The 288358-nt window shown below is 42.6% G+C and overlaps 6 protein-coding genes and 1 long non-coding RNA gene across 11 annotated transcripts; 5 read left to right on the top strand and 2 right to left on the bottom strand.

The window, feature by feature from the left end:
• The first annotated feature begins 56627 nt into the window (after nt 1-56627).
• On the top strand, nt 56628-71257 carry eif4g2b (eukaryotic translation initiation factor 4, gamma 2b). The gene is made up of 22 exons (XM_029759210.1): nt 56628-56819; nt 57568-57670; nt 58555-58613; nt 59096-59161; nt 59866-59991; nt 60274-60376; nt 60507-60638; nt 60811-60877; nt 60986-61137; nt 61324-61434; nt 63369-63551; nt 64021-64156; nt 64517-64692; nt 64963-65055; nt 65510-65623; nt 65822-65926; nt 67493-67708; nt 67946-68204; nt 68398-68602; nt 68871-69109; nt 69338-69459; nt 69734-71257. The coding sequence occupies exons 3-22, from the start codon at nt 58573-58575 to the stop codon at nt 69797-69799; spliced, it is 2712 nt and encodes a 903-aa protein (XP_029615070.1). The 5' UTR covers nt 56628-56819; nt 57568-57670; nt 58555-58572; the 3' UTR covers nt 69800-71257.
• Nucleotides 71258-71496: 239 nt separating this feature from the next.
• On the bottom strand, nt 71497-74308 carry LOC115196622 (uncharacterized). Its single transcript, XM_029757471.1, has 8 exons — nt 74009-74308; nt 73672-73812; nt 73209-73409; nt 72816-73003; nt 72348-72561; nt 72004-72102; nt 71808-71875; nt 71497-71650 (listed from the first exon to the last, which is right to left on the bottom strand). The coding sequence occupies exons 1-8, from the start codon at nt 74306-74308 to the stop codon at nt 71497-71499; spliced, it is 1365 nt and encodes a 454-aa protein (XP_029613331.1).
• Nucleotides 74309-83670: 9362 nt separating this feature from the next.
• lyve1b (lymphatic vessel endothelial hyaluronic receptor 1b) lies at nt 83671-87039 on the top strand. The gene is made up of 6 exons (XM_029759209.1): nt 83671-83851; nt 84325-84490; nt 84848-84987; nt 85150-85590; nt 85698-85767; nt 86451-87039. Exons 1-6 carry the CDS (start codon nt 83770-83772, stop codon nt 86656-86658), a joined length of 1107 nt encoding a protein of 368 aa, XP_029615069.1. The 5' UTR covers nt 83671-83769; the 3' UTR covers nt 86659-87039.
• Nucleotides 87040-89136: 2097 nt separating this feature from the next.
• rlig1 (RNA 5'-phosphate and 3'-OH ligase 1) lies at nt 89137-94441 on the top strand. The gene is made up of 6 exons (XM_029759208.1): nt 89137-89360; nt 90543-90660; nt 90802-91014; nt 91192-91389; nt 91494-91663; nt 91862-94441. Exons 1-6 carry the CDS (start codon nt 89271-89273, stop codon nt 92048-92050), a joined length of 978 nt encoding a protein of 325 aa, XP_029615068.1. The 5' UTR covers nt 89137-89270; the 3' UTR covers nt 92051-94441.
• Nucleotides 94442-95855: 1414 nt separating this feature from the next.
• Nucleotides 95856-149520, bottom strand: cep290 (centrosomal protein 290). Of its 5 annotated transcripts, none has more exons than XM_029759204.1 (53): nt 149487-149520; nt 146286-146411; nt 140470-140553; nt 139468-139537; nt 139318-139364; nt 138722-138871; nt 138466-138519; nt 137320-137466; nt 136692-136874; nt 136392-136481; nt 132310-132432; nt 130725-130848; nt 130235-130407; nt 129831-129993; nt 129295-129395; nt 129039-129105; nt 128765-128877; nt 128479-128563; nt 128110-128246; nt 127808-127972; nt 127026-127175; nt 126727-126842; nt 126192-126294; nt 125864-126094; nt 125484-125657; nt 125139-125250; nt 124735-124940; nt 122808-122959; nt 122465-122576; nt 121721-122176; nt 120921-121085; nt 118480-118587; nt 116820-116954; nt 114877-115146; nt 111794-111901; nt 110623-110822; nt 110154-110367; nt 108441-108578; nt 107928-108149; nt 107490-107630; nt 104503-104648; nt 104067-104222; nt 103759-103861; nt 101590-101724; nt 101272-101358; nt 99993-100157; nt 99706-99828; nt 99446-99615; nt 97396-97537; nt 97001-97074; nt 96598-96692; nt 96339-96397; nt 95856-96210 (listed from the first exon to the last, which is right to left on the bottom strand). In XM_029759204.1, the coding sequence occupies exons 2-53, from the start codon at nt 146382-146384 to the stop codon at nt 96022-96024; spliced, it is 7332 nt and encodes a 2443-aa protein (XP_029615064.1). In that variant the 5' UTR covers nt 146385-146411; nt 149487-149520; the 3' UTR covers nt 95856-96021. The 5 variants fall into 5 exon arrangements, with proteins under 5 accessions (XP_029615064.1, XP_029615062.1, XP_029615061.1 ...); XM_029759202.1 differs by lacking the exon at nt 149487-149520 and adding an exon at nt 146669-146848; XM_029759201.1 differs by lacking the exon at nt 149487-149520 and adding an exon at nt 146674-146848.
• An 8-nt stretch (nt 149521-149528) lies between these two features.
• On the top strand, nt 149529-277239 carry tmtc3 (transmembrane O-mannosyltransferase targeting cadherins 3). The gene is made up of 14 exons (XM_029759207.1): nt 149529-149860; nt 150509-150722; nt 164935-165153; nt 174711-174810; nt 180115-180230; nt 181126-181298; nt 221788-222040; nt 236198-236346; nt 239378-239498; nt 239614-239725; nt 241748-241851; nt 248825-248994; nt 263004-263230; nt 275917-277239. Exons 2-14 carry the CDS (start codon nt 150534-150536, stop codon nt 276786-276788), a joined length of 2805 nt encoding a protein of 934 aa, XP_029615067.1. The 5' UTR covers nt 149529-149860; nt 150509-150533; the 3' UTR covers nt 276789-277239.
• Nucleotides 184849-188770, top strand: LOC115197564 (uncharacterized). The gene is made up of 2 exons (XR_003879031.1): nt 184849-186880; nt 188338-188770. It is a non-coding gene; the product is annotated as an uncharacterized LOC115197564 (long non-coding RNA).
• Nucleotides 277240-288358: the final 11119 nt, after the last annotated feature.

Below are 288358 nucleotides of genomic sequence, written 5' to 3'. Positions count from 1 at the left end.
TGTGTGTTTTTTTGCATTGTTTGTAACTTATTTTGTACATAATGTTTCTGTCACCGTCTCTTATGACCGAAAAGAGCTTCTGGACATCAGAACAGCGATCACTCACCTCGAACTGGACAAGGATTTTTTCTTTAACGAGTCGGACGCAAAGTACTTACTGCAGATACCGGACCAGGCCCATGACTCCCTGTTCCCTGTTCACCCATGACTGCGTGGCCAAGCACGACTCCAACACCATCATTAAGTTTGCCGACGACACAACGGTCGTATGCCTGATCACCAACAACTATGAGACAGCCTATAGGGAGGAGGTCAGAGACCTGGCAGTGTGGTGCCAGGACAACATCCTCTCCCTCAACGTGATCAAGACAAAGGAGATGATTGTGGACTACAGGAAAAGGAGGCCCGAGCACGTCCCCATTCTCATCGACGGGGCTGTAGTGGAGCAGGTTGAGAGCCTCAAGTTCCCTGGTGTCCACATCACCAACAAACTATCATGGTCCAAACACACCAAGACAGTCGTGAAGAGGGCATGACAATGCCTATTCCCCCTCAGGAGACTGAAAAGATTTGGCATTGGTCCTCAGTTCCTCAAAAAGTTCTACAGCTGCACCATCGAGAGCATCCTGACTGGTTGCATCACCGCCTGGTATGGCAACTGTTCAGCCTCCGACCGCAAGGCGCTACAAAGGGTAGTGCGTACAGCTCAGTACATCACTGGGGCCAAGCTTCCTGCCTTCCAGGAGATCTACACCAGGTGGTGCCCTAAAAATTGCCAAAGACTCCAGCCATCCTAGTCATGGATTTTTCTCCCTACTAACGAATCGCAAGCGGCACTGGAGCGCCAAGTCTAGGTCCAAAAGGTTTCTTAACACTTTCTACCCCCAAGCCATAAGACTGCTGAACAGCTAATCAAATGGCTAACCAGACTATTTGCATTAACCCCCCCACACACACACACTTTTTTTATGCTGCTGCTACTCGCTGTTTACTATCTGTGCATTGTCACTTTACCCCTACCTACATGTACACTTCATTTCAAAAGTTTGGGGTCACTTCGAAATGTCCTTGTTTTTGAAAGAAAAGCAAATTTTGTATCCATTAAAATAACATCAAATTGATCTGAAATACAGTGTAGACATTGTTAATGTTGTAAATTACTATTGCAGCTGGAAACGGCAGATTTTTTGCGGAATATCTACATATGCGTACAGAGGCCCATTTTCAGCAACCATCACTCCTGTGTTCCAAAGGCACGTGTTAGCTAATCCAAGTTTATCATTTTAAAAGGCTAATTGATCATTAGAAAACCCTTTTTCAATTATGTTAGCACAGCTGAAAACTGTTATTCTGATTAAGAAGCAATAAAACTGGCCTTCTTTAGACTAGTTGAGTACCTGGAGCATCAGCATTTGTGGGTTCGATTACAAGCTCAAAATGGCCAGAAACAAAGTACTTTCTTCTGAAACTTGTCAGTCTATTCTCGTTCTGCGAAATGAAGGCTATTCCATGCGAGAAATTGCCAAGAAACTGAAGATCTCGTACAACGCTGTGTACTACTCCCTTCACAGAACAGCACAAACTGGCTCTAACCAGAATAGAAAGAGGAGTGGGAGGCCCCGGTGCACAACTGTCACGACTTCCGCCGAAGTTGGTGCCTCTCCATGTTCGGGCGGCGTTCGGCGGTCGTCGTCACCGGCTTTCTAGCTGCCACCGATCCACGTTTCTTTTTCCATTTGTTATGTCTTGATTGTTCACACCTGGTTCCCATTATGTTATGATTATTTCCCTATTTAACCCTCTGGTTCTCATTATGTCTTGTGCGTGATTGTTTCATGTTTTGTGTTAGTTGGTTGTGTTAGTGTTTTTATCCCTGCGTGGATTTTTGGAATATTCATTTTTCAGAGTAAATGACGTTATTTTGACTCAGTTCTGTGTCCTGCGAAAGACTCCATCCTCACCTCCACAGAACTGACATGTGACAACAACTGAGCAAGAGGACAAGTACATTAGAGAGTCTAGTTTGAGAAACAGACGCCTCACAAGTCCTCAACTGACAACTTCATTAAATAGTACCCGCAAAACAACAGTCTCAACGTCAACAGTGAAGAGGCGACTCCGGGATGCTGGCCTTCTAGGCAGAGTTCCTCTGTCCAGTGTCTGTGTTCTTTTGCCCATCTTAATCTTTTATTTTTATTGGCCAGTCTGAGATATGGCTTTTTCTTTGCAACTCTGCCTAGAAGGCCAGCATCCCGGAGTCGCCTCTTCACTGTTGACGTTGAGACCTGTTGTATTCAGCGCATGTGTCAAATATGATTTGATTTGCTAAGATTTAGACCTCCTTTAAACAAAAATGTTTTGATACAACAGTATTTTCCTAATAGGGCTCTTAGTATGTAGTCTATGCAGTAGTTATACTACCAGGGGATGACTCTTTGACAGACTAAGACATTAGCCTCTAAGTAATAATTCAGTATTGTCATTGACATTCAGTCTACGTCCTTTCAAACCTTACAAGGTAAAGAGGCCTTGTTGGTGACAATGAGAGGGGAAATAGAGCTCCCCACACACTCATCACACCACTCGCATCTATCAGTAAACTGAGAACCCCTCTCTCTGGTTTCTCTGAAACCAAAAACCTATGATCCAACAACTTCCAAATTAACCAAATGTGCTAGCTGGGGTGTTTTCATCTGATTGTCAAACAAATCTATTCCTAAATAATTCCAGCATCCAAATAGTGCACTGTGGACCCGCCAATAAATGATTTAATCCATGACAGAGCTAGGGGTGTTCGTTTAATTTTGAAATCTTTTTTATTTTATTCCCCTGTAGCAGTACAAAATTGCATTTTAAACAAAAAGGAGAATGGTTAGGGGAGTTCAGGTTTCATTCAGGGGTGCTGGCTACCCCGTAATTCACAGTGATGAGATACTGGAATCGCTTCATCCCATGAGTTTTTCCTGGTCATATAACTTGGAAAAACCCCTGGCAAATAATCGACACAGCATTGTTAATAATGTTGGCGTAATGAAAGACACAACTAGCTCTAGCAGCTGTCACACAGGTTCAGGAGATAGTTGGTGTTACTTTAGAAGCTGAAGGAGAAAAGGTTGAGATCTGTCTGGAAGTGAACAGACATTTCTCTTCTTAATGAGATGACCTTGAAGGCCATCATCAAAGTCACAGCCCTCTGATTGACCACTCTATTTTTATTTGTCTCTCTGATCATCCTCTATCGATTCAGCCGCCTGTTAAATGAGCGAGAGATGACGTTTATTCTGAGCCTTTCATGGGATTTAAGATCAATGGGATCAGTCAAGACGGCGACCTGGGGTGATCTGGCCACAGAGATGGAGGCAGTGTCCCAAATGGAACCCTATTTACTATGTACTGCACTTTTATTGACCAGGGCCCACAGGGCCCATAGGGCTCATAGGACTCACAGGGCTCATAGGACTCACAGGGGCAGGGCTCATATGACTCATAGAGCTCATAGGGCTCATAGGGCTCTGGTCAAAAGTAGTGCATTATGTAGGGAAAAAATGCCATTTGGGTCGAAGAGAAGCAGGGAAGGAGCAAATAAAGCTGTTCACATCGTTTCACTTCATTTCTGCTTTGAAGGACACATTTCTCATAAATGACCAAGTTCTATACAACACCAGTGAAAACAACCAGGATTTGGGAGGGAATAAATATATACAGTATCTAACTGGATCTAATATTTGCCTGATTTTAGTCTTCAAATAATTTTAAAGGAATATCCGCTTTTACAGTGTTAACCACAGTGTGAGTGTATGAATATGTACAGTATTTCTGTCAGTGTAGATTGAACGGTGTGCGTGTGTGTGTGTGCGTGCGTGCGTGCGTGTGTGTGTGTGTGTGAAGCCATATGTGAATGTGTCTGCTTTGAGCTGATAGCACTCTCTGCTTGAGCTTGCGACAGAATTGCAAAAAGGCTTTAAACGGCGATTCAGTGCCACACAATTCCACCATTATCTGAACCCCAACTGTACTCACTCTCATCACCGCCTGCCAATCGATTGATATCCTATGGATGAAAAGTAAAGCAGCAGAAGTTTTCAAAGACCCGCTAACATCCCTCCGAACATTTTCTCTCTCTATTTCTCTCTCTCTCTCACTCATGCTCTTTTTATATAATTATTTTTTAGTCCAGTAAAAGTGCACACATTGAAAAATAACCTACACATGTAGGATCATAATTTGATCACTCGTTTGGATTAATTTGCTGTGACAATATAGGTCAAATTAAGATCCTACATCTGTAAGAACCCGTGCTTTGAAGCAGCAAAATAGATTTTTAAATTTAAATGATTTCTGCAAAACACTGATATTGGATGGTAGACCTTGGCTGCAGTTGCTAGGCCACCGGTCCAGCGGTGTCACAGAGTGCAGAGGCCAGCCCCCTGGCCAGGGGAAACAGTGGGAGATCTGGCCATTTCAGCTTCAGAAGGGTTTCTTCCACCTAGGCTGTATAGAGAGTGGAGACCTCGTTATCCGACTACAAGTCAGAAATTTGATATATTTTTGTTCACTTGTGAAATGGGGGATCGTTAGCGAGGAGGGTTCTCAGTGTGGGTCAGGGCCTGTCTGTTATCGGTCCTATATGAGAGAAGGAAAAAAAACTGGGAAATTAAAGAAAAATGCTGTAAAAGAGAAAGGTCAAAGTCAACTAAATCAGGGCCGAATGTAGAACCTAGATGGTTCCGTACTTGCAATATAGAGTAATTACCTTCAGTATTCAGAGGTATGGTCATCCCTCTATTATACCAACTCCATCAGTTGTCATGTTCATGTACAGGGCCTAGTGAAAGTCTACACACCTCTTGCACAGTCTTCACATTTTGCTGCAATAAAAAGGGAATACATTAGATTGTTTTGCCTACAGATCTACACAACCTACTCTACATTTTCATAGAGAAAGAAAGTTAGATAAAATGTTCCAAATTTAATAAATAATAAGAAAACAAAAATGTCTTAATTGCATTTGTCTTCACACCCCAGAGTTAATACTTGGTGGAAGAACCTTTGGCAGCAATTACATCTGTGAATCACTTTGAATAATATTCTACCAACTTTGCACAACTCTTAGAGTAACTTATGTCAAATGTTTTTGACAAAATTGCTCAAGATTAGTACATTTGGTTGGGAATCATTGATGGAGATCAATATTCAAACCTTGTCTCTGATTCTCAAGCAAATTTAAGTCAGAGACTAGACCATTAAGGAACACTCAGCACCTCTTTTAAAGTCATTCTGGTGTCTTCGACATGTTTTTTTTGTTTTTTTGTTGCCACCTGAAAAAAACCCTCTATCCCAGGGTACGTTTTTTTAGAAGACGGAGGCGGGTTTTCCTTTAACTTTTACCTGGGCTTTGCTCCTTTTATATTTATTTTGATCCTGACAAACTACCCAGTCCCTGCTGATGACAAGCATACCCATAACATGATGCTGCCACCACAATAAGAGTTTTATGTTGTAAGGTATGCGTAACTGACTGCAGGGAAGTCAGGCGCAGGAGAGCAGAACTTGGGTGGCAAACGGAGCGTTTTATTACGGCGAACAAACACACAGCACTAAGAACACTAAACAAAATACGGGTTGACATAACCCAGAGCAAACCAGTCTAACGTGCATATACACAAAACAACAAACAATTCCACACACAGACATGGGGGGAACAGAGGGTTAGATACACGTCAAATAATGAGGGAATGTAAACCAGGTGTGTGGGAAACAAGACAAAACAAATGGAAAAATGAAAGGTGGATCGGCGATGGCTAGAAGACCGGTGACTTCGACCTCCAAACGCTGCCTGAACAAGGAGAAGAACCGACTTCGTCGGAAGTCGTGACATATGTTTTGCATATGCAATCAATACGTCCTCATTTTTTTCTCACATTATATCAAATGTCGAGTAGGTTGTGTAGATAGATAGGAAAGACATTTTCTGTAATCCTTTTTAGATTTAATTTTAAATCAGCAAAATGTGAAGACTGTGCAAGGAGTGTGCAGACTTTCACTAGCAACTGCATGTGGAGAAGATTAGGCGGTTTCTCTTAATTTAAACCATTAGTCCATTAGTATTTGGATGTAGTAGAACAACTAGGCATACGGGAAGGAAACTGGATTTTGTAATGTGTCAAAATAAGAAAGGAATGTACAGTACAAGACTGCAGGCATTTTGGGTTGAATGTTTGTTTAGAATGGAACCAAGTCCCCCTGCACAGTCAGACTGATACAGAGAGCTGTGACCTTTCTACAAAGCCAAGGCACTAAATAACTGTCTGGGCTGCAAAGTTTCCATGTAGGCAAAGATAAAGTGGACGGCTCTATCAGGGGATCTGCCTCAGTGGCTCTTGAAATCTATTCCATTAATTGCCGGGGCAGCAGATGTAAGGGCAGTCACCTCCAATTAATTAATTAATGAAATGAAATAGTCCAGGAACAAAGTGGGAATACATCAGTTGGTCTCCCTGTGTAGCTGGCCATAAAGAAATGAAATAGTCCAGGAACAAAGTGAGAATACATCAACAAAAAAAGAAACGTCCTCTCACTGTCAACTGCGTTTATTTTCAGCAAACTTAACATGTGTAAATATTTGTATGAACATAACAAGATTCAACAACTGAGAAGTTCCACAGACATGTGACTAACAGAAATTGAATAATGTGTCCCTGAAAAAAGGGTGGGTCAAAATCAAAAGTAACAGTCAGTATCTGGTGTGGCCACCAGCTGCATTAAGTACTGCAGTGCATCTCTTCCTCATGGACTGCACCAGATTTGCCAGTTCTTGTTACCCCACTCTTCCACCAAGGCACCTGCAAGTTCCCGGACATTTCTGGGTGGAATGGCCCTAGCCCTCACCCTCCGATCCAACAGGTCCCAGACGTGTTCAATGGGATTGAGATCCGAGCTTTTCGCTGGCCATGGCAGGACACTGACATTCCTGTCTTGCAGGAAATCACGCACATAGCGAGCAGTATGGCTGGTGGCATTGTCATGCTGGAGGGTCATGTCAGGATGAGCCTGCAGGAAGGGTACCACATGAGGGAGGAGGATGTCTTACCTGTAACGCACAGCGTTGAGATTGCCTGCAATGACAACAAGCTCAGTCCGATGATGCTGTGACACACCGCCCCAGACCATGACGGACCCTCCACCTCCAAATCAATCCCACTCCACAGTACAGGCCTCGGTGTAACGCTAATTTCTTCGACGATAAACGCGAACCATCACCCCTGGTGAGACAAAACTGTGACTCATCAGTGAAGAGCACTTTTTGCCAGTCCTGTCTGGTCCAGCAACGTTGGGTTTGTGCCCATAGGCGACGTTGTTGCTGGTGATGTCTGGTGAGGACCTGCCTTACAACAGGCCTACAAGCCTTCAGTCCCGCCTCTCTCAGCCTATTGCGGACAGTCTGAGCGCTGATGGAGGGATTGTGCATTCCTGGTGTAACTCGGGCAGTTGTTGTTGCCATCCTGTACCTGTCCCGCAGGTGTGATGTTTGGATGTACCGATCCTGTGCAGGTGTTGTTACACGTGGTCTGCGATTAGCTGTCCATCCTGTCTCCCTGTAGTGCTGTCTTAGGGGTCTCACAGTACAGACATTGCAATGTATTGCCCTGGCCACATCTGCAGTCCTCATGCCTCCTTGCAGCATGCCTAAGGCTCATTTACACAGATGAGCAGGGACCCTGGGCATCTTTCTTTTGGTGTTTTTCAGAGTCAGTAGAAAGGCCTCTTTAGTGTCCTAAGTTTTCATAACTGTGACCTTAATTGCCTATCGTCTGTAAGCTGTTAGTGTCTTAACGACCGTTCCACAGGTGCACGTTCATTAATTGTGTATGGTTCATTCAAATCAAATCAAATCAAATTTATTTATATAGCCCTTCGTACATCAGCTGAAATCTCAAAGTGCTGTACAGAAACCCAGCCTAAAACCCCAAACAGCAAGCAATGCATGTGAAAGAAGCACGGTGGCTGGGAAAAACTCCCTAGGAAAAACTCCTGAGAAAGGCCAAAAACCTAGGAAGAAACCTAGAGAGGAACCAGGCTATGAGGGGTGGCCAGTCCTCTTCTGGCTGTGCCGGGTGGATATTATAACAGAACATGGTCAAGATGTTAAAATGTTCGTAAATGACCAGCATGGTCAAATAATAATAATCATAGTAATTGTCGAGGGTGCAACAAGCACGTCCGGTGAACAGGTCAGGGTTCCGTAGCCGCAGGCAGAACAGTTGAAACTGGAGCAGCAGCATGGCCAGGTGGACTGGGGACAGCAAGGAGTCATCATGCCAGGTAGTCCTAGGGCTCAGGTCCTCCGAGAGAAAGAAAGAAAGAAAGAAAGAAAGAAAGAAAGAAAGAAAGAGAGAATTAGAGAGAGCATATTTACATTCACACAGGACACTGGATAAGACAAGAGAATACTCCAGATGTAACAGACTGACCCTAGCCCCCCGACACATAAACTACTGCAGCATAAATACTGGAGGCTGAGACAGGAGGGATCAGAAGACACTGTGGCCCCATCCGATGATACCCCTGGACAGGGCCAAACAGGCAGGATATAACCCCACCCACTTTGCCAAAGCACAGCCCCCACACCACTAGAGGGATATCTACAACCACCAACTTACCGTCCGAAGACAAGGCCGAGTATAGCCCACAAAGATGTCCGCCACGGCACAACCCAAGGGGGGGGCGCCAACCCAGACAGGAAGACCACGTCAGTGGCTCAACCTACTCAAGTGACGCACCCCTCCCATGGACGGCATGGAAGAACACCAGTAAGTCAGTGACTCAGCCCCTGTAAAAGGGTTAGAGGCAGAGAATCCCAGTGGGAAGAGGGGAACCGACAAGGCAGAGACAGCAAGGGCGGTTCGTTGCTCCAGCCTTTCCGTTCACCTTCACACTCCTGGGCCAGACTATACTTAATCATAGGACCTACTGAAGAGATAAGTCTTCAGTAAAGACTTAAAGGTTGAGACTGAGTCTGCGTCTCTCACATGGGTAGGCAGACCATTCCATAAAAATGGAGCTCTATAGGAGAAATCCCTACCTCCAGCCCTTTGCTTAGAAATTCTAGGGACAATTAGGAGGCCTGCGTCTTGTGACCGTAGCGTACGTGTAGGTATGTACGGCAGGACCCAATCGGAAAGATAGGTAGGAGCAAGCCCATGTAATGCTTTGTAGGTTAGCAGTAAAACCTTGAAATCAGCCCTTGCCTTAACAGGAAGCCAGTGTAGGGAAGCTAGCACTGGAGTAATATGATCAAATTTTTTGGTTCTAGTCAGGATTCTAGCAGCCGTATTTAGCACTAACTGAAGTTTGTTTAGTGCTTTATCCGGGTAGCCGGAAAGTAGAGCATTGCAGTAGTCCAGCCTAGAAGTAACAAAAGCATGGATTCATTTTTCTGCGTCATTTTTGGACAGAAAGTTTCTGATTTTTGCAATGTTACGTAGATGGAAAAAAGCTGTCCTTGAAGCAGTCTTGATATGTTCTTCAAAAGAGAGATCAGGGTCCAGAGTAACGCCGAGGTCCTTCACAGTTTCATTTGAGACGACTGTACAACCATCCAGATTAATTGTCAGATTCAACAGAAGATCTCTTTGTTTCTTGGGACCTAGGACAAGCATCTCTGTTTTGTCCGAGTTTAAAAGTAGAAAATTTGCAGCCATCCACTTCCTTATGTCTGAAACACAGGCTTCTAGCGAGGGCAATTTTGGGGCTTCACCATGTTTCATTGAAATGTACAGCTGTGTGTCGTCCGCATAGCAGTGAAATTTAACATTATGTTTTCGAATGACATCCCCAAGAGGTAAAATATATAGTGAAAACAATAGTGGTCCTAGAACGGAACCTTGAGGAACACCGAAATTTACAATTGATTTGTCAGAGGACGAACCATTCACAGAGACAAACTGATATCTTTCCGACAGATAAGATCTAAACCAGGCCAGAACTTGTCCATGTAGACCAATTTGGGTTTCCAATCTCTCCAAAAGAATGTGGTGATCGATGGTATCAAAAGCGGCACTAAGATCTAGGAGCACGAGGACAGATGCAGAGCCTCGGTCTGACGTCATTAAAAGGTCATTTACCACCTTCACAAGTGCAGTCTCAGTGCTATGATGGGGTCTAAAACCAGACTGAAGCGTTTCGTATACATTGTTTGTCTTCAGGAAGGCAGTGAGTTGCTGCGCAACAACTTTTTCTAAAATTTTTGAGAGGAATGGAAGATTCGATATAGGCCGATAGTTTTTTATAATTTCTGGGTCAAGATTCGGCTTTTTCAAGAGAGGCTTTATTACTGCCACTTTTAGTGAGCTTGGTACACATCCGGTGGATAGAGAGCCGTTTATTATGTTCAACATAGGAGGGCCAAGCACAGGAAGCAGCTCTTTCAGTAGTTTAGTTGGAATAGGGTCCAGTATGCAGCTTGAGGGTTTGGAGGCCATGATTATTTTCATCATTGTGTCAAGAGATATAGTACTAAAACACTTTAGTATCTCCCTTGAGCCAAGGTCCTGGCAGAGTTGTGCAGACTCTGGACAATGAAGCCCTGGAGGAATACCCAGATTTAAAGATGAGTCCGTAATTTGCTTTCTAATGATCATGATCTTTTCCTCAAAAAAGTTCATAAATGTATTACTGCTGAAGTGAAAGCCATCCTCCATTTGCGAATGCTGCTTTTTAGTTAGCTTTGCGACAGTGTCAAAAAGAAATTTCGGATTGTTCTTATTTTCCTCAATTAAGTTGGAAAAATAGGATGATCGTGCAGCAGTGAGGGCTCTTCGATACTGCACGGTACTGTCTTTCCAAGCTAGTCGGAAGACTTCCAGTTTAGTGTGGCGCCATTTCCGTTCCAATTTTCTGGAAGCTTGCTTCAGAGCTCGTGTATTTTCTGTATACCAGGGAGCTAGTTTCTTATGACAGATGTTTTTAATTTTTAGGGGTGCAACTGCATCTAGGGTATTGCGCAAGGTTGAATTGAGTTCCTCGGTTAGGTGGTTAACTGATTCTTGTCCTCTGACGTCCTTGGGTAGGCAGAGGGAGTCTGGAAGGGCATCAAGGAATCTTTGGGTTGTCTGAGAATTTATAGCACGACTTTTAATCTTCCTTGGTTGGGGTCTGAGCAGATTATTTGTTGCAATTGTAAACGCAATAAAATGGTGGTCCGATAATCCAGGATTATGAGGAAAAACATTAAGATCCACAACATTTATTCCATGGGACAAAACTAGGTCCAGAGTATGACTGTGGCAGTGAGTAGGTCCAGAGACATGTTGGACAAAACCCACTGAGTCGATGATGGCTCCGAAAGCCTTTTGGAGTGGGTCTGTGGACTTTTCCATGTGAATGTTAAAGTCACCAAAAATTAGAATATTATCTGCTATGACTACAAGATCCGATAGGAATTCAGGGAACTCAGTAAGGAACACTGCATATGGCCCAGGAGGCCTGTAAACAGTAGCTATAAAAAGTGATTGAGTAGGCTGCATAGATTTCATGACTAGAAGCTCAAAAGACGAAAACGTCATTGTTTTTTTTTTTGTAAATTGAAATTTGCTATCGTAAATGTTAGCAACACCTCCGCCTTTGCGGGGGGTTTGGTCACTAGTGTAACCAGGGGGTGAGGCCTCATTTAACACAGTAAATTCATCAGGCTTAAGCCATGTTTCAGTCAGGCCAATCACATCAAGATTATGATCAGTGATTAGTTCATTGACTATAACTGCCTTGGAAGTGAGGGATCTAACATTAAGTAACCCAATTTTGAGATGTGAAGTATCACAATCTCTTTCAATAATGGCAGGAATGGAGGAGGTCTTTATACTAGTAAGATTACTAGTATTGAACAAGCATGGGAAACTGTGTTTAAACCCTTTACAATTAAGATCTGTGAAGTTATTTTGATTTTTACAAAGTATCTTTGAAAGACAGGGTCCAGAAAAGGGGCCTTTTCTTTTTTTTGCTGAGTTTACATCTCTTCATGACCAATTACAGAAGGCAGAGAGGGCTACAGTCTGTGTGAAGATGTCGTAACTCAGGGACTTTGGAGAGACCATATGGGGACAGGGGGCATATGCATGAGACAAATTCCATTCTCCACACAAATCCATTCTCCACACATCTCCTGACCTGTGTGTCATTCTACACTTCTTTACAGTCAAGCATATCAACTTGGTATTCATTTCATGATAACATAAATCTAATTAGAGTACAGGTGACTAATGCCAATCTGATTATGTGGATGATGTCGTGTTCTGTCTCTCTTCAGCTGGACAGTATTTACTCAGTATTGGGCTTGAATAATTTTAGCACCATACCGCTGTCCTCAAGCGCTGCCCAGTATTTACTCAGTACTGGGCTCTAATCATTTCAGCACCATACCGCTGTCCTCAAGCTCTGCCCAGTATTTACTCAGTACTGGGCTCTAATCATTTCAGCACCATACCGCTGTCCTCATGCGCTGCCCAGTATTTACTCAGTACTGGGCTCTAATCATTTCAGCACCATACCGCTGTCCTCAAGCGCTGCCCAGTATTTACTCAGTACTGGGCTCTAATCATTTCAGCACCATACCGCTGTCCTCAAGCGCTGCCCAGTATTTACTCAGTACTGGGCTCTAATCAATTCAGCACCATACCGCTGTCCTCAAGCGCTGCCCAGTATTTACTCAGTACTGGGCTCTAATCATTTCAGCACCATAGCGCTGTCCTCATGCGCTGCCCAGTATTTACTCAGTACTGGGCTCTAATCATTTTAGCACCATAGCGCTGTCTGCTATGCAAGGCACCATACTCTACTGTCTCTACACCTCTATGCAATAGGCTATGTGTTGGAGTGAAATTATTTACCTACGCAAAAATATTTTTTAACATCCAACAGGCGTAATATGACCCCTATGACCCCAAATGTTGTGTTCTACCTTAAAGCATTCCAGCAACACCCACAACCTTACTATGAGTGTAGCTCTGCTTGTAATGCCGTAGAGGAACGTGTTTGTAATGCCGTAGAGGAAGGTGTTTGTAATGCCATAAAGGAATGTGTTTGTAATGCCATAAAGGAAGGTGTTTGTAATGCCGTAGAGGAAGGTGTTTGTAATGCCTTAAAGGAAGGTGTTTGTAATGCCGTAAAGGAAGGTGTTTGTAATGCCGTAGAGGAAGGTGTTTGTAATGCTGTAGAGGAAGGTGTTTGTAATGCCTTAAAGGAAGGTGTTTGTAATGCCGTAAAGGAAGGTGTTTGTAATGCCGTAGAGGAAGGTGTCTGTAATGCTGTAGAGGAAGGTGTTTGTAATGCTGTAGAGGAATGTGTTTGTAATGCCATAAAGGAAGGTGTTTGTAATGCCATAAAGGAATGTGTTTGTAATGCCATAAAGGAATGTGTTTGTAATGCTGTAGAGGAAGGTGTTTGTAATGCCATAAAGGAAGGTGTTTGTAATGCTGTAGAGGAAGGTGTTTGTAATGCCGTAGAGGAAGGAGTTTGTAATGCTGTAGAGGAAGGTGTTTGTAATGCCGTAGAGGAATGTGTTTGTAATGCTGTAGAGGAAGGTGTTTGTAATGCTGTAGAGGAAGGTGTTTGTAATGTCATAAAGGAAGGTGTTTGTAATGCCGTAGAGGAAGGTGTTTGTAATGCCATAAAGGAAGGTGTTTGTAATGCCGTAGAAGATGGTGTTTGTAATGCCGTTGAGGAAGGTGTTTGTAATTCTGTAGAGGAAGGTGTTTGTAATGCCGTAGAGGAATGTGTTTGTAATGCTGTAGAGGAAGGTGTATGTAATGCCATAAATGAATGTGTTTGTAATGCCATAGAGGAAGGTGTTTGTAATGCCGTAGAGGAAGTTGTTTGTAATGCCGTAGAGGAAGGTGTTTGTAATGCCATAAAGGAATGTGTTTGTAATGCCGTAGAGGAAGTTGTTTGTAATGCCGTAGAGGAAGGTGTTTGTAATGCCATAAAGGAATGTGTTTGTAATGCCATAAAGGAAGGTGTTTGTAATGCCATAAAGGAAGGTGTTTGTAATGCCATAAAGGAAGGTGTTTGTAATGCCATAAAGGAAGGTGTTTGTAATGCCGTAGAGGAAGGTGTTTGTAATGCCGTGGAGGAAGGTGTTTGTAATGCCGTAGAGGAAGGTGTTTGTAATGCCATAAAGGAAGGTGTTTGTAATGCCGTAGAGGAAGGTGTTTGTAATGCCGTAGAGGAAGGTGTTTGTAATGCCGTAGAGGAAGGTGTTTGTAATGCTGTAGAGGAAGGTGTTTGTAATGCCATAAAGGAAGGTGTTTGTAATGCCGTAGAGGAAGGTGTTTGTAATGCCGTAGAGGAAGGTGTTTGTAATGCCGTAGAGGAAGGTGTTTGTAATGCCGTGTAGGAAGTGCACGCAGCCTGCTTGCTCCAGTACACACAAAATCAAATAGAACAAGGACATGGAATAAATGCCTCTGATTTTGAGTGGTTAACCTTGATGGAGTCTTGAATTGACTCTTAAAACCACTCATTTGCTACTCTTGAATCACATCCTAATAGACTAAACTGTTAGAGCAGTTGAAAATAGAGGGGAGAATCTCATTAAGAGTGATTCAATAGCTCCCACTTGAAAAGCTTTACCTGAGAACATAAGAAACAGGTATATTCACACTGATCTACGCCTTCAATTTGGGCATGAGTTTACGTCTATTTCCATTCAGTGCGTAGAGGTGTGCTTGGAGACCACTTTGTGCAATTGCCCAACAAGGTACCATTTGCCAAATTTGAACTGGCTTTTTATATCGGAAGGTGAAAAGGATCTCCAAGAGAAAGAGTTATGCTGCTGTGAAGGCCACTTTAATGTTGCTGAGGCTTCTAGAAGTTGGCTTCTAGATCTCCAAATACACAAACAGCTGATGTTCCTTTGTCCTCCGAGCACTCCTTTCAATTATTGTGGCAACATTCAAAGATTTCAACAACACTGATGCTCTCTTCACCTCAACTCTGTCTGCACATGAAGATTGTTCTTTAGACATGCTGTCAGAGAGCCACAATGGTGGTTTTGTTTCTCAAAGCTTTTATTTTCCATAGGAAAAGTTCCTTAAAAATGACTTTCAGTTAGAAATACTAACTTTTTTTGGAAGATCTTCAAATCCAAAGGGATAAAATATTTCATTCAGTATCTCTTCAGGTATTAAAGTGAAGCCATGCATTTATTTTAAATCATAGTATCCTTTTTTTTGTGCCACTTTAAATGAGAAGCGTACATTTATAAAGGGGTTATGAGTACTTGATGTTGTCTTGAATTGATGATACTTTATAAGGTGTATTGGTAAAGTTTTAATGTACCTGTCCGCAGCACCATGAAACAAAGGGGTCATTGGAGACAACCAGGGTAAGGCCTCGACTCTGACATGTGCATCTGGAGTATCAATGTCTTCATGGAAGGTAACAGTCAGTAGGTGGAACTGCTAGAGGTGAGCAATGCTATAATTGGGCTGTACTAGTTAGGAAATAGCCTCTGCCTATTTCTGCCACAGGCTCTGCAATGATTTTTTAAAATATTTTTTATTTATGCTGCTCATGATTTTCAGCATAAAGGCTGCTGAGGTGAAAGCGTCTCGACCAGTGCCTGGGGGACATGCTATGTCCAGAGCGGGTAATGAACCTGTTGTAAACAGGAAGTGAGGTTTTAGTCTTCGGGGGGATATGATGCACCTCTTGAGCCTGATGCCTCCCAGCTGGCTGGGGCCGTGAATGACTTCATCAGCTGCTGCTGCCTTTTATTAGCCTGGTGAATCACTCTATAGGAGGGGGTGAGGGCAAACACAGCGTCAGGGACACCACCTGCTGAGTGGGAGAACGGGACTGTCTGCCATATCCACCTTAAAACTGATACACTTTCTTTATAAAGAGGTAGAACGATTCGTTCCGTTGATCCACGCACAGAAAGGCCAAGTAATATGTTTGTCCGCCCACCATCCACCTCCCCCAGTGGGTTTGCCAATCATCAACACCTCCTCCCAGCCAGGTCCTTGTCCATATACGCACTGTTATTCAGAGTGATGTAGCTACACTCATGGGCCTCTCCCTTAGACACTTCATCAAGGAAGCCAAAGCCTTCAATTGTCTTCAGGCTCCTGCCGACACCTCCTACTGTCACAGTTACTCTGTGCTGTCTGAGGAAGGAATTGGAGCGAACACTTCACTGTTTCTAGAGGCTAGAGATGAGGAACTGTATCTTAGATATGGTGTTACTTTGCTTGTGCGATGGGGAGCTTCTCTTTGTCTCTTTCTGTCTCACTTGCTCTCTGTTTCTGTCTTCTATCTCACCCCCCTCTTGTCCTGATTGCGGATTCTGCTCCTCACCTGACCAGGCCTCAGCAGGGTCCTCCTGCCATCTGGCCTCATCTGCATATAGAATCCCTGGCAGCCAATGAGACGCTCCGGAGGAGCTCTCCTTTAATACTTCCGTCTCCAGCGGCCCAGCTCCGTAATTTCTCAGGCAGCGTGGCTAGGGGAACTAAAGGGCTAAATTGCTGTCTTGAGATGCTTGGCGGTTCTTAAAAAGCGAAGACTAAAATGTTCTCTGAGAGCCGCGGCCCAGTGAATATTAATTCCTGTCTAATCAACAGGAGCGATAGTGCATGTAAGCAGCTTAGTCCGGCCCTTTTCATTTTGGGACTTCATAATGGAGCAGATCAATGTTCTCCATTTTGTCTGAGGAGGATATTGACTCCTTATTCCTTTTGTTACTTGTAGCAGTATTCCTCTTTGGGTGTCCAAGTGAATCTGGTGAAAGGCAAGCGAGCAAGTACACCTGCGAGCTCCATTCTCTGCTCATCTAGGTGTGTAAGCCATATGAGAGGTGGTCCCTTGAGCTCTACTCACCTTGGCTGCTCTACTCACAATTGAGTGGGAATCTGGAATTATGATTTCTTGCCTTGGCATGGACGTAGATTGGTGTCTGTGTAATTCCCTGCTGTAATAAGCTTCTATAATTTTGTTGGCAATTATTGTGTTCTGAGAAGAGAATATTCTCTATTACTATATGTCTATAATCTCACTTTGTAACAGGCATTGAGGGAAAAAAAAAGATTTTCCCTCAATGATTTTATTTTGTTCCCAGTGTCCTTGTGAAGTCCTACTTGAAAGATGTTCCTTCCATTCCACAGACATGCCAATCTCTCTGTTGTTATTTCTGCTTCGTCCTCACTTCCTGAGATTGACATTCTCTTCTCGTTCTCCTCTGACTTTCCTTCCCAGTGTTGAAAAGATGATGATGTATGTTTCACATACATTGATCCGACCCTGTAATACTGAATCTATGGATGACGCTCGATCTTGTGAAAGACGATCGCTTTGTCCCACGCCTCTGAGTAATTTCTCCACTGCGCCCGGTGCTGATCAATATTTATCTATCATAAGCAAACTGAATGCGGGGTCATGGATATCACATCCACATATATCTTGGAATGCTTAAAGGATGGCGGAATGGTAAAGGATGGGGTTATGAGAAATTCCCTTCATGTCTGAGAGCCGTTTCTGGCCTCCAGTGTTTCTGCTGTTTTTCCTACCAAACAGTGGACATGGATTGTATGGTGCTGCTGCAGTATATAAACTCAATCCATCATTATGACTAAACCCTCCACACCCTGAAGTAAGTGCTAAACCATATGCAAGAGTGTTTTAAAGGACAGGTTTGAGCTACAGCGTCCCAGCCCCACGCTTTCAGAGGCACAACTCTGAGGCAAATTCTCAGCAGTCCAGAGATCACACAGTGATTTATGAGATGCTGGGCTTTAGGGAGTGAGCCAGTGAAGGTTGAGGGATTTCATACCGGGGAGTTATAAAGGCATCTGCATTTAAACAAATTTTCTAACATTGAGGGGGTTTCAATACCTGTGGTTGTGTCATTTTGTTTAATGACTGGAGTGGGAGGCTGGGGTGCAGAGAAGCAAATAGTAGCGGTTCCACAGTGAAGCAGAGGAATATAACTGAATAGAATTAAATTGAGGGAAATCAGGGTCACAGCTCCGGTGTCTACGGTGGGCAGCTGAATATTCATCACTCTCACCCTAAACACTGCTATGATTAATTGCACCGCTGGTGTGATTTAAAATATGAATGAATTCCTTAAAAAATATTCAAATTGAGCACCACTCTCATGTTTAATGTATGATGCACTTATTGTTTTGGCTTGGGGAGACAGCCTCTGTTTGGCAGGTAAGACTTCCTTTGAGATTCCATGGTCGGTTACCTCTGAGGTCATCACATGACTGAGGTTTGAGTCACCCCAGACCCAACTGAAAACTGAAAATGTATTTTCAAATGTTGTTTCTGTTTAGTTGAGTTTCTTGTGGATTTCAAGCCTATTTTTTCTCTCCAAATTAGTTAATATGAGTCACTATCGTTGACAGAGCTGTTGGCCTGGTCTCAGCAATGCTAATTAATCAACTTTTGGTGAAGAGGACTCAGACACAGTATCATAGGATTGTTTCTGGGTTTTGCATCTCAGCCCAGTTGTACAGCCAACCTGTGGTTCTGACCTACTTTCTGCCCTGATCAACAGTCATGTGGAGAACTGGTGCAGCTCGGATTCATTCCCCATGGATCACATTTCTTTCTTTCAGAGGTTTATGTCATCGTTACTGAATTACCTGTTCAATTCTACTGCTCGCCCTGGCACATTTTAATATTTCATTATCAGTATGATAATACCTTAAATATGCCATAGGAGTCACAAAGAGGGTGTCTTGTCCTGCTCCTGAAATCTGCTCCTGCATTCATCCCAGTCATCAGAAACAGAGCATTGAGGTAGGTACATGTTGGACATCAATGTGTGTGCAATTACAATGGTAATAATATGGCTAATGGTTTGCCTTGAGTGGTAGGTGTTGTGGGTTTTGACACTCTTATGACGCTCGTATGTAACCAGATATAAAATAACACAATATATATGTCACAACAGGTCTAAATATATGTGTTATGACAGGTTATGACATGGTTATGACCGTGTTATGATGCTACGCTTCAAGTGTTTTTTTTTTTTTTACCAACAAGGGAATTAAATGCAGCAAAAGTGATGCGTTTGCTTGTCTGCTGAGAGAGAGACAGGAAAGTCCACTGTTCATTTTTCCAAATGAGCGGATCAAAAGGCTAATTCAATCCTTGAGGAGCTGTGCTTGGACAGACATTCCCCCAAGAGCCCCTGGAGAACTCATTCATAAAACACACATGTCACTCCTGTCACAAGCTAACTCCGCAGAAGCATCCATCGGCTAGCCTGGAAGTCCCACAATTTCATACACGCCGCCCATTGCTATCCGCACCAGTCTTCCACTCTGAAATGTAATTAAAACACAATTTGATGGGTTAACCCTCTTGAAAGAAATGAAAAAGTAAAAGTAACGATAATAATAATCCAATTAGGTGTTCTATCATGTTAAAGCAACAAGGAAAATGACTGCCAATGTTCCTTTAAGCCCTTGATCTTCTGTTCAACAAGGTGTGGTGACGGTCAAATGAAAGGTTGATGGTGAAACTAAATGAAATGGCAGAGTTGCTCCTCCGTGACATATTAACTCACTACACTGGGAGTCTGGGAGAAGAGATTTCATCTTTTTCATTACCCTCTGATTTACGTGTCTCAAAATATTTGCGGCGTATCACTCGGGTGTCTCCGGGTTACTAACCCACTGCTCCCAAACAGAGATGGGTTTAGGGAGTACGGTGTGCTGTGCAGATGGTGCTAGGTTTGTTATTAAGAGCAGTGTCACAGCTCCTGGCCATTGTGGTAGATAGCGAGCGTGTCTCTAAGTCAGATGGAGCTCAGGGAGAAGAGGCTTAATGACCCAGGAGTTGCATGATTAATGGAATGGTTTACACGATATTTCTCCAACTTCCTGGCATAGCGTGTGTAAAGGCTGGGCATATCATCTTTTAAGAGCCCTGCTCAAGGTCAGCAGAGCTTGGAAGAGAGCAGCGACGACAGGCTATTAGTGGAGCTCCTTTCCTATACCCAGGACTGACACGCACACACACATGCACACGCACACACACACACACACACAGACACACACACACACACACACACACACACACACACACACACACACACACAGGGGACCACCCTTGTATTGTAAGAACCTTGGGGATTTCTGTAACCTCTTTCGAGAAAGCAATGCACACGTACCTTGTTGTTATAGAAGCTGAATAGAGGGATGGCAGAATCCAGGAATTGCACACAATTTCTTATGTAACTTTTACCTTAGCTATCACTGTAAGGTCAAGCCCATTGTCTCCTCAGCTACCAGGTTGTTCTGAGCAGAGATGGTGAATAAATGAGGATGTCAGCCCACGACTACATTAGAACTATGAGACATAACATTAGTAGATGTTTGGAATGCAGGTGATGTGATGCCTTTGAGACGTTAATGAGGCCGATGCAACCCATGCAGCACACTGATGAGAGGACTCTGTAGTGCGCTGTATAGGGAATATGGTGACACAACCAGCCTTAGGCAACACACAGGCATTGATGTAGCCTAATTCACCAGGGGGCTCGCCCCTCCAACAGTCTGGTCCATATAAATATAGACTATTTTCAGCCACTAAGGGACATATTTTCTTTATTACCGTTGTCCAAATCATGGAACGGCTACAGCAGCCAGCAAGAAGGCAAAGCAATTATAAATACAAATTCCCAATAAGTGCCTGGAAGGTATGTTGAAAGGTCCTCTGTAGGAGATAATTACAGCCTGGCTTGATTACATTTAAAAAGAGACTGAAGTACATTTGAGAAAAATCATGAATTATTCAAGCAAACAACAACACCGCAAAGCACAACCCTATGTGTTTGTCTGTGTGGATTAGACACTACTACCAGACCGTCACCGCAGTGATTCTGTTGGTTGTGACCAACTGTACGCAGGAGATAGCTTTCATGACAGTGATTCTACTTCTGTCTGTACCCAGGAGATAGCTGTCACCACAGTGATTCTGCTTCTGTCTGTACCCAGGAGATAGCTGTCACCACAGTGATTCTGCTTCTGTCTGTACCCAGGAGATAGCTGTCACCACAGTGATTCTGCTTCTGTCTGTACCCAGGATATAGCTGTCACCACAGTGATTCTACTTCTGTCTGTACCCAGGAGAAAGCTGTCACCACAGTGATTCTGCTTCTGACTGTACCCAGGATATAGCTGTCACCACAGTGATTCTACTTCTGTCTGTACCCAGGATATAGCTGTCACCACAGTGATTCTACTTCTGTCTGTACCCAGGATATAGCTGTCACTACAGTGATTCTGCTTCTGTCTGTACCCAGGATATAGCTGTCACCACAGTGATTCTGCTTCTGACTGTACGTAGGCGATAGCTGTCACCACAGTGATTCTACTTCTGTCTGTACCCAGGATATAGCTGTCACCACAGTGATTCTGCTTCTGACTGTACCCAGGAGATAGCTGTCACCACAGTGATTCTGCTTCTGACTGTACCCAGGATATAGCTGTCACCACAGTGATTCTGCTTCTGACTGTACGCAGGAGATAGCTGTCACCACAGTGATTCTGCTTCTGACTGTACGTAGGCGATAGCTGTCACCACAGTGATTCTGCTTCTGACTGTACCCAGGAGATAGCTGTCACCACAGTGATTCTGCTTCTGACTGTACCCAGGATATAGCTGTCACCACAGTGATTCTGCTTCTGACTGTACGCAGGAGATAGCTGTCACCAGTGATTCTGCTTCTGACTGTACGCAGGAGATAGCTGGAAAACACTTGTTGTTTAGTCATTCTCTTCCACTGAAGTTTCACTAATAGTCTATGTAATAAGCATACAAATACCTTTCATCAAGTCCTAATGAACTCTTTAGGCTAGTTAAAAGGGTGATGTAAACGCAAGAAATGCAAGGTAATTATCTAACATGTAGACTTGCTGGGTACATTGCAAGACTATTTTGCTTGCTTTAAAGCTTGTCATACTCTGAAAACAAATCAAGCTCAGAAAGGTTGACAGATAATTATGAAACACGCTTGTGTTTCACCTTTGTATTCCGCAGTGTGGCATATACTATATTTAATCAATAAGGCCCGGTGTGTCAGAATGCAGCAGCCCACATTCGAAGCATCGGGTAGTACTTGCGTTCCGGTTTGTATGGTGACATCGGCTCTGGGTCGCCGCCGATGGAACCGGGGGTGCCTAGCCAGCTCGTTGGGCTTTCACGCCCTAGCTGGCTCGAGATTTCCTTTCCCCGGTTGGCTCGGATGGCGCCCATCCCACGTCGGGCCTCAGCCAGATCGTCAGTTCTTGTTCGCCAAGCCGGTCCAGGAGTTTTTTTTGTTTGTTTTGTTGGTGACGTCGGGGTGGATTCCGCCGCCGATGGAACCGAGGGTGCCTAAGCCAGCCCGTCGGGCTTCCACATCCTGGCTGGCTCGAGAGGTTCCTTTGGCTTGGTTGGCTCGGCAGCTTCCCATCCCACGTCACACTCCACCGGATCTTCAGGCTCCCTCTCTTCAGCGGGATCTACAGGCGTCTTGCCTCAGCCGGATTGACATGATTCCATGCCTCAGCCGGCTCGCCAGGCTCTCACGCTCCTGCCGGTTCGTTGGGCTCCCACGCCCCAACCGGCATCCCCAGCGCCCACGTCTCGGCCGGTTCACCCAGGTGGGACGCCGGGTGGCGCCCCTAGGGGAGGGGGGGTGGTACTGTCATGTCTGCTCCCGCTCTCCCCCCCCCGGCGTTTGAGGGCGCCAGGCTGCCCTGCATCATTCACTCCTAGCATCTATTACACACACCTGCCTTCCCTCATCATGCGCATCAGCGATATTGGACTCACTTGGATTCACTCATCTGTTTATTACCTCCCCTATATTTGTCAGTTCCCCCGCTGCTGCATTATTTGTTTTGTCTTTGTTACCTGTTTGCTGACGCTGTTCCTGTCTTGTTCCATGTCCGTTATTTATTAAATGTTTTTCTCCCCGTACCTGCTTCATCTCACCAGCATCATTCCATGTGACAATTATTAACTGGTTACCTACTTAACTAGAGCAGTAAAAATAAATGTTTTGCCATACCCATGGTATATGGTCTGATATACCACGGCTTTCAGCCAATCAGCATTCAGGGCTCGAACCACCCAGTTTATAATTATAAGTAGTATAACAGTGTTGCAAATAGTACAGGGAGGTGAACAAATCCCACCAGTCTAGATAACACTCTTGGCCTCAAGAAATAGCTTTGTTCTTCAGAAAAAGGCCTCATGTTTTGTTGCCTACACTTCACTGGTGCTCAACAAAGGAAACCTCAGTCATTGAGAATGAAGTGGAAAGATTAATCTCTCTGACTTAGTGACTCGCTGGAGTAGCATGTGTGACTGTGGAAATGTGTGACCTTTAGCGTGACCGCGGGAATAAAGATAATGATTCTCCGCAGGGAGCCTGGAGTGTGCATTAGGAGTGTCTTTCACTTTGTTATGGAAGAGAATCAGCCTTCTGCGCCGATGCCACAGGATGGAAATCAGCTGGAATAACGCAGCCAACTGTGAAGGACTGAGGGAAGTGACAGGGCTGAACAGTGTGAAGTCTGTGACACACAAACTGCATAAAACAACAGGCACACACATACATTGACAGACATTTTAGCAATGTCAAAGTAGACATGAAGTTGCACAAATACATCATTGTTTTTTAGTTGTGTTACTTTAAGAGTTAGAGCTGGTTATTAAAATGTTTTGTTCTTTTAAAGAATGGCTATGCTACAGAAGCTATCAGATATAAATTGCATGGTATTTAAGCAATTGAAAGAGGTTGGTTGACCCACTCTACTCTTTTTTCAGAGTTGATGTACAGATTTTGGATCTTAATTTGATCATCCGGTTGAAAAATAACTTTCCTGCAATGCAGAACATTTAAAACATGTTTATTTGAGGTTTTAAAAGATTGATGATTCAACCCCTACAAAAATGTTCATTGATTATAATCCACATAATAATTCTAAATGTTCTGTTGCTGCAGAATTATTTTCCTTTTGTAGCAAACTGGCTCTAGTTGAGATCTTTTTTCTAGTATTTTCTAATACAAGATTTGTACAAATGTGTGGTTATACTACTGAAAGGCCACACAATTTAATTGATACACTGCTGGTTAGGCCTAGTAAGCAAACATGTAATGTGTGTGTGTGTGTGTGTGTGTGTGTGTGTGTGTGTGTGTGTGTGTGTGTGTGTGTGTGTGTGTGTGTGTGTGTGTGTGTGTGTGTGTGTGTGTGTCTTCAACTGAACAAACCCCCAATTTTGTTAGTCTAGTGAGACCCTCCTTATCAACTAAACCACTATGATGATAATGTGGAGTGGGTCTCTAAGGCCCAGAATGACTCAGCGTCGCAGCCAAGGCTGTTAGTTTTAATGCACACAGCCAGCCTGTGAAGAGGGGCTCAGTCTACCACACAGAAAATTACAAAGACCAATCAATACAAATGTGTCCTACAAAGTTAAATACCAGGTTGCCTGATAAACAGCCGCCTCTCCCTGCAGTTAAATTCTGCCTCCTGTAGGCAACCTAGCTCTGGGAGTTTGGCTGCAGATGGACAGATAGGCTTGTCTATAACAAGAACCGTAGGAATCGGTGGAGGCTGCTGAGGGGAGGACAACTCATAATAATGGCTGGAATGGAGTCAATGGAATGGTATCAAACACATCAAACGCATGGTTTCCATGTGGTTGATGCCATTCCATTGACTCCATTCCAGTCATTATTATGAGCCGTCCTCCACTCTGAAACATCCATTGTTATGAATTGTCAAGACAGCAGAAGTAGGTCTGCGATCAGGCTCCAGGTAGGCAGTCAAATCCAAATCTCCTATTAAAACAAATAGTTAATTATCAGAGCCTCTCAGCTTGTCAAGAGGAACAACACAGGGGTCTTAACTATTTATTTGCTCTTGAAGAAAAAGAGGATGTTGGTACCTCCCAAGAAAAGAGATTGTTACCACAATTGTCCTGACTACAGCTCAGCACAAACTATACCGTGCCCATCGCTGCTCCCTTTTGCAGCACTTTACACAGATACAGTATTTTGTCGTCCTTCACTCCTCTTTCCCATCCAATGGGTGTTAAATTGTTATTTTGATTAACTGAGAGAGTTTTGAGAGTTTCCACAGGCAGAGAGGGATATAAACCTAAATAAATAGCCCAGGCTTTTTGTGAACAGAAAGCCACTTTCACATTTCATCTATCGCTAAACTACGTGCTTCAATTGACGAAAAAAAAAAGTATGGTTTAGTGGGATTAAAGGAAAACAATCAGAAGAAAACTCCACGGAAATTACAGTATATCCAGACATGATGTCTTGAAGGTTTTCTTTGGATGTGTGTGTGTGTGTGTGTGTGTGTGTGTGTGTGTGTGTGTGTGTGTGTGTGTGTGTGTGTGTGTGTGTGTGTGTGTGTGTGTGGTGGGGGCTGTGAGGGAGCCAAGGCAGAGGGGTGGCGGCGCCTGAAAAAGCATCAATAAAGGCTTGAGCAGTAAGCTCTCCTGGGTGTGAGATTGACTCTATTGATTTGTCTCTCAGAAGATAACATCTTCAGTTCTGGACTTGTTAACGGCATTGACATCTTTTAAAATGTCATACATTTACATACCCTCATTCTTCTCTTTCAGTGTTGTTTTTGCTGAAGACATTTTAAGAATTTTCCTCAAACCCTCAGAGAGAACAGAACAGTACATTAGTCATGCAGCGGAAGACCAATCATGAAGTATTAATTGTCCAATCATTAATGAGCAGATATCAGTAACTACACCTGGTTACCCGTATAAGGTTTTCTGCATTACAGACCACTGAAATGGTAGGTGGGTATTTTAACAGAGGTAAAATAGGCTAGCCAGTGTATTGATTGAGGTCATGTGATTCTGCCTTCCTTCCAAAGGCCCTTGCTTCTTTATTTTGTGAATGTGTCCGTATTGACATCGGAAGGCTGGAGGTGGCTGGAATGGTAACCAAATACCTAGACCACTGCCTTGGCCAAAGGACCTCAAACCCAGTTTGACTGTACTGTTGAACATAGTACTTTTTGTGTGTACTCTCCTTATGATATGAAATTACAATCACATTTCAGGTCACTTCATGATTTTTCCATTTAGTCCATCATGGGAACTTAATTCCTATAAGATTCAAGTTGAGAGTGGATAAACAATATGACCATAAAGAGAGATGTATATTTCACATGGATGACAGATGTAGCACATGGATGACAGATCTCTGGATGCCTACAGAAGTAAGATCAGGAAATGAAAACTAACTAACTAAATTAAAAATCTATCAACCAATAATGTCAATCAATTATAATCTACACAATAATTCACATTTCCTGTTGCTGCAGGATTATTGTCCTGCTGTGAAAAACTGGTCAAATTAATATCTTACATCTGTAACATGTAGTTCATGTAACCAGACAGTCATGTAAAACTCAGGAGGACTACTAGCATAGCCTCTGTATCCCCTCTTGCAAGTTAAGTCCATTCTGAATCTACCAGCTGTCAATAACAGAACGCTATGGCATGCCATCATCTGGCATATTGTGCCGCCATAAGCAAGTAAGCAAAATTCAGCACTAGATAGATCCTACTGATGAATCTCCTCCAGCAATTCAGCACCACTCTGTATTTCCCACACCTCTGTGTCCATTGGGGTTTCACTGAGAGCTTCCAGCCTCAGCCATGTGATTAGCGCTAGCTAGCATTCCACATTAGAAGCACATCCGCATGTTCATCCCTCTTTAAATTGCTTCCCCCACTTTATCCGAAGTAGCATAGATAATGCAAACACCTTTGCTCTTTTAATTGAATTGCTGATTAATTAAGGGACTGGTTTGCTCATTACATTCCTTCAGAGAACTTTAGAAAGATTGGGGTGATGCAAATCAGATATTCTAAGTCAAGACAGATGTTCTCATCGGGGTGGCTACATATTCCATCTGATGTAGCCTAAAGTAGTTGATGGAGAAGTTCTGCATAAATGAGCCAAGGTATTCGATTTGTTGTAAGGTGAAAAGTCAACTTCAAGGCATAAGTTGCCAACTTTTTGGCTCATTACAGTTGGAGTGCTTTCCAATCAAATAAAAGTTTATTGGTCGCGTGCACAGATTTGCAGGTGTTATGACAGTAAAAGGCTTAGATTACTAGCTCTACAGTGCAGTAAAATCGCAAATACAATACAAATAAACAAATAAAAATATATTCAAGTAGATATATTAGAGTGAGCATGTGTGAGAATCCAGAATATAAATATGTGGTGTGTGTATATGTAGCAGACATTAAAAGCAGTGTGTAACGGTCGTCTGAAGGAGAAGTGGACCAAAGCGCAGCGTGGTAAGTGCTCATGATTTTTTATTACCACAACACACTCAAACAAAATAACAAAAGGCGACAAATAAAAATGTACAGTTCTGTCAGGCAACAGAGGCTAAACAGAAAACAACCTCCCACAAACACAGGAAGAAAACAGGCTGCCTAAGTATGATTCCCAATCAGAGACAACGATAGACAGCTGCCTCTGATTGGGAACCACACTCGGCCCAAAAACAAAGAAACAGAAAAGATATAATAATATCATCGATTTTCCCACCCGAGTCACACTCTGACCTAACCAAACATAGAGAGTAATAAGTATCTCTACGGTCAGAGCATGACACAGCGTCTGCCTTGGGCCCAATAAGGAACTTCCTCTTGGTCTAAAGGTCTAAGATCAAATCAAATCAAATCAAATTTATTTATATAGCCCTTCGTACATCAGCTGAAATCTCAAAGTGCTGTACAGAAACCCAGCCTAAAACCCCAAACAGCAAGCAATGCATGTGAAAGAAGCACGGTGGCTGGGAAAAACTCCCTAGGAAAAACTCCTGAGAAAGGCCAAAAACCTAGGAAGAAACCTAGAGAGGAACCAGGCTATGAGGGGTGGCCAGTCGTCTTCTGGCTGTGCCGGGTGGATATTATAACAGAACATGGTCAAGATGTTAAAATGTTCGTAAATGACTAGCATGGTCAAATAATAATAATCATAGTAATTGTCGAGGGTGCAACAAGCACGTCCGGTGAACAGGTCAGGGTTCCGTAGCCGCAGGCAGAACAGTTGAAACTGGAGCAGCAGCATGGCCAGGTGGACTGGGGACAGCAAGGAGTCATCATGCCAGGTAGTCCTGAGGCATGGTCCTAGGGCTCAGGTCCTCCGAGAGAAAGAAAGAAAGAGAGAAGAGAGAATTAGAGAGAGCATATTTACATTCACACAGGACACCGGAGATCTGTGTTGCTCCTGTGGGAGACCCAGGTTCATATCCTATGCTACATATAGACAGTACATCATTTGGAAAATAAAATGTGTGAATGTAGGTATATTAGGATGAGCTAAGTGGAGAACACAGTATGTACAGTGAGTAAACAACACTATATAAAGAGAAATATGAGGCGACCAGCGTTCAATGACCATACATATGGCATTAGTAGTCTCTGTCAGCTAGATGGTAGCAGAGTGAACAGACCGTGGCTGAGGTCCTTAATGATCTTCTTGGCCTTCCTTTAACACAGAGTGCTGTAAATGTCCTGGAGGGGAGGCAGCACAATGCGTTGGGCTGACCGCACCGCCCTCTGGAGAGCCATGGGGTTGAGGGTGGGGCAGTTGCTGTACCAGGCGGTGATGCAGCCCAACAGAATGCTCTCAGTGGTACATTTGTAGAAGTTTGTGAGGGTCTTAGGGTGGTGTGGTCTGGAACTGACCATCTAACCTAAACTTTCTAAAGTATCCAATCTTACAGACTGAAACGTTAGAGGCTCTAGGATATGAGAATTTCATTTGATTTATGTTTCTTTGGCCCAGTAAAAGGATGGAGAGCTGTTTCGAACCCATTTTCTCAGTAGGAGTAGAACCCTAAAAGATGTTCCAGTTGGGTGAAACTGTCAACAACGATTACCACTCCCATTTGTACCGCTATGAAACAGTTCTCTCAGTACCTCTATCAAAGTCACGCACCATTTACATGGTGGAAATACTTTGGAAACTTCTTAAATACTTTGGAAAATGACGGTGAATGCTTAGCAACCGTATGTCTGGTCTGACCAGGAAGCTAAACTCTGTAGCACCTCTGCCCAGGACTCTGCCCCAGGTTAATGTAAACCAGTTTGTACAGTGTGACATTTAGAGCCCCCTACTGGCTTTTCATATTTAATTAGTTGTAGCATGACATCACATCTACAATATTTGGCCTGAAGACAACAGGAGACAGGAGAACAGACTCATCAGAGATCCTCCAAGGTATGGCCAATTAAAAGCTCTGAGCATTTTATTTGTGAAGTAATCTCAGGATGACTATATGGAACAGGAATTTTGCTAGTCTTGTCTTGAGATGCTGTGAGGAGTCAATGAAGCCTTTTTTCATTAGTGAGGCAGCCAGTAGAGATTGACATTTATGTATTTGAGGTTGTTAGCTGAGGAGCATGGACTTGAGTCACCGAGGAGCGTTTTTGTCACTGAATATCTTTCTGCCTGTGGGGCTGCAGGCCCTCTCTCTCTCTCTCTCTCTCTCTCTCTCAGTAAGTCATCAGCTGCCAAAGCAAGAGACCTTCGTAGGTTCCCACAGGGCTCACTTTCTGCACACACACACACACACACACACACATTTACAATCCCATCATTCCCTGGGATGATGTCCTGGGAGCACACTGTCAGATGCAACAACCTTATTGGAAGAAGAGGAGAGATGAATGAATAATGATGCAGTATCATAAAGTAGAGGGGAAGTGTTGCGATGAAAAGGCTGATGTAATGGAGGTTAGAATTCCAAGAAAAGGACGATAAATGCAAAGTGTGCAGTGTTGCCATGTTCCAAAAATAGTACAGAAAAGGGCAGAAAATATGAATATATACTGTAATTGGTTCAAGGGCTACAAGTACAACTGCTCCATGTCATTTTACAGATAGTCGATCTCTAAAGTAGGTGAATCTAAAAATTCATACAAATACACTTAGCTTGCTGTGACCGGTGTGCAGTGGTCAGTTAATACCAACAGCATAAGCCCAAGCAGGCCTTTAAGAGAGCCTCATATCAGAGCAGTCAGTCTCTGTCATCTTCTCTCCCTCCATTTGGGAAACCAAACCAGTTTGTGTTTTCTTATTTGTGTTTGGAGTCAGGTCCCTGCTCAGATCACTGGAGGGCTGCTGTGTTGTGTCAGGGCACAGCAGGGCGTAGAACGAACCAGCAGAGAGACGCGGGAGCAGAAAACGAGGACATGAAAACCTGGTGTCGACACAGGATGTCAAGGGCAATCATTACCATTCTGAATAAAAACGCAGTCCCCACTGGCAGGTATAAGAACCAAAATGTCACAATGGTGACTTCTGGTCCCCTGTTAGATTTGGGTTTAAATCAAATAGCATTTTGGACATGGGAAATCCATTACCACAAGGATCATCACATTTGACAAGGATTTTGTTTTGGAGAGGTGTTAGCTGAGAGAGAGGGAGAGTGTGAGGAAGAGAGCACTGCCCTGAATGTCGACTACAGAAGGGACCTAGCTGCTGTGCAGAGAAAGGGAGATGGGGGATAGAGCGAGAGAGTGATAGAGAGAGCACTGCCCTGAATGTCGACTACAGAAGGGACCTAGCTGCTGTGCAGAGAAAGGGAGATAGGGGGATAGAGCGAGAGAGTGATAGAGAGAGCACTGCCCTGAATGTCGACTATAGAAGGGACCTAGCTGCTGTGCAGAGAAAGGGAGATGGGGGGGTAGAGCGAGAGAGTGATAGAGAGAGCACTGCCCTGAATGTCGACTATAGAAGGGACCTAGCTGCTGTGCAGAGAAAGGGAGATGGGGGGGTAGAGCGAGAGAGTGATAGAGAGAGCACTGCCCTGAATGTCGACTATAGAAGGGACCTAGCTGCTGTGCAGAGAAAGGGAGATGGGGGGGTAGAGCTAGAGAGTGATAGAGAGAGCACTGCCCTGAATGTCGACTACAGAAAGGGGAACCATCCAACCTTTTCACTGCGCTGACACATACAGTCAAATCAGATGATTAATCACAAGAGGAAAGCAGAAAACCATTCAGTGTGTTGTTAACTGAGGGAAGCCTCATCATAACGGCTAATTACCAACAAGAGCCATTTCTCCGATTGTCTGTCGTGCTGGGAACCACAGTGCTCTCAACACATCTAGGAAAGACTCAATGTAATTGGCCTATCACATTTGCCTTATGACTAATCTTGTTTTGCGTGCCACATCTTAAAAATACATCATTTCTGTTTGCTCCCAGTCTATTCAATACGTACCATGTGCTGACATAACACAAGCAAAAAATGGAGGTGGATCTCTCCTTGATACTTTGGATTCAAAACAGGACAAAGTGTTACAGTATTTAATACACTACATCAGTGGTTCCCAAACTTTTTATAGTCCCGTACCCCTTCAAACATTCAACCTCCAGCTGCGTACCCCCTCTAGCACCAGGGACAGCGCATTCTCAAATGTAGTTTTTTGCCATCATTGTAAGCCTGCCACACACACACTATACAATACATTTATTAAACATAAGAATGAGTGTGAGTTTTTGTCACAACCTGGCTCGTGGGAATTGACAAAAAGCTCTTATAGGACCAGGGCACAAATAATAATATAATAATAATCAATAAATTTGCTCTTTATTTAACCATCTTACATATAAAACCTTATTTGTTCATTGAAATTTGTGAATAACTCACCACAGGTTAATGAGAAGGGTGTGCTTGAAAGGATGCACACACAGTGCCAGGAAAAAGTATTCATCCCTTGGTGTTTTTCCTATTTTGTTGCATTACAACTTGTTATTTAAATAGATTTTTATTTGGATTTCATGTAATGGACATACACAAAATAGTCCAAATTGGTGAAGGGAAATGAAAAAAATAACTTGTTTCAAAATATTCTCAAAAATAAATAACTGAAAAGTGGTGCATGCATATGTATTCACCCCCTTTGCTATGAAGCCCCTAAATAAGAGCTGGTGCATAAGATCAGAAGTCACATAATTAGTTAAATAAAGTCCACCTGTGTGCATTCTAAGTGTCACATGATCTGTCACACGATCTCAGGATATATACACCTGTTCTGAAAGGCCCCAGAGTCTGCAACACCACTAAGCAAGGGGCACCACCAAACAAGCAGCACCATGAAGACCAAGGAGCTTTCCAAACAGGTCAGTGACAAAGTTGTGGAGAAGTACAGACCAGGGTTGGGTTATAAAAAAATATCAGAAACTTTGAACATGCCACAGAGCACCATTAAATCCATTATTAAAAAATGTAAAGAATATGGCACCACAACAAACCTGCCAAGAGAGGGCCGCCCACCAAAACTCACAGACCAGGCAAGGAGGGCATTAATCAGAGAGGCAACAAAGAGACCAAAGATAACTCTGAAGGAGCTGCAAAGCTCCACAGCGGAGATTGGAGTATCTATCCATAGGACCCTTTTAAGCCGTACACTCCACATAGCTGGGCTTTACGGAAGAGTGTCCAGAAAAAATATATATAAGCAAACACATTTGGTGTTTCCCAAAAGGCATGTGGGAGACTCCCCAAACATATGGAAGAAGGAACTCTGGTCAGATTAGACAAAAACATAGCTTTTTGGCCATCAAGGAAAAAGCTATGTCTGGCGCAAACCCAACACCTCTCATCACCCTGAGAACCCCATCCCCATAGTGAAGCGTGGTGGTGGCAGCATCATGCTGTGAGGATGTTTTCAACGGCAGGGACTGGGAAACTGGTCAGAATTGAAGGAATGATGGATGGCACTAAATACAGCGAAGCCTGTTTCAGTCTTCCAGAGATTTGAGACTGGGACGGAGGTTCACCTTCCAGCAGGACAATGGCCCTAAGCATACTGCTAAAGCAACACTGGAGTGGTTTAAGGGGAAATGTTTAAATGTCTTGGAATGGCCTAGTCAAAGCCCAGACCTCAATCAAATTGAGAATCTGTGGTATGACTTAAAATTGCCGTACATCAGCGGAACCCATCCAACTTGAAGGAGCTGGAGCAGTTTTGCCTTGAAGAATGCGAAAACCCCCCAGTGGCTAGATTTGTCAAGCTTATAGAGACATACCCCAAGAGACTTGCAGCTGTAATTGCTGCAATAGGTGGCTCTACAAAGTATTGACTTTGGGGGGGGGGGGGGGGGTGAAAAGTTATGCACGTTCAGGTTCTCAGCTTTTTTGTCTAATTTCTTGTTTGTTTCACAGGAAAAAATATTTGGCATCTTCAAAGTGGTAGGCATGTTGTCTAAATCAAATGATACAAACCCCCCAAAATCTATTCCATGTTGTAAGGGGGGGGGGGGAATGCCAAGGGGGGGGAATACTTTCACAAGCCACTGTAACTCTGCAATGTTGGGTTGTATTGGAGAAAGTCTTAGTCAAATTATTTTCCACACACAGTCTGTGCCTGTATTTAGTTTTCATGCTAGTGAGGGTGGAGAATCCACTCTCACATACTGTAACGGGCGTCGTAAGGATTGGACCAAGGTGCAGCGGGAACGTGTATACTCATCTTCTTTATTAAATCAAAAGAAGGAAAAACAAACAAATCATGTATACAAAACAAAGAACGACACTAAACAGTCTTGTCAGGTGCACAGACACAAAACAGGAAACAACTACCCACAAATCCCATAGAAAAAAACACCCCTCTTAAATAAGACCTTCAATTAGAAGCAACGAGGAGCAGCTGCTTCCAATTAAAGGTCAACCCCATTAACTAAACATAGACATATAAAGACTAGAACTAACATAGAAATAAACTAACAAGAACATAGACCAACAAACCCCGAAAAACTCTAAACAAACACCCCTCTTACATAGTACATAGCCCAACAAACCCCGAACCACATAAAACAAACACCCCCTGCCACGTCCTGACCAAACTGCAAAAACAAATAACCCCTTATACTGGTCAGGACGTGACACATACTGTAGGGACGTGGTTGCAAAGGGGATCAGTGTCTTAACAGCGCGATTTACCAAGGCAGGATACTCTGAGCACAGCCCAATCCAGAAATCTGGCAGTGGCTTCTGATTAAATTCAATTTTCACAGAACTGCTTGTTGCAATTTCGATGGGGTTCTCTTGTTCAGATATCGGTAAGTGGACTAGAGGCAAGGCATGAAAGGGATAATGAATCCAGTTGTTTGTGTCATCCGTTTCGGGAAAGTACCTACGTAATTTTGTCCTGCACATTGAATATAGTTGCGGGGAGTCCCTGTAATCCTAGATTCAGATCATCAGGCGAGAAAAAACATCACCCAGATAGGCCAGTCGTGTGAGAAACTCGTCATCATACAAGCGGTCAGACAAGTGAAAATTATGGTCAGTAAAGAACACTTTAAGCTCCTCTCTCAATTTAAAAAATGTGTCAATACTTTACACCTTGATAACCAGCACACTTCTGTATGTTGTAAAAGCGTTACAAGGTCGCTGCCCATATCATTGCATAGTGCAGAAAATACACGAGAGTTCAAGGGCCTTGCTTTAACAAAGTTAACCATTTTCACTGTAGTGCCCAAAACGTCTTTCAAGCGGTCAGGCATTCCCTTGGCAGCAAAAGCCTCTCGGTGGATGATGCAGTGTACCCAAGTTGCGTCATGAGCAACTGCTTGCACACGCGTTACCACTCCACTATGTCTCCCTGTCATGGCTTTTGCACCATAAGTACAGATACCAACATGAGCAGCAACTACGTTTGGCTACATACGGACCGTTAGTGGAATTCCCGCGAGAGTAGCAGTTAATGTGATTGGATGTTAATTATTTGACAAGGCTACCTGTATTTGACATTGTGCTGTTATTTTGCTGAACACTAGATGGTTTCATTTTATTTTTGACAGTGAAACAAGGCTACTCAGGTGAGAGAAAAAAAACTCGCCCAAATGTATAGCCCCGTTGGAAAATATAAATGGACCGTTTGAAAATGTGAAGAAAAAAAATATACACTGCTCAAAAAAATAAAGGGAACACTTAAACAACAGAATGTAACTCCAAGTCAATCACACTTCTGTGAAATCAAACTGTCCACTTAGGAAGCAACACTGATTGACAATAAATGTCACATGATGTTGTGCAAATGGAATAGACAACAGGTGGAAATTATAGGCAATTAGCAAGACACCCCCAATAAAGGAGTGGTTCTGCAGGTGGGGACCACAGACCACTTCTCAGTTCCTATGCTTCCTGGCTGATGTTTTGGACACTTTTGAATGCTGGCGGTGCTTTCACTCTAGTGGTAGCATGAGACGGAGTCTACAACCCACACAAGTGGCTCAGGTAGTGCAGCTCATCCAGGATGGCACATCAATGCGAGCTGTGGCAAGAAGGTTTGCTGTGTCTGTCAGCGTAGTGTCCAGAGCATGGAGGCGCTACCAGGAGACAGGCCAGTACATCAGGAGACGTGGAGGAGGCCGTAGGAGGGCAACAACCCAGCAGCAGGACCGCTACCTCCGCCTTTGTGCAAGGAGGAGCAGGAGAAGCACTGCCAGAGCCCTGCAAAATGACCTCCAGCAGGCCACAAATGTGCATGTGTCTGCTCAAACGGTCAGAAACAGACTCCATGAGGGTGGTATGAGGGCCCGACGTCCACAGGTGGGGGTTGTGCTTACAGCCCAACACCGTGCAGAACGTTTGACATTTGCCAGAGAACACCAAGATTGGCAAATTTGCCACTGGCGCCCTGTGCTCTTCACAGATGAAAGCAGGTTCACACTGAGCACGTGACAGACGTGACCGAGTCTGGAGACGCCGTGGAGAACGTTCTGCTGCCTGCAACATCCTCCAGCATGACCGGTTTGGCGGTGGGTCAGTCATGGTGTGGGGTGGCATTTCTTTGGGGGGCCGCACAGCCCTCCATGTGCTCGCCAGAGGTAGCCTGACTGCCATTAGGTACCGAGATGAGATACTTAGACCCCTTGTGAGACCATACGCTGGTGCGGTTGGCCCTGGGTTCCTCCTAATGCAAGACAATGCTAGACCTCATGTGGCTGGAGTGTGTCAGCATTGATGCTATGGACTGGCCCGCCCGTTCCCCAGACCTGAATCCAATTGAGCACATCTGGGACATCATGTCTCGCTCCATCCACCACTGCCACGTTGCACCACAGACTGTCCAGGAGTTGGCGGATGCTTTAGTCCAGGTCTGGGAGGAGATCCCTCATGAGACCATCCGCCACCTCATCAGGAGCATGCCCAGGCATTGTAGGGAGGCCACACACACTACTGAGCCTCATTTTGACTTGTTTTAAGGACATTACATCAAAGTTGGATCAGCCTGTAGTGTGGTTTTCCACTTTCATTTTGAGTGTGACTCCAAATCCAGACCTCCATGGGTTGATAAATTGGATTTCCATTGATTATTTTTCTGTGATTTTGTTGTCAGCACATTCAACTATGTAAAGAAAAAAGTATTTAATAAGATTATTTCTTTCATTCAGATCTAGGATATGTTGTTTAAGTGTTCCCTTTATTTTTTTGAGCAGTATATATATATTTTTTCAAACCTGAATCACATTTCTATTTGGCTTACCCCCGACGGCATTGCGTCCAGTTTGGGAATACCTGCACTACATAGTGTAGGCTACATTGTGCTGCTGCTACTGTGGACCTCTATGTATCCATTGTGAGTGACATGATTAGGCTGTGAGTCATCAAACTTTATACAGTGTAACCATAACAAGCCCTTGGTGGCTCTCCACCAATGATTTACAATGCACCACTCCATTCTTCAGTTTCTCCCTGGAATTTCATTATTCTGACTCCCTTTCTTCCATCAAGGTTGTGGGTGTCGAGTTGAAAGGACTTCTCAGCCCTGGCGAATGGTTACATTTAGAAACGTTTAGAATTTTCCCTTTATATCTCCAGGTAGAGAACTCTACAGTATAACTGCACACAGATATCTAAGATATAACATTTGATACAAAACTGCTATTAGATAAAGTATAATTTATATGCTGATTGATATTTCTAACATTAATTTATAATACTATACATAATAGGTTACTAATTATTATTACAAAATAATATTATCAAATGAATGAGAAACCTAGCACTAATCAGCCATCAACTTAATGCCTTCCAAACTCCCAAATTCGTTCTAATTCAGATGTGCACAGCCATCACTGTTTCACCACCACATCATTCAGTTGTAATCCAGTTCCTCTTTTCACTGACACTGTTGACGTTTCCCTGTTGTTTGAGGAGAATAATTACACATTATCTTAACCTTATTACAATTAAGTCACCAGCAGCACTCAACACACTCCCCAGTCTGGGTTGTAAATAAATTAGATTTTGAGGCAACGCCGGGCCAATGTGTGCCAACACTGATGGAATATCTTGGCTCAGAACTATGGCTTTTGCCAACAAACAAAACAGGAAACATTAGATGGATTATTAAGTTGGAGCGTATTTGTATTTCTTCAGAGGTTGGAGTTGTAGGACTGTGTGACTGTGTGATCTGTGCTGTTTTAAGGGGGAGACTTCTAGCATCACATTTGTTTATGTTGTCTTTTCATTTGCATATACATTTTTTAGTTTATGGTCTGTGTTTTTTTTCGAAAGACTATCTGGAGGCATCATTAAATATTGAAAGAGATAAACATAAATTAAACATAGGAATTTCATGTTGCTCAGCTTCGGTGTGGATGAAATGTAACTTTTTTTTACAAGAAACTGGATATCAATATACAGCCCAGCAGACACATTTTCTCATGGAAAGACGAAAGAGGATGCAACACTGAAAAAGTAAATGTAATCAAACCTTATCTTTGCGCTGCCGTGTTTGCATTTGTTATTGGATTGAACAGTCATCACTACAGTACCATTGACACTTTAAAGCGGAAATGAACGACTACCTAATGGATACAGTCAGTCACTGCCATGCAAGCTTCTGTAGGCGTATCCATACACTTCATTACATAGGCCTTATATATTCAGAGTTCTCTTCATTTATTTACCGAGACCTACAGTAACACGAGTTATCAGTTTTTCCTAGCCACTGACAAACAATGACTTCCATAATGACACAGGTAGCATATAGCATTCTGACACGACCGTCATCCTTTAGGCTACACAATAACTAACTAGACACTGACACTTCCACAAAGCTGTCAAAGCAGTGTCATACTAATTACATTGAAGACTTCCATGCAGTCAACCATTTACTCTCTATCCATCACAACAGGTCATCTTTTCTGCCATGCAGTCAACCATTTACTCTCTATCCATCACAACAGGTCATCTTTTCTGCCATGCAGTCAGCCATTTACTCTCTATCCATCACAACAGGTCATCTTTTCTGCCATGCAGTCAGCCATTTACTCTCTATCCATCACAACAGGTCATCTTTTCTGCCATGCAGTCAGCCATTTACTCTCTATCCATCACAACAGGTAATCTTTTCTGCCATGCAGTCAGCCATTTACTCTCTATCCATCACAACAGGTCATCTTTTCTGCCATGCAGTCAGCCATTTACTCTCTATCCATCACAACAGGTCATCTTTTCTGCCATGCAGTCAACCATTTACTCTCTATCCATCACAACAGGTCATCTTTTCTGCCATGCAGTCAACCATTTACTCTCTATCCATCACAACAGGTCATCTTTTCTGCCATGCAGTCAGCCATTTACTCTCTATACATCACAACAGGTCATCTTTTCTGCCATGCAGTCAACCATTTACTCTCTATCCATCACAACAGGTCATCTTTTCTGCCATGCAGTCAACCATTTACTCTCTATCCATCACAACAGGTCATCTTGCATCATAATGACTCTGCAGAATGACATCATCACAACAGTGACAGAGCACGAGGGATGGATGATGTCAACACTCATTATTTGTCTGCATCCCAAATGGCACTCTATTCCCTACATAGTGCACCACTTTTGTCCAGGACCCATAGGGAATAGCTAACACAATGTAGGGAATCAGGTGCCATTTAGGACACAACATTGTCTTGGTCCAAGTCCTCCTCAGGGGTACTAAACTGAATGACTTTATTTCTGCCCCATGAAGAGATTTCAACCAGTTCTGTCCTTCATTTATTCTGCTTTGAAGTTAATGTTAAAATAAAGAGTGTATTTCATGTGTAAATGTGAAAATAATATATTTCTTAAAAGGGCCAGGGGTTATTGTGTTAGCTTAGCAACTCCTTGCAGAAGAGAAGGACATGGGGGTTTTACAATGGAGCTGATGTTCATTTTGTGCATGATGTTTCCTTGTGGATGTACCTTTCTCTGTGCTGCAGAGAGGAATTGCCTCTGATCCACAGAGATGAATGTTAACATAAAAAATAACAATGCCTTTGGAAGATAAAATAAAATCCAATTTTCTTGTGTACAGCTCATTTGAATATAACTCTAATGATGGTGTTAATGTTTTTTCCTCGTCTCTTGTTCCTGTATTACAAATGGACCCTCTCCTGTTTTGTATATTAGATGCTGCAATCACACAGACCCACCATTTCTTGACCAGGTTTGGCACTCACATTTATAATTATGTCTAACAGGCATGTTTAATGTCGCTGATTGCACTGCAAACTGTATGCAGACATGATTTCTGATTGTGTGTGGGTTCTGTCTGTCTGTAGGTCACATCTCTATGGTTATACCTATATGAAGTCTCCATATGAAGTCTCCTCGCTGATGGCATACCATAGCTCTCTGCTGTTCATGACACCTGTAAGCACCTCTGTTCTGAGACCAGTGCCCCAGCAGAGGTTGTCCAGGAAGGTTTCATGTGGTCTTCCAGGAGGTCTTCGCCCAGGAGAGGGTACCAACAGTATGAGACTGCTGGCTGCCATCTCGAGATGTCACAATAAACAGATTGGACTAACTGAGTGAAGGGATAGCAGAGACGAGAAGGCCTGATGGAAATACAGTACATGATCTTCAGTTCGGTAGTCTATTTCTCACACCCACTGTAGCCTACATAGTGTTCAGTGTGCATGTCTGCTCATGTCATGATCCAGGCAGCAAACTCAACATGCCATTTTACTAAAACCTTGAATTAATAACCTCGGCTGATTAGGATCTGATGTCATCCAGTCGATACGGAGCTGCTCCTCTGAGCCGTAACCTCTGAATGCCACCTCTCTGATGCTCTGCTCCTCTGAGCCTTAACCTCTGAATGCCACCTCTCTAATGCTCTGCTCCTCTGAGCCTTAACCTCTGAATACCACCTCTCTGATGCTCTGCTCCTCTGAGCCTTAACCTCTGAATACCACCTCTCTGATGCTCTGCTCCTCTGAGCCTTAACCTCTGAATACCACCTCTCTGATGCTCCTTCTTTCTATCCCTCCTTCTTTCCAGCTGACAGATACAATTTCACTAGTCAGGCAGCCTACTGTACTGTACGAGGGCTGAGGGGTTTTAATGAGGCAGAAGATCCCTGTTAGCGATGACTTTTTAATTACCAGAGGGGCCACATTCTTTCCTCGTCAGCAGTCGGACCATTTTAAGCCCATCAAATAATTTCAGGATGCTTATCCACCCTTATGTTCGGGTGACTATTAACATTAAATGGGATGATATAATTGATGGGAGTGGTGCTGGTAAAATGATTGTGGCAGTCTATTGTAACTGCTGCAACCAACTCAGTGGCCTTGTGGTTTGAGCGTCCGCCCTGAGATCGGAAGGTTGGGAGTTTGATCCCCAGCGAAGTTGTAACAAAGACTGTGAAAATGGGACCCAATACGTCTCTGCTTTGCACTCAGCATTAAGGAGATAGATTGGGGTTAAGGCCCTGCGATGGACTAGCATCCTGTCCAGGCGGTGTACTTGCACCTCATGCTACAGAAACTGCAGATTGGCTCATAGGAGTAGCAGCTTGTCTTAGCAAGGCTACTTACTACTGCAGAAGCACTTATTAAAAGTTAAACCAGGGCATAGTAAATTATATAGGCCAAGGCTATGTAACAACTATATCATGCATGTGAATCCTTCTGAACCGCAATCAGTTCCTGATAAAGAAAGTATATTCCCAAAATACAAACAAAACATTTGTGTATAGAGATCAATTACATACCAATGCAAGGATTTCCCTTTAATGTCCCTCAATCATTAGTCTCTGCGTGCCAAAATTACCCAAACATAAGGCCAAGGAACAAAACACCTTTAAATTAAATATAAAGTCTCATTGATTCAATTATACGAACAACATGGCACTCACCCCTCACTTAAAAAGAAGACGCTTTCTCGCCTTGAAAAACATTTACTTTCAATCAGAATCTTTCATTACTTCAGGAGGGCATATCCCCAAGTCCAAACAGTGTAGAAGCCTCCTAATGCAAGGCACCCCCCCGTGGGACTGAAGTTGCTTTGAACATTTTTACATAATGAAGTTCATATCTATACTGTTGTGAAGTGGAGGGAAAGCATTTGAATAGGAAGTGCTAATATTTGAATCCCTCGCTCCCATGACAGAAACACATTCTGTGAAAAGAAAAACAAACAAACAAACAAACAAACAAACAAACAACATCTTTCAGCGTTTCCTCCCAGAAATTGTTTTTGTTAGAGCAAAGCTCAGAAATGTTATTGGCCACAGATGTTATCATTGCCTGTACAGTGTAGGCCTATACAGTGCCTTCAGAAACTATTCACTCTACTTTACTTGTTTAACATTTTGTTGTGTTAAAGCCTGAATTTAAACAAAAATTGAATTGAGATGTTGTGTCACTGGCCTACACAAAATACCCCATAATGTCAAAGTGGAATGATGTTTTTAGAAATGTTTACAAATGAATAAAACACGAAAAGCTGAAAGGTCTTGAGTCAATAATTATTCAATCCCTTTGTTATGACAAGCTTAAATAAGTTCAAGAGTAAAAATATGCTTAACAAGTCACATTTATCTGTAAGGTCTCTCAGTCCAGCAGCAAATTTCAAACACAGATTCAACCACAAAGACCAGGGAGGTTTTCCAATGCCTCGCAAAGAAGGGCACCTACTGGCAGATGGGTAAAAATTAAAAAAGCAGATATTGAATTTGAGAATGGTGAAGTTATTAATGACACTTTAGATGGAGTAACAATACACCCAGTTATTACAAAGATACAGGCATTACAAAGATACAGGCATCCTTCCTAACTAAGTTGCTCAGGGATTTCACCATGAGGCCAATGGTGACTATAAAAACAATTAGTGTTGATCCTCCTAGAGTCGATTCATGCACCGGTGCGTCAATCTAAATTACATAAGAAAATAATCTGCATTAAAATCTGTCAGATTAAGCTAGAGATATGTTTTTTTTTGCATTGGATATGTCTCAATCCACCACATCCGCCAGTGTCTCACTTCCGAATCTGCATGAAAGTAGGGGTGTTTGTCATAGACCGTGAGACATCTCGAAAATCAGTCATCTCACATAAACGTCTGTAGCGTTTGAACGGTTTGACCTAGAAACGTATGACCACTCTATGGAAAGGGGAGACTCTCACGAACACGATGGTCGTGTCCCTAGTTTTTCTCTACGACTCCCACAAGTGTCAGGAGACTCGTCTGAAGTTAGTACCATCGATGTGCCAACTTCTGTTTGGTAGCGTCTGAACCGTTTAGGCTACAAACTAATGGGACCCCACTGTGGAAAGGGACGTGGCGGCCGTGCACTTCCTCCAGGACTGACACATAGAAGAAATGCCATGCCCCAATTGAACTCCACTGAGTTCACCCCATTAGTTTGCACTATATATCAACATTTTGTCTGTAATTGAATCAACATTATTTCAGCCCTTTTTCAACGCAACAAAGTATAGGTCAGCAATGGGGAGTTACCGCTTCCTACAAGAGTACCAAACTTGTAGGCCACATTTCAAGCTGTCTTTTTTATTTTTATTTTACCTTTATTTAACTAGGCGAGTCAGTTAACAACAAATTCTTATTTTCAATGACGGCCTAGGAACAGTGGGTTAACTGCCTTGTTCAGGGGAAGAACGACAGATTTGTACCTTGTCAGCTCTGGGATTCGATCTTGCAACCTTTCGGTTACTACGCTGCCGCTGCTGCCTGACTGGCTTTTCAAAGCCAGTCAGGTAAAAAGCTTACATCTTAATTAAAGGGGCAGTGTTGTATTTTCAGAAAGGCTTGAATATGTAGGCAGAGGGGTAGCCTACATTGTCTAATTATCTGTATGGTAATAATTAATAAAAGTAGTTTCTTTCATTATACAACACAATTTACAGTCGCCTATTTGACCCATGGTGTTATAGACCAAGTAAAAAATCAGTAATTCATATCAAGCCCTTCATAATGTAAAAACGTTTTTAAAAGTCTAATGCAATGTAGGCCTGCATTGAACACCACATATAGGCTACTGTAGGCTATATCATAGAAATCAAAACTATTTCCATGTGAAAATGTTATGGGATTTGCTCCTTCGGTTTTGTTGGTAGGCCTAATGCTCAAATAGCCACAATAGCCTATTGGCTACTTTCGAAAATTGTAAGGGCCCAGCCTCAGTGTTCACTGTAAACGCGCACCGGAAGTTGCACAAAATTCTCACAACTTTCACGTTTCCGCTCACAATACCAAAAATGTGCTCAGTGCCCCAAAAAATGTGTAGGAACATTGCTTATGAACACGATGGTGTTCTCCGTTTTGCTCTAATAGCCCCACAAGTGGGACTCTTCTGAAGGTAACCGGTACTGGTAAATAAAATAATGAATGGAAGTATGAAGGTAGATTTGTGCCTACTCCAAAAAAGGGGTTAAAATATGTGTAAAAAAATATCTCCTATATTTAGGACAGACACTTCAAAACCTTGTTTTATTATTTATTGCCATTTATGAATGTGTTGTTCAACGTCTTTCTATAAGATTTAGTAGTAAAGGCCAAAATCAATATTTTATCAAATTCAGTGTTTTCTATATTTTTTGGATACCTAAAGGGGTCCTAAAATTCAAAATCAAATTTCTAAATAATCCATAGTATGACCATCTTAAAACAATTACATTAGTGCTAGGCTGGCAGAACCATTTCAGGGACTAAACAGAATCATCCTAGCAGGGAACAGAGGTTGAGAAACACTGTTGTTGACCCCAGTGTAAGTGGGCAAAGGGTACCTGCAATACCAACACAACTTTGGAAACTACAGTACAACTTCAGTAATCAGGGAAGAAGTTCTACTGTTTCATTGCTGAAATATAGTTGAGTGTTGGGGTATCATTCATCTGTCTGACATAATGCAGCAGCTTTGAACAACCAATCAATTGTTCCCATCAGTGCACTTTCTTTGATAAATCAACAGCCCGAAGTCTAGGCAGAAGTCCGTTGATTTTATTGATTTTAACATGTGAATTCCCTTTCTTTTCACAGTCGATGTGAAGCCTGAGGTTCGACAAAATCATCTTGCGTTTACTTCTTCAAATTCTAACAGACCAAAACACAAAGAATAGGCCTAGTTCTTATCTGAGAAACAACCAACAGTCAAAGGCCAGGTAAAGAGAAGACATCATTTCCCATCACATGAGACTGTCATGTAAAATGTAATTTACCAAGAGATAAAAAAATGAGATCATTGTACATTATTGATCCACCTGTAAAAAGGGCCACGTGTCAACCTTCTGCACTTTATCAGTTTCTCTGCAGCCAGACAGCCTGACGATCACTGTTCCCAGTGATTCTCAACAAGACTCTGGGGACAGGGGGAAGGAGTAAGGGGTCGCACACAGTCCATCTTTGGTAATATTGAAGTTTTGAACCACAACCCATTCCAATCCCCATTACTATGACCCAGTATTGAAGAAAAAAAATCCATATTGTGAAATACTGAAGATATATCTCCACTGAATTACATCAGAATGACTGGGAGTGTGAGAAGTGTCAGACACTTCTCTGGAGGAGCCTCTCTGGGTGTTTTCTTCACGTTTGTATTAAGTTCAGGTGTCTGTGGTGTCCAGAGGAGGAAATCGGTAGGATAGTTGTGTATTATTGGCAAAGTGAATGACCCTGTCGAACAGATAGAGGACGTCTAGGCTGCCAGGAAAAATGAGTAAAATGGCTGGTGGGAATAGGAGAGACAACAACAGACTAATAAAGATATTCCACACTATTCCAGAGAGAGGGACATGGGGACATGGAGACATAGGACAATGAACCCGAGGAGTAATGAATAAAAGAGTTCTAAGCATATTTCATCTCACAACTTACAACGGGTGTGAGAAGAGACCATTAGCAGGCATTCAAGTGTGGCTCAGTTGATTGGGGAAAAACACAGACTCAATCATAGACTTAATCTTTTCTGTTTCACCTAATCTCAACGTTCAGTGCTGGTGCAACTTGCTGAGAATCACGCTACCTTTATTTTGTAAATAGTTTGACATATTAACAAGATTGTTGCCAGTTATCTTTTAAAGAGATTTTCCGTACCTACTTCAAAACATCCCTTACAAAAAAGGATTAAAGTTTTGAAACTGCTGTAAAAGTGCAGTAACTGCAGTCGACTGTGGTATTTTGGGTAGCCCCAAAATTGCCCTTGCTAGAAGCCTGTGTTTCAGACATAAGGAAGTGGATGGCTGCAAACTTTCTACTTTTAAACTCGGACAAAACAGAGATGCTTGTTCTAGGTCCCAAGAAACAAAGAGATCTTCTGTTGAATCTGACAATTAATCTGGATGGTTGTACAGTCGTCTCAAATAAAACTGTGAAGGACCTCGGTGTTACTCTGGACCCTGATCTCTCTTTTGAAGAACATATCAAGACTGTTTCAAGGACAGCTTTTTTCCATCTACGTAACATTGCAAAAATCAGAAACTTTCTGTCCAAAAATGACGCAGAAAAATGAATCCATGCTTTTGTTACTTCTAGGCTGGACTACTGCAATGCTCTACTTTCCGGCTACCCGGATAAAGCACTAAACAAACTTCAGTTAGTGCTAAATACGGCTGCTAGAATCCTGACTAGAACCAAAAAATTTGATCATATTACTCCAGTGCTAGCCTCCCTACACTGGCTTCCTGTTAAGGCAAGGGCTGATTTCAAGGTTTTACTGCTAACCTACAAAGCATTACATGGGCTTGCTTCCTACCTATGTTTCCGATTTGGTCCTGCCGTACATACCTACACGTACGCTACGGTCACAAGACGCAGGCCTCCTAATTGTCCCTAGAATTTCTAAGCAAAGGGCTGGAGGTAGGGCTTTCTCCTATAGAGCTCCATTTTTATGGAATGGTCTGCCTACCCATGTGAGAGACGCAGACTCAGTCTCAACCTTTAAGTCTTTACTGAAGACTTATCTCTTCAGTAGGTCCTATGATTAAGTATAGTCTGGCCCAGGAGTGTGAAGGTGAACGGAAAGGCTGGAACAACGAACCGCCCTTGCTGTCTCTGCCTTGCCGGTTCCCCTCTTTCCACTGGGATTCTCTGCCTCTAACCCTATTACAGGGGCTGAGTCACTGGTTTACTGGTGTTCTTCCATGCCGTCCATGGGAGGGGTGCGTCACTTGAGTGGGTTGAGTCACTGACGTGGTCTTCCTGTCTGGGTTGGCACCCCCCCTTGGGTTGTGCCATGGCGGAGATCTTTGTGGGCTATTCTCGGCCTTGTCTTAGGACGGTAAGTTGGTGGTTGTAGACATCCCTCTAGTGGTGTGGGGGCTGTGCTTTGGCAAAGTGGGTGGGGTTATATCCTGCCTGTTTGGCCCTGTCCGGGGGTATCATCGGATGGCTCCTGTCTCAGCCTCCAGTATTTATGCTGCAGTAGTTTATGTGTCGGGGGGCTAGGGTCAGTCTGTTACATCTGGAGTATTTCTCTTGTCTTATCCGGTGTCCTGTGTGAATTTAAATATGCTCTCTCCAATTCTCTCTTTCTTTCTTTCTCTCGGAGGATCTGAGCCCTAGGACCATGCCTCAGAACTACCTGGCATGATGACTCCTTGCTGTCCCCAGTCCACCTGGCCATGCTGCTGCTCCAGTTTCAACTGTTCTGCCTGCGGCTACGGAACCCTGACCTGTTCACCGGACGTGCTTGTTGCACCCTCGACAACTACTATGATTATTATTATTTGACCATGCTGGTCATTTATGAACATTTTAACATCTTGACCATGTTCTGTTATAATATCCACCCGGCACAGCCAGAAGAGGACTGGCCACCCCTCATAGCCTGGTTCCTCTCTAGGTTTCTTCCTAGGTTTTTGGGCTTTCTAGGGAGTTTTTCCTAGCCACCGTGCTTCTTTCACATGCATTGCTTGCTGTTTGGGGTTTTAGGCTGGGTTTCTGTACAGCACTTTGAGATTTCAGCTGATCTACGAAGGGCTATATAAATACATTTGATTTGATTTGATATTTTGGATGCAGTAATTGCAGAATAACTGCAGTTATGATGCACTGTAACTGCAGTTACACTGCAAATTTACCGCAGTAAAATGTTTTTATTTTGGATGCAGTATTTGCAGCATACTGCGGTTATACTGCAATCTGACTGCAATATTTTTTCATGAGGGATGACAGCATTGTTAGATCTCAAGCGATTAGTAAGACTACACCACAGTTGAAAGAGGTTAGTTATGATCATTTTGTACCTCACACTGTTGGCTAGTCTATATCAAATCAAACAATTATCAACATTAGCTAATTAATTTAATTAGCTTGTGATAGCCGTTGATAAGATGCTTCTGTTTAGACATAATCAGAACCTTTACTTGGTGATACTTTCTTTGTTCTCGATTCGGAAGTCACTGGTGCCTTCCAAACTCCCTAGTTGCAGGTGGAACGACTGAATTTAGAAATTAAATTAAATATGTTTTTCCTCCATGAAGTAATCCAACAATGTACAGTACCACTCAAAAGTTGGGACACACCTACTCATTCAAGGGTTTTTCATTATTTTTACTATTATCTACATTGTGGAATAATATTGAAGACATCAAAACTATGAAATAACACATATGGAATCATGTAGTAACCAAAAAAGTGTTAACTTCTTTGGGATAGGGGGCAGTAGTTTCACGGCCGGATAAAAAACGTACCCGATTTAATCTGGTTACTACTGCTGCCCAGAAACTAGAATATGCATATAATTAGTAGATTTGGATAGAAAACACTCTAAAGTTTCTAAAACTGTTTGAATGGTGTCTGTGAGTATAACAGAACTCATATGGCAGGCCAAAACCTGAGAAGATTCCATACAGGAAGTGCCCTGTCTGACAATTTGTTGTCCTTCTGTTGCATCTCTATCGACATTACAGCATCTGTGCTGTAACGTGACACTTTCTAAGGCTTCCATTGGCTCTCTAAAGCCACCAGAAAGTGGAATGGGGTGTCTGCTGTCTCTGGGCAAAGTACAACAGCTCTGTTTGTGAGTGGTCAGCCTGGTGACAGTGAGACTGAGATGCGCGTTCACGAGACATCTCCATGTTTTTCTTTCTCTCTCTGAATGAATACAACGTTGCCCGGTTGGAATATTATCACTATTTTACGAGAAAAGTAGCATAAAAATAGATTTTAAACAGCGTTTGACATGCTTCTAAGTACGGTAATGGAATATTTTGAATTTCTTTGTCACGAAATGCGCTCGCGCGTCACCGTTTGGATAGTGACCTGAACGCACAAACAAAACGGCGGCATTTGGATATAACTATGGATTATTTCGAACCAAAACAACATTTGTTGTTTAAGTAGAAGTCCTGGGAGTGCATTCTGATGAAGAACAGCAAAGGTAATCCAATTTTTCTAATAGTAATTCTGAGTTTAGGTTGTCCCAAACTTGGTGGGTGTCAAATTAGCTAGCCGTGATGGCCGAGCTATGTACTCAGAATATTGCAAAATGTGCTTTCGCCGAAAAGCTATTTTAAAATCGGACATAGCGATTGCATAAAGGAGTTCTGTATCTATAATTCTTAAAATATAGATAGCCCTATTTGGTAAAAGACCAAGTCCATATTATGGCAAGAACAGCTCAAATAAGCAAAGAGAAATGACAGTCCATCGTTACTTTAAGACATGAAGGTCAGTCAATACGGAAAATTTCAAGAAGTTTGAAAGTTTCTTCAAGTGCATTCACAAAAATCATCAATCGCTATGATGAAACTGGCTCTCATGAGGACCGCCACAGGAAAGGAAGACCCAGAGTTACCTCTGCTGCAGAGGATAAATTCATTAGAGTTAACTGCTCATCAGATTGCAGCCCAAATAAATGCTTCACAGACACATCTCAACATCAACTGTTCAGAGGAGACTGTGTGAATCAGGCTTTCTTGGTCGAATTGCTGCAAAGAAACCACAACTAAAGGACACCAATAAGAAGAAGACCGGTGGAAATCTGTCCTCTGGTCTGATGAGTCCAAATTTGAGATTTTTTGTTCCAACCGCCGTGTCTTTGTGAGACGCAGAGTAGGTGAACGGATGATCTCTGCATGTGTGGTTCCCATCATGAAGCATGGAGGAGGTGTGATGGTGCTTTGACACTGTCTGTGATTTATTTAGAATTCAAGGCACACTTAACCAGCATGGCTACCACAGCATTCTGCAGCAATACGCCATCCCATCTGGTTGGCGCTTAGTGGGACTATCATTTGTTCTTCAACAGGAAAATGACCCAACACCTCCAGGCTGTGTAAGGGCTATTTGACCAAGAAGGAGAGTGATGGAGTGCTGCATCAAATGACCTGGCCTCCACAATCACCTGACCTCAACTCAGTTGAGATGGTGTGGGATGAGTTGGACCGCAGGGTGAAGGAAAAGCAGCCAACAAGTGCTCAGAATATGTGGGATCTCCTTCAAGACTGTTGGAAAAGCATTCCAGGTGAAGCTGGTTGAGAGAATGCCAAGAGTGTGCAAAGCTGTCATCTAGGCAAAGGGTTGCTACTTTGAAGAATCCAAATCTAAAATATACTTTGATTTGTTTAACACTTTTTTGGTTACTACATGATTCTGTAGGTGTTGTTTCATAGTTTTGATGTCTTCCCTATTAATTTGATTTCTGAGTCTTGCACATGATGTGCAGCACTTTGGGGTGGACACCCACATTTTCAATCAATGAGAGAAGACAAAAATACTCTGAGAGGGCAACATTTACCTTTTGGATTACTTCATGAAGCAGAAATTGACAGAAGTACATGTATGTGATGAATGCATACTAACCAAGGTCTTGCAGGTGGTTACATGGTTGTGCGCATGTGCCAGAATTCTCAACGGAGGTATCACAGTCTGATTTTAGGCAAATTGTTGGCTAGCTAGCAAGCAAACCTAGCTACTTCATGAGCATCATTTTTTTGTTGTTTTGGAGACTTCATGAATGTTTTATCTGCGGCCCTGCAACTGCAGAACGAGCAAGAGGAAGTCTATCGCTGGTGGGGTAAGTTTCTCAAAACCAATAAGTTTCTGAAATCACAAAAAAAGTGTCTGGACACTTCTATAACATTCCATTTACATTCAAAATACAGATTAAGTGAAAAAAAAGTGAACCTGTCCTTTAAAGCCTATTTACAGAGAGAGTAAATTTAAGCACCAGAAGTGTCCGTATTGTCTCTCCCCTATTTTTCATTCACCCTTTATTTTACACCTGTACAGTTTGAATGTAGGTTGCAGATATTGTATTGAGAATATATGTCATTGTGTTTTTGGTCTGACAATGCCCTCTGAATTGCCCCTGAGGGAGTTCATAACATTGTCTTGAATTGATTTTGATCCCTCAATCTGATCACCATTTAAATGACACAGTAGTTTGGAATAAGCACTCCATTCAGTCTCTTTTGGGCAGGTGTGCCATAAAGATGTAATGTTCACTGATCCCATTCTTGAATCATCAGCCCCACTCAGAGGCCAATGGCTGTATTGTTGAACAATTGCTTTAAATGCTACGTGTGTGAGTGTGTGTACACCTGCAAGTGTGTGCAGTAAGTGTGCACGTGTGATTACGCATTGAATATCGCTGTAAATAATGATATCTCAAGACTGAGCTTGTCTAACATAAAATCAATAACTGTGATTACTGATCCTCATCATTAGGAGAAATGCTGCTCTCCTGACAGCAGGCCTCTTTTAATCCAAGCTACTCACAGTGAGACAGCATTGATTGCTGCTGCCATGCTCTGCATAATTCAGCCATGCTGCTCATCCTCATAGAGCAATAAAAAGATTAGCCTCAGGGGAAAAAGTAAACAGGAGAGTTAAAGTTGCAAATCATCACTTCATCCTCCTTTATTTTTTTCTGCAGTAGCGTCTCCGTAGCTCATCATGAGGACGAGGCCCTATCTCCACATTCTGCAGAAATATCAATATAGATTCATGAGTCTCCCTAAAGCAAGGTCCTCAGCTAATTAAATCTGTAATCACTTTGTAGTGTAAAAACAGCAGGGGGGGGGGACATGTTGAAATGAGGGCCAGTAGAGTTTTATTTAACAAAGAAAGATAATTGGGTTCAGGGCTGTTCGTTCTCCTCATAAAACATAGAGGTTTCTACTCCCCATCAGGCTGGTGATATCAATGCTCTGTCTGTGCTGCTCAGCTAGTGCACTACTTCACACACACACAGACAGATTCATTTATTAAACCCAGAGGAAAAACTAAAAATACTCATGGGCGAACCAGCAACGGCTCCTCTTGCAGCCAAATATGCATTTGCCTGCCATAACCTGAAGGATACTGAATAATAACATCTGCATAGTAAGCAGTTTCTTACTTATTATTTGTATTATTGTTATTACTATTATTAATATTCCAAATAGTTGTGGTAGGGGTAGTAGGGGTGATGGCAATAATAGCAGTTTAATGATGGTGGTAGTTGTAGTACTGATGTAATGGTGAGGATGACAGTTAGAAAATAAAACTAACTATGTTTAGCCTTTTATATTTATTATATTTCTACTATTGACTGTTACCATTTTATTGTTATTATTTTCTTTAGCTATTTCTTTATTTGTATTACTATTTACGACCATTTTATATTATTATATTACAATGTATATTGTATACATTATTGCTTTGGCAATATTGACGCAATGTTTTTCATGCCAATAAAGCAGTTTGAATTTGAATTTGAGAGAGAGACTACTTCACCTGGAGACAGAGAGAGACTACTTCACCTGGAGACAGAGAGACACTACTTCACCTGGAGACAGAGAGACACTACTTCACCTGGAGACAGAGAAAGAGAGAGAGAGAGAGAGAGAGAGAGAGAGAGAGACACACTACTTCACCTGGAGACAGAGAGAGACTACTTCACCTGGAGACAGAGAGACACTACTTCACCTGGAGACAGAGAGACACTACTTCACCTGGAGACAGAGAGAAACTACTTCACCTGGAGACAGAGAGAGACTACTTCACCTGGAGACAGAGAGAGACTACTTCACCTGGAGACAGAGAGAGACTACTTCACCTGGAGACAGAGAGACTACTTCACCTGGAGACAGAGAGAGAGTACTTCACCTGGAGACAGAGAGAGACTACTTCACCTGGAGACAGAGAGAGACTACTTCACCTGGAGACAGAGAGAGACTACTTCACCTGGAGACAGAGAGAGACTACTTCACCTGGAGACAGAGAGACACTACTTCACCTGGAGACAGAGAGAGAGAGAGAGAGAGAGAGAGAGAGACTACTTCACCTGGAGACAGAGAGAGACTACTTCACCTGGAGACAGAGAGACACTACTTCACCTGGAGACAGAGAGAGACTACTTCACCTGGAGACAGAGAGAGACTACTTCACCTGGAGACAGAGAGAGACTACTTCACCTGGAGACAGAGAGAGACTACTTCACCTGGAGACAGAGAGACTACTTCACCTGGAGAGAGAGAGAGAGAATACTTCACCTGGAGACAGAGAGACTACTTCACCTGGAGACAGAGAGACTACTTCACCTGGAGAGAGAGAGAGAATATTTCACCTGGAGAGAGATATTCCTTCACCTGGGGAGAAGAAGAGGGACTATTTCACTGAATGAGCGAGAGACAGTAGAGTTTGTCAATGTAAACATATGTTTCCCATGCCAATAAAGCCCCTTGAATTGAATTGAGAGCTTCATCTGGAGATAGAGAGCAAATACTTCACCTGGAGGGGGGAGAGACTACTTCACATGGAGAGGGGGGAGAGAGAGAGAGAGAGAGAGAGACTACTTCACCTGGGGAGAATGAGAGGGACTATTTCACTGAGAGAGAGAGAGAGAGAGAGAGAGAGAGAGAGTTTGTCAATGTAAACATATGTTTCCCATGCCAATAAAGCCCCTTGAATTGAATTGAGAGCTTCATCTGGAGAGAGAGACTACTTCACCTGAAGAGAGAGCGAGAGAGAGAGAGAGAGAGAGAGAGAGAGAGAGAGAGAGAGAGGGATACTTCGCCTGGAAAGAGAGAGAGAGATACTTCACCTGGGGAGAGAGAGACTACTTCACCTGGGGAGAGATAGAGATACTTCACATGGGGGGAGAGAGATAGAGATACTTCACCTGGGGAGAGAGAGACTACTTCACCTGGGGAGAGAGAGATAGAGATACTTCACCTGGGGAGACAGAGATAGAGATACTTCACCTGGGGAGAGAGAGATAGAGATACTTCACCTGGGGAGAATGAGAGTGACTACTTCACCTGGGGAGAGAGAGATAGAGATACTTCACCTGGGGAGAGATACTCCTTCACCTGGGGAGAGTGATAGAGATACTTCACCTGGGGAGAGAGAGAGAGATACTTCACCTGGGGAGAGAGAGATAGAGATACTTCACCTGGGGAGAGAGAGAGAGAGAGATACTTCACCTGGGGAGAGAGAGAGAGAGATACTTCACCTGGGGAGAGAGAGAGATACTTCACCTGGGGAGAGAGAGAGAGAGATACTTCACCTGGGGAGAGAGAGTGAGAGATACTTCACCTGGGGAGAGAGAGATAGAGATACTTCACCTGGAGAGAGAGAGATAGAGATACTTCGCCTGGGGAGAGAGAGAGAGATACTTCTCCTCGTGAGAGAGATACTTCACCTGGGTAGAGAATGCGACTACTTCGCCTGGAGAGAATGAGAGAGACTACTTTGCCACGGAGAGATAGAGAGAGAGAGAGAGAGAGAGATACTTCACCTGGGGAGAGAAAGAGAGATACTTCTCCCCGTGAGAGAGAGAGATACTTCACCTGGGGAGAGAGAGATACTTCATCTGGAGAGAGAGAGCACAAATACTTCCCCTGGAGGGGGGAGAGACTACTTCACCTGGAGACAGAGCGAGAGAGAAAGAGAGGGAGACTACCTCACCTGGAGAGAGAGAGAGACTACTTCACAGAGAGAGAGAAACTACTTCACCTGGAGAGAAAGAGCTACTTCATCTGGAGAGAGAGCGAGAGAGAAAGAGGGAGACTACCTCACCTGGAGAGAGAGAGAGAGAGACTACTTCACAGAGAGAGAGAAACTACTTCACCTGGAGAGAGAGAGAGAGCGAGAGAGAGAGACTACTTCACTGGAAAGAGAGAGAGACTACTTCACCTGGAGAGAGAGCGAGACTACTTCACCTGGAGAGAGAGCGAGAGACTTCACCTGGAAGGGGGGGGAACCGCTGTCAAGGGTACGACAGACAATCACTTGTTTTGTCTTGAGGGTTTAAGTCAGTGGTGGGATGGAGAAGGTAATGGGATTCAGGAGAGCTCCAGACAGAGCTGGAATTCTAATGGAGGACAGAGGGAGAAGATACTCTCTGTACAGGTAGACGGATGTAAAAAGCCGCAGGAAGTAGGGGAGTTGAAGCACCCCCTGAATTTTTTTTTTTCTCACAAAAGTAGTGCACTGGGGCTTTACTAGTCCTGTATTAATAGACGGATGTAAAAAAAATATAAAATAATCTGCATCGCCACATTATACCCCCACAGCAAAACTACTTTCCATGGCTATGGGTATGCACGCATGATACGCATACACAGAGAGAGAGAGAGCAACTCCATGTAAGAGTTTGTGAACTCTTTTCATCCCTCAGGTGAGGAGCAGTGGTGTAAAGTATAAATACTTTCAAGTACTACTTAATTAGTTTTTTTGGGGTATTTGTACTTTGCTTTACTATTCATATTTTAACAACTTTAACTTTACAACATTCCTAAAGAAAATAATGTACTTTTTACTCCATACATTTTCCCTGACACCCAAAAGCACTTTTGAATGCTTAGCAGTACAGGAAAATGATCCGATTCACACACTTATCAAGAGAACATCCCTGGTCATCCCTACTGCCTCTGATCTTAGTTTGTAAATTATGTCTGAGTGTTGGAGTTTGCCCCTAACTATCCGTAAAAATAAGGCCATCTGGTTTGCTCAATGTAAGGAATTTGAAATGATTTATACTTTTACTTTTGATACATTTTATTTTTGCAATTACATTTACTTTTGATATTTAAGTATATTTTAAACCTAATACTTTTAGACTTTTAGTCAAGTAGTATTTTACTGGGTGACTTTCACTTGAGTCATTTTCGATTAAGGTACCTTTACTTTTACTCAAATATGACATTTGGGTACTTTTTCCACCACTGATGAGGAGCTGCTGTACATTTTGAGTGGTGCCCCCTGCTATTTCCTGATCCACTCACTCTACTACACCTATGCTCTCCGCTTACATTTGCATATACTCTGAATTAATTTCATGCACTTATGCAACCTGAGATATTGGCTAAAACCAATGCTGTAGTAGGCCTACTGCCAAGACCCATCCTCAAACATTCTGCTTACTGTACCGCTTTTCCAATTCCAACATATCCCATGTTACACAAACCAACAGCTTCTATCATTCCCTAGTCAAACGCATAAATCCAAAACTGAATTATTATTAATAACTAAAAACATGGATTTCACCTGCTACACATGATAGCTTTATAAGGTCTTTGCGCTCATGGTTGTCTTGTAGGCTAATTTACTCTAGTGCAGTGCTCTCCAGTCCTCCTGTAGGTTTTCACTCCAACCAGTTGTAACTAACCTGATTCAGCTCATTAACCAGCTAATTATTCGAATCAAGTGTGCTAGATTCTAGATTAGGGTTAGAGCAAAAACCTACAGGATTGTAACTCTTCAGCAACAGGGTTGGAGAGCCCTGCTCAAGTGCTCAATCCTAGAATACAGGTGACAAGGCAGCACCATGATATTCTTCTGCTCCACTGAAGAGATGTGGGCCTATCAGACTTTGGTTTCAATGCATTTTGATAATTTATCACAGTAACAGTTGAATTTGGAGCCGAGCCTGAGATAGGCTAGTTGACCTATCTCTGCCCCACCCCCCACTAGTGATGGTGACAGGGATACAGACTTCTTATTCTACAAATCAGGCTCATTTCTAGTTTTAGGCTAAACTAAACGAACACTTCTGCAACTCGAAATGTGCGTTCACGAGTATCCTATCCACCTTCAGCATGCACAAAAAAATTGCAGTGTGCATTTTACTCATCCTTGTCTCTAGGAAGGTTTGGACTGCTGCTGTTTCTTGTATATTTCATAAACGTCAAATCCCTTTCCCTGCACTGCGGCTGAGTGAAATGTACGTCAATCAACTACAAGGGGCGGTTACCCGAAGCTGATAGCCACTCTCATTGGGTAATTGTAAATGTAGGCACTACCTTCAAAATATGTCTTAGTTGTGATTCGCTAAAAGAGACATAGCAACGAATTGCGTGAACAATGCATATTGTGACATTTCGGCCCCTACAGATCGAGTTCAAGAATGACGTCGTAGATAGACTACCTTTTAGTCTTCTCTAGCACGAAGGAAAAGTGTACGTTCAGATAGCTACTCTGTCGTACCTGATATCATTGGCTGTCTCACGCTTTCAAATTACATTTCGTCTTTTGTGCCCACCCAAAATACAACACTGAAGTTCTTTTAGTAAAGGTAAGATTCAAATTTCCTTACACATTTGCACCAGTTTTTCTAAAATGGCTACCCTATGCTAGCTAGCCTCGCCAGCTGATTACTGCATAAAATGGCGTCGTGATGGAATAACATGGTCATGTTTTAATGCTGCCATGCGGTTACCGGCTAATTATAGACACATGTTGAAACATTACAAACATCTTTGGTATATATTGTCTGACACATGACCAATAGTTCAACACAATATACAGAACATTATACTTCCTTTTTGCTAGCTAACTAGCTAGTTACGTTCAAGCCAAAGGGGCTAGCTTGCTAGTTAGTTAACGGTAGAGCCATAGAAATAAGAATAAATAGAACCGTCGTCCCCATTCAATGTTCCAAGCCCGTTCTAGTCATACTTTTTTTCTATGATTAGTGCTAGCGCAAGCAAACGTTAGCTAATATCACACATTTCTGATCTCACTTTACTAAGATGTACACATTCACTATTCCACAATGGGCAAACGTGTGTGTCTTGAACAAATTGCTAAAAGTAGCAGGTTTTAACGACAACTGGAGAAACTTGCCTTGACAGGGAGTGCTGGCGTAGCTAACGTTAGCTAATTAGCCAGCTAGCCTTTGCTTTGTTGCGCTTGACAAAGACTGCCGTCGAAGACCTCTTTACCGGCTGGCAAATTAGTGAACAGCCCTTGTCATTTTTTGGTAGAGTATGCAACTCATAATATTAACGTTAGTGTATGATGCATATCTTTCTCTCCTACAGCACCGTTTTCGCCACCCCTCCCTATTATTATTTTAAAGATTCATCGTTGTCAAGCCGCCAAAGTGGAGAGTGTGATTGCAGAAGGGGGTGCTTCTCGTTTCAGGTATGTTCTTCCCTTGGTAGGAATCCCTTTTAGAAAATCAATGGACACTTCCAAATAGCTACTCACACAGTAGGGTTTCATCAGCAGCATCTGCTGTCTGTGCTGTGGCATTTGTTCCTCATAACCCACCCTTTAGCTGTATGGAAGGAAGTACATGGCTAGTACATTATTGAGTACTGCCCGTTGATGATCAGAAACTACCCACCCCAATGGATCAGTAAGCCGCTGCTCTCAAATCAAATTTTATTGGACAGGAACACATGTTTAGCAGATGTTTTTGCAGGTCCCTGGCTCTTAACTATTACACGATAGTACAGCAATCCAACAGTATAGTCTCTGCCCCACAGAGATCTTCCAAACATGTCACTTGACATTGATGTCATCCAAAGCCTTTAGGGGCAGGATGCTGTCAAACCACATTCAAAGCCATGACTCAAAAATGTGTCAAACTGACACTGTATAAAATAGTATAGCGCTGACTGTGATAAGATTATTATTCCTACTGTGAATGTGTACAATGTCGTACCAGCCAGCTCCTGCTCCCAAACAATTGACAGTGACAAATGTTTTGTGTCCTCTGTATTTTGGCAATTGTAATTAGCAATGTTTATTCATAAAGATTTCAGGGTCACTAAAACGCCACTACCATTTCGGATGTACTGATATTGAAATCTGCACCACACCCTTTTTGGTTTAAGGTGGAACCAGGGATGGCAAGACTGAATTTCTCCCTATGTCCACCATTGTTTCACAGTCAATATTGCAATGAATCGTTATGACTTGTTTATTTGGCCTCACTGGCTTACCCATCCAGGGGTAGGCTATGTTATCCCAATAATGTGATCTGCCTAATGTGATAATTAATGTACTTGCTTTCCATGAAGATTAAGACCGTGGATATTATGCAACAAGAATGGCTTCAACAAAGCAAAATCAAGGAAAAGTGGGTTACTCTTTATGCTCAAAATGTTGAATGTAAATAAGTGTTCCGATCCACAGTGGTGATATTACTATGGTGATGATAACACGGTCCTATGTCAATCCATTGTGATTTGTCATATCTTTATGGCTGACATAGGCCTATGTGTTTCCAGATTCTCCTTGACAGTAACAGTGGTAACTTAAGCTTGAAGTAGGCTAAAGTCCTAGATGAATAGATGAAAACGGAGCCGTGTGTGTATATATATATTTGTTTGTTTTTTATATATATATATAAGGCTCTGGGTAACAATGTATTGACATATCTTGGGGAACCAACTGTATGGTGCTTAAATCACAAGCACTTTTTAACTTCCACTTACAGGACATTATTGGAATATAGAGGGGTGTGTGACGCTGCTAGCAACTTTTTCAATTAGTAAAACATTGACAATTCCTGTGCGATGGTCTTGCATAATGAACAATGTTCTCTTTTTATCCTAACAGTGCTTCTTCGGGAGGAGGAGGTGTTAGGGGTGCACCTCAGCACAATCCCAAGACTGTCGGCAACAGGTAGGCCTACCACACAGGCATGATCCCCAGAAACCGTCCCTAAGGGTCCTCAAATAATAAACTCTGCACAGGGGCCATTTTCCCTGTTTTTATTTAAAATATTTTACCTTTATTTAACTAGGCAAGTCAGTTAAGAACAAATTCTTATTTTCAATGACGGGCTAGGAACAGTGGGTTAACTGCCTTGTTCAGGGGCAGAAGGACAGATTTTTACCTTGTCAGCTCGGCGATTTGATCTTGCAACCTAGCGGTTACTAGTCCAACGCTCTAACCACTAGTCTACCTGCCACCCCAGGTAGCCTAGTGGTTAGCTATAAGGCCTTTAAAACGTTTTTTTAATTTATTTTTTTACTTTTATTTAACTAGGCAAGTCAGTTAAGAACAAATTCTTATTTGCGATGACGGCCTATACCGGCCAAACCCAGACCCTGCTGGGCCAATTGTGGGACTCCCAATCACTGCCGGTTGTGATACAGACTGGATTTGAACCAGGGTGTCTGTAGTGGGTCTTAGACCGCTGCACCACTCGGGAGCCCTATAAACTTTTTTGTATGTCAACTAGAGGCCTATGTGTTTGAGTGGAGTTGATGATGCTCTTTAATGATAAATGTCATCCTCTGTGTGTTTTCTGTCACCTTTATGTACTGGTGGCCAGTGTGATCACTTGGAGCCATAGCTCAACAGTCTCCTTTCTCTTACTCCAGCGAGTTCCTGGGGAAACCCCCAGGGCACAGCGCTCCGAAATGGGTTCCTTCACGAAGCACTAGACGAGATGCCAACTCCAGCAATGAAAAAGAGCGACACGATGCAATCTTCAGGAAAGTGAGGGGGTAAGTCAGTCAAGAAATGCAATTTGGCCACCAATTGGTTTAAGTGTAATCGCCTCACTGACAAGATGTTCTCAGTTGTGTGATTTTGTTTTATCATGCTTGGTGCCTGCATGAGCACATGCTTCTCTATCAGGTGATGTTTACTACAGCAGAGAACTGCAACTCCATTATTTGGCTAACAAGCAAAGCTTGTTGCTTTCTCAACCCCTCTTGATTAGGCATGTACCCCTGACTTGACATTTTCCTGTTCTTTCCTTTCCCCGCTCCTCTTCTCCTCTGTAGCATACTCAACAAGCTCACGCCTGAGAAGTTTGACAAGCTATGCCTTGAGCTACTCAACGTGGGCGTAGATACAAAACTCGTCCTTAAAGCAATCATCTTGCTGGTAAGTAAGGCTCTCTTTCCCCTTAACTGTCTGCCCTTTGCAAATGTATTCCATAATTCCTTGGCATCCTCCATGCATGACTCATACTTGTTTTTTTAAATGGCCTTTTTCTCTCCTCCCTCCTGTCCAGATTGTAGACAAAGCCCTAGAAGAGCCCAAGTATAGCTCGCTCTATGCTCAGCTATGTCTGCGTTTGGCAGAGGACGCACCAAACTTTGATGGCCCTTCATCCGAGATCCAAACATCCCAAAAGCAGAGCACTGTAAGCATCACATTTGGATAGCTTTTATTCTGCATGGTTCTGTCTTCAACTTAAAACTGTGCTGTACATTAGCGTCTAGAAAATACAATATTTATTTTCTTAATGTCCAAGTGGCTGTATAGAATGTCACTGGTTCTGATGTTCAATCTCAAATGTTGTCCTGATTTTGCAGACCTTCAGACGACTTCTAATTTCCAAGCTTCAAGATGAATTTGAAAACCGCAGCAGAAATGTTGAAAGTGAGTACTACTACTCCCCTACACGGCTCCTTTGGAAAATGTCCAACCACCAGACCACCCATTGACTCACCATTGTACTTGTACTAACTCAGTTTTTTCTTCCCCTAGTCTATGACAAACATGACAACCCTCTTACTTCTGAGGAGGAGGAGCAGCGTGCCATTGCCAAGATCAAGATGCTTGGAAACATTAAATTCATCTCGGAACTTGGCAAACTCGACCTCATCCATGAATCTATCCTTCATAAGTGCATCAAAACAGTATGTTCAGTCTAGTTCTTTTGGATTGTTTTGCAGACCTTTTTATATCATTGATTGACAACTTCCTATACAACTTTGTCCTTGAATACATTTGATTTCTGCTATGCTTGACAATCTTAGTTGCATGTTCTACTGGCACGGGTCCCTAATATGCCACTTGTATAACACCGTCATCTTCCTCTCCAGCTTTTGGAAAAGAAGAAGAGAGTCCAGCTCAAGGATATGGGGGAGGATGTGGAGTGCCTCTGTCAGATAATGAGAACAGTGGGCCCTAGACTCGACCATGACAAAGCAAAGGTACGTTCTCTTTTCCCCTATCAGTCTGTCTGTGGTCCCTGCTGCTCCACTTGGCACACAGCCAAGCAGTATGTCTCTGTCATGTACAGTTGAAGTTGGAAGTTTACATACACCTTAGCCAAATACATTTAAACTCTGTTTTTCACAATTCCTGACATTTAATCCTAGTAAAAATTCCCTGTCTTAGGTCAGTTAGGATCATCACTTTATTTTAAGAATGTGAAACGTCAGAATAATAGTAGAGAATTATTTCAGCATTTATTTCTTTCATCACATTCCCAGTGGGTCAGAAGTTTACAGACCCTCAATTAGTATTTGGTAGCATTGCCTTTAAATTGTTTAACTTGGGTCAAACGTTTCAGGTAGCCTTCCACAAGCTTCCCACAATAAGTTGGGTGAATTTTGGCCCATTCCTCCTGACAGAGCTGGTGTAACTGAGTCAGGTTTGTAGGCCTCCTTGCTCGCACATGCTTTTTCAGTTCTGCCCACACATTTTCTATAGGATTGAGGTCAGGGCTTTGTGATGGCCACTCCAATACCTTGACTGTTGTCCTTAAGCCATTTTGCCACAACTTTGGAAGTATGCTTGGGGTGATTGTCCATTTGGAAGACCCATTTGCGACCAAGCTTTAACTTCCTGACTGATGTCTTGAGATGTTGCTTCAATATATCCACATTTTCCTGCCTCATGATGCCATCTATTTTGTGAAGTGCAGCAAAGCACCCCACAATATGATGCTGCCAACCCCGTGCTTCATGGTTGGGATGGTGTTCTTCGGCTTGCAAGCCTCCCCCGTTTTCCTCCAAACACAATGATGATCATTATGGCCAAACAGTTCTATTTTTGTTTCATCAAACCAGAGGACATTTCTCCAAAAAGTACGATCTTTGTCCCCATGTGCAGTTGCAAACCGTAGTCTTGCTTTTTTATGGCGGTTTTGGAGCAGTGGCTTCTTCCTTGCTGAGCAGCCTTTCAGGTTATATCGATATAGGACTTGTTTTACTGTAGATATAGATACTTTTGTACCTATTTCTGTTTTGGGATTGATTTACACTTTTCGCACCAAAGTACGTGTACTCCTTCCTGAGCGGTATGACGGCTGCGTGGTCCCATGGTGTTTATACTTGTATACTATTGTTTGTACAGATGAATGTGGTACCTTCAGGCGTTTGGAAATTGCTCCCAAGAATGAACCAGACTTGTGGAGGTCTCCAATTTTTTTCTTCCTGAGGTCTTGGCTGAGTTCTTTTGATTTTACTATGATGTCAAGCAGAGGCACTGAGTTTGAAGGTGGGCCTTGAAATACATCCACAGGTACTCCTCCAATTGACTCAAATGATGTCAATTAGCCTATCAGAATCTTCTAACGCCATGACATCATTTTCTGGAATATTCCAAGCTGTTTAAAGGCACAGTCAACTTAGTTTATGTAAACTTCTGACCCACTGGAATTGTGATACAGGGAATTATAAGTGAAATAACCTGTCTGTAAACAATTGTTGGGAAAATTACTTGTGTCACACACAAAGTAGATGTCCTAACTGATTTGCCAAAACTGTAGTTTGATAACAAGAAATGTGTGGATTGGTTGAAAAATGAGTTTTAATGACTCCATAAGTGTATGTAAACTTTCCACTTCAACTGTACATCAATTTTTTTTAAATGTTTTTATTTAACCAGGTAGGCTAGTTGAGAACAAGTTCTCATTTACAACTGCGAACAGGCCAAGAATAAAGCAAAGCAGTTCGACACATACAACACAGTTACACATGGAATAAACAAAACATACAGTCAATAATAGTCGAAGAATCTATATACAGTGTGTACAAATGACACCACTGTTCATCTCTCCCCCAGTCTTAAAACAGTCAGTACTTTGGCCGAAGTTGATTTGTATGTGCTCGTCTTCTAACACAACTGTCCATCTTCCCAGTCTTTAATGGACCAGTACTTTGGCCGTATGCTATCCTTAATGAACAACAAGGAGTTGCCTGCCAGGATCCGCTTCCTGCTGCAGGACACGGTGGAGCTGCGGGACAACAACTGGGTCCCCCGCAAAGCATTCATCGACAACGGACCAAAGACCATCAACCAGATCCGCCAGGAGGCAGTAAAAGTGAGTCAGTTACAGTCCATAGTGTGGACAATACTGCGAGAGTCTGTTTTTCAATCTCAGGCAGGGTGGGGGGGCACAAATTGAGGAAGTTTGTGTATACAAACATCTTAAGGCAAAGTAGGATTTAGTTGGTGCACTGTCTTTGAACCTGTGATGCCCTATCCGTGGTCTCTCAGGCCAAACTACAGTTGCTACAGCAACCCTAGGCTTGTTTATAACTGAAGCTTCCTGGCAACCCCACCAGGTCTCTCTTAAAAGAAACGTGCAATGTCTTATACACCAGAGAAAATCTGTCTTCTGAATGATCGCATGCTTTCCTTAGATGCACTGAGCAAGCATTTACTAAGTGGTAAGTGGCAGAGAATGCTCATGGCTATATTACTACAGCATCACGAACCAACAAATAAGATGTGTTTTGGGCCTTTTTGAGCCCAGCTCATTGGGGAGTGTCTATATTCTCCCTCCACAGGATTTGGGTGTTTTCATTCCAGCGACCATGGCTCAGGGGATGAAGATGGACTTCTTCTTGGAAGGCCCCTTCATGCCCAACCGCATGAAAATGGAGACTCTCGGGGGATTGGCTGACATGTTTGGGCAAATGCCAGGTAGGTGCGGGCTTAGGTTAGTCTAGCTTTAAAATGTTTCATGCAGTGTCGATGTCGTAGTAAAAGTTGTATGCTATTTTTCTCACTCGAGTTGTGTTCTGATTTGAGTGGGTCCCTGAGTGGGTCCCTGATGAATATCCTATCACGAAAGAGGTCCCAGAGCCCAAAAAGTTTGAGAACCCCTGTTCTAGATAACCCATTCCAATCTGAGTGTTCCAAAACGTTCTCCCGCTGAACACACCCCTGGTCTTCTCCATTAAACACTAGTTGTCTGACAGTGTTTGTGGGGATCGTTTATGCTGATCAGCACTTTAAAACTGTGACAGCCAGAAGTAATTTTGTCACTTCCTACACTCTCAGGTGGTGGGATCGGGACGGGCCCGGGGGTCATTCAGGACCGGTTCTCTCCCACTATGGGACGTCATCGCTCCAATCCGCTCTACAACGGCAACGGACACAATAGCCACAACACCGCCCCCCAACCACAGTCTCAGTTCGAAATGGGTGCCAACAAGCCCTTCATCAAGACCAACCAGGTAATCTCGCAGCCTTGATGATTATCAAACTAGCAGTAAATCATTGGATCTGATCAGCTACTTTGATTTAATGCAGTTTTAATGTTTTTAAGAACAGGAGCGAGTTGGCCAGATTGATGGTTTAGTCAACGTTCAGCATAAATATAACATTGTATTCAGGGCATGTATACACAACCGAGATGAGCTGTCCCTCCTTCCTGCTTGTGGAAAGGAAACCTGTTACACTTCTTGCTAGTGCCACCTATTGATGCTCTTTGGTCTGTTTTCCAGGTGCAGAATCAGCATTTCCAGAACCAGCAGGTCCAGTCTAACAAGGACATGCCTCCACGCTTTAGCAAGAAGGGACAACTCAACCTAGATGAGGTACAGGAATCTACCACCAGTCTGGCCACATTCCTAGTCAGAGGAAAAACCCCTCTGACTATAGAGCACAAGTTGAACACTGCTGTTTTGCCTGACTGAGAATAAGCCTAGTCATGGATTAAAAAGCATTTAATGTAGAATTTCCATGGGGAGTGTGTAGTCTAAGATTAAATTTAGTCCATGTCCATGAAACCAGCCCTAAACATCTTATTGTGAGGGAAGACATTTGTTCCATGGTGTTTTTGGTCTACTCTAAGTAAGCAGATTATAAAAAGATGGAATTAAACTGTTTCTTGTCTCCTACTCCCTGCTCTCCTACGCTACATCGCTTCTTCTGGTCCATTGACTGTGAGACATGAGGATATTATGCTCATCTCAGAATATCGTCCTTTCCAAGATGCCATGCTAACCATTCTGCTACTGTTTCCCCTAACATCGACCTTCTGTGTTGTAGATCAGCCTGAGACCGGCTCAGTCTTTCCTCCTCAACAAGAACCAGGTTCCCAAACTGCAGCCCCAGATGCCCACTATGATCCCCCCCAGCACCAACACCCCTCCAATGGGACAGGTAAGACCGAGCACAGCAAAAACCCTCCTCACCTTTTTAATTTCATTTCAAATCAGGAAGAAAACTGAAATTCCTCATTTGAACATTGAATATAATTTTTTTGAATTGAAAAGGAATTGACCCCTACTGGTTCCAACTTGGGTTTTGGGTACTTGTCCTGTTGATGTAGTTGACCTAGGCTTCCCTCTTCTCTCCCAGTCTCCACAGCTCGGCCTCAAAAGCAACCCTCTTCCCATTCAGGAGAAACCTCAGAAGAGCAGCAAGAAACCACCGCCAGCTAGGGAAGAGCTGCTAAAAATGACGGTAGGCAACCATTTTTGTATCTGTGTGACTGACAAACTCAGCAAAAAAAAAGAAACGTCCTCACTGTCAACTGCGTTTATTTTCAGCAAACTTAACGTGTAAATATTTGTATGAACATAAGATTCAACAACTGAGACATAAACTGAACAAGTTCTACAGACATGTGACTAACATAAATGGAATAATGTGTCCCTGAACAAAGGGGGGTCAAAATCAAAGTTATCTGATGTGGCCACCAGCTGCATGAAGTACTGCAGTGCATCTCCTCTTCATGGACTGCACCAGATTTGCCAGTTCTTGCTGTGAGATGTTACCCCACTTTTCCACCAAGGCACCTGCAAGTTCCCGGACATTTCTGGGGGGAATGGCCCTAGCCCTCACCCTCCGATCCAACAGGTCCCAGACGTGCTCAATGGGATTGAGATCCGGGCTCTTCACTGGCCATGGCAGAACACTGACATTCCTGTCTTGCAGGAAATCACGCACATAGCGAGCAGTATGGCTGGTGGTATTGTCATGCTGGAGGGTCATGTCAGGATGAGCCTGCAGGAAGGGTACCACATGAGGGAGGAGGATGTCTTCCCTGTAACGCACAGCGTTGAGTTTGCCTGCAATGACTATGACGGACCCTCCACCTCCAAATCGATCCTGCTCCAGAGTACAGGCCTCGATGTAACGCTCATTCCTTCGACAATAAACGCGAATCCGGCCATCACCCCTGATGAGATAAAACCGCGACTCGTAAGTGAAGAGCACTTTTAGCCAGTCCTGTCTGGTCCAGCGACGGTGGGTTTGTGCCCATAGATGACGTTGTTGCCAGTGATGACCTGCCTTACAACAGGCCTACAAGCCGTCTGTCCAGCTTCTTTCAGCCTATTGCGGACAGTCTGAACACTGATGGCGGGATTGTGTGTTCCTGGTGTAACTCGGGCAGTTGTTGTCATCCTGTCCTGCAGGTGTGATGTTCGGATGTGCCGATCCTTTGCAGGCGTTACACGTGGTCTGCCACTGCGAGGACGATCAGCTGTCCGTCCTCTCCCTGTAGTGCTGTCTTAAGCGTTTCACAGTACGGACATTGCAATTTATTGTCCCGGCCACATCTGCAGTCCTCATGCTTCCTTGCAGCATGCCTAAGGCACGTTCACGCAGGGAGCCTGGGCATCTTTCTTTTGGTGTTTTTCCAGAGTCAGTAGAAAGGCCTCTTGTGTCTTAAGTTTTCATAACTGTGACCTTAATTGCCTACCGTCTAAGTTGTTAGTGTCTTAAAGACCGTTCCACAGGTGCATGTTCATTAATTGTTTATGGTTCATTGAATAAGCATGGGAAACCGTGTTTAAACCCTTTACAATGAAGATCTATGAAATTATTTGGGTTTTTACAAATTATATTTGAAAGACCGGGTCCAGAAAAAGGGATGTTTCTTTTTTGCTCAGTTTAGGATGAAACCTTATGCAACGGTACTGTTTTCTAAAATGTAGATATCATTGGTATCGTGAGGCTTTATTGTGACCTACCATTGGCACTGATGCAACACTAACGAAGCTCACTTTAAAACCTCCCCTTTAGGAGACAGTTGTGACCGAGTACCTGAACGGTAAGCACATTGATGAAGCTGTTAACGGCATCAGAGAAATGAAGGCTCCCAAGCACTTTCTGGCAGAGATGCTGGGTAAGGTCATCGTGGTGTCGCTGGACCGGTCTGATGACGACAAGGAGCACGCCAGCACCCTCATCCACACGCTACGTACCGAGGGCCTCATCACCGGGGAGAACTTCATGCAGGTACGCGTCTTCAGTTAGCGAGTGGATTACAGCACATTCACTAGGAGATGATTGTCTGATTCTGTCTGTTCATTTTGACATAGGATCAGTAATGTAAAATACACACCACTAGGATTTAGTTTGGCAGATGTGGGTCAAATTAATTTCATGCTTTTGATGCACTTGATAAAGCTTTGTTGTCCTCTCACCAATGTCTTTGGCTTAACTTTATTGGTCTCTCGCCCTCCCATCACTTAGGCTTTCCTCAACGTGCTGGACCAGTGTCCTAAGATCGAGGTGGACGTTCCCCTGGTCAAGTCGTACCTGGCCCAGTTTGCAGCACGGGCCGTTATATCTGAGCTGGTGAGTGTGGCGGAGCTGGCCCAACCATTGGAGAACGGAACCCACTTCCCCCTCTTCCTGCTCTGCCTGCAGCAGACTGCCAGACTGAAGGACAAGGAGTGGCTCACTGACCTCTTTCAACAGAGCAAGGTCAACATGCAGAAGATGCTACCCGGTAGGTAGACAACCCTCCTTCCTACATTCTCCCGCTAAAGGCGCTTCATTGACTGAAATGTTTTTCAGTTCACTGTGATGTTTAATTTGTCGTGTGATGACATCTTGTGATCATTAGAGACTGCAGCACATTCATCTTCCATGTCAGTGACGCTATGGCTAATCTGACCTGTCTGTGCGTTGTGGTTTTCCAGAGATAGACCAGAACAAGGACCGCATGCTGGAGATCCTGGAGGGTAAGGGCCTGAGCTTCTTGTTCCCCCTGTTGAAGCTGGAGAAGGACCTGTTGCTGCAGATCAAGGCTGACCCCTCTCCCCAGGCCATCTACAAGTGGATCAAAGACAACATTTCCCCTAAGCTCCACACCGACAAGGGCTTTGTCAACATCCTCATGACCAGGTAGGTACTGAACCTCTAGGATGGAGACTGCTTTTTAATTTGGCTGTATTTAGATTGCTTATGGTGGAATAAAGGTATTCATTCAAGGCTCGAGCCCAATATGACAGTCTGGACTGTACTTGTCACAATATAGAATCGCCCTTTCAAGCAGTCAATAAAAAATCTCATGTACCCTGGGCAAGACACGCATAAATGTATGGAATGTGGAAAAGACACAAATGGTATCAATTTCTATTTGAACATGCTCTTACTTCCCCTCTCCTCCCAGTTTCCTTCAGTACATCTCAGGGGAGCTGTGTTGTGTGGAGGTGGTGGAGGAAGAGGAGGAGGGCAGTGGTGGAGAAGAGCAGGTGGCAGGGCCCTCCAAAGAACAACTTGACCAGGAGAAGCAGCTGCTGCTGTCCTTCAAACCAGTCATGCAAAAGTTTCTACATGACCAGCCTCAGCTGCAGGTCTCCGCCCTGTACGCCCTGCAAGTGCACTGTAACGCCAGCCACTTCCCCAAAGGTATGTTTACTGGCCCACGCCACTGACCAATGCTGTCCATTTGTAATGAATCATTTGGTGTCAATGTGGTGGAAACCCATTCACTTGTTTGCCTTCCTTCAGTTGTCAGTGATCAAGATTTTAATAGTGTTTGGACATGGAAGTAGGATATTCTACTGTCTTGACCTCAGTACAACTATTTATCTGCTGCGGCATACTGTGGTAGAGATGTTATAATGTGTGTTTCAGGCATGCTGCTGCGCTACTATGTCCACTTCTACGACATGGAGATCATTGAAGAAGAAGCCTTCCTAGCATGGAAAGAAGATATTACCCAAGAATTCCCTGGAAAAGGAAAAGCTTTATTCCAGGTACTTGTTTTGGGGAAAATCTAACATTTGACCCATGGGTAGCTAATACACTAAACCATGTGGACCCAGTCTTTAATTGTGCGAGTAAATCAAGTCTTTATGCTAGCAACCACAACAGGGTTGCGTTCAGTTGGTGGAAAGCATGTTGAAATGGTGTGAAACAGGGAGGTAGCCGACTACCTGAACTTGTCCAATAACAGATTTTTGTTATCCTTTGCTTAACATTTTGCTACACTAACTTAACACGACCCTGTATAACTTTCTCCCCTGTTAGGTCAACCAGTGGCTAACCTGGTTGGAAACAGCTGAGGAAGAGGAGTCTGAAGAAGAGGCCGACTGAGAAACCAACCAGAACCGTCAGGCACCATAGAGCAGAGAAACATACTTTAACATTCAGTACAGATGTTACCACCATCACCTTCCCCCATTATTAAACTACTGAACATAACCACTGCCAGAGACTGCTTATGTCCTACAATATAAAGCCAAGCATGTTATCAGGGCATAGTAGATAACCATCTGTCTCTGTGGTCTACATAGGCTACTGAAGCTTCTGTTGTTATACTACCTTCCATTTCACCTTGAAGGTTGATTTGTTTTGGGTCCTGTTTCTGCAATAGGAGTTGAATGTAGCCTATGGACTGACTCAACCTACAAAAGTACAGATGTAGTTTTTCTCCTACTCTGACAATGTAGTAGTTTTGCCCTATTTACTCTTTGTGACAGCAGTATTGGATTTCCTTGTGGTATTATTTCTAATCCCGTTTGAAGAAAAGGCTTGTATTTGACACCTGTTTTAGCCTTCAAGTATTTAACCCTAAAGGCCATCCAAAAGATGCCCAATCTAGACAGAGTCAACTAGTAAAACCATGGATTTTGTGTGCTTGGTCAACCGACACTTATCTGAAATACTTTCTCCCATTATTATTATTTTTTTTAACCAAAGTGCTCTTCAATGCCCTGTCGCTGATGAGGAACATGTTACATTTTCTGTATATGGGGAGCCTATTCCTCTCAAGCAAGGCTGTAGACTTAAGACACACACATCCTTCTGTCATACCGGAGTGGCTGCAAGACTCCGTTAACATGGAGTCATATAAACTGTAAGTTAATCATTGGTGTTCTGCCGTAACGTCTCAAAAGTTGTCTGTTTCTACCTCTTAGTTAGATGGGCTTTGTGCTGGGATACAGAAGATCCTTTTTAGAGAGACTTATACTAGAAAGCCCAAGCAAATGCAGAAGTCTTCAAAATGAATATCCTGGTCTACTTCCACAATACAACCCTGGATTGGACTTCCAATGGAGCTCCCCTTATGCGGTTCAGTAGTGTTTAAGAAAGTCACCTGTTTTTAACATGAATTGGATAACTCAATGTTGTTCCCTATTCCTTTTGCCTGCAATTTATGTCAAAGTTGGGATTCAGGAATATATATTCTCCCCAGCATATTGAGTTTATGAAAGTAGAACGATATATTTGATTTGTTTCGCGAACCAGAAATTTGGAACCAAATACATTTTATCCTGTCTTTATTGGTGAATAAAGGTTTACCTAGAGAAAATAATCTTGCTTTGGTCGTCCCCTTGTAGAACAGGAAAAAAGGCTCAACAGACCAGTAACTCAAGTCTTAATGAAATCATGAGAAATACAATTTTAACTTTGCCCAACAAGATTAGCCAATGTGCTCTCAAGCCATGTGTATTTAGAAAGCAATAGATTTTGATCATGTTGTATTCAAGGAATGACTATTGTGCACCTATTGCATAACTGTCAATAAAGTCCAATACTTGAGCACTGAAACTTGTTGTCCTTTGCACTATTTTTAATTCAAACTATTACAAATGTGTTCACGTTCCACTTTCCTGTGCTGATCATGATTAATTGTAGTTTCATCTTTTGCATCATGAAAGTTGACTACTCTTCACATTTAAACGACACATTCCCTTTTTCCCTTGGTAAATAGAAAAGCATCAAACAAAACAATAGATGCTATTCCGAAGTGGGTTGTAACTCATCAGGGAACAATGTGCGTAATGCCGTCATTCCTCATCTGTTGGGATCCAGAAATATTCCACCGTTTTCCTGCTTCTCCGTGGATGCTCGTGCTCCCCTCCCATGCCGGGAGACAGATCACCAAAGTGAGATGGACCCAGGTCCTTTCCCACTCGCGGGGCAGATACTCTGAACATGCTCCTGGGAAAAGGAAGCAGTCACTCAAGTGTGAACATGTTCAGTACTGTACCTCTGTCTATTTCATGTAGGCTTGACTTGGAACAACCTATTCAAGGGTTGGAAAAAAATAACCACGGATTCTATAAAAATGGTCAAGGCATCCTACGTCCTTGGTTACCTGGATGAGCTCCTGTCAGCATCCTCAGCCCCAGGATCTGGTGTGGAGATGAAGATTGGATCCCCTTCCTGAGAGAGAGAGTTAGAGTGAAGATGATTGCAGCAGGACAAGGAGGATTATAGAATAGCCTTCAGTTTGCACCAACATCACTTGACCTATAGTGATGTTCTGTGCAATGATGGTTAAACCCTCTCACTGTGAAGTTCCTGGGAGTGCCATCTTGATTCTTCAGAATCTTCACCCTCTGGTCACTTTCCGTCATGCAGAGGAAAAAGCTTTTTATATTAGCTTGACACTGGGGAGAGAACAGTCAACATAAATCAAATTAACTAGTGAGTACGAATTTATCCTAGGCCTGACAACCAATAGCTAGCTGGTCAACAGCTAGATGGCGCTATTGTCGGATCACATCTCAACCACCTCAGTTATTGTGATGGGACCTGATTGACATCCCAAATAATCATTAGAATATAGCCAACTGAAAGACAAAAGTAGGATTATTGCTGATATATTTGGTGCTGCAGAAGGGGTCTGACTCACTGCTTTGTTCTGCCTCTGAGACTTGAGGTCCTCCTGGGCTTTGAAGATGTCTGCCAGAGCCTGATGTTTCTCCCTCCAGTTGAGACACTCGGCCGTGCGCTCCTGCCTCTCCTTCTCCACCAGCCGCCTCTCCTGGTTAGCTTCCTGCTTCGCCCGGCTGGCCTTCTCACTCTGCTCCTCCGCTACCAACGCCCTACGCCTCGAATTCACCTCCCTGCAGACAGAGAAGACATCACAGTGGATAGTCTAATTCACCAACTGTGTGGTCTATCCGACGATTTTATAGGAGAGCCTTAAAGCCTGGCGTGGCATGTACGGTTATGGTGTCCATATTAGGACATCCTCAGCTTCACCAGGACGTGTGTCAGTCTTATCGAGTTGTCATTCTCCTACAGAATGCATTATACTGCGTATACATAGAATATCTAACATAAGAACTACATGATTCCACATTTTCTGTAGCCTTACTTTTCGTTGACTTTGGTGTTCTCATCCATCACTTGTCTGAGTTTGTGCCTCAGAGCATCCCTGTCCCCCTCCAGACATCTGTTTTCTTCCAGCAGAGCCTGTTTCTCTCCTGATATCCTGTCTAGCTTCAGCCTTGTCTCAAAATAGTTCTTCTCCGTTTGTGCCAGAAGAAGCTGAGCGTCTTGGTGCTGTTGGAGACAGCATAGACATCACAAGCTACTGGGTCTCTTGTATTCTACATAGGGCAAACCTGACTGAGCTAACGGTTAGTGTGTACTATTACTTGTTGCACTATTATAGGACTGTAATTAGTCGCAAACAGAGAATTGATACTATAAGCATTATCATCTGACGTGTGTGTGTCTGTCTGTGTTCGTGCGTGTGTTTAGATACCTGTTTTTTTAGCTTCAGCAGGTCCTCGCTCAGTTGGCTCCTGTCTGCCTCTGTCAGTTCTCTGTCCTGCCTGAGGCTGTGGGCCCGGGCCTCTGCAAGGGCTTTGTGCTTCTCTGCCTCGCCCCGCGCATCGGTCGCCTCATCTGCCACTCGGGTGCACAACGTCGCCCGCTGCTGGGCCAGGTACACCTTGTGCTTCAGCTGCGGAGGCCAGAGCGAATGGGTTTTACACACAGAGGAGGAATGTTACTGTTCTCAGCTGTAATATGACGATGCAGGATTAGACCAGTTTAAGAATGATGATTTTCAAGTGGAGTTGAAAAGCTATAGTGGCACTGGCAAATGACCTATGCGAACTGGGAGTACTGCTCAATGTGTTGAATTAGCTCGTGTTTTCTACTGCATCGCCGTTAAATAGTGCCTGTCTTTTCTGCTGTGTTGGAGAGAGGAAGAGGGACAGTACCTCTTTGACCTGGGCCTGGAGCTCCTGGTTAAGGTTTCTCAGGTTCCTCATGGTGAGTTCATTCTCTGTCCGCATCATAATCCGCTCCATATGGATCTCATTGGATAGATACTTATTTTCCTTCTTCAGGTCTTCACATTCCTGAGGTTTACATAAACATGGAAACAAGACAGACACATTTTCACTTCTACATTTATGGGTTTCATACAATCAACACATACGCACATGCGTACGGGTTGGGTTAAATGCGGGTTGGGTTAAATGCGGAAGTCATATTTCGGTTGAATGCATTCAGTTTTAGAGCTGACGGTATCCCCCTTTCCCTCCTAGACCTTACCTTTCTCTTCCTCACCAGCTCTCCTTGCAGATGGTTGATCTGTAGGAAGGATCCGCTGACGTTAACGCTGTGGGCACTAACCGGTCTGACAGCCCGCACAGGCCTCCTGCATGGCCTAGAGAACCCCTTCACCTCCTCCACCTGCTCCTTCCCAAACACTATCCTCCCGCCACCTCCCCCGTTCCCATTCATATTGCTGCTGCTCAGGGAGAAAGACTTGTATATCCCGTTGTCCAGCGCCGGAGGCTTTGGTGAAGAGAGGGACTGCAGGTTGCTGTGAGATGTGGCTCTCAGCGACATGTTGAATCCAGATCCAGAGATGTGGTCCGATTCCACCTGATTCAACCTTACAAGTAGGTATACTAGGCTTTGACTATGGATGGAACTCACCAACTGCCAAATCCCACCAAGAGATACTCTCCTTACTTCAGGAATGAAGTCCTTGTCTAGTGTTGTGTTTACTCTGGTCTCTGGGAGGAGAAGGGTCCTATCACTGGTGGAATGGATGAAATATTCATTGGGTAATGTGATAGGTCAGCACGAGGGACTGGAGAGAAACCGTACTCTACCGGTTGTGCTTGGAAACCTTAACAGAGTGTATGGCAGAAGTGCTGGGTTGGGGGCCTGCTAGCTTGACTAATTACACTGCTACTTAGAGACTACTTAGAGGTGGTTGATATCCTCCTCTATGAAGGAATCACTATGGAGGATCAGATTATCATATAACCTCTCTTTAGATTTATGAATATCAGGAAAGTGAGAACAGGGGACCCTGACTTTACTGACAAACAATTATCACACTATTTACCAGAATGCCTGGATATGTTTTTTATAGAGTGACATAATATCCCACCCTTGTTTCTACACTCTTCACCGACACTACTGGAAAAGACTGGTGGTCACTCCTGACTTAGGAAGTGTGGCCAATTAGCCTCTACTGCACTTTCTGATAGGCTCTCGTCGTATCCTTTACAAACACAGCGCCATTTTACCCCAGAAGTGGACAGGAAACTAACCCTTCTCCCCTTTGGATGTATTTTTTACACACAACAGTCAAAGTAGAACAAATCCCACTACCCTGCTTTGGTTCCACGTGAATCACTACAAAGAATGAATAGAGACAACATCCATGACAACGTCTTTCAATCAAAGTGGCATCATGATAACATTATTTGTTCCTCTGTTCCTCTGGTGATGTAGAGGTTAATCCAGGACCTGCAGTGCGTAGCTCCACTCCTATTCCCCAGGTGCTCTCATTTGTTGACTTCTGTAACCGTAAAAGCCTTGGTTTCATGCATGTTAACATTAGAAGCTTCCTCCCTCAGTTTGCTTTATTCACTGCTTTAACACACTCTGCCAACCTGGATGTCTTAGCCGTGTCTGAATCCTGGCTTAGGAAGACCACCAAAAACCCAGAAATTTCCATCCCTAACTATAACATTTTCCGCCAAGATAGAACTGCCAAAGGGGGCGGTGTTGCAATCTACTGCAGAGATAAAAATTTGAACCAGGAACAGATATAGCCCTTGGTTCACTCTAGACCTGTCTGCGCTTGACCAGCACAAAAATTGGCCTGTTGTTATGGGGGTGCCACAAGGTTCAATTCTCGGGCCGACTCTCTTCTCTGTATACATCAATGATGTCGCTCTCGCTGCTGGTGATTCTCTGATCCACCTCTACGCAGACGACACCATTCTGTATACTTCTGGCCCTTCTTTGGACACTGTGTTAACTAACCTCCAGACGAGCTTCAATGCCATACAAATCTCCTTCCGTGGTCTCCAACTGCTCTTAAATGCAAGTAAAACTAAATGCATGCTCTTCAACTGGTCGCTGCACGCACCTGCCCGTCCGTCCAGCATCACTACTCTAGACGGTTCTGACTTAGAATATGTGAACAACTACAAATACCTAGGTGTCTGGTTAGACTGTAAACTCTCCTTCCAGACTCACATTAAGCATCTCCAATCCAAAATTAAATCTAGAATCGGCTTCCTATTTCGCAACAAAGCATCCTTCACTCATGCTGCCAAACATACCCTCGTAAAACTGACCATCCTATCGATCCTCGACTTCGGCGATGTAATTTACAAAATAGCCTCCAACACTCTACTCAACAAATTGGATGCAGTCTATCACAATGCCATCCGTTTTCTCACCAAAGCCCCATATACTATCCACCATTGCGACCTGTATGCTCTCGTTGGCTGGCCCTCGCTTCATACTCGTCGCCAAATCCACTGGCTCCAGGTCATCTACAAGTCTCTGCTAGGTAAAGTCCCACCTTATCTCAGCTCACTGGTCCCCATAGCAGCACCCACCTGTAGCTCACGCTCCAGCAGGTATATCTCACTAGTCACCCCCAAAGCCAATTCCTACTTTGGCCGCCTTTCGTTTTAGTTCTCTGCTGCCAATGACTGGAACGAACTGCAAAAATCACTGAAGCTGTAGACTCATATCTCCCTCACTAGCTTTAAGCACCAGCTGTCAGAGCAGCTCACAGATCACTACACCTGTACATAGCACATCTGCAAATAGCCCATCCAACTACCTCATCCCCATACTGTATTTATTTATCTTGCTCCTTTGCACCCCAGTATCTCTACTTGCACATTCATCTTCTGCACATCAATCACTCCAGTGTCTAGTTGGTATATTGTAATTACTTTGCCACCATGGCCTATTTATTGCCTTACCTCCCTTATCTTACCTCATTTGCACACACTGTATATAGATTTTCTTCGACTCTATTACCTGGCATCTTTTCACTCCCTCCTCTCCACATTTTCTTCCTCTGTTTCTGCTGCTAAAGCCCCTTTCTACCACTCTAAATTCCAAGCATCTGCCTCTAAACCTAGGAAGTTCTTTGCCACCTTCTCCTCCCTCCTGAATCCTCCTCCCCCTCCCCCCCTCCCTCTCTGCGGATGACTTTGTCAACCATTTTGAAAAGAAGGTTGATGACATCCGATCCTCGTTTGTTAAGTCAAACGACACCGCTGGTCCTGCTCACATTGCCCTACCCTATGCTTTGACCTCTTTCTCCCCTCTCTCTCCAGATGAAATCTTGCGACTTGTGACGGCCGGCTGCCCAACAACCTGCCCGCTTGACCCTATCCCCTCCTCTCTTGTCCAGACCATTTCCGGAGACCTTCTCCCTTACCTCACCTCGCTCATCAACTCATCCTTGACCGCTGGCTACGTCCCTTCCGTCTTCAAGAGAGCAAGAGTTGCACCCCTTCTCAAAAAACCAACATTCGATCCCTCCGATGTCAACAACTACAGACCAGTATCCCTTTTTCTTTCCTCTCCAAAACTCTTGAGCGTGCCGTCCTTGGCCAGCTCTCTTGCTATCTCTGTCAGAATGACCTTCTTGATCCAAATCAGTCAGGTTTCAAGACTAGTCATTCAACAGAGACTGCTCTTCTCTGTGTCACGGAGGCTCTCCGCACTGCTAAAGCTAACTCTCTCTCCTCTGCTCTCATCCTTCTAGACCTATCTGCTGCCTTTGATACTGTGAACCATCAGATCCTCCTCTCCACCCTCTCCGAGTTGGGCATCTCCGGCGCGACTCACTCTTGGATTGCGTTCTACCTGACAGGTCGCTCCTACCAGGTGGCGTGGCGAGAATCCGTCTCCGCACCACGTGCTCTCACCACTGGTGTCCCCCAGGGCTCAGTTCTAGGCCCTCTCCTATTCTCGCTATACACCAAGTCACTTGGCTCTGTCATATCCTCACATGGTCTCTCCTATCATTGCTACGCAGATGACACACAACTAATCTTCTCCTTTCCCCCTTCTGATAACCAGGTTGCAAATCGCATCTCTGCATGTCTGGCAGACATATCAGTGTGGATGACGGATCACCATCTCAAGCTGAACCTCGGCAAGACGGAGCTGCTCTTCCTCCCGGGGAAGGACTACCCGTTCCATGATCTCGCCATCACGGTTGACAACTCCATTGTGTCCTCCTCCCAGAGTGCTAAGAGCCTTGGCGTGACCCTGGACAACACCCTGTCATTCTCCGCTAACATCAAGGCGGTGACCCGATCCTGAAGGTTCATGCTCTACAACATTCGCAGAGTACGACCCTGCCTCACACAGGAAGCGGCGCAGGTCCTAATCCAGGCACTTGTCATCTCCCGTCTGGATTACTGCAACACGCTGTTGGCGGGGCTCCCTGCCTGCGCCATTAAACCCCTACAACTCATCCAGAATGCCACAGCCCGTCTGGTGTTCAACCTTCCCAAGTTCTCTCACGTCACCACGCTCCTCCGCACACTCCACTGGCTTCCAGTTGAAGCTCGCACCTGCTACAAGACCATGGTGCTTGCCTACGGAGCTGTGAGGGGAACGGCACCTCCGTACCTTCAGGCTCTGATCAGTCCCTACACCCAAAGAAGGGCACTGCGTTCATCCACCTCTGGCCCTACCTCTGCGGAAGCACAGTTCCCGCTCAGCCCAGTCAAAACTGTTCACTGCTCTGGCACCCCAATGGTGGAACAAGCTCCCTCACGACGCCAGGACAGCGGAGTCAATCACCACCTTCCGGAGACACCTGAAACCCCACCTCTTTAAGGAATACCTGGGATAGCATTAAGTAATCCTTCTAACCCCCCCCCCCCCCAAAAAAAAGATATAGATGTACTATTGTAAAGTGGTTGTTCCACTGGATATCATAGGTGAATGCACCAATTTGAAAGTCACTCTGGATAAGAGCGTCTTCTAAATGACGTAAATGTAAATGTAATTGACTGTATGTTTTGTTTATTCCATGTGTAACTCTGTGTTGTTGTCTGTGTCGAACTGCTTTGCTTTATTCTTGGCCAGGTCGCAGTTGTAAATGGAACTTGTTCTCAACTAGCCTACCTGGTTAAATAAAGGTGAAATAAAATAATAAAAAAATGGATGTACAGTTGACATGGGAAGTTTACATACACTTAGGTTGGAGTCATTAAAACTAGTTTTTCAACCACTCCACACATTTCTTGTTAACAAACTATAGTTTTTGCAAGTCGGTTAGGAGATCTACTTTGTGCATGACACAATAAATTGGGTGAATTTTGGCCCATTCCTCCTGTCAGAGCTGGTGTAACTTAGTCGTGTTTGTAGGCCTCCTTGCTTGCACACACGTTTTCAGTTCTGCTCTCAAATTTTCTATGGGATTGATGTAAGGAGCTTTGTGATGGCCACTCCAATACCTTGACATTGTTGTCCTTAAGCTATTTTGCCACAACTTTGGAAGGGGTCATTGTCCATTTGGAAGACCCATTTCCTACCAAGCTTTAACTTCCTGATTGATGTCTTGATGTTGCTTCAATATATCCACATAATTTTCCTGCCTTTGATGCCATCTATTTTGTGAAGTGCACCAGTCCCTCTTGCAGCAAAGCACCCCAACAACACGATGCTGCCACCCCCATGTTTCACGGTTGGGATGGTGTTATTCATTATCATTATGGCCAAACAGTTCTATTTTTGTTTCATCAGACCAGAGGACATTTCTCCAAAAAGTATGATCTTTGTCCCCATGTGCAGTTGCAAACCGTAGTCTGGCTTTTTTATGGTGGTTTTGGAGCAGTGACTTCTTCCTTGCTGAGCGGCCTTTCATGTTATGTCAATATAGGACTTGTTTTACTGTGGATATAGATACTTTTGTACCTGTTTCCTCCAGCATCTTCACAAGGTCCTTTGCTGTTGTTCTGGGATTGATTTGCACTTTTCACACCAAAGTACGTTCATCTCTAGGAGACAGAACGCGTCTCCTTCCCGAGTGGTATGATGGCTGCGTGGTCCCATGGTGTGTATACTTGCGTACTATTGTTTGTACAGATGAACGTGGTACCTTCAGGCGTTTGGAATTTGCTCCCAAGGATGAACCAGACTTGTCGAGGTCTACAATTTTTTTTCTGAGGTCTTGGCTGAGTTCTTTTGATTTTACTATGATGTCAAGCAGAGGCACTGAGTTTGAAGTTAGGCCTTGAAATACATCCACAGGTACACCTCCAATTAACTCAAATGATGTCAATTAGCCTATCAGAAGCTTCTAAAGCCATTACATAATTCTCTTGAATTTTTCCAAGCTGTTTAAAGACACAGTCAACTTAGTGTATGTAAACTTTTGACCCACTGGAATTGTGATACAGTGAATTATAAGTGAAATAATCTGTCTGTAAACAATTGTTGGAAAAATGACTTGTGTCATGTGCAAAGTATATGTCCTAACCGACTTGCCAAAACTATAGTTTGTTAACAAGAAATTTGTGGAGTGGTTGAAAAATTAGTTTTAATGACTCCAACCTAAGTGCATGTAAACTTCCGACTTCATCTGTACATTACTGGGGTTTTAGATTTTAGTGATGTTATATATATGCAGGCCTCAGCCACTACCCTGAGAGCACTTGATTCAGCATATCATGCAGCCCTCAGGTTCATTACAAATCAAAAACGTCTAACACATCATTGTGATCTCTACAGTGCTGTTGGCTGGTCATCATTGACCTTGCATAGGCTTAAACACTGGTATACACTGATTTATAAGGCCATATTGGGTAAAATGCAATTTTATCTGTTCTTTTTTAGTCAGGTCGGTAAATAAATATAAATGACGGTCCCATTCTCATTTGCTTCTAACAGTACCAAAAATTAGAACAGGTCATGGTAGAAATAGTTTTAGTTACTTAGCTCCGTGGTCCTGGATTTCTCTCCTGAACATTTAAAAAATTGATGATCTAGTTTTGTTGGTGGAGTTTAAACACTTGATCAATGTATATATGATAGAAGAGTGTAATTGTCTTTAGGACAAATGTTTTTAGTCAAGACTTTTGTGTTTTTAACGTAATATGTAATTTTTGTACTGTTTGTGTGTTTATAGTTTTGTTTAATGTTGTGTATGTAAGTTGTTTTGTCTGAAACGTTGTTTCCTCTGCTGCTATTGGACCAGGTCTCTCTTGGAAAAGAGATGTTATCTCAATGAGAAAAACCTGTATAAATAAAGGTAAAATAAAATTTAAAAAAAATAAAACTATCTATACAAATTTTAATAGGGGAAATTCCTGTATTATTATATGAATGAAGCGCTTTGGATGTATTGTTTGGGGGTTGGCGTGGTATCCAGGAAGAATGGCCTTGACACAAGCCCTGTGTAGGGCCGTATTCTACAGTAACCTTGAACAGGCAGGATGCTTGACAGGGTCTTTAACACTGAGATATTCAGATGACGTGCAATTTACAGTTTTTATCACTCCGTACAAGCATTTTTTGGAACAATGTCGATTTTCAAAACAGTAAATGCATTTTCAAAAGACAAATATATTAATCAAAACTATATTATAATGTGAAAATTGCAAATACATTCATCAAAAGAACATGACTGCCTGCAAAAAAGATCAACAAAATCATACTTATCTATTGAGTCCAAGCAGACAAAACAGAAAGTGAGTCTGTCTTTTAAAAATCCCAGTAGATTGCTAACAAAAATGTGCAGTCACTAAATCATTATGATAAAAATTGGAAGTATTAATATTCAAAGGTGCAGAATTACTCTCCTTTAATGCATATTTTACCAAAAGATTTCATTCACATCAATTAAATATTATTCCTGATCATTATTTTAATAAAAAATAAGCACATTGTGTGCTGGATTCATTAATCAGTATCATCCCAATCCAAATCCATGTATTCAATACATAGGCTGGTTTGCTCATAGTTTTGTAGACCATTGGTGCACAGAAACACAATCCACAATAGAAATAAGGAAAGATGAATACAGTGGAGGAACACAACTGATATGAATGTATAGGCCTCAATCCACACCAAAGCAAAGCTCTGTGATGAAAGGTCACAATGTTGGAGATGATGACTTCCGAGTAACCCAAAGTTACTTAGAACTAACCCAACTTCATTCTCTGCATCTATGCATGTCCACGATATTGCAACAAATAATAAACATTAGACAGTCCCATTGCCTAGATATTTCCTATATTGTACATGGTATGACACTGATGGGATGATTTATAATTTTGTGCAGTAGTATTTACTGACTGCCGGAAACAGTTAACATAAGTGCACAAATTTCTCTTCTGATGAAAATAATGTCTTACTATTCTGTGAACTTTGTATTCACTGATGACATTTGTATTTAAAGTTTTGCAGAAGGTGGTCTAGGATATGCAAGTCAGGTACAAAGCCAGAGAGGTCCTCTAGGCCAAAATACAGTTGGTGGTGCAGTAATTGAAAAAGGTTGGGAACCACTGCTATACACCGATCCACTGTAGATTTCAACACAAAACTGTATCAGTGTGACAACTGTTTTAAAGGATAGGACCCCCCCCCCCCCCCCCCTCCAATCCTCAGTTTATGAACCGGGCATTAAATCCCAAGACTCAATACTAATATCCCATGCATTACGACACGCTTCCTGTGTTTTCTATGGGACCAATCAAATGTGGTGTTTTGCAGTGGAAATCTACAGATCAAAAGACGAGACCATAAAATCTGTGACGCAGAGAAAATACTGGATTTTTTTTTAAACACTTCCTCTGTGTGTGTTTATGTTGTTTATCAGGAAGATGGAGGCACAGTGTGGCATCGTTTAGTAGTTTGATGAGTTGTTTTCATTCAACAATGGCTTTCCTCCTGTCTTCTTAATGACTCTCTTGATGTCATTATGGGAAGGGGAATTGGCAATTCTTTCATGTTATGTGTGAGAGAAAAAAATTCTGATTCCGAACATCACTCGTTAATGTGTCCCATTCTTAAAACATTGTTTCCGATCTCAAGCAGTAACCCGACAACGAAGCCACAACATCTTCCTCAGCCAAGCCTCCCTTTAACAATCAATTGGTTGCACCCACTGACCCTCACTGGGTTATGTGAACACGTTGTAGCCCGTATTCTTTGATGTGAGTGCCTGGCGACAGGTTCCTTGGTGATCTAAAGAGATGGGAAGAGCTTCCAATCACCAGGTCAAAGAGCAGCAGGGGGAAAACCCCTTGAGAATCAGTGTTATGTTGTTGTGAAGAGCCTCCTCCTCCGCTTATAGATTGGCCTGTCACCCCAAACATCATTTTTCTAGAAATAAGTGCTGGTGAAACAAGAACAGAAGTGGTTGAAAACCGGTCCTGTCGAAATGAGGAATGGGTCCTTGATTGTTGTTTTCCTGTCTGGCAGATTCTGTGGTCTAAATCAACCGCTAAATATGATATTATGTGCATTTGTAGACAATGCATTGGCTGTTTGTTATGACATTTCATCACATCTCATGATGAATTCACCCTGGGTCAAATGCTCACATTCGCCCTCCTCCTGAACCCAGAATATAGCTATATCATACATTCTATAAATAAAAGATGTTATTTCACAATTCATATGTTATTATGTAATAATAAAAACATATATGTGTGAGAGGTGAATCCAGAACAGGCTGTGCTCCAGAGCTGCCCCCATTTGGTTTTTAAAGGTATGTGTGGCCCCCGGTGGCCCCTGATTCGGGGGCTCCAAACAGATTTGGCCCTCTTCCTGTTTCCTCTTTCCCAGTGTCCTCTCTGACTACGTCCCAAATGGTACCCTATTCCATTTAAAGAGCACTACTTTTGACCAGGGCCCATACATGTAGCGCGGCATTTTGGACACAGCCTCTGTTGTCACCCCTGGAAGTGAACATTATGTTTGGTGAAGGTCCCTCGCTCACTCTCTTTATTCTGGTAGCATCTTCACTATAGTGCACCATTAAGAGTCTGATATTAAATGTTACCAGACAAACCATGGCAAGGGTCGGGCTCTTTTCTTGCCTTCTGTTCACCATGGCTGTGTATGCACTGACTTTTGAATTCAATCTCATTAAAGGTAAGGCACCTTTTTGGTTTGATGGGATTTTTCTTTTTAAATGTATCAATATGAAAGAAGGGATGCTGCAAATGTTTAGAGTTTTGTTGCATTGTTATGGGCCAGGGCAATACTTATTTATAACCATTTTGATTACACTTCTCTGAAGAAATCAGATATAATGCTTTATTACTTGTTATAAGCATGCATGAGCACTCATTATGTCTTATTAATGTGCTTATAATATGTTATGTATTTCTATGTGGAATTTCTTTAATGGATGAAACATATTAAGTCATTTAGGATAATTTTTAGATGATAGTAAGACATTATAACAAGTTATTCAAAGTCAACAACTTATGACAAGTCTTACAATGCATTACACATAGATCTATTTAAATAAGAGTAATAATGTTTTTTGCAGTTTTCACTAATCTTGTGTGTAGTCCACTCTTATTGCAATACATTCCGTCTGATGGATTTGACTTGTGCAGTTTTCCCTGAGGTTGGCAGAATCTCTGGTGTGTCCATGGTGTCTTACGGGAATCAATATGCCCTGAACGCCTCTCAGGCTAGAGCCATGTGCCTCTTCCTGAACATCACCATAGCGACCTGGGAACAGGTCCATACTGCTCACCAACATGGACTGGAGACATGCGGGTATGCTGAACACTGTAGGGTGGGGTGGTGGCAGAAATGTCCCACTGGGTATGTCCCCTTTTAAGGGAGTGCAAATTGTGTATGTGTGCATATACAAGATGATGGAGGTAATAGGCTTGTTAAATTACGTAGATAGTTCTGCATGTTTAATGCAAAATAGTAAAACATTTATTCATATAAATTCCAAGAAGTAACAATTCCTGTAGTGTTAAAGTTGGAGATCTGTACTGTGCATCTCCTAGAGACATTATAAATTTGACCAATACATTTGTAAAAAACACAGCACAAATAAAATATCTCAGAGCAGGGTTAAATATCCAGTACAAAAGAATATCTCATGTGTGGTCTTTCAAACAGATATGGCTGGATAGATGAACAGATTGCAGTTATCCCTCGCATTGTGAAGAGCACAAAATGTGGCAGGAATAACATTGGGTTAATAACATGGAGAGCACCCATAAACAAACCCTTTCATGTGTTTTGTTTCAATTTAACAGGTACATATAACTTGTATATATTTAATGATCATGCATGTTAAATTAACTAAAGCAAAGCATTGATCATAAACATGTTAAAATGAAAAATGCATTTTAAAAATAGTTTGAATGTGCTTTACTTTAGAAAATTGACTTGTTGATGCCTTCGCTCACCCCATGCAGATTTAGAGAATCCTTTGGATATCACAACACCTAATGTCCAGACCACAACAAAAACTATGACCACTAGAACAGTCTCAACATCAGCACCAACTACTACCAAAACTGTGAAAAACAGGGTCAAGACAACACCTAAAGTTCCAGCACCTAAAGTTCCAGCACCTAAATCAACAACACAAGTCTCAAGATTGGCCCCCACTACCACAACAACGACCACTTACCTGGTCCAGTCAACAACCAGCTTCATCTCCACCTCTCCTCCTCCCTCCCCATCCCCCTCGTCTCTCTCCTCCCTCCCCTGTCCCACATCCTCTCGCTCTCTCCCCAGCTCTTTCTCTCCCTCATCTCCACCTCTCATCTCGTTTTTGTCTTTCACCTCTTCCTCCCTAGTTTCCTCTCCTTCTCAAAACACCTCCACCAACCACATCGAGAGCCCTGTCGGAGGTAGGTGGTCATCCTCAAATTGCTTTTTTTTGTATTGTCAATTTCATTTATGATCAGCTTCCATTTTAGATTGTTATAATATATTTGACACACCTTTATCCTTTCAGCAAAATATACGGTGCTCCTCATCATTCTACTCTTGCTGGCTGTGGCAGTAGCAGTGTATTACTACAAAACGTGGGTCTTATGTTTATATTGCTGTGTACTTACTTTGATCATAAGCATGTTATACATATTATACTATACGTTGTTTATAAGGATTTTATACATGATTATACGTGAAGATATTTATAACGAACCCAAAATAGTTTATCTGTGTCGTTTACAGTGGAAGCAAATGAAGCATAGTGGGCAGAACAAGCAAAGAGGTGGGCAGAGCCAAGCACGGGCTAGCGAGATCCTATTGGCGCGTTGTAGCATGTATTTGCATATTTCCGTTAGGATCGTCTCCTCTGTGAAGTGCGCATGTGCACAAACTCAATTCGACCTTGCATTCCTTCTAAACAACGCAATTTTTTAAAAACTTTGGCAAAGCGTCAAGTATAAAACTTGGTGCATTGTGTTCGTAACAGAGTTTAGTTTTGGGAAAAGAAAAATGTATTGAGATCAGATGTTTCATCGCAGAATGTCGGCTCAGTTTCACCTAGTTCCATCCTCTCCCACTACCCGCGACTGGACTTCTTCTCACTACCAAATTTGGTGATGAGAAAATATACTAAACCGATGCTTCAGCTTTATACCCCCTTTGACGTGTCTGGGTTGCATCTTCGGTCTGTGGTAAAAATGCACTATAACTGTTAGCGTAACATGTTACCATTTGCTCTTCTTCTCTTCATGTTTCCTTTAAATTTACTTCAAAGGACCAGGGGTGTTTTCCCAACCCAATTCTGGCGCAGAGGACAGCACAATTTGAAGGATGACATAGAGACTGAGATGTGGAGACACACGGACAGTGAGATGGATCTGCAGGACCCACAACAGAGAGAAGGAGGAGAGGAGAATGGAGACAGGAAGTCCACCAGTGACATCATTGTCAGTAATCCAGAGGCCACAACAAATGGCCCTTAGTAGCAATATACGGCCATGTTGAGGGGGATTTACAGTGCTGAAAAAGACATTAGCAAAATATATTGTTGACTAACAGGAACTGCAGAAATAAGTATTAGGAACTGTAGAAATAATATAGCTCTGCAGAGGTTTTTTTCAGATGTTTCTGATAATTCAATGTCTTTCTTGTTTTATAAATGATTGTAAACAATCAAACAAAAATATTTTCCTTTGCCTAGATTCACTGTCATCTATTTATTTTTATTTTTTTATTGATTCATTTGATGTGTCTGTCCAACTTGTATTTTTGTACAGTTTTAAGTCACATTTTGTTTTATGAGTTGCAGTAAATCTTCACTTTTGTTCAATCAAAAAATGAATGCTACTAAAATGTTGATTTATTGGGTAGGGTCTAGTGTGGTGGTTTCCAACCAGGGGTACTAGGACTCCTGGGGGTACTTGGCCTATCCACAGTGTGTTCTTGAGAGGACTCAAGAGACCATAGGCTTACTGGTACAATGCACATGAGGGGGTACTTCCGAGGAACTCAGGGCTGGTGGTACAGTCAAAACAATGCAGCTGGTGGTACAGTCAGGGGCATCATGCACCACAAATATCTGAGGGGGCACAAAGTACGTGAGGGTGGCTGGAGTTGGTTCGGAGGGGCCTAGTTGGATACATTTAGATTTTTCAAACACCTGAAATAACCTTTTCCTGCAATCTACAGCCATAATCATTATGCTCAGTGCTTGACTTGGACTGAAATAGGTTCTGGTACTCATTATTTATTTACCTTTATTTAACTAGGCAAGTCAGTTAAGAACAAATTCTTATTTACAATGACAGCCTAGGAACAGTGGGTTAACTGCCTTGTTCAGGGGCAGAATGACAGATTTTTACCTTGTAAGCTCAGGGATTTGATCTAGCAACCTTTTGGTTACTGGCCCAACACTCTAACCACTAGGCTACCTGCCGCCCCAATTTTGGTTGCAGGTACTTTTGAGCTAATATTCTATAAGAGGAACAGGAGCTCAAGCAGTAGAACATTTGAGGTGCCAGTGAGCTGCACTGATTATGCTTAATTCTGTCAACAACAAAAAATATTTAAATTTTTCTGCATATCTAAGCATACATCTTGAGCTGTCTGTATCCTCCTGATTGGTGGTTCTTTAAAAAAAAAAGAAACTACATATGCTTCTCTGCTAAAATCTGGGTAACAGAAAGGAATGGGAGTCTTATTCAGTACGTTTAGTTATTGCATGCTTTTCTAAAGTCTACCAACCTTGCCAGCAGGCATGCCAGCTAAGATAGTTAGACAAGCTAGTGACTCTAACTTAATTGATAGCTTGAAATGGCTTCTTGGTAGCTAACATTAGTTATGAGGTTGGGAGATTGGGAACCTAAATGGGCTTTCATAAAATTGCAAGGTGACTAGTAGTATTACAGAGAAACAAAACCAAAAAATTATAATTGTAAATTATTATTGTTACAGGACAAATCTAAGGGGGCATGTCTCCCTGTGCCCCCTATGGGCATGATGCCTCTGGGTACAGTAACCTAAAAAGATTGGGAACCACTGGCCTAGAGAATACGTTTTGGGTTGGTGGAGACTGTTCCCTTACAAAAAAATATTGCAGTCAGAGTTCAGTATAACTACAGTTAGAGTGCAGTATACTGTAACTACAGTATACTGAAAATACTGCATCCAAAATAACACTTTTTTTTTACTGCTATAATTTTGCAGTGTAACTGCAGCTAGAGTGCAGTATAACTGCAGTTCAACTGCAGTAAGTACACTGCAGTTATTCTACAATTACTGCGTCCAAAATACCACAGTTGACTGCAGATTCAAAACGGCAATCTTTTTTTGTAAGGGTTGCGTTTCACTGCCATCTACTGGCAGGAGAGGCTTCTTTAATGAGTAAAGCCAGTGTATCTATGTATGAGGATGACTCATGTCAGCTACAACAGTGGCTGAAATGACTGCAACACTTAACTAAGAGCTGCAGTTAGTTTCAGAGTGGGTGGCAAGGAATAAGTTAAGACCTAAATATTTCTAAAACTAAAAGCATTGTATTTGGGAATGCCACAAGAGGTCTCTTCACAGTCCCAATGTTCAGAACAGACTATGGGAGACACACAGTACTACAAGAGCCATGACTAGATGGAACTCTATTCCACATCAAGTAACTGATGCAAGCAGTAAAATTAGATTTTAAAAAACAGATACAAATACACCTTATGGAACAGTGGGGACTGTGAAGCAGCAACGCAAACATAGGCACAGACACATGCATACGCACACGATAACATACACACATGTACACGTGGATTTTGTACTATAGATATGTGTTACCGGTGGAGAAGATACCTTGTGAATCTATTGTAATGTTTTTAAAATGGTATAAACTGCCTTAATTTTACTGGACCGCAGGAAGAGTAGCAGCAGCTAATGGGGATCCATAATAAATACTACCCGGTGTTCGGACTGTCGATTTTCGCTTTGCGCATGCCCAATAATATCTAGTGGTTACTACACCCAGGAATGAACGAGTTCGAGGTAGAAAATCACTTCTCTCTTTGATCTTAATTATCCCGTATTAAAGTCGTCACGGAACTATCAGTCTGCCATAATGCGACGTTTCGGTTCTGTGCAGCAAAAGATACCTTGTGTGTTTTTGACTGAGGTGAAAGAGGAACAATCCAGAAAACGCGAATGTCAAGTGAGTATGCAGTTAGCAGCTAACGTTAGATAGTTAACGTGCGTTGCTAACTAGTTATCGTACGCCAGGTACAATAACTCAAATTAACAGTTAGAATATTTGCTAGATACTACTGTATACATGAGTGGTTTTGTAGATTCATTTTGTATTTGTTTTCCTAATAGCTACGTTTTGTTATTATTCTTACTCTGCACAGTAGTTAGGTGGCTACTAAGCTAATGCTAACTAGCTAATACGTCAACACAGCAGCAGTTTATTGGTTAGTGGTGCAGTCTGATGTTACCATTGAATGAAAACCAGAGCCATGTTCAGTATGAAAACGTGGAACGTTGCAGATAGAAATGCCATGACTAAAACTGACGTGATTTAATATTATATATACCAAAGAGATGTTTGCTCTAGCTACATCATACATTTCTATCTCAACCTTGTCCTGCTTGAACGCGGCCCAGTTGAGCTCTTGAAATGTGTCCACTGTAAGGGTGATTTCACCATCTTCTCTCTTTTGTGGCACCAATATGAGGGGTTATGGCAGGGGAAACGGTGTTACAGAATAACAGAATATTTATTATATTTACATGTTAATAGTATCTTCTGATTACAATTATTGTCTCATCTTTTAACTAAATGCAATCTATTAGCCTCCAAAATGTAAGTTAGTATATCTAGTTGTCTGATAATGCATTCTGATAGAATGGTTTGTCTTGCACAAGGTAAAAACCCAGAGTGCATTGAGTGGAATGCTAGAAAAAGATCTTGGTAACTTTCTTAACATAGCAATGTGAAGGCAAGGAGAACTCAAATCACAAAATAGGTGAAATGAACTGGCAAAAGAGTTGAGTCCTCATTCAAAGGCAAGGGAAGTGTGAATACAAAGAGAACAGTTATTTTGCTTTTTTTTTTACCCCAGAGTTAGAGGAATATATGTGAAAACCCCATAAGATGCACATATCTGTATGTATATTCTATGACAACAAACACATTTCAATTGATATGGCACAATACAACAAAATATGACCATAGTTTTTAGGTTATGATTGATATATATTTTTCTAGCGACTTTGATTTACAGGTAGCTGCTTAAAAAAGACAGTCAGTTGCACGTACTATGCAGGAAATCTTCACCTTAATGATATCATGTGTGTAATGATATGTCCCTTTTCGCTATCTTTTTTCTAACAGCAATTTCAGGTTGTAGCCACCGAAAATGTGAACCCTATAGCACTAGAATCGAATATTGACTGTGCACTTGCCACAGAAAAGCTGGATGGCACCTGCTGCTATGTTTCAATTTATAAAGGTGAGTGTTGAACTGCATAAATTAACACTGCATAAATTAACATTGCAGCCCACACACCTGGGCTTTTATACCCTCGTTATGGAAAAAATGAAGCTCCCTCAATGAAATGTCTACACCGTAAATGGTTTCTTTCTTTTCCAGGGCAATCATACCTCTGGGCTCGACTAGATCGGAAGCCCACCAAGCAGGCAGACAAGAGGTTCAAGAAGCATCAGTATTCCCACAAAAGTTGCAAAGATTTCACCTGGAATGTGAAAGAAGACTTTAAGACGGTTCCAGAGTTTTGGGTCCCGGCACACAGAGTTCAGCACCACAATGGACAGCCTGTACCAGATGACCACGGACACATCCCAGGTGGGACACACTATATATGGACACACTCCTCGAGCTGGTTTCCTGGACACTGATAAACCCTAGTCCTGGACTAAAAGGCCTGTTACTCACTCGCTTTTCACTATTTTCTATTTACAAACAGTATGTCCTTTATATGGGAACTAAAATACTGATTGTACTTTCTCAATGTATGTTCAGGTTGGGTTCCAGTGGAGAAAGACAACAAGCAGTACTGTTGGCACTCGTCTGTTGTGGACTATGATGCTGGTATAGCGCTGGTTCTGAGGCCCAGTGCTGAGAATGAAGACCTGCTAGAGATCACCATGGTACCACTGGCTGATCTCCTGGAGCAAACCCTGGAGCTTATTGGAACCAACGTCAATGGGAACCCATATGGTAAATGTGACATACAGTCCAAGTCCTCCACTGTACATGTACACATGCACTTCTGAACGTGGCCTCTTAGCAAGATCATCTAAATAGTGTGTCGTTTCTGACAGGGTTGGGAAGTAAAAAGCAGCCTGTCCACGTCCTGGTTGCCCATGGGAGTGTGCACATCAGAAACCCTCCCCCGGTGGACTACCAGCAGTTGTGTTCCTGGTTCCAGGACAGTCAGGAGGGCCGTGTTGAGGGCATCGTCTGGCACTGCAATGACGGGACCCTGGTCAAGGTAAGCGCTCTAGAACCCATCAGAGGCTCCTATTATGTCATTAAATTGAGACTTGGACTGTATGTCTTCAGATTTTCTTTGCCAGTTTTCTTTCATCACATTATAATAAAATTATGAAAAGTGTGTTATTTTGTTTCCTCCAGGGCAGGAGCTTTGACATTTAAGTGGTAAAACCAGTGTTTGTTTGTTTGGCTGTAGCTTCATCGTCATCACCTGGGGCTGAGATGGCCGGATGGCGACACCATCCTGAACGCTCGGCCTGTGGTCGTCCACGTCGACGGGACCATACGAGAGTATGACATCACCAGCAAGGACTTGTTTACATCTCTCTCCCAGTTAAACGGACATCGCTTCAGCAGACTGCAGGACATCCAGTTTGACCCTTAACCTTTATTTAACCAGGAAGTCCCATTTAGGTCAGAAGACCTTTATCCCTAAATCCACCAGGAGCCGCCCGGAGTCTTAAGAAACATTCCTGTTTGTAATAATCCATGAGTCAGTGGAGTCGGTTGGGCTCACTTGGGGTAATAATGTCTCATAATGATTATTCGAAGGTCTATGTCCTTAGAGTAGGAAATGTGTGATAGCAGTGCAGCAATGGCAGCTTTCTGTGTTATCACTTTCATTCATCCCTCCATCCCATTCATTTTTCCCATAGGGATTTTACCTTATGACAGACAATGTCAGTATACAACAAGTTATTGCTCACGTATACCCTGTAATCATATAGCATTAGAAAGCTTAGATTCACAGCTATCCATCAGATACATTTTCGCAATGTTCAGGTCAACAGAACTTTGACCTCTATGGTACATATTCGATGTACCTGTATAAATTGCTTTAAAAAGGAAATCCTGATACATTTTAAACTTTGTTTAACAAGTCATGAAATTACATTTGAAATGATATATATAATATAACCTACTTTGAATGCGCTAGCTACAACTATTGTAAAAGGAAAAAAAAATCACCCATATTGTGCCATTGACATTAGAATGTTTTAAGCTTAACCTATGTAATGGGGCAGCTACATTTTTGGATTGTAACTTTAGTGATAGAAACACCACATTTCACACACTCAGCTAGAACAGGGTTTAAAAAATATTTGTAGATACAGGGCCACTACAGCATTAACCCCACTGAAGCCTTTTTCCAATATGGCCGCCAAACATCTCAATTGGGTGTTATCGAATACATTTTGCATTACCATACCTGTATTATAATACATATTGATTTAAAATAACTATGTGTAATGGTTTGCTGCTCTCATCATCCAGATATTAGGTTAAAAGGTATTGGCATTCTACATTGTAATGTATGCACAAAGTTTCCAGTCCTCTGTTAATGAAAACAGTTAATATCATTTTCATCAGCTCACATCCATGTCTATTCACATGTACATATCCATTTTCCATGTTTGAAGATTAAATATAGCAATTACTGATCATAACAGCTTCTTGGGCATATTCTAACCACAATTATGTCAGTAATTTAACATTGTTATATATCCGCCTCACCTGGCTAATTTGGTTGTGTATTCTACATCACTAAGAACATTTCAAGATATTATTGGGCATAATATAATTATTTCATACAGGTATGGTAATGCAACATTTATCCAATAAGACCCTTTTTAGTTGTTTGGTGGCCATGTTGGGAAAACATTTCTGTGGGGTGAATCCTGTGATGGTCCTGAACACTCTAAGAATGTCTCTGATGGTACACAGAGAAAGCTACCATTGCTGTACTACTATCACACATTTCCTAACTCTAGGGACTCAGACATTCAAAAAAAAATCACTGAAATGATGTCACCCCAAGAGAGCCTTATGGCCCAGATTTAGGGGCCTGGCTCCAGGACTGTAAGCTTCCATACTGTATTACCATTAGTATGGTTGAACCAGACTAAATAGTGGGGTCACCAGTGAAACAATGGTGAGTTCAGCGTTCAATCTGGTTTAACCTGGCTATATGTCTTCCAATATGAACGAACCTGCCCAATAAAAAGCCTGTAAATATATTGAATATGTGTAGCCTAAGTATCATGTAAATGTACATATATTTTTACCAAATATCTATTTCAAAAGCTATTCCAAATTGTTTTTGCCCTTAAATTAAAAGCACAATTCGGCCATTGTAGTCACTGATGTACACATATGCACATTAAATCTGCTTTATTGATAGAAGTAACGCAATAGAAAACTTATCAAACACAATCTAGCCAACATACTGTGCCATCAGAAAGTTTTCACACCCCTGAACTTTTTACACATTTTGTTGTGTTACAGCCTGAATTTAAAATGGATTAAATTGAGATTTTGTGTCACTGGCCTACACAATACCTCATAATGTCAAAGTGGAATTATGTTTTTAGATTTAAAAAAATGAAAAGCTGAAATGTCTTAAGTCAAGTATTCAACCCCTTTGTTATGGAAAAAAAGTTTACGTTTTCTTAAGTTACATAAGTTGAATAGATTTTTTTTATAACATGATTTTTGATTTACTACCTCATCTCTGTACCCCACAGGTATAATTATCTGTAATGTCCCTTAGTTGAGAAGTTAATTAAATTTTTAAACATTTTGTCCTTTTTCTCTCCTTCAAACAAAACAACCGTATACACATACAAACAGTAACCACATCTCTTCTGCCCAGACATGCATGCTCACACCCCCATTCCCAGTGCCTGCATCGTCACTTGCCATCTGGTCCTAAATTGCACCAATTTGTTCTTCTCAGTCGCCCATGCCATTTCAATAATACATAATTAGATTTGTCCATTGTGTCAATGATGGTGGATTGATTTACTTCCAAGTTTTTAATTAAAAAATAAAAATAAGTGATGAGAAAATAATCGTCCAGCACATTGGGTATCTCACTATACCCCCATATGTCATGTCTTGCAGACAGATGTATTAAAAGCACGTTTAAGTTGTAATACTTCTGACAGCCAACTTTCTAGCACCCCCCAGCAATGACATTGAGCAGTGAATTTCAAACACAGATTCAACCACATAACAGAGGTTTTCCAATGCCTCGCAATAAAAGGCACCTATTGATAGATGGGTAAAAATAAAAAAGCAGACGTTGAATATCCCTTTGAGCATGGTGAAGTTATTAATTACACTTTGGATGGTGTATCAATACACCCAGTCACTACAAAGATACAGGGATCCTTCCTAACTAAGGTGCCAGAGAAGAAGGAAACCTGCTCAGGTATTTCACCATGACTTTAAAACAGTTGTGATAGGAGAAAATTGAGGATGGCTTTCTTTTCACTCTGTCATTTGGGTTAGTATTGTAGAGTAACTACAATGTTAAATTCACTTACATCTTACACTTACTTCTCAGAATAAAATTATTCCAAAACATGCATCCTGTTTGCAATAAGGCATTAAAGTAAAACTGCAAAACAATGTGGCAAAGAAATGAACTTTATGTCCTGAATACAAAGCTTTATGTTTAGGGAAAATCCAACACATCACTGAGTACCACTCTTTATATTTTCAAGCATGGTGGTGGCTGCATCATGTTATGGTTATGCTTGTCATTGGCAAGGACTAGGGAGTTTCTTAGGATAAAAATACACAGAATAGAGCTAAGCACATGCAGAATCCTAGAGGAAACCCTGGTTCAGTCTGCTTTCCAACAGACACTGGGAGACAAATTCACCTTTCAGCAGGACAATAATCTAAAACACAAGGCTAAATTTACATTGGAGTTGCTTATCAAGACATTGAATGTTCCTGAGTGGCCTAGTTACATTTTTGATTTAAATTGGCTTGAAAATCTATGGCAAGACTTGAAAATGTTTGTAGCAATGATCAACAACCAACTTGACAGAGTTTGAAGAATTTTAAAAACAATAATGTGCAAATATTGTACAATCCAGGTGTGCAAAGCTCTTAGAGATGTACGCAGAAATACTCACAGCTGTAATCACTGCCACAGGTGATTCTAACATGTATTGATTGACTCAGGGATGTGAATACTTATGCAAATTAGATATTTCCAATACATTTGTAAACATTTCTAAAAACATGTTTTCACTTTGTCATTATGGTGAATTGTGTGTAGATGGATCAACATTTAAAAAAATCAATTTTAAATTCAGGCTGTAACAACAAAATGTGGAATAAGGGGTATGAATATTTTCTGAAGGCACTATACAAATGTACAAAACTATTTGACAAGTATGTAAAATCCCTGCTACATTGTCTGAACAAAACAAAACTGCCTCAGGAGGAAAAACACAATTACATTCAACTTCATCTTCTAGACAACATTCACATTAAAACCATATAAATACTATATATTTAAGACATTTAATGGTTTAAAAGCACAATATCCATCCTGTGTTAGCTGATGGACACATCAGGGATATCTGCAGTTGATACACCAAACTGTTCACACACTTTCTTCAGTTGCTCCTCCAGAACAATGTTCTTCTTCACCTCCAGATTGTAATTAAACTTCAGATCCTCGATCTCCTCAAAGAATGTCGGGTCAAAGTTCTCCAGTTCCATCTTCATCTTTTTTACTTCGGCCTGGAATCGGGAAGGTAATCAAAAATATGTTCACAGAGGAATAGATAAAAAAAAAAAAAAAAACGTTTTTACTTTTCTACACTCAAAACAACCCAAATAGATGAGGTAATGAGGAGAAGTCACAATACCTGCAACTGTTTTTTTTCCTCACCAGTGGCCTTCAGCAGGGCTTGTAGGTCCTCATACCCTGACGACAAAAACATGACACTAGTTGATGTGCATATTGTGCTAGTTAGTTACTGCGCCTGTTTAGGTTCCGCATCATTCCTGAACAGTACAAGTTTTGTTTGACATCACAGAACATGCATGAACACATCAATAATGCACATCTTCTGCCTTGAAGTGGAAACTTGTCAAACAGGTCCACTTTGCTTTTACATGTCTCACCTGGCCCAGCAGAGGCTGTCTCATACTTCTTAGTGTAGTCACTACACTTCTGTACCAGCTCTTCCTTCTCCCTCTCCAGCTGGTTATTGGTCAATCTAAAGACAAAACAGGATAGACATTCCTGTGTGACTAACGGATGGCAAATCAAATGTCAAATTTTCATGACCAAATTTGACCAGTGTAGTAATGGATATTACAAACATAAATGCTGTTTTCAATTTCCTTCACTTTGATGTTTACATTAACGTATGGTTCACACATAGCTAACACATTTTGATAATGCATTCCCATGTTAGCTATGTGTGAACCATATGTTTGTAATGCTATTGTATGCAAAGGCAATCAGGTTAGATGCTTCACAAGTTTGTCTACATTGAAGAGCTGGCCTATGGGATGTATTCACCTCGTTGACTGGAACTCCTTGGCGAGGCCTGACTCAGTGTTTGCTGCGGTGGGAAAGTTGTTAAACAGCTTCACCTTCAGAACAAACAAAAACTGTTTTCACCATCATTAAAATAATGTAGCATAGTACTAGAATGCTACTTCATTTTCTTTATATAAACAATCTGGTTTAATTGGCTCAGAACGACAATATATGGCACCCTATTCTGTATCTAGTGCACTGCTTTTGACCAGAGCTCTATGAGCCCTGGTTAAAAGTATTGCACTATATAGGGAACGGGGTGCCTTTTGAGACTCAACCATTGAGAAAAATTAAGAATCGCACAGTGATTTCACACGTAGCTATGGAACTACGTCGGATCCGTTGCGAAGACTGTGTGGAGCTCTTATGCTTACCTGCTCCTGTAGTTGGCTGGTGACTCGCTGTGCTTTCTCCTCCCTTTCACTGGCCTCTCGCAGCTGCAGCCTGAGCTCTGAGAGACTGGAGTTCTTCTGGCTGATGTCCTGCTCCAGTGCTTTCATCTTACTCTCAAACATCCTGAAGGGAGGGAAACCAACACCTTTTCAGTCAGCCATCTAGTTTCAAGACACCCCACTGTAGTCTACGTTGGCTTGGTATTCTACCAGATCTCGATGTTTGTTCTTTAGGTCAGTGGTTCCCAAACTGTCAGTCGGGACCCACTTGTAGGTTGTGGCAGGGGTCCATGCAGGTCGAAGGATAAAAAATGTTGTGCATTGCAATTGTTTGTAGAGTACCAGTCAAAAGTTTGGACACACCTACTCATTCCAGGGTTTTTCTTATTTGGACTACATTGTAGAATAATAGTGAAGACATCAAAACTATGAAATAACACATGGAATCATGTAGTAACCAAAAAAGTGTTAAATTCTTCAAAGTAGCCACCCTTTGCCTTGGCAGTCTCTCAACCAGCTTCATGAGGTAGTCACCTGGAATGCATTTCAATTAACAGGTGTGCCTTGTTTTTAATTTGTGGAATTTCTTTCCTTAATGCGTTTGAGCCAATAAGTTGTGTTGTGACAAGGTAGGGGTGGTATACAGATTATAGCCCTATTTGGTAAAAGAACAAGTCCATATTATGGCAAGAACAGCACAAATAAGCAAAGAGAAACAACAGTCCATCATTACTTTAAGATACGAAGGCCGGTCAATCTGCAAAATTGAAGAGGCGACTCCGGGATGCTGGCCTTCTAGCTAGAGTTGCAAAGAAAAAGCCATATCTCAGACTGGCCAACAAAAAGAAAAGATTAAGATGGGCAAAAGAGCACAGACACTGGACAGAGGAACTCTGCCTAGATGGCCAGCATCCCGGAGTCGCCTCTTCACTGTTGACGTTGAGACTGGTGTTTTGTGGGTACTATTTAATGAAGCTTCGAGTTGAGGACTTGTGAGGCATCTGTTTCTCAAACTAGACACTCTAATGTACTTGTCCTCTTGCTCAGATTTGCACCGGGGTCTCCCACTCTTTCTATTCTGGCAAGAGCCAGTTTGCGCTGTTCTGTGAAGTAGTACACAGAGTAGTACACAGCGTGGGAGTAGTACACAGCGTTGTACGAGATCTTCAGTTTCTTGGCAATTTCTCGCATGGAATAGCCTTAATTTCTCAGAACAAGAATAGACTGACGAGTTTCATTTTGAGCCTGTAATCAAACCCACAAATGCTGATGCTCCAGATACTCAAATAGTCTAAAGAAGGCCAGTTGTATTGCTTCTTTAATCAGCAACAGTTTTCAGCTGTGCTAACATAATTGCAAAAGGGTTTTCTAATGATCAATTAGCCTTTTAAAATGATAAACTTGGATTAGCTAACACAACGTGCCATTGGAACACAGGAGTGATGGTTGCTGATATTCCATTAAAAATCAGCCGTTTCCAGTTACAATAATCATTGACAACATTAACAATGTCTACACTGTATTTCTGATCAATTTGATGTGATTTTCTTTCAAAAACAAGGAGATTTCTAAGTGACCCCAAACTTTTGAAAGGTAGAGTATATATTTTTAAATAATAGCCTATAATCTTGGAGAACTTACAATCAACAAAAGAAACACTAGACAATCAGGCCCCCATTGATTTTGTTATAATGTTTGAGCATAAACACAGCATTAACCATGGTAAAATGTGTAGAATTGCAGGAAATTAGCTTAACTACAACATTTTCTGCTGCCAAGATTATATTTTTTTACTTATTCTTTGGTCTATGTATGTTTTTTCACCGCTCAACCCTTATGGTAGGTCGTGACTCAAAAGACACCTCAATTGGCGGGTCACGAAACAAAGTTTTAGAACTCCTACTCTAGGTTATACATTAAGTAGTTACAGTCCAAGAAACAGGGTTAGTGAGTTCGCTCGTGTCTTTTAGTCAGATGAGAACAGGAGCGAGGACTGAGTGGTTGACTTCGTTCATTTCAACGGATCCCTCACCTTGTTACCACAGTGGCCTTCCAGGTCTTACTTTCGACCCCCTCAGGGATGACCCTGGACTGGGCTGCCACTAGCTGTTGTCTGGCCTCCTCCAGCTCAGCCTCCAGCTTCTCATTGGTCATCTCTAGACTGGTCTTGGCCATCCTCAGCCTTTCCGCAGCCTCAGTCTCCTGCAACACATTTTTTTAAATGAGTCCTGAGACTTGACTAAATGTTGTAACTATGCATCCCATGAAAAGGGGACAGGACGGAACACATACCGTTTTAATCTCTTTCCGTAAATGTTCGTTTTCTATCACAATTTTCTCCACTCCTTTGGTTTTGGTCTCTAGTCTGGAGCTCAGCTGTGTTTCTGTGTTTCTCTTGAGCTTCTCGTAATCATTCTAGAGAAGACGGAGAGCAAGAACAAAATACATTTTAAAAACATTTGAACTTGAACAGCATAACCTTCGAGCAGTTTTGAAGGGCTATAAGAGCTCCACTGGTTGTTAAACATGTAATAGGACATCTCATGCCCTATTACACAAGTAGTTCAACTAGAGTTCACCTTCAGTTTTTCATGTTTGCGCTCCAGAGCTGTGAGCTGTTCCTGACTCAGTGCTGCTGGAGTTTTCTTCAGCGTCTCGTTCTCCCTCTGCACCCTATCCACCACCCTCTTCATCAGCCCGATGGTCTTCTCCAACTCTGGCACAGTTTTACCGCTGCGACCCGCCTACAGTGGACAGGAAAGACTTTCATTCAGTCGTGTGATCCAGTTGTTGTAAAATACACTTTTACTAGATGGTTAACTTGACTGTAAATTGAGAACTTCTCTACGAGCCATGTCAGTAAAACAAGAGTAAACACAGACAGGTGGATAGAGTAGAATTACAGCCTGACCACATGGGAATACGATGTCTGTATACACCGAGTGTACAAAACATTAAGAACACCTTCCTAATATTGTTACACCCCCTCCTTTCCCCTCAGAACAGTCTCAATTCGTTGGGCATGGACTCTACAAGGTGTTGAAAGCGTTCCACAGGGATGCTGGCCCTTGTTGACTCCAATGCTTCCCACAGTCGTGTCAAGTTGGCTGGATGTCCTTTGGGTGGTGGACCATTTGTGATACACACAAGAAACTGTTAAGTGTGAAAAACCCAGCAGTGTCGCAGTTCTTGACACAAACCGGTGCGCCTGGCATCTACTACTATACCCTGTTCAAAGGCACTTAAATCTGTTGTCTTGCCCATTCACCCTCTGAATGGCACACATACACAATCCATGTCTCAATTGTCTCAACGCTTACAAATCCTTATTTAACCTGTCTCCTCCTCTTCATCTATAATGATTGAAGTGGATTTAACAAGTGACATCAAAAAAGGATCATAGTTTTCACCTGGATTCACCTGGTCAGTCTATGTCATGGAAAGAGCAGGTGTTCTAAATGTTTTGCATACTCAGTGTAGATACCTAGTCACCAGCGTACACAAGCAGGCATTAAAGCACAAAAAAAATCCCATGATTGAAACTTTTTCAGTCAAAAAATCACATGATTGAAACTTTTTCAGTCAAAAAATCCCATGGCAAACCTTTTGGCTCGAGAGCCACATCAGGATTTCGAAATTTAACGGACAGACTTTTTTTAATGACTGATTTGTTTGTCAAAATGGGTTACGGGCCAGAAAAAAGGGCAGTTATTTGAAAATATATATAAATATTAGCCCTAAATAATAACCCCTCCAAAATATTATTTTAGACTCAAACCTAATGCGTCATCCATATGACTAAAATCCGTCGCAGAGACTGAGAACTTTAACCCCTGCACAAGATTAGGATAGACCTACCCCACGGACGTGGCCCAGTTTTTTCTCCACCTCCGCCTTTTCCTTCTTCAGAACGTTGTACATCTCTTTGAGGTCTGCAACTTGGTCCTATCAGTAAAGTAGAGAGGGTATCATTGGATAAGCTGGAAAACAAACATCTCTGGCAGGTCTTAACAGACCAAAGGTCTTAAAATCCACCTATCCACTGAGGTCTTAACTGGTTGCTTGAACTTAGTTCCAGGGCTTAAGTTATTGGGCTTCAAGGCCCCAGTTGAAAGGGAGCTAATGATCTGCAGCTTTGTTTTTAGTCAAATCCCCCCCAAAATGTATCTACCATACCTTTAGTCTGGGTAGGTCGTTGTTGGCCTGTTCCAGTTGAAAGCGGAGCTCCAGCTTCTCTGAGGAAAGCTTCAGGTTCTCTCTCTGAAGCTCGTACTCTTTCTGCGAGGGGGTGCCTGAACCTTTCCCTGATGTCTGGAAGAAATAAATAACAGCCGTCACGCTTACGCAATCAGAATGTGAAGAAGCACAAAAATAACAATTTATTAGGAGAGAAGAGGGAAGAGATGAAGGGAGCAAAGAAAGGAAGTGTAAGGTGGTGACCACATGGATAAACATACAAAAACATAGCGCCTAGGACTGGAAGGAGGTACTATACACAGGGTTTGGCTGGGGTAGGCCGTCATAGTAAATAAGAATTTATTCTTAACTGACTTGCCTAGTTAAAATAAAGGTTAAATAAAAAAGTTATTAAACACAGACTGCACACTAAGCCAAACACTGCACACTTTCTGCTAGCTCAAACACTGCACTAGCATCTTGTCAGGGTGGAAGCCAGGGGCAGCCTTTGGTACCTTATGATTTTTGGGAGACATAGGTTTGAGCTTTTGTCTTATCTTCTCAATGTCATTGGTAATGACCTCCAGCTCGGCACCACGGGTACTCTCTGAAGCAAACTCGAGCTTGCTGTCTGTGACATCATCAATGTCGAGTTCCTTGATGACAAAACTGTCAGAAACATCGTCATTGAGGTCAGCACTGTGGTCAGCGCTGACCTACATTATGAAGTCCTCTTCTTTCCTTACTGTTTCCTCCACTGTCCCACTTAATTTCCATCTCCATCATCTCTGTCTCCCCCTGTATCCTCTGCATTATCTGTACCCATCACACTACTTGACTGCTGTCACCTCTCCTTGCTCAGATGCAGGTTTCGCTGACTCAAGCCTCTCAGAGGTTGATGGCTCACTCTGGATTTAGGGGGTTTGGATCGTAGAAATAGAATGAATAGAACGAATGTCCCCATTCAAGTAAACTATGGCATAATGGGTGGACTGGTGGGCATTGCGAGTGTACCCATAGGAGCAAAGCAGGAAGTAAAAAAAAAATTGAATAAAAAATAAGTGTACGGTGCACTTTTTATTTAATGTCCTGCTTTGCTCCTATGTGTACTCATCAATATGTGCTGTAATATGTTGATTATACTCAACTGACATTAGAAAAATTCCATTCTATTGCATGAGCCACATCAGTTAACATCATTTGAAGGAACACTATATTACAATGGGAATTATTGCATCACAATACCAGGCAGCCATTGCGAGTGTACCAATGAGTTCACTAGTCAAATTGCCAGGGTTAGAGGTTCCAAGCCCGTTCTATTCATTCTATTTCTATGGTTTGGGTACACTCAAATCCAGCACAGTGTCACTTGTGGAATCCTGTCTGGCAATGAGATTCTCCTCTGTGGTTATGTCCACTAGTTCAGCAACAGCCACCTCATTGACATTCTCTGACTCTGCATCACTTTTTTCCTGGTTCTCCTGCTTGGACTCTCTGTCAGTCTCTTCTGTTTCCCCTTGTTCTCCATCTCCCTCTCCTGTATCTTCAGTCTGTTCTTCATGTCCTCCCTCTCCAGTCTCATCTGTTCTTTCCTGTTCTCCACGCTCTGCCCTGCTTGGTATCTCTGTCCGCTCTGTCTCAGGTACACAGTCATTTGTTCCATCAAAGACTGTCTGGGTTTCTTTCTGTCCTTGGTTTGGGTGTAATGCCCCCTCCTTGTGGGCTGACGTGCCATCTCTCTGATAGGCTACACTGTCATTGGCTAAGAAGGTCAGGACCCTATTTTTCTCATGTACGTCACCAACATCAAACGTCAGCGAACGAAGCTCTTTCAAGGACACGGACGGGGAGACCAAACTTCTCCCCTCCTTCACGTGCATCGAATGGGATTGAGGAGTGGGTGAAAGAGAGAAGTAGAAAAGAGAATAAAGAAAGTGTAGAAACCTAATGACTTAAATGTGAAATTAATGCAAACATACGTACATAGTGAGATGAAAGACAGTTGGCAATACTTGTAAACAGTGGTTGTCTGTTGTGTCTGAGTGAGTTTTCACAAAAGTTCAACATCAAGCCCTGCAGTTTAAGTATGTTTTCCTGTCTTGTTGTGTTTGTGTGTAAAAGGTAGTGCAGTCTCAGATCATATTTGAGTCAGTCAGTGTGTAGTCTTACAGAGGACTTCTGGCTCTCCAGGGAGTGAAGTCTGTCCTCCAGGTAGTGGTTCCTCAGGTTCATGTCCTCCATGGCAGAATCTCTGGGTAGGGCCTGCTGCTGTCTAGAATGGACAGAGAGGAAAATGTTAGTCCTACAAGGTTTGGTCTGGTTATACTGCAAACACAATAGATAATAGTGCTGTCGATGTGTTCCCACCATCTTATTTGTCCACCAAAAAAAGCCCTATGATATTGAGCTACTAAAGAAAAATATTAGCTATTAAACGAACCAACAGCAGCACAGTTTACAATGTCTGAAACACCTACTTTATGGTGAGGATCTGTTGCTCCAGTTCAGCGTTCCTCCTCTTCAGCTCAACCAGTTCTTTCTCAGACTCCTGTGTCCTCACCCCCACCACCTGATCTGCCGTCACACCACGACCCTTCAGTTTCCTCTGCAGACCTGCCTTCTCCTGCTCCAGTCTGAACACAGAGGGACAACCAGGGACATGGCACAACGTAAGACCATATGGCTAAGGAATATTGGAGTGAAGGAGTGAGTGAGTGTTCGATATCTATTGTGTATGAGTAAGCAGGGTCATGTGCTTCTGTGAACCTTGTGTCGGTCTTGTCCGTGTGCATGTGCGTCCGTGTGTGTCAGTCAAAATGTCTGTACTTAGTATGTCTTCATGGAGTGTGTGGGATGTGTATGTTTCTTATGGTGTGGCTAAACCCCTTGCACCATGAGTGTCTTGGTTCTAACCTGGCGTAGAGCTCCTTGAGAGTACTCAGCTGCTTAGAGACAGACTCGGTTTCCCTCTCCTTCTCCTTCAGAATGTTCCTCACTTTCTCCATCCTGGCCTGCCACTTCTTGCCCTCCTCCCACCGCACTATTTCTTCTTTATTTGTCTGCAGGATAGATAGTGTGATGATGAGGCATGTCACATATAGGTTCCTTCCAATCCTCAAATACCTTGTATTTGTGAATGTCCATGAAATACAGGAATATAATTATAGGATCTCTATTGAGCCAACATGCAGTGGGACAGGGAGGGAGGGATCAAATCAAATCTGATTTGACACATGCGCTGAATACAGGTGTAAACATTACTGTGAAATTCTAACTTACAAGCCCTTAACCAACAATGCAGTTCAAGAAATAGAGTTAATGAAATATTTACTAAATCAACTAAAGTAAAAAAAAATCTAACCAATCAAAAAGTTACACAATAAATGTACATAACAATAACGAGGCTATATACAGGGGGTACCAGTACAGAGTCAATGTGGAGGCTATATACAGGGGGTACCAGTACTGAGTCAATGTGGAGGCTATATACAGGGGGTACCAGTACCGAGTCAATGTGGAGGCTTTATACAGGGGGTACCAGTACCGAGTCAATGTGGAGGCTATATACAGGGGGTACCAGTACCGAGTCAATGTGGAGGCTATATACAGGGGGTACCTGTACCGAGTCAATGTGGAGGCTATATGCAGGGGGTACCGGTACCGAGTCAATGTGCGGGGGTACAGAATAGTCGAGGTAATTTCTAAAGTGACTATGATAATAAACAGTGAGTAGCAGCAGTGTAAAAACAAAGGGAGGGGACTGTCATAGAACAGTCTACAATTTGAGTGACTGGAGTCTCTGACAATTTTTTGGGCATTCCTATGACACCCCCTAGTATATAGGTCCTGGATGTCAGGATGCTTGGCCCCAGTGACGAACTGGGCCATACGCATTACCCTCTGCAGCGCCTTACGGTCAGATGCTGAGCAGTTGCCATATCAAATCAAATGTTATTGTTCGTGTACACATATTTTGCAGATGTTACTGCGGGTGTAGCAAAATGCTTATGTTTTAGTGCAGTACAACTTAACAATACACGCAAATCCAAAACATTTATATAAAGGAATTAAGAAATATAGAAATGCTAGAACGAGCAATGTCAGAGTCCAGAATATAAATATATACTGTATATATATGAAGGTGTGTATAGACATTATAGACAGTATTTGAGTAGAAAAGGTGTGTACAGTAGTAGTTATACAGGATGAGCCTTGACTAGAATACAGTATATACAGTTGAAGTCGGAAGTTTACATACACTTAGGTTGGAGTCAATAAAACTCGTTTTTCAACCACTCCACAAATTTCTTGTTAACAAACTATAGTTTTGGCAAGTCGGTTAGGACATCTACTTTGTGCATGACACAAGTAATTTTTCCAACAATTGTTTACAGACAGATTATTTCACTTATAATTCACTGTATCACAATTCCAGTGGGTCAGAAGTTTACATACACTAAGTTGACTGTGCCTTTAAACAGCTTGGAAAATTCCAGAGAATGATGTTATGGCTTTAGAAGCTTCTGATAGGCTAATTGACATAATTTGAGTCAATTGGAGATGTACCTGTGGATGTATTTCAAGACCTACCTTCAAACTAAGTGCCTCTTTGCTTGACATCATGGGAAAATCAAAAGAAATCAGCCAAGACCTCAGAATTTTTTTTGTAGACCTCCACAAGTCTGGTTCATCCTTGGGAGCAATTTCCAAATGCCTGAAGGTACCATGTTCATCTGTACAAACAATAGTACGCAAGTATAAATACCATGGGACCACGCAGTCATCATACCGCTCAGGAAGGAGACGCATTCTGTCTCCTAGAGATGAACGTACTATGGTGCGAAGAGTGCAAATCAATCCCAGAACAACAGCAAAGGACCTTGTGAAGATGCTCGAGGAAACAGGTACAAAAGTATCTATATACACAGTAAAACAAGTCCGATATCGACATAACCTGAAAGGCCGGTCAGTAAGGAAAAAGCCACTGCTCCAAAACCGCCCTAAAAAAGCCAGACGGTTTGCAACTGCACATGGGGACAAAGATTGTACTTTTTGGAGAAATGTCCTCTGGTCTGATGAAACAAAAATAAAACTGTTTGGCCATAATGACCATTGTTATGTTTGGAGGAAAAAGTGGGATGCTTGCAAGCCGAAGAACAGCATCCCAACCGTGAGCACGGGGGTGGCAGCATCATGTTGTTGGGGTGCTTTGCTGCAGGAGGGACTGGTTCACTTCACAAAATAGATGGCATCATGAGGAATGAAAATGATGTGGATATATTGACGCAACATCTCAAGACATCAGCCAGGAAGTTAAAGCTTGGTCGCAAATGGGTCTTCCAAATGGACAATGACCAAAAGCATACTTCCAAAGTTGTGGCAAAATGGCTTAAAAACAACAAAGTCAAGGTATTGGAGTGGCCATCACAAAGCCCTAACCTCAATCCTATAGAACATTTGTGGGCAGAACTGAAAAAGTGTGTGCAAGCAAGGAGGCCTACAAACCTGACTCAGTTACACCAGCTCTGTCAGGAGGAATGGCCCAAAATTCACCCAACTTATTGTGGGAAGCTTGTGGAAGGCTACCTGAAACGTTTGACCCAAGTTAAACAATTTAAAGGCTATGCTACCAAATACTAATTGAGTGTATGTAAACTTCTGACCCACTGGGAATGTGAAGAAAGAAATAAAAGCTGAAATAAATCATTTTCTCTACTATTATTCTGACATTTCACATTCTTAAAATAAAGTGGTGATCCTAACTGACCTAAGACAGGGAATTTTTACTTGGATTAAATGTCAGGAATTGTGAAAAACTGAGTTTAAATGTATTTGGCTAAGGTGTATGTAAACTTCCGACTTCAACTGAACATGAAGTGGGTAAAACAGTATGTATTCACCTTGTCATCCTTTAGGCCAAGACCTTTCCTTTCTGTTGTTGATTCTGGTACACCTCTCCTATCCAGCTCCGACTCCAACTTACGGATCTTCTTCTGCAGTGCCTCTACTGTGGGCCCCTTCCCCTCATGCTCAGATTGACCCTGCACACACAGCCATAATTATTTACAGTTAAAAAACATACTTTTGAAACACAGACGTGTGCGCACATGCAGACACGCTCCCACATCCACAATTTAAACAATGACATAGATTGATAACACAAACAGATGATCAATCAAACATACTAACAGAGTCACCCCCCACCCCCCAATCAATTGATAAATTACACAACTATTGTCCATCCAATTGGATTACATAATAATAATAATGAAATAAGCATATTCCTACTCCCTAGCTTGCCGATTGGACACAGAAACGAGTCGGACTGTGTCACTGACCTGCAGTCCGCTGTTGAGCCTCTTGATTCGCTGTTTGAGTTCCTGGATCTCCTCGTCTCTCTCTTCCTTCTCCCCCTGCAGCTTGCTCTGGGTCTTCAGGCTCTTCTGGAGGTCCTTGTTCAGGCCCTCCACCTCCACCTTCAGGGTGTTCTCCCTCCCCCTCCCTGCCTTCACAGCCTCCTTCGCCCCCTGGAGCTCTTCGTTTAGCTCCTGCACACGAGCCTGATGGAAATAACCAGATTAACATCTCTTGATATGCATTCAAGGGATATACTGTGCCACTTGACAAAAGTTATTCTGTATTGATAATTGGGATATAAAAACATGTGCAGCATAACATGCTGATTATGTGTCATGACTGAGAATCTTAACACTTATCAGGAAAGATAAACCCTCTATCACTTACGAGTGTTAGCAGATTGTATTTTAAGGGTTTGAAATGATGTAAGTGCTAGTTCATTCATAGCACGGTACCTAATATGCTATGAGACTGAGAGAGTGATGGGGACCAACCTTGAGGTCCTTGGTATGCTTGTCTACCAGCAGCTGGACATTGAGGCTATCCTCTCTGTGAGATGCGTTGGCTATGATCTGCTGCTCCGCATGGGACGTCATCTCTGCCCTCAGCGCCAACAGGGCCTTACTCAGAGCCTGAGAGAAAGAGAGAGAAAGGGGGAAAAAGGGAAAGGGAGATGGAAAGGATGACGGGGAGAGGCATAATATAGTTACGGTCTGTTTAGTCAGTCTATTGTGATGTTTGGCAGTCATGTTCATGCTCCCAAGATGCTGTAATTACACTGACGATACACAGGTACAGTTCTATAGAGAGCAGACCATAAGACCAACAAACACAGTAGTAGCCAAATATATTGGCACCCTTGCACTTTTCTCAAATAATTGCCTATTTCTTCTGAAATGAGTTGGCATTTTTTTTTAAATACACTTTTGGTCTCCACACCTTCTTATTGGAATTTCAACATTTCAGAACCAATTTTATTTTTGTAAACTTATGTGGACAATTTTAATTTAACAAATGGCATGGACAAAATTATTGGCACCCTGGAGCTAGTACTTGGTTGCACAGCCTTTGGCCAAGATATCTTCCAACAAATGCTTCTTGTAGTCATCAATGAGCTTGCTGCACCTTTCTACAGGCAATTTGGCCCACTCTAAAGCAGCAAGCAAACTGCTCTAATTCTTTAATGTTTGAGGGGTGCACTCCACCAACTGTTTCCAGCTCTCGCCATAGGTTATGGATGTGATTCAGATCTGGACTCTTCACTGGCCACTACAGAACAGTCCAGCATTTCTTTTTGAACCATTCCAGAGTGCTTTTTATGTGTTCTTGGGGTTCTTGTCCTGCTGGAAGACCCATAACCTTCAATGGAGACCCAGTTTTTGGACACTGGGTTGAACATTGAAACCGGGTCTCCATTGAAGGTTTCGGGTCTTAGAGCAGGACAACGGCCCCAAACACACATTAAAAACCACCTAGGAATGGTTAAGAGATGCTGGACTGTTCTGGAGCGGCTAGCAAAGAGTCCAGATCTGAATCACATCCATAACCTATGGCGAGATCTGAAAACAGTAGTTGGTGGAAGGAACCCGTCAAACATTGAAGAATTTTAGCAGTTTGCTGCTGAAAAGTGGGCAACATTGTCAGTAGACAAGCTCATTGATGGTTAGTGTTTGTCTGCAGTTATCTTGGCCAAAGGCTTTGCAACCAAGTACTAGCTCTGAGATGCCAATAATTTTGTCTATGCCATTTGTCTTTATTTTCTCAATTAAAATTCTAAACTTAAGTTAACAAAAATAAAATTGGTTCTGCAATGTTGAAATTCCAATAACAAGGTGAGGTGGCCAAAGGTTTTCAATCAATCAAATTCAATCACATTTATTTATAAAGCCCTTTTTACATCAGCAGTTGTTACAAAGTACTTATACAGAAAACCAGCATAAAACCCCAAACAGCAAGCAATGCAGATGTAGAAGCACGGTGGCTAGGAAAAACTCCCTAGAAAGTCCAGCGTAGAAAGGCAGGAACCTAGGAAGAAACCTAGAGAGGCACCAGGCTCTGAGGGGTGGTCAGTCCTCTTCTGGCTGTGCCGGGGGGAGATTATAAGAGTACATGACCATCAACTTATTTGAGAAGAAATAGGGAATTTTTTAAGAAAAGTGCAAGTGTGCCAATATATCTGGCCACAACTGTATCTTCCTAGTCTTCACCTTCAGTTGTTTCTCTTTCTGGTTGAGCTGTGCTTTGAGTCTCTCCACCAGGTTCTTCATGGTGTTGCTGGGCGAGCGGACGTTGGCCTGTTTCTGGGCCTCCAGCTCTGTGCGGAGGTAGTGCAGCTCCTTCTCCATCTGACCCAGCTGAGCACGCTGCTCCTCAGCCTCCCCTGACAGGGCTTTGGCCTGGGCTGCATGACGCTCCTCCAGCCTGGAACACACACAGTGGGGTTAAGATAAACACAGGGCACAGGTCAAATTGGTTAAACACAGTTTATCATTTACTGTTTCTTTCTACCTTTTCCTAGGCCTGGGATGCCATCAAATTCACTATTCCTGATCACGTACAGTAGGCCAACGTAAATGCAGATCTCAATTCTCAATTACATGACAGATCAGGTAAACAATGTATGTAGCTTAGCACTGAGTATCTTTGGTGTGCATCTTAAGCCGGCCAGTGACTTACTTAACCCTCTCTGAGGCGTGCTCTTTGGCCTGCATGGCTGTGAGGTTCCTCTGCCTGTCCAGCTCTGCAATGAGGCCCTTCAGCCGGTCGGTCATGGAGGACAGAGAGTGGTCTTGTTCCACCACAGTCTGTTCCATCTCAGCTAGGCGAACCAGGTGCTTGGTGGTCGGCACCGTTATGGTGGGCTTCTTTATTAACTCCTGGGGACAACAAGGAGAATAACAGAAGCGATTTTTGGGTCGTTCCAGGAAAAGAGTGCCTTTTGCATCTCTTTGATATTTAAGTAGAAATTGTGCACCAATATTTAATTTTAAAAGCCTGTTATATTAAATGAAGTGTCCTTTAATGTAGACCACATGGAAAATTCAATACAACCGATTTTTTATATGAATAACGGCTTGCTAAAGTGCCAAAATTCAGCATTTTGTTCATCCAACACTGTGTCACTTCTAGGAAGATTTCAACCCACTTAATCCAAAATGTCTCCAAGTTTCACTACCATTGTAAAGCCCTAGTAGTTATTTTTGTTGCTTTGACAAAGTCATTTCTGAAAATTATTATTTAATGTGATTAGTGATTAATTTACATCTGTCCCTCATTTTAAGGCCAACCCTGTTACATGAACTAAACTCTCGTTTTAATAGTCCTTAAAAAAAACGTTTTTTTTTTTTCAAAAGAAACATTGAACATCTAATAGCCAAAACATAGTGTAAAAGCAGGTGGGCTTGTTAGACTCTTTTTGGACATTTTCTGGTGTGTTGTGATAAACTGAGCGGTCAACCCTGTTACTTTATTTGGCACTTAGTAAACACTTACTATAGTCTTTTTATTTAACCTCTTGAGATGGGAAAACATCCTTTATGAAGCTGAACATGTGCTTTCTATGACAGTGTGTTAAAATAAGGTGAAATCAATGTTTATTTTGACCAAGTTACACTTTTCAAAAAAGGTACAGAATTGTTGGAATGATCTTTTTACCGGGACAAATAAAGAATAGTGAGTAACATGATAAAAGTCCATAACAATGTTGATTGGTGGTAGACATCAATGATCCTTCCAAATGGGAATCCTATAACAAGAATTTCTGAAAAGCCAGAGAAAGTTTCTAAAACGTTGTAACCCTAACACAGACCAAGAGAGAGACATGGTAGAGCTAGGCTGGGCTACATACCAGTGTGGTCTGTTTGAAGCGGTCAAGGGAGGTGTCAGTCTGCAGATCCAGTTTCTGGTGCAGTGTCCTCATCTCCTCTTCATGTCTCCTGGTGATATCCTCCTGCTCCTGGGGTTAATACAGGAGGCCACAGCAGTCAGAACCAACAGAACCAACAGTACACACCACAGCCATATAAGGATACACTATATATATACTGCTCAAAAAAATAAAGGGAACGCTTAAACAACACATCCTAGATCTGAATGAAAGAAATAATCTTATTAAATACTTTTTTCTTACATAGTTGAATGTGCTGACAACAAAATCACACAAAAATAATCAATGGAAATCCAATTTATCAACCCATGGAGGTCTGGATTTGGAGTCACACTCAAAATTAAAGTGGAAAACCACACTACAGGCTGATCCAACTTTGATGTAATGTCCTTAAAACAAGTCAAAATGAGGCTCAGTAGTGTGTGTGGCCTCCACGTGCCTGTATGACCTCCCCACAACGCCTGGGCATGCTCCTGATGAGGTGGCGGATGGTCTCCTGAGGGATCTCCTCCCAGACCTGGACTAAAGCATCCGCCAACTCCTGGACAGTCTGTGGTGCAACGTGGCGTTGGTGGATGGAGCGAGACATGATGTCCCAGATGTGCTCAATTGGATTCAGGTCTGGGGAACGGGGGGGCCAGTCCATAGCATCAATGCTGACACACTCCAGCCACATGAGGTCTAGCATTGTCTTGCATTAGGAGGAACCCAGGGCCAACCGCACCAGCATATGGTCTCACAAGGGGTCTGAGGATCTCATCTCGGTACCTAATGGCAGTCAGGCTACCTCTGGCGAGCACATGGAGGACTGTGCGGCCCCCCAAAGAAATGCCACCCCACACCATGACTAACCCACCGCCAAACCGGTCATGCTGGAGGATGTTGCAGGCAGCAGAACGTTCTCCACGGCGTCTCCAGACTCTGTCACGTCTGTCACGTGCTCAGTGTGAACCTGCTTTCATCTGTGAAGAGCACAGGGCGCCAGTGGCGAATTTGCCAATCTTGGTGTTCTCTGGCAAATGCCAAACGTCCTGCACGGTGTGGGGCTGTAAGCACAACCCCCACCTGTGGACGTCGAGCCCTCATACCACCATCATGGAGTCTGTTTCTGACCGTTTGAGCAGACACATGCACATTTGTGGCCTGCTGGAGGTCATTTTGCAGGGCTCTGGCAGTGCTCCTCCTGCTCCTCCTTGCACAAAGGCGGAGGTAGCGGTCCTGCTGCTGGGTCGGCCTCCTCCACATCTCCTGACGTACTGGCCTGTCTCCTGGTAGCGCCTCCATGCTCTGGACACTACGCTGACAGACACAGCAAACCTTCTTGCCACAGCTCGCATTGATGTGCCATCCTGGATGAGCTGCACTACCTGAGCCACTTGTGTGGGTTGTAGACTCCGTCTCATGCTTCCACTAGAGTGAAAGCACCGCCAGCATTCAAAAGTGACCAAAACATCAGCCAGGAAGCATAGGAACTGAGAAGTGGTCTGTGGTCCCCACCTGCAGAACCACTCCTTTATTGGGGGTGTCTTGCTAATTGCCTATAATTTCCACCTGTTGTTTATTCCATTTGCACAACAGCATGTGAAATGTATTGTCAATCAGTGTTGCTTCCTAAGTGGACAGTTTGATTTCACAGAAGTGTGATTGACTTGGAGTTACATTGTGTTGTTTAAGTGTTCCCTTTATTTTTTTGAGCAGTGTACAAAAGTATGTGGACACCCTTTCAAATTTGTGGATTCAGCCATTTCAGTCACACCCGTTGCTGACAGGTGTATAAAAGGTGTATAAAATCGAGCACACAGGCATGCATCTCTGTAGACAAACATTGGCAGTAGAATGGCCTTACTGAAGAGCTCAGTGACTTTCAACGTGGCACCGTCATAGGATGCTACCTTTCCAACAAGTCAGTTCATCAGAGCTGCCCCGGTCAACTGTAAGTGCTGTTATTGTGAAGTGGAAATGTCTAAGAGCAACAACGGCTCAGCCGTTGGTAGGCCACACAAGCTCACAGGACGGGACCGCTGAGTGATGAAGCGTGTAAAAATCGTCTGTCCTCGGTTGCAACACTCACTACCGAGTTCCAAACTGCCTTTGGAAGCAATGTCAGCACGAGACCTGTTCATCGGGAGCTTCATGAAATGGGGTTCCATGGCCGAGCAGACGCACACAAGCCTAAGATCACCATGCACAATGCCAAGCGTCGGGTTGGAGTGCTGTAAAGCCGCCGCCATTGGACTCTGGAGCAGTGGAAACGCGTTCTCTGGAGTGATGAATCATGCTTCACCATCAGGCAGTCCGACCGACTAATCTGGGTTTGGTGGATGCCAAGAGAACACAACCTGCCCCAATGCATAGTGCCAACTGTAAAGTTTTGGGGAGGAGGAATAATGGTTCGGGCTAGGCCCCTTAGTTCCAGTGAAGGGAAATCTTAACCCTACAGCATACAATGACAATCTAGACTGTTCTGTGCTTACAACTTTGTGGCAACAGTTTGGGGAAGGTTGATTCCTGTTGAGCATGACAATGCCCCAGTGCACAAAGCGAGGTCCATACAGAAATGTCTTGTCGAGATCGGTGTGGAAGAACTTGACTGGCCTGCACAGAGCACTGACCTCAACCCCATCGAACACCTTTGGGATGAATTGGAACGCCGACTGCGTGTCAGGCCTAATCGCCTAACATCAGTGCCCGACCTCACTAATGCTCTTGTGGCTGAATGGAAGCAAGTCCCCTGCAGCAATGTTCCAACATCTAGTGGAATGCCTTTCCAAAAGAGTGGAGGCTGTTATGGCAGCAATGGGGGGCCAACTCCACACTAACGCCCGTGATTTTGGAATGAGATGTTTGACAAGCAGGTGTCCACACGGAGAGACAGTTAAAACAACTTCTCGCACCCTCTTTTTCTCTAACAATTTCTAATATGTCTAAATGGCCATTTGGTGTTTAAGTCCGAACATCAACCACAAATTGTGCATCAAATGCAGATACACTTAGGACGCTTGATGCTTCCTAGCAATCCTATAGTTCTCTATCCCCTGCTGTACCTGTCTAGTCCGGGCCAGTAGGTTCTGGTACTTCTTAAGGACCTCCTCCTTCTGGTCCAGGCGTCCCTGCAGGTTGTTGATGGTCTGGTGGGCCACCTTGAGGGCCGGCTGGCTCTCCCTCTGGTCCTCCTGGTGCTTGGCGAGGTCTGCCAAGAGTCTCTCCCTGTCTGCAGCCGCAGGGAGCCGCAGACGCAGCTCATTGATTACCCGGTCCCTGGAGAGGATGTTCTGCTCTGCCTTCCACAGGGCAGATTCCTTCTCCTTCAGCTTCTGCTCAGGGAGAGTGGAGCAGAAGAGAGACAGCCTCATAGATGAATCACGTTTAGACTTACTTGCCTTTTACAATCTTTTACAAGGGATGGTGCTCTAAGGCATGTGGTGTGATCGTCCACCATAATGTTTGTACTTTTAACCTCTACGGGCCACGGGGGCAGTATTGAGAATTTTGAAAAAAATATGTGCCCATTTTTAACTGCCTCCTACACCAACTCAGAAGCTAGGATATGCATATTATTAACACATTCGGATAGAAAACACTCTGAATTTTCTAAAACAGTTTGAATGGTGTCTGTAAGTATAACAAAACTCATATTGCAGGCAAAAACCTGTGAAAAATAGATTAAAAAAAATGAGAATTTTGTGACTGTACTATTTAGTGTCATTGTTTTACAGATACCACAGTGAGAAAGGATTCAGTTCGCAACTCCTACTGCTTCCACTAGATCTTTAGAAAGTTGTTGGAAGCATCTGTCATGAATACAGACCGAATTAGAAAGCTTACAAGTTGACACGTCATCACTTCATTTTTTGCGCCTGCGCATGAATCTGAGAAGAGTGTCTTTGTCATAATCGTTTATTCTAGACACTTGATAGGTTGTGTGAAAATATTACTGATGTTTACTGATGTTTCACGTTAAAAATGGACCAAAAGATTAATGCTAAACAACGTTTGACATGTTTGAACAAACATAAATAGATTATTTACTAGGTTTTTTTTTAGCTTTTCGGCGTGACTTTACACTGCCCACCTCATTTTGTGGGAGCCTACTGAACGCTAACTATTTGGACATAAATTATGAACTTTGTCAAAAGAAACCACATTTGTTCTGGACCTGGGATCGCTGGCAGCGCCTTCTGATGGAGATAATCAAAGGTAAGGGGATATTTAGAATGTTATTATCGATATTAGATGATGCTAATGCTAACGGTTTAGCTTAGCTTAGCTTATAGCTTAGCTTATGTTGTTAGCATAGTACCCAGTTTATAGCAAAATGTGATTTCCCAGTAAAGTTATTTTGAGATCTGGCCATTCGGTAGCAATTACGAGATGATAATATATTATTCTTTGAATGACAATATTATAATTTACCAATGTTTTCGAATAGTAATTCCGTGATTTGTAATGCTGGATTCACTGGGAGCATTCGAGCCGAAAAAAATTCTGAATTTCACCGCGACTGTAAATGCTGTTTTTGGATATAAATATGAACTTGATGGAACTAAAAATGCATGTATTGTCTAACATAATGTCCTATGAGTGTCATCTGATGCAGATTGTCAAAGGTAAGTGCATAATTCTAGCTAGTTTTCTGTCTGTTGATGCCCTTCTTTGAATTGGCTAAACATTACACGCAGCTATTGTCAATGTACTCTCCTCACATAACCTAACTTTATGCATTCTCCGTAAAGCCTCTGAAAATCGGACAGCGTGGTTAGATTTAGGAGATATATCTTTCAAATGGAGGAAAATAGTTGATTATTTGATTATTTGAAATGATTACTCTTGCCGTTTTGAATTCCCCGCCATGGTCACATGACAATGAATCCCAATACCGGGATAAGATCCTGCCCCCTGGCCTCAACAGGTTTTAAGGCATTTCCTGTGTGTCAACTGTGGGGTAAGTAATAATATGGCAAACAAATACATGCTACAGTATAATCACCTCATCTAGAGTTTTGCAGGTGGCCTGGGTCTCCAGGATGGTGCGGACGTGCTCTTTGATTTTCCTCAGGGCAAAGTCCAGCTGGTGGGCCAGGGGAAGGCTTGTGTCTGGCAAGGCTCCGGTAGCCTCCTCAAACTACACACAATACACACTAGGATTAACTGAGAGGAGGAGTCCAAATCCTTGGTTGACTTGGTAGCAAGCAGTTTGTGACCGTGTGAGTTATGAGTAATCCTAAATAGTAATCCTAAATATAAACCACCAAATGAGTGAATACAATTGGTATTTAATTAGTAAAATAAATAAAAGTGAGAAAAAAAAACTATGTCAATATGTATTTGCTGTCAATGTTTTGGCATCAAACTGGTGGCAGTCGTGAAAAAATGCAATAGTTGGAAGAGTTGCAAAGTTAATTGAAAATAATGTCATTGTTTATTAGATACTTTTTTCATTAATTAGGCTATTTTCTCTTAAACCATATGGTCTATCTACTAGAAACTCATGGATAACATGGACACAGATATAAAAATGAATACTATAAAATAATTTAAAAAATGTAATGTATAAATTACCAAAGTTACGATAGATTGCCATATATTTTCTGTTAATTACCAAAATTACTGAAGATTTCAGTAACTTTGGTCAATTACTGGTAGCTTTGCAACCCTAATCATGTGTGACTAGATTATTTATTGAAAATAAATTTGATATTGAGCATTCAAGTACATACACTGAGTATACCAAACATTAGGAACACCTTCCTAGTATTGAGGTATATCCCGCCCTGAGAACAGCGTCAATTCGTAGGAGCATGGACTCTACAAGGAGTCTAAAGCGTTCCACAGGGATGCTGGCCCATGTTGACTCCAATGCTTCCCACAATTGTGTCAAGTCGGCTGAATGTCCTTTGGGTGGTGGGACATTCTTGATACACATGGGAAACTGTTCAATGTGAAATACTCAGCAGCGTTGCAGTTCTTGACACAAACCGGTGCGCTTTTGTCTTGCCTATTCACCTTCTGAATGGCACACATACACAATCCATGGCTCAATTGTATCAAGGCTTAAATATCCTTCTTTAACCTGGGCTCAAGAGTGGCGCAGCGGTCTAAGACACTCCATCTCAGTGCTAGAGATCACTACAGACCTTGGTTTGATTCCAGGCTGTATCCCAACCGGCCGTGATTGGGAGAGCCATAGGGCGGCGCACAATTGGCCCAGCGTCGTCTGGGTTAGGGTTTGGCTGGGGTAGGCCGTCATTGTAAATAAGAATTTGTTACTAACCGACTTGACTACTTAAACAAAGGTTAAATAAAAAATAGAAATAAATTCATCTTCACTGCCTGAAGTGGATTTAACAGGTGACATCAATAAGGGATCATAGCTTTCACCTGGATTCACCTGGTCAGTCCATGTCATGGAAAGAGCAGGTGTTCCTAATGCTTTGTATATTCAGTGTATATCCACGGCTTGCAAAATTATAATTAATGGCAACCAGAAACAAAACATAAAATTCATTCCTATTGGCAGACAGTGGGGAGGCTAGTGTACAGTAAATGAATGTCAGTGTGTATGTCCCAAATGGCACCCTATTCCCTATAGTATATAGAATACCATTTAGGGCACAACCAGTGTGTGTCTGTTTGGTGTTAGACAGGACCTTCTGGGCAGAGCCTATGATTAGGTTCTGCTGTTTCTCATAAAGATCCAGCTGGCGCTCCAATTCCACCTCTCTCTGATCCCACGACATCTGACGCTCCTCCTGAACCTGGGGGGGGGGGGAGACAGACTGTGTGAGTGTCTGTCTTTGTGAGTGTCTGTTAAACAGAGCTCTGTCATCATGCCATTGTGACTTTGTCTGTGTCCAAAATGGCATCCTATTTCCTATATACATTACTTTGACCAGGGCCCATGTAGGGCTCTGGTCAAAAGCTGTGCACTTTATAGAGAATAGGGTGCCCTTTTGGACACAACCATTGTCCTAGCATGGCAAGATCTGGAGAACATGCATGGTCTGAAGCCACCAGTACAAGTATTTAGGGAGTCCATCTGGAGCACTGTATTTTTAGGGGTATAAAACTAAACCATCTGAGCATCAAACACATAAATAGAGACAACAAGTCCTCTATGTTCTCCTCTTGTTCTGATTATGACTGACTCTCATGGGGAGATACATTACACTATAAAGCCCAATGTCATGGGGCGATGATGTTACAGATTCATAAATTCACTGATGACAAATTGTAAACAGATTCATAAATTCACTGAAGACAAATGTAAACAGATTCATAAATTCACTGAAGACAAATGTAAACAGATTCATAAATTCACTGAAGAGAAATGTAAACAGATTCATCAATTTACTGAAGACAAATACAAATTTGAAATTTGAAACACATGAAATTGCTCCACTCACATTTATAATTACCAAAATTTGTGAATGTTCATTCAATTTATGTTTCTCTCTCTGTCTGTAGAAAGTGTCTGTATGCTGCTGCTATTCGGTTCTTCATTTTACTTTTATCATATCCTGATGCCTAGTCACTTTACCCTGCCTTCACGTACATATCTCCCTCAAATACCTTATTATTATCTATCCTGACGCCTAGTCACTTTACCCTGCCTTCACGTACATATCTCCCTCAAATACCTTATTATTATCTATCCTGACGCCTAGTCACTTTACCCTGCCTTCACGTACATATCTCCCTCAAATACCTTATTATTATCTATCCTGATGCCTAGTCACTTTACCCTGCCGTCATGTACATATCTACCTCAAATACCTTATTATTATCTATCCTGACGCCTAGTCACTTTACCCTGCCTTCACGTACATATCTCCCTCAAATACCTTATTATTATCTATCCTGACGCCTAGTCACTTTACCCTGCCTTCACGTACATATCTCCCTCAAATACCTTATTATTATCTATCCTGATGCCTAGTCACTTTACCCTGCCGTCATGTACATATCTACCTCAAATACCTTATTATTATCTATCCTGATGCCTAGTCACTTTACCCTGCCGTCATGTACATATCTACCTCAAATACCTTATCATTATCTATCCTGACGCCTAGTCACTTTACCCTGCCTTCATGTACATATCTACCTCAAATACCTTATTATTATCTACCCTGACGCCTAGTCACTTTACCCTGCCTTCATGTACATATCTACCTCAAATACCTTATTATTATCTATCCTGACGCCTAGTCACTTTACCCTGCCGTCATGTACATATCTACCTCAAATACCTTATTATTATCTATCCTGACGCCTAGTCACTTTACCCTGCCTTCATGTACATATCTCCCTCATATACCTTATTATTATCTATCCTGATGCCTAGTCACTTTACCCTGCCTTCATGTACATATCTACCTCTAATACCTTATTATTATCTATCCTGATGCTTAGTCACTTTACCCTGCCTTCACATACATATCTACCTCAAATACCTTATTATCTATGCTGATGCCTAGTCACTTTACCCTGCCTTCACGTACATATCTACCTCAAATACCTCGTACCTCTGCACACTGATCTGGTACTGGTATTCCCTGTATATAGCTCCACATAGATCTGGTACTCCCTGTATATAGATTCACATTGATCTGGTACTGGTACTCCCTGTATATAGCTCCACATTGATCTGGTACTCCCTGTATATAGATTCACATTGATCTGGTACGGATACTCCCTGTATATAGCTCCACTTTGATCTGGTACTGGTACTCCCTGTATATAGTTCCATTCTTATCTATTTTATTCCTTGTGTTACTATTTTTATTTTTATTATTCTTTTTTAACTCTGCATCGTTTGGAAGGGCTCATGAGCAAGCAAGTCTACACCCATTCTATTCGGCGCACATGACAAATACAATTTGGTAGAGCATGGTGTTTGCAACGCCAGGGTTGTGGGTTCGATTCCCACGGGGGACCAGTACGGAGAAAAAAATGTATGAACTGTATGAAATGTATGCATTCACTACTGTAAGTCGCTCTGGATAAGAGCGTCTGCTAAATGACTAAAATGTAAAAAATGTAAATGTAAATGTTGTGTTTGTCTGAAGTGTGTATTTTCTCTTCTCACAGTGTGCTGCTGTACGCTGTCTTCCTCCAGGGTACGGATGGTTCTCTCCTGCTCGGCCACCAGGCTCCTCAGGTAACTGATCTCCTCTCTCTGGACCCCCAGCTCCCGGCCCCGTCTCAGCTCCTGCAGTCTGACCTCCTCTATCTTCTTGTGCCACTCGTTCACCTGAGAACATTCATATAGAGTAGACAACATGAGGAAAAACACATTTTCCCATGGAAGACAATAGACTGGAGTTTGGTGAGATATTCTACGAGCAGGTGTCCACATACTTTTGGTCATATAGTGTATAAACCTGAACAATAACAATAAAGCAATTACAATTCAACACAAATGACTAGCTCTGGAGTGAAGGGCTATGAAGAGGTCTGGGTGGGTTGCCATGGTTATTTAGCTATTTGATTTTGAATTTTTGGACCCCTTTAGGTACTCGTCCTCCATTGTAAAAAAAGATTTTGGAAGTTATAGAAATGCATTTATTAATGTCTAGATAATTTTTTGACAAATATATTCTGTTACATATGCCTTAATGCATACTTTTAAATTATATTATGTGAACTGAACATTTTGAGACTACTAATATTACTGTCCCCACTACAACAAATAAATACTTAAATATATGTAATTTAGTCTGTTAAATATTTAATTGAAATACTTTAGAATTCCATTAATTCCTATGGAGGACTGCTCCTTCTGTGGAGTACCAATATGGCGGCTGGTGGCTTCAAAGCCTTTCATTGGCCATTACATAGCATCAGCAATCCAGGGTTTATATACATCATTGGTCCTTGCCCACCCACCTTCTGAGCTCCTTTCACATCTTTCAGCGTCGCTATGAGCTCCTCTAACCCTTTCAGCCTCAGCTCCAGCTCCTGGGCCTTCCCCTCCATCCTCCTCCTCTCCTCCTCAGCTCTCCTCTTCTCCTCCTGCGCGGTCCCTCTATCGTCCTGCAGGCGCATCATTGTCTGAGAGAATTTCTCCTGCTGGGCTAAGGGCAGAGCCCCGGCAAACTGGCTGCGGAGAGACTGGATGGACTGTTGGAGGTGCCTGACTCGGTTCCGGCCCTCCTGGCGAGCGTGGTACAGGGATTTCTCGCTGGCGTCCAGTTTCTGCTCGGCACGGAGCATGTAGGCCTCAAGCTGCTGGATCCGGGTGGCGGTGGCCTCTAGCTTCCCCACGGCGGCTGATTCGCTGAGCTGCAGCGCTACGATGTGCTGGTGGAGCTTGGCGATCAGGGCTCTCTCGTCTGACTGGGACTGGGTGGGCAAACAAGACAGAGCAGGACAGGAGGGAAAAGTTAGCATTAGCAACAATGCTAGTAGTGAGATAAATTTGAGCAACATGGTAGTTTGCTATTCTAACTACCGGTACGCACAATGAATAGCCAGTCATTCATTGCAATGATATCACTGTTAAACTTGATCAACTATTGACAATAAGAAGATTTCTCATCTCTCGTGGTTGAGTTACTTGAGTAGAATGAGGATGAGTTATATGAAAAAGGTTAAATAGGTTTGAATAGCGTCCGTGTTGTGTTGCGTTACCTGGTAGTCGAGGACCTGCCTCCTTAGAGCTTCAACCTCCTTCTCTCTGGACTGCTGTCTGGCCTCCAGGGCAGACACCTGCATCTTTGCCACGTCAGACACCTCCCTCAACCTGGATACACAGCATGGGGTTAGCACCTTATCCCATTACCAACTGCCATTATAAAACACAAGCTTACTGGGCAGTAGTAGTAAAGCTTACTAAATCAGGGATGGGATCAGGGCACATTGCATTTAGGCTAGGGCATTAGTCCAGTTTCATTAGTCAGAATCACATACACGTAAATATAACTAGATCACAGGAGGAATGATCACATATTACATAAGTGGATTTAGTACATACATTGAGGCCTCCACCTTGAGTTCGGCCTCAGCCTTCTCCAGCTGGGTGATCCTGGCGCGGTCGGCGTTGCTGGCGTCTTTAGAGACACTGTCGGCCAGCTCATCTCTCAGCTCCCGCTCCATTCTCTGGGCCCCCAGGTACAGCTTTGTTAGCTGGGGACCAACAACACTTCAGGTTAGGGGCTCTGTGTCACTATAAGACATAGTCCAGGATACTGCATGGCCTTGTCTAGTCATGTTCTCTACTAGGGACAGGTGTTGAGAATTGCCATGATCTATACACACTATATGTGCAGTGAAAAATATTATTATTTGTTCAATGCTTCCATGTGTTTGCATCTGTCCCTATCCAATAAACTATCAAATGAAATTGAAATGATTGTCCATTGCCACAGGAAACAGAGATTTGTCTTTTCAAATAAAATCAAATGCTATTAGTCACATGCGCCAAATACAACAGGTGTAGTAGACCTTACAGTGAAATGCTTACTTACGAGTCCCTAACCAACAATTCAGTTAAAAAAAAAACATGACTAAGAATAAGAAATAAAAGTAACAAGTAATTAAAGAGCAGCAGTAAAATAACAATAGCGAGACTGTACCGGTACCCCCCTGTGTATAGAGTCAATGTGCAGGGGCACTGGTTAGTTGAGATAATATGTACATGTAGGTAGAGTTATTAAAGTGACTATGCATAGATGATAACAACAGAGATTAGCAGCGGTGTAAAAGGGGGGGGGGGGCAATGCAAATAGTCTGGGTAGCCATTTGATTAGATGTTCAGGAGTCTTATGGCTTGGGGGTAAAAGCTGTTTAGAAGTCTCTTGGACCTAGACTTGGCGCTCCGGTACCGCTTGCCGTGCGGTAACAGAGAGAACAGTCTATGACTACGGTGGCTGGAGTCTTTGACAATTTTTAGGGCCTTTCTCTGACACCGCCTGATATAGAGGTCCTGGATGGCAGGAAGCTTGGCCCCAGTGACGTACTGGACCGTACGCACTACCCTCTGTAGTGCCTTGCGGTCGGAGGCCAAGCTGTTGTCATACCAGGCAGTAATGCAACCAGTCAGGATGCTCTCGATGGTGCAGCTGTAGAACCTTTTGAGGATCTGAGGACCCATGCCAAATCTTTTCAGTCTCCTGAGGGGGAATAGGTTTTGTCGTGCCCTCTTCACAGCTGTCTTGGTGTGCTTGGACCATGTTAGTTTGTTGGTGATGTGCACACCAAGGAACTTGAAGCTCTCAACCTGCTCCACTACAGCCCCGTCAATGAGAATGGGGGCGTACTCGGTCCTCTTTTTCCTGTAGTCCACAATCATCTCCTTTGTCTTGATCATGTTGAGGGAGAGGTTGTTGTCCTGGCACCACACCTACATGTCTCTGACCTCCTCCCTATAGGCTGTCTCGTCGTTGTCGGTGATCAGGCCTACCACTGTTGTGTCATTGGCAAACTTAAAGATGGTGTTTGAGTCGTGCCTGGCCGTGCAGTCATGAGTGAACAGGGAGTATAGGAGGGGACTGAGCACAGACCCCTGAGGGGCCCCTGTGTTGAGGATCAGCGTGGCGGATTTGTTGTTACCTACCCTTACCACCTGGGGGCGGCCCGTCAGGAAGTATTGATGAGCTTTGAGGGCACTATGGTGTTGATCGCTGAGCTGTAGTCATTGAATAGCATTCTCACATAGGTGTTCCTTTTGTGCAGGTGGGAAAGGACAATGTGGAGTGCAATAGAGATTGTATCATGTGTGGATCTGTTGGGGCTGTATGCCAAATTGAGTCGGTCTTGGGTTTCTGGGATAATGGTGTTGATGTGAGTCCCCGGCTACTAAGAGCGCCGCCTCTGGGTGAGCGTTTTCCTGTTTGCTTATGGCGGAATAGATGCTTTGTCCCTTCCCTAACTCCTACACTATGTAGATAGCTCTCTCCTACCTCGGCGAACTTTGTCTCCAGCTCCACGTTGCGCTCCTCCACCAGTCTGAGAGAGTTCCTGAGGTGTTCGTACATCTTGTGGGCATGCTCAGCCCTCTGTCGCTCATTCAGCTCCTTCATTTCCAAGGTGGTGATCCTCCTGGACGTTGATATAATCTCACTGTTGGCCACTGCCTTCGCTGCCTTGTCCATGCTGCTCTCACCACCTGGGAATAGAAAAACGCTCCAGGGTCAGAAATACGGTTGGAAAATTCAAAGAATCTTCAAATGAGATTTGTGAAAAACTCGGAAACTTCAAGATTGTTCAGGGAATTTTGCAACCCTTGTCAGAAATTATAGGGCTTTGGAGAGACAATACAGACTCTAAAAGTGACGTATTTTCAATCCTCAGTTGTGAAGCTTACCTAATGTGTTGATGTGCTCCCAGGCTTGCTCCAGAGTGTGGAGTTTCTCCTTGGTAATCTCCAGCTCTTTATTGAGGGCAGTGATGTGCTCACAGAGGGACATGTTCTCACCCTAAAAGTAGAAGGGAAAAAGACAGATAGGTTCTGAGTCCCCAAAAAGCTCTATAGAGAACTCAATCAACGAAAGAGGAGCCATAGCGTCAATAATTATCCACTAATAAAGGTTTAATTTGACACATTCACTGTTAACTACTAAACGAAAGTTCCTTTTCTTCATTTGCACTAATATGAAGTCATTTGAGATTCCACCAGTCCTGGAAAGGAGACGGGGAGAGGAAGACCTACCTCTAGGTGTTCTAGGTTGGTGGTCCTCTGCACCAGGTGGTTGTCCTTCTGGAGCATGTCCCTGTATTTCACCGTCAGCTCTGTGTATTGCTTGTTGGCCCTCTCCAGCTCTGACGAGGGGACGCTGTCATCCAGGGCTTTCTGCAGCGCTGCCAGCTTATATGCTGTCATGTCCTACAAAAAATGCTATATCAAATCTTGTGAAGAAAACGATTGAATTGGGGGTTAAATTATTCCCTATACCAGTCATTAAAAGTATACACTTCAAAGTTATTTCTTGGTCGTTTGTCAGTCAAGTGAACTCTTCTACCCTTGACCCTTCTTTTATTGTTCCTGGATAGGTGTATGCAATATGGCAACATTTCAGAGGGCACGTGTACCTTGTATCTGGTCAGGTATCCTATCCTCTGTGTGACAGAGGCCTGCATGGTGCTGAAGTCATCCCTCAGTTTGTTGTTGTCCTTGCGGAGGTGCTGCTCCTGCTCCAGCAGGGTGGTGTAGCGATGTGTTAGAGACTTCTCGTTCACACGCAGAACCGTCATCCTCCGGGCCGCCTCCGCCACCTGCCTCCGCAGCTCCTCTGGATCCTTCTGCAGTGCCTCCAGCCAGTGCTATTGGACACAGTGGGGATTAAAAGTACATTGAATATAATGCAGAGAGTTTAGAGATACAGTGAGCCACTGAGCAATGTTTGGCTCTGTCACTCACGTTGAACTCTTTGATCTTTACTGTGTCCACCAGCTTCTGCTCCTCCAGCTTGTTCTTCATCTCTGTGAATGTCTCCTTCTCCTTCTGCCAGACCTCCTTCTCACTACACCATCATAATACTCAAAAATAAGTTAAGAGTTTTGTGTTCTATTCAGGTTTGTGGGTATCAGTCTTGCTGTATGCAGGTGTGTAGGGAGGACCGAGTTCAAATGACACATTAACTTTTCTGGTGCCCTAAAAATAGGGGGCTGGGTTAGGGTTAATAATCTGAACAATAATGGGGGTGTCCATGTTGATCTTTTCAAGCATAACGGGGTGTTCTGATTTGGTAGATACGCAGCACCACTGTCATACTGTACATGCTGTAAACCGTGCTTCTACATCTGCATTGCTTGCTGTTTGGGGTTTTAGGCTGGGTTTCTGTACAGCACTTTGTGACATCAGCTGATGTATGAAGGGCTTTATAAATACATTTAATGTACAGTAAGTTTGGTCCTCTAGCTGCAGATGATCTCAACCAACTGCCCTACTGTACCTTTGGTGCTCCTTGTAGAGGAGTCCCTGCTGATGGCGAATCACAGCAAACTTCCCCTTGTACTCTTCCAAGGCTGCCACCAGCTGCTGGCTTGACTCCTCTTTGTTTTTAATCTCCTAAAAAAGAACATTATATGTGAAAATGTCTCTCAGATCATTTGGGAGACGAGTTACAGAGAATAATACAAGAAATAGTGCGTGTTTGAGATCGACTGCATTGCAGTCGCCAACTGCTTTGTTGTCAATCTCAAACACAATCGATTAGGCTAACAGTGATGGGCGAAGTTGGGAGAGACTGACCCGTAACAGTCGAACGGCATACTCATTCAGAGAGCTGATAACCTCAGTGCTGGATAGGGCCATGTCGTCAGGGAGATTCAGGGTCCTAAAGATTACTCCGCCCCCTTTGGACTTTCTCAGCGCCTCCATATCGGCCTCCAAATGGGTCACCTGACCAACAGAGATAAAAGGGAAACAGTTTTAATTTTGGCACCTATTATAGATTTAGTCTTAAATGGTATCCCCTATTATAGATTTAGTCTTAAATGGTATCCCCTATTATAGATTTAGTCTTAAATGATATCCCCTATTATAGATTTAGTCTTAAATGATATCCCCTATTATAGTGTTCTATCACTCATGCAACGATGTCAGAGGAGAAAAGAAACAGTGCTGGTTGTTTGCAGTAACCTCTTTGTTATTGGAATATTGCAGATGGATGTTGCAGTTTCACCAATTAAGGAGTCCAGCTTTAAGCTATTGAGGTGGAATGGAATTACAGTGCCAGGAGGTATGAGGTTCATATGGATTGGATGCCATTACTACTTAACGTTGAGTTATTCTTGGCCTGCAGGTACCTGATTGTTTCTGCCATTAACAACACTACATTGTTGTCTTGACAAACAGTCTGCCTGTGGCAAGATAATATATAACAAGTTGACAAAAGAAAGAAATGGACAGACATTATTTGGCCCTTTGTGAAAAATGTATATACACTCATCTAACAGCAAAATATAATTCTGTGGCTTTCTCATAACTTGCCCTACATACTGTACAGTAAGTACAACCAGTCAGCTGGATACCTTTTCTTTGGCTTTGACCAGTTGACTCATAGCGCTGGCAGCTTCCTCCCGAGCTGCCCTCATTTCCTGTCTGATTTCGTCGTTCCTTCCCGTCAGCTGGTCTACCTGGGCCTTCAGGTGGAGGCTGGTGTCAAACTTCCCATCAGAGTTCTTCATCTCTATTGCCTGGAACATGGAACATGGCGGAGCAGGGTTGGGGTCAATTCCATTTCAATTCAGGGCATGAATGGACATTCTAAGAACAATAGAGTGACGACATATCAAATGTGGACAGCTGTTATGATGCTACTGGCTACACTTACACGGACCAGCTTCTCCAGACTGGGGATAGAGACAGCAGCTTGTGAGGAGGGGGTTTTCTGTTGAGCATCCTGGATGACCTGAAGGATCTCCTTCATGCCTTGTTCCAGCTGCTTGTTCTCCTTAAACAAGTCTTCCACTAAGGGACACAGAGAGAAGAGAGCAGCGCTTATCCAACTGTGTTCAGGGATTCCTTTGGACATCCACGTTTCTCACTCAATGCATTGACACTACCTCGTCCTTTACTAGGAAATAGTATTGAGGAAGACATAGTGTGCATTTCTGACAGCTTATAGCATGAAATGCTGTGAGTAGCCAAAAAACTACTTCAACATTTCCTACTATACGATATACTGCCAGTTTGTACATACATTTGGATTTAAACTGAGATGACTGGGTCCTCTGATGCTCCAAGTCTCTCTCCTTATGGTTCAGTTCTCTCCTCAGATGCTCATACTGTAAAACACGTGGGAAAGGATGTATATAAGACAGGATATAGCCTACATAAACCATACACAGTGGAAAAAACTGGCAACAAAAAAAATGTCAGCGTGATGTCTTCGATGATCATGGTTAGATTGTATACTGATTGATAAAGGCCATTTTTAAATGTCTTTCAAACGACCAGAATTCTGACATCTCCTTCTGTCATCTAACCTTGCGTTTGATCTCCTCCTCATCTGCAGAACTGAAGGTTGGTGTTGGTGTCAGTTTGATGGATCTGGTGGGCTTGGCATCATCCTCTTGCAATGAGCTGGTCACTGTGATCCCTATGATGGAGAAAAGTGGGTTTATCAGCACAAAAATACAGATAGACTTAGTTAAATGGGGGATGAAATACTACTAACTTGTTATCAGTACTTGTATGGCATGCTGGCTAACCAACTCATATCTCCCTCCTATAGTTGTGTAGCATGACGCGGATATTTACCTTTGTCCTTTACCATTCGCCTGATTTGTTTCTTCAGTTCAAGTCTCTCCTCTTCCAGTCGTTCGATCTGTGGAGTCAAGTGGGGTTGTGAGGGAAACAGGGCCACAGGCTGAGCTAAAGATTTTGTTCCAAATGGCACCCTATTCTCTATATAGTACACTACTTTTAACCAGTGCCCATAGTATAGTGCACTACCTCTTTTAGTGCACTATGTAGGGAATAAGGTACCAAATGGGACACAGTCATCACTATCTACCTCTTTGGTGAGGACCTGGTTCTCTGCTTGGAACTGCCTCTGTTTCAGGGATTTGGTTCTTCTGAATTCTGTCAGATCCACTTCTTCTTTGGGCTCCAGACCTTATGAAAGAGGATGATGGATGAATACAAAAACTGAATGAAAGGATATCCAACAATGAAAATGTCTAGCTAATAAGGTAACTCACTAACTTTATGAAATATAACACCTTCCAACAGGAAATTCATTGTGTGTCTGCTGTCGCTTTGTTTTTTATGTCTTTGTTGTTTGTTGCTTGTTATTTTTTATTAAATGAAAGGATATCCAACAATGAAAAAATATCTAGCTAATGACATCATTCATTAACTTTATGAAATATAACACATTCCAACAGGAAATTCATTTTGCGTCTGCTGTCTCCCTGTTTTTGATTTCTTTGTTGTTTCCAGTTCTTATTTTAAATTTCCATCTGTAACGTGTTGAGACATTGTGAAATTAACATTAAATAAAATGTGACTTGAAGTTTGTTAATTACATTTGTTTTGTGTGTGACTTACTGAGTCGTTCCCTAAGATCTTCGTTCTCATCCAGAAGGTTGTTGATTCTCATCTCTAGCTGGTTGATCTCTCTGGTCATAGCCTCCGCCTCACGGTCTCGCACTCTCATCTGATTCTTACACTCTTTGATCTCAGCGATGGCCACCTGCAGACCATCAGTGCCCTGCAGGACAGTAAAGAGAGCCAAGAGAGTTCAGCCATGGCTTTCATACTTTGTTTAATCTAGGATACAGGATTTGACAGACCAGACATCTCAAAAACAAAGCCTGTTGCATGAGTCATGAGAATAACCACAGGGGTGGGGAAAATAGTTTTTTTTTTACTTAGGGTAGAAGAAGTTGGGCTTGTTGGAGGACCTTAAGCAACTGAGCATTTGTGAAATCGGGCAGGCTAAGCAGACTTACAGACTCATAGAGTCTCATGTGGTTTAATGCGTCACTGAGCTCTTTGTCCTTGTCCCTGGCGTCTGTCTCGGCTAGCTCGGCCACACGTTCTGCTTCCTGTGCTCTTGTCTCTGTGGCCTGCAGCTTAGCGGTTAGCTCGTCCAGCTTCCTCTGCTGGATGGCTGAGGGCAGACCTGGGGAAATACTTTGAGCTATAAGCTATTGCTAACAATGCTAAATCAGAGTTTATGGCTCTGTGCTACACTAGAAATACAAATGCTAACCCTAACGCGCTAAATGTCTTCCCTTTAAGAAACATTTTAGCTAAATTGTCTGAAGCTAAAATATATACTGTAAAGTTGGTGTCAACTAACCTCCAGAGAATACCCACACCTTTTCAATCTTATAGCAATGTTGGTGCATAGCAGCCTTGGCTGACACCAAGAACAACATTCCTTGTTAACAGCATCCAGATCCATGTGCTTTTACAACAAGACAATTTGACACGCACCTCTGTCTTTCTTCAGGGGCTTCTTGAGTTCCTCTATGAGCAGGGCATTTCTCTCCATCTCCCCCGTATACTGCTCCACTTGCTCTGTCAACATCTTGATTTGATTGTCTCTCTCTAGCACGGCCTTGAAGACATTCACAAACATTTTATTAGTTTGGATCCAGCGTTAGTACAAGGACAACCACGGAAGAGCACAGCAGGTTGTGATTTGTGGACAATAATGTGTAATAAAAGACATGAGATCTTGTGAAATGAAATGAAAGCAGAGAGAGGTCTGTAAAATAGACAAGAAATATGGAGGACAGAGTAACTTACACCACATAGCTCATATATGACCTGGCCACGAGTTAGTGACGGGAGTGCAAGTAAAGACAGGAGAAAACAGGAGAAAAGAACAGAATGAACAGAAGAGAAGCTGCAGTGGAAATGACAGATGGAACACAAAGATACAGTATCTCGTCTGAAGTCGGTACCGCCGATGCGCCAACATCTGCCTGTAGTGTCTGAACGGTTTGAGCTTCACACTAATATGACCCCTCCATGGAAGGTGAGACTCTCATGAACACGATGGTGTTCTCAATTTTTATCTACAACCCACACAAGTGTCACAGGACTCGTCTGAAGGTTACCCGGTACCGGGCCGAAAAATGAATGGAAGTGAATAGGGCATTTCCACATCAAAGGTGGTCATTCCACAGTAAAAAATAAATACATACTTCTTATATCTTTCAGATATAGGACAGCCACTTCCAAACATACTTCCTTTTAAATCATTTTGAAATATCTATTTTTCCATGTATGAATCTGTTATTCAATGTGTTTCTATGGGCTAATAGCCGAAAAGCCCAATTCAATGTTTCTTCAAATACTGTTTTTATATACAGTACCAGTCAAAAGTTTGGACACACCTACTCATTCAAGGGTTTTTCTTAATTTTTTACATTGTAGAATAATAGTGAAGACATCAAAACTATGAAATAACACATATGGAATCATGTAGTAACCAAAAAAGTGTTAAACATATCAAAGTAGCCACCCTTTGCCTTGATTACAGCTTTGCACTGGCACTGTATATATATTTTTTATACCTATAGGGATACTAAAATTCTAATTCAAATAGTTAAATGATCCTTGGTATGACCATCTTAAAACAATTCCATATGTTATCTTAGTAGAAACTTAACCCCTGGCACTTAGTTAAATATTTTCACAGTTTAAATATATTTATCTTTTAACAGACAGATATTTCAAAGATGAAGATAAACAAAACACACACTGTTTGAACTGATAGATTTAGAGATTTTCTAATATAGTATAAAATGCCACCGTTTTTTAAATAATTTGTCATTGCATGTACTGTATGTACCAAATACTGCACAAAAAGTTCCCTCACAGGAACAATTCATTATCTCGATTGAAGTTTGAAAATGTACTGTCAGTTGTTCACTACTGTAAGTCGCTCTGGATAAGAGCGTCTGTTAAATGACTAAAATGTAAATGTAAAATTCAGATCTAGCCAAGTTCCTTAGATGTATTTATATGTATGTATTTACAAAAAGATAAGGATTTCAGCTTTGAGACGGACCTGCTGCAAGGCGACGATGTTGCTCTTGTCTGTGTCCATCTGGGTCGAGCGTAGCTTGTCCCTTAGCTCGCGGATCATCTGCTGGTACTCCATGATCTCCTCATCCTTCCCAGCCAGCACTCTCTGAAAATCACAAATCACAGACAGAATCAAGGCCACTCAGAAAAACGCAGAGATCACCAGGGCCACTGATAAAACAACACAGCTGCAACTAACCAGGCAGTATGTTTTGATGAAGACAGGCCCCCAGCTAAAATGTTTTAATTTATGCTGATTGACTACTAATGTTTGAAGTGTGAAGAATAAATGTAAATATTTCCTCTATACATAGAGTACCAGTCAAGAGTTTGGATAAACCTACTCATTCAAGGGTTTTTCTTTATTTTTACTATTTTCTACATTGTAGAATAATAGTGAAGACATCAAAACTATGAAAAAACACATATGGAATCATGTAGTAACCAGAAAAGCGTTAAACAAATCAAAATATATTTTATATTTGAGATTCTTAAAAGTAGCCATCTTTGCCTTGATGACAGCTTTGCACACTCTTGGCATTCTCTCAACCAGCTTCACCTGGAATGCTTTTCCAATGGTCTTGAAGGAGTTCCTACATATGCTGAGCACTTGTTGGCTGTTTTTCCTTCACTCTACGGTCCAACTCATCCCAAATCATCTCAATTGGGTTGAGATCGGGTGATTGTGGAGGCCACGTCATCTGATGCAGCACTCCATCACTCTCCTTCTTTGTCAAATAGCCCTTACACCGCCTGGAGGTGTGTTGGGTCATTGTCCTGTTGAAAAAAAAATTATAGTCCCACTAAGCGCAAACCAGATGGGATGGTGTATCGCTGCAGAATGCTGTGGTAGCTATGCTGATTAAGTGTGCCTTGAATTCTAAATAAATCACTGACAACGTTACCAGCAAATTTGGACTCATCAGACCAAAGGACAGATTTCCACCGGTCTAATGTCCATTGCTCGTGTTTCTTGGCCCAAGCAAGTCTCTTCTTCTTATTGGTGTCCTTTAGTAGTGGTTTCTTTGCAGCAATTCGACCATGAACGCCTGATTCAAGCAGTATCCTCTGAACAGTTGATGTTGAGATGTGTCTGTTACTTGAACTCTGTGAAGCATTTATTTGGGCTGCAATTTCTTAGGCTGGTAACTCTAATGAACTTATCCTCTGCAGCAGAGGTAACTCTGGGTCTTCCTTGTGTTTTATGGTTTTTGCGACTGCACTCGAAGAAACTTTCAAAGTTCTTGACATTTTCCAGATTGACTGACCTTTTCCAGATTGACTGACCTTCATGTCTTTAAGTAATGATGGACTGTTGTTTCTCTTTGCTTATTTGAGCTTGTTCTTGCCATAATATGGTCGTTTTCTTTTACCAAAAAGGGCTATCTTCTGTATACCAATGGTGGAAAAAGTACCCAATTGACATACTTGAGTAAAAGTTTATATACCTTAATAGAATGTTACTCAAGTAAAAATGAAAGTCACCCAGTAAAAATAGTATTGAGTAAAAGTCTAAAAGTATTTGGTTTTAAATGTACTTAAGTTTCAAAAGTACATGTTATTGCTAAAATATACTTAAGTATCAAAAGTAGAAGTAAAAGTTTCAATAATTTGAAATTCCTTATATTAAGCAAAGCAGATGGCAACATTTTCTTGTTTTGAAAATTTACGGATAGCCAACACTCAGACATTATTTGCAAAATATGCATTTGTGTTTAGTGAAGCAGTAGGGATGACCATGTTCTCTTGATAAGTGCATGAATTTCACAATTTTCATGTCCTGCTAAGCATTCAAAATGTAACAAGTACTTTGGGTTGTCAGGGAAAATGTATGGAGTAAAAAGTACAATATTTTCTTTAGGAATGTAGTGAAGTAAAAGTAGTCAATAATATAAATACACTGCTCAAAAAAATAAAGGGAACACTTTAACAACACAATGTAACTCCAAGTCAATCACACTTCTGTGAAATCAAACTGTCCACTTAGGAAGCAACACTGATTGACAATAAATTTCACATGCTGTTGTGCAAATGGAATAGACAACAGGTGGAAATTATAAGCAATTAGCAAGACACCCCCAATAAAGGAGTGGTTCTGCAGGTGGTGACCACAGACCACTTCTCAGTTCCTATGCTTCCTGGCTGATGTTTTGGTCACTTTTGAATGCTGGCGGTGCTTTCACTCTAGTGGTAGCATGAGACGGAGTCTACAACCCACACAAGTGGCTCAGGTAGTGCAGCTCATCCAGGATGGCACATCAATGCGAGCTGTGGCAAGAAGGTTTGCTGTGTCTGTCAGCGTAGTGTCCAGAGCATGGAGGCGCTACCAGGAGACAGGCCAGTACATCAGGAGATGTGGAGGAGGCCGTAGGAGGGCAACAACCCAGCAGCAGGACCGCTACCGCCGCCTTTGTGCAAGGAGGAGCAGGAGGAGCACTGCCAGAGCCCTGCAAAATGACCTCCAGCAGGCCACAAATGTGTATGTGTCTGCTCAAACGGTCAGAAACAGACTCCACGAGGGTGGTATGAGGGCCCGACGTCCACAGGTGGGGGTTGTGCTTACAGCCCAACACCGTGCAGGACATTTGGCATTTGCCAGAGAACACCAAGATTGGCAAATTCGCCACTGCGCCCTGTGCTCTTCACAGATGAAAGCAGGTTCACACTGAGCACATGTGACAGACGTGACAGAGTCTGGAGACCCCGTGGAGAACGTTCTGCTGCCTGCAACATCCTCCAGCATGACCGGTTTGGTGGTGGGTCAGTCATGGTGTGGGGTGGCATTTCTTTGGGGGGCCGCACAGTCCTCCATGTGCTCGCCAGAGGTAGCCTGACTGCCATTAGGTACCGAGATGAGATCCTCAGACCCCTTGTGAGACCATATGCTGGTGCGGTTGGCCCTGGGTTCCTCCTAATGCAAGACAATGCTAGACCTCATGTGGCTGGAGTGTGTCAGCAGTTCCTGCAAGAGGAAGGCATTGATGCTATGGACTGGCCCGCCCGTTCCCCAGACCTGAATCCAATTGAGCACATCTGGGACATCATGTCTCGCTCCATCCACCAACGCCACGTTGCACCACAGACTGTCCAGGAGTTGGCGGATGCTTTAGTCCCGGTCTGGGAGGAGATCCCTCAGGAGACCATCTGCCACCTCATCAGGAGCATGCCCAGGCGTTGTAGGGAGGTCATACAGGCACGTGGAGGCCACACACACTACTGAGCCTCATTTTGACTTGTTTTAAGGACATTACATCAAAGTTGGATCAGCCTGTAGTGTGGTTTTCCACTTTAATTTTGAGTGTGACTCCAAATCCAGACCTCCATGGGTTGATAAATTGGATTTCCATTGATTATTTTTGTGTGATTTTGTTGTCAGCACATTCAACTATGTAAAGAAAAAAGTTTTTAATAAGATTATTTCATTCATTCAGATCTAGGATGTGTTATTTTAGTGTTCCCTTTATTTTTTTGAGCAGTGTAGTAAAGTACAGATACCCCCAAAAACTACTTAAGTAGTACTTTAAAGTATTTTTACTTATGTACTATACACCACTGCTGTATACCACCCCTACATTGTCACAACACAACTGATTGGTTCAAATGCATTAAGAAGGAAAGAAATTCCCCAAATTAACATTTAACAAAGCACACCTTTTAATTGAAATGCATTCCAGGTGACTACCTCATGAAGCTGGTTGAAAAAATGCCAAGAGTGTGCAAAGCTGACATCAAGGCAAAGGGTGGCTACTTTGAAGACTCTCAAATATAAAATATATTTTGGTTTGTTCAATGCTTTTTTGGTTACTACATGATTCCATGTGTGTTATTTCATAGTTTTGATGTCTTTACTATTATTCTACAATGTAGAAAATAGTCAAAATAAAGAAAAACCCTTGAATGAGTAGATGTGTCCAAACTTTTGACTGGTACTGTAATTAGCTGTGTGCTGTTAAGTTCTTTAATGATTCAGAAAACATACAGACAGCAGCATGCAGTACTTGATACAATCAGTGTATCGCCTGCTGCCTTTTCTCCAAGCCAGGTAAATAATGTGAGAACACCCACCTTCCATTCGTCCACCTTGGCATTCACGGCTGCCATGACTGGGTCATCTTCCTCCGCCCGGCTCTGAATCTGCTCTGTCAGCTCTCTGACCTGAAGAACACAGTAGTATATTGTTTTTATTCAACACCAATGGATGTATGTTATTTACACTGTGTCAATTCACAATAATGATTCAATATTAGAAATGCTTCATAAAGTCTATGCAAAGCCGTGTTGAAACTTTCCCAGGTTCAACCTTTACATTTGTCCGTATAACCGGAAAACCAGACTGCAACATGTAATTTTGTCCCTCTAGGTTACCTGTAGCTTGGCGTGGTCCCTCTCCTTCCTCAGCTGGTCCATGATGGAGTCTGTCTGCTGCACAACGATCTTCATCTTGTTGTACTCGTCCGTCATCGTCTCCATCTCCTTCACTGACTCCTCTAGGCTCTTCTGCATCTGATCGTTCTGTGTCTTCAGGTGGGCTACCTCTTCCTCCGCACGCTAGAGGAATGAGGACACAGGTCTGGGGTTAGTATAGTAAACAACGTACTATAAATCATGCATTGATATCAATGGAAGATTTTGTCCACATGTTTTTCAAGTCACGACTTGTCCTTAATACCCTTTTGACACTACTGAGCCAAGTCAAGGTGAGTTGTACTGCGCTGGCCTGGTTACGCATTAGGGAAATATCCAAATCAGGGCCGTTTTGGGCTCCCGAGTGACGCTGCATCTCAGTGCTAGAGGCGTCACTACAGACCCTGGTTCGATTCCAGGCTCTATCACAACCGGCAGTGATTGGGAGTCTCATAGGGCAGCGCACAATTGGCCCAGGGTCGTCTGGGTTAGGGTTTGGCCGGGGTAGGCCGCCATTGTAAATAAGAATTTGTTCTTAACTGACTTGCCTAGTTAAATAAAAGTTAAATAAAAGAAATATATTCAGTACCTGAACGTCCTCCATGCACTGGTAGAGCTGTCTGTTGGCTGAGTTGAGTCTCCTCTGTGTCTCAGTACTCTCCTCTCTGGACTGGACCGGCTCCTTCTGGTCCAGCTCCCTCCTGTAGAAGTCTACATCCTGCTGGAGCTGCTCGTTCTGACACGCACAGCAGGAGAGGAGACACAGTCAGAGAGGAGTAGTGGGACCCAGTGCCTAATCTACTCTCACAGGTTATACGCTAACTACTGCATCATCATATAGTTGTCCAACCACATACTACAACACACACTTATGCTGGTGTATACTGTCATACACGTATTATGAACAGTTAACACACAGTTAACACACACTTATATTGGTGTATACTGTCATACACGTATTATGAACAGTTAACACACAGTTAACAGTTAACACACACTTATATTGGTGTATACTGTCATACACGTATTATGAACAGTTAACACACAGTTAACAGTTAACACACACTTATATTGGTGTATACTGTCATACACGTATTATGAACAGTTAACACACAGTTAACACACACTTATATTGGTGTATACTGTCATACACGTATTATGAACAGTTAACACACAGTTAACACACACTTATATTGGTGTATACTGTCATACACATATTATGAACAGTTAACACAAACACAGACAGACACTCACTGGTGTTCTCTTTACTTGGACTAACACTTATTTCACCTTAAAAATGTCCAATGCAGCTATTCTTATCTCAATGTCAAATTATTTCTGGGTAACAATGAAGAACCTTAATGTGATTGTTTTCAATTAAAATGGTCAAAAACAAACTAAAATTGCTTCTTGGCAAAGAGCAATTTCTCAAACAAGAATTTTGCTAGCACTGTCTTGGAGTGGTCTGAGTGGGGAGGGGAAAACAGAAAGCTAGCTGTTATTGGCAGAGAGGTTTGGAACTCTCTTATTGATCTATTATGAAATGTACAGCAGGCCAAAACTCCTTTCAACCAAAACAGGCTGAAATTTCAGGCGGTCTTTTCAAACAGCTCTTACACTAAAAAGGGTATTATCATCATTTGGGCACAACGTAGCAAAACATTTTGAAACGTAAACAAAAATGAGTGTTCAGGTAGTGCCTCCCCAATTCCGACACGACTAAGTTGTCACTAACCTCTCTTTTCAGCTTCCTGCTCTCATCCTCAGCCTCCTCGGCCCGAATCATCAACTGTGGGAACACATGGGAGATATTAGATGCATGGGAACTTTGAACACAATGGGAGATGACTTTGTATAGGCTACATACAATAAAATCAATTGAACATTTTGCACACACTAGGAAGGTCTTAGTATAGTATTGAGAACACAATGACACACATTAACACTAGCTCACTATGGAATTAATGACGTCTCATAACATAAAGTCATACTTCCTCATTGATTTTCTTCTCCTTGCTTGTCTCTTTCTCCAACTGTTGGATATCCTTCTCTCTATGATCCAACTGGGCCTCCAGTGTGCGCATCTCGTCCCGCAGGAAGCGAGTGTCTGACCCGCCGCCAATGCCCGACTTCTTGGCCATCTGGACAGGAAATCAGGCAGACAACAAACTCTCAGGCTCCCTCTGTTTACAACACTTACTCATGTACTTAAACTACCACCAGGCTCTCGAAAAACAAGATTAGGTTATGTCTCCATTTGCTTCTACGAAAGTGGGAAAGAAGACCCAGGGCCAAATGATTGTTCAGGAAACGCAGAGAAAAGCACAACAAACTGCAGCGTAGCAGAGCACTCTAATCTCCTTAAGTGCCGTCATTCTATGGCCACAGCTTACAATCTCCTTTGTGGACAGTGAGGGACTTTACTATTGGCTGAGAGGTGTACTAAGTCCTATTGAAGAAAACTGAGCATGAGTTGAAATGACCTGTGCTCCAATTCAATCAAAACTGCTTTCCAGAAACTGCCGTTTTGATTGGACCCTAATGCTTCACAGTTTAATTTAATGACAACATTCACACCAAGCCTTACCTCTAACTCTTGTTCCCACTTTAACTCCTTGGCCTTCCACTCATTTTCTGTAAGACATGAAAGAGATACCGTTGTAGTATCTACTGCGGGCCATTCATTTCAAATATTCGTCCCAACAAATGGATTGAAAACAATGCTTTATGCACCTACCCGATCTAGCTTGTTCTGTCCCGGCATTATCGATGAGTTCAAATGCCATAGTAACCTCCTCTTTCTTCAACTGCAAAAAAATATAACAATTTTAGTATGCTTGGGCGGTGTACCTTATATAGAAAATGTTGGTCAGCACACCTTGTTATTGGATTTTCAACATTTCAGAACCAATTTTACAAGTTTACAATTTTTATTTAAAAACATAAATCAAAATGGAATGGACAATATTATTGGCACCCTGGAGCTAGTACTTGGTTTCACAGCCTTTGGCCAAGATAACTGCAGACAAACACTTAGCCATCAATGACCTGAATCACATCCATGATCTGAATCACATCCATAATCTATGACGAGAGCTGGAAACAGTAGTTGGTGGAGTGCACCCATCATACATTGAAGAATTAGCCCAGTTCCGTGCTGAATAGCGGGCCAAATTGCCAGTAGAAAGGTGCAGCAAGCTCTTTGATGGCTACAAGAAGCATTTGTTGGAAGTTATCTTGGCCAAAGGCTGTGCAACCAAGTACTAGCTCCAGGGTGCCAATAATTTTGTCCATGCCATTTTACTTTGTTTTCCTAAATTTAAATTGTAAACTTAAGTTTACAAAAATGTAACTGGATTCTGCAATGTTGAACATCCAATAACAAGGTGTGGAGACCAAAAGTTATTTTCAATTTCAACTTGTTTTAGAAAAAATATGGAATTGTTTAAGAAAAGTGCAAGGTTGCCAATATATTTGACCGCAACTGTATGTTACATGAAACTGAGACTATAACAGATGAATACTGTAAATCCACACAAAAGCAGGTCAAGTATCTGAAGCAAATATAATCAAACTGTTCTATATTAATTATACCACACTATGTAGAGCTTATTCCTTCAAAGCAACTACGTAATGTATTCCACTGATATTAACATTGGATAAAATCATTTCAGCACAGTTTTAGTGAGCTTGAGTAATGCATCTCTGGATGTGTCTGGGTAATAATAGCATGGGACACCTTCAGAAGGCCTTGAACGACTCGCAAGAGCTGAACAATTTTCTCTGTGCTTCCATCTTTCAGCTCCCGCTCCCATCGTTTGACCTGTAGAGAAATAGAGCACCATTACTTTTCAATGAAACATAACGCGTAGTCCTCAGGCAGAAACACAACAACAGTACTGCTTCGTGCAAAATGAAGTAAACCCTGTGCATAACAGTCTGTCAAGGCCCAGGAACAAGTACTGCTTGGTATTTTATGCATGTTCCTGACCAGTGGTGACCCATCATTAAGGGCAGGTGGGACAGAGCCACGTTGCCTGTTGCATGTTATTTTTGCATCAATACGTGCCACATATCATTGAGTTAATTAAGCCTCCATACAAACATGGTCTCTTTTTTGCTTTCTTGAGTAAGGCAGCTCCAAAATGCAGGTGTTTCAGCCTAGCTCAGTGCTTTCTGTGGTGGTGGGGCAGCCAGTAGAAAATACAGAGTTTAGGGGTTGGTAATGTTCTCTAGTTGCGCCGTGATTGGCTCAGCGTTCTGTCACTCATGGGGACACTATGTCACTGCCAAATCTAAGGGTAGAGCTGTAAAAATCATGCCCCTTGGGTGCTGGCATAGAGTTACATTGGAAGTTCCCATCCAAGAAGGCGCAAGGTCATTGGCCATAGATAAAATGAAGACAAATCACGTTATATCTACAGTAGCGTTGATTGGACATGTCAACATCATACTCTCAAAATCTTAGCTAGCAGTCATCATCATGAATCAAGTCGACAATCTACTGGCAAATCCTTTTTAATCCTTGTCATATGAAGATAAATAATGAAGAGTAATTATAGATCAAATGTATCGGTGCTCATTGGCCATTGGAAATAAACATTACACAACAAGTTGGAAATCGCAAATTCAAGAATTGTTTTTTTTTGGAAAGAATCAGTGGCTAACTGCAAGCTTTGCAATCACTTGCCTGCTATTCAGTGGAGTGGGTGTGTGGTCCCAAGTCTGGGTTTAAGGGTCTTTTTTCCAAGCTTAAAATGATAAACATTCAACATTGGCCATGCTGTCAATCCAGCATGATTTCTGCCGCGCTCAAAACAACTGTAAACTCGGAACTGGGAAATCTGACTTCAGTGAGTTCAAGACAACTGGGAACTCGGGGGAAAAACAAGCTCCAACTGGGAAAATACGTTTTGAACAGTCATCCAACTCGGAATTGTAAATCGGGAACTCGGGCCTCTTTCTAGAGCTATGACCTGAAGATCACTGACATCATCATGATTCAACCCTTTTCAGAGTTCCCAGTTGTCTTGAAAGCACCATAAATCCATAGAATGCCAGACTTCAAATCAAATCAAATTGTATTATATAGCCCTTCTTACATCAGCTGATATATCAAAGTGCTGTACAACTTTGATGACAAAATTTGCCCACGAAGGACCACCTTCCTGTTCAAATGAGCACAGGTGAGTCCAAAAATGTATTGTATGCTGCTGCATAAATGATGTTATATGCCAGGGATATATGTATACTGTAAATAAGAAAGTAATACTAAGTGTATGTTGTGTAGTAAGTCTATTTTCCCCTCTTAACTTCGCCTACTGTTCTGACTTGGTGGTGCACATGTAGCCGATAACCTGTTTTAGAGATATGTAATCATCGAATATTGTAAGACCTTTCATTGTCTGCTTACACTACCGGTCAAAAGTTTTAGAACACCTACTCATTCAAGGGTTTTTCTTTATTTTTACTATTTTCTAAATTGTAGAATAATAGTGAAGACATCAAAACTATGAAAAAACACATATGGAATCATGTAGTAACCAAAAAAGTGTTAAACAAATCAAAATACATTTTAAATTTGAGATTCTTCAAATAGCCATCCTTTGCCTTGATGACAGCTTTACACACTCTTGGCATTCTCTCAACCAGCTTCACCTGGAATGCTTTTCCAACAGTCTTGAAGCAGTTCCCACATATGCTGAGCACTTGTTGGCTGCTTTTTCTTCACTCTACGGTCCGACTTATCCCAAACCATCTCAATTGGGTCGAGGTTGGGGGATTGTGGAGGCCAAGTCATCTGATGCAGCACTCCATCACTCTCCGTCTTGGTAAAATAGCCCTTATACAGCCTGGGGGTATGTTGGGTCATTGTCCCATTAAGCCCAAACCACATGGGATGGCGTATTGCTGCAGTATGCTGTGGTAGCCATGCTGGTTGAGTGTGCCTTGAATTATAAAATAAATCACAGATAGTATCACCAGCAAAGTACCCCCCCCACACCATCACACTTCCTCCTCCATGCTTCAGGGTGGGAAATACACATGCGGAGATCATCCGTTCACTCACACCGCGTCTCACAAAGACACGGCGGTTGGAACCAAAAATCTCCAATTTGGACTCCAGACCAAAGGACAAATGTCCACCGGTCTAATCTCCATTGCTCATGTTTCTTGGCCCAAGCAAGTCTCTTCTTATTATTGGTGTCCTTTAGTAGTGTTTTCTTTGCAGCAAATCAACCATGATGGCCTGATTCACACAGTCTCCTCTGAACAGTTGATGTTGAGATGTATCTGTCAGCTGTCAGAGCAGCTCACAGATCACTGCACCTGTAATTTAGCCTAAACAACTACCTCTTCCCCTACTGTATTTATTTATTTTGCTCCTTTGCACCCCATTATTTCTATTTCTACTTTGCACTTTCTTCCACTACAAATTTACCATTCCAGTGTTTTACTTGCTATATTGTATTTACTTTGCCACCATGGCCTTTTTTTGCCTTTACCTCCCTTATCTCACCTCATTTGCTCACATTGTATATAGACTTATTTTTCTACTGTATTATTGACTGTATGTTTGTTTTATTCCATGTGTAACTCTGTGTTGTTGTATGTGTAGAACTGCTTTGCTTTATCTTGACCAGGTCGCAATTGTAACTGAGAACTTGTTCTCAACTTGCCTACCTGGTTAAATAAAGGTGAAATAAAAAAAATAAAAAATAAAAATAATCTGTTACTTGAACTCTGTGAAGCATTTATTTGGGGTGCAATTTCTGAGGCTGGTAACTCTAATGAACTTAAGCTCTGCAGCAGAGGTAACTCTGGGTCTTCCATTCCGGTGGCGGTCCTCATGGGACTGCACTTGAAGAAACTTTCAAAGTTCTTGACATTTTCCATATTGACTGACCTTCATGTCTTAAAGTAATGATGGACTGTCATTTCTCTTTGTTTATTTGAGCTGTTCTTGCCATAATATGGACTTGGTATTTTACCAAATAGGGCTATCTTCTGTATACCAGCCCTAACTTGTCACAACACAACTGATTGGCTCAAACACATAAAGAAGGAAAGAAATTCCCCAAATTAACTATTAAGGCACACCTGTTAATTGAAATGCACTCCAGGTGACTACCTCATGAAGCTGGTTGAGAGAATGCCAAGATTGTGCAAAGGGTGGCTTTTTGAAGAATCTCAAATATAAAATATATTTTGATTTGTTTAACACTTTTTTGGTTACCACAGTCGTGGCCAAAACTTTTGAGAATGACACAAATATTAATTTTCACAAAGTATGCTGCCTCAGTTTGTATGATGGCAATTTGCATATACTCCAGAATGTTATGAAGAGTGATCAGATGAATTGCAATTAATTGTAAAGACCCTCTTTGCCATGCAAATGAACTGAATCCCGAAAAAACATTTCCACTGCATTTCAGCCCTGCCACAAAAGGACCAGCTGACATCATGTCAGTGATTCTCTCGTTAACACGGGTGTGAGTGTTGACGAGGACAAGGCTGGAGATCACTCTGTCATACTGATTGAGTTTGAATAACAGACTGGAAACTTCAAAAGGAGGGTGGTGCTTGGAATCCTTGTTTTTCCTCTGTCAAACATGGTTACCTGCAAGGAAACACATACCGTCGTCATTGCTTTGCACAAAAAGGGCTTCACAGGCAAGGATATTGCTGCCAGTAAGATTGTACCTAAATCAACCATTTATCGGATCATCAAGAACTTCAAGGAGAGCAGTTCAATTGTTGTGAAGAAGGCTTCAGGGCACCCAAGAAAGTCCAGCAAGCGCCAGGACCGTCTCCTAAAGTTGATTCAGCTGCGAGATCGGGGCACCACCAGTACAGAGCTTGCTCAGGAATGGCAGCAGGCAGGTGTGAGTGCATCTGCATGCACAGTGAGGCAAAGACTTTTGAAGGATGGCCTGGTGTCAAGAAGGGCAGCAAAGAAGCCACTTCTCTCCAGGAAAAACATCAGGGACAGACTGATATTCTGCGAAATGTACAGGTATTGGACTGCTGAGGACTAGGGTAAAGTCATTTTCTCTGATGAATCCCCTTTCCGTTTGTTTGGGGCATCCGGAAAAAAGCTTGTCCGGAGAAGACAAGGTGAGCGCTACCATCAGTCCTGTGTCATGCCAACAGTAAAGCATCCTGAGCCCATTCATGTGTGGGGTTGCTTCTCAGCCAAGGGAGTGGGCTCACTCACAATTTTGCCTAAGAACACAGCCATGAATAAAGAATGGTACCAACACATCCTCCGAGAGCAACTTCTCCCAACCATCCAGGAACAGTTTGGTGACAAACAATGCCTTTTCCAGCATGATGGAGCACCTTGCCATAAGGCAAAAGTGATAACTAAGAGGCTCGGGGAACAAAACATCGATATTTTGGGTCCATGGCCAGGAAACTCCCCAGACCTTAATCCCATTGAGAACTTGTGGTCAATCCTCAAGAGGCGGGTGGACAAACAAAAACCCACAAATTCTACAAACTCCAAGCATTGATTATGCAAGAATGGGCTGCCATCAGTCAGGAAGGGGCAACACTGCAAATATTGACTCTTTGCATCAACTTCATGTAATTGATAATACAAGCCTTTGACACTTATGAAATGCTTGTAATTATACTTCAGTATTCCATAGTGACATCTGACAAAAGTATCTAAAGACACTGAAACAGCCAACTTTGTGAAAATTAATATTTGTGTCATTCTCAAAACTTTTGGCCACGACTGTACATGATTCCACATGTGTTTTTTCATGGTTTTGATGTCTTCATTACTATTCTAAAAATGTAGAAAATAGTCAAATAAAGAAAACCCTTAAATGAGAAGGTGTTCTAAAACTTTTGACCGGTAGTGTATATGCCGCCTTTATTTATCCTACGGTTCTGACCTGATGTACAGGGAGAACACTGTAAGAACGGCCCATGTTCTGAATTTTGTCGCTGTACATTTCAAAAGTGCTGAACAAATATATTGACTACGTTTGTCCTGGCTCACTCATGAATGTCTTAATCGAAATTACGGACTGCCTCTTATCCGCTTGTCGTCCCCTTACGTTTTTTAAAAGGCAGTAAATGAGGCTGAATGAATTGTTTCGCTGCCAGACAAGGCTCCGCTGATAGCCAGGTGTAGCAGTGGTAAGGTGTTGGAACTGCTGTTGGGACTCTGCTGTTGGGACAACTTTATGTAGGCACCGTTTGTCACCGTTAGTCACCGTTATAGTGCAATTAACGTATTGTTTGGTGTTGTGTAGTGGCTTTGTTGGCATGCATCCCCCCGTTTTTGGGGGGGTTTGATAGAGGAATTACGATAGAGGAAACCAAGTCTAGATTTAACTTTAGCCTGCAGCTTTGATATGTGCTGAGAAGGACAGTGTACGGTCTAGCCATACTCCCAATCAGTATGATGCTTTTGTCAGGGACAGGCGGACCACTCACTAGATTGGACTATTTGATTGATCAGACTTGGGAAACAGTACTATCGGATTAGAACATTTGAGGTGCATGCATGGACACTTAGGAACAGTAACGTCTCTGTACCTGTAAAAACATGTGGTTGATTATCTCTGCATCTCCACTCTCCTGCAGCTGTTCTGGGTCAGCATCCATCACCATTCTCCAGTCAAGATGAGGAGGCATTTTGACAATTGTGTTAACTAACAGGAACTGTGGAACAAATAGATGGACAGACACACAATGTAAGTTAGGGTAATGCTGTAAAGGGACAACATAGCTATGGCTATTATCCTTGCAAAATGCATTTGATTTGTGGCTATGTAGCTAGCTAACATTAGCTTCTGCTATTTGCTTCAAGATGTGTTTAACATTGCATTGGGCGACGCAAAATACATTCAATAATCTATATGAATAACATATGGTGATATGTATTATTTTCCTTTCATCAGTAAGACATTAACTTTTACCTAAACTTTTTTTCATATACCCGCTACAACGTACTTTTTGGGTAGCTCACTTGCTAGTTTAGCTAGCCATCTTCAACGGCTGCTCCAGTTGCTAAGTTACCGTTGACAACAGTCGTAAATCGATTCGTACAACTTCTTCGTCTATGAGGTTAAACGGCGGTTGGCATCCAATTTGTTGCATTACCGCCACCTACTACACAGGAGTACAACTCCCTTATACTTTACTTGAAAAATAAAAATGTACTAAGTAAATACCCTACCATCTCACACTATACTCACTAATTTCAAAATGATATAACATGAACACCCCCCTACTCCACTAATTAAATGTATATATTCCTACCTCATGCCATCACTCTGAAAGGATGGGACATCACCACTTAACACATATATAAGTCTATGCTAGGTAAAGCCCCGCCTTATCTCAGCTCACTGGTCACCATAGCAGCACCCGCCCTTAGCACGCGCTCCAGCAGGTATATTTCACTGGTCACCCCCAAAGCCAATTCCTCCTTTGGTTGCCTTTCCTTCCAGTTTTCTGCTGCCAATGACTGGAATGAATTGCAAACATCACTGAAGCTGGAGACTCATATCTCCCTCACTAACTTTAAGCACTAGCTGTCAGAGCAGCTCACAGATCACGGCACCTGTACATAGCCCATCTGTAAATAGCCCATCCAACTACCTCCTCCCTATTCTTTTTTTTCTTCTCCTTTTGCTCCTTTGCACCCCATCATTAAATTTGCAGACAACACAACAGTGGTAGGCCTGATCACCGACAACGACGAGACAGCCTATAGGGAGGTCAGAGACCTGACCGGGTGGTACCAGAATAACAACCTATCCCTCAACGTAACAAAGACTAAGGAGATGATTGTCGACTAGAGGAAAAGGAGCACCGAGCACGTCCCCATTCTCATCGACGGGGCTGTAGTGGAGCAGGTTGAGAGCTTCAAATTCCTTGGTGTCCACATCAACAACAAACTAGAATGGTCCAAACACACCAAGACAGTCATGAAGAGGGCACGACAAAGCCTATTCCCCCTCAGGAAACTAAAAAGATTTGGCATGGGTCCTGAGATCCTCAAAAGGTTATACAGCTGCAACATCGAGAGCATCCTGACCGGTTGCATCACTGCCTGGTACGGCAATTGCTCGGCCTCCGACCGCAAGGCACTTCAGAGGGTAGTGCGTACGGTCCAATACATCACTGGGGCAAAGCTGCCTGCCATCCATGACCTCTACACCAGGCGGTGTCAGAGGAAGGCCCTAAAAATTGTCAAAGACCCCAGCCACCCCAGTCATAGACTGTTCTCTCTACTACCGCATGGCAAGCGGTACCGGAGTGCCAAGTCTTGGACAAAAAGGCTTCTCAACTGTTTTTACCCCCAATGGTTACCCAGACTATTTGCATTGTGTGCCCCCCCCAACCCCTCTTTTACGCTGCTGCTACTCTCTGTTTATCTTATATGCATAGTCACTTTAACCATACATCCATGTACATACTACCTCAATTGGCCCGACCAACCAGTGCTCCCGCACATTGGCTAACCGGGCTATCTGCATTGTGTCCCACCTCCCGCCAATCCCTTTTACGCTACTGCTACTCTCTGTTCATCATATATGCATAGTCACTTTAACCATACCTACATGTACATACTACCTCAATCAGCCTGACTAACCAGTGTCTGTATATAGCCTTGCTACTCTTATTTCAAATGTATTTTTTACTGTTGTTTTATTTCTTTACTTACCTACACACACACACACACACCTTTTTTTTCTCGCACTATTGGTTAGAGCCTGTAAGTAAGCATTTCACTGTAAGGTCTACACCTGTTGTATTCGGCGCACGTGACAAATAAACTTTGATGTATCTCTACTTGCACATTCATCTTCTGCACATCTATCACTCCAGTGTCTAATTATTTCACCACTATGGCCTATTTATTGCCTTACCTCCCTTATCTAACCTCATTTGCACACACTGTATATAGACTTTTTTTCTATTGAGTTTTTGACTGTATGTTTGTTTATTCCACATGTAACTCGGTGTTGTTGTTTGTGTCGCACTGCTTTGGTTAATCTTGGCCAGGTCGCAGTTGTAAATGAGAACTTGTTCTCAACTAGCCTACCTGGTTAAATAAAGGTGAAATATATATATTTTTGAAATCCTGTAACTCTTCTGCTGTCAAGTCTCGCACACCTAAATACCTCTGCAGCTGCCACCACAACCTCAATTTTCTGAGACTTCTGATCCGTCCCTGCAGTACAATTGATAACCATTGATATAAATGCTAAAAATCCAATCTTATTGAAACTTATTTCACTTTTTGGCCTATCCCTCTATACAGGTATATCTCTACTACTCTCACCACTCCTCCCCCTTAACCCATCTTCCCCTACTTTCTTCACTGCCTCAGCATATGACAGCTTCTGCTCTACTCTACCCTGGAAACCCCACCTGCCTCTCTCGCATGGGACATTTCTGATCCCCAGCTCCAAGGGCACCCCTACAATTAACACATTCCACTACATTCCCCAATACTACACATTCCTTTGTCTCATGCCCTTCTGCACATTTCTTACACCTTGGACCCTACCACCTACACACTGCTGCCACATGCCCATAAGCTTAACACCTGTAGCGTCTTAATGTATTCAGCACATACGCTCGTACAGGATAACTTATATATCCTAACTTCACTTTGTCAGGCAAAGACTCAACTTCAAAACTCAAAAGAACAGATAATGACTCTTCTGTTTCCTCACTCTCGCCACCCTGTCTGCGTCTCATCAAACAACGAGCGTTACGTACAACGGGGATCTTTGCCCTCAGCTGGTCAATTCGAACAACCTGTTACTTTACGGCTGATAACGTCGTATCACTGCTGCAAAAGCTATTCAGCGAGCCAAAGCGCGTTCTGTCCTCTTTAAAACACGTTTCAAGTTTTATAGAAAATGCATTGTAGTCTCCACTTTATTTTTAAAAAAAATTATAGTGTCATTGGATGTCTGACAACAACATTATAGTTACGGCTGTTTCAGATATTAATGGCACTTTTTAACCTTCAACTTTGCCCCGGAAATGTTTTGGGATTTATTGCTAGCCTTTTTGGGAGTTTTTATGTTCCTAGTTGTTAGCGTATGTAACATTAGAATGTCAATGGCCGATAAAATACTCTAATTCACGTATGTTTCTGTATTTTCACACTAATTCTAACATTGTTATTGAACATAACATTTTAGGAAATGTAAGGAATTTTTATCAGTAGTTTGTAAACGAGATAAGTCAAACGCTAGATATCCAAACATTTTACCGGGTTTAACCGACGTAGAACTAGCAGGCGTAGAAAGACCTACAGTAGCTAGCTAACGTTAGTTGTTGTTTTCCGTCTAATTCGTCGCAATTACTGTCTAGCTACATGATGTTTGACGTTTATTGAAGTTAAATGTAACATGTATAACTAACATGACTGAAACGGCATGATTCCAATCGAATCGTGTTCTCGATGGATAGTTTTGCTAACTAGTGAGGAACTAAGCTAACTAATGCCATGGACTAGAGCTAGCACACTACATTGCAGCCGTTCACGTTTTAATATGATCTCCCTGGTCATCGTTAGTATTTATCGAATCTGTCTGCGTTGTATGGGAACATCAGAGTTTACTAGAAGGCATACATTGTTGTGATGCCAGTCTCTTGTCACCAGGCTGTGGCATTGGCATCCTAGCAAATCTGGGCTGGACACATTGTATGTGTGAACCATAATGTGATATTGAACAAAGACATCCTTTAGTCTGATCTCTTCTGTCCTGCTCTTACTTCCTCTATCACAGTGATCAATGAAGCCGTTGGTCAGCAATGGCTGTCGTGTCGTGGATGGAGATCTTGCTTTTGACTGGACTGGTGGTGGGGTGTTACTGGAACAGCCTGTCCTGTGGCTTTGTGTTTGATGATGTCTCAGCCATCCTGGACAACAAGGACCTGCGGCCTGCCACCCCTCTCCGCAACCTCTTCCTCAATGACTTCTGGGGCACGCCCATGGCTGAGGTGATTTGAATCTGTCTGGTGCACTAGATTACCCATGACATGTCATGCAACCAATGACTGTATATATGAATTGACAAAGCCATCGACTATGTGACACCATTCATAACTATGTGAAGAGTTTCTTCACCCAGAGGTGCAACATTGCAAGACTTTTGAGAAAGCTTGTCAAGCAGACGAGGCCGGGGTTTGAGACGTCAATGAGAGAAGCGAAACATTATTCCGTTGTTGTTTATTTTCTAAATCTAAGGGCACAAACTAGATTCAAGCCGCTGTCTTAAAGCAAATCAAATAAAACTTTATTTGTCAATGCGCCAAATACAAGAAGTGTAAACCTTAACGTAAAATGCTTACAAGCCCTTAACCAAGAGTGCAGTTCAAGAAGAGTTAATAAAATATTTACCAAATAAACTAAAGTAAAAAGTAACACAATAAAATAACAATAACGAGGCTATAAACGGGGTACCGGTACAGAGTCACTGTGCGAGGTACAGGTTAGTTGAGGTAATTTTACATGTAGGTAGGGGTAAACTGACTGCATAGATAATAAACAGCGAGTAGCAGCACTGTACAAAACAAATGGAAGGGGAGTGGGGTCAATGTAAATAGTCCGGTGGCATTTTTGAGTAATTGTTCAGCGGTCTTATGGGTTGGGGGTAGAAGCTGTTAAGGAGCCTTTTGGTCCTAGACTTGGCGCTCCGGTACCGCTTGTTGTGCGGTAGCAGAGAGAACAGTCCTTGACTAGGGTGGCTGAAGTCTTTGACAATTTTTAGGGCTTTGCTCTGACACCGCCTGGTATAGACGTCCTGGATGGCAGGAAGCTTGGCCTCAGTGATTTGAATGGCCGTATGCACTACCCTCTGGAGTGCCTTGCGGTCGGAGGCCAAGCAGTTACCTTACCAGTCAGGATGATCTCAACGGTGCAGCTGTAGAATCTTTTGAGGATCTGGGGACCCATGTCAAATCTTTTTGTCGTGCCCTCTTCACGACTGTAGTTGAATGTGTTATTACTCCAACCTCATGAAAGTGACACTGATTACCATTAGACCCGATGATTTGTTTCTATCTATGATTTTTTTTTTGTGTGTGTGTGTGTGTATATATACAGTTGAAGTCATAAGTTTACATACACTTAGGTCGGAGTCATTAAAACTCGTTTTTCAACCACTCCACAAATGTCTTGTTAACAAACTATAGTTTTGGCAAGTCGGTTAGGTAATTTTTCCAACACTTGTTTACAGACAGATTATTTCACTTGTAATTCACTATCACAATTCCAGTGGGTCAGAAGTTTACATGCACTAAGTTGACTGTGCCTTTAAACAGTTTGGAAGATTCCCGAAAATTATGTCATTGCTTTAGAAGCTTCTGATAGGCTAATTGACATAATTTGAGTCAATTGGAGGTGTACCTGTGGATGTATTTCAAGGCCTACCTTCAAACTCAGTGCCTCTTTGCTTGACATCATGGGAAAATCAAAAGAAGTCAGCCAAGATCTCAGAAAATAAATTGTAGACCTCCACAAGTCTGTTTCATCCTTGGGAGCAATTTCCAAACGCCTGAAGGTACAACGTTCATCTGTGAAAACAATAGTACGCAAGTATAAACACCATGGGACCACGCAGCCGTCATATTGCTCAGGAAGGAGACGCATTCTGTCTCCTAGAGATTAACGTACTTTGGTTCGAAAAGTGCAAATCAATCCCAGAACAACAGCAAAGGACCTTGTGAAGATGCTCGAGGAAACGGGTACAAAAGTACCTATATCCACAGTAAAACGAGTCCTATATCAACATAACCTGAAAGGCTGCTCAGCAAGGAAGAAGCCACTGCTCCAAAACTGCCATGAAAAAGCCAGACTGTGGTTTGTAACTGCACATGGGGACAAAGATTGTACTTTTTGGAGAAATGTCTTCTGGTCTGATGAAACAAAAATAGGACTGTTTGGCCATAATGAGCATTGTTATTTTTGGAGGAAAAAGGGGGAGGCTTGCAAGCCGAAAAACACCATCCCAACCGTGAAGCACGGGGGTGGCAGCATCATGTTGTGGGGGTGATTTGCTGCAGGAGGGACTGGTGCTCTTCACAAAATAGATGGCATCATGAGGTAGGTAAATTATGTGGATATATTGAAGCAACATCTCAAGACATCAGTCAGGAAGTTAAACCCCAAACATACTTCCGAAGTTGTGGCAAAATAGTTAAAGCCAGTTTGTGCTGTTCTGTTAACGGAGTAGTACACAGCGTTGTACAAAATCTTCGGTTTCTTGGCAATTTCCCGCATGGAATAGCCATCATTTCTCAGAACAAGAATGGACTGAGAAGTTTCAGAGGGAAGGTCTTTGTTTCTGGCCATTTTGAGCCTGTAAGCAAACCCACAAATGGTGATGCTCCAGATACTCAACTAGTCTAAAGAACGCCAGTTTTAATGCTGCTTTAATCAGGACAACAGTTTTCAGCTGTGCTAATGTAATTGCAAAAGGGTTTTCTAATGATCAGTTAGTCTTTTAAAATTATAAACTTGGATGAGTTAACACAATGTGCTATTGGAACACAGGAGTGATGGTTGCTGATAATGGCAATCTGTACGCCTATGTAGATATTCCATAAAACAATCTGCTGTTTCCAGCTACAATAGTCATTTACAACATTAACAATGTCTACGCTGTATTTCTGATACATTTTGTTATTTTAATGGACAATTCTTTTTTGCATTTCTTAAAAAAAACATGACATTTCTAAGTGACTCCAAACTTTTGAACTGTAGTGCATGTTAACTCACTCACTCTCTCTACCGGTCAATTTTTTTTTAGAACACCTACTCAAATCAAGTTTTGTTCGTCACATGCGCCAAATACAACCGGTGTAGACCTTACAGTGAAGTGCTTACTCACAAGCCTTTAACCAACAATGCAGTTTTAAGATTTTTTTCTTTTTAAAATATAATTACAGAGCAGCAGTATATACAGGGGGTACCGGTCCAGAGTCAATGTGTGGGAGCACCAGTTAGTCGAGGTAATGTGTACATGTTGAGTTAAAGTGACTATGCATAGATAATTACAGAGTAGCAACAGTGTAAAAGAGGGAGGGGGGGTGGGGGCAATGTAAATAGTCCGGGTGGCCTTTTTGTTAGATGTTCATGAGTCTTATGGCTTGGGGGTAAAGCTGTTTAGAATCCTTTTGGAGCTAGACTTGGCGCTCTGGTACCGCTTGCCGTGCGGTAGCAGAGAGAACAGTCCTTGACTAGGGTGGCTGGAGTCTTTCACAATTTTTAGGTCCTTCCTGTGACACCGCCTGGTATAGAGGTCCTGGATGGCAGGAAGCTTGGCCCCAGTGATGTGAATGACCGTATGCCCTCTGTAGTGCCTTGAGGTCACAGGCCAAGCAGTTGCCATACTAGAAAGTGTTGCAACCAGTCAGGATGCTCTCAATAGTGCAGCTGTTTAATTATTTGAGGATCCATGCCAAATCTTTTTAGTTTCCTGACTTAATTTTTTTATTTTATTTCACCTTTATTTAACCAGGTAAGCTAGTTGAGAACAAGTTGTCATTTACAACTGCAACCTGACCAAGATAAAGCAAAGCCGTGCGACACAAACACAGTTACACATGGGTTAAACAAGCGTACAGTCAATAACACAATAGAAAAAAAGAACGTCTACATACAGTGTGTGCAAATGGCGTGAGGAGGTAAGAAAATAAATAGGCCGTAGTAGCGAAGTAATTACAATTTAGCAGATTAACACTGGAGTGATAGATGAGCAGATGATGATGATGTGCAAGTAGTGTTACTGGTGTGCAAAAGAGCAGAAAAGTAAATAAAACAATATGGGGATGAGGTAGGTAGATTGGGTGGGCTATTTACAGATGGACTATGTACAGCTGCAGCGATCGGTTAGCTGCTCAGATAGCTGATGTTTAAAGTTAGTGAGGGAAATGTAAGTCTCCAGCTTTAGCGAATTTTTTTTTTTTTTTGCAATTCATTTCAGTCACTGGCAGCAGAGAACTGGATGGAAAGGCGGCAAAGGAGGTGCTGGCTTTGGGGATGACCAGTGAGATATACCTGCTGAAGCGTGTGTTACGGGTGGGTGTTGCTATCGTGAGCTGAGGTAAGGCGGAGCTTTACTTAGCATAGACTTATAGATGACCTGGAGCCAGTGGGTCTGGCGACGAATATGTAGCGAGGGCCAGCCGACGAGAGCATACAGGTCGTGGTGGTGGGTAGTATAAGGGGCATTGGTAACAAAACATATGGCACTGTGATAGAATGCATCCAGTTTGCTGAGTAGAGTATTGGAATCTATTTTGTAGATGACATCGCCGATGTCGAGGATCGGTAGGATAGTCAGTTTTACTAGGGTAGTTTGGCGGCATGAGTGAAGGAGGTTTTGTTGCGAAATAGAAAGCTGATTCTAGATTTGATTTTTGATTGGAGATGTGTGAGTCTGGAAGGAGAGTTTACAGTCTAGCCAGACACCTAGGTATTTGTATTTGTCCACATATTCTAGGTCAGAACCGTCCAGAGTAGTGATGCTAGTTGGGCGGGTGCGGGCAGCGAACGGTTGAAAAGCGTGCATTTGGTTTTACTAGCGTTTTAAGAGCATTTGGAGGCCACGGAAGGAGTGTTGTATGGCATTGAAGCTCGTTTGGAGGTTAGTTAACACTGTCCAAAGAAGGGCCAGATGTATACAGAATGGTGTCGTTTGCGTAGAGGTGGATCAGGGAATCACCCGCAGCAAGAGCAACATCGTTGATATATACAGAGAAAAGAGTCGGCCCAAGAATTGAACCCTGTGGTACCCCCATAGAGACTGCCAGAGGTCCGGACAACAGGCCCTCCGATTTGACACACTGAACTCTGTCTGAGAAGTAGTTGGTGAACCAGGTGAGGCAGTCATTTGAGAAACCAAGGCTATTGAGTCTACCGATAAGAATATGGTGATTGACAGAGTTGAAAGCCTTGGCCAGGTCGATGAAGACGGCTGCACAGTACTGTATTTTATCGATGGCGGTTATGATATCGTTTAGTACCTTGAGCGTCTCGGAAACCAGATTGCACAGCTGGGAAGGTACGGTGGGATTCGAAATGGTCAGTGATCTGTTTATTAACTTGGCTTTCGAAGACTTTAGAAAGGCAGGGCAGGATGGATATAGGTCTATAACAGTTTGGGTCTAGAGTGTCACCCCCTTTGAAGAGGGGGATGACCGCAGCAGCTTTCCAATCTTTAGGGATCTCGGACGATACGAAAGAGAGGTTGAACAGACTGGTAATAGGGGTTGCAACAATGGCGGCGGATAGTTTTAGAAAGAAAGGGTCCAGTTTGTCTAGCCCAGCTTATTTTTACGGGTCCAGGTTTTGCAGCTCTTTCAGAACATCTGCTATCTGGATTTGGGTGAAGGAGAAGCTGGGGAGGCTCGGGCAAGTAGCTGCGGGGGTGCGGAGCTGTTGGCCGGGGTTGGGGTAGCCAGGGGAGGGGATAGGCTTTGTCCTGCCCTCTTTAGGACTGTCTTGGTGTGTTTTGACCATGATAGTTTGTTGGTGTGGACACCAAGGAACTTGAAGCTCTCAACCTGCTCCACTACAGCCTTGTCGATGAGAATGGGGGCTTGCTTGGTTCTTCTTTTCCTGCAGTCCACAATCATCCCGTTTGTCTTGATCACGTTGAGGGAGAGGTGGTTGTCCTGGCACCACACGGCCAGGTCTCTGACCTCCTCCCTATAGCCTGTCTCATCGTTGTCTGTGATCAGGCCTGCCACTGTTGTGATATCGGCCAGCTTAATGATGGTGTTGGACTTGTGACTGGACTTATTCAAGGGTTTTTCTTTATTTTTTAAATATTTTCTACGTTGTAGAATAATAGTGAAGACATCAAAACTATGAAATCACACACATGAAATCATGTAGTAACCAAAAGTTGTTAAACAAATCAAAATAAATGTGAGATTCCTCAAAGTAGCCACCCTTTGCCTAGATGACAGCTTTTGCACACTCTTGGCATTCTCTTAACCAGCTTCACCTGGAATGCTTTTCCAATGGTCTTGAAGGATTTCCCACATATGCTGAGCACTTGTTGGCTGCTTTTCCTTCACTCTATGGTCCAACTCATCCCAAATCATTTCAATTGGGTTGAGGTTGGGTGATTGTGGAGGCCAGGCCATCTGATGCAGCACTTTGTCACTCTCCGTCTTGGTCAAATGGCCCTTACACAGCCTGGAGGTGTGTTGGGTCATTGTCCTGTTGAAAAACAAATGATAGTCCCACTAAGCGCCAACCTGATGGGACGGCGTTATTGCTGCAGAATGCTGTGGTAAGCCATGCTGGTTAGGTGTGAATTCTAAATATATCACTGACAATATTACCAGCAAAGCACCATCACACCCCTGCCGTGCTTCACAGTGGGAACCACACATGCGGAGATCATCCGTTCACCTGCTCTGCGTCTCACAAAGACACGGCAATTGGAATCAAAAACCTCACATTTTTACTCATCAGTCCAAAGGACAGATGTCCACCGGTCTAATGTCCATTTCTCGTGTTTCTTGGCCCAAGCAAGTCTCTTCTTTTTATTGGTGTCCTTTAGTAGTGGTTTCTTTGCAGCAATTCAACTCTGAAGGCCTATTCACGCAGTCTCCTCTGAACAGTTGATGTTGAGATTAGAGGTCGACCGATTATGATTTTTCAACGCCGATACCGATTATTGGAGGACCAAAAAGGCCGATACCGATTAATCGGCCGATTTTTTCTTTTCTTTTTTAGCTTCTTTGTAATAATGACAATTACAACAATACTGAATGAACACTTATTTTAACTTAATATAATACATCAATAAAATCAATTTAGCCTGAAATAAATAATGAAACATGTTCAATTTGGTTTAAATAATGCAAAAACAAAGTGTTGGAGAAGAAAGTAAAAGTGCAATATGTGCCATGTAAGAAAGCTAATGTTTAAGTGCCTTGCTCAGAACATGGGCACATATGAAAGCTTGTGGTTCCTTTTAACATGAGTCTTCAATATTCCCAGGTAAAAGTTTTAGGTTGTAGTTATTATAGGAATTATATGACTATTTCTCTCTATACGATTTGTATTTCATATACCTTTGACTATTGGATGTTCTTATAAGCACTTTAGTATTGCCAGTGTAACAGTATAGCTTCCGTCCCTCTCCTCGCTCCTACCTGGGCTCAAACCAGGAACACATCGACAACAGCCACCCTCGAAGCAGCGTTACCCATGCAGAGGAAGGGAAACAACTACTCCAAGTCTCAGCGCGAGTGACGTTTGAAACCCTATTAGCGTGCACCTGGCTAACTAGCTAGCCATTTCACATCGGTTACACCAGCCTAATCTTGGGAGTTGATAGGCTTGAAGGGGTGGGTATAATTTGTGGAACGTTCCAACTGGAATCTGTTCCAAAAAACGTAAAGTAAAAGGTTGCCAACCAACAATGGATACAAAGTAGCAATGCATACAAACCTAGCTAACTAGCTGCCGAATAGGCATCAATTCACCACGTTGCTTATTCTTAATGTTTGTCCATAGGCAAACAGACATGTGAGGACAGACATTTTTCGGAATAAACGTGATGAGTGAAAAATGCAATGAAATAGACCACTCCCTACCCGGTATGCATTGTTTTTTGGAAACCTTGTTATTTACGAAGTTTTTGGAATAGATTCCTGTTGGAACGTTCCACAAATTATACCCACCCAGGTTGAAGTCATAAACAGCGCAATGCTTGAAGCACAGCGAAGGGCTGTTTGAATGAATGCTTACGAACCTGCTGCTGCCTACCACCGCTCAGTCAGACTGCTCCATCAAATCATAGACTTTATTATAATATAATAAACACACAGAAATATGAGCCTTAGGTCATTAGTTTCCGGATTCGACCATACTATCATCTCGAAAACAAAAGTTTTTTTTCTTTCAGTTACATACGGAACCGTTCCGTATTTTATCTAACGGGTGGCTAAGTCTAAATATTCCTGTTAGGCATTGATGTTTATGGTTAGGTACATTGGTGCAACGACAGTACTTGCGCTTGTTAAATCAACACCTGTTTGTCGAAGTAGGCTGTGATTCAATGAAAATTAACAGGCACCGCATCGATTATAAGCAACGCAGGACATGTTAGATAAACTAGTAATATCATCAACCATGTGTAGTTAACTAGTGATTATGTTAAGATTGATAGTTTTTTATAAGTCTAATGCTAGGTAGCAACTTGCCTTTGCTTCTTGCTGCCCTCGCGTAACAGGTAGTCAGCCTGTTAATCCTTGTGGAGTGTAATGTAAGGCAGGTGGTTAGAGCGTTGGACTGGTAACCGAAGGTTGCAAAAACGAATCCCCCCTGAACAAGGCAGTTAACCCCCGTTTCTAGGCCGTCATTGTAAATAAGAATGTGTTCTTAATCTGACTTGCCTAGTTAAATAAAGGTGTTCAAAAAATAATACAAATAAAAAAATCTGCGAATCGGTTCCCAAAAATACAGATTACCGATTGTTATGAGAACTTGAAATCGGCCCTAATTAATCGGCCATTCCGATTAATCGGTCGACCTCTAGTTGAGATGTGTCGGTTCTTTGAACTCTGAAGCATTTATTTGGGCTGCAATTTCTGAGGCTGTTAACTCCAATGAACTTATCCTCTGCATCAGCGGTAACTCTGGGTCTTCCATTCCTGTGGCGGTCCTCATGAGAGCCAGTTTCATCATAGAGCTTGATGGTTTTTGCGACTGCACTTGAAGAAACTTAAGAAGTTCTTGAAATTTTCTGCGTTGACTGACCATCTCTTAAAGTAATGGACTGTCATTTTGCTTGGCTTATTTGAGCTGTTCTTGCCATAATATGGTCAGATTTGTGTTTATCGTCGAAGGAATGAGCGTTATACAGAGGCCTGTACTGTGGAGCGGGTTCGATTTGGAGGTGGAGAGGGTCCGTCATGGTCTGGGGCGGTGTGTCACAGCATCATCGGACTGAGCTTGTTGTCATTGCTGGCAATCTCAACGCTGTGCGTTACAGGTAAGACATCCTCCTCCTTCATGTGGTACCCTTCTTGCAGGCTCATCCTGACATGACCCTCCAGCATGACAGTGCTACCAGCCATACTGCTCGTTCTGTGCGTGATTTCCTGCAAGACAGGAATGTCAGTGTTCTGCCATGGACAGCGAAGAGCCAGGATCTCAATCCCATTGAGCACGTCTGGGACCTGTTGGATCGGATGGTGAGGGCTAGGGCCATTTTCCCCAGAAATGTCCGGGAACTTGCAGGTGCCTTGGTGGAGACAGCAAGAACTGGCAAATTCGCTCTGTCTTTTTTATGGTGGAGTCATGAACACTGACCTTAACTGAGGCAAGTGAGGCCTGCAGTTCTTTAGATGTTGTTGTGGGTTCTTTTGTGACCTCCTGGATGAGTCGCCGCTGCGCTCTTGGGGTAATTTAGGCCAGCCACTCCTGCGAAGGTTCACCACTGTTCCAAATTTTCTCCATTTGTGGATAATGGCTCTCATCGTGGTTCACTGGAGTCCCAAAGCTTTAGAAATGACTTTGTAACTCTTTCCAGACTGATAGATGTCAATTACTTTGTTTCTCATCTGTTCCTGAATTTCTTTGGATTGCGGCATGATGTCTTGCTTTTTGAGATCTTTTGACCTGCTTCACTTGGTCAGACGGGTTCTATTTAATTGATTTCTTGATTCATCAGGTCTGGCAGCTTTACAAAAAATTTGATTAACCACAGTAAATACATGATTTAACAAAGGGGGGCAATTACTTTGTCACATAGGGCCATGAAGGTTCGGATAGCTTTTTTCCCATAATAAATAAAATGATCACTTAACTGCATTTTGTGTTTACTTGGGTTATCTTTGTGTAATATTACAATTTGTTTGATCTGAAACATTTAAGTGTGACAAATGTGCAAAAAAATAAGAAATCAGGAAGGGGGAAAATACTTTTTCAAAGCACTGTATTTCAGCTTTTATTTCTTTCATCACATTCCCAGTGGGTCAGAAGTTTACATACACTCAATTAGTATTTGGTAGCTTTGCCTTTAAATTGTTTAACTTTGGTCAAATGTTTCGGGGAGCCTTCCACAAGCTTCCCACAATAAGTTTGGTGAATTTTGGCCACTTCCTCCTGACAGAGCTGGTGTAACTGAGTCAGGTTTGTAGGCCTCCTTGCTCACACATGCTTTTTCAGTTCTGCCCACAGATTTTCTATAGAATTTAGTTCAGGGCTTTGTGATGGCCACTCCAATACCTTGACTTTGTTGTCCTTAAGCCATTTTGCCACAACTTTGGAAGTATGCTTGTGGTCATTGTCCATTTGGAAGACCCATTTGCAACCAAGCTTTAACCTTCTGACTGATGTCTTGATTTTGGCTTCAATATAGCCACATAATTTTCCTGCCTCATTGTGCCATCTATTTTGTGAAGTGAACCAGTCCCTCCTGCAGCAAAGCACCCCCACAACATGATGCTGCCACCCCCGTGCTTCATGGTTGGGATGGTGTTCTTCGGCTTGCAAGCCTCCCCCTTTTTACTCCAAACATAACAATGGTCATTATGGCCAAACAGTTCTATTTTTGTTTCATCAGACCAGAGGACATTTCTCCAAAAAGTACGATCTTTGTCCCCATGTGCAGTTGTAAAACGTAGTCTGGCTTTTTTATGGCGGTTTTGGAGCAGTGGCTTTTTCCTTGCTGAGCGGCCTTTCAGGTTATGTCGATATAGGACTTGTTTTACTGTGTATATAGATACTTTTGTACCTGTTTCCTCCAGCATCTTCACAAGGTCCTTTGCTGTTGTTCAGGGATTGATTTGAACCAAAGTACATTCATCTCTAGGAGACAGAGCGCGTCTCCTTCCTGAGTGGTATGACCGCTGCGTGGTCCCATGGTGTTTATACTTGCGTACTGTTGTTTGTACAGATGAACATGGTACCTTCAGGCGTTTGGAAATTGCTCCGAAGAATGAACTAGACTTGTGGAGGTCTACAATATTTTTTCTGAGGTCCTGGCTGATTTCTTTTGATTTTCCCATGACGTCAAGCAAAGAGGCACTGAGTTTGAAAGTTGGCCTTGAAATACACTGCTCAAAAAAATAAAGGGAACACTTAAACAACACATCCTAGATCTGAATGAAATAAATAATCTTATTAAATACTTTTTTCTTTACATAGTTGAATGTGCTGACAACAAAATCACACAAAAATAATCAATGGAAATCCAATTTATCAACCCATGAAGGTCTGGATTTGGAGTCACACTCAAAATTAAAGTGGAAAACCACACTACAGGCTGATCCAACTTTGATGTAATGTCCTTAAAACAAGTCAAAATGAGGCTCAGTAGTGTGTGTGGCCTCCACGTGCCTGTATGACCTCCCTACAACACCTGGGCATGCTCCTGATGAGGTGGCGGATGGTCTCCTGAGGGATCTCCTCCCAGACCTGGACTAAAGCATCCGCCAACTCCTGGACAGTCTGTGGTGCAATGTGGCGTTGGTGGATGGAGCGAGACATGATGTCCCAGATGTGCTCAATTGGATTCAGGTCTGGGGAACAGGCGGGCCAGTCCATAGCATCAACGCCTTCCTCTTGCAGGAACTGCTGACACACTCCAGCCACATGAGGTCTAGCATTGTCTTGCATTAGGAGGAACCCAGGGCCAACCGCACCAGCATATGGTCTCACAAGGGGTCTGAGGATCTCATCTCGGTACCTAATGGCAGTCAGGCTACCTCTGGCGAGCACATGGAGGGCTGTGCGGCCCCCCCAAAGAAATGCCACCCCACACCATGACTGACCCACCGCCAAACCGGTCAAGCTGGAGGATGTTGCAGGCAGCAGAACGTTCTCCACGGCGTCTCCAGACTCTGTCACGTGCTCAGTGTGAACCTGCTTTCATCTGTGAAGAGCACAGGGCGCCAGTGGCGAATTTGCCAATCTTGGTGTTCTCTGGCAAATGCCAAACATCCTGCACGGTGTTGGGCTGTAAGCACAACCCCCACCTGTGGACGTCGGGCCCTCATTACCACCCTCATGGAGTCTGTTTCTGACCGTTTGAGCAGACACATGCACATTTGTGGCCTGCTGGAGGTCAGCTTCTTGCCACAGCTCGCATTGATGTGCCATCCTGGATGAGCTGCACTACCTGAGCCACTTGTGTGGGTTGTAGACTCCGTCTCATGCTACCACGAGTGAAAGCACCACCAGCATTCAAAAGTGACCAAAACATCAGCCAGGAAGCATAGGAACTGAGAAGTGGTCTGTGGTCACCACCTGCTGATCCACTCCTTTATTGGGGGTGTCTTGCTTATTGCCTATAATTTCCACCTGTTGTCTATTCCATTTGCATAACAGCATGGGAAATTTATTGTCAATCAGTGTTGCTTTTTAAGTGGACAGTTTGATTTCACAGAAGTGTGATTGACTTGGAGTTACATTGTGTTTAAGTGTTCCCTTTTTTTTTTGAGCAGTATACATCCACAGGTACACCTCCAATTGACTCAAATGATGTCAATTAGCCTATCAGAAGCTTCTAAAGCCATGACATTTTCTGGAATTTTCCAAGCTGTTTAAAGGCACAGTCAACTTAGTGTATGTAAAGTTCTGACCCACTGGAATTGTGATACAGTGAATTATAAGTGAAATAATCTGTCTGTTAACAATTGTTGGAAGAATTACTTGTCATGCACGAAGTAGATGTCCTAACCGACTTGCCAAAACTATAGTTTGAAATGTGTGGAGTGGTTGAAAATCAAGTTTTTATCTCTCCAACCTAAGTGTATGTAAACTTCCGACTTCAACTGTGTGTGTATATATGTTTTTTTGTGATTACTAATGTTACACTACAACAGAAAAATACTTAAATACATGTAATTCTGTCCTTGAAACATTTATTTGAAATCCTGTACAATTCCATTCATTCCTAGGGAAGACTTCTCCTACTGGAGATTGCCAATTTGGCCGTCCGGTGGCTTCAAATACATAGCGTCAGTAATCTAGGACTTATGTACATCATTGGTTTCTGCGCATGAGCTTAGCTGGACAATGTTGTGGCATCACCTACAAGCTTGATCGGGGATTTCTATTGGAGAAGCAGTTTCTGCCCATCTTCATACTGCACTGTATTTTGACTCAGTAGTGCTTTGACGCTAAATGAAGTCGGTTAAGATGGTGTCTCATGGAGACATATAGCATGTGCAGTTTGAGCTATTACAGGAAGTAACATTGCTGTCTTGCACTGTTCTTAACCCTCATTGAGTAGCGCAATTTAAGGCCGACCTGGTTACGGCAAGCTGCCGTTAGTAACTAAATTATCCTTAACTACTTCTAGGTGTGATTTTAAAATCATTTTAAGGACATCTGGTGTATTTGACCCAATTATTGGTACCATGATTGTCTTTGCAAATGTTTTTTATTTACACGAAGATTGACATTTTTCTATTCACTTTAGTGGCCTATTCTGTTTTCTGCTAACAATGCCTGCAGTACCACAGTCGGCCTTGAGCTTCAGAGGGGGCAGTCCGTTCTCTTCTGCATGCACCATGTCATACTTTTTATGCGCCCCATGCAAAAAATGCGTATGAACAGGTGAAGAGGGATTAGTTGAATTTGAGCTGAGAGAATTTCAAATACATTTTATGGTAAATTATTCAATGGCTGTCAATATTGCTGATTATGATTTTTCGCATCATAACAATTGTCAGAGTAGTTGAACTTCAAGTTCCTACAAAATCACCTATATTCACAACAGCCCTATTTTCCTGACAGTTATTCCCTAGGTAGCACAGGTGTGCCACAGTGCCGCCACGTGGTACCCGTAGTGTTGGTACACAAACCTGAAGAATTTGTATGTAGGAACAAGATGTTCGTTCTCTTGTTTGAGGCTGTTACAGCATATCACACCCACAAGTGGTGTGAGCTTTCTTTAGCTCTTATTACCATCCTCTATCCCTATGTTGGCTTAAGGTGGTTTTAACAACCAATTGCTATACTATGTTCAAGATTAGTCAATTAATCTCTTCTTAGACACTAACAGAACCTGGTACCAGAACTACATTCCTACAGTGAAAAGTAATTGCTAGTTGACAGCAGGGTTGACTTGTATCTAATGCTAAAATCATTTTGAATTGATGTCTCAACTATCCTCAATTAGTCTTTATGCATTTGAAACTAATAACTCCCTCTCATATCTGTGTCTTATGACAGGAGCGGAGCCACAAATCCTACCGGCCCCTGACAGTGCTCACCTTCCGTCTGAACTATCTCTTCAGTGAGCTGAGTTCTGCATCCTACCACCTGCTCAACGTGGGGCTGCATTCTGTGGTGTGTGTGCTTTTTCTGAGGTTCTGCCGTCTGTTCTTGGACAAGACCTCCAGCCTGGTTGCGGCCCTGCTGTTCGCTGTGCACCCCATCCACACAGAGGCCGTAAGTCTGTTGTTCTAGGATCAGATTAACTCTGCTGTTCACCCCGTCCACACAAAGGCTTTAAATCTGCTCAACTGTAGGCACAGATCTAGGATAATCTTAGTTTTAATGTCACATGCACTAGTACAGTGAAATGCCTTTGTTGCCAGCTCCAAACCCCAAAATGCAGTAATCAATATCAATGCGAAGCACAAAAAATAACAAAGTAGAACAAATCACACAGGAAATAAGGAAAACGAGAAAATAAGAAGCTATAGGAGTAATAATCAGATTAAATCGGGTACGTTTTTTATCCGGCCGTGAAAATACTGCCCCCTATCCATAACAGGTTAAAGCTGCTATCCTTCGGGCTTACGAGTTGGTCCCAGAGGCATACAGACAACAGTTCTGTACATTACGAAAGACAGAGTCACAAAGCCATGTTGATTTAGCAAGGGAGCAAGTATGTCTTTTTGATCGGTGGTGTGGTTCCAAAGAGGTCAAGGACCTTAGACTTACACTCATACTTCTCTAGTAGTTCAAGAATTGCCTTCACGAAAGGGTTGCTACCTACATTTATGAGCACAAGGATCTCAATCTTGAGAAAGCTTCAGTCCTTGCAGATGAGTTTGTGTTGACACATTAAAACTACCTTCTAGGGTTGGGCGGTATCCAGACACCAACAAAACACACAAAAAACAGATGAGCATGCTTTGTAATGTTTGTAAAACAAATGCTTATTTCTCTCAAAGCTTATTTCTCTCAAATGTTGTACCCAAATTTGTATATATCACTGTTGGGAGCATTTCTTTGCCAAGGTGATACATCCACCTGACAGGTGTGGGGTATATCAAGAGGCTGATTAATGAGCATGATCATTACGCAGGTGCACCTTGTGCTAGGGACAATAAAAGGCCACTCTAAAATGTGCAGTTTTGTCACACAACACTATGTCACAGTTTTGAGGGAGCTTGCTGTTGGCATGCTGACTGCAGGAATGTCCACCAGAGACGTTGCCAGAGATCTAAATGTTCATTACTCTACCATAAACAAAGTTTTAGAGAATTTGTCAATATGTCCAACCAGCCTCACAACTGCAGACCACGTGTATGAGGTTGTGTGGGCGAGAGGTTTGCTGATGTCAACGTGTGAACAGAGTGGGGTTATAGTATGGGCAGGCATAAGCTACGGACAACTAACACAATTGCAGTTTATCGATGGCAATTTGAATGCACAGAAATATCGTTACGAGATCCTGAGGCCCGTTTTTTTTTTTTTAAGGTGCTATATCGATGACCAACGGATGCATATCTGTATTCCCAATCATGTGAAATCCATAGATTAGGGCCTAATTTATTTATTTAAATGGACTGATTTCCTCATGGAGTCTAACTCAGTAAATCTTGGAAATTGTTGCGTTTTATATTTTTGCTTCAGTATAAATAGCCAAGAACCACAAGGACAAAGTCTCACTTCAGTAGACTTTAGTTTCAAGTAAATTAGACCAACATTTATGCCTGTCCGCAGCGCTTCTAAAAAGCAATCGTTCACTTAGTTCTTCAAGAGCACACAGCCCTCAGCCAGGGAGTGTTGCAGCATGAGGTGGGGTTGGCTATATAGGATTAGTTGTTCTTTGAATTTGTGCGATTTTAATTTATTAACTATGAAACAAAATGGCAGAAATACTTTGAAAACAGCTACTGCAGAATTTATTTTACTATATAGTGCATTCAGAAAGTATTCAGACCCCTTGACTTTTTCCAAATTTTTTTACGTAGCCTTATTCTAAAACAGATTAAATGAACATTTTCCTTCATCAATCTACACACAATACCCCATAATGAGAAAGCCTAAACAAGTTTTTAGAAATGTTTGCAAATATATTAACAATAAAAAAACGGATCCCTTATTTACATAAGTATTCAGACCCTTTGTTCTATTCCATTGATCATCCTTGATGTTTCTACAACATTAGTCCACCTGTGGTAAATTCAATTGATTGGACATGATTTGGAAAGGCACACACCTGTCTATATAAGGTCCCACAGTTGACAGTGCATGTCAGAGCAAAAACCAAGCCATCAGATCGAAGGAATTGTCCGTAGAGCTCCGAGACAGGATTGTGTCGAGGCACAGATCTGAGGAAGGGTACCAAAACATTTCTGCAGCATGGAAGGTTCCCAAGAACACAGTGACCTCCATCATTCTTAAATGGAGTAAGTTTGAAACCACCAAGACTCTTTCTGGAGCTGGCCGCCTGGCCAAACGGAGCAATCGGAGGAGAAGGGCCTTGGTCAGAGAGGTGACCAAGAACCCGATGGTCACTCTGACAGAGCTCCAGAGTTCCTCTGTGGAGATGGTTGTCCTTCTGGAAGGTTCTCCCATCTCTTCAGCACTCCACCAATCAGGCCTTTATGGTAAAATGGTCAGACGGAAGCCACTCCTCAGTAAAAGGCACATGACAGCCCGCTTGCCAAAAGGCCCCTAAAGTAGTCTGACTATGAGAAACAAGAATCTTTGGTCAGATGAAACCAAGATTGAACTCTGCCCTGAATGCCAAGCGTCATGTCTAGAGGAAACCTGGCACCATCCCTACGGTGAAGCATGGTGGCGACAACACCATGCTGTGGGGATGTTTTTCAGCGGCAGAGACTGGGAGACCAGTCAGGATCGAGAGAAAAGATGAACGGAGTAAAGTACAATGAGATCCTTGATGAAAACCTGCTCCAGAGCGCTCAGGTCCTCAGTCGGGGGCGAAGGTTCACGACGACCCTAAGCACACAGACAAGACAACTTAGGAGCGGCTTCGGGACAAGTCTCGGAGTGTGCTTGAGTGGCCCAGCCGGAGCTCGGACTTGAATCCGATCTAACATCTCTGGAGAAACCTGAAAATAGCTGTGCAGCGACGCTCCCCATCCAACCTGACTGTGTTTGAGAGGATCTGCAGAGAATATTGAGAAACTCTGCAAATACAGGTGTGCGTAATACCCAAGAAGACTCAAGGCTGTAATCGCTGCCAATGGTGCTTCAGCAAAGTACTGAGTAAAGGGTCTGAATACTTATGTAAATGGAGTATTTCAGTAATTCTTTTGTAATGATGTGTCATTATGGTATATTGTGTAGATTGATGAGGAAAATACTATTTTATACATTTTAGAATAAGGCTATGATGTAATTTTTTTGGGAAAAAGTGAAAGGGTCTGAATACTTGCCAAATGCACTGTGGGGCACTGAATTTCAATTTTGGTGAGTTTGGACCATTACAAGTATATGTGAAACCATGCTAGTCTGAAGGAAGAACAGTACTGGCTCTCCATCAGCATGCCTACATGCTGTGTCTTTGGGGATTTTGAAGTCGTTAGGGAAACGGGCCTGCCTGCTCTGCTCAGTGGGTGGAGCAGCAGACTGCTGAGAATGAAGAGAAAAAACGCAAGGAAATCATGATGGCAGTGGCAGCTGTAAAGATAACGCATCCAAAGGGCTTTGACTTCTCAAACATGACAGAAAGCTAACACAATATGATGCCCAGTCACCTTAATAATCCAGCCACTTACTTAGATAACAAGTTTAACTTAGGGGTCGTGTTAATCAGGAATTCTGTGTTTTTCACGTAGGAAAAAAAAATCTAACGCATGAGAAATATCTTGCTGCATTTTGTAAATGGAGCTCTAAAAAGCTTTTTGTCATTTCTGCTGGGCGTCAGACTCATTTTGTGCTTCAGTTGCTCTTCTAAAATCACTTTTTTGCCCCCATTAAAATAACAGAAATACAGTGTAGACATTGTTAATGTTGTAAATGACTATTGTAGCTGGAAACAGCAGATTTTCTTATGTAATATCTACATAGGTGTACAGAGGCCCATTATCAGCAACCATCACTCCTGTGTTCCAATGGCATGTTGTGTTAGCTAATCCAAGTTTATCATTTTAAAAGGCTAATTGATCATTAGAAAACCCTTTTGCAATTATGTTAGCACAGCTGATTTAAAGAAGCAATACAACTGGCCTTCTTTAGACTAGTTGAGTGTCCGGAGCATCAGCATTTGTGGGTTCGATTACAGGCTCAAAATGGCCAGAAACAAAGAACCTTCTTCTGAAACTCGTCAGTCTATTCTTGATCTGAGAAATGATGGCTATTCCATGCGAGAAATTGCCAAGAAACTGAATATCTCGTACAACGCTGTGTACTACTCCCTTAACAGAACAGCGCAAACTGGCTCTAGCCAGAATAGAAAGAGTGGGAGGCCCCGGTGCACAACTGAGCAAGAGGACAAGTACATTAGTGTCTAGTTTGAGAAACAGAAGCCTCACATGTCCTCAACTGGCAGCTTCATTAAATAGTACCCGCAAAGTGAAGAGGCGACTCCGGGATGCTGGCCTTGTAGGCACAACAATATGCCTGCCCATGCCACAACCCCACCGCCACCATGGGGCACTCTGTTCACACAACGTCATACACGTTGTCTGCGTTTGTGAGGCCGGTTGGATGTACGGCCAAATTCTCTAAAACGACGTCTGAGGCAGCTTATGGAGGAGATATTAACTGTCAATTCTCTTGCAACAGTTCTGATGGACTTTCCTGCAGTCAGCATGCCAATTGCTCTCCCCCTCTAAACTGTGGCATTGTGGTGTTTGACAAAACTCATTTTTTTTAAACTTTTTTTATTAATCAGTATATTTTCTCAAATGTTACAACTCCGTAAATGCACTACGATTTTTAAAAGACTGAATGATGTACAGTGTGGGAAGGTCTTTACTCTCCCCAAATCCTTACCCCAACTATTAGGCGGGGTGTACCTTGTAATAACTAAAGGAAAGGGTTGCACAGATTTAAACAGAAGCATAGAAGTTCATGGACGAAAGCTCCCATGCCAAAGTTTGTCCTTCCCACCAAGTTTAGAAGATCAATGGCACAGAGGGCGAGCAAGAGTTGCTCAGCTTTATGTAGTAGGCGTTGTTTGAGTTGTACAGACCTGCATGCAGTTAGTGACATGAAAATAATGGAATTCAAAAGTTGCCGTCAGTTCCTTCACAGTATTTGTTTACTGAATTGGTCATTTGATATGTGCTTTTCAATACATGAATTGGGAGTGAACTCGAATTTAACCCATCACTGTCATTACTGTCTACCTCAACAACAACTTCTCCTCTCGCCTGTTTACTTAACCCCCTTACCCCCCCCCATTTTGCCCCATTCAAATGAGTTGCACCGGCGACCAGACAGACCTTAGAAAAATAGAATAGAACAGAAAAACAGGATAGAAAAATAACAAAGACAACATTCTGCTGCTCTGGTAAAGGGAGTGGTAATGTTACACAGCTCAGTGCTCCCTCGAACTGCTTCTCATCTTCCTCATGGTGTTCTCTCCTTCAGCTGAGTGCAGCCTGACAATCCTTTGAAAGGGCCCATTTCACTCATAGGTAAAAAGAAGCCCCTGGCCGACGAATGCAATCACGTTATCTTGATCTGGAATCTCTCTCTCAACGGACCATTTGTTTTTCATTTGATGTACTGAAGGTCCCCTTCATGATCAACACTGACAAAGAGACCGTTGTGAGCCTCTTAGAGTGTCTGTCTTTCTGAATGTGTAGTTCAGTGTATTTGTGCTGCATCTGTGTCTGGTATCTCAACATAGTGAACATATTTAGATAGAACTGCATCTGTATGACATCCTAAATATGGAACTGAATCAACCTCAGCCGGACCACTTTCAGCAAAGCAAAAATATTTTGCAACATCTGTTTCTTATTGGACAAGTCCAGGTAGTCCCTCAAGGCGTTTCCAAATGTTTTCTCAACATGCTGTCTTCATGGTGGAGGATCTCCTAGCCCAGCCGCTCCTGTGCAAAGGAAACGTGCAGTTCCATGTGCTCGCATAAGGTGGCAGTCAGCATTCACATATTTCTGCTAGAGGCCCCTGTACTGCAAGAGCCACCAGTGTGGTCTCCCTCCATGATTTATGCCTAGCAGGGCATAAAATGAACGATTTGGTCCACCAGCCACTGTAGCAGGTAGATGGAAAGAAGAAAATTGTGCCAGCAACAAAATAAATTATTGCTGCTAAAATTTCAACAATAAAACACAAAGAAACCAAAGCATGCTTTGTAAGGTTTCTAAAACAAATGTTTTACTATACTGAACTAAAATATAACCAAATAATAAAAAGTAACACAATAAAATAACAATAACGAGGCTATATACAGGGGGTACTGGTTAGTCTAGATCATTTGTACATGTAGGTAGGGGTGAAGTGACTATGCATAGATAATAAACAGTGAGTAGCAGCAGGGTAAAAAACAAATGGAGGGGGGCGGTGTCAATGTAAATTGTCCGATGACCATTTGATTAATTGTTCAGCAGTCTTATGGCTTGGGGGTAGAAGCTGTTAAGGAGCCTTTTGGTCAATTAAAGGCCACTCTAAAATGTGCATTTTTGTCACGACACACTGTCAAGTTTTTAGGGAGTGTGCAGTTGGCATGCTGACTGCAGGAATGTCCACCAGAGATGATGCCAGAGATCAACATTTTCTCTACCGTAAGCTGCCCTCCGACGTTTTAGAGAATTTGTCAGTACGTTCAACTGCCCTCACAACTGCAGACCACGTGTTTGGCGTCGTGTGGGCAAGCGCTTTGTTGATGTCACCGTTGTGAACAGAGTTCGGCGGTGGGGTTATAGTATGGGCAGGCATAAGCTACGGACAACTAACACAATTGCATTTTATCGATGGCAATTTGAATGCACAGAAATATCGTTACGAGATCCTGAGGCCCGTTTTTTAAAAACATATTTTTTTAAGGTACTGTATCTGTGTATCTGATTTCCCAGTCATGTGAAATCCATAGATTAGAGCCTAATGCATTTATTTCCATTGACTGACTGATTTCCTCATATGAAGTGTAACTCAGTAAAATCTTTGAAATTATTGCATGTTGCGTTTTATATTTTGCTTCGGTATAAATAGCCAAGAACCACAAGGACAAAGTCTCACTTCAGTAGACTTTAGTTTCAAGTAAATTAGACCAACATTTATGTCTGTCCGCAGCGCTTCTAAAAATCAATCTTTCACTTAGTTCTTCAAGAGCACACAGCCCTCAGCCAGGGAGTGTTGCAGCATGAGGTGGGGTTGGCTATATAGGATTACTTGTTCTTTGATTTTGTGCGATTTTAATTGATTAACTATGAAACAAAATGGCAGAAATACTTTGAAAACAGCTACTGTAGCATTTATTCAGACACCTTGACTTTTTCCACATTTTGTTACGTAGCCTTATTCTCAAATAGATTAAATTAACATTTTCCCTCATCAATCTACACACAATACCCCATAATGACAAAGCCGAAAGAGGTTTTTGACATTTTTGCAAATATTTAAAAATTAAAAAGTACATTACTATTCAGACCCTTTGCTAAGAGACTCGAAATTGATCTCCGGTCCATCCTGTTTCCGTTGATCATCTTTGAGATGTTTCTACAACATTAGTCCACCTGTGGTAAATTCAATTGATTTGGACATGATTTGGAAAGGCACACACCTGTCTATATAAGGTCCCACAGTTGACAGTGCATGTCAGAGCAAAAACCAAGCCATCAGGTCGAAGGAATTGTCCGTAGAGCTCCGAGACAGGATTGTGTCGAGGCACAGATCTGGGGAAGGCTACAAAAACATTTCTGCAGCATGGAAGGTTCCCAAGAACACAGTGGCCTCCATCATTCTTAAATGGAGTAAGTTTGGAACCACCAAGACTCTTCCTAGCGCTGACTGCCCGGGGAAACTGCGCAATCGGGGGAGAAGGGCCTTAGTCAGAGAGGTGACCAAGAATCCGATGGTCACTCTGACGGAGCTCCAGAGTTCCTCTGTGGAGATGTGAGAACCTCCCAGAAGGACAACCATCTCTTCAGCACTCCACCAGTCAGGCCTTTATGGTAGAGTGGCCAGACGAAAGGCACTCCTCAGTAAGAGGCACATGACAGCCCGCTTGGAGTTTGCCATCCCCACAGCATCATGCTGTGGGGATGTTTTTCAGGTGTAGGGACTGGGAGACTAGCCAGGATCGAGGGAAAGATGAACAGAGTAAAGTACAGAGAGATCCTTGAGAAAAACCCTTCTCCAGAGCACTCAGGACCTCAGACTGGGGTGACGGTTCACTTTCCAACAGGACAACGACCTTAAGCACACAGCCATGACAACGCAGGAGTGGCTTCGGGACAAGTCTCTAAATGTCTTGGAGTGGCCCAGCCAGAGCCCGGACTTGAAACCGATGGAACATCTCTGGACAGACCTGAAAATAGCTGTGCAGCGATGCTCCCTATCCAACCTGACAGAGCTTGACAGGATCTGTAGAGAAGAATGGGAGAAACTCCCCAAATACAGGTGTGCCAAGCTTGTAGCGTCATACCCAAGAAGACTCAAGGCTGTAATCACTGCCAAAGGTGCTTCAACAAAGTACTGAGTAAAGGGTCTGAATGCTTATGTAGATGTCATATTTTTGTATTTATAATAAATTTGCACAATTCTAAACTTGTTTTTGCTTTGTCATTATGGGGTATTGAGTGTAGATTTGAGGGGGGGAACGATTTTAATACATTTTAGAACAAGGATGTAACGTAACAAAATGTAAATGGGGCTGAATACTTTCCGAATGCACTGTAAATGTGATCATACTTGCCCTTTTGTATTCACAAATGCCTGTGAAATGCTCTCACTGTGGAGCTTTGACCACCCAACGTGGCTAGTGAAATGGACATCTTACCTGCCAATGCAGAACAGACTATGGGAGGCGCACAGTACTACACAGAGCCATGACTACAAGGAACGCTATTCCACATTAGGTAACTGATGCAAGCAGTAGAGTTAGATAAAAAAAAAAAAAAAAAAAATAGTAAAAAAAAAATAGTAAAAATACACCTTATGGAACAGCAGGGACTGTGAAGAGACACACAAAGGTACATAGAGTACTGTTTTATATGTAAGTGCTTTAATGTGTTTGGACCCCAGGAAGAGTAGCTGCTGCTAATGGGGATCCCTAATAAATACAAATGCCAAAATCTACCTGCATTTGGTGGTTGTTGATTTTATGCTCTGGTGCCGGACATCTTTTTGATTGTTTTCACAGCCTGGAATCTGCTGCGATCTCATTCACACAGCTTGTGGTTTTCACAGTTAGGTGGACGGAGAATCAGGTTGCAGAAGATTCCAGGCATTCCTAGGAGACATGTTGAGAGGTGTGAACTTCCATAGAGACCGAGGAGGAAGTGTTTTAAAGGTTGTTGATTGATTAGAATGATTCATGAGAAAACTATCTTTGTCCTGGAAATGTTGACATTGAATGTTTTCTTTTAACTTTGCACCTCTGACTGTACATTTTGTGCTATTCGGGATCCTTGGGACATCCTTAACCTAACCTTAACACCTACCCTAACCATTTTACATTTTGTTGGGGTAGGGACGTTCAAAGGGTCCCTGATACCATGGACCGACAGGTGATGGGTGTCATGGAGTGCGGACCTCCTCGATTGATTGGTGAGAGAATAACATATTTGTGCCAGAAATGTTGACTTAACTTTTGGTTCCTCTTACAGGTGACGGGTGTCGTAGGAAGAGCGGAGCTTCTGTCCTCCATCTTCCTCCTGGCTGCGTTCCTGGCCTACACCAGATCTAATGGAGCCGACCAATCCATCGGTGAAACTACTTTTACTGTAGACCTCCACCAATACTGTCCCCCTGTTTGTTTGTCTCTCTCTCTCTCTCACACACACACACACACACTGGTTTCAGAGGGAAACAGGACAATGAGATGCACGCTCCTACTTGCTAGTCTGTTATTCAGTGAGTCTACTGTACCCCTCTCCCTGTTGGTTGCGAGCCATCAGAGAACAACAAGAACCATGTCCTGACTCGTTATGGCACCCTCATCATAGGCGGTTGGGGTAGTATTCATCTCCAAGTCTCGCTTTGCATCGCACACTTTAGACCGCTGGAACTATTCGGAATGTCAGATGAACTGTTTCAGATGGATAGAGGATCTTATTACAGGCTTTGTGTAGGTGGCCGTGTTGATAGATAAAAACTTTACGTTGTGAAAGATGACATTTGAAGATGCAATTAATTCCCATTGAATCATGATAGTGTTTGATTTCTGAAAGATTACAGTTCTCACAAGGACAACTGTCAGAATGGGGAAGTTAAGTGTCTGAAAGAATGTGTCAATTGGTTGTTCAGGAAAATAACAAGGTAGATATCAACTCAAGGAACGATTTGAGGGACGATTTGAGGGCACCAAGGTTATTTTAATGAACTAAAACTTAAGCGAATCATAAAAACAATTTAGTAAACTGAAATAAAATAATAAACAAACCTGTTATAAAAACAAAACATGTAGTGAAACTATTCTTTGACTCAAACTAAAATATAAACAATCCAGAATTATGTTCAGTTTTAGTTTTTTGTTGTGGTTAAAATCTAATGGGGTTTTCAAGCTTCTGAATCTGGCAGGTCACATTGAGATTGACTTCATAATTTATAGGTAGACTCAGCTAGACGACATTGCCACAAGCAGCAACAGAGATATTGGGCGCATTTTGAAGGGTAAGGCTAAAGCAACAAACTGTAGACGAAAGTCTCGGAGTGAAGTCAGGGGAGATGCAACAGCCGAAAGTCGGCCACTGGTTTTCCAACAGCATATATCCACTGTACACACAAATCGCGGCAAATTGGTTCCTGTGTCATTTGTCTTTCGTCACGTTCACGAGTCAAACAAAAATAGCCTAATGATTGGTTGACAATAGAGACTCCCACAATGCAGACGATGGCTGCAGGATGAAGTTGGTGATGAGGCGGAGCTTAGAAAATGGTCAATTATCTGCATTTCTAGTGTTAAACAGTCAAATCTGTCAAGTGAATTTGCGTGCAAGGAACGAAAACTTGAGTAATTAACTCCCATTTCAACAGGCCTCAAATGTCAAAACAAAAAATGTACACTCTGCATACGTGAATGAGAAACTGAAAGAATTGTCCATTTATGTAATACACATTTTCCACTCATCACACCACATCAATGTATATTCCGGTGGCCTATAGTCCATGTTCATAACACGTAGATACACATTTTCCTCCACAAACAATTTACAAAGCCTCATTCAAACAGCCAGGTGTGTTTACACTTTAACAAGTACGGTTGCCAAGTGAGAGTATATTATTGGAAACTTTCGAAGTTGATCAATAAACTTCCAGAATTGTGGTATATTTCAAGCATTTTATGTAGTCTCACAAGACATCTAGTGGCCCTTTTGGGCACATAAGATTATTACAGGTATCTGTAATCATCTCTGGCCCTCTGTGTGGACATGAATATATGAAATAATAATAAAAGCTGTAAAACATAATCCTAAATATAAACCAATTTACTGAATACCGTTTGGTGTTTAATGAGTTTCAGCATGGAATATTAATACTTTTTTTTGTACACCACATATTGACATAGTAAAATATACATTTGTTAATGTTTTGGCGTGAAACTGGTGGCAGTTGTGAAAAGTCACTGGGTACTCTCCTTCAGGTGGTGAAGGGAAAAGAGTTGTGAAAAGTCAATGGGTACTCTCCTCCAGGTGGTGAAGGGAAAAGAGTTGCAGAGTTCATAGAAAATGATGACATTGTTTGGCTATTTTCTCTTGAACCATATGGTCTACTAGAAACTCATGGATAATGTGGACACAGATGCAGTAAAAAAATATATTTTATATATATGTAGGAAGTTTACATACACCAGCCAAATACATTTAAACTCAGTTTTTCACAATTCCTGACTTTTAATCCTAGTAAAAATTTGGCCCATTCCTCCTGACAGAGCTGGTGTAACTGAGTCAGGTTTGTAGGCCTCCTTGCTCGCGCACGCTTTTTCAGTTCTGCCCACAAATTTTCTATAGGATTGAGGTCAGGGCTTTGTGATGGCCACTCCACTACCTTGACTTTGTTGTCCTTAAGCCATTTTGCCACAACTTTGGAAGTATGTTTGGAAGTATGTTTGGGCTTTAACTTCCAGACTGATGTCTTGAGATGTTGCTTCAATATATCCACATCATTTTCCTCCCTCATGCCATCTATTTTGTGAAGGACACCAGTGCCTCCTGCAGCAAAGCACCCCCACAACATGATGCTGCCACCCCCGTGCTTCACGGTTGGGATGGTGTTCTTCGGCTTGCAAGCCTCCCCCTTTTTCGTCCAACATAACGATGGTCATTATGGCCAAACAGTTCTATTTTTGTTTCATCAGAGCAGAGAACATTGTTTGATCTTTATCCCCATGTGCAGTTGCAAACCGTAGTCTGGCTTTTTTTTAGGGCAGTTTTGGAGCAGTGGCTTCTTCCTTACCTTGTGGCCTTTCAGGTTATGTTGATATAGGACTCGTTTTACTGTGGATATAGACACTTTTGTACCTGTTTCTTCCAGCATCTTGACAAGGTCTGTTGTTCTGGGATTGATTTTCACTTTTCGCACCAAAGTACGTTCATCTCTAGGAGACAGAACGTGTCTCCTTTCTGAGCGGTATGACGGCTGCGTGGTCCCATGGTGTTTATACTTGCGTACTATTGTTTGTACAGTCGTGGCCAAAAGTTTTGAGAATGACACAAATATTAATTTCCAAAATCTGCTGCCTCAGTGTCTTTAGATATTTTTGTCAGTTGTTACTATGGAATACTGAAGTATAATTACAAGCATTTCATAAGTGTCAAAGGCTTTTTTTGACAATTACATGAAGTTGATGCAAAGAGTCAATATTTGCAGTGTTGACCCTTCTTTTTCAAGACCTCTGCAATCCGCCCTGGCATGCTGTCAATTAACTTCTGGGCCACATCCTGACTGATGGCAGCCCATTCTTGCATAATCAGTGCTTGGAGTTTGTCAGAATTTGTAGGTTTTTGTTTGCCTCTTGAGGATTGACCACAAGTTCTCAATGGGATTAAGGTCTGGGGAGTTTCCTGGCCATGGACCCAAAATATTGATGTTTTGTTCCCCGAGCCACTTAGTTATCACTTTTGCCTTATGGCAAGGTGCTCCATCATGCAGGAAAAGGCATTGTTCGTCACCAAACTGTTCCTGGATGGTTGGGAGAAGTTGCTCTCGAAGGATGTGTTGGTACCATTCTTTATTCATGGCTGTGTTCTTAGGCAAAATTCTGAGTGAGCCCACCCCCTTGGCTGAGAAGCAACCCCACACATGAATGGTCTCAGGATGCTTTACTGTTGGCATGACACAGGACTGATGGTAGCGCTCACCTTGTCATCTCCGGACAAGCTTTTTTCCGGATGCCCCAAACAATTGGAAAGGGGATTCGTCAGAGAAATGACTTTACCCCAGTCCTCAGCTGTCCAATCCCTGTACCTTTTGCAGAATAGCAGTCTGTCCCTGATGTTTTTCCTGGAGAGAAGTGGCTTCTTTGCTGCCCTTCTTGACACTGGGCCATCCTCCAAAAGTCTTTACCTCACTGTGCATTCAGATGCACACACACCTGCCTGCTGCTATTCCTGAGCAAGCTCTGTACTGGTGCTGCCCCGATCCCGCAGCTGAATCAACTTTAGGAGACCGTCCTGGGGCTTGCTGGACTTCCTTGGGCGCCCTGAAGCCTTCTTCACAACAATTGAACCGCTCTCCTTGAAGTTCTGGATGATCCGATAAATGGTTGATTTAGATGCAATCTTACTGGCAGCCCATATCCTTGCCTGTGAAGCCCTTTTTGTGCAAAGCAATGATGATGGCACGTGTTTCCTTGCAGGTAACCATGGTTGACAGAAGAAGAACAATGATTCCAAGCACCACCCTCCTTTTGAAGTTTCCAGTCTGTTATTCAAACTCAATCAGCATGACAGCGTGATCTCCAGCCTTGTCCTCGTCAACACTCACACCTGTGTTAACGAGAGAATCACTGACATGTCAGCTGGTCCTTTTGTGGCAGGGCTGAAATGCAGTGGAAATGTTTTTGGGGGATTCAGTTCATCTGCATGGCGAATAGGGACTTTGCAATTAATTGCAAATCATCTGATTACTCTTCAAAACATTCTGGAGTATATGCAAATTGCCATCATACAAACTGAGGCAGCAGACTTTGTGAAAATTAATATTTGTGTCATTCTCAAAACCTTTGTCCACTACTGTACAGATGAACGTGGTACCTTCAGGCGTGTGGAAATTGCTCTCAAGGATGAACCAGACTTGTGGAGGTCTACAATAAAAAAAATTCTATGGCCTTGGCTGATTTCTTTAGATTTTTCCCACGATGTCAAGCAAAGAGGCACTGAGTTCCATGGTAGGTCTTGAAATACATCTACAGGTAATCCTCCAATTAACTCAAATGATGTCAATTAGCCTATCAGAAGCTTCTAAAGCCATGACATAATTTTATGGAATTTTCCAAGCTGTTTAAAGGCACAGTCAACTTACATTTTGGTCATTTAGCAGACGCTCTTATCCAGAGCGACTTACAGTAATGAATGCATACATTTCATACTTTTAATTTCATGCATTTTTTTTTGTACTGGCCCCCTGTGGGAATCACACCATGCTGGCGTTGCAAACACCATGCTCTACCAACTGAGCCACAGGGAATTGTATTTAAACTTCTGACCCACTGGAATTGTGATACAGTGAATTGTAAGTTACATAATCTGTCTCTAAACAATTGTTGGAAAAATTACTTGTTATGTGCAAAGTAGATGTCCTAACCGACGTGCCAAAACTATAGTTTGACTGAAGATTCCGTTAACTTTGGTAAATTACTGGTAGCTTTGCAACGCTAATAACAAGCAAGCTGATGTTTTGCATCGTTCTGGCTGAATTTGGTGTAGTCAACAATGAGGTAGAATAGGGCATAAAGCAAGTTGTGTGGAAATGCATTCATTTTTGTAGAATGTGATTGTGTGTATGAATATGACCTCTGGCAACATCCTATTCTCTATTTTCCTTATTTTTTTTCAACCTTTCTCTCTCTAGTGTGGACTCCCATTGCTGTGACTGTGGTTCTGGTGGCTGCAGCCACTTTATGCAAGGAGCAAGGCATCACAGTCATCGCCATCTGCTGTGTCCACGAGGTGTTTGTTGCACAAGGGGTACGTTTTGAGAGGAGAAGTAGGCGCTCAACCAATGTGAAACAAGGTGCAATCATAACAAGATTCGAGCTTTTGAAAAGAAACGGCTTAACGCTCACTTACGATTAAAAACGTAATACTTTATTAACATAGTGTAATTTAGGTCAAAAACAGGATGTTTACACCATCAATGGCCTTTATCAGAATGACAACAAAATGGGAACTGACAAAATTGCACAAGGGGTAAGGCAGGTCATGCCCGTAACCTCGCTTCACAGTGCAACACTCGCCATCGCTTCAACAATTACTCACACTGCACGGTCACGCCCTCGCTTACAAAACCCCAGTAATAGATTTGAGTTATGGGACATTTCTCTTTTTTTAATGATACTGGCTAGCTCCCATTTTTACTACAAAAGGGTTACTTGAAAAGGAATGATGGTGAGCAGCTGTTTTGGTGTCTCCCTCGTCTCGGATACTTTATCAACGCTAAGGCCTCTGCTTGCAGATGAAGAGGAGTCTTGGCTTTGGCTCCCTGATGCGTTTGTGTCATGTACCTCCTTAGTCTATTTTTGCCCCCAAATATTAAAGAATCTTGATCCATCTGGTTATATTAGTTGAGGATTTGTTTGCACTTCAAAGAACAGCCACTGTTTGGTTTAAATGCTTGATTTCACTCTGTTGATTTGCCTTCAAGCTTAGTATTCAGACAAGGCTAGGCCTTGTATCAAGAAAACATTGTTAACTGATCAGTGTTTCTCAACTGGAAGTCGACTAGAATGAAAAATCAACACAACTGACCTCTCACCCCATTGTGAATCCCGTGTACAGATAAGTCATTTAATTGTTTCTCTCACTGTCTATCTCTCAATCTCCCTCTCCCTCTCGCCTGTTCTCTCCCCCCCACCTCTCTCAGTTCACACTGCCCATGCTGTTGGATACTCTCCTCCAGGTGCTGAGGGGTAAAGATGGTTTCCCCTATGCTGTCCTGCAGACACTCCTCAAGCTCATCGTCCTCATCATCAGCACCTTGCTGCTGGTCATCATCAGGGTCCAGGTCATCCAATCACAGCTCCCTGTGTTTACCAGGTGGGTGGAGCTGTTGATGTGTTTCCATGGCGGCAAAGATGGTGTGCATATTTTTGTTTCTGTTCGAATCCATGTTTTTGCTCATGGTAGCCCCACCATTTGGAACAGTACATAGTATATTACCTAATCAGTGACTGCTGTTCGACCTTAAAAGTGTAGGCCCAAAACATTTTGGGTTACGTTACCCTGCCCTTTGCTTTCGCTGCCTTTTTTTTGCGGTTGCAAAGTTTTAGCACGTTCATTCCGTGTAGGTGGGGTTTAGAGGGAGGTGTAATGATGATTCTATTGGTCAACTGAATTTGGAATGACGGTTCATCCAAATTATATATCCCAGCTAGCAGCTTATAATGATGGCCAGTACAGCTATGTTAGATACCTAACTAACTTTCAATGCTGAGGCAACAATGTTTTTTGCCAACTAGCCAGCTAGTGTATAATTATTCTTTTACTTTTACATTTTGGCTAGAAAGGGCTCAGTGGCCCACTGGGACTGACTAGGGCTGTTGGGTTGAACGTATTACCGCCACACCGGCAGTCATGAGTCATGACCGCAGTAAAATTCCATGTGACCGTTGAGTCATGGTAATCTCCTCTTATGCATTCTGGACATGCTTTGGTAGTACCCAACTTTCTAACGACCAGCAGGTCCTAATGGCCTGGTACACAGGGCTCTATTGTCCCTCTAACCACTGAGATCAATGCAAATGACATCAAAAATCACATCAAACGCATATCAACAGTATCGTTCGTTTAAAACTCAACTCACTGTGATGATCAATTTGAAGAAGTTCAGCAGGTTGAAACTGAGTGTAAAACACAGTCGTTGTGTGCTCGCCAGAGGTAGCCTGACTGCCATTAGGTACCGAGATGAGATCCTCAGACCCCTTGTGAGACCATATGCTGGTGCGGTTGGCCCTGGGTTCCTCCTAATGCAAGACAATGCTAGACCTCATGTGGCTGGAGTGTGTCAGCAGTTCCTGCAGGAGGAAGGCATTGATGCTATGGACTGGCCCGCCCGTTCCCCAGACCTGAATCCAATTGAGCACATCTGGGACATGTTTCGCTCCATCCACCAACGCCACGTTGCACCACAGACTGTCCAGGAGTTGGCGGATGCTTTAGTCCAGGTCTGGCAGGAGATCCCTCAGGAGACCATCCGCCACCTCATCTGGAGCATGCCCAGGTGTTGTTGGGAGGTCATACAGGCACGTGGAGGCCACACACACTACTGAGCCTCATTTTGACTTGTTTTAAGGACATTACATCAAAGTTGGATCAGCCTGTAGTGTGGTTTCCCACTTTAATTTTGAGTGTGACTCCAAATCCAGACCTCCATGTGTTGATAAATTGAATTTCCATTGATTATTTTTGTGTGATTTTGTTGTCAGCACATTCAACTTTGTAAAGAAAAAAGTATTTATTAAGATTATTTCATTCATTCAGATCTGGGATGTGTTATTTTAGTGTTCTCTTAATTTTTTTGAGCAGTGTGTGTGTGTGTGTGTGTGTGTGTGTGTGTGTGTGTGTGTGTGTGTGTACACACACACACACATATATATGTATATATAAAGTTGTGTACAAGACAGCAGTCTGATTCGCACCTGTCTGAGTGGACTAATACATTGTGGAGGCTGTGGGGATGGCACAGTCTATCAGTCTAAGATATGTGCTACTGAAATTGTATATGGTTATATTACATAGTAATATCCAATTTGGTGCTTAGTCTTGTCCCATGTGTCCTCCGAAAAACACAAACCTGCCAAGCCACACTGGTTCTTAACACACTGCTCGCTTAACCCGGAAGCAGCCGCACAAATGTGTCGAAGGAAACACCGTCCAGCTGGTGACCGAAGTCAGCTTGCAGGCGCCCTCCGCAAGGAGTTGCTATTGCATGATGGGACAAGCAAATCCGTCCATTTAAAACCCTCCCCTAACCCGGACGATGCTGGGCCAATTGTGCGCCGCCTCAGCCTGGGATCGAACCCCGGTCTGTAGTGATGCCTCAAGCACTGAGATGCAGTGCTTTAAACCACTGTGCCACTCGGGAGGCCAAATGATATTATTTTATAACAAATGCGCTTCCTCCCGCTTTGCGTAGTGGTCGCTGTCCTCAGTTCTGAAACGCATCACTGCAATGTTGAATTAGGGCCTTTTTCTTAGACCATGTTGCCATGTGCTTAATAGCAAAGTTAACCAGCATATTGGTGTTGAGAACAATGCGGCGGATGCAGCAGCAGAATGGGGAGACGAGAAAACAGCCCTTGCCTTATCTAAGAAAAGTGAGCAGAGAAGAAACTCTAACTTAATTAGGTCTATAATCAATAGTTAAATGTGCCTGGCTTTATAAATCATCCATATGCTGTACCAGTCAAAAGTTTGGACACACCTACTTAAGGGTTTTTCTGTTATATTTACTATTATCTACATAGAATAATAGGGAAGATATCAAAACTTTGAAATTACATATATGGAATCATGTAGTAACCAAACAAGTGTTAAATAAAAAAATATATTATAGGTTCTTCAAGGTAGCCACCCTTTGCCTTGATGACAGCTTTGCATTCTCTCAACCAGCTTCATGAGGTACTCACCTGGAATGCTTTTCCAACAGTCTCAAAGGAGTTTCCACATATGCTGAGCACTTGTTGACTGTTTTTCCTTCACTCTGCGGTCCCAAACCATCTCATTTGGGTTGAGGTCGGGTGATTGTGGAGGCCAGGTCATCTGATGCAGCACTCTATCACTCTCCTTCTTGGTCAAATGGCCCTTACACAGCCTGGAGGTGTGTTGGGTCATTGTCCTGTTGAAAAACAAATGATAGTCCCACTAAGCGCAAACCAGATGGGATGGCGTATCGCTGCAGAATGCTGTGGTAGGCATGCTGGTTAAGTGTGCCTTGAATTCTAAATAGATCACAGACAGTGTCACCAGCAAAGCACCCCCACAGCATAACACCTCCCTCCATGCTTTACGGTGGGAACCACACATGCGGAGATCATCCGTTCACCTACTCTGTGTCTCACAAAGATACGGCGGTTGGAACCAAAATTCTCCAGTTTGGACTCATCAGACCAAAGGACAGATTTCCACCGGTCTAATGTCCATTGCTAGTGTTTCTTGGCCCAAGCAAGTATCTTTTTCTTATTGGTGTCCTTTAGTAGTGGTTTCTTTGCAGCAATTTGACTATGAAGGCCGGATTCACGCGGTCTCCTCTGAAAAGTTGATGTTGAGATGTGTTTGTTACTTGAACTCGGTGAAACATTTATTTGGGCTGCAATTGCTGAGGCTGGTAACTCCAATGAACTTATCCTCTGCAGCAGAGGTAACTCTGGGTCTTCCTTTCCTGTGGCGTCCCTCATGATTGCCAGTTTCATCATAGCGCTTGATGGTTTTTGAGACTGCACCAGAGCGCTCAGGACTTCAGACTGGAGTGAAGGTTCACCTTTCAACAGGACAACAACCCTAATCACATTGCGAAGACCACGCAGGAGTGGCTTCGGGACAAGTCTCTGAATGTCCTTGAGTGGCTCAGCCAGAGCCCAGACTTTAACCCGATCGAACAGCTCTAGAGAGACCTGAAAATAGCTGTGCTGAGACAAGCTTTTAAATGGACAGTTGTTGGCTCACTGACTGGAAGTCTATGAGAACAGATAGCATGTCATTGTGCTAATGCTAATAGCAATGCACCCACACCCCTGCACAGAGGTAACAACTGTCCAGTGTATGTTAATGTTAAATTGCATGGGGTCAGTGGTCGGCTGTACAATCGCAGCGTGAGTGGTGGACGAGAGAGAAGTCAGTCACTGTGGCCCTGTGACTGAGGGAGGCTGGTCCGGTGGTCGTTTAATGTATTGGTTAATCCAACCCCCTGCTTACTCATGCCAGGTATGATGGAACACATTTGTATTCTGGGAGTCCAGGCACACGCACAGACAAAATATGGATACGTAGCAGATATATTTAGGATATCCAGGGATTTAAACTAAGTCCATGGTCATTGTATTATTCCTCAGTGGAATGCGAAATATTATTTTTTGTTCCAGGTTTTTAACCTTAACAGGGTCAGGGAGTATCCGGCTCAACTGCATCAGAAGAACTTGGGAATATTTTTAAATATCCATTATTTAGGAATCTCCAGTCAAGCACAGACCGGAACAACTTGATGGCATCATGTCGATAACATTCCTAAAGATGAGTTTTTATTGTAATCCTTCAGCAGTTAATCCACTGGCTGTCTCCAGATTGCATCGCTGAATTAGTGTTATCGGAAAAATAACAATTTCCCAGACAAAATAATGCTGCATATTTGGATAATCACCATCTTTGTGTGTGAGCTAAAGTCGTTGGTTTATCCCTTATCGATGACGTCTGAATGGTGCTCCTCCTTAGAGCCATGTAGACTATAACTCCATAACTCTCGTGGTCCTGAGGTATGTGAATCATGAATGCCAGCCCCTTCACAGTCATGAGAGGCTATTTTCTTTCGAACCAAACCAGGGTCAATGGGAGGTGGTGAAGGCAACAAATTTTTTTTTATACTGTAGCCATTGTATTGTTAAAAATGTTAACTTTTATAGCACTTTTTTTTACTCTGAAATCGCTTTAAGCAGGAAAAAAAGACATGCAATTTTGGAAAACAAGGCCAATGGTTCAATAGACAATCATGGCAGGCAGGGTAGTTCATTCATGGCTTGAGCAGTCAGCCCCAGGAGGAAAGCTAGAGTAGAGGTACTGGTCCAGAGCCGGCACTGGTCCAGAGCCGTTCATCAGGGCACCCTGGCCCTTGCCGTCTCTGAAACAGCGCTTCTCAGTAGTGGTTTCTGAAGTCAGACTCCATGGGTAGAACATTAAAACGGCATTCTACTCCAAAATGAATGAAAATACAATTATGCTGATATCTAAAATATAATTTCCAGTTCCAGAAATGAGGCAAATAATATATTGGTTAAATTGTTTGTTAAAATTATTTTAACATATTGGACCATGCATATAGCCTATGCATGGTCCATTATTATCAGGTATGCTTTTCGCAATAATCATTATCAACTGTAGCCCATCTGATGCAGTGTAATGGCTATAAATAAATAGGCTGAAGCATGGGGTTCTCTATCTGCATTTTTACCCTATTGGGCTAGTCAGTAGAGTAGCGGGTGAGCTGAAAAAAAATCTAGCTGGTGTAATGAAAACATTTTCAGCGTGTGGATCGGCTTGTGGTTCAGAACAATTACATTGCCGGTTGGAAACATTTTAAATCAAGATGGTACACTTTTTAACAACCATTAATTAATTAAAGCTTTTGTCCATTAGAACATACGCAGGCCATATAAAATGTAAACGTGTGCTGCTGACACAAGTTTTTAGTTGGCCTATCAAATACATTTAGCCTATTTTTGCAGCTTATATTCCATTTTGGGAATTCCCTCTCTCTGGCACTCACAACTTGAATGCGCCTCAAGAGGAATATTTAAAAGTAAATGTGGACTGTTCCAGCATCTTCAAAATCCACCTCAGCGGAAATATTTCTCCATGTTCTATATTTTTGGGGCGTGGCAACAATGGTTTTGCCATGCCGTGGCGCCACAGTTAACCTGTCTGGGGTATGTGGGACGATTTCGTCCCACCTACGTAACAGCTACTGATATTCCAGTGGCGCGATTTTTGAATCGTTAGAAATACTATTACTTCAATTTTCTCAAACATATGACTATTTTACAGCTATTTAAAGACAAGAATCTCGTTAATCTAACCCCACTGTCCGATTTCAAAAAGGCTTTACAACGAAAGCAAAACATTAGATTATGTCAGCAGAGTGCCCAGCCAGAAAAAATCAGACAGCCATTTTTCAAGCTAGCATATCATGTCACATAAACCCAAACCACAGCTAAATGCAGCACTAACCTTTGATGATCTTCATCAGATGACACACCTAGGACATTGTGTTATACAATACATGCATGTCTGTTCAATCAAGTTCATATTTATATCAAAAAACAGCTTTTTGCATTAGCATGTGACGTTCAGAAAACGCATAACCCCCGGCAAACTTCCGTTGAATTTACTAACAGTTTGCTAAATTACTCACAATAAACGTTCACAAAAAGCATAACAATTATTTTAAGAATTATAGATACATTACTCCTCTATGCACTCGATATGTCCGATTTTAAAATAGCTTTTCGGATGAAGCACATTTTGCAATAATCTAAGTACATAGCCCGGCATTACAGGGCTAGCTATTTAGATACCCACCCAGGTCAGCATCCACCAAAATCACATTTCCTATAAGAAAAATGTTCTTACCTTGCTTGTTCTTCATCAGAATACACTGCCAGGACTTCTACTTCAATAACAAATGTTGGTTTGGTCCCAAATAATCCATCGTTATATCCAAACAGCGACGTTTTGTTCGTGAGTTCTAGAATGCTTCTTCCCGGTTTCGCGCATGGCGCATTGGCGTGTCAAAAATGTCTAAATATTCCATTACCGTACTTCGAAGCATGTCAACCGCTGTTTAAAACCAATTTTTATGCCATTTATGTCGTAGAGAAGTGATAATATTCCGACCGGGAGTATGCATTTAGCCTAAACAGCCGAATAAAATTTCTCCTCAGAAGCGACTCATGCACGCGCATCATTCAAAGGTCCTCGGAGCATCCACTTACAAAAGGCGATAATATGTTTCAACCTGAGGCTCCCTCGTAAACCTTCAGTTATTTCGCGGGCTCTGAGAGCCTATTGGAGCCCTGGGAATTGTCACGTTACAGCTAAGATCCTTACTTTTCAATAAAAAGATGCAAGACGCACGACTCCTTGTCAGACAGGGTACTTCCTGCTTGAAACCTTGTCAGGTTTTTGCCTGCCATAGGAGTTCTGTTATACTCACAGACACCATTCAAACAGTTTTAGAAAATTCAGAGTGTTTTCTATCCAAACCTGAACAATAATATGCATATTCTAGCTTCTGAGTTGGTGTAGGAGGCAGTTAAAAATGGGAACATATTTTTCCAAAATTCTCAATACTGCCCCCTAGCCCAGACAGGTTAAATGACTGCTGCCAATGATAGGATATCAGTCCTTGCCCACAACAGCTAACCCTCATTTGTTCTTGTTTTAATCCACGTCCTCATTCGAGGAATGATCTGAAATCCCACATCTGCTTCATTGGGCTGGTTGACGTAAATGGCAGAAGTTTGATTTCAAACCAATGAAGATATTCTGTTTATAACTTAATCTTGGTTAAAGAAGTCCATGCGTCGCTGACAATGTATGCGTCTCTTACAATGTTTTTAGGTCTGACAGAGAAGGGGGTGTCGCCATTCAAATTGCTTAGATTTGTTGCTCTTCATGTACAGTAGTACATAATAAAATAAAGCGAGCGTTTGAATAATTAGCTTTCTATTTCAGAAATTTTATTCACAAATTAATGTGACTGTTTTTAATCTTTGCTGTAATAAAAGCTTGACAAAAAAACATTACAACTCTCTGGTATGCTTATACTTACAATTATATTGTAATCTATACAGCACCTGTTTAGCACACATAATATGCACATAGCGCTTGCTCCTTACCTTTTTCTTGATCTCCAGTATTTTCCACAACTAGTCACATTTATTCCACTCATTTGACTTTCCCTTTACCTCCTGAGCAAACTGTAAATATCCCCCCGTTTCGAGGTTATTTGCCACTTCCTCAGCATCCATTTTGCTGTCACAACTACAAATACCTAGGTGTCTGGTTAGACTGTAAACTCCTTCCAGGCTCACATTAAGCATCTCCAATCCAAAATTAAATCTAGAATCGGCTTCCTATTTCGCAAACAAAGCCTTCTTCACTCATGCTGCCAAACACCCTCGTAAAACTGACTATCCTACTGATCCTTGACTTTGGCGATGTAATTTACAAAATAGCCTCCAACACTCAGACTGCATCCAGTTTGCTGAGTAATCACATTGCCATCTGTTTTGTCACCAAAGCCCCATATACTACCCACCGCTGCGACCTGTATGCTCCCGTTGGCTGGCCCTCGCTTCATATTCGTCGCCAAACCCAGTGGCTCCAGGTCATCTATAAGTCTTGACTAGGTAAAGCCCTGCCTTATCTCAGCTCACTGGTCACCATAGCAACACCCACCAGTAGCACACGCTCCAGCAGGTATATTTCACTGGTCATCCCCAAAGCCAACACTTCTTTGGCCGCATTTCCTTCCCGTTCTCTGCTGCCAATGACTGGAACAAATTGCAAAAATCACTGAAGCTAGAGACATATCTCCCTCACTAACTTTTTAAGCATCAGCTGTCAAAGCAGCTTACCGATCACTGTACACAGCCAATCTGTAAATAGCACACCCAACTACCTCCTCTCCATATTGTTACTTATCCTCTTGCTCTTTTGCACCCCAGTATCTCTACTTGCACATCATCATCTGCACATCTATCACTCCAGTGTTAATGCTCAATTGTAATTATTTTACATCTATGGCCTATTTATGGCCTTACCTTCCTACTCTTCTACATTTGCACACACTGTACATAGATTTTTCTATTGTGTTATTGACTGTACGTTTATCGCATGTGTAACTCTGTTGTTTTTGTCGCACTGCTTTGCTTTATCTTGGCCAGGTCACAGTTGTAAATGAGAACTTGTTCTCGATTGGCCTACCTGGTTAAATAAAAGTGAAATAAAATAAAAAAAACCTGTTACGGTTTATAACCAATTTATTGATGTGATTATGATATGCTATAGGCACGGCCTGCCCTCTCATTTGGCAGGATTAGGCAGCCACCTGTGGCGGCAGATTGACGAGGGCGGCATTTTCTGAGCTAAACTGACCATTACGCACCACCAACAACAACACATAAAACCTCTCATAATTCTGCCGAAAAACAATGACAATTTCTCTCAACCAGTGGCATATGGGCTTTTTAGGTGAACGCTGATGCCGCCCTTTGATAAGCAGTGCTCACTTTGTCAAAGGCAGGGCCGCAAAATATTTTGCTTGTCCATTCCCAGCACTCCTCTCCAGGTTGCTGTTGTAGAGACGCAATGTTCAGGCGAAAAAAATGATCTAACACAAATTCTATAGCTGATATAGGATATGGTAGAAAGAGTATGTGGCCTTTTCTGAAGCCTTCAGGCTGGAGATAAATTGAATGACAATGTAATGAGACACACTTTTTACATCATGCAGGATTCTCCGATCAAGTAGCCTAACCTAAATGGCACTCAATCAAATAAAATAAATTAGCTGTCATGTTAACAAAGCATCATATCCTAAAAACAGGACAGGTCAAAGTAAAATGGACAATATGGAATGGACAATCAACTGTTGTCCAGGAGTTTCACCCCATTGACATGATCAGTGGTTTCATAGCGAAAAATAAAATACTTCTGCATTGCCGCTGTGTAAACACATTGCAAATAGGCTAGCGATAACTCCTGATAAAGTTGGGTAGCTAATATTCAGAGCTTAAATAGGTAAATTGATTAGTCACTGGAAGCGACTAATAAAGCCAATGCAATGGCCCAAACATAGACATCTATAAATTACATATTTTCAACTTTCATTCAGAACCAAAAATGAGCCTGCTTATAACATCCACAAAAAAAAAAAAAAAATGTTTAACGTCTGTAAAATAAGTATTTTCAATATCAGGAAAATAAGTATTTTCAACTGTCTTTCAGAACAGAAAATGAACCTGATTTCAATGTCCGGAAAATAAGTTTTTTTCACCGTCCGGAAAAGATGCCTTTTCAGCATCCTGGAAAATAAACATTTTAAACATACTGAAAATACATTTTCACCTTTCATTCAGATCCTAAATTGAATGTAACTTCGTCTGGAAAATACCTCTTAGACATATTTTCAACGTCATTTTCAACGTCCGGTTGTAGGTCACACCTGTAATTTTTGTCCCTTCCGAATCTACCATGGCAGTAATTTTTACATGGCAGAATGGTAACAATTCCAGCAAGAATAACTTACTCTTTTTTGGCGAACTCCAATGTCCTCTGATAATGCTAGTCCCCTGCGAATTGACATCCTTGTGTTTTGAGAGAACTGCCTCAGTTTGACAGGTGTTGCTCGCAGTTAGCGTAAGAGAACAATAACTGATTTGATCAATTTAACTAAGTGCTGCGCATAATCTATCAACTTTCACATGTTTTGTGCGTATGAATTGAATATTACCGAATGCATCAGTAAAAATATTGAGCCTATTTAATAAAACCCTTGCTGTTAATAGATTGCAAACCAGCAGCATACAACTGACCTAAATGTTTGGAAATGATTGGTTAACTTTCTCATCCATAGCCTTTAAATGCATCTCAAGTGCAATTGCACTGTTTAGCTCACATCTGAAGGCTCAGGGTCGTTTAGAACATACTGCGGATCTCTAAAATATCCTAATGATTATGATCACACTTCCTCAGTTCAAATATTATGGCGACCCTATAGGAAATATGGTTTGGTAGGATTTAGAAACTTGGGAACCAAGTTGGAGTTATCAGTGTGGCCCCATCACCTGGACATGTGGAAATACTGTATCTTCATGCCTAGAATAAAAACGTCCTGGCTTGAGTCGTAACTGTGTCATGCCTTTGGCTATGCCGGATTAAGTGATATGACATGCTATTCTATAAAATCATTTCTCTGTAATTCATATTACCTGATTAAGCTAATCAGGTAAATGTAATTAGCTAGAAAGTCGGGGCACCACAAAATAATGTTTATAGAGCTGTTATCTTCCGAATAAACTCTTAAAGACCTAGTAATCTTTTGCATCAATAGCAGTCAATATTTAATCATCAGCTTGTTTAGTCTCATCTGAAAGTTGTAAATTCTTGGTTATCTTCATGAACCCTGGCTAACAAGTTGAAACAGCAATACAAAATGTGGTTTAATTATTTATTTACTAAATACCTAAATAATCACACAGAATTACATCTACACAGAATGGATCATACATTGATTACAAATTGTCATAAAGAAAACGGCCCTGGTGGACGGAGCCAACATGACGGCTGGTTACACAAAGGAAAGGGGGTTGGGTTTGAATGAAAGAGCGGGAAGACTGAGGAACAAAGGGAGAAGCTATGTCTCTATCGGGTCGTAGGCAGCTACTCTATCGTAAATACAGAATCTTATGCATTCTAAATAACCCCCCATTTGGAAAAGGAAAATGCAATAAATATTTACTCTGAGCTGCGCTTCGATCAGTTGGTCATAGTTGGGAGGCCGGGTTGTCCAGCATGGATCTCTGGTCCTCTGAAGACTGTCTAGTGGTGAACTGGAGCGTGGTAGAATGGATACTCTGTCCGTCCTCTCCTAGCCCACGTTTAGAGGGGCGGAGGGGGTAGCACTTCTTTAGTGAATAAGAGTTCAAAGTTCATACCAAGTTGCCATACTTTAAGCTCATGCTATATTCTGGCTGGTATTCCGTAAATTCCGGACTATAACCTTTTTCCCACGTTTTGAGACTCGCGGCTTAAACAATGACGCGGCTAATATATGGATTTTTCCCGCTTTCAATGTTTTTTTTCCCAAAAAACACATTCTGTGACGTGCTCAGTTTTTTGGCGGCATGAAGCTTTCATTAGACCAATGAAATTGCCGAACAGTTTAAGGTCAAACCTTTTTGTTTACTGTTTAGATTAAATCGAGCGCTCTCAAACTTCCCATCATTCTGATTACGGTAGTCATTTTGTCACCCTCATCATGGCAAAGACACGGAGAAATGCATATGATGCAGCTTTCAAGTTGAAGGCGATTGATCTGGCTATTGGAAAAGGAAATAGAGCTGCTGCACGGGAGCTTGGTCTTAATAAGTTGATGATAAGACGTTGGAAACCGCAGCGTGAGGAATTGACTCAGTGCAAAAAGACAACTAAAGCTTACTGCTAATTTCTTATTTTTTGTTACAAGCCGTGTTTCGTTAAAGCCTATTTATTTTTGTTACAAGCCGTGTTTCGTTAAAGCCTGTGTAAAGTTCATTTGTTTCAATGTACCGGTAGGCACCTGCGGCTTATAGACGTGCGGCTTATTTATGTTCAAAATAATACTTTTTTTTAAATTCAGTGGGTGCGGCTTATATTCAGGTGCGCTTAATAGTCCGGAAATTACGGTAGTTGAAATGAATCCTTCCGGCGTGTAGGTCGTCACCTTCACATTGAAATTCGATGCCAGTTGTGTTAGGTTCTTGCTGATGTTGGCTTAGTTCTGTAGGTTGTCTTTGTCCTTTCAACGTGGGGACAGCCAGCCCGCACGTCCTTGGAACAGGAAGTTACATTTTCGTCAACGGGCTTATATAGGATTGGGAGAGAGGGCAGTGTTTCATAGTTTACAACCACTGTCTGTTCACATGGGCGGGGCCACTGAGTTGGTAGAGTTTACTCTATGACAAACCGTTCTCTTATTAAGAAGCTAAATTACATTTCATCTTTTCACAAATAGTTTCATATTTAAACATTTAAATTGCACAACAATTCCATGTGAATCTGATAACTATAATGTGTAGACTTTCCAAGATACAGTTTGTCATCCTATCATTAGTAATAATGTCTCAGATGACAACTGATCTGGCATCATATTCTTTAAGTACCAACGCATATTTTCAGCTGGTTGGATTACCGAAATATGGTTCCTTTCCCCACCCTTTTGATGTTATAAGACTCTCTCTATGTTAACAAAGGACATTCCAAGAGTCACTCTGTAGAGTAGGGAGAGAGAAAAGGGGAAAGGTATTTATGGGGGTCTTAAACCTCCCCCCATCAGGCCAACTTCATGACAACTGTCAATTTATTGGGAAGAAATTAAGATTTACATGGGGGGCTGTTTGGCATTAACTAATCCTGTCCGAATCGTCCTGTGGAATAATGGACATTCTAGAGTAAGAATTAAATAACCAACGTTCTCTAGTAATACTAGTCCCATGCGAATAGGTATTTTGTCACGTGCATGCGATGCATACGTATGTCATGTAAAGCGAGCAAGGGTTGAGGGAATAGGGAATGTTTTTCCTAAACAAATAAAGGATTTTGGTAACAGAACTCTTCAGGCAGAAATGGCTGTAATTATGTTGCAGCTTCAACAACACGATCAGAGCGATTAATACTGTTGATGTTCTGTGGTGGTCGCTGCAGCAGGGAGGAGCGAGAAAGACAACTGGTGTTAGTCACAGTCACTCGCTGTCTTTTTTTTAACACAGCCCAGCAAGTCTGAGCACGGCCCGGCACAATCTAATCAATTGCTGGTCGGACTCCCTCTAGTCATTTGTGTATCTTAATTATTTAATCAAAACGTGTGCTTAAGCATAAAACAAGCTCAGTGAATGTAGTTGATTTGATTAAAACATATAGGTTGTGTCATATGGAAAAATACACATAAAAACATTTCAATTGGAAAGAAAGAACAGACTTTGTCAACAATTTTTTTTTTTTTTTGGTCAGCCCTACCGGTCTTACATAGCACTGTTTCAGCTGCTACTATTGTTTTAGATGTGTTAAATTGCTTATCATAAAAATCATTGTGCTGCCTTATTTATAGACCTTTCCAAGGCCTTTGACACTTGACCATCACATTCTCATTCAAAGGTTGAATGAAATAGACCTGGATCAGGCTTCTTGCAAATTTTTTGAGAATATCTGTCAGACAGGACACTGATTTCTGATGGTGTTAAGTCTAGTTTCCTGGATATTTTGAAAGGTGTACCGCAGAGGTCAGTATTGGGACCTGTTCTCTTTACCATTTACACAAATAATATTGGTCTATCTCTTGTAATATTTATCTGTATGCAGACGATACTGTTATGTATGCCATTGCCCCAAATGTAGACCAGGCATTGGTAGAGCTGCATTCTGACTTTGTTTCCTTACAAAAGCTGTATACTGTATAATGTGGACTAGACTGACTATATGTTCTCTAATTCTTGCAAACATTTTTCAGATAGACTACATATTTATTTACTGAATGGTTATCCCATTGATTGGGTTCCCGCCTATACATATCTTGGCATTTGGATTGACAGGGATGTAATGTTTAAAAAACATACTGATGAGCTAGTTAAAAAGGTTGGCTGGTCCTCATTTAAAGTCCCGTAGATCTTCACTATTCCTTTTTGTTTACAAAGCTCTACTACACAAGCTTCTGACGTGATTTACAGAATCCTTTCACAGGGTTGGTTAACTCTTGAGGTTCCTCGAGTCTCCACCAAATTAAAAAAATCCACTTTTAGTTTTAATGCACATCACTGAACAATTTATGAAACTAATTACAGTTAGATGCTCTGGTGCCGCTCGGGCAATTTTAAAGTATTTATTTTATTTTATTTCACCTTTATTTAACCAGGTAGGCTAGTTGAGAACAAGTTCTCATTTACAACTGCGATCTGTCCAAGATAAAACAAAGCAGTGCGACACAAACAACACAGAGTTAGACATGGAATAAACAAGTGTACAGTCAATTACACAATAGAAATTAAAAGAAAGTCTATATACAGTGTGTGCAAATGGCGTGAGGAGGTAAGGCAATAAATAGGCCATAGTAGCGGAGTAATTACAATTTAGCAAATTAATACTGGAGTGATAGATGAGCAGATGATGATGTGCAAGTAGAAATACTGGTGTGGAAAAGAGCAGAAAAGTAAATAAAACAATATGGGGATGAGGTAGGTAGATTGGGTGGGCTATTTACAGATGGGCTATGTACAACTGCAGCGATCGGTTAGCTACTCAGATAGCTGATGTTTAAAGTTAGTCAGGGAAATATGTCTCCAGCTTCAGCGATTTTTGCAATTTGTTCCAGTCATTGGCAGCAGAGAACTGGAAGGAAAGGCTGCCAAAGAAGGTGTTTGCTTTGGGGATGACCAGTGAGAGATACCTGCTGAAGCGCGTGCTTCGGGTGGGTGTTGTTATCGTGATCAGTGAGCTGAGACAAGACGGAGCTTTACCGAGCATAGACTTGCAGATGACCTGGAGCCAGTGGGTCTGGCGACGAATATGTAGCGAGGGCAAAGCCGACTAGAGCATAAAGGTCGCAGTGGTGGGTGGAATAAGGAACTTTGGTGACAACACGGATGGCACTATGATAGACTGCATCCAGTTTGCTGAGTAGGGTATTGGAAGCTATTTTGTAAATGACATCGCCGAAGTCGAGGATCGGTAGGATAGTCAGTTTTACGAGGGTATGTTTAGCGGCATGAGTGAAGGAGGCTTTGTTGCGAAATAGGAAGCCGATTCTAGATTTCATTTTGGATTGGAAATGTTTGATATGAGTCTGGAAGGAGAGTTTACAGTCTAGCCAGACACCTAGGTATTTGTAGTTGTCCACATATTTTAAGTCAGAACCGTCCAGAGTAATGACGCTAGTCGGGCAGGCAGCGAATGGTTGATAAGCATGCTTTTGGTTTTACTAGCGTTTAAGAGCAGTTGGATGCCACTGAAGGAGTGTTGTATGGCATTGAAGCTCGTTTGGAGGTTAGTTAACCTCTCTGGGCTAGGTGGCACCAAATCGTCCCACCTACGTAACAGCCAGTTGAATCCTGTGGCGCGATTTTCAAAACCTTTGAAATGCTATTACTTCAATTTCTCAAACATATGACTATTTTACAGCTATTTAAAGACAAGACTCTTGTTAATCTAACCACACTGTCCGATTTCAAAAAGGCTTTACAACGAAAGCAAAACATTAGATTATGTCAGCAGAGTACCCAGACAGAAATAATCAGACACCCATTTTTCAAGCTAGCATATAATGTCACAAAAACCCAGAAGACAGCTAAATGCAGCACTAACCTTTGATGATATTCATCAGATGACACACCTAGGACATTATGTTATACAATACATGCATGTCTGTTCAATCAAGTTCATATTTATATCAAAAAACAGCTTTTTACATTAGCATGTGACGTTCAGAAAAAGCATACCCCCCGCAAACTTCCGGGGAATGTACTAACAATTTACTAAATTACTCACGATAAACGTTCACAAAAAGCATAACAATTATTTTAAGAATTATAGATACAGAACTCCTCTATGCACTCGATATGTCCGATTTTAAAATAGCTTTTCGGATGAAGCACATTTTGCAATATTCTAAGGACATAGCCCAGCCATCACGGGCTAGCTATTTAGACACCCGGCAAGTTTAGCCTTCACCAAAATCATATTTACTATAAGAAAAATGGTCTTACCTTTCCTGTTCTTCGTCAGAATGCACTCCCAGGACTTCTACTTCAATAACAAATGTAGGTTTGGTCCCAAATAATCCATCGTTATGTTCCATCAACGTTTTGTTCGTGAGTTCTAGACACTATCAGAATGGTAAATCATGGTCGTGCGCATGGCGCATAACGTGACAAAAAATGTCTAAATATTCCATTACCGTACTTCGAAGCATGTCAACCGCTGTTTAAAATCAATTTTTATGCAATTTATCTCGTAGAAAAGCGATAATATTCCGACCGGGAATCTGCCTGTCTGTCAATAGAGGGAAAAACAGAAAGGCGGGGGCGGGCAGTGCCCGCGCCTAAGCCCTTTGTCCTCTGATAGACCACTTAGCAAAAGCGCTCGTGTGTTTCAGCCAGGGCTTTGAATTACGTCATTCAGGTTTTTCCCGGGCTCTGAGAGCCCATTGGAGCCGTGGGAAGTGTCAGTAACAGCAGAGATCCTTAGTTTTTGGAAGAGATGTCAAAGAAAGCAAATAAATGGTCAGACAGGCCACTTCCTGTAAAGGAATCTCTCAGGTTTTTGCCTGCCAAATGAGTTCTGCTATACTCACAGACACCATTCAAACAGTTTTAGAAACTTTAGGGTGTTTTCTATCCATATATAATAAGTATATGCATATTCTAGTTACTGGGTAGGATTAGTAACCAGATTAAATCGGGTACGTTTTTTTATCCGGCCGTGTAAATACTGCCCCCTAGCCCCAACAGGTTAACACACTGTCCAAAGAAAGGCCAGATGTTTACTGAATGGTGCCGTCTGCATAGAGGTAGATCAGGGAATCACCCGCAGCAAGAGCGACATCGTTGATATATACAGAGAAGAGAGTCGGCCCGAGAATTGAACCTGTGGTACCCCATAGAGACTGCCAGAGGTTCAAACAGCAAGCCCTCCGATTTGACACACTGAACTCTGTCTGAGAAGTAGTTGGTGAACCAGGCCAGGCAGTCATTTGAGAAACCAAGGCTGTTCAGTCTGCCGATAAATTTGTGGTGATTAACCTCTACGGGCTAGGGGGCAGCATTGAGAATTTTGGGAAAAATATGTGCCCATTTTTAACTGCCTCCTACACCAACTCAGAAGCTAGAATATGCATATTATTGTTCAGGTTTGGATAGAAAACACCCTAAAGTTTCTAAAACTGTTTGAATGTTGTCTGTGAGTATAACAGAACTCCTATGGCAGGCAAAAACCTGAGAAGGTTTCATGCAGGAAGTACCCTGTCTGACAAGGTGTTGTTGTTCTTGCTTCTGTTTATTGAAGAGTCAGGATCTTAGCTGTAACGTGACAATTCCTAGGGCTCCAATAGGCTCTCAGAACCCGTGAAAAACCTGAACGATGACGAGGCAGCCTCAGGCTGAAACACAGAATCCCCTTTTCCAAGTGTCCCATCAGAGGACAATAGAATTAGGCGCGTGCGCGATTCGACCCCGTGGAGTATTTTCCTTCGGCTGTTTAGCTAATTGCAGATTCCCGGTCGGAATATTATCGCTTTTCTACGAGATAAATTACATAAAAATTGATTTTAAACAGCGGTTGACATGCTTTGAAGTACGGTAATGGAATATTTAGAAATTTTTTGTCACGTTCTGCGCCATGCGCACGACCGTGATTTACCATTCTGATAGTGTCTAGAACGCACTAACAAAACGCCGCTGTTTGGATATAACGATGGATTATTTGGGACCAAACCTACATTTGTTATTGAAGTAGAAGTCCTGGGAGTGCATTCTGACGAAGAACAGGAAAGGTAAGACCATTTTTCTTATAGGAAATGTGATTTTGGTGAAGGCTAAACTGGGTGGGTGTCTAAATAGCTAGCCCGTGATGGCTGGGCTATGTACTTAGAATATTGCAAAATGTGCTTCATCCGAAAAGCTATTTTAAAATCGGACATATCGAGTGCATAGAGGAGTAATGTATCTATAATTCTTAAAATAATTGTTATGCTTTTTGTGAACGTTTATCGTGAGTAATTTAGCAAATTGTTAGTAAATTCCCCGGAAGTTTGCGGGGGGTATGCTTTTTCTGAACGTCACATGCTAATGTAAAAAGCTGGTTTTTGATATAAATATGAACTTGATTGAACAGACATGCATGTATTGTATAACATAATGTCCTAGGTGTGTCATCTGATGAAGATCATAAAAGGTTAGGGCTGCATTTAGCTGTGGTTTGGGTTTTTGTGACATTATATGCTAGCTTGAAAAATGGGTGTCTGATTATTTCTGGCTGGGCACTCTCCTGACATAATCTAATGTTTTGCTTTCGTTGTAAAGCCTTTTTGAAATCGGACAGTGTGGTTAGATTAACGAGTCTTGTCTTTAAATAGCTGTAAAATAGTCATATGTTTGAGAAATTGAAGTAATAGTATTTCAAACGTTTTAAAAATCGCGCCACAGGATTCAACTGGCTGTTACGTAGGTGGGACGAATTCGTCCCGCCGGTCCCATAGAGGTTAACAGAGTTGAAAGCCTTGGCCAGGTCGATGAAGACGGCTGCACAGTACTGTCTTTTATCGATGGCGGTTATGATATCGTTTAGGACCTTGAGCGTGGCTGAGGTGCACCCGTGACCAACTAGGAAACTGGATTGCACAGCGGAGAAGGTACGGTGGGATTCGAAATGGTCAGTGATCTGTTTATTAACTTGGCTTTCAAAGACTTTAGAAAGGCAGGGCAGGATGGGTATAGGTCTATAACAGGTTGGGTCTAGAGTGTCACCCCCTTTGAAGAGGGGGATGACCGTGGCAGCTTTCCAATCTTTAGGGATCTTGGACGATACGAAAGAGAGGTTGAACAGACTGGTAATAAGGGTTGCAACAATGGCGGCGGATAATTTTAGAGAGGGTCCAGATTGTCTAGCCCAGCTGATTTGTACGGGTCCAGGTTTTGCAGCTCTTTCAGAACATCTGCTATCTGGATTTGGGTGAAGGGGAGGCTTGGGCAAGTAGCTGCGGGGGGCGCGGAGCTGTTGACAGGGGGTTGTGGCCAGGAGGAAAGCATGGCCAGCCGTTGAGAAATGCTTATTGAACTTCTCAATTAGCGTGGATTTATCAGTGGTGACAGTGTTACCTATCCTCAGTGCAGTGGGCAGCTGGGAAGAGGTGCTTTTATTCTCCATGGACTTTACAGTGTCCCAAAACATTTTGCAGTTAGAGCAACAGGATGCAAATTTCTGTTTGAGAAAGCTAGTCTTTGCTTTCCTGACTGTGTGTATTGGTTCCTGACTTCCCTGAAAAGTTGCATATCGCGGGGACTATTTTATGCTAGTGCATTGCTGGTCGAGGGCAGTCGGGTCTGGAGTGAACCAAGGGCTATATCTGTTCTTAGTTCTACATTTTTTGAAAGGTGCATGCTTTCAAAAGGACCTAATAGCTGAGGAATGTAATGTTTTTCTTAAATGTTGTGCTGTATATACATTTTAGATTGCATTGATCACTGTTTTGTTTCATATTTTATTTGTTTCTTGTGTTACTGTGATCAGGGCACCCTTGTGAATGAGACCTTGGTCTCAATGGGTTTTCCCTGAATAAATAAAGCGTAAAAAGCAAACCAAAATTCTACAAACCCTCAGTTCACCTTCTATTTCTTTCTCTCTCCACCCTCTTTCTCCAAGTTTGATAACCCAACTCAGATATCCACTCATCAATTTCACTTTCTCTCATCACCCTTTCCCATGTTTCCCACTCACCCTTTCTCTCTCACCTGCTCCTTTGAAGGGGGAGATCAGCTTCAATATTACAGATAGATTGTGGGTTCTATCAAACTTATTGTTTGCATTATTTGTAATCCCCTATTATTTTTTAAATATATTTTTCCCAAACCTACCACCCCTCCCCTGATTGGAGTAAGGGAAGGCTAAAAATGGAAATAGACAAAAATGAATGGGAACATATTGGCACCGTACGAAACATATAAACGATGTCCAACTACCACTCAAATGGATGGAAGATCATTCAAAGCTTATTGCAAATGTCATATGGCAAATGCCAACTGTCACACAGCAAAAATCCAAAAGATGGCGAGCGCGCTCCACAGTAAATTTTCATATTGCAAATGCACATCAAGTCAAGACCCAAGGGTCAAATCTTGAAAAGGTGAAAAAAAATTGTCACCCCCTTAAAGTGCTTTCTGGACCATTTTTGGAAATTATTTTTTTTGGTCAATTATACATGTATAAGAACTGTGACACATACTTTTGATATTTTGTTTTCATATTTTTTTACTTGTTCATAAGGCATATGTTTTGTCTATTTGCAATATGATTTCATAGGAAGTCAAAAGTCAGTGAACCATTGCCAAATGCATTAAGAAATGTCCAAATGCAATATGAAAGTATTGAGTGCCAAATCAGGATGTTATGTCCATTTGCCATGTACGATCATAGGAAGTTGGTTTCCAAACCCAAAAGTCAGAGAACCATGTCTAAATAAATTAACCTAGATGGTATATTTGTCATGTATGACGAGCGAGAAGATGTTGTTTTTAATGATTTTTTTGAAAAACGTCCAAAATGACCAAGGGCGCCCACCTATTGGATGGGCACGGGTGGGGGGTGCTCCCTACCAACCGTAGACCCCTTGCACCCCCCTAAAGGCATTAAAAACAATTTTTTAAATGTGCTCTTGGTAACCCATTCAAATCACCAGGTGCACGGGTGTCCATTTGCAATATGTTTCAATGGGCATTTACCATCACGAATTTGAGATGCTCAAAAATACTGTAGAAATGCAAAATTGACTGGCCCAATGAACTTGGGATGGCCAGGCAGTGATATTGGTTCCTCTCCATCGCTCGTTGTGTTGATTTCATCATGTCCATTTGGTGATGTTTTGGTAGATTATGGTTTTGGAGATTATGGTAATGCCATTGCAGGCTCTGTTTCTCTCTATGCCCCACACTGTCACTCCATCCTTGCTGTGTGTGTGTGTGAGTTTTTCTTGGAAATCTGATGGGATAAATGACTGATTTACAGTTCATGAGGGTTGCCTAATCACACGTTTGAAGTTTTGGAAAGATGTGATTTTTTTTAACCCACAGGAAGCTAAAAGTAAAAACATATCCTCATTGGGGTAGGCTTTTACAGAATCCTGAGTTTAACTTCACTAGGATAGGGGGCAGCATTCGGAATTTTGGAAGAAAAAGCATGCCCAAACTAAACTGCCTGCTACTCAGGCCCAGAAGCTAGGATATACATATAATTGGTAGATTTGGATAGAAAACACTCTGAAGTTTCTAAAACTGTTTGAATGATGTCTGTGAGTATAACAGAACTTATTTGGCAGGCGAAACCCCAAGGACAAACCAACCAGGATTTTTCTTTTTGAGTTCCCTCTCTTTTCAATGAGATTTCATTGGGAATCTAGAATTCTAAGGCAGTTGCTTGCAGTTCCTATCGCTTCCACTGGATTTCAACAGTCTTTAGAAATTGGTTGAGTTTTTTTCCTTTGTGTAATGAAGAAGTTGCCCTGTTCAGAATGAGGGTCGAGGGAAGTGTATTGTTTGATAGAGGCACGTAACCTGAAAAGCACGCTCCACTTTATTTTCCTCCGGTATTGAACGCAGTTTATCCCGTCTCAAATTTTATAGATTATTTACGTTAAAAATTACGTAAAGTTGTGTTAGGAAAGTTGTTTGAAATGTTAGGACAAAGATTACAGGTACTTTATGAGATATTTTGTAGTCATATTGCGCAAGTTGGAACCGGTGTATTTTCTGAATCATATGCGCCAAATATATGGACATTTTGGATATATAACAACAGAATTTATCGAACAAAAGGACCATTTGTGATGTTTATTGGACATATTGGAGTGCCAACAGAAGAAGATCTTCAAAGATAATGCATGCCTTACATGTTATTTCTGACCTTTTGTGTTGTGCCTGGTGGGTTGAATTATGATTTCATGTGTATGTTTGCTGGGGTGCTGTCCTCAGATAATAGCATGGTTTGCTTTCGCCGTAAAGCCTTTTTGAAATCGGACACTGTGGTTGGATTAACAACAAGTTTATCTTTTAAAATGGTGTAAAATACTTGTATGTTTGAGGAATTTTAATTATGAGATTTCTGTTTTGAATTTGGCGCCCTGCAAATTCCCTGGCTGTTGTCGAGGTGGGACCCAGAGAGGTTAAAACCTCTTACATCTAGGCGTTCCGCTAGCGGAACCCCGTTCTGCCAGCGGAACCCCTAGCCAACAGCCAATGGGATCGCAGGGCGCGAAATACAAAAACTTCAAAAATCCAATAATTTCAATTTTTCAAACATACGACTATTTTACACCATTTGAAAGATAAACCTCTCCTGAATCCAACCACGTTGTCCGATTTTATTTAATTTTTTACAGCGAAAGCAAAACATTAGATTATGTTAGGAGAGTACATAGACAAAAATAATCACACAGCCATTTTCCAAGCAAGCATATATGTCAATAAAACCCAAAACACAGCTAAATGAAGCACTAACCTTTGATGATCTTCATCAGATGACACTCCTAGGACATTGTTATACAATACATGTATGTTTTGTTCAATCAAGTTCATATTTATATCCAAAAACAGCTTGATGTTCAGAAAATGTATTCCCACCAAAAATACTCATAAACGTTGACAAAATACATAACAATTATTTTAAGAATTATAGATACAGACCTGCTTTATGCAATCGCTGTGTGAGATTTTAAAATAGCTTTTCAGCGAAAGCACAATTTTCAATATTCTGAGTACATAGCTCGCCATCACGGCGAGCTATTCAGACACCCGCCAAGTTCGGGGCAACCTAAACTCAGAATTAGTATTAGAAATATTGTATTACCTTTGCTGATCTTCGTCAGAATGCACTCCCAGGACTGCTACTTCCACAAGAAATGTTGTTTTTGTTCGAAATAATCCATAGTTATGTCCAAATACCTCCATTTTGTTCGTGCGTTCAGATTGAATTTGGTTGAATTTTTTCTGTCACCCAAAAGCACCTGAAATTTAGGGCCAGGCTTCTTTTTGGGCCTACTTTTTTTCACAGTCGCTGCACTCAGACCGAGCGAGTTACGGTCAAGCAGGGCATCTCGTTGAACTCGGCACAGCCTAGAGATTATGGTAATGCCATTGCAGGCTCTGTGTGTCTTTAAGCCCCGCACTGTGTCACTCCATCCTTGCTGTGTGTGTGAGAGAGCTTTGACATCTTTTGGGAGAAATGACTGATTTAGAGTTCATGAGGGTTGCCTAACCACACACATGAAGTTTTGAAAAGATCTGACCTTTTTAACCCTTCGAAACAGCCCCAATGACCCCCCCGGTTGACACAGGAAGCTGAAAGTGAACACACATCCTCCTTGGGGTAGGCTGTTACATAATTTAGAGTTTTAAGTCCTTACTTTAACCTGTTTGGGATAGGGGGCAGTATTTTCACGGCTGGATAAAAAACGTACCGATTTAATCTGGTTACTACTCCTGCCCAGAAACTAGAATATGCATATAATTAGTAGATTTGCATAGAAAACACTAAAGTTTCTAAAACTGTTTGAATGGTGTCTGTGAGTATAACAGAACTCATATGGCAGGCCAAAACCTGAAAAGATTCTATACAGGAAGTGCCCTGTCTGACAATTTGTTTTCCTTCTAGTGCATCTCTATCAAAAATACAGCATCTCTGCTGTAACGTGACATTTTCTAAGGCTTTCATTGGCTCTCAGAAGGCGCCAGAAAGTGGAATGAGAGCTCTCCAGTCTCTGGGCGAAAAACAGCAGGAGTTTTTGAGTGGTCCTGCTGAGAACAATGACACTGGAGCGCGCGTGCATGAGACGACTCCATGTTTTTCTTTCAGTGTTTGAACGAATACAACGTCGCCTGGTTGGAATATTATCGCTATTTTACGAGAAAAATAGCATAAACATTTATTTTAAACAGCGTTTGACATGCTTCGAAGTACGGTAATGTAATATTTTTAAATTTTTTGTCACGAAATGCGCCGGCGCGTCACCCTTCGGATAGTGACTTGAACGCATGAACAAAACGGAGCTATTTGGATATAACTATGGATTATTTCGAACCAAAACAACATTTGTTGTTGAAGTAGAAGTCCTGGGAGCGCATTCTGACGAAGAACAGCAAAGGTAATCCAATTTTTCTTATAGTAAATCTGAGTTTGGTTAGGGCCAAACTTGGTGAGTGTCAAATTAGCTAGCCATGATGGCCGGGCTATGTACTCAGAATATTGCAAAATGTGCTTTCACCGAAAAGCTATTTTAAAATCTGACACCGCGATTGCATAAAGGAGTTCTGTATCTATAATTCTTAAAATAATTTGTTTTTTGTCAACGTTAATCATGAGTAATTTAGTAAATTCACCGGAAGTTTGCAGTGGGTATGCTAGTTCTGAACATCACATGCTAATGTAAAAAGCTGTTTTTTGATATAAATATGAACTTGATTGAACAAAACATGCATGTATTGTATAACATAATGTCCTAAGAGTGTCATCTGATGAAGATCATCATAGGTTAGTGCTGCATTTAGCTGTGGTTTTGGTTTTTGTGACATATATGCTTGCTTTGAAAATGGCTGTGTGATTATTTTTGGGAGGTACTCTCCTGACATAATCTAATGTTTTGCTTTCATTGTAAAGCCTTTTTGAAATCGGACAATGTGGTTAGATAAAGGAGAGTCTTGTCTTTAAAATGGTGTAAAATAGTAATATGTTTGAGAAATTGAAGTTTTTGCGCCACGCTATACCATTGGATTGTGGTGAGGCGTTCCGCTAGCGGAACGTCTGTCCCTAACACTGACTAATTTACAGATGGTTGAATGAGTGTGTGTGATTTCAGAAAATCACAGAAACCTCGCAGAGCTCCGAAACCCGCCTTAACGGATTCGTCTGAACACGCTGCAACTGGATCTGTAACTTTTTGGGGGGAAAAAACACAATTTATTTGACCATCACCAATTGTACATTGTACGATTTCTCTTCATTTTTTCCTGACACCGTCGGTTCATGTACTTTGACGTGAAGCGGTCAAATTAGCGCTCTATTTTTGTTTTTTTTTACTCAAAAAGCGTTGAGGCCTCGACGCCATCTTGTTTCTGGGCTAACAGCCCATTAGTCCAAACCTATGCTCACCAAGTTTCGCCTTCGAAGTCTTTTCTGTTTAGGATAAATGGCCATGTCGTGATTGGTGATGTTTTGTACATTTGCAATAATATTGCATTCGCCATCTGGTGGAATTTACCGGGACAGAGGAAAAATGACCGAAATGTGAATTTATGAAACGGAAACCGAATGTCCGAGAGACTTCGTTCGATGACTTTCCGGAAGATCTGGCCCACGGTCCGGCGCCGAATTTTAAAAACAATCGCGGACGTCTAGTAAGGGACCGTACATTTGCAATATGGAGATTCTCATCGATCATACAGCAAATTACGAAAAGTGCCCTTCATGTATGTAAAGAAACGGACAACAATAAGTCTTCTACTGCTACTTACAGATATTTTTGCTCACATATCTTAATTCCAACCCTCAGGTGTCCACAGACTAACCCATCTTTCGCAGTACACTATTTTCTTTTGCAAAGCATCCTATTTTACTGTGATGTCTTTATGAGGGTCTTGAACCAGTCTATTTGTATCATTTCTATTGAGATTGCCCAAATAATGTATACTTTACCTAAAGGCCCGCACAGACTGTACGAATTTAGCCGTTTTATAGGCCGATTTTGCCGTATCATACAAACGTTCCACATTGTGGGCAAATTCTTAGGTTGTAAACTATTGTCGGACATCTTGGCTCGTTCAGTATAATTTTGAGCCTTTATCTTGTAACGTGGCTGACGTTATGAGCCGATCCCGGTGACTGACCAATAGGAACACAGCCGGCACAGAGTATGCACTCTAAATAATTATTGTGAATAGTCAGATTAATATAAGGGTTTGATTTAAGTGTTTGCATGCTTTGCAAGAAAAACGATTTCCCTAATAATCTTGTTTACATGAAACGTCTGAAATCAGGCAACCTGATGGGATTTTGATGCATGCACAAAATTGGCAATCAAAATAAACGTTCTACCTTAACGACAATGTTATTTTTGGTAAGTCTATTTGATTGAGTTCGGACATACACTACATAACCAAAAGTATGTGGAAACCTGCATGTCGAACATCTCATTCCAAAATCATGGGTATCAATATGGAGTTGTTCCCTCTTTGCTGCTATATCGGCCTCCACTCTTCTGGGAAGGCTTTCCACTAGATGTTGGAACATTGCTGCAGGGACTTGCTTCCATTCAGCCACGAGCATTAGTGAGGTCGGGCACTTACGTTGGGCGATTAAGCCTGGCTCGAAGTTGGTGTTCCAATTTTTCCCAGAGGTGTTCGATGGAGTTGCGGTCATGGCTCTGTGCAGACCAGTCAAGTTCTAACACAACAATCTCGACAAACCATTTCTGAATGGACCTCGCTTTGTGCATGGGGGCATTGTCATGCTGAAAAAGTAAAGGGCCTTCCCCAAACAGTTGGAAGCACAGAATTGTCTATTAAAGTCATTGTATGCTGTAGCGTTAATATTTCCCTTCACTGGAACTAAGGGGCCTAGCCCGAACCATGAAAAACAGCCCCGGACCATTATTCCTCTTCCACCAAACTTTACAGTTGGCACTATACACTGGCATCCACCAAACCCAGATCCGTCCATCAGACTGCCAGATGGTAAAGCGTGATTCGTCACTCCAGAGAACGCGTTTCCACTGCTCCAGTGTCCAATGTTGGCAAGCTTAGGTAGCCTAGTGGGGCATCAGGTAGCCTAGTGGTTAGAGTGTTGGGCCAGTAACCGAAAGGTTGCTAGATCGGCAGGTAGGGGCGCCAGGTATCCGAGTGGTTAGAGCGTTGGACTAGTAACCGAAAGATTGCAAGATCGAATCCCTGAGCAGACAAGGTAAAAATCTGTCGTTCAGCCCCTGAACAAGGCAGTTAACCCACTGTTCCTAGGCCGTCATTGAAAATAAAAATTAGTTCTTAACTGACTTGCCTAGTTAAATTAAAGGTAAATAAAAAAAATAAAGATCGAATCCCTGAACTGACAAGGTAAAACATGCACATTTTATACACTAAATATACAAAAGTATGTGAAAACTATTTGTAAGATGCATACTTTCAGTTTTTCTGAACTCCCTTCACTCGCGCATAAGCATAGAGGAAGGCTTGTGCTAATGGTGCAAATACACCTCTACAGTTGACGTAGCCAATTGCATAATGTGACAACAAAACCGACGCAAATCATGCAATCTGGCCAGGTTGATATCAATATTTTAATTTGTTAACATCGCACAGTGTGATGTGAAGAGACTGAAAAGACTGAATCCTATGTACAGTGTGAGAAGGCAGTGTAACCATATTTCCCATGTCTCCTAACAGTACTGTTTGTAGGTTCATTAGAACACAGACAATTATGACTTAGGTCCAGGAATGTGTGTTGACTCCAAAAGCGAGCCACCAAAGTACAGTTACCAAAAGAGATTGTAACATGCACCCTGATTCACAGCAATAAAATGCTAAACCAAACGGGTTCAAACTATAGAAAACTGAAAATAACTATACAGAAACTGAAGCCTTTGTATTTCTTTGTATACCTTTATGTATGAAATTTGAACAAAATAATCAAAACAGAAATAGTATAGTGCAAAACTCAAAATTATATTGTATCCAAGTTAAGGCAAAGACAACAAATAAACACTTCATTTTCACAATGACCCAACCCCGTAACTAAAACACCCAATAATTGTCTGTTCATAATCCCAAGTCTCGCCCTGTACACAACTCCGTCCAATAGAAATCCGATCTGTCCGTGGCACTGCAGCATGAGCGTAAGACTCATGCTCATCCAACAAAAAGGCAAACTTCATCAGCCTAAAATAGTGTTGAAATATCGGAGTGGCAACAAAAACAACTTAGAAAAAATATTTATCTCACCGTGAGGTAGGTGATTCCCCCCTAGAACTGATAACATTTAATCAGGCATGCCGAAAAGTGTACGCTTCACGTGTCTAGACACACTACAGTGATCTAAACAAACACGTTACATCATAATTCTCTAGAAATGAACTTTGGTCACAAACCGACTTCGCAGGAACGGCATTACTCTCTTCTCTGGTGCGAAACGACAGGCCTTTTCACACCCCTTTTCTCCCATCAGACCCCATTACTAAAAGATACAGCATTTGACAGCGCATTCAATTAAAATAATCTGTCTGCACAGGACTGACTGTTCAATGTCCCATATATTGAGCACATTTTATATAATAGTTTAAATTGAAAAGAGAATGTATTGATGTGTCAATTGTTTTTTGTTTATCAGTTCAGAAACCCAATGCCATGGTATTGTCAACTGTTTTGTATATCGGTGTATAAACCCGATGCCATGGTATAATCTTTTCCCAACTATTTTTGCAGCATAGTTGTCAGACCATTGGACCTTAAGTGAAACATTTTCCGATTTATATTAGTCATTTTATATATTAGTCATTTTATATATTAGCCATGCATCGTTTTAAATTGTTCTACTAAGATAACATATGGAATTGTTTTAAGATGGTCATACCAACGATCATTTAGCTATTTGATGTTGAATTTTAAGACCCCTTGGAGTATCAAAAAAATATATGTACAAAAATGATTTGGTTGAAAAATGTTTGACCTTACTGCTATTAGCCTATACAAACTCATTTGAATAACAGACTCACTACATGGAACACAGTCCCCCCCAAAAAAAATCAAAAAGAAGTTTGTTCTGAAGTGTCTGTCCTATATCTGAAAAATATGACAAAGATGATCATTATTTAATATTTGTTGCAATGTATTTAACACCTTATTTTTGTCACTGCACACTCTCCATACAGTGGGGGGGGAAAGTATTTGATCCCCTGCTGATTTTTGTACGTTTGCCCACTGACAAAGAAAGGATCAGTCTATAATTTTAATGGTAGGTTTATTTGAACAGTGAGAGACAGAATAACAACAAAAATATCCAGAAAAACGCATGTCAGAAATGTTATAAATTGATTTGCATTTTAATAAGGGAAATAAGTATTTAGATAAGTATATAGACCTACACAAGGCTGGAATGGGCTACAAGACCATTGCCAAGCAGCTTGGTGAGAAGGTGACAACATTTGGTGCGATTATTCGCCCGTCTGAAGTTTGCCAATGAACATCTGAATGACTCAGAGGACAACTGGTGGAAGTGTTGTGGTCAGATGAGACCAAAATGGAGCTCTTTGACATCAGCTCAACTCGCCGTGTTTGGAGGAGGAGGAATGCTGCCTATGACCCCAAGAACAGCATCTCCACCGTCAAACATGGAGGTGGAAACATTAGGACAGGACAACTTCACCGCATCAAAGGGACGATGGACGGGGCCATGTACCGTCAAATCTTGGGTGAGAACCTCCTTCCCTCAGCCTGGGCATTGAAAATGGGTCGCGGATGGGTATTCCAGCATGACAATGACCTAAAACACACGGCCAAGGCAACAAAGGAGTGGCTCAAGAAGAAGCACATTAAGGTCCTGGAGTGGCCTAGCCAGTCTCCAGACCTTAATCCCATAGAAAATCTGTGGAGGGAGCTGAAGGTTCGAGTTGCCAAACGTCAGCCTCGAAACCTTAATGACTTGGAGAAGATCTGCAAAGAGGAGTGGGACAAAATTCCTCCTGAGATGTGTGCAAACCTGGTGGCCAACTACAAGAAACGTCTGACCTCTGTGATTGCCAACAAGGGTTTTGCCACCAAGTACTACGTCATGTTTTGCAGAGGGGTCAAATACTTATTTCCCTCATTAAAATGCAAATCATTTTATAACATTTTTGACGTGTTTTTCTGGATGTTTTTGTTGTTATTCTGTCTCTCACTGTTCAAATAAACCTACTATTAAAATTATAGACTGATCCTTTCTTTCTAAGTGGGCAAACGTTCAAAATCAGCAGGGGATCAAATACTTTTTTCCCCCACTGTATATACTCCCATAAATGTTTTTCAACTGGCACCGGGGTACCTTCAAAACGAATCTTACCTTTCCACAGTAATAATAGTTTGTACTTTTGGACTCTACAGATGATTTTGTGAGAAGACCGATTTTCTGGATGTCTCATGGTCTGACAAACAACGCTCTAGCTCTGTCACCTTTCACCGCAGATGTGGAAGTGCGACATCGGCTGATGCAGTGGATTGAGACGGAGCCAATGCAAAAAACATATCTCTAGCTTAAAGTGGGGGATTTTTTTATTATGCTAATGAGATTTCCACAGGACACGGACATACTCTAAGAGGTTAAGAGAGCTGTTTAATGCCTTCATATTTTATTCGTTTTAACCCTCAACTCATGTTCGTTATATAATTATGCCCGTTTTTAACTTTATCTGGTTTGCCATTCGAAATCAAATGAATTATTTTTTTCTCACATGATTTGAAAAATTATTTTCCTGAGTCAGTAGATCCATGAATAAATACAGTGCATTCGGAAAGTATTCAGACCCATTCCCTTTTTCCACATTTTGTTACGTTACAACCTTATTCTAAAATTGATTACATAAAAATCTTCATCAATCTAAACACAAAACCCCATAATGACAAGGCGAAAACAGGTTTTTAGAACTTTTTGCAAATGTATAATTAAAAAAAATCTTAAATTACCTTTACATAAGTATTCAGACCCTTTACTCTGTATTGGCCATATATCACAAACCCCCGAGGTGCCTTGTTGCTATTATAAACTGGTTACCAATGTAAGTATTTTTATTTTTTTGCCAAATGGCATTCAGGGCTCGAACCAACCGGTTTCTATTATAGACAGTAGTCATTAAAAAATCAGTACTCCAAGGAATTCTATTATTCTACTGAATAGGCTTGTTTTTGTTGGAACTGGAGCCGTTTATGTTTATTGCTGGTAGCTCTGTAGACCTGATTATTGTTTAACCAGACAGCCAAGTGAATTCACTGATACGTTCACTGTCCTGGCACTCCCTTCCTGGCACTGCCTCCTCCTCTCCTCCTCCTACTTCTCCTCCTCCCCTTCCCTGTCCTCCTCACGGGCTGCTCTCTTTACCCAAGCTTGTTTTCAGCGGTGTCGTCAACGGTCCCCCATGGCGCAAGCAAATGTACCATAATAGCATGTCGGTGCGACAAGGAATTCAGATTCGGGGAATTGGACAAAAATGCATTTGACTTACGGGTAGACTGCTCCAAACTCTAATTCACAGAGAAGCGATGGTACTTAATTGGCCCAGGTCATACCAATATAAATGCAGCTTAACCCTACCCACTAGCTGTGTGGTGTGTGTGTGTCTGCCCGAATCACACACGGTTCATTGCAGCTGTGAAAAGACAGATTTAATTAGACTCTTGGTGTGATCATTGATATACAGTGCATTCGCAAAGTACTCAGATCTCTTCCCTTCCACATTTTGTTACGTTACAACCTTATTCTGAAATGGATTAAATAAATAAAAATACTCCTCAATCTACACACACAACCCCATAATGACAAAGTGGAAACAGGTTTTTAGAAACTATTTTATTTACATAAGTATTCAGACCCTTTGCTATGAGAATCGAAATTGAGCTCAGGTGCATCCTGTTTCCATTGATCATCCTTGAGGTGTTTCTACAACATTAGTCCACCTGTGGTAAATTCAATTGATTGGACATGATTTGGAAAGGCACACACCTGTCTATAAGGTCCCACAGTTGAAAGTGCATGTCAGAGCAAAAACCAAGCCATGAGGTCGAAGGAATTGTTCGTAGAGCTCCGAGACAGCATTATGTTGAGGCACAGATCTGGGGAAGGGTACCAAAACATTTCTGCGGCATTGAAGGTTCCCAAGAACAGTAGCCTTTATGGTGGAATGGCCAGTGGAAGCCACTCCTCAGTAATAGGAACATGACAGCCCGCTTGGAATTTTCCCAAAAGGCACCTAAAGGACTCTGAACATGAGAAACAAGATTCCCTGGTCTGATGAAACCAAGATTACGTCACGTCTGGAGGAAGCCTTGCACCATCCCTACAGTGAAGCATGTTGGTGGCAGCATCATGTGGGGATGTTTTTCAACGGCACGGACTGGGAGACTAGTCAGGATCGAGGGAAAAATGAACGGAGCAAAGTACAAAGAGATATAGGGTGAAGGTTCACCTTCCGACAGGACAACGACCCTAAGCACACAGCCAAGACATTGCAGGAGTGGCTTCGGGACAAGTCTCCTAAATGTCCTCGAGTGGCCCAGCCATAGCCCGGACTTGAACCCGATCGAACATCTCTGGAGAGACCTGAAAATAGCTGTGCAGCGACGCTCCCCATCCAACCTGACAGTTTGAGAGTATCTGCAGAGAAGAATGACAATTCAAAGTTCTCAGAGAAGTAATGTTTTTTTTATTTGACAAAGTATTGTTGTACATGACTTTTAACCATATTATGAGAGATTCTCCAATGTAAAAAAATAAATAAAACCAGGCACTTATGAACAGATTCTAGATGTACTGTCTCGAAAGCTTTCTCAAAATCTGCTATAAAGATTATACCTGGTTTCCCTGCATTTTCATAGTTTTCAATTATTTCTTATAGTTGTCTGTCTCCAATATATCTTCCTTTTAAGAATCCCGTCTGATCGGGATGAAAAATATCAGGTACAATCTTTTTTAATTCTATAAGCAGTACATTTTGCCAATATTTTAGCATCCCAACATTGAAGGGTGAGGGGTATTCAATTTTTTTAAAGACACTGGGTCTTTGTACTGCCACCCCTGGCTCCTGCTTCAGTTGGAGAGATCCGTCCCTCTTTTTGTTTGTCCGGCAGTTTGACATTTATATAAGAGTAATTAAAACATGATAATAATGGATCTTAAAATGGTTCATAAAAAGTTTGATATCTATTTGAATGCCGTCAATGCCAGGAGTTTTCCCCATCTGAAAGGAATCAATTTGCAACTTTAATTATCCTATGTAATTAGGCCTGAACAAAAATGTTTTGTGTGCCGTAGGTAGTTTAACATTATTTTGGGGGAGAAGGATATCACGAAACTCATCGTCATCTGAGGTTGGAGAATTAAAAAAAATATATTTAACCGTTATTTTATCAGGGAGACATACTGACACCAAGGTTTCTTTTACAAATGAGCCCTGAAATACATAAATTACAGAAAATAGACACCTCAAAATATAAATACATAATGAAAGCAGTGAGGAAAAACAGTCATAAAAAACAAACACCATCAGTAATAAGGTCCTCAATCAGCTTTCTGAATTTCCCTAGAGGCACCACAACATCACATTTAACATTTTGAAGGTTTTTCCACAAATAAGGTGCAAGAAAACTAAAAGTTGACTTACCTAACTCAGTAGAGACCAAAGGAATATCCATCCCTGAGACTAGGTGTCGTAACTCATGTCTAAAGTTTAGTATTGATGTTAGGTACAGCGGGAGTTTTTGTACATAGCAATGTGTCAACCTATGTGACATCAGAGGGCTTCCCAACTTAGTGGTAGATAATGCAATAATGAGTACTAAAACTAACGCCTGTAATAAAGCACAGAGCGCTATGATCAACTGCATCTCAAGGCTTTTAATGAAGTGGCAGCTGTGTTCATATAGATTGTTGCCATAGTCTAGCACCGATTGGAACTTCTACTGAGTAATCAGCTTTCTACTATTTAGTGAGAGGCATGGCCTATTTCTATACAAGATGACCATTTTTATTCTCAGCTTCTTAACTCATCAATATGCTTAAAAAAAAATGATTTTCATCTATCCAGATGCCCAGATATTTGTAAGCAGGGACACAAATTTGGACACCATCCAAAGTACATACAGTTGAAGTCGGAAGTTTACATACACCTCAGCCAAATACATTTAAACTCAGTTTTTCACAATTCCTGACATTTAATCCTAGTAAAAATTCCCTGTCTTGGGTCGGTTAGGATCACCACTTTATTTTAAGAATGCGAAATGTCAGAATAATAGTAGAGAAAATGATTTATTTCAGCTTTTATTTCTTTCTTCACATTCCCAGTGGGTCAGAAGTTTACATACACTCAATTAGTATTTGGTAGCATTGCCTTTTAAATTGTTTAACTTGGGTCAAAAGTTTTGGGTTGCCTTCCACAAGCTTCCCACAATACATTGGGTGAATTTTGGCCCATTCCTTCTGACAGAGCTGGTGTAACTGAGTCAGGTTTGTAGGCCTCCTTGATCGCACATGTTTTTTCAGTTCTGCCCACACATTTTCTATAGGATTGAGGTCAGGGCTTTGTGATGGCCACTCCAATGCCTTGACTTTGTTGTCCTTAAGCCATTTTGCCACAACTTTGACCCCAAGCATACTTCCAATGTCCATTTGGAAGCTCATTTGCAACCAAGTTTTAACTTCCTGACTGATGTCTTGAGATGTTGCTTCAATATATCCACATCATTTTCCTGCCTCATGATGCCATCTATTTTGTGAAGTGCCCCAGTCCCTCGTGTAGGAAAGCACCCCCACAACATGATGCTGCCACCCCCGTGCTTCATGGTTGGGATGGTGTTCTTCGGTTTGCAAGCCTCCCCCTTTTTCCTCCACACATAACGATGGTCATTATGGCCAAACGGTTCTATTTTTGTTTCATCAGACCAGAAGACATTTCTCCAAAAAGTACAATCTTTGTCCCCATGTGCAGTTGCAAACCGTAGTCTGGCTTTTTTATTGCGGTTTTGGAGCAGTGGCTTCTTCCTTGCTGAGCGGCCTTTCAGGTTATGTCAATATAGGACTTGTTTTACTGTGGATATAGATACTTTGGTACCCATTTCCTCCAGCATCTTCACAAGGTCCTTTGCTGTTGTTCTGGGATTGATTTTCACTTTTCGCACCAAAGTACGTTCATCTCTAGGAGACTGAACGCGTCGCCTTCCTGAGCGGTATGACGGCTGCATGGTCCCATGGTGTTTATACTTGCGTATTATTGTTTGTACAGATGAATGTGGTACGTTTGGAAATTACAGAAGAACGTGGTACGTCAGGCTTTTGGAAATTGCTCCCAAGGATGAACCAGACTTGTGGAGGTCTACAATTTTCTTTCTGAGGTCTTGGCTGATTTTCTTATGATTTTCCCATGATGTCAATCAAAGAAGCACTGAGTTTGAAGGTAGGCCTTGAAATGCATTCACAGGCACACCTCCAATTGACTCAAATGATGTCAATTAGCCTATCATAAGCTTCTAAAGCCATGACATCATTTTCTGGAATTTTCCAAGCTGTTTAAAGGCACAGTCAACTTAGTGTATGTAAACTTCTGACCCACTGGAATTGTGATACAGTGAATTATAAGTGAAATAATCTGTCTGTAAACAATTGTTGGAAAAAGTACATATCATGCGCAAAGTAGATGTCCAAACCGACTTGCCAAAACTATAGTTTGTTAACAAGAAATTTGTGGAGTGGTTGAAAAATGAGTTTTATTGACTCCAACCTAAGTGTATGTAAACTTCCGACTTCAACTGTATGTTGAAATCGTCAGTTATTTGTATGTGCTCTAGAGAACAACATACTTAGTTTTACCTGAATTCAATATTAATTTCAGGTCAAAGTTTTTCTGTAATACGATGAATGCAGACTGTAGTTCAGATAGAGCCTGGTCAACTGTGGGGGTAATAGCAACAGTATCATCGGCATACAAGTGCAGATAAAACATTTTTACAGACAAGTCAATATTGGTCATGTAAATCGTAAGTAGGGCCCACTATTGACCCCTGCAGGGGGTCAGTAGTAACACCATCAGTAGATACACAGTTCTATCTGTCAAGTACTTTTACACCAGTTACAATTTAGCCTGGTCTAGGCCAATTGAGGAAAGCCTCTGAATTAGTAGTCAACAGTATCGCATGCCTTTTGACAGGTCAATGAAGAGGGCAGCACAATGTTGGCTTTTATCCATACAGTTAACCACATTGTTTATAACTAGGGATGCAGCAGAGATGGTGCTATGACCTGGTCTAAAACTGACTGATGTACATTTATAACATATTTCAAAGATAAAGATCTTAGCTGAGAATGAATCATGGATTCTAATATTTTAGCTAGGCAAGAAAGTTTAGAAATTATTTAAGTCACAATTATTTAAGTCACAAGGGTCACCACCTTTTGTGAAGGGGCCGCCTTCAGAACCTTGGGCATAGTACCAGATATACATGTCAGGTAAAAAAAAAAAAAGTGTTAATGATTCAGCAATCTGGGGCAGAGACCTGCTCACAAATGCATGAAACATATCAGCCCCAGTGGAATTGTTTTACATCAATCTTGAGCAAGGCATCTAGCACATCACAGGTAGTAAATTGTTTAAATAAAAAGAACGATTCACTAGAAGTTGACGGGTTAACAGTCGAGCCAGATACAGAGGGAAGAGCAGACTATTGACTGACCAAGGTCAACTTGACGAGAACATTTGTTTAAAATATCCTTTGGTGAGATAAGGATTTGTCCATCGTTTGGAACTATACTGAACAACAATATAAATGCAACATGTAAAGTGTCGGTCCCATATTTCATAAGCTGAAATAAAAGATCCCAGAAATGTTCCAAAGCTTAATTCTCTCCAATTTTGTACACAAATTTGTTTACATTGTGAGTGAGCATTTCTTCTTTGCCAAGATAATCCATCCACCTGACAGGTGTGGCAAATTTGTTTACATTGTGAGTGAGCATTTCTTCTTTGCCAAGATAATCCATCCACCTGACAGGTGTGGCATATTAAGAAGCTGATTAAGCAGCATGATCATTACACAGGTGCCGGGGACAATTTTGTTGGGGACAATAAAAGGCCACTCTAAAATGTGCAGTTTTGTCACACAACACAATGCCACAGATGTCTCAACTTTTGAGGGAGCATGTAATTGACAGCCATGGCTAGTCCTGGAAGGGCATAGGCACACCCACTTGGGAGCCAGGTGTAACCGATGTGAAATGGCTAGTTAGTTAGCGGTGGTGCTCGCTAATAGCGTTTCTATCGGGTGACGTCATTCGCTCCGAGACCTGAAGTAGTTGTTCCCCTTGCTCTGCAAGGGCCGCGGCTTTTGTGGCGCGATGGGTAACGATGCTTCGTGGGTGTCAGTTGTTGTGTGCAGAGGGTCCCTGGTTCGAGCCCAGGTTGGTGCGAGGAGAGGGACGGAAGGTATACTGTTACACAGGCCCACCCACTGGGGAGCCAGGCCCAGCCAATCACAATGAGTTTCCCCCCCCCAAAAGGGCTTCATTACAGACAGAAATACGCCTCAGTTTTATCAGCTGTCAGATGATCCCACAGGTGAAGAAGTTGGATGGTCCTGGGCTGGCATGATTACACATGGTCTGCGGTTGTTAGGCCGGTTGGACATGTTGCTAAATTCTCAAAAACAAGGGAGGTGGCTTAGGGTAGAGAAATTAACATAAAATTCTCTGGCAACAGCTCTGGTGGACATTCCTGCAGTCAGCACGCCCCTCCCCAGTCGTGAAATCCATAGATTAGGGACCTATTTATTTATTTAAATTGACTGATTTCCTTATATGAACTGTAACTCAGTAAAGTCGTTGAAATTGTTGCGTGGTGCAGGTTATTTTTGGTTGCGTTAGGTTATTAAAGGTTGCGTTTCTATATTAAAGGTTTAGGAAAAACTTCATCTAATTTGCTGGTTTTAGAAGAGTGAAACCCTATCTTTCCTCAAAGTCCTATTGTTTTGCTTTTTGTAATGTTAGATTTTCTATTTTGGTGGTCTTGTCTACATTGACCGATACCGTTTTTGCTATGGAAATGTAATTGAATTGCCTCTAAAGGCACATTTAAAGGCATACCATGTGATAAGTGGGTCTGCTGAACCTGTATTGTGCAAGAAAAAGTTATATGAATTCTTTAGTTTTTGCCAAGGAAGTACTGTCAGTCAATAAACCTTAGTTAAATTTCTAATGCCCCTTCCTCGTTGAAAGTCTGTCATAGTTATATGGAGGGGTATAAGTTGATGATCTTATTTGCATTCGATCCTCAATCAATACTTTTTTTCACTTTTGCCACCATAGAAATGATATGAGAAAATAATCAATCCGACTAGCTTGATTAAGTCTCCTCCAATTATATTTTACGAGATCTGGGTTTTTAAGCCTCCAAATATCAGTCTATTCCAACGTGTCCATAATATTCAGAATCTCTGAGCGCCAGAGGGTGATAGTTGGTAGTATGATTGCCTTTACTGTTCATTGACATACTTAAAACTGTGTTGTAGTCCCCAACAATTATAATAGTTGTCTGTATCTTGGAGACTAATTAGATTATTATAAATATTTTCAAAGAAGTTTGGATCGTCGATATTAAATGCATATACATTTAGGAGCCATATCTCTTTATCATCAGTATATTCATTGCAATCCATCTTTCTTGAGGATCTATTTAAACTGATTGAACGTCAAGATCTATGTTGTTTTTTAATAGGATCATAACATCCCACTCTTTTTCCCACGCCATTTTGTCAGAATATATTTAATGAGTTTCCTGTAAACAATAACTATGGTAATCCTTTTCCTTTAGCCATGTAAAAACTGCTCTTTTCCTATTGTCAGCCAAACCATTGGAATTATCGCTAGCTATACTCAATTCCCCAATTATCATGATGGGTCATATTTTGAGATACATTATATATACAAAAGTATGGGGACACCCCTTCAAATTAGTGGATTCGACTATTTCAGCCATACCCGTTGCTGACAGATATAAAATCGAGCACACAGCCATGCAATGTTCATAGACAAACATTGGCAGTAGAATGGCCTTACTGAAAAGCTCAGTGCCTTTCAATATGGCACCGTAATAGGATGCCACCTTTCCAACAAGTCAGTTCGTCAAATTTCTGCCCTGCTGAGCTGCCCCGGTCAATTGTAACTGCTGTTATTGGGAAGTGGAACTGTCTAGGAGCAACAACGGCTCAGCCGCGAAGTGTTAGGCCACATAAACTCACAGAACGGGACCGCCATATGCTGAAGCGCGTAGCGTGTAAAAATCGTCTGTCCTCGGTTCCAACACTCCCTACCGAGTTCCAAACTGCCCCTGGAAGCAACGTCAGCACTAGAACAGGGGCAGCCGCACACAATCCTAAGATCACTATGTACAATGCCAAGAGTCGGCTGGAGTGGTGTAAGGGTGTGTATTGGACTCTGAAGCAGTGGAAATGTGTTCTCTGGAGTGATGGATCATGCTTCACCATCTGACAGTCCAACGGACTAATCTGGGTTTGGCGGATGCCAGGAGAACGCTACCTGCCCGAATGCACAGTGCCAACTGTGAAGTTTGATGGAGGAGGAATAATGGTTTGGGGCTGTTTTTCATGATTCGGGCTAAGCCCCTTAGTTCTGTGCACAAAGCAAGGTCCATACAGAAATGGTTTTAGATTGGGGTGTAAGAACTTGACTGGCCTGTACAGAGCCCTGACCTCAACCCCATTGAACGCCTTTGGGATAAATTGAAACTCGGACTGCGAGCCAGGCTTAATTGCCCCACATCAGTGCCCAAACTCACTAATGCTCTTGTGGCTGAATGGAAGCAATGTTCCAACATCTAGTGGAAAGCCTTCCCAGAAAAGCGGATGCTGTTATAGCAGCAAAGGGGGGGCCAACTCTGTATTAATGCCCATGATTTTGGAATGAGATGTTCGACAAACAGGTGTCCACATACTTTTGGTCATGTAGTGTACTTACCACTATCCTTGCCACTAATTTGAGATACTTATTCATATCTACCAGTACCACCAGAATCAACACCTTTCCATTATCCACGTAGCTGTACCTTGATAGATGCCCTGCTAAGCATACTGTAGCTCCAGCTGGCTCTAAGTTGTCCTCCAATTTCCCTCCCACAAAAACCTCCCCCCATCCCATGTAGGGTTGTCATCCTTTTGGCTGGCAGACCACACCTGTACACATGGATCCTAGGGCCCTTAAGAAGCTGGGTCCCATTCCTTGACACGAGCACAAAGTGCCACTTACAGGACAAAACCAGATTAGCAGCCATTAGCATGTATAACCCTTTGGCCTCGGTTGTACTACATTTTTTATTCCCACAAATTCCCACAATTGACGAATAATGTGCCTAATAGTAGGCACTTCCACTAAGGATTGTTACCTTTAACAAGGACCAGAAGTAGAACATGGACATTTAGGCAAGCAGATATTATTTATTTTATATTCTAGCTTGTGATTCCATCCTATATGGTCCCTAACATCATTACCCCTCCATCTCCCCTCTCTTCTCCAGGTTTGACAACCCCGCGGCTGTCAGCCCGACTCCGGCCCGGCAGCTGACCTTCAACTACCTGCTGCCATTGAATGCCTGGCTCCTTCTGAACCCCTCGGAGCTCTGCTGTGATTGGACCATGGGGACCATTCCTCTGGTGGAAAGCCCTCTAGACCTGAGGAACCTGGCCACCCTGGCCTTCTACAGCCTGCTGGGCCTGCTGGCCTTCCACAGCCTCCGCCACTCACACTCCTCCGCCAAGACCGTCCTCATGGTTAGTGGAGTGAGAGTTTGTGGTTTATAAAGACTTGTGCATAAGTGAATCTCGCTGCCTTTTTTATTGGTGGTTGTGGTTTTGCCAGATCATAATACATATATTTTTCTTCTCTTGCTCTTACACGTTGCGTTGTCCAATGTGCCTTTGGCAGCTGTCATCAAAATGATTATCTGTAGTGTAGAATTTTTCTGCACTAGTACGGTTTGCTTCTGACCTGAAGTTACCAGTTGTAACTAGGGCTGTTACAGCTTACCGTATTACCTCCACACCAGCGGTCATGACGGCATTCAAATTCCACATGACTGTTTAGTCACGTAATTAGGCTTCTCCAAGCTCTGATGCTGCTGATCATTAGTAGCCTACCAAACTTTCTAACTGCCTGGTACTCAGCACTCTATTGTCCCTCTAATCACTCTGACGTAAATGCAAATGTACTGAAATCTAATCAAACAGTTCATTAGTGCCCATGAGCTCATTTTGTGAAACCTTTCTATAGGCTACGCAATTGCGTGAGAAAACAGTTTTGATGGCATCTATTAAAAAGAGGAGGATCCCATCTGCTTTCTATAGGCTAGTCCTACTATATTTATTTATCTATCAACTTTCCTAATATTAAGCACATTGCTTGTCTTTACAACAGGAGTAAAGCCTACCTGGCTGGCATGAAAATTAACCACATTAAAACCGTCCTCCTTTCACTGTTTAAATACATGTATTTTTTCCAACAATACCCCTATACCTCGACAGGTGCATGATCATGGTCCATTCTAAATCAAAACTAATTTCACACATATTATTTTGTGCACTGTATGTAAAGAACCTTACATCTAGAGTAGATTACATTACATCTAGAGTCTGATGGGTGACAATATTAGCCTATCCCTTGAATGATACCCAGCTTGTGCAGTAAGTCAAGGAACAGCACATGCCTTTTTTTGTGACTTTTTGAAATCGTAGGCGCACACCTCATGTAGCCTAGCCCATAGGCCTATATGTTTTGATTAGGTTTGTGTCACAACCAAAGTGGCCAAATAACTTCTTAAAATGAAAGCACATTAATTTGCTTAATAACCGGTACCTAACTGGCATACTATGCATGAGTTTCAAGTTTGGGGAAGATAATTTCCACCATTAAAAATTCACCTTTATTATAAAGCATTACATGCATAATCACATTTAGCGTCACTTTCGAGAAGTGTTTTCCCACTAATTGATTGCATTTTGGAACATTTGCACTTATAGCCTACTGCCCTGTGTGTATTGCTGCACTTATAATGTGAAGAATCAAATCAAATTTATTTATAAAGCCCTTACATCAGCTGATGTCACAAAGTGCTGTACAGAAACCCAGCCTAAAACCCAAAACAGCAAGCAATGCAGGTGTAGAAGCACGGTGGCTAGGAAAAACTCCCTAGAAAGGCCAGAACCTAGGAAGAAACCTAGAGAGGAACCAGGCTGTGAGGGGGGGCCAGTCCTCTTCTGGCTGTGCCAGGTGGATATTATAACAGAACATGGCCAAGATGTTCAAATGTTCATAGATGACCAGCAGGGTCAAATAATAATCATCACAGTGGTTGTCGAGGGTGCAACAGGTCAGCACCTCAGGAGTAAATGTCAGTTGGCTTTTCATAGCCGATCATTCAGAGTATCTCTACCGCTCCTGCTGTCTCTAGAGAGTTGAAAACAGCAGGTCTGGGACAGGTAGCACGACCGGTGAACAGGTCAGGGTTCCATAGCCACAGGCAGAACAGTTGAAACTGGAGCAGCAGCACGGCCAGGTGGACTGGGGACAGCAAGGAGTCATCAGGCCAGGTAGTCCTGAGGCATGGTCCTAGGGCTCAGGTCCTCCAAGAGAGAAAAAGAGAGAGAGAATTGGAGAGAGCATACTTAAATTCACACAGGACACCGGATAAGACAGGAGAAATTCTCCAGATACAACAGACTGACCCTAGCCCCCCGACACACAAACTACTGCAGCATAAATACTGGAGGCTGAGACAGGAGGGGTCGTCAGACACTGTGGCCCCGTCTGACGATACTCCCAAACAGGGCCAAACAGGCAGGATATAACCCCACCCACTTTGCCAAAGCACAGCCCCTACACCACTAGAGGGATATCTTCAACCACCAACTTACCATCGTGAGACAAGGCCGAGTATAGCCCACAAAGATCTCCGCCACGGCACAACCCAAGGGGGGGCGCCAACCCGGAAATAGCCTAATAGTTTAACATTTTAAGCTTAAAGTTCTGATCTGTTGCATCAGCCTCATTGCTTTTAAACTTTTTTTTATGCTAGTGGTTGTATTAATTTGGGATCTATTGCATCCCACAACGGTCCCAGAGTGTTTGGAATATTTATTTATTGCACCGAAGGAATAGGTCAACTTTTTTACTATGGGGGATAGTAGATTGATATAGGACAGTGCTTTTGCTGTTCGTTAAGCCTACTCATCTTGGCTGACTAAAAGTTGGATAAATGTGGACAGCTCTAACATTTTCAATATGCGCAGTAGCGTCCCCAGTGTGTCTGTCTTCATTCACTTGAAGCCTACTTATTAGCTGAAATGCCTGTGAGAAGGACCCGATCACGTGACGGGCATTGGCTACATCTGAGAGAGCCATGTGAGTGCGAAGTGCTTCGGTGTACAGCAGCCGGGAATTATAATTATTATATTCAGCCGACAGGCACAACACCCACTTTGGCCGCAAAAGGCATGGATTGTTTTATGGGGCATTACGGCTACACAAGGGGGTGCCGCTGGGAAAATTCAAGACCTGGTGAGAATATTATCAAGTGCTTGTCAAATTGTGAATGAGACTGAAGTGTGTGCAGCTTGCGACTTTTTTCAAATCATCATTAGAGTCCCATCATGCAGCCTTAGAATGTATTAAAAATCCAAACATATAGCCCAATGTTTGTATCACAACTAAAGTTGCATATATACCTCTAAATGAAGCATATAGGAGGACCAGTTTCTTTGTTAACCGCTCAACATAGAATAAAGCATATGTTCATGTTTGAAATAACCGGCTGTGCGCATGTGTGCACTTACTTTGAAATTGTTTGGAGAAAATATCCTTTCTATTTTAGCAAGCTATGTTCAATTATATTCTTCATACTATAAAATAATACAAAATAATTCCACGTAATTCTAAGCAAATGTTGTCTGCTAAATTAACTAGTGTGCCCACAGCCATATGGCATAGCCAGATCAGAGCCTAACATAAGGACAACTCAAAGTATGCTATTCTGTTCTTTTGAAATGGACTACATTTTCTTCATATCATGTTTATTTAGACTTGTCTAAAATAAATAATGGATTTATTGTGATTGTGTAGGCTAAATCCACTAAATATTAAATGTATTTATTAGACTTTTTAAAATGTAGATGGTCCAAAGGTCTGCGTCAGTGGCTTGTAGGCTATGCGTGGAAGCCAGGAGATGCTAAATGTGTTTGTCAATTAACAGTCAATTACCGTGAGACCGGCAGTTATTTGCTTGACAATAACCGTCTGTCACAATTTCATGACCGCCACAGCCCTAGTTGTAACCTTAATTGTTTGTAAACCTGACCATCCAGATGGTTGACATTTTGTGTACAAATCACCCACCAAAGCCATTTGCAAAGGTCATTACATAGCCTAACTGTAGGCACGACAAAGACATCAAAACATCACTGTGGAAATTCCCACGTTGAGCCAATAAGTTCGACTTGTTCTGCTTGTAGAGTGAATGATAACCTCTTGGCCTTGAGTTTCACTCACTGTGCCATCTACTTTACACAGCCTAACCCTTCTGTGTTTATAAAGTCAAGATATGGCCCTACATCAAGACAATTCATATTCTGTCCAACATACCCAAGAAGCCTGGGATGTTGTTTTACTCTTTTGTCACAACAGATGGCATCTCTCCGTATCCTCTGCCTGGCTTACACCACTTCTGTTCTCTCCTGAATGACCCAACTTGGCAGATTGAGTGCACTGGAAAGTTCAGCAGTGTGGATGCCTGCCCTGAATCTGCTCTACTGTATCCTCTGCCTGACCATAGATAGCAGAAGAGAAAGTGATAGAACCAGTGTAACAGACCCATGACTTCTTCCTTACTGTGTTCTCTCTGTGAATCAACACGGGTCAGTGAACTTGCTCACAATGTTGCTTTTACCTTCCCTATGAGGCAAAGACCACGACAAATCACAATAATGTAGAAGAAATAGTTTACTCTGATTTCTAAGAGAAAGAAAGCTCATAGCTCATATTAAACAGCTAGCTTCAGGATATGATGAGACTACATTTAGATCCTATTTGGTTTGGCTATTATTACAAGTTTTTTGTTATTTTTTTATCCCCACTGCAGAAATCCCCCATAGCCTACTTATTGTAGACCAACAGGAAACATTGTTTTGGCTATATTGATGGATTGTTTCTGTTCTTCATATTGTGTCTTCCAAACTATTTGAGTCCACTGTTGCCAAACTCAGAATGTTTGTCCTGATGATAGTGGAAATTGCATAAAATGTCTGTTTTTGTTACACTTGAGGCTGCATGATAATCTAGAATATCGGCGATATCCTAATATAAAATTAGGCGTAGAACTATGAATTGTCCCTTATGGGCTGGGTTCCGGGACCCAGATTAATAAGGCTACTCTTGCACTCCTGGACACTTTCAGTAGATCATCTCCATTTGAAAGCGCTTAATCTGGGTCTGGGAAACCACTGAGCCCTTTTAAGGTGTGACATTTGAATGAGCTGTTGTGTTGTCTGCAAGGGATGCTGGTAATCGACTGCCTTCTTCCCAGGCAGTGGCAATTTTAGCATGTAAATCTTGGTGGGTCAAATTCAACCAATATTTTTAGATGCATACTAGCGACGCCACTACACAACACTAAACAATACATTACATTCACGAAAGTGGTGAAAAACGGTGCCCACAAACTGTTAGGGCCTACGTAAAGCTTGTCCCAACAGTGGAGCTTTCCTTTCAGCACCATGGAGTGAAACCTTACCACCACTACACCTGGCTATCAGTGGGGCCTCGTCTGGCAGCGAAACAGTTCATTCAGCCTCATTTACTTGCCTTTTTAAAACCCAAAGCTGATATAGCGGACTTGCTTAAATAAATATGGTTTCTACCGATTCCTTGTGGATTTGTGTAAGTCGATAAGAACCACATTCTCCTTCTATAATAACAAATGCCAACATGAGTTTTGACTTTTGAACCATACACAAACTTTATTACATTTATGTTCAGTAAATTCATAATATTTTTGTTCATATGTCATTAACACTTAGCTCTAGTTATAAGCTAGTGCAAGCTAACGAGCTCTGACAAGGTAGGCCTATTCGTTCAGCACGAAATGGACAGCAAAGACATTTAAATAAATCTTAGTTCAGATAAATTCAGAAAGATGTTGAGGCCTTAACTTTAGTCTTTAAGTCGAGAGACAGAGCGAGGGGCTGAGAGTCAGTGGTTAGCCTACCATTTTGAAGTGTTCTATTATGTGGTCTATAAAGGATGGAAAATACAATCATGAGGATCCACATTATACTGACACAGACAGCACATTGCACAAACTAAACAACCCTCGCAATATTAACTGGAATTACATGGGTCTATTCCTGAATGTTTTGTTTTAACAAAAATATTTGAATAGGAATAGACTGTCACTGGCAAACATGGTTAAAGACCCAACAACCCACGGTTGTTGTAGAGAATGAACCTGCAGGAGCGAGTCACTGCTTTGATATTTGCAGAGAATGACTGGGTGTTGTCCAGGGTCACGCCAAGGTTCTTTGGAGGAAGAACAGCTCCTTCTTGTCTAGGTTGAGCTTGAGGTGGTGGACTGACATCCAAGCTGAGATATCTGCCAGGCACGCAGAGATGCATGTCGCCACCTGGGTGTCAGAAGGGGGGGGTAGAAAAGTAGTTGCGTGTCGTCCGCATAGAAATGATAGGAGAGACCATCTGAGGATATGGCGGTGCCAAGTGACTTTGCGTATAGAGAAATGAGGAGAGGGCCAAGAACCGAGCCCTGAGGGCCAAGAACCGAGCCCTGAGGGCCAAGAACCGAGCCCTGAGGGCCAAGAACCGAGCCCTGAGGGACACCAGTAGTGCGAGTACGTGGTGCATACACAGATCCTCTCCACATCACCTGGTAAGAGCAGCCTGCCAGGTAGGATGCAATTCTAGAGTGTGCAGAGCCTGAGACCTCCCAGCCCTAAAAGGGTGGAGAGGATCTGATGGTTCAGAGTCGACGGCAGCCGATAGATCTAGGAAGATGAGAACAGAGGGGAGAGAGTCAGCTTTGGCAGATTGTCGACGTCATTCATGTTGACTACTTATCTAGTTTGCTAGCTAAGATTTAGAAAATATAATGTTGACATCAAAGCTTCGGGAGAGATAAGGTGGTTATCAGTCCAATCAAAGCTACGGGAGAGAACATGATTTAATGTCATTTTATCTGTGGCCAATGACCTTGTGCCTTCTTGGATGGACACTTTTACTGTACCGTAATTTCCGGACTATTAAGCGCACCTGAATATAAGCCGCACCCACTGAATTAAAAAAATAAATATATTTTGAACATAAATAAGCCGCACATGTCTATAAGCCGCAGGTGCCTACCGGTACATTGAAACAAATGAACTTTACACAGGCTTTAACGAAACACGGCTTGTAACAAAAATAAATAGGCTTTAACGAAACACGGCTTGTAACAAAAAATAAGAAATTAGCAGTAAGCTTTAGTTGTCTTTTTGCAGAGTCAATTCCTCACGCTGCTGTTTCCAACGTCTTATCATCGACTCATTAAGACCAAGCTCCCGTGCAGCAGCTCTATTTCCTTTTCCAACAGCCAGATCAATCGCCTTCAACTTGAAAGCTGCTTCATATGCATTTCTCCGTGTCTTTGCCATGATGAGGGTGACAAAATGACTACCGTAATCAGAATGATGGGAAGTTTGAGAGCGCTCGATTTAATCTAAACAGTAAACCAAAAAGTTGTTTGACCTTAACCCGTTCGGCAATTTCATTGGTCTAATGAAAGCTTCATGCCGCCAAAAAACTGAGCACGTCACAGAATGTGTTTTTTTTTTTTAGAAAAAAAAACATTGAAAGCGGGAAAAATCCATATATTAGCCGCGTCATTGTTTAAGCCGCGAGGTTCAAAACCTGGGAAAAAAGTTGCGGCTTATAGTCCGGAATTTACGGGGGCTTGAACTGCCTAGCTCTCCCGTAGATTCTGCAGTGACTTAGTGTTCCAATGAGTGACAGAACCCTGAGCCAATCATGGCACAACCAGAAAAGATTAACAACACCTAAGCTCTGTGCTTTCGCTGACTGCCCCTCCACCACATATAGCACTGAGCTAGGCTTTTTTAACTCAAGGATTATTTTTGTTTTTTACATTTGCTAAACTGACATGTGATGCCAAATAATGCCAGAATTACATGCAAAACAGGTGGGTCTCAAAACAGGTGGGGCTCTGAATGATGGGTCACCAATGTTCCCAAGGGTGTTGTAGATTCTAGGCTACTACAGACTGCTCAATTTGGAACACTTACTAGAGTTATTTAACTAATGTTCCAAATTGGTGGAATTTTCAAGCTTGTTGTTCACCAATACAAAGATTTTGATTCCAAAAGGAGGGAAACATAACATGATGGGGTGAAATGGGTAGAGAAGAAAATTAGCCACATTAACAAAAAAACGAAAGAAAACAAATGTGGCAGTTATTATTTATAGGTCTACTTCGGCTCTTAAATACCTTTTATAGGACCTGACATCTATTTTGACTTTGTAGCCACCTGCTGTGATGACAGCAACATGATGTTGTATTTCCACCCCTGGGGGATGAGGAGTGTAGCCCTAAGTCATTCTGCGTTAAACTCCTAATTTAATGTTAATGGATATTACATAATGCATATTTTGTAATGTAGTGGTTTCAAACCCTTTCATCCAGGTTGACTTTGGCCCTTGGATCTCCCCGAGCAAGTGAAAACAGACAATAACAAAAAACACCTTGCGTTGTTTCACGCAGCCCGGCCCTGTGTCTTCTTTTAGCTAGGCGTCTGCAGGTCCATACACCCTCCACGACTGTCTTCCTGGGCCCTCTGAAGTGCTGCCAAAAGCAATCATGCTGTTTGTTATATATATCATATTATGACGGTAACACATAGGAAGGGGGGATAACTCAGGGTAATTGTCGACTAGGACCATATAGCGGAGAGAGAGTGATTTTATTTAGTTTGATAACTGATGAAAGAGCGGGTTCTCAAGGTGTTTTCTTTCTGTTAGCTCAAAGGGGTTCTGATGTAGGGTTTCTGTTAGGGAAATTTTGCGCCGGACATTTGACCGGCAACATTTTAATTTACCTGACATTTTAGATATCTTCCTGACCCATATGCATTAGGTGCGTAACCTGATTAGGGCTTCTACCCACGGTGCTCAGAATGACAGAAATCACATTTAGGTTATCAATATTAACAGAACATGCAAGACGAGGATGTAACCATGTGCAGTCCTTTTTACCGATGTGCACTTTGAAGATGTTAGAGTAACTGTCCACATATATTTTTCCTTAGCCAACAAGACGAGTAACAAACAGCGAAATCACTAGCCTATATCAATCTACTTCCCCCATAGTAGAAAAGTTTACATCGGTTTGGTCAGCTTGTTTAGAAAATAAAGAGCTTATTCCAAACAGGCTCTGGGACAGCTGTGGAAGATAAATTCCGACAACCAGTAGACCTAGGCTACATAAAAAAAAATACGCTACATGACCAAAAGTCTGTGGACACCTGCTCGTCGAACATCTCATTCCAAAATCATTGGCATTAATATGGAGTTGGTCCCCATTTTGCTGCTGTAACAGCCTCCACTCTTCTAGGAAGGCTTTCCACTAGATGTTAGAACATTGCTGCGGGGACTTGCTTCCATTCAGCCACGAGCATTAGCGAGGTCTGCAACTGATGTTGGGCGATTAGGCCTGGCTCGCAGTCGGCATTCCAATTCATCCCAAAGGTGTTTGATGGGGTTGAGGTCAGGGCTCTGTGCAGACAAGTCAAGTTCTTCCACACCGACCTCGAAAGAACATTTCTGTATGGACCTCGCTTTGTGCACCGGGGCATTGTCATGCTGAAAAAGGAACTTCCCCAAACTGTTGCCACAAAGTTGGAAGCACAGAATCGTCTACAGTGTCACTATATGCTCCTCCACACACTCCACTGGCTTCCAGTTGAAGCTCGCATCTGCTACAAGACCATGGTGCTTGCCTACGGAGCTGTGAGGGGAACGGCACCTCCGTACCTTCAGGCTCTGATCAGGCCCTACACCCAAACAAGGGCACTGCGTTCATTCACCTCTGGCCTGCTGGCCCCCCTACCTCTGAGGAAGCACAGTTCCCGCTCAGCCCAGTCAAAACTGTTCGCTGCTCTGGCACCCCAATGGTGGAACAAGCTCCCTCACTACGCCAGGACAGCGGAGTCAATCACCACCTTCCGTAGACACCTGAAATCCCACCTCTTTAAGGAATACCTGGGATAGGATATAGTAATCCTTCTACCCCCCCCCCCCCCCAAAAAAAGATATAGATGTACTATTGTAAAGTGGTTGTCCCACTGGATATCATAAGGTGAATGCACCAATTTGTAAGTCGCTCTGGATAAGAGCGTCTGCTAAATGACGTGAATGTAATGTTCCGTCACTGGAACTAAGGGTCTTAACCCAAACTATAAAAAACAGCCCCAGACCATTATTCCTCCTCCCACTAAACTTTACAGTTGGCACTATGCATTTGGGCAGGTAGCGTTCACCTGGCATCTGTCGAACTCAGATTAGGCCATCAGACTGACAGATGGTGAAGTGTGATTCATCACTCCAGAGAACGCGTTTCCACTGCTCCAGAGTCCAATGTCGGTGAGCTTTACTCCACTCCAGCAGATGCTTGGCATTGCGTACAGTGATCTTATGCTGCTCCGCCATGAAACCCATTTCATGAAGCTTCCAACAAACTGTTATTTTCTGACTTTGCTTCCGGGGGCAGATTGGGACTCGGTAGTGAGTGTTACAACCAAGGACAGATGTTTTTTTACAGGCTTCAGCATTCGGCGGCCCCATTCTGTGAGCTTGTGTGGCCTACCACTTTACGGCTGAGCCGTTGTTGCTCCTAGATGTATCCACTTACAATAACAGCACTTACAGTTTACTGGGGCAGCTCTTGAAGGGCAGAAATTTGACGAACTGACCTGGAAAGGTGGCATCCTATGATGGTGCCACATTGAAAGTCATTAAGCTCTTCTGTAAAGCCATTCTACTCCCAATGTTTGTCTATGGAGATTCCATGTCTGTGTGCTCAAATAAAATCTAAGTTTGTCACATGGACAGGATACAGAGGGTGTAAACAGTACAGTGAAGTGGTTACTTGCATAGTAGCAATATCAAAAAACAGAAAGTGTCCAGATAAAAATATTGTATAAATATTTTATCATTATTAGATGACGCTAACCAGACACACTTGTCTAAATTGATGGGTCATGTGAAGGAAATGCTACAACCACCACCAGCCACATCTAGCTAGGTGGATGGGTCACTATTGTCTAGACATGTACACATGTTCATGAAATACAATAGATGGCTGTAATCACCCCCAGCCACATCTAGCTAAGTGGATGGGTCACTATTGTCTAGACATGTACACAGAAACACCTGGCTAATTCGATGGGTCATGTAATAATAGGGCCGAATTGGAGTCTTTTGTTTAGACATGTAGCTAGCTAGCTAAACAATGAACTGGCATAATCCCAACTCATACTACTACCAATACAAACATTGTCATAGCTGTAGTATGAATCTGCAGGTAGCTAAAGCTAACCAACTAGGTTCAATGTTAACTTGCTAACATTTGGCTATAAGGAGCAATGGAAATGGATTTCTGATTCAAATAATATTAGTACAGAGATCATTCAAGTAACGTTAGCTCGAGAGCCAGCAAGCTAACGTTTGCAGCTAACTAACAGTACACTTTAACTTACAATAAAATGACTTTCTGACAAAATTAGAAAGTTATATCAGAAAATGTAGATAGACTCTTACCCGTATACATGGATGAACGCTTCACGGCAGACTGGAACATTTAACTCTGTTTTGTTGGAGCTGCATCTTGTTTGGCCAGCTATATGTCCTATATGTCAAGTCACTCCGGTTCACACTGACTGTGACGTGTGCAGAAGGTGGCCCATCACATCTTCCAACTGATCTGTTGATATCAGCGCCTGCTAAATTCAGGGAATTGTTGTTGAGAAAAGTGGTTCTCGATGGCTGTTATATCTTTCAAAAACGGTGCAGTAGAAAGGATTGTCAACACATAATGAACAGCTCACGTTATAAATAGAAGCATGCTACATGGCAGACCAATCCAAACTCATCTCTCGTCACGTCCAGCCCATCCATTATCTCAGCCAATCATGGCTAGTGGGATGGTTCCTGGATTTTTCTGTGGCTAAACCAATTAGGCTCGTAATTTTAACAATTTTATTCGTATTTTTGGATGGAAAACAAGTTTGTTATTAAAGCACATGAAAGTTCACATGTTCCAGTAGGCATTTCTGCCCAAAAAATGTATTTCAAATGCCTCTCCTGTGAAGTAGTGACTCACGACATTCGCCTAGTTTCTTGAAACGAGTCACATATATATTGTGTATGTTAAAAGGCTATGAGTCTGATACAACAGATCAAAACGTTTAGCTTAACATTTTGATTAACTGTTTTTTCTTCACATTATAAGCACAGTAATGATGTTCGTTCCATAATGCAATTAGCGGGAAAACACCTTTGTCAAAAGGGCACCACAAATGCCAGAGGTTTTATGTGACAAAATGTCAGTTTGAGATTTAGAAAGAGAGGAAATCTAATAGGCTACTTTGATGCAAGGTAAGACATGCCTCATATGTATTAGAAGGTTCAGGTTTCAAACAATTAAGTATATTTTTTCAAAATGCATAGCCTCCAGCTCATTGCAAAGGGGTGTGTGACGTGCTGATGAAGTTTGCCTTCTGTTGCCGTTTGAGATGCTGTAGCAGCAGCTCTCGCGCTGTCTGACACATTTCCTGCTCAAAGGCTCTGTATCTGTATGCTGTATGTGTGTGACAAGATATATGAAGAATATACTATCTCTTAAACATGCGGCAATTTAATTTGACCAAATTATGCAAATGAACCTACAGACTGATAAGCAGGACTAGTCAAATGTATTTCCATCAATGAATAGGCTAAAAAGCATTTTTTGGGGCATTTGTGATTTTTTTTTTTCTTCTCCCGGACAATTGGCCGGGTGTGAGTGGACCATTTCAGTTTGTCCGTGATGTGTACGCCGAGGAACTTTAAAACTTTCCACCTTCTCCACTACTGTCCCGTCGATGTGGATAGGGGGGTGCTCCCTCTGCTGTTTCCTGAAGTCCACGATCATCTCCTTTTGTTTTGTTGATATTGAGTGTGAGGTAATTTTCCTGACACCACACTCCGAGGGCCCTCACCACCTCCCTGTAGGCCGTCTCGTTGTTGTTGGTAATCAAGCCTACTACTGTAGTGTCGTCTGCATACTTGATGATTGAGTTGGAGGCGTGCATGGCCACGCAGTCATGGGTGAACAGGGAGCACAGGAGAGGGCTGAGAACGCACCCTTGTGGGGCCCCAGTGTTGAGGATCAGCGGGGTGGAGATGTTGTTTCCTACCCTCACCACCTGGGCACTATCCAGTAGCAGCTCACTTTGTTGAAGCTAACCATCCCATCTCCTCCCTCAAATACACAGGTATTGAGCATGTTGCTCTATCAAGGAGAGGAGGTAACATCGAGATCCTACTACTACAAAGGGAGGCTTACTGGATATCCTATCTAAAAACATTGACCCGTAGTGGTCTGAATATTGACTTTGATCTCAGGCCCTTCTTATGAACAAATGTTCCTTAATGAACAAGTCTTATAAATTGAAAAAAAACAATGATAGAACAACAAAATGTGTATAAAGTCGTACAGAAGTGCATATATAGTAACAGCATAATAACTGGTTATAAGGTTGTGCAATTGTTCTTTATCGGTAAATGAAGGGCGTGATTTTGGCTCAGTCTTGTTGGGTTGTGTCTGAAACTGTACCACAATGGAACATTTGTTATTTTACAGATTTATCATAATATAGGCGTAATCCTCTACAAACTCATAATTCAAAGCTCCATGACATGTTCTGAGTCCACTGAAGCAATTGCTTCATTGTATACTGCATTTGGCCTTTTGTACTTCTCCAACATCAAATATTATTTTTGAATTATCTGACAGGCTAGTTTTTGAGGTGTCAAATGGGGGCCACTTTAAATCATATTGCAGGCAGGTAAACAGCTTACGGACGTTATGTTTGACAACACTCGTGGACTAAGAATTTACCACAGCACACTGCTGGATTTCACAGTCACACAATCTCAGTTTAAACTGCTGAACTCAACACGACTGTCATTGAATTCCATACTTCACACCTACTCCTCTGTTTCCTCGAGGCTCAGACCAGGCCTCTGTAGTAAATCCTACCTACTATGCTACCGCTGTGCTTCTGTTAAGTCTGGCATTTCTTCTTTCTTTTTTGTAAGGCAATAAAAGTAACATAACGTGCGTTGCATTCCCTGCCACGTTATTTTCTGTATCTTTGTTTGCCTCCCAAGTTCACAACCAGTAAAAAGCTTTAAAACGTCTCCTCCTGGGTTTCCTCCAAAAATGACTCTGTAATTGCAACAGATAAGAGATAAGGGATTGAGTCACATGCATGCTGGGAAAGTTCTACCTTGCTTAATCTTTCATTTAGAGTGCTCTACTGATATGGTGTGTGAAGTAATAAGTAATTCCTAACATGCTTATCCTGGTGTCCTCCATCAGCCTGAATTTGTCACTTATAACTATCTTGTCATATTTATCATGTAGATATGCTAACATATAAGGGAAAGTCTTAAACCAATATGGTGTGTTTACTCTGTGCTGTGTATATACTGAGTTTCCAAACTCTATGTTAACCCATTGCTCTGTTGCAGTGCATTCCTAAGAAGAACATCTTAAAATACAACAATAAGTAGGCTCATTCAAGGTTGTATTCCTCCTCCTCTTCCTTCTCCTCCAGGCCCTGTCTTTGATTGTTCTGCCCTTCATCCCAGCCTCCAACCTCTTCTTCCCTGTGGGCTTTGTGGTGGCAGAGAGGGTGCTCTATGTGCCCAGTATGGGATTCTGTGTCCTCGTGGCACATGGCTTCAGGATTATCTCCCATAAGAGGTGAGTTTGACAGTATTTAGCCTGGTTGCCAGATCTGTTTGTGGTCTTTCCAATGACCAAAGGAGTTGGCAAGACGGCACAAACAAATCTTGTACCATTTGGAGATAGTAGTTATTTTCCAACACAAACTCGCATGGAGTGTAATGGGGTAATAAACGTCTCCCAAGCATAAAATAAGTGCTTTAAAAATAGACCACTTTCAAGGATGGTTTACGGACACAGATAATAAACCTAGTCTTGGACTAAGAACTATTCATCGACCTGGCCAAGGCTTTCGACTCTGTCAATCACCACATTCTTATCGGCAGACTCAACAGCCTTGGTTTCTCAAATGACTGCCTCGCCTGGTTCACCAACTACTTCTCAGACAGAATTCAGTGTGTCAAATCGGAGGGCCGACTCTCTTCTCTGTATACATCAATGATGTCGCTCTTGCTGCTGGTGATTCTCTGATCCACCTCTACGCAGACGACACCATTCTGTATACTTCTAGCCCTTCTTTGGACACTGTGTTAACTAACCTCCAGACAAGCTTCAATGCCATACAACTCTCCTTCCGTGGCCTCCAACTGCTCTTAAATGCAAGTAAAACTAAATGCATGCTCTTCAACCGATCGCTGCCTGCACCTGCCCGCCCGTCCAGCATCACTGCTCTGGGTGGTTCTGACTTAGAATATGTGGACAACTACAAATACCTAGGTGTCTGGTTAGACTGTAAACTCTCCTTCCAGACTCACATTAAGCATCTCCAATCAAAAATGTAATCTAGAATCGGCTTCCTATTTCGCAACAAAGCATCCTTCACTCATGCTGCCAAACATAACCTCGTAAAACTAACCATCCTACCGATCCTCGACTTCGGCGATGTCATTTACAAAATAGCCTCCAACACTCTACTCAACAAATTGGATGCAGTCTATCACAGTGCCCTCCGTTTTGTCACCAAAGCCCCGTATACTACCCACCATTGCGACCTGTATGCTCTCGTTGGCTGGCCCTCGCTTCATACTCGTCGCAAACCCACTGGCTCCAGGTCATCTACAAGTCTTTGCTAGGTAAAGCCCCGCCTTATTTCAGCTCACTGGTCACCATAGCAGCACCCACCCATAGCACACGCTCCAGCAGATACTGGTCACCCCCAAAGCCAATTCTTCCTTTGGCCGCCTTTCCTTCCAGTTCTCTGCTGCCAATGACTGGAGCGAACTGCAAAAATCACTGAAGCTGGAGACTCACATCTCCCTCACTAGTTTTAAGCACCAGCTTTCAGAGCAGCTCACAGATCACTGCACCTGTGCATAGCCCATCTGCAAATAGCCCATCTAACTACCTCATCCCCATACTGTATTTATTTATTTATCTTGCTCCTTTGCACCCCGGTATCTCTACTTGCACATTCATCTTCTGCACATCTACCATTCCAGTGTTTAATTGCTATATTGTAATTACTTCGCCACCATGGCCTATTTATTGGCTTACCTCCCTTATCTTACCTCATTTGCACACACTGTACAGTCGTGGCCAAAGGTTTTGAGAATGGCACAAATATTAATTTTCACAGTCTGCTGCCTCAGTTTGTATGATGGCAATTTGCATATACTCCAGAATGTTATGAAGAGTGATAAAATGAATTGCAATTAATTCCAAAGTCCCTCTGTGCCATGCAAATGAACTGGATCCCCCCCAAAAACATTTCCACTGCATTTCAGCCCTGCCAAAAAAAGGACCAGCTGACATCATGTCAGTGATTCTCTCATTAACACAGGTGTGAGTGTTGATGAGGACAAGGCTGGAGATCACTCTGTCATGCTGATTGAGTTCGAATAACAGACTGGAAGCTTCAAAAGGAGGGTGGTGCTTGGAGTCATTGTTCTTCCTCTGTCAACCATGGTTACCTGCAAGGAAACATGTGCCATCACCATTGCTTTGCACAAAAAGGGCTTCACAGGCAAGGATATTGCTGCAGTAAGATTGCACCTAAATCAATCATTTATCGGATCAATAAGAACTTCAAGGAGAGCAGTTTAGTTGTTGTGAAGAAGGCTTCAGGGTGCCCAAGAAAGTCCAGCAAGCTTGCTCAGGAATGACAGCAGGCAGGTGTGAGTGCATCTGCATGCACAGTGAGGCGAATATTTTGGAGGATGTCCCGGTGTCAAGAAGGGCAGCAAAGAAGCCACTTCTCTCCAGGAAAAACATCAGGGACAGACGGATATTCTGCAAAAGGTACAGGGATTGGACTGCTGAGGACTGGGGTATAGTTATTTTCTCTGAATCCCCTTTCCGATTGTTTGGGGCATCTGGAAAAAAGCTTGTCCGGAGAAGACAAGGTGAGCGCTACCATCAGTCCTGTGTCATGCCAACAGTAAAGCATCCTGAGGCCATTCATGTGTGGTTGCTTCTCAGCCAAGGGAGTGGGCTCACTCACAATTTTGCCTAAGAACACAGCCATGAATAAAGAATGGTACCAGCACATCCTCCGAGAGCAACTTCTCCCAACCATCCAGGAACAGTTTGGTGACGAACAATGCCTTTTCCAGCATAAGGCAAAAGCACCTTGCCATAAGGCAAAAGTGATAACTAAGTGGCTCGGGGAACAAAACAAGCAGCAAACTTAGTGGAAATCAATATTTGTGTCATTCTCAAAACTTTTGGCCACGACTGTATATAGACTTTTTCTACTGTATTATTGAATGTATGTTTGTTTTACTCCATGTGTAACTCTGTGTTGTCGTATGTGTCGAACTGCTTTGCTTTATCTTGGCCAGGTCGCAGTTGTAAATGAGAACTTGTTCTCAACTAGCCTACCTGGTTAAATAAAGGTGAAATAAAAATAAAAAGAAGCACTTTCAATCGTCCAAGACGATGCTTAATCTGTGTCCAGGAAACCAGCCCTCAGTGTCTGTAGCCACAATTCAAAACCAAATTGAACCAATTGACACCATTTATCAATTTGAGTGGGGGTATTATTTGTGCTTTCTATTGTCTTTTAACAGAATCACCATTTTTCTATTTGCTTTCTCCCTCTATTGACCAGACACTTGAAGAAGATCTCCTGGCTGATGATTGGAGTGCTCCTCGCCACACACGCAGTCAAGACCTTCAACAGAAACTGGGACTGGGAATCTGAATATACACTGTTTACCTCAGCCCTAAAAGTATGTCGTCCACATCTCCTCATTCTTGGCCTAACTTACAATAAACTCACCAAGATTGTTCTCCTCGTTTGTTTTTCCTCCGTTTTCTTCGATTGATTGCCATGTCTCCCCTCAGGTCAACAAGAACAACGCCAAGCTATGGAATAATGTTGGTCATGCTCTGGAAAATCAAAACAATTACGAAAAAGCGCTGAGATATTTCCTTCAGGCCACCCGGGTCCAACCAGGTAAGACATCTCCCATTATTGTCTGGTGGGCTTCAAGGCTATGATGAAGATGAGACGATGACAAGATAGCAAGATTTTGATCAATATAATATAGTCTGCTCAATGGTGTTATTATGAAAAACATTGAGTTAAAGTACTTGTAATGTAAATTAGTTGCATTGTAATTTAATATTTGCGAAGTTTCACCACCCAATAGTTTCCATAGATTATCTCTGTAAGCACATTAACCCGATCAGGATTTCCTGCTTTTTCTAATCTTTCAGCATCAGTCTGCTTGTCATAGCCATGATGTTGAACACTTCACTTCAGCCTGCTGGTTCCCAGAAGGCAATTGTTTTGGGTTTCTTACAAGGAAGCTGTTGTTTTTTTTACAAGGAACACAAAAGTAATTTGAACATGAGGCCTGTCACCATCCACTCCAAGGTTCCACGCCTACACAATTCCGTTATTAGGTTCTATAGAATGAAACATGATTTTTCACACTTTCTATATACACTTCTCTTGTACAGTGCCGTGAAAAAGTATTTGCCCCCTTTCAGATTTGATCTACTTTTGCATATTTTTGATACTGAATGTTATCAGATCTTCAACCAAAACCTAATATTAGAGAAATGGAACCTGAGTTTACAAATAACAAAAAAATGTATACTTATTTTATTTATTTAAAGTTATGCAACAACCAATTTCCCTGTGTGAAAAAGGAATTACCCCCTTGCACTCAATAACTGGTTGTACCACCTTTAGCTGCAATGACTGCAACCAAATGCTTCCTGTAGTTGTTGATCAGTCTCTTATCGCTGTGGAGGAATTCTGACCCACTCTTGCATGCAGAACTGATTTAACTCAGCTACATTTGTGGGGTTTCAAGCATGAACTGCTCGTTTCAAGTCTTGCCACAACATCTCAATTGGGATTAGGTCTGGACTTTGACTAGACCATTTCAAAACTTCAAATTTGTTGCTTTTTAGCCATTTTCATGTAGACTTGATTGTGTGTTTTGGAGCATTGTCTTGCTGCATGACCCAGCTGCGCTTCAGCTCACAGACAGATGGCCTGACATTCTCCTGTAGAATTCTCTGATACAGAGCAGAATTCATGGTTCTTTCTATTAAGGCAAGTCGTCCAGGTCCTGAGGCAGCAAAGCATCCCCAAACCATCACAGTACCACCACCATGCTTTACCGTTGGTATGAGATTCTTACTGTGGAATGCAGTGTTTGTATTTCGCCATGCGTAATGGGACCAATGTCATCCAAAAAGTTATTCAAGTTTGCCAAAAAGCGATTTGAGACTGATCAACAACTACAGGGAGCATTTGGTTGCAGTCATTGCAGCTAAAAGTGGCACGACCAGTTATTGAGTGTCAGGGGGAAGTTACTTTTTCACACGGGCATTGGGTGTTGCATAACTTTGTTTATGAAATAGATGAAGTAAGTATATGATTGTTGTTATTTGTTCACTCGGGTTCCCTTTATCTAATATTAGGTGTTGGTTGAAGATCTGATAACATTCATTATCAAAAATATGCAAAAGTAGAGAAAATTAGAAAGGGTGCAAATACTTTTTCACAGGGCTGTATAGTTTACAAATACTTCATCTAAATTTAGCTCTAAAATACTCATTTTACAACCCATTTCTCACTAGCCAAATGCCAATTTTAACCTAATAAAATATCCTGTGACATCACCGTGGCGTTGGCAATCTTAACCATGTCAATGCCTCATACAACCTGCTCCGCTCGTTAGGCAGCCACCCGCCGCCACAGTAGAGCTGTATTGTGTGGTCCTATTGAATGGATGCATTCCAAAAGTAGTGCACTATATTGAATGTCGGGTGCCATTTGGCGCACACACAATGTTCCGCTAAACTCCCATCAGATCAGATGTACTGCCAGTGTCCAGCCAAGCCGCCACCTGACTGCCTGGGCATATGCTCCTAATCCCTAATCCCCACGCAGGCTTGATATCCCTGCCAAATTGTCATTGCTAATCCATGTGCCTTCTCCTGTGGCATGTCCCGGCAGATGACATTGGAGCCCATATGAATGTGGGAAGGACCTACAAGAACCTGAATAAGTCCAAGGAGGCTGAGGATGCCTACCTGGTTGCCAAATCCCTCATGCCACAGGTATGTGACAAGGCCACACACACCCAGGTGTATTTAAGAGGGAAAACATCAGTCGTGTTTGTTATTCCCACTGTTTCACCTTCATCTTCCTTTGAGGGACATGACGACGAGAGGAATCGGTAGCTGGGAGGTAACAGCAGCGAGTGGGAGGAACAGTGTTGTTCATTGTGCCAGGGCCAAGATTTTAAACCAAATCCCTCTACGTGTTAAGTTGTGTTTTCTATGTGTTGTCAGCTGCATTCACCCTTTTGTATTTATATGATTTATTTAACCCTTTTATTTATCCAGACAAGTCAGTTATGAACAAATTCTAATTTACAATGTCGTCCTGTCAAAGCTTGATAGATCATTGAGCAGCAGGATAATCTTAAAGGAGCACCTGAGGACCCCTGCCTTTTGAAAGGCCTACCTTTGGCATGAATTGCTTTGTAGTCATTAAATCATGTTCAGCTGTCTAATGTTAAGCATTGCAAGTCATTTACCTCTGGTATGTTAATGAGTTTATGATGATGGTTATTAGAAGGCCAATCTGACTTCCTACCCAAACCTCCATCTCGGGAGTGACGTCAACTAAAGGGGCACTTCTTCGCTTGACAGATAATTGATCATCAGTTAAATGTTAAAGGTCTCCTGAGGACTTGATCATTTTAATAGTTAGTTTAATAGTCTTAGGTCATGCTCACCTTTTATTTATCTAACCTTTATTTAAATAGTCAAGTCAGTTAAGAACAAATTCTTAGGGTAGCCTAGTGGTTAGAGCGTTGGACTAGTAACCGAAAGGTTGCAAGATCGAATCCCCGAGCTGTCAAGGTAAAAATCTGTTCTGCCCCTGAACAAGGCAGTAAACCCACTGTTCCTAGGCCGTCATTGAAAATAAGAATTTGTTCTTAACTGACTTACCTAGTTAAATAAAAAAATAAATGATGCTAAGAAATACAGCTCTGTTATGATTAGTTTTTGTTGTTAGAGATCAATGGGAGGCTGACCTGATTTCCTACCCCAATCCCTAAAAGTTGTTTATCTCAGGAATTAAGTCAAATTAGGAAATGGCAGTGCCTCAGGCTGGCCTACCGGTAGCGCTGCCGTCTCCGGATTTCAAGCCTTGTCTCGGCCATTCTGTTTGTGCCTCTATACTATCGTTCTCTCTGTAACTGCCCAGTTCCCACTATTCTATCATTCATGAAAAATGAATATGAAACGAGTTTGGTAATCCAATCTACTTCTAAAAAAATATATTTACAGTGAAGGAAAAAAGTATTTGATCCCCTGCTGATTTTGTATGTTTGCCCACTGACAAAGAAGTGATCAGTCTATAATTTTAATGGTAGGTTTATTTGAACAGTGAGAGAATGAATAACAACAACAAAATCTAGAAAAACGCATGTCAAAAATGTTATAAATTGACTTGCATTTTAATGAGGGAAATAAGTATTTGACCCCCTCTCAATCAGAAAGATTTCTGGCTCCCAGGTGTCTTTTTATACAGGTAACGAGCTGAGATTAAGAGCACACTCTTAAAGGGAGTGCTCCTAATCTGTTTGTTACCTGTATAAAAGACACCTGTCCACAGAAGCAATCAATCAGATTCCAAACTCTCCACCATGGCCAAGACCAAAGAGCTCTCCAAGGATGTCAGGGACAAGATTGTAGACCTACACAAGGCTGGAATGGGCTACAAGACCATCGGCAAGCAGCTTGGTGAGAAGGTGACAACAGTTGGTGCGATTATTCGCAAATGGAAGAAACACAAAAGAACTGTCAATCTCCCTCGGCCTGGGGCTCCATGCAAGATCTCACCTCGTGGAGTTGCAATGATCATGAGAACGGTGAGGAATCAGCCCAGAACTACACGGGAGGATCTTGTCAATGATCTCAAGGCAGCTGGGACCATAGTCACCAAGAAAACAATTGGTAACACACTATGCCGTGAAGGACTGAAATCCTGCAGCGCCCGCAAGGTCCCACTGCTCAAGAAAGCACATGTACATGCCCGTCTGAAGTTAGCCAATGAACATCTGAATGATTCAGAGGACAACTGGGTGAAAGTTTTGTGGTCAGATGAGACCAAAATGGAGCTCTTTGGCATCAACTCAACTCGCCATGTTTGGAGGAAGAGGAATGCTGCCTATGACCCTAAGAACACCATCGCCACCATCAAACATAGAGGTGGAAACATTCTGTTTTGGGGATGTTTTTCTGCTAAGGGGACAGGACAACTTCACAGCATCAAAGGGACGATGGACGGGGCCACGTACCGTCAAATCTTAGGTGAGAACCTCCTTCCCTCAGCCAGGGCATTGAAAATGGGTCGTGGATGGGTATTCCAGCATGACAATGACCCAAAACACACGGCCAAGGCAACAAAGGAGTGGCTCAAGAAGAAGCACATTAAGGTCCTGGAGTGGCCTTGCCAGTCTCCAGACCTTAATCCCATAGAAAATCTGTGGAGGGAGCTGCAGGTTCGAGTTGTCAAACGTCAGCCTCGAGACCTTAATGACTTGGAGAAGATCTGCAAAGAGGAGTGGGACAAAATCCCTCCTGAGATGTGTGCAAACCTGGTGGCCAACTACAAGAAACGTCTGACCTCTGTGATTGCCAACAAGGGTTTTGCCACCAAGTACTAAGTCATGTTTTGCAGAGGGGTCAAATACTTATTTCCCTCATTAAAATGCAAATAATTTTATAACATTTTTCACATGCGTTTTTCTGGATTTTTGTTGTTGTTATTCTGTCTCTCACTGTTTACATTTACATTACATTTAAGTCATTTAGCAGACGCTCTTATCCAGAGCGACTTACAAATTGGTGCATTCACCTTATGATATCCAGTGTAACAACCACTTTACAATAGTGCATCTAAATATTTTAAGGGGGGGGGGGGTTAGAAGGATTACTTTATCCTATCCCAGGTATTCCTTAAAGAGGTGGGGTTTCAGGTGTCTCCGGAAGGTGGTGATTGACTCCGCTGTCCTGGCGTTGTGAGGGAGCTTGTTCCACCATTGGGGTGCCAGAGCAGCGAACAGTTTTGACTGGGCTGAGCGGGAACTGTGCTTCCTCAGAGGTAGGGAGGTGAGCAGGCCAGAGGTGGATGAACGCAGTGCCCTTGTTTGGGTGTAGGGCCTGATCAGAGCCTGAAGGTACGGAGGTGCCGTTCCCCTCACAGCTCCATAGGCAAGCACCATGGTCTTGTAGCGGATGCGAGCTTCAACTGGAAGCCAGTGGAGAGAGCGGAGGAGCGGGGTGACGTGAGAGAACTTGGGAAGGTTGAACACCAGACGGGCTGCGGCGTTCTGGATGAGTTGTAGGGGTTTAATGGCACAGGCAGGGAGCCCAGCCAACAGCGATTTGCAGTAATCCAGACGGGAGATGACAAGTGCCTGGATTAGGACCTGCGTCGCTTCCTGTGTGAGGCAGGGTCGTACTGTGCGAATGTTGTAGAGCATGAACCTACAGGATCGGGTCACCGCCTTGATGTTAGTGGAGAACGACAGGGTGTTGTCCAGGATCACGCCAAGGTTCTTAGCACTCTAGGAGGAGGACACAAGGGAGTTGTCAACCGTGATGGCGAGATCATGGAATGGGCAGTCCTTCCCCGGGAGGAAGAGCAGCTCCGTCTTGCCGAGGTTCAGCTTGAGGTGGTGATCCGTCATCCAAACTGATATGTCTGCCAGACATGCAGAGATGCGATTCGCCACCTGGTTATCAGAAGGGGGAAAGGAGAAGATTAATTGTGTGTCGTCTGCATAGCAATGATAGGAGAGACCATGTGAGGATATGACAGAGCCAAGTGACTTGGTGTATAGCGAGAATAGGAGAGGGCCTAGAACAGAGCCCTGGGGGACACCAGTGGTGAGAGCACGTGGTGTGGAGACAGATTCTCGCCACGCCACCTGGTAGGAGCGACCTGTCAGGTAGGACGCAATCCAAGCGTGGGCCGCGCCGGAGATGCCCAACTCGGAGAGGGTGGAGAGGAGGATCTGATGGTTCACAGTATCAAAGGCAGCAGATAGGTCTAGAAGGATGAGAGCAGAGGAGAGAGAGTTAGCTTTAGCAGTGCGGAGAGCCTCCATGACACAGAGAAGAGCAGTCTCAGTTGAATGCCCAGTCTTGAAACCTGACTGATTAGGATCAAGAAGGTCATTCTGAGAGAGATAGCAGGAGAGCTGGCCAAGGACGGCACGTTCAAGAGTTTTGGAGAGAAAAGAAAGAAGAGATACTGGTCTGTAGTTGTTGACATCGGAGGGATCGAGTGTAGGTTTTTTCAGAAGGGGTGCAACTCTCGCTCTCTTGAAGACGGAAGGGACGTAGCCAGCGGTCAAGGATGAGTTGATGAGCGAGGTGAGGTAGGGAAGAAGGTCTCCGGAAATGGTCTGGAGAAGAGAGGAGGGGATAGGGTCAAGTGGGCAGGTTGTTGGGCGGCCGGCCGTTACAAGACGCGAGATTTCATCTGGAGAGAGAGGGGAGAAAGAGGTCAAAGCACAGGGTAGGGCAGTGTGAGCAGGACCAGCGGTGTCGTTTGACTTAGCAAACGAGGATCGGATATCGTCAACCTTCTTTTCAAAATGGTTGACGAAGTCATCCGCAGAGAGGGAGGAGGGGGGGGAGTGGGAGGAGGATTCAGGAGGGAGGAGAAGGTAGCAAAGAGCTTCCTAGATGCTTGGAATTTAGAGTGGTAGAAAGTGGCTTTAGCAGCAGACAGAAGAGGAGAATGTAGAGAGGAGGGAGTGAAAGGATGCCAGGTCCGCAGGGAGGCGAGTTTTCCTCCATTTCCGCTCGGCTGCCCGGAGCCCTGTTCTGTGAGCTCGCAGTGAGTCGTCGAGCCACGGAGCAGGAGGGGAGGACCGAGCCGGCCTGGAGGATAGGGGACAGAGAAAATCAAAGGATGCAGAAAGGGAGGAGAGGAGGGTTGAGGAGGCAGAATCAGGAGATAGGTTGGAGAAGGTTTGAGCAGAGGGAAGAGATGATAGGATGGAAGAGGAGAGAGTAGCGGGAGAGAGAGAGAGAGAGAGAGCGAAGGTTGGGACGGCGCAATACCTTCCGAGTAGGGGCAGAGTGAGAAGTGTTGGATGAGAGCGAGAGGGAAAAGGATACAAGGTAGTGGTCGGAGACTTGGAGGGGAGTTGCAATGAGATTAGTGGAAGAACAGCATCTAGTAAAGATGAGGTCAAGCGTATTGCCTGCCTTGTGAGTAGGGGGGAAGGTGAGAGGGTGAGGTCAAAAGAGGAGAGGAGTGGAAAGAAGGAGGCAGAGAGGAATGAGTCAAAGGTAGACATGGGGAGGTTAAAGTCACCCAGAACTGTGAGAGGTGAGCCATCCTCAGGAAAGGAACTTATCAAGGCGTCAAGCTCATTGATGAACTCTCCAAGGGAACCTGGAGGGCGATAAATGATAAGGATGTTAAGCTTGAAAGGGCTGGTAACTGTGACAGCATGGAATTCAAATGAGGAGATGGACAGATGGGTCAAATAAACCTACCATTAAAATTATAGACTGATCATTTCTTTGTCAGTGGGCAAACGTACAAAATCAGCAGGGGATCAAATACTTTTTTCCCTCACTGTATTTTTGGAAGCTTATTTGATCTGTACTACCCTTGCGATGGGTCAGCTTTGAAAACAAATTACAATTTTGTGAATCAGCAGCGGGGCTGATTTCTTTAATGTTAGCGTCACGAAACAGTACAGGCGAGGCCTTGTTGTATCTTTTGAAGAGGTTTTTCAGCTAAAGCACACAGGCGGCTATGGCCATCGTGTATCCATGGCCCCATGCTGATGATCCTGAACAGGATATCCACGTGGGGCCCAATGATAATCACTTAGACACAGTACAGTTATGTTGATCATAGCTCTTTTATTTATTGGGTTTCCAAATAAGTGAACTATTTATATCCAGATTTCCGCTTATGTCTTGAAATCCAACTACCGACAACCCCATGGAATGAAACTAACGATATGGTGCTTTAGTGCGTGTTTGATAAGCCTCTGTGATCCTGTCGATGGAGGAAATGTACACTGATTCAATAGAAAAGTGCAACTTTTGTTAGCCTCAGTCTGTCATGTTCTCATGATTTATTTGAGGAACTGTGTCAACTCTAATTCGATAGATGGTTTTCTTCCATAGAAGAAAACATATATCTTCTCCCTCTCTAGCTAGGTGTGTGGCTAGTGTAGGAATATATAACTGTCTTGTCTGAATGGGAGGGTATAGATGTATGACAGAATTTGTTTCCCTGACAATCCCACTGTAATGTGGGATACCATGTTGGCCATGACAGAGCAGATTGCCTACATCAGAGGCTTCCAGTGACTTTGAAGTTCTATTAGAATTGTATTGGTATTCTAGATATGCTCAATCATTATTTGCCCTCCAAGATGGTGGGACTTCTTTTCTGTTGGTTGTTTTTTAATTTCTCTTTCTGCCTATCTTTCCTTGAGAAAATAAGGACATACCGAAACATTGGTTAGGCTCGTGAAAAGTGGTGATAGTATATATATTTTTAAGTGTTTGTTCACACGGCTCTCATGATCTACATTCCCTACATTCTCTAGTGGTTAAAGTTAACCTGGAATAACTAATGTCCAGTGCCCCTTACCTATATCAGAGCTAACCAAAACAATGCAAACGTGTTGTATAGTGTGATCTAATACCGTCCATGTATAATAAACATGTATAATAAACTCAGAGCTCCCGAGTGTTGCAACGGTCTAAGGCACTGCATCTCAGTGCAAGAGGTGTCACTACAGTCCCTGGTTCGAATCCAGGCTGTATCACATCCGGCCGTGATTGGGAGTCCCATAGGGCGGCGCACAATTGGCCCAGCGTCGTCCAGGTTTGGCCGGGGTAGGCCATCATTGTAAATAAGAATTTGTTCTTAACTGACTTGACTATTTAAATAAAGGTTAACCTTTTTTTTTTTTATTAAACATCATGAATCAATTGCTGAGGGGAATAATCACTGATTATGCCCTTCCAGATCATTCCAGGGAAGAAGTACGCCACCCGTGTTGCGCCCAACCACCTGAACGTGTACATTAACCTGGCCAACCTGATCCGTACCAATGACTCACGGCTGGAGGAGGCTGACCAGCTCTACAGACAGGCCATCAGCATGAGGCCCGACTTCAAACAAGCCTATATCAGCAGGTAAGGGCCCTTTACTAGAGCCATATATCAGCAGGCAAGGCCCTTTATCTAACATTATATATCAGTAGGTAAAGCCCTTTAGTGATGGGGGGGGTGAAATCAATGGTTGCGTATTGCAATAATATTTTTAAGATATTATATTGCTATTTTACTGCAAGTATCGATTTGTAAAAAAATATACACTACCGTTAAAAAGTTTGGGGTCACTTAGAAATGTCCTTGTTTTTGAAAGAAAAACAACTTTTTTGTCCATTAAAATAACATGAAATTGAAAAACAGTGTAGACATTGTTGTAAATGACTGTTGTAGATGGAAACGGCTGATTTTTAAAAAAAAAATTTAGTGGAATATCTACATGGGTGTACAGAGGCCCATTATCAGCACTGGCTCTAACCAGAATAGAAAGAGTGGGAGGCCCCGGTGCACAATTGAGCAAGAGGACAAGTACATAAGTATCTAGTTTGACAAACAAACGCCTAGCAAGTCCTCGACTGGCATCTTCATTAAATAGTACCCGCAAAACACCAGTCTCAACGTCAACAGTGAAGAGGAGACTCAAACTAGACACTCTAATATACTTGTCCTCTTGCTCTGTTGTGCACCGGGGCCTCCCACTCCTCTTTCCATTCTTGTTAGAGACAGTTTGCGCTGTTCTGTGAAGGGAGTAGTACACATCGTTGTACAAGATCTTCAGTTTCTTGGCAATTTCTCGCATGGAATCGCCTTAATTTCTCAGAACAAGAATAGACTGAGGAGTTTCATAAGAAAGCGCTTTGTTTCTGGCCATTTTGAGCCTGTAATCAAACCCACAAATGCTGATGCACCAGATACTCAACTAGTCAAAAGAAGGCCAGTTCTACTGCTTCCTTAATCAGAACAACAGTTTTCAGCTGTGCTAACATAATTGCAAAAGGGTTTTCTAATGATCAGTTAGCCTTTTAAAATGATGAACTTGGATTAGCTAACACAACGTGCCCTTTGGAACACAGGAGTGATGGTTGCTGATAATGGGCCTCTGTACGCCCATGTAGATATTCTGTAAAAATCAGCTGTTTCCAGCTACAATAGTCATTTACAACATTAACAGTGTCAACACTGTATATCTGATCAATTTGATGTTATTTTGATGGACCAAAAATGTGTTTTTCTTTCAAATAGAAGGACATTCTAAGTGACCACAAACTGTTGAATGTGTGTGTGTGTGTGTGTGTGTGTGTGTGTGTGTGTGTGTACGCATACATACATACATACATGCATACATACATGCATGCATACATACATACATACATACATACATACATACATACATACATACATACATACATACATACATACATACATACATACATACATACATACATACATACATACATACATACATACATACAAGAATGTGAAATGTCAGAATAATAGTAGAGAATTATTTATTTTAGCTTTTATTTCTTTCATCACATTCCCAGTGGTTCAGACGTTTACATTCACTCAATTAGTATTTGGTAGCATTGCCTTTAAAATTGTTTAACTTGGGTCAAACGTTTTGGATAGCCTTCCACAAGCTTCCCACAATAAGTTGGGTGAATTTTGGGCCATTCCTCCTGACAGAGCTGGTGTAACTGAGTCAGGTTTGTAGGCCTCCTTGCTCGCACACACTTTTTCAGTTCTGCCCACAAATTTTCTATAGGATTGAGGTCAGGGATTTGTGTTGGTCGCTCCAATACCTTGACTTTGTTGTCCTTAAGCCATTTTGCCACAACTCTGGAAGTATGCTTGTGGTCATTGTCCATAAGACCCATTGTGGTCCATTGTCCATAAGACCCATTTGCGACCAAGCTTTAACTTCCTGACTGATGTCTTGAGATGTTGCTTCAATATATCCACATAATTTTCCTGCCTCATGATGCCATCTACTTTGTGAAGTGCACCAGTCCCTCCTGCAGCAAAGCACCCCCACAACATGATGTTGCCACCCCCGTGCTTCACGGTTGGGGTGGTGTTCTTCAGCTTGCAAGCCTCCCCCTTTTTCCTCCAAACATAACGATGGTCATTATGGCCAAACAGTTCTATTTTTGTTTCATCAGACCAGAGGCCATTTCTCCAAAAAGTACAATCTTTGTCCCCATGTGCAGCTGCAAACCGTAGTCTGGCTTTTTTATGGCGGTTTTGGAGCAGTGGCTTCTTCCTTGCTGAGCGGCCTTTCAGGTTATGTTGATATAGGACTCGTTTTACTGTGGATATAGATACTTTTGTACCTGTTTCTTCCAACATCTTCACAAGGTCCTTTGCTGTTGTTCTGGGATTGATTTGCACTTTTCGCACCAAAGTACGTGCATCTCTAGGAGACAGAACGCGTCTCCTTCCTGAGCGGTATGACGGCTGTATGGTCCCATGGTGTTTATACTTGCGTACTATTGTTTGTACAGATGAGCGCGGTACCTTCAGGCATTTGGAAATTGCTCCCAAGGATGAAACAGACTTGTGGAGGTCTACAATTTATTTTCTGAGGTCTTGGCTGATTTCTTTTGATTTTCCCATGATATCAATCAAAGAGGCACTGAGTTTGAAGGTAGGCCATGAAATACATTCACACGTACACCTCTAATTGACTCAAATTATGTCAATTAGCCAATCAGAAGCTTCTAAAGCCATGACGTCCTTTTCTGTAATTTTCCAAGCTGTTTGAAGGCACAGTCAACTTAGTGTATTTAATCTTCTGACCCACTGGAATTGTGATACAGTGAAATAATCTGTCTGTAAACAATTGTTGGAAAAAGTACTTGTGTCATGCACAAAGTAGATGTCTTAACCGACTTGCCAAAACTATAATTTGTTAATATGAAATTTGTGGAGTGGTTTAAAAACGAGTTTTAATGACTCCAACCTAAGTGTATGTGAACTTCCGACTTCAACTGTACTTTTCAACAATACTGGCTAACTCCGGTAGGGCAATATCTGAAAAATAGTGTGTACCGGAGCTCGACCAGTCGGCGAAAGCCAACATCATCCACGACAGAGGACGGTTGATTGTCAAGGGCAATGAATTCCATTATCTTGACGTTAATGGATTTTGCCTCAGTTGTCTCGCTGAAATGTTCTTACTCTTTCAAATGACTGCTCAACTTGAACTTGTTTAGTTGTTGGAATTGTGTGCTTAGTATTTTTCTGCTTTTGTTCTGTGTCGCGCTGTATTTTTCGTGCCGTCATTACGTCAGGAAGAGTTACCTCTGCTGCAGAGGATAAGTTCATTAGATTTACTAACCTCCAATACAGTTGTGAAGAGGGCACAACAACACCTTTTCCCCCTCAGGAGACTGAAAAGATTTGGCATGGGTCCCCAGATCCTCAAAAAGTTATACAGCTGCACCATCGAGAGTGTCCTGACCGGTTGCATCCCCACCTGGTATGGTAACTGCTTGGCATCTGATCGTAAGGCGCTACAGAGGGTAGTGCGCATGGCCCAGTACATCACCGGCCAAGCCTCCTGCCATCCAGGACTTATATAATAGGCGGTGTCAGAGGAAGGCCCAAAGAATTGTCAGATTCCAGTCACCCAAGTCAGACTGTTTTCTCTGCTACTGTGCGGTACCGGAGCGCCAAGTCTAGGACCAAAAGGCTCCTTAACAGCTTCTACCCCCAAGCCATAAGACTGTCAAACAATTAATCAAATGGCCAACGAACAATTTACATTGACGCCCCCCCCCCCCCCGTTTTTTTTATCTTTGCATAGTCACTTCACCCTTACGTTACTTTTTATACAAATATTTCTTTAGTTTATTTAGTAAATATTTTCTAAACTCTATTTCTTGAACTGCATTGACGGTTAAGGGCTTGTAAGTAAGCATTTCATGGTAAGGTCTACACGTTGTGTTCGGCGCATGTGACAAGTAAAGTTTGATTTGATTTTGCAGCCCAAATAAATGCTTCACAGAGTTCAAGTAACAGAAACATCTCAACATCAACCGTTCAGAGGAGACTGCGTGAATCAATCACCAATTCCATGGTGGAATTGCAGCAAAGAAACCACTACTAAAGGACACCAATAAGAAGAAGAGACATGCTTGGGCCAAGAAACACGAGCAATGAACATTATACCAGTATAAATCTGTCCTTTGGTCTGAGTCCAAATCTGAGGTTTTTGGTTCCAGCTGCCGAGTCTTTGTGAGACGCAGAGTAGGTGAACGGATGAGCTCCACATGTGTGGTTCCCACCGTGAAGCATTGAGTTGTGATGGTTTGGGGGTGCTCTGCTGGTGACTCTGTGAGTTATTTAGATTTCAAGGCACACTTAACCAGCATGGCGACCTCAGCATTCTGCAGCGATATGCCATCCTATCTGGTTTGTGCTATCATTTGTTTTTTAACAGGACAATGATCCAACACACTTTCAGGCTCTGTAAGGGCTATTTGACCAAGAAGGAGAGTGATGGCGTGCTGCATCAGATGACCTGACCTCCACAATCACCCGACGTCAACCCAATTGAGATGGTTTGGGATGAGTTGGACCGCAGAGGGAAGGATAAGAAGCCAACAAGTGCCCAGCATATGTGGGAACTCCTTCAAGACTGTTAGAAAAGCATTCCATTTGAAGCTGGTTGAGAGAATGCCAAGAGTGTGCAAAGCTGTTATCAAGGCAAAGGGTGGCTTACTTTGAAGAATCTAAAATATATTTTGATTTCTTTAACACTTTTTTGGTTACTATATACATACAGTACCGGTCAAATTTTGGACACCTCCTCATTCCAGGGTTTTTCTCTATTTTTACTTTTTTCTTCATTGTAGAATAATAGTGAAGATCTCAAAACTATGAAATATCACACGTCTGGTAGAAAGCAGACTGAACCAGATTTTTTTCCTGTGTGTAGCTCCGTTTATTTTTTTTATCCTGAAAATCTCCCCAGTCCTTAACAACTTAATTGTTTTGCAAAATGTTTTGCTCTATTTAGTGCCTTGTTGCAAACAGGATGAATGAATGAATCAATCCTCAGTTTTCTCCTATCACAGCCATTAAACTCTATAACTGTTTTAAAGTCACCATTGGCCTCATGGTGAAATCACTGAGTGGTGTCCTTCCTCTCCAGCAACTGAGTTAGGAAGGACATCGGTATATTTGTATTGACTTGGTGTATTGATACACCATCCAAAGTGTAATGAATAACTTCACCATGCTCAAAGGGATATTCAATGTTTGCTTTTTTTATTTTGACACATCTACCAATAGGTGCCTGTCTTTGCAAAGCATTGGAAAATCTCCCTTGTCTTTGTGGTTGAATCTGGGTTTGAAATTCGCTGCTTGACTGAGGGACCTTACAAATAATTGTATGTGTGGGGTACAGAGATGAGGTAGTCATAAAAAATCACGTTCAAAGTCCATTCAACGTATTATGTGACTTGTTAAGCATATTTTTACTCCTGAACTTATTTAGGCTTGCCATAACAAAAGGGTTGAATACTTAATGAGTCAAGACATTTCAGCTTTAGATTTTTTATTAATTGGTAAACATTTTGAAAAACATAATACCACTTTGACATTATGGTGTATTGTGTGTAGGCCAGCGAAGACAATATCTACATTTTATCCATTTTAAATTCAGGCTGTAACGCAACAAAATGTGGAAAAAGTGGAGCGGTGTGAAGGCACATTATACAGTATATACTGAACAAAAATATAAACTCAACATGGAAGTGTTGGACCCATGTTTCATGAGGTGAAATAAAAGATCCCAGAAATGTTCCATATTTTACAAAAAGCTTATTTCTCTCAAATTGTGTGCTCAATTTTGTTTACATCCTTGTTAGTGAGCATTTCTCCTTTGCCAAGATAATCCATCCACCTGACAGGTGTGGTATATCAAGAAATTGACTAAACTGCATGATCATTACACAGGTGCACCTTGTACTGGGGACAGTAAAAGGTCACTTTAAAACATGCAGCTTTGTTGCACAACACAATGCCACAGGTGTCAAGTTTTGAGGGCTCGTGCAATTGGCATGCTGACTGCAGGAATGTCCACCAGAGCTGTTACTGCTACCATAACTCGCCTCCAATGTCGTTTTAGAGAATTTGGTAATACGTCCAACCGGCCTCATAACCGCAGACCACGTGTAACCACGCCAGCCCAGGACCTCCACATCTGACTTCTTCATCTTCGGGATTGTCTGAGACCAGCCACTGGACAGCTGATTACCAACAATGATAAGACAGGCTACAGGGAGGAGGTGACTGCCCTGACAGAGTGGTGCCAGGAAAATAATCTCTACCTCAACGTCAACACAATGAAGGAGCTGGACTCCCGAGTGGCGCGGCGGGAGGCCAGCTGAGCAAAGTTTGATGAATGTTGTAAAAATTCTGTGCTACTTTCAGCGCACCATTACTGTGATCACTGAGGCTGTACCCGCTTGGCGTTTTAAATAAAAAAATAAATGTACCCATTTTGTTTTCTCCCCAATTTGGTGATATCCAATGGGTAGTTAGTCTTGTCCCATCGCTGCAAATCCCGTAACGGCTCGGTCAAGAGCCATGTGCCCTCTGAAATACGACCCTGCCAAGCCGTTCTGCTTCTTGACACACTGCTCGCTTAACCCGTTAGCCAGCCACACCAATGTGTTGGAGGAAATACCATACAACTGGCGACCAAAGTCAGCGTGCATTGCGCCCGGCCCGCCATAAAGAGTCGCTAGAGCGCAATGGGACAAGGACATCCCAGCCGGCCAAACCCTCCCCTAACCTGGACGATGCTGGGCCAATTGTGCGCCACCCCATTGGTCTCCCGGTCGCGGCCGGTTGCCTGGGATCAGACCCGGGTCTGTAGTGACGCCTCAAGCACTTCAATGAAGTGCCTTGGACCGTTGCGCCACGCAGGAAGCCCCAAGTTAGTTTTAAGTGTTCATAATGTAGACCTACTAGTGGCATACCATCTAAAACAATGGAGAAAATGCATTCCATAACATATTAACATGGAAATAGCTGTTATACCTTTCAGCCTACAATAGCAGCAAATGTGTGGTGTTCAATGTAGGCCTATATTCCATGAGACATTTGAAAAAAATCATGCAGGGCTTGACATTAACCTGTTTATCCACTTGTCCTTCAGACAAGGAGGTGACTGAAACGTGTGTTTTATGAAATGAGTAAAGCAGTACGTAAACATTATTAGTGACTGGTGTTCCACTTATTAAAGTATCCAGTGATTCCATGTCTATGTATATAGGGCAGCAACCTGTAAGGTGCAGGGTTGAGTAATCGGGTGGTAGCCAGCTAGTGATGGCTATTTAACAGTCTGATGGCCTTGAGATAGAAGCAGTCTCTCGGTCCCTGCTTTGATGCACTTGAACTGACCTTGCCTTCTGGGTGATAGCGGGGTGAACAGGCCACGGCTCAGGTGGTTGATGTCCTTGATCTTTTTGGCCTTCTTGTGACATTGGGTGCTGTACTTGTCCTGGAGGGCAGTGTGCCCCCGGTGATGCTTTTTCCTGAAGTCCACGATCAGCTCCTTCTTTTAATTTTTTTAAATTAGAATTTTTTATCAAAAATTTTGTCATGTCCAATTGGTAATTACAGTTTTGTCCCATCGCTGCAACTCCCGTATGGACTCAGGAGAAGCGAATGTTGAGAGCCATGCGTCCTCAAAACACAACCCCGCCAAGCTTCTTGACACAGTGCACGCTGAAATCGGAAGCCAGCCGTACCAATGTGTCGGAGGAAACACTGGTGACCGTGTCAGCGTGCATGATCCCGGCCCACTACAGGAGTTGCTAGAGCGCGATGGGACAAGGACATCCCAGCTGGCCAAACCCTACCCGGACTATGCTGGGCCAATTAGGCGTCGCCTCATGGGTCTCCCGTTCGCAGCTGGTGTCTAACCAGGTTCTGTAGTAACGCAGCTAGCACTGCAATGCAGTGCCTTAGACCGCTGCGCCACTCGGGAGGCCAGCTCAGGTTATTTTCCTGGTACCACTCCGCCAGGGCCCTCACCTCCTCTTATCATTTTTGGTAATCAGGTCTACTATGGTTGTCGTCTGCAAACTTCATGATTGAGTTGGAGGCGTGTTTGGCCATGCAGTCATGGATGAACAGGGAGTACAGGAGGGGGCTGAGCACGCACCCTTGTGGGGCCCCTTTGTTGCGTATCAGTGAAGTGGAGGTGTTGTTTCCAACCTTCACCACCTGCGGGCGGGCCGTCAGGAAGTCCAGGACCCAGTTGCACAGGGCAGGGTTCAGACCCAGGGCCCCAAGCTTCATGTTGAGCTTGGAGGGTACTATGCTGTTGAAGGCTGAGCTATAGTCAATGAACAGCATTCTTACTTAGGTTTTCCTCTTGTCCAGATAGGATAGGGGAGTGTGCAGTGCAATGGCGATTTGCATCATCTGTGGGTCTATTGGGGCGTTAAGCAAATTGAAGTGGGTCTAGGGTGTCAGGTAAGGTAGAGGTGATATGATCCTTAACTAGTCTTGCAAAGCGCTTCATGATGACAGAAGTGAGTGCTACGGGGTGATAGTCATTTAGTTCAGTTACCTTTGCTTTCTTGGGTACAGGAAACAATGGTGGACATCTTGAAGCAAGTGGGGACAGCAGACTGGGATAGGGAGAGATTGAATCTGTCCGTAAACACTCCAGCCAGCTGGTCTGCACATACTCTGAGGACGCGGCTAGGGATACCGTCTGGGTCGGCAGCCTTGCGAGGGTTAGCACGTTTAAATGTCTTACTCACGTCGGCCACGGAGAACGAGAGCCCACGGTCCTTGGGATCGGGCACTGTGTTATCAAAGAGGCCAAAGAAGTGTTTACGGGAGCTTGTACAGGAGCAAGACGTCTGGGTCCGTGAAGTGGCTGGTTTTCCCTTTGTAATCCGTGATTGTCTGTAGACCCTGCCACATACGTCTCTTGTCTGAGCTGTTGAATTGCGACTCCACTCTCTCTGTACTGACATTTTGCCTGTTTGATTGCCTTACGGAGGGAATAACTACACTGTTTGTATTCGGCCATATTCCCAGTCACCTTGCCATGGTTAAATGTGGTGGTTTGTGCTTTCAGTTTAGCGCGAATGCTTCCATCTATCCACTTTTTCTGGTTTGGGTAGGTTTTAATAGTCACAGTGGGAACAACATCCCCTATACACTTCCTGATGAACTCAGTCACAGTGTCCCTGTGTACATTGTTATTCTCCGAGGATACCCGGAACATATCCCAGTCCGCATGATCAAAACAATCTTTATGCATGGATTCCGATTGGTCAGACCAGCATTGAATAGACCTTAGCATGGGTAGTTCCTGTTTGAGTTTCTGCCTATAGGAAGGGAGGAGCAAAATGGAGTCAAGATCTAATTTGGCGGGGAGGGCCTTGTAGGCATCCCGGAAGAGAGAATAGCAGTGGGCGAGTGTTTTTCCAGCGTTAGTACTACAGTCAATGTGTTGATAGAACTTCGGTAGCATTTCCTCAAATTTGCTTTATAATCCCCAGCTAAAATAAATTTAGCCTAAGGATATGTAGTTTCAAGTTTGCATAAAGTCCAGTGTAGTTCCTTGAGGGCGTCGTGGTATCAGCTTGAGGTGGAATATATACGTCTGTGACTATAACCGAAGAGAATTCTCTCAAAGTAATACAGTCGGCATTTGATTGAGGTTTTCTTGGTCGGGTGAACAAAAGGACTTGAGTTTCTGTACATTATCACAATCACACCATGAGTGGTTAATTATGAAACATACACCACCGCCCTTCTTCCCGGAGAGTTCTTTATTCCTGTCCGCGCGATGTACTGAGAACCCAGATGGCTGTATGGGCAGGGGCAGTATATCAGGAGAGAGCCATGTTTCCGTGAAACAGAGTATGTTACAGTCCCTGATGTCTCTCTGGAAGGAGATCCTCACCCTGAGTTCATCTACTTTATTGTCCAGAGACTGAACATCAGCAAGTAATATACTCGGAAGCAGTGGATGGTGTGCCCGCCTCCTGAGTCGGACTAGAAGTCCACTCTGAGTACTTTTTCTCCGCCGGCGGCGTCTTAGACTAGCCTCTGGGATAAGTTCAATTGCCCTGGGGGGTGCGAACAAAGGATCCAATTTGGGAAAGTCGTATTCCTGGTCCGGTCTGTTGGCGCCATCTTACGCATCACTAACTATTAAAGGATATGAACAAAATGTGCACGTGGCTACATGCAGCACTCGCTTTGATCTAAAAACAAACGCGTCTACTCACGACCACCGCTGTAAACACAGTCCAGATCAAAGTAAATGGCACAGATCCATATATTGCAATGGTCTATTTGCATATAGGCCTACTGCAGTTCAGATTTGGTTATGCCGCATTGGTCTGTGTAGAGTACTGACTGAGTCCTGTGTGTTTATTCCTGTCTGTGCAATGTACTGAGAACCCAGATGGCTGTATGGACTGGGGCGGCAGGTAGCCTAGTGATTAGAGCGTTGGGCCAAAAGGTTGCTTGATCGAATCCCCAAGCTGACAAGGTAAAAATCTATCGTTCTGCCACTGATCAAGGCAATTTAACCCACTGTTCCCCGATAGGCCATCATTGTAAATAAGAATTTATTCTTAACGGACTTTCCTAGTTAAATAAAGGTTAAATAAATAAATAAAATGCAATAGAATCCTACTCCGATGCGTTATGCCTACAACAAAATCTCTTGGATAGCTTGTTTTGGTATGTTGCATTGAAAGTGGATAATATTGTGTTGATTCGATCACAATTGACACAGTAAAGGGAAACGTTGATAGTGTTAACTAACAGGGAAAACTAGAAAGTTGAGTGAAGTTCAATCTCGTGCTTCTCTCCTTGGGCTGATACAGTATTTCTTCTGCTAAGCAGTCCCGGGGCGTTGCTCGGGCTAATGTGCGCCAGTGCGCAGCATTGTTTGTTGGGAAACAAACTATTCTGATTGGCTGGGCCTATGCCCTCCCAGGCTGACCCATGGATGCGCAGTCATGTGAAATCCATAGATTAGGGCCTAATTCATTCATTTGAATTTACTGATATTCTTATATGAACTGTAACTCAGTAAAACTTTGAAATTGTTGCATTTATATTTTTGTTCAGTATACTGTATATACAGACCTCTGATTTTAAAATGCCAGCAAAAAAAACAGCCTCATCAGGCAAAACCTGTCCTAACCGTTATGGCAAGGCATAGCCTCCCCAATGAGTTGTCAAAAAACACAGCCTCCCCAATGAGTTGTCAAACTTGAACTGAGGGGAACATCCCAAAATGGGCACTTGGCCACACCTATTCTGGTGCACAGGCCAGCTATATCTATTCACGTTCACAGTGGCAAAATAGAGACTGAGAAACTCTCAGGACTAAACAGCACACAAATAGGCCTACATGTTACTGTAATAAAAATAATCAGAACTTCTACCTCATGAGTGTTGCGAACGCTCATGGTCACTATAAACATTCCGCCCAAGGCAAATGAAAACGTAACAATTTAGCCTGTATCACACTTGAATCAGAAATGTTTTAAATGTTGCAATAACGGTAATGGAATGGCATGGTGAAACGTTAGCAACTATTGTAGTAGATTGATTTCGCAAATGTCGTTTTTAACTTGTGAAAGCAACAATAAAACATTTCAATAAGGGAACAAAGCGCTCTCCACTGGCAGGAGTTTGGAGAGCACAAGTAGATAGACCCGCCTGTGGTGCGTCTTCAATGTCCCTCTCCTCCTTTTGTTATTGTTTCTTCCTCCTCTCTGGGCTGTCCTAGAGGTGACAGAGGCAGGGCAATCAATGGGCATGCTTCTGTTCTCCCATATACTGTAGTGTGAATGGGTTGTTGTTGATCTCCAACTTAAATGATCACCCTTCTTGCCCTTCACCTATGTCTCTCTGATGGTGATAAGAAGCTTCCACTTGTGTGCATTCAATGTGCATTTATTTATTATAGTTTGTCAGGATATTGACCACCTATTTTAGTGTTATGTTTGATATCTCAAATGGGGAATTAGGGGGTATAATTTGTTTTCCTTCATTTAATCAGGGAGCCACCATTAAGACCAGTGTCTCTTTTACGTGGGAGCCCTGCATATACAATTTCAGAAAATACATTTTGCACACTCTTGGCATTCTCTCAACCAGCTTCACCAGGAATGCTTTCCCAACAGTCTTGAAGGAGTTCCCCCACATGCTGAGCACTTTTTGGCTTCTTTTCCTTCACTCTGCGGTCCGACTCATCCCAAACCATCTCAATTTGGTTGAGGTCGGGGGATTGTGGAGGCCAGGGCATCTGATGCAGCACTCCATCACTCTCCTTGGTAAAATGGCCCTTACACAGCCTGGGGGTGTGTTGAGTCATTGTCCTGTTGAAAAACAAATGATAGTCCCACTAAGCCCAAACCAGATGGGATGGCATATTGTTTCAGAATGCTATGGTAGTCATGCTGGTTAAGTGTGCCTTGAATTCTAAATAAATCACAGACAGTGTCACCAGCAAAGCACCCCCACACCATAACACCACCTCCTCTATGCTTTACAGTGGGAAATACACATGCGGAGATCATCCGTTCACCCACACCGCGTCTCACAAAGACACAACAGTTGGAACCAAAAATCTCCAGTTTGGTCTAATGTCCATTGCTAGTGTTCCTTGGCCCAAGCATGTCTCTTCTTCTTATTGGTGTCCTTTAGTAGTGTTTTTTTTGCAGCAATTTGACCATGAAGGCCTGATTCACACAGTCCCGCTCTGAACAGTTGTTGAGATGTGTTTGTTACTTGAACTCTGAAGTATTTATTTGGGCTGCAATTTCTGAGGCTGGTAACTCTAATGAACTTACACTGCAGCAAAGCTAATTCTGGCTCTTCCATTCCTGTGGCGGTCCTCATGAGAGCCAGTTTCATAACGCTTGATGGTTTTTGCGACTGCACTTGAAGAAACTGAAACTGACATTTTCCGTATTGACTGTCCTTTGTCTTAAAGTAATGATGGACTGTCTTTTCTCTTTACTTATTTGAGCTGTTCTTGGCATAATATGGACTAGGTATTTTACCAAATAGGGCTATAGTCTGTATATCCCCCTACCTTGTCACAACACAATTGATTGGCTCAAACACATTAAGACGGAAAGAAATTCCACAAGTTAACAGGTGTGCCTTCTTAAAAGTTAATTGAAATGCGTTCCAGGTGACTACCTCATGAAGCTGGTTGAGATGATGCCAAGAGTGTGCAAAGCTGACATCAAGGCACAGGGTGGCTACTTTGAAGAATCTAAAATATATAATATATTTTGATTTAACACATTTTTGGTTACTACATGATTCCATATGTGTTATTTCATAGGTTTGATGTCTTCACTATTATTCTACAATGTAGAACATAGTAAAAATAAAGAAAAACCCTTGAATGAGTAAATGTTCTAAAGCTTTTGTCCGGTAGTGTATATTGCACAGACAAACATAAATATACACAAAACACAGTCAACTAAAACAAACACATTCTTCATTATAAGAATCCTCTGTCCGCTGCCTGAACTGCCCTAGGGACACTAACACATCTATTACAAATATATTTTGGAGCTCATTCCAAACATGTGGAGCAAGAAAACTAAAGGCTGGCTCATTTTAAATCTTAACACTGAAGTTAGGTAAGTCGGAAGCTTGTGGTGCAGGGCTTTGTAAACAAAAAGAGAGCCATGATGTGATCTGAGTTCAGAGGTTCAGCCCACCTTTTGGTAAAGAATACAGTGATGAGTAATACAACTGTGTCCTGTGATAAAACAAAGAGTGCTATGAAAAACAGTATCCAGGGGTTTAAGAGTAGAGGCAGCTGCACTTTGATAAATAGTATCACCATAATCAAGAACAGGTAAGAGTGACTACCTCATGACAATACAGAGTTGATGTAGATGATATTACTGTTATTTAGTATTTGTTTTCATTCAATATAATAGTCAGACGTGAAGGTGAGCTTAGATTTGGCTTGAGAAATGCTACCGCCTGCTGCTTCAACCCTCCAGAACCAAAATGGAGACTTAATTTCTCCTTTCTTTCTGTGCAAACTCCAAACCCAGAGGGGAGCTGCTGCTGAAGATGAACAAGCCGTTGGAGGCCAGGGACGCCTACCTGCGGGCCCTGGAGCTGGACAGCACCAACGCTGACCTCTGGTACAACCTGGCTATCGTCAACATCGAGATGAAGGAGCCCTCAGAAGCCCTGAAGAACTTTAACCATGCCCTGGAGCTCAACCCACGCCACAAACTGGCACTCTTCAACTCTGCCCTGCTCATGCAGGAATCTGGTGAGTGACTTAGCTACTCAGGCTGATCAGCCCAGGGTTGTGTTCATTAGTAAGCACCATAGCAAAATGTTATGTAACAGAAATGAAAACAAGTCTTTCTTATTGGACAGGTTCAGGTGGTCCCACCTCCTGTTTCAGCCCGTTTGCTTTCGTTTCGCTCTTAGTGCATAAGACCCCGGCTCAGTCAGGGCTTTTAGCAGTGGGGAAGGTTGTTTGTTTAGTTAACCATGAAGTCAAATTGAATTTGTCACATGCACCGAACAGTGAAATCCTTACTTACAAAGCCCTTAACCAACAATGCAGTTAAGAAAAATAAGTGTGAAAAATAAAAGTAACAAATAATTAAAGAGCAACAGTAAAATAACAATAGTGAGTCCAATTTGTAAGTCGCTCTGGATAAGAGCGTCTGCTAAATGACTTAAATGTAAATGTGAGGCTATATACAGCGGGTACGGGTACAGAGTCAATGCGCGGGGGCACCGATTAGTCGAGGTAATATGTAAATGTAGATAGTTAAAGTGACTATGCTAAGATAATAAACAGAGAGTAGCAGCAGCGTAAAAGAGGGGGGCAATGGAAATAGTCTGGGTAGCCATTTTATTAGCTGTTCAGCAGTCTTATGGTTTGGGGGTAGAAGCTGTTAAAACCTCTTAGGGATCCCTTCACCCCCATTCCCGCTCGAATCCCGTTAACGGGATTGATTTGACAACATCCAGTGAAATTGCAGCGTGCCAAATTCAAAAACAGAAATACTCATAATAAGAATTCATAAAACATACAAGTGTTATACATCAAAATACAGTTTAACTTCTTGTTAATCCAGCCGCAGTGTCAGATTTCAAAAAGGCTTTACGGCGAAAGCAGACCAGATTATCTGAGGACAGCACCCCGCATACAAACACGTGAAAATCATATTTCAACCAGCCAGGTGCGGCACAAAAGTCAGAAATAACCATATAATTCATGCCTTACCTTTGAAGATCTTCTTCTCTTGGCACTCCAAAAGGTCCCAGAAACATCACAAATGGTCCTTTTGTTCGATAAATTCCCTCTTTATATCCCCAAAATGTCAATTTATTTGGCGTGTTTGATTCAGAAATACACCGGTTTCAACTCGCCCAGCATGCCTACAAAGTATCTAATAAGTTACCTGTAAACTTGGTCCAAACAACTTTCCTAATCCAAACCTAGGTACCCTAAAACGTAAATAATCGATACAATTTAAGACGGGATATACTGTGTTCAATACCAAAAACAAAGTGAAGCGCGTTCCAGGTCGCACGCACCAGAAGACTTGAGTCCCTCTGAGTGACACATGGAAAGAACAGGACTACTTAGCCATTTTTCAAAAGAAAAACATCAACAAATTTCTAAAGACTGTTGACATCTGGTGGAAGCCATAGGAACTGCAACCATATTCCTATTAAAAAGGGCTTCCCATAGAAAACTAATAGAAAACAGATTGACCTCAAACAAAATTCCCTGGATGGATTGTGTTCGGGGTTTCGCCTGCCAAATCAGTTCTGTTATACTCACAGACATTATTCAAACAGTTTTCGAAACTTCAGAGTGTTTCCTATCCAAATCTACTAATAATATGCATATCCTAGCTTCTGGGCCTGAGTTTACTTTGGGTAAACTTTGGCAGTTTACTTTGGGCGCGCTTTTCATCCGGATGTTAAAATACTGCTCCCTAGCCTTAAGAAGTTTTAAAGAGCCTTTTGGTCCTAGACTTGGCGCTCCGGTACCGCTTGCCATGCGGTAGCAGGGAGAACAGTCTGACTTGAGTGACTGGAGTCTTTGACATTTTTTGGGGCCTTTCTCCTGGATGTCAGGAAGCTTAGCTTGGTGATGAGCTTCGTGGGCACTATGGTGTTGAACGCTGAGCTGTAGTCAATATACAGCATTCTCACATAGGTGTTTCTTTTTTCTAGTTGGGAAAGGACAGTGTGGAGTGCGATTTGAGATTGTGTCATCTGTTCATCTTTTGGGGCGGTTTACAAATTGGAGTGGGTCTAGGTTTCCTGGCATGATGGTGTTGATGTGAGCCATAACCAGCCTTTCAAAGAACTTCATGGCTACCGACGTGAGTGCTAAGAGGCGGTAATCATTTAGGCAGGTTACCTTCGCTATCTTGGGCACAGGGACTATGGTGGTCTGTTTGAAACATTTAGGTATTATAGACTTGGTCAGGGAGAGGCTGAAAATGTCAGTGAAGACACTTGCCTGTTGGTCCGCGCATGCTTTGAGTACACGTCTTGGTAATTCGTCTGGCCCCGCGGCTTTGTGAATGTTGACCTGTTTAAAGGTCTTGCTCACATCGGCTACATAGAGAGTGATCACACGGTCATCTGGAACAGGTGCTCGCATGCATGTTTCAGTGTTGCTTGCCTCAAAGCGAGCAATTTAGCTCGTCTGGTAGGCTCGCGTCACTGGGCAGCTGGTTTTCCCTTTTGTAGTCAGTAATAGTTTTCAAGCCCTTCCACATCCGACGAGCGTCAGAGCCGTTGTAGTAGGATACAATCTTAGTCCTGTATAACGAGCTTCATGAGGTAGTCACCTGGAATGCATTTCAATTAACAGGTGTGCCTTCTTAATTTTGGGAATTTCTTTCCTTCTTAATGCGTTTGAGCCACTCAGTTGTGTTTTGATAAGGTAGGGGTGGTATACAGAAGATTGCCCTTTTTTTGTAAAAGACCTAGTCCATATCATGGCAAGAACAGCTCAAATAAGTAAAGAGAAACGACAGTCCGTCATTACTTTAAGACATAAAGGTCAGTCAATACGGAACATTTCAAGAACTTTGACAGTTTCTTCAAGTGCATTCGCAAAAACCATCAAACACTATGATGAAACTGGCTCTCAGGAGGACCACCACAGGAAAGGACGACCCAGCCTTACCTCTGCTGCAGAGGATAAGTTGCAGCCCAAATAAATGTTTCACAGAGTTCAAGTAACAAACACATCTCAACATCAACTTTTCAGAGGAGTGCGTGAATCAGGCCTTCATGGTCAAATTGCTGCAAAGAAACCACTACTAAAGGACACCATTAAGAAGAAGAGACTTGCTTGGCCAAGAAACACTAGCAATGTACATTAGACCGGTGAAAATCTGTCCTTCGTTCTGAGGAGTCCAAATATGCGATTTTTGGTTCCAACCACCGTCTTTGTGAGACGCAGAGTAGGTGAACGGATGATCTCCGCATGTGTGGTTCCCACCGTGAAGCATGGAGGAGGAGGTGTGATGGTGTGGGGGTGCTTTGCTACGGACACTTTCTGTGATTTATTTAGAGTTCAAGGCACACTTAACCAGCATGGCTACCACAGCATTCTGCAGTGATACGCCGTCCCATCTGGTTTGTGCTTAGTGGGACTATAATTTGTTTTTCAACAGGACAATGACTCAACACACCTCCAGGCTGTGTAAGGGCTATTTGACCAAGATGGAGAGTGATGGAGTGCTGCATCAGATGACCTGGCCTCCACAATCACCCAACCTCAACTCAATTGAGATGGTTTGGGATGAGTTGGACCGCAGAGTGAAGGAAAAGCAGCCACTAAGTGTTCAGCATATGTGGGAACTCCTTCAAGACTTTTGGGAAAGCATTCCTGGTGAAGCTGGTTGAGAGAATGCCAAGAGTGTGCACATCTGTCATCAAGGCAAAGGGTGGCTACTTTGAAGAATCTAAACTATATTTTGATTTGTTTAACACTTTTTTTGTTACTACATGATTCCATGTGTTACTTCATTGTTTTGATGTTTTCACTTCTACAATGTAGAAAATAGTACAAATAAATAAAAACCCTTGAATGAGTGTGTGCCCAAATGTTTGACTGGTACTGTATGTTAATGTGTGCAATTTTTATCACTTTTCTAGGATGTTTTATTGTTTTTATTGCTTTAGTGGGAAGCTCATCAGAAGTAGACATGCGCATGTTTATATTTGTGCAGTGTGTGCTGCACTCAGTGAATTTCCTACTAGGGCACACCGCCTCAGTGCTAACAGTATACTGTAACTCTGGTTCATAGGTACATAATTACTCCATATAATAGCTGTAGGATTAACAGAGGCATTCAGGGCAGTTAGTGGGACATAAATTAAGTTACTTACGTTGTCTGCCAACGCCCCCTGGATAATGAGCATTTGCTGCAGCATTATGACTACTCAGCGACACAATGGTAGGGATTAACTGTCTCAACGCAGCCTTGAAATGAGTCCAGGAGCCAAGATGATTTTGATGGACTTCGTCATTCCTGTAGAGCATCTTCTGTTTCCAAAAGGTGTGAAAGTTATCTGTAAAAGTGATTCCAACGGAGTTACAGTAATCTTTTAGCCAGGTGTGTAATGTCAGTAGCCTGCTGAATCTCATACGCGTGGCCCAACGATGGTATCAGACCTGAAATAATTGGCCACTTTTTGGAATCTTAGTGCTAGAATCAGTTCTTTACAATCCAATTTCAGAAGTTCCGAGCTAGCCCTCCTGATGTCGTTTGACCCCACATGGACTACGACAGTGTCAGCTCCTGACATCTGTCGTAGAAAAGTGGGAAGCGGCCTTGTAATGTCTTGTATTTGTGCTCTAGGATAGCACAGGGTTTTTGCTCCGGGATCCATTCATGATTATCTGGATTCATTGTAGCACCCACATTACTGTAGAGGTTTTGAGAAACAGGTCATATTCTTATTTACAATAAAGGTGACTCCTAATTGACACAATGCATTATTTACCATTCATTTATATTGGGCACAACATAATCCTAAACACAACCAAAACAAACTGCAAAGGCATCCAACAAGTTTGTAGTCACAAGCTTGATGTAGTCATTGTGTGATAGGAATATGGGACCAAACACTATATGTAATACATTTTTTGTCCAAATACTTGTGACACCTTCAAATGGGGGTACTAGATACTTAAAGTGCTTTCATTTCTGAACAGACAATACCCTCAAATAAATGGAGCCATTCTGTACTGTCACCTCATATTAAACATTTGAAAGTTTTAGCTTCACTGTCCAAATAAATACGTAGGGGAGTGTGTAATTTTTTTCATTTTTTTCTCGGGTAAACATTAGCTCAATCGACATTGAAGTTACTAAAACCAAATCGAACCTGTGTAGAAATGATAATGAACCTACATTTATACTCTCTTTACTCTGCCTAACTTGCTAACAGTCAAAAGAAAGTTCTAAAAGTGATGGATAGAGGAAATTGACGGCGATTAAATATAATCAATATTAAGTGCGGCCCTTCTGATCTCAGGGAAGCCCGAATATATGGGATCAATATCATGCCAAATGTATTCGCAAATGTAAATCACCAATCCACAAATATAAATCACTTTCCACAAATGGAAATCACCAATCCACAAATGGAAATCACTTTCCACCAACAAACACCTTTTGATTTGTATTTGTAAATCGAGGGCCTTAAGTAAAATGACTGCCATAAAGATTTGCACATAGGAGAGATATGCGCAAACCTGCAACTCCATATTTGGAAGCACTTAGGTCACGTAACTTTTGTCAGGGATTTGACTACAAAAAAATACCAAGTTCTCACGCTCAGACAAGAAGTTCTCGAACAGAAAAAAAGTTGTCATTGTAGAAAGCGATTTTGTAGTCGTAGAAAAAAGGTTTGTACCCATAGAAAGCAATTTCTATAAATCACTGACGGCCTCTCATTCGTCCATGTTGAAGCCTACCTTTCAAGGTGGCAGAAATTATAGTATGGTAACCATAATATTTTAAAATTGTGTGTAACCATAGTATGTCCAACATAAATAATCGAAACCCTAGCCCTAGGTTACTCTATGTTTGCAACACTATTGCGGTGTACACCCGTTTATCACCCAAATATTTGAATTACCTGGCCAGTGTGATAGCACCACTAAATTGTGAAGGATATGTCATACATTGTAAGTGATTATAATCCATCCGCTGTCTCATGTTGCACAGACGATGAACATTAAGGAGACATAAGTATTCCTGAGGCCTCTAGCCATTTCCCCAGGAAAGGCATGCAAAAGGTAGAAGGGAGGTGTAGGATATGGGATCAGACTTTGTAACAGTATTGCTTCCGTCCCTCTCCTCGTCCCAACCTGAGCTTGAACCATGGACCTTCTGCACACATTGACAAGTCACCCTCGAAGCATCGTTACCCATCGCTCCACAAAAGCTGCGGCCCTTGCAGAGCAAGGGAAACACCTACTTCAAGGTCTCAGAGCGGGTGACGTCACCGATTGAAACGCTATTAGCGAGCACCACTAACTAGCTAGCCATTTCACACCGGTTACACTCACCCCTTTTTTTCCTCAGCAACCAGTGATCCAGGTCAACAGCATCAATGGTATCAACTTTTATGTGATCAACTTTTTTTATTCTACTACAAAACGCTTTATACCGTGGTTACTGTTTGTGAGAACTTGTCTACGTGTGAGAACTTCTTGTCTTTTTCTTGTTGTCATATCCCTGCCAAAAATCAGGTGACCTAAGCACTTCCAAATATGGAGTTGCAGGTTTGGCATATCTGTCATGTTTGCGCATATCTCTCCTATGTTCCATTGGTTGCATTCCAGCCATTACAATGAGCTTGTCCTCCTGTAGCTCCTAGGTTTGTTCGAAGTCGGAGTTCAGACCAAGTGTGACCTCACTTTGACTGGCCATCACCGCTGGCCATCACCGCTGGCTAGCTATTTAGGAAAGGAACGGAAAGGGGGATACCTAGTCAGCTGCACAACTGAATGCATTCAACTGAAATGTGTCTTCAGTATTTAGCTAAATGCACTGAGCTAGGTCAAAGCAAAGTTAGCTTTAATACATACAGCATTTTGTTTGCGCAATGGCATGATCTGATGCCCAACTGTTGCTTCAGTTGTAGGTGTGATTTTGATGTGGTGCCAAGAGAAGCTTCCTGTCACCCTAAGGAGTTGTTGGTAAGAGGCAGTGCCACCCAGCATAGTTCAAAGGCACAGGGCACATACGATAAGTTAATAAAAAAACAAATCTCTTAGCACAATCTTTAGATGTACACTACCCTTCAAAAATGTTGGGTCACTTAGAAATGTCCATGTTTTCCATGAAAACATACATAAAATGAGTTGCAACATGAATAGGAAATATAGTCAAGACGTTGCCAAGGTTATAAATAATGATTTTTAATTTAAATAATAATTGTGTCCTTCAGACTTTGCTTTTGTCAAAGAATCCTCCATTTGCAGAAATTACAGCCTTGCAGACCTTTGGCATTCTAGTTGTCAATTTGTTGAGGTTATCTGAAGAGATTTCACCCCATGCTTCCTGAAGCACCTCCCACAAGTTGGATTGGCTTGATGGGCACTTCTTACGTACCATACGGTCAAGCTGCTCCACAACAGCTCAATAGGTTGCGATCCGGTGACTGTGCTGGCCACTCCATTATAGACAGACTACCAGCTGACTGCTTCTTCCCTAAATAGTTCTTGCATAGTTTGGATCTGTGCTTTGGGTCATTGTCCTGTTGTAGGAGGAAATTGGCTCCAATTAAGAGCCGTCCACAGGGTATGCTATGGCTTTGCAAAATGGAGTGATAGCCTTCCTTCAAGATCCCTTTTATACTGTACAAATCTCCCACTTTACCACCACCAAAGCACCCCCAGACCATCACATTGCCTCCACCATGCTTGACAGATGGCGTCAAGCACTCCTCCAGCATCTATTCATTTGGTCTGCGTCTCACGAATGTTGTTCTTTGTGATCCGAACACCTCAAACTTAATTTGTCTGTCCATCACGCTTTTTTCCAATCTTCCTTTGTCCAGTGTCTGTGTTCTTTTGCCCATCTTAATCTTTTCTTTTTATTGGCCAGTCTGGCTTTTTCTTTGCTACTCTGCCTAGAAGGCCAGCATCCCGGAGTTGGCTCTTCACTGTTGTCGTGACGTTGTATTAGTTTAATGTGACGACTGTTGCTCATCGAATGATTAACGGTTTATAATTACGTGATTAAATGAATTAAGCAATGAATCAAGCAATTATTAACTCATTAACCTGGGGCACCATGGGAACATTGTTTTGATTGAGTTTCTATTTCCCAAATTAACTCAAAGGATATCAGAATATCGATTACAACAGTCGCTAAATTAATCAATTTCCTCTACAGTCTAATAATCTGAACGTCGTATAATCCGGGAATCTGCAATGACCCGGGCTTTACCACTGAATTTACCACACCAATCTTAGTTGATTATTTATTTACTAGCAAGCTAAAATGATGATAAAAATACACATAGACAAAACACAGTCTAGCTATTGATTAGGACTTAGTATAACGGGCCAACACACTATGGCGCTTGTTACCCAAAATGGGGATTTTAAAGAGAGAGAAATAAAGGAAGTACACGAGAGAAATATACATTTGGGTTCATTTGTCAGCCATGCTTATTTAACTAGCCTTGCCCCGAACTGCCGCTCTTATGGGTCAGAATATAATGATGTAATTACGTGTTGGAGGTCTCAGGTGGGAAGCTCCGCGTGGGTCGTTTAGGCTTCTAAATGACGCACTTCTCCGGCGCAACTCTCTGGTTGTCCTCACGATGTCAGTGTCCTTCTTGGCTAAATGGTCTGATCCCTCACCCTTGATCTGAAAGGGGTCTTCTGAGGACAGACAGCTCTGTAGCTCAGAGCTCACAGCTTCGGCCCGAACGGGGTCGATACCACGATTCAATGGAGAGTGGAGGCTGGGTGGTTCGGCTTGAATTCACCCGCTTAGACACAGCTACTCGTCCGTAGCTCGTGTAGAAAAATATTTCTTCGTCTTCAACCTTTAGAATTAACATAGTCTCCTATGTTAATTCTTCACTCTCCTGTCTTATACCCTCGGGTCAGAAGTGGGTGTAACCGCCTTTAGGGCAATTCTCTGGGCGGACCAAGTAAAGGGGGCAAGGCTTAGATTTGGCTAAAAATCCGATTTTAGACACTAACTTCACATTTCATCTTTACCAAAACATTCTGTTTGATTTGGATATTTTCCAAACAGCGTACAATGTATAAACATCAGGCATATACTGGGAAAACTCTTAAAGGTACAATGTTTTCATAATAACGTCATCTCTTAACCTTTAAAAACAAATACAAAAGTTACATACATTTTAATATTCCACTTTTCGTCATAACCACCATTGTGGCTGACGGAAACCATTGTTCCAAAGTCCCTTTATTGCATGTTTAATGTTCTGAGGCCAGTTCTCCATTGATAGGACAAAGGAATTTCTCTGTGGCCTAAGTTTATTATGGGCATGAGGTGTCATAAAAACCCCACATCTTCAGACCCCTAGATCTCTCCTCCTCTGTTGGGGGTTTGGGAGATAATCTGTAGGGTGGTGGTCTCCTGTACCCTGACCTGATCAGGACAGTCATGACACTGTTGACGTTGAGACTGGTGTTTTGCGGGTACTATTTAACCTCTCTAGGGCAGGCGGGAAGAAATCGTCCCACCTACGTAACAGCCAGTTGAATCCTGTGGCGCGATTTTCAAATACCTTAGAAATGCTATTACTTCAATTTCTCAAACATATGACTATTTTACAGCTATTTAAAGACAAGACTCTCGTTAATCTAACCACACTATCCGATTTCAAAAAGGCTTTACAACGAAAGCAAAACATTAGATTATGTCAGCAGAGTACCCAGCCAGAAATAATCAGACACCCATTTTTCAAGCTAGCATATAATGTCACAAAAACCCAGAAGACAGCTAAATGCAGCACTAACCTTTGATGATCTTCATCAGATGACACACCTAGGACATTATGTTATACAATACATGCATGTTTTGTTCAATCAAGTTCATATTTATATCAAAAACCAGCTTTTTACATTAGCATGTGACGTTCAGAACTAGCATACCCCCCGCAAACTTCCGATGAATTTACTAACAATTTACTAAATTACTCACGATAAACGTTCAATTATTTTAAGAATTATAGATACAGAACTCCTCTATGCACTCGATATGTCCGATTTTAAAATAGCTTTTCGGTGAAAGCACATTTTGCAATATTCTAAGTAGATAGCCCGGCATCACAGGGCTAGCTATTTAGACACCCAGCAAGTTTAGCACTCACCAAAGTCAGATTTACTATTAGAAAAGTTTGATTACCTTTCCTGTTCTTCGTCAGAATGCACTCCCAGGACTTCTACTTCAATAACAAATGTAGGTTTGGTCCAAAATAATCCATAGTTATGTTCCAACAGCGACGTTTTGTTTGTGCGTTCAAGACACTATCCCAATGGAAAATAAGGGTCACGCGCACAGCGCATTTCGTGACAAAAGATTTCTAAATATTTCATTACCGTACTTCGAAGCATGTCAACCGCTGTTTAAAATCTATTTTTATGCCATTTTTCTCGTAAAAAAGCGATAATATTCCGACCGGGAATCTGCAATTAGGTAAACAGCCGAAGGAAAATACAGCACGGGGTCGAATCGGGCACGCGCCTAATTCCTTTCTCCTCTTATCGGCCACTTGGCAAAGGCGATTATGTGTTTCAGCCAGAGGCTGCCTCATCATCGTTCAGCTTTTTCCCGGGCTCTGAGAGCCTATGGAAGCCGTAGGAAGTGTCACGTTACAGCTAAGATCCTCACTCTTCAATAAACAAGAAGAACGACTCCTTGTCAGACAGGCCACTTCCTGCATGAAACCTTCTCAGGTTTTTGCCTGCCATATGAGTTCTGTTATACTCACAGACACCATTCAAACAGTTTTAGAAACTTTAGGGTGTTTTCTATCCAAAGCCAATAATTATATGCATATTCTAGTTACTGGGCAGGAGTAGTAACCAGATTAAATCGGGTACGTTTTTTATCCGGCCGTGTAAATACTGCCCCCTACCCCCAACAGGCTAATGAAGCTGCCAGTTGAGGACTTGTGAGGCGTCTGTTTCTCAAACTAGACACACTAATGTACATGTCTTCTTGCTCAGTTGTGCACCGGGGCCTCCCACTCCTCTCTATTCTGGTTAGAGACCATTTGGGCAGTTCTGTGAAGGGAGTAGTACACAGCGTTGTACGAGATCTCCAGTTTCTTGGCAGTTTCTCGCATGGAATAGCCTTCATTTCTCAGAACAAGAATAGACTGACGAGTTTCAGAAGAAAGGGCCATTTTGAGCCTGTAATCAAACCCACAAATGCTGATCCTCCAGATACTCAACTAGTCTAAAGGCCAGTTTTATTGCTTCTTTAATCAGGACAACAGTTTTCAGCTGTGCTAACATTACTGCAAAAGGGTTTTCTAATGATCAATTAGCCTTTTAAAATGATAAACTTGCATTAACTTGCTAACACAACATGCCATTGGAGTACAGGAGTGATGGTTGATGGCATATGTAGATATTCTGCAAAAAATCTGCTATTTCCAGCTACAATAGTCATTTACAATATTAACAATGTCTACACTGTATTTCTGATCAATTTGATGTTATTTTAATGGACAAAAAATTGCTTTTCTTTTAAAATCAAGGCCATTTCTAAGTGACCCCAAACTTTTCAACTGTATTGTATGCACCCGATAGGGTGACGTAATAAAATGTGAAACTCAGGCAGCATAAACTGTGTTAAGTCTTATTACATACAGCCGGGAGGAACTATTGGATATAAGAGCAACGTCAACTTAACAACATTATGACCAGGAATATGACTTTCCCGAAGCGGATCCTCTGTTTGGTCCACCACCCAGGACAATGGATCAGATCCCAGCAGGCGACCCAAAACAACGGCGCTGCAGAAGGGGCAGACGGAGTGGTCTTCTGGTCAGGCTCCGTAGACAGGCACATCGCCCAGCGCTCCCGAGTATACTACTTGCCAATGTCCAGTCTCTTGACAACAAGTTAGACGAAATCCGAGCAAGGGTTGACTTCCAGAGAGACATCAGAGATTGCAACATTCTCTGCTTAACGGAAACATGGCTCACTCGGGATACGTTATCAGAGTCGGTACAGCCACCTGGTTTCTTCATGCATCGCGCCGACAGAAACAAACATCTCTCTGGTAAGAAGAAGGGCGGGGGTGAATGCCTTATGATTAACAAGTCGTGGTGTGATCATAATAACATACAGGAACTCAAGTCCTGTTGTTCACCTGACCTGGAATTCCTTACAATCAAATGCCGGCCATATTATCTACCAAGAGAATTCTCATCGATTGTAATCACAGTCGTGTGTATCCCCCCCCCCCCCGCCACAACGACGACAAAACAGGTTTTACAGTGTGGAAATGATAACGAATGAGTGAAGGAAATGCAGAGATAGATAAATGCAGAAACTTATTTTTGGTTAAAGTTTGATTAAACAGTATAAAACAATCAGAAGAGCGAAAACCCCATTAAAACCACTTACAATGTATTTGTTCCCACCCTAAGGGTCATGCACTACTTATGAACAACTTTTATTCTTCAAATACATAAAATACTGTCAAAAATATTGTGATGTGCTGGATGAGTGTGTCCCACCTTTAACTACTAACCATTGGAACACCTTTATTAACAAATCACACCTACCTCCAGCTAAATAAACAATTACTGTTATACCCTAACTAACTGATAATCCTGTGTGTATGTGTGTGTGTGTGTGTGTGTGTGTGTGTGTGTGTGTGTGTGTGTGTGTGTGTGTGTGTGTGTGTGTGTGCGCGCGCACCATCTGTGTGTGCTCTCCAGGTGAGCCCAGGTTCCGTCCGGAGGCCAATCGTCGTTTCCTAACCTACGTCCAGGAGGAGCCAGATGACGCCAACGGCTACTTCAACCTGGGCATGCTGGCCATGGACGCCAACGAGAACACTGCGGCCGAGCGCTGGATGAGGGAGGCCATCCGTCTACAGACAGGCTTCCGTAGCGCCCTCTTCAACCTGGCCCTGCTCTACTCGCAGTCCCGACGGGAGCTGGATGCCCTGCCTGTATTAGATGAGCTGCTGCGCCACCATCCAGAGCATGTTAAAGGTTTGATTCTCAAGGGGGATATCCTGATGAACCACAAGAAGGACACCCAGGGGGCCAAGGTCTGCTTCCAGAGGATCCTCCGTATGGACCCCACCAACGTGCAGGGGAAACACAACCTGTGTGTGGTCTACTTTGAGGAGCGAGACCTGCCGAGAGCGGAGCGCTGCCTGGAGGAAACGCTGGCCCTGGCGCCCCATGAGGAGTATGTGCGTCGCCACCTGGGCATCGTGCGCAGTAAGATGGCCGCCATGTCCGTGGCAGGGCAGCCGCTGAGCCCAGCGTCAGCAGAGGGCGTAGCTACGCCATCCATGAAGGAGGAAAAGAAGGGGGGAGGAGGAAAGGAAGAGGAGGAAGGGAGGGGAGCCACTGGCAGCGCTGGGGCCGGGAGTAAGAAGAATGTGCGGAAATCCTCCTCGGCAGAAAGCCTCAGCGGTGGCGGCAACAGCCAATCAGAGCTTCTGGATGACGGCCAGGCTGATAAGCAGCAGCGGACTAAGAGCAAATCCACAAAAGAGATTAAAGACATAGAAAAGAAACGGGCGGCTGCCTTGAAGAGACTGGAGGAGATTGAGCGCATATTAAGCGGTGATTAACCTTGTTATTTACCGCAGTGCAGGACTACTTTTTTGTAGAGCTAGTTTACAGCTCCTGAATCACAGATGTCATGCGTCCCAAATGGCACCCTATTCCCTATATCAGCAGGCAAGGCCCCTTGCACTACTTTTGACCAGGGCCCATAGGGTAGTAGCCCATAGTAGTGCACTATATAATAATTAGGGTGGCATTTCGGACACAGCCATAAAGATGTTTTGGTTTTCATAAACAAATGCCCTCCTCACTTCATCATGCATGCTTTAACTCCTTTGATAGTTTGTTTGTTTTTGTTTATCATGTTTACCGGCTGCCCTACCTGCTGCGCCCCCTTACAGGCTGCCCTACCTGCTGCGCCCCCTTACAGGCTGCCCTACCTGCTGCGCCCCCTTACAGGCTGCCCTACCTGCTGCGCCCCCTTACAGGCTGCCCTACCTGCTGGCCCCCTTACAGGCTGCCCTACCTGCTGCGCCCCCTTACAGGCTGCCCTACCTGCTGGCCCCCTTACAGGCTGCCCTACCTGCTGCGCCCCCTTACAGGCTGCCCTACCTGCTGCGCCCCCTTACAGGCTGCCCTACCTGCTGGCCCCCTTACAGGCTGCCCTACCTGCTGCGCCCCCTTACAGGCTGCCCTACCTGCTGCGCCCCCTTACAGGCTGCCCTACCTGCTGCGCCCCCTTACAGGCTGCCCTACCTGCTGCGCCCCCTTACAGGCTGCCCTACCTGCTGCGCCCCCTTACAGGCTGCCCTACCTGCTGGCCCCCTTACAGGCTGCCCTACCTGCTGGCCCCCTTACAGGCTGCCCTACCTGCTGGCCCCCTTACAGGCTGCCCTGCCCTACCTGCTGCGCCCCCTTACAGGCTGCCCTACCTGCTGCGCCCCCTTACAGGCTGCCCTACCTGCTGCGCCCCCTTACAGGCTGCCCTACCTGCTGCGCCCCCTTACAGGCTGCCCTACCTGCTGCGCCCCCTTACAGGCTGCCCTACCTGCTGCGCCCCCTTACAGGCTGCACTACCTGCTGCGCCCCCTTACAGGCTGCCCTACCTGCTGCGCCCCCTTACAGGCTGCCCTACCTGCTGCGCCCCCTTACAGGCTGCCCTACCTGCTGCGCCCCCTTACAGGCTGCCCTACCTGCTGCGCCCCCTTACAGGCTGCCCTACCTGCTGCGCCCCCTTACAGGCTGCCCTACCTGCTGCGCCCCCTTACAGGCTGCCCTACCTGCTGGCCCCCTTACAGGCTGCCCTACCTGCTGCGCCCCCTTACAGGCTGCCCTACCTGCTGCGCCCCCTTACAGGCTGCCCTACCTGCTGCGCCCCCTTACAGGCTGCCCTACCTGCTGCGCCCCCTTACAGGCTGCCCTACCTGCTGCGCCCCCTTACAGGCTGCCCTACCTGCTGCGCCCCCTTACAGGCTGCCCTACCTGCTGGCCCCCTTACAGGCTGCCCTACCTGCTGCGCCCCCTTACAGGCTGCCCTACCTGCTGGCCCCCTTACAGGCTGCCCTACCTGCTGCGCCCCTTTACAGGCTGCCCTACCTGCTGCGCCCCCTTACAGGCTGCCCTACCTGCTGCGCCCCTTTACAGGCTGCCCTACCTGCTGCGTCCCCTTACAGGCTGCCCTACCTGCTGCGTCCCCTTACAGGCTGCCCTACCTGCTGCGTCCCCTTACAGGCTGCCCTACCTGCTGCGCCCCCTTACAGGCTGCCCTACCTGCTGCGCCCCCTTACAGGCTGCCCTACCTGCTGCGCCCCCTTACAGGCTGCCCTATCTGCTGCGCCCCCTTACAGGCTGCCCTACCTGCTGCGCCCCCTTACAGGCTGCCCTACCTGCTGCGTCCCTTTATTTTAACGCCACTGCAAAAATCAAGAAGGGAGTTTTTTTCTTTTTTTTTCTGCACAGCACAAGAAAAGCACAGTCTAGTTTAAAACAAATCTTCACTACAGGTGCAAAACCCTATGTGTTGTTTTTTCTGAATGGCATTTTATCGTATGCTAATTATTTATGCTTGTTTGATTTGCTACGTTTACTAGCCAACTTGTTGATCACTGGATTTTATTAGATTTTTGTGTGACTCACTCCCCTATTTTTTTTTTCACGGAATGATTGCATCACAAACAATTAAAGGAAATGACATATAGCACACTACATGGCCCACTTCAGGCAGGCAGGATCTCTGTATGTTGTATGCATCTCCAAATAACCCATTACTACAGCTGCTGCACCTGCATATTACACTACATTACACCCCACGGTGCAGACAGACGCCAAGCCCCGCCTCCTCTGACATCTTCCATTTACTATTTTCCCTTATTGATCCCACCCTGTGCTTCCTGTTTTCCACACCGTCAGTGTTGCTCTGCTCATAGCACAGCCCTTATCTTACAGTGATGCCATTTGGAGCTGTTGTCTCATATTCAACCCCCACACACACCAACCGACCCGCCACAAGACAGGTGTATGGTTACCTGTTTGTTACCTCAGAGCATATTAGTCTTCACGTATCATCATACTGTATATCTTATTTCAGTAATAACAGCATTGCTTATGTGAGGATTGACATATGCTCCCCCCTCCTCAAACCTCTCTCCCCTCCTCCACCCTCTTCACCTCTCTCCCCCCTCTCCCATGTTCTTCCTCAAGCTGTGCCATGTGTTGTTTGTCATTTACACCAGAAGATTCCTCTCTCAATGAGAGATGATTTCACAGCACACTCCTTGTACTGAACTATGTCAGTTTTTTTCAAAAGCATTGTAAGGCTAAGTTCCTTAGAACAAGAGTAAAAGGAAGAGGATTCTATCTCCCTCTGCAGCTCACATCGTTGACCTTGTTCTCTCTCTCGCACGCACTCTCGCCCTGTTTCTCGCTTTCTCTCCATCTCATGAACATCAAGTCTAACACATACAGTGAATGTAATAAATATCACAAGATTTTCCCACACTCGTCTTGCTCTTGCGCTCATCTGCAACCATCCGAATAATGCTTTTTCAACATTGGATTGCGCCACCGTTTGATGCTATCTTGATTTTCGTTGACTGTCATTCTCTTGTACACGAAGATTGTCTGAGTTGGAACTACCAGGAATTTCATTGTTCTTGTTTGATGGTCTAGAGACTTGTAATGGACCTATGAGGAAACGAAAAGCGATTATTCTAGCCTGTTGTTTAGCTTTTATCACCTTATTTAACCCCTCAGTGTACTGTGATGTTTTGTATCCTGGTGATTAGTTACAGACAGATACTGTAATGTGCAGTGTCAATCTGTTCCTTTCTCTTCACACTAACTAAATGGTGACTGTGTGTCCATCTGTTAACCGATAGGACAAATCAACCATTTCTGTCCGTAACCTTTACTCAAATGGAAAACCTGGTAACAACATAAATGAGAAACATTGTCAGTGTAATATGATGGTTGTCCTGGGGCCTACGCCACACGTATGACCCCTTAACTCTAAAAGCATTTTCAACATGATCATTCATTACTTATCATTGAGCTCCTAAAAAGCAACGTATTGTGCTAGTTAGTGTCTGTGTACAGATGCATTTACATTTTTTCTCACTACTGTCGTTGTTTGTCACTTGAAATATATGGTACGTTTAGCATAGCTATCTTTTATCATGCAATACAAGTGCTATGAAAGTGTTACAATTGTAATCAATCAAGAGTGTTGAAAACATACCTTTAAAGAACTGTCTCGCCTGTAATGATATCAGTTGTACAGAGCACATTAGTCAATCAGCCACTAAGATAGCCAACTAACATTTCAAATATTTTTAATCACCATATTTATCACTTTGGTCCTACATCCTACATACACAATTAATCATTTTTCATTGAACTACTTTTGTATGGTAACCAAAAACACTTTAATTTTTACAGCTATATCCCTTTTTGTAATAGCAGCCCAGATGTTGTGTTGACTCCTGGGTGGGTGATGGTAGTGGAGGGTTCAGGGTTGTGGTTTTCAAATAAAGGCTGTTTACTTTACGACTGCATCTTACCTCTACATGTGTTATTTTTACGTAACAGCTAGTCTCCCTAGGCACACCAGTTGCCTTCCACATTAAGAATGTTCCGGCATACCTAGGTCTGGTGTTTCTGAAACTAGCTAACAAGATGCGCTGCAGATGGTCTGAGGTCATTTTTATTTTGTATGGTCACATTACACCAGTGGTAGCACCAGGGAATTCTCACTGTGCCTAGCCCTGCCTCCTCTGACAGCTTGGTCATTGAGTAGGGGTGGTTGCAATCTATGGTGTGTTATGCATGCATGTAGTAATACATTCTTCTTGGGAGTGCTAGACATATTCATGAGGGAGCTTCATCTCCTAGCAAGCCTCTCCCTGGAGCCACCCATGCACTACACAGGCCTAGTCCAGAAACAACTCCTAGTCCTCACTTCTGGCACCGGCCCCTAGGCACTTCATGTAGTAATATGGTAGCAGCTCAACCTTGTTCTCTGATTTCAGCTCTGTTTTTATCAGCGGGAGGTAAGGTTAAAGTACACAAGATCATAGGATTAATGATCAAATCAATCAATATTTTATGAATATTAAAGTAGGTTAGATAAAACTTGATTACATGCTCAGGCTCCAACCTGATTAGAGTGGAGGCAGTGAGGTAATACGGCACATTGCTGTACTGTTAACTCTTACTGTTTGGCTCAGTTTCAAACCCACTTCCTCTTGAGTCTAGTCCCACCTACTAAGTCGATTGGCACTCAACATGATGTATTTCTGGTATAGGAGGCAAGGGTGCAAGGTAGACCACTGTGGTGGTGGAATGACAATAAGGACGTAGGCAGACAAAGTGCTTTCCCATGCAACTGAAGACCTTTGCTTACAAAGTGAGAAATAAGCTTTATAATAACTTACAACCAACAATCTTAATCCTTTCTGATTAAGATTGAGGGAGTTTTACATCCAACATACTGTGTACCGTCACACAGAATATTATTTGGTACCTGATAATGAAGGCTGATAATGCTTTGTGTGCATAATCCCATAATATAAAAGGATTTAGTCCTTTTCCAGTAGCTTAAAGGGGTTTCCATAGTAGAGCCAAAATCACCTCATCCACTTACCACATGTCCATGTAAACAATAAAAGCTTATAACCAGGGTAGGAACTGCTGCAACATGACCATGACGTTGAATAATGGTTTCTTCACATTAAGTAATATGAATAAACAGTTGATAACATTGTTCGGTTTGACACGTTAGAAAGTCTAAATGGGAATGGAAATCTACAGAGTGATAAGAGGAATTCATAAAATCCTCACATGGGAACAGTAGTTAGTTGCATGGATAATTTTCCAAAATTGCATTTCAATGGTATTAGCCTGGATATCGTGCTCTATGTCTATTTTAGCTACATTTAAGCAGATTTTAACTGTCAGGGCCTTGATGGATTTAAATGTCATACTTTGACCATATATCATGGAAATTCTTTGTCAGGTTCCACAATGCAGCACCATCCTTCCAAATCAAAATCGAACCAAATCAGTTTATTGGCCGCATACACAGTTTAGCAGATAGAGGGAGCAGTGACATGCTTGCGTTACTAGCTCCTAACAATGCAGTAAAATGTTAACAAGCACACAAAAACATTTTTTTAAAGTAATAAATCTTGAAATGTCGGAACGAATCCAACTAACCCAAATAGCACTGTAACATAAATCCAAATGCAATCTATACGTATATACACCGGATGAATTCACCCAAGATATACTAAGAATGATATGTACAGCAGTAGATATATTAGACTGACAGAATAATCCAGTATCTCCATAAATATGTGGTGAGTATAAGCAGTGTAACTAAAAGAGCTACATCGACAATACAGTATTTAACACACAGTACAAAACCCCCATGGGGGAACTTCACTTCCGGACCACAGTATTTAAAACAGTACAAAACCCCCATGGGGGAACTTCACTTCCGGACCACAGTATTTAAAACAGTACAAAACCCCCATGGGGGAACTTCACTTCCGGACCACAGTATTTAAAAAACAGTACAAAACCCCCATGGGGGAACTTCACTTCCGGACCACAGTATTTAAAACACAGTACAAAACCCCCATGGGGGAACTTCACTTCCGGACCACAGTATTTAACACACAGTACAAAACCCCCATGGGGGAACTTCACTTCCGGACCACAGTATTTAACACACAGTACAAAACCCCCATGGGGGAACTTCACTTCCGGACCACAGTATTTAACACACAGTACAAAACCCCCATTGGGGAACTTCACTTCCGGACCGGAGTCCAAGGACACAAAGACATTAAATACATTTTTATTTAAAAAGCATTGTAATGTCGGAACAAATCCAATTAACTCAAATAGCACTGTAACAGTAGTAGGTGTGCATCTTCCCTGTGGCTCAGTTGGTAGAGCATGGTGTTTGCAACGCCAGCATGGTGTGTGCAACACCAGGGTTGTGGGTTCGATTCCCACGGGGGGCCAGTACAAAAAAAAAAAGAAATTTAAAGAAAACATGCATGAAATGAAATGTATGCATTCACTACTCTAAGTCGCTCTGGATAAGAGCGTCTGCTAAATGACTAAAATGTCAAATGTAAATGTAATCCAATTAACCCAAATAGCACGGTAACAGTAATCCAATTAACTCATATAGCACTGTAACAGTAATCCAATTAACCCAAATAGCACAGTAACAGTAATCCAATTAACTCATGTAGCACTGTAACAGTAATCAAAATGCAATCTATACGTACAGTGTATTCAGAAAGTATTCAGAACCCTTGATTTTTACGTTACAGACTTATTCTAAAATGTATTAAATTACTGTTATCCCTCATCAATCTACACACAACACCCCATAATGTTGAAAATTTAGCAAATGTATAAATAAAAATATACAATACTGTTCAAATGTTTGAGGTCACTTAGAAATGTCCTTGTTTTCCATGAAAACATACATGAAATGAGTTGCAAAATGAATAGGAAATATAGTCAAGCCGTTTTTATTTATTTATTTCACCTCTATTATTTCATCTTTATTCACCTTTATATGTTAACAAGTTTATAAATAAAGATTTTTAATTGAAATAATAATTGTGTCCTTCAAACTTTGCTTTCGTCAAAGAATCCTTCATTTGCAGCAATTACAGCCTTGCAGACCTTTGGCGTTCTACTTGTCAATTTGTTGAAGTAATCTGAAGAGATTTCACCCCATGCTTCCTGAAGCACCTCCCACAAGTTGGATTGGCTTGATGGGCACTTCTTACCTACCATGCGGTCAAACTGCTCCCACAACAGCTCAATAGGATTGCGATCCGGTGACTTTCCTCCATTATAGACAGAATACCAGCTGACTGCTTCTTCCCTAAATCGTTCTTGCATAGTTTGGATCTGTGCTTTGGGTCATTGTCCTGTTGTAGGAGGAAATTGGCTCCAATTAAGCGCTGTTTACAGAGTATAGTATTGCATGGCTTTGCAAAATGGAGTGATAGCCTTCCACCTTCAAGATCCCTTTTATCCTGTATAAATCTCCCACTTTACCACCACCAAAGCGCCCCCAGACCATCACTTTGCCTCCACCATGCTTGACAGATGGCGTCAAGCACTCCTCCAGCATCTTTTCATTTGGTCTGCGTCTCACGAATGTTCTTCTTTGTGATCCGAACACCTCAAACTTAGATTTGTCTGTCCATCACGCTTTTTTCCAATCTTCCTCTGTCCAGTGTCTGTGTTCTTTTGCCCATCTTAATCGTTTCTTTTTATTGGCCAGTCTGGCTTTTTCTTAGCAACTCTGCCTAGAAGGCCAGCATCCCGGAGTCGGCTCTTCACTGTTGACGTTGACACTGGTGTTTTGAGGGTACTTGTGAGACGTCTGTTTCTCAAACTAGACACTACACTCTAATGTACAGTCGTGGCCAAAAGTTTTGTGAATGACACGAATATACATTTTTACAAAGTCTGCTGCCTCAGTTTGTATGATGGCATTTTGCATATACTCCAGAATGTTATGAAGATGTCACGTTCGTCATAATAATGATCGGACCAAGGCGCAGCGTGAGTAGCGTTCCACATAATTTATTAGTGAAACTTTGAAAAATACAAAAAAAAGAAAAAATAAACGAACCGTGACTACAATGCAACTACACATAAACAATATCCCATAACCCCCAAGTGAAAAACAAGCTACTAACGTATGATCCCCAATTAGAGACAACGATTACCAGCTGCCTCTAATTGGGAATCATACAAATCAACCAAACATAGAAAAACTAAACTAGAACCCCACATAGAAAATAATAACTAGAAGAAAAAAAACAGTCACGCCCTGACCTTCTCATCCAAAAAGAAAATAAGAGCTTTCTATGGTCAGGACATGACAGAAGAGTGACCAGATGAGTTGCTAAGTCCCTCTTTGCCATGCAAATGAACTGAATCCCCCAAAAAACATTTCCACTGCATTTCAGCCCTGCCACAAAAGGACCAGCTGACATGTCAGTGATTCTCTCGTTAACACAGGTGTGAGTGTTGACGAGGACAAGGCTGGAGATCACTCTGTCATGCTGATTGAGTTCGAATAACAGACTGGAAGCTTCAAAGGGAGGGTGGTGCTTGGAATCATTGTTCTTCCTCTGTCAACCATGGTTACCTGCAAGGAAACACGTGCCATCATCATTGTTTTGCACAAAAAGGGCTTCACAGGCAAGGATATTGCTGCCAGTAAGATTGCATCTAAATAAACCATTTATCGGATCATCAAGAACTTCAAGGAGAGCGGTTCAATTGTTGTGAAGAAGGCTTTAGGCCACCCAAGAAAGTCCAGCAAGTGCCAGGACCGTCTCCTAAAGTTTATTCAGCTGATCGGTGCAGCACCAGTACAGAGTTTGCTCAGGATTGGCAGCAGGCAGGTGTGAGTGCATCTGCACACATAGAGAGGCAAAGACTTTTGGAGGATGGCCCGGTGTCAAGAAGGGCAGCAAAGAAGCCACTTCTCTCCAGGAAAAACATCAGGGACAGACTGCTATTCTGCAAAAGGTACAGGGATTGGACTGCTGAGGACTGGGGTAAAGTCATTTCTCTGATGAATCCCCTTTCCGATTGTTTGGGGCATCTGGAAAAAAGCTTGTCCGGAGAAGACAAGGTGAGCGCTACCATCAGTCCTGTGTCATGCCAACAGTAAAGCATCCTGAGACGATTCATGTGTGGGGTTGCTTCTCAACCAAGGGAGTGGACTTACTCACAATTTTGCCTAAGAACACAGCCATGAATAAAGAATGGTACCAACACATCCTCCGAGAACAACTTATCCCAACCATCCAGGAACAGTTTGGTGACGAACAATGCCTTTTCCAGCATGATGGAGCACCTTGCCATAAGGCAAAAGTGATAACTAAGTGGCTCGGGGAACAAAACATCGATATTTTGGGTCCATGGCCAGAACTCCCCAGACCTTAATCCCATTGAGAACTTGTGGTCAATCCTCAAGAGGCGGGTGGACAAACAAAAACCCACAAATTCTGACAAGCTCCAAGCATTGATTATGCAAGAATGGGCTGCCATCAGTCAGGATATGGCCCAGAAGTTAATTGACAGCATGCCAGGGCGGATTGCAGAGGTCTTGAAAAAGAAGGGTCAACACTGCAAATATTGACTCTTTGCATCAACTTCATGTAATTGTCAATAAAAGCCTTTGACACTTATGAAATGCTTGTAATTATACTTCAGTATTTCATAGGAACATTGACAAAAATATCTAAAGACACTGAAGCAGCAAACTTTGTGGAAATCAATATTTGTGTCACTCTCAAAACTTTTGGCCACGACTGTACTTGTCCTCTTGCTCAGTTGTCCACCAGGGCCTCCTACTCTTTCTATTCTGGTTAGAGCCAGTTTGCGCTGTTCTGTGATGGGAGTAGTACACAGCGTTGTACGAGATCTTCAGTTTCTTCGCAATTTCTCACATGGTATAGCCTTCATTTCTCAGAACAAGAATAGACTGACGAGTTTCAGAAGAAAGTACTTTGTTTCTTGCCCTTTTGAACCTGTAATCGGACCCACAAATGCTGATGCTCCAGATACTCAACTAGTCTGAAGGACGGGTTTTATTGCTTCTTTAAACAGAACAACAGTTTTCATATGTGCTAACATAATTGCAAAATGGTTTTCTAATGATTAATTAGCATTTTAAAATGATAAACTTGGATTAGCTAACACAACGTGCCATTGGAACACAGGACTGATGGTTGCTAATAATGGGCCTATGTAGATATTCCATTACAAATCTGCTGTTTCTAGCTACAATAGTCATTTACAGCATTAACCATGTCTACACTGTATTTCTGATCAGTTTGATGTTATTTTAATGGACAATAAATGTGCTTTTCTTTCAAAACAAGGACATTTCTAAGTGACCCCAAACTTTTGAACAGTGGTGTAAATATAAATGTATGTGAATCATGTATGGTTGGTATATGAATAGAAAAGGTGTGTATTAATCAGTAGTTATATGTATAGAATGAGCCATTACTAGAATACAGTAAGTACATATGAAGTTGGTAAAAGAGTATGTAAACTTTATTAAAGTGTCCAGTGTTTAATGACCATGTTTCTATCTTTCAAGAAAGCCGGCTAGTAACAGTGACTAAGGTTCAGGGAAGGGTTTCTGGGCAGAGCCCAGCTCGTGATGACTGTTTAACAGTCTGATGGCCTGGAGCTAGAAGCTGTTCGTCAGTCTCTCTGCCCCAGCTTTGAACCACCTGTACTTGTCTCCGCCTTCTAGATGTTGCTTAGGTGCCTAAGGTCTTTGATGATCTTTTTTGCCTTCCTGTGGCACCGGGTGTTGGAAATGTCCTGGAGGGCAGGCAGTGTGCCCCCGATGATGCTCAAGAGGTAAATCAAACACACCCTGTATACTTGAAAGAGCGTTTCAACATTCTTTCTCTCATGTGAATTAAGTTGTTTGCATGCATGAAGGATGTGGTTAAGACTGATCTGATTTCATTAGATGGCTAATGGTCTACGTTTTAATTATCTTTACTTGTGCTCTACTGTGATTTCATAAATGGCTAATGCTTCTCTCTTATGTTCTATTGTGATTTTAAGTCTGCCTATGTGTGCGTCTGTGTACGTTTATGAGTGTACGTGTTCATGTGTGATGACGATAGCTGACTGCCAATTGAGCAACAGTCCAGATGGCCTGAGATGATGCTCAGATGCCAAGGGGAGATTGTTATTGCTCTGGCATTTGATCACAGCAGTATAATGTGATTACATCCATGTGATCGGACCATCTATTTTAACATTGAATTATAGGCTCAATGAATCTCTTGTCATCCTACCTTATTAGCTTTTAAATGCCTACACTTTGTGCATTCTTGAGCCAGTCCATGCCCCAAAGACATGGAGATAATGATCTATGAGAATACATATAATGGAAGACTGTTTGCATTGTTAGCTGTGCTCTTTCTTACGTAGTATACTTCCTCTTAAGACTCTATATTTGGCCTGACTTTGTAGAGTTAGAATGATGCGGCTTTCCCCTCTTCCTCTACTGTGAACTGTTCCTTTTTATTAACTGTGGGGTTCGAGCCCT

This window comes from Salmo trutta, chromosome 7, assembly GCF_901001165.1.
Source record: "Salmo trutta chromosome 7, fSalTru1.1, whole genome shotgun sequence".
Taxonomy (NCBI): Eukaryota; Metazoa; Chordata; class Actinopteri; order Salmoniformes; family Salmonidae; genus Salmo; species Salmo trutta.
The sequence above is the reverse complement of the archived record's forward strand: the minus strand, read 5'-3'. Positions and strand labels throughout refer to the sequence as shown.

Excerpts from the sequence above, each read along its gene's own strand:
- eif4g2b (XM_029759210.1), top strand. The coding sequence starts at position 58,573 with ATGCAACAAGAATGGCTTCAACAAAGCAAAATCAAGGAAAA. Across the intron at positions 61,138-61,323 it reads TTCATAAGTGCATCAAAACA|CTTTTGGAAAAGAAGAAGAG; the intron begins GTATGTTCAGTC and ends CTTCCTCTCCAG. Across the intron at positions 65,056-65,509 it reads GACAACTCAACCTAGATGAG|ATCAGCCTGAGACCGGCTCA; the intron begins GTACAGGAATCT and ends TCTGTGTTGTAG.
- LOC115196622 (XM_029757471.1), bottom strand. The coding sequence starts at position 74,308 with ATGTCGCTGAGAGCCACATCTCACAGCAACCTGCAGTCCCTCTCTTCA. Across the intron at positions 73,004-73,208 it reads TGCTGAAGCTAAAAAAACAG|CACCAAGACGCTCAGCTTCT; the intron begins GTATCTAAACAC and ends TGTCTCCAACAG. Across the intron at positions 72,562-72,815 it reads AACACCAAAGTCAACGAAAA|GGAGGTGAATTCGAGGCGTA; the intron begins GTAAGGCTACAG and ends CTCTGTCTGCAG.
- lyve1b (XM_029759209.1), top strand. The coding sequence starts at position 83,770 with ATGGCAAGGGTCGGGCTCTTTTCTTGCCTTCTGTTCACCATGGCTGTG. Across the intron at positions 84,988-85,149 it reads GTTTTGTTTCAATTTAACAG|ATTTAGAGAATCCTTTGGAT; the intron begins GTACATATAACT and ends CACCCCATGCAG. Across the intron at positions 85,591-85,697 it reads CATCGAGAGCCCTGTCGGAG|CAAAATATACGGTGCTCCTC; the intron begins GTAGGTGGTCAT and ends TTATCCTTTCAG.
- rlig1 (XM_029759208.1), top strand. The coding sequence starts at position 89,271 with ATGCGACGTTTCGGTTCTGTGCAGCAAAAGATACCTTGTGTGTTTTTG. Across the intron at positions 90,661-90,801 it reads CTATGTTTCAATTTATAAAG|GGCAATCATACCTCTGGGCT; the intron begins GTGAGTGTTGAA and ends TTTCTTTTCCAG. Across the intron at positions 91,664-91,861 it reads ATGACGGGACCCTGGTCAAG|CTTCATCGTCATCACCTGGG; the intron begins GTAAGCGCTCTA and ends GTTTGGCTGTAG.
- cep290 (XM_029759204.1), bottom strand. The coding sequence starts at position 146,384 with ATGCCTCCTCATCTTGACTGGAGAATGGTGATGGATGCTGACCCAGAA. Across the intron at positions 126,295-126,726 it reads CTCTACAAGGAGCACCAAAG|TGAGAAGGAGGTCTGGCAGA; the intron begins GTACAGTAGGGC and ends ATGATGGTGTAG. Across the intron at positions 104,223-104,502 it reads CTCAAGGAGCTCTACGCCAG|ACTGGAGCAGGAGAAGGCAG; the intron begins GTTAGAACCAAG and ends CTCTGTGTTCAG.
- tmtc3 (XM_029759207.1), top strand. The coding sequence starts at position 150,534 with ATGGCTGTCGTGTCGTGGATGGAGATCTTGCTTTTGACTGGACTGGTG. Across the intron at positions 180,231-181,125 it reads AGGTGTTTGTTGCACAAGGG|TTCACACTGCCCATGCTGTT; the intron begins GTACGTTTTGAG and ends CACCTCTCTCAG. Across the intron at positions 241,852-248,824 it reads CCAAATCCCTCATGCCACAG|ATCATTCCAGGGAAGAAGTA; the intron begins GTATGTGACAAG and ends ATGCCCTTCCAG.